We start from the raw sequence: 271,649 nt of genomic DNA, 5'->3' as shown, positions 1-271,649 counted from the left end.
CGGCCCAGCTCTTACAGTTTGCAATACCCAGGTAAATGTGGGTGTGAACATCTTGTTCAAGCTGTTCAGGGATCAGTTGGAAAAGTTGGGGAGGAGGTTTTGCTATCACTGGTGTACTAGTGAAAAGCCAGGACCAAGAGACTGAAAAGCTTACTGGGGGCAATGGATATTATGGCAAAGTGGGGGTTTCCATGTCACCTACATCCCAGTCCAGCAACGTGGCCATGAGGCAGCAGGAGAAAGGAGCAGCGAAGCACTGCCATCTCGTGCCCTGCTCCCCAAGTGCTGGCAGGATTACATCCTAAACCCTGAAGGATGACTGCAAGCCCTGGACAACTGTTTGTTGTGGGGTTGCTACTGGAGTCTGTGGCATAAGGGAGTTTCTCAAGGCATGTTGGTGAGTCATCTGATACAGGAGGAGTCTGAGACGGGAGCTACATGTTGCCCCCTCACCCAGCAGCGGATTCTGGATGGTGGCTGCTATTTAAATCGACAGCAGAAGTGTCAATGTGTCTGTGACATTTTTTTAAAGATGGCTAAGGAGACCAGGAGCTGACAGATGATTCTTCCACTTCTCCTGGCTAATTTTGGATTAACTGCATTTACAAACAGGTGCTGACACATCCACAGGTCCCAAAATTCCTCAGTGTGTCTCTGTGGTTTCCAACACTCAAACCTGTGGAGCAGAAAGCAATGAGCTCAGGTGTGTCAGTGTTGCATCCTTTGCAGTGTATGTGTCACATGTCATCTAGCTTAGTTTTAAATGCTGCCTTGGTTGATCTCTTGGAAGGAAGCTAAGCACCTTCCTCCTAGCTGCTCTCTTCTGCCCATGTTGTCAGTGTAAACTGTGGGTTTTGCTCAGTTCTGGCCTGGTACTTTACATAAAGGTGCCCAGTATACCCTGGAGCTTAACCCAGCAGGGAATTGTGGTGATCACAGCAGCACAGCTCACAACAGAGCCTGCAGTGACAGAAGTGACCATGAGCGCAGCCTCTACACTGCTGTATTGAGCTAATGGGAAGCTGGGTGTGGTGAAATGGCTTTTACCCTGATAAGGCATATCCAGGAGGGAGGGAATCATCTAGTACAGACTCACAAGAGTCCGTTGCTCCCCATTGAGCATTTTCTGCCAGGAGCGAGGGAGCCAGCACCCATCGAGGGGTGGGATGCCCCATCAGACGAGGACTGTTTCAGCTCTGCTTAGGGGTGCTGAGGCTTTGCCCTAAGATGGAACAGAAGCAGAGCGCTGTTGAGGGGTGTTCAGCTGCTTGCTCAAACCTCCCCTGCTGCCAAGGTGCATACGGAAGATGCCATATCTGCAGCCGTTTCTGAGAGCGTGTTTGTCTCTGAGGCATTTCCAAAGAAAATACTCAGTTTCCCTGTCTTTGTGCTGGCACAACTTCTGTGGAAAGGGAAAATGAAAAACAAACAGAACTCCTTTTCAGAGAGCTCTGGTGCAAACCACAATGCTGCCCAATGCTTCTCACGCAGCTCAGGGTTCACGGAGGGCAGTCGATTCTGGTGGTGATCAGGCAGCATTTACTGAACGGCTGCAATTAAACTTTATTTCTTTTTCCCCACTACCTCTGTGCCAGTGCTTTTGGTCCCAACCTGCTTGAGGGAAGAGGCCATCAGGCCTCTTGGATATCCCTGAACCTCACCTCAGAACATTGAGAATGAGCATCATCATCTCAGGGGCAAGCACCCACAGAGCTCTTCTTGTGGGGAGAGGCACGGCCAAAGCAAAGGCAGCTGACTGTTGGTTCAGAGCAGCATCCTGGAGGACCACAATGTGGTGGGACTGTCCTGGAGTTTATGCAGTTTATGCAGAAGAACAACACACATATTGAGTTATCTTTGAAAGTTTACTAAGTTCTCAAGAAGTCTGATAATTTTTCAGCTTTTATCAAGATTCTCATGGACTCTTTTTTTTTTTTTTTTTTTGTTTTCAGCTCCTGTCAAGCCATAACACCTGCAGCCTTCACATATTTGTCAGCCCTTTCTCATCAGGGTAGCAGCCCTGAATGCTATCTCTCCCACAGCAGCCAGCATCCTCCTCAGGCTCTGTCTCTCAGCATGTAGCATGAATTCAGTCTTTGAGTTCAGCACAGTGGTGTTACCAGTGTAAATGGCATGAAAAATTCTTCAGCAGCTTTTCTAAAGAAATATAATCTGCACAGTTAGACACTATTTGAACACTATTACAAGATCTATACTTGACAACATGTGGTATTGAAGTATATCTACTTATCAGACTTCCTGCAATGTTTACCTCAACTGTATTACTGGTGTAAGGCCAAAGATATGAACTACTTTTTAATCTGCCCTAGCTTCAAGTACAGATCTAAGCAGAAAATGTTAAAGGTGAAGATGTCTATAAGAATTCAGAATTTGGGGAAAAATACTATGTCTTTGACTAGCTTATTTTCCACTCTCCTTTACTGGATATTGATTGAAGGAGTCTGAAGAAAAACAGTGTCTTAAATCAACATGCTATCAAGTAACAACACCACAGCAAACAGAGCCCCTCAGAGCTGCTGCAGGCCTGAGCTGCCCTGGGAACTGTACAAGCCTAAGAAGTCAAAAGCACTGACCTGAATAAGAATGAGACCATTTTGGGCAGCTGAAATTTAATGTGAAGCCTGAATAAAAGGCCTTCCAGTTCACTGGGAGTAAATGTGAATAACTTACTGTTTCTTGGCTGAAATTGTGGTGTTAAGAGCAGGCAGCAGCATTACACAGCACGCTTTTCATTACTCATGTTAATTTTGATACAGTCCCAGTGGGACTATAGAAAGCTCTGCCCCATTATGTTTCAGAACAATAGGATCACTGCAAAAGAAAGACACCAAGTGCGAACGTGCCAAGCTAATTCCTTTCCCTAACTTCAGCTTGAGCAAAAACATTCAGGAATGAACACCCTCAGATCTTGAGGTGGATGAAATCAATATTCAGATCTGTGTGATGTGGCTTTTTATGGCCTTTCTTTATATTTGTACCCTAATTTTTGCAGGGATGACACATCACTTTTCTTCTCCTCTGAAATGCTGTTGCATGTGTGTGTTGGAGCCCTGCTATTGTGTGAGCACTGGATACCAACAACGCATTAGGAACGGGTATTGTGGGCTCTGGTGCTGATCCATCAGGTCCTGCCTCTAGTAGTGGTTGCTGATATGAAGGTATAAGATTGACTTCTGGTGATGTTTGGATGAAGATGTGCATTTATAGCGCACATCTCCATGGACTGCTTTTTAGCATGGCACAGTTGTTAAGGAAGTGCTGATGTCATACTGCCTTGACTTCCAATAGCCATTGGGGTTTCTCTAACTTAATGGTAGGCTTATGATTAAAAGTCAGCTCCTATTCCTGTATTCATTTTCAGAGAAGTTAACAGTGAATGAACAGGACACTATTAGGTGTTTAATAACTCTGTTTGTGAACTGTGAGTTGATCCTGAAGAGCCAGTTGTTGCCAAGCTGTTGACTCGGGGTGAACCACCAGGTGCAGTGAGTGTTGCATTGGTTCCCATTTTTTTGAGTGCCTTGTGACAAGCACTTACAGTTTCTATCAATAAGAAAGTAACCAATAGGAAAGATGTAAAGACTTTCTGAATACAAGCCATCCTCATGATCATGTATCATGGTAATAAATACATCAGAGGGGTAAGCACCAGGGAGGAAGAAGAGCTATTTAAACAGGACAATGTTGGCACAAGAACAAATGAGAGTAGGCTGGCCATAAATATACTTGGGGTGGAATTTGGAAGAAGGTCTCTGGCCATTAGAGAGAATTTCTTTCAGTTAAAGAAGTGTGGGAAAGAAACTGATTTTTTTTTTTTCCCCCCTAAGATGAAGTGTATATACTAAGTGTATATGAGCAATTACATGTCACAACTGCTATCTGCAGATCCCTTCCTGATCTGTGCTCCTATTTCAAAGGATAAAGGCAGTTTTTCATCACCCTACTTTAGTTAATTTTTGTAAAGAAGTACTTCCTGTGCAGTTCCTTGAAAACAGAAGCAATTGTCATTCCAGCTTTGGACAAAGGACTTCAGATTTCCAATGACTTTTTGAGTCTGTTCAGAACAACCGAGAGCACCAGCCGAAGAGCAATGTGAAGAACAGCTAGAGCTAACTGGCATCATTCCTCACTTTGCTTTTCCAGTGCTAAAAACAGCAAGTCATTGGAAACTGGAATTTGCAAAGAAAACCATGTCAATAGCTAATAAACTGCAGGGAGAAGGTAGTAAATCTATCATGCCTCATCTCTATAAACCAAATGATTAAATCCTCAGCTTTATTCAGAGGGCTGCAAGTGTGGTTTATACTCAGAGCTGGTATGCCTCTTCCACTTCTGGAATGTAAAATTTCATGACATGATGGGATGCAAGTCACAGGCATGTCTGTGTCCTCCCATCTGCTCTGTTGCACTGGGTTGACTCACTGGGGGACACACAAGAAACAGCTGTCTCTGCTGACTCTTGCCTGTCTTCTCTACATCCTTGGTGTTTGCAGTAGTTTATTCCCTCAGCATCACCCAGGAGCATCTTTTCTCTCTAGGAAAAGGACCAAACTCAGTAGAAGTATCCCAGAAGTTTGTGATTCAGTATCTCTAGCTCAAGTCTCAAACACCCCTTGTGCTTCAGAGGATCCTAGTTCAGACCCAGGGGCAGGTATACATCTCTGTGTGAAGCAGCCACCTTCTCTTCTGACTTTTTGCACCCCACAAATGGCTTCCAGGCTTTTAGCAGAGTAGTTGCTAAAGGGTTCTCACAATGGTCCCTATGTGCCTTACCCTGTCAGCCCAGATAGCAGTCCCAACATATCTTGCACTCCTTTTCTCAAAAAAAGTCTTTGGACTGAACTTACTCTAGAACAGGCCAGGAATTTGACAAAACTAGCTTTTTACAGGGAGGGGGGAAGTTTTCCACTTGCTTAAAGTGAACTGTGCAGGAAAATGTGGCTTCCAACTAAACTTTCACTGTGGTTCTTTGATCCAGAGTGGAATTTCTGGACAAAATTAAAGTTCACGTGAGGCCAATTCTTTTGTTTTCTTTCCTCAAGATGTTTGGCTTCTTCGAATCCTTTGTTGCGTCCTAAAGGCACAACTGTGTGCCTGTGGATCACCCCTTCAACCTGCTCACAGCTGCTTTTTCCTCTTCTTTGACTGGCAGTTCTCATTCTTATAGTTAGGATCAGCTTCTCTTAGTCCTAAATTATCTTCATATTCATTACTTCTAATCTCAGTTTTAGGAACTGCATGCTTTAAGACCGGGTAAATGAATGGTGTGGAACAGAGGCTTGTAGAAACTAAAAGATCTGCCTCTTGTCCCTGTTTGTGGACCTTAAGGTAAAATAATTGATTACAGACTTCCACCTCAAAAACCTGTCTGCTCTATCCTAAACAACTGAGTTTCAGAAAATTTTGTTTTCCTCCTTCTTATCCCAGTAACATATTTGAAATTGCTATTAAAATTGGATAGTTTCTCTGAACTTACTCTAGCAGAATAACTATAATGTCACCTGACATTCTATGCTAATAATATCAGAAGTACATAAACAACTGTAAACAAACAGGTTTAAATTAAACAGCCTCTGCTACAGAGAACAATGGACAAGCCATTAAGAAAACTGATAGATTAGAAGATACTTTGGTATGCCTTTACAATAAGATTTCCTTCCACGATATAACCTGATTTTACTTCAACTCCTGCCTCTTTGTATAACTTCTTGTAATGGTGTATTACCCAGCCTTGGAGATGTTTATAGTTCTCAGTTCATTGAGGGTGGAACAAATGCCAGGGCTCACATGTTCCAGTTGTTCTCTGAAGATGCTGTTTCTGGCCATGGGGAAACACTGTCAGGAGGTGATCTGTGCTAATAAATATTTGTAGGAGTCCCTAAGCAATGGGACATGTAAACAGAGCTTCTGAGATGGATTTTAATGAATTTTTGTAGCCAGTTTCCCTCTCACTCTCTCCTTTTTTCTTTTTTTCCCAAATGTACTGAAGGAATAAACTGAAAAGCACTGTATATGTTATAAGCCCACAAGGAAATGAGCCAGAAAGTGATAGGGTAAGTCTGAATTATTAAAGTCGGGTCATACCCTGAAGGAGATTACAGCAAGATGAGCCAACATAAATATACATTATATTTCTGTCACATGCCTTTGCTATCCTGGGTGGCCTGCAGTCAATTAACAGTGCAAGGGGAGAAAAGGAGAATACATGAGTATTACAGGGTCCTAATCCAGCTGGTTGGAATCCAGTTCTCATTAACCAACTAATTTATATTCCTTCTCTGGACCAGAGTTTGGTATTAGGCTGGTGTAAGTCTGGAGAAATTACTCTACTTATGTGTTTTACTGAATTCAAGTCCCACAGCTATCAGAACCTGCCTCTCTTCCTCTTGTTGAATGTTCCTAATCCCCTAAATAACAAAGGGAGATTTTCAGCCAAACAAGAGTGCCTAGTGATAAAAAAAGCCATGATATGTTAAATGCAAATCTTGCACAGCCAGTCTATTTTATGGATTTTCAGACCTTGATCCCTGGATAACCTATTAGGAAAGGCTTACAAAGGCTTTGGAGAAAGATACACAATGCTGGAAGACATTAACATATTGGCCAGGAGTACAGAGAGCGTTATCTCTTAAGATGTAGAGCCAAATTCTGGTTTTCATTAAACTGGTGCAAATCTGGAAAACACTGCTTGCAGTCCCGTCACTCAAGATTTGCTCTTGTTGTAATAAGAAATAGAGAATTGGTACAAATATTAAACCATCAACCCCCACAGAGTTAAACTTCTGTTAATCTGGGTATATGCAGGTGTAAGCCTGATTTTTTTGCCTGGGGCAAAAATGAGGGCAGAACCTGAGCTGCTGTGTGTCAAAAATGCTAAAGACCTTGCTCATAAAATGGAACCTTTAAGCACCCCATGGGAAAGTGTAGCCCTGGTCACCTTGCTCCAGCCCAGGACTAAACTGTTGGTGGCAGCGCTTGCTTTCTGGCAGTAGCTCAAGGCCAGGCTAGGTGAAATGGTGCTACTCACCCTGGGGATGGCTGTCAGATCTTCTCCAGGAGGGACACTGTGCTCGTCCCAGGCCTCTCTGGGGCAGCTCAAATTCAGGAGTGATTTCTCACTTCAAGTGCTTTAGGAATTTCATGCTTGAGAGCAGCCCGTGGTGAGCATGTGCTGCAGGGTGGGTTTGGATGCTGGAACATGCTTGGTCTCAGCCTGCAGTTTGGGCATGTGCCCTTCTCTGAGCCAGACCTGCAAAAGGACTGGGCTGAAAATACGGTGAAATCAGTGCCAAAAGGGAATAAAGCCTAGCTTCCCTGCTTAGGGGGCATTTTAACTCAACTTTATAAGTGCTGCATGGGGAAGGGGTGCTGGAGAGACCTATGCGGGACAGGGCTGGGAGCTGCGGTGTGCAGGGTGCCCTTGGATGAGCAGGGATTACCTGTGATGAGAGATGAAGACTTCTTTCATCCTCTGTTGGAAAGCCACACATGTTGGCACCATGTTTTCCTGTTTGAATCCTGGCAGACCTGGGAAAGGCTGTTTTAATGAGCTCAGTAAAGACACTGTATGAGTTTTGGGCCACAATGAGCCTCATGCACAAGGTGCAGCGCTGTCCCTCTTCCTTGTCCTCCCAGGGAAATCTCACCGGCACCCACCAGCACTGCATGGCTGGCTGCCGGCAGGAGCAGGGCAAGGGGAGCGCTCACCCTGCTCCATCCTGTGGCTGTAAAAATAAACAAACATATGGAGGGGGGGGGAACCCTCCAAAAACATCGCTCACTTGTTTTGCTTGCCTATCGCAAATCTAAACACAATATTTTCTCATTCTTGGGCCTGTATCAATTTCTGACAGTACAATTGGAGGCCAGCGCCTGGAGCGTATTGTCTTGAGGAGCTTACCAAGGAAATCGAGAGTTTGGTCAGCAATTGTAAATATCCTCCCATAATTGAGTTTGTTTGTTCTGCAGTGCACTCCGGCGTCATGGGCTGTGGGACACCCTGGCACCAGGTTACTGGTGGGAAAGATCCGCTGCTCAGATAAGGATGGGAATAAACTCCACCCACAGAAATGCCACAGAAAAAACCCTGATTTATCCATTAATTGCTTTAAGGGGTGGTGAGTGTGAGTACAACAATGGGGTATTGACAATAATATGCCTCGTTGGCAGGAAAAGGGCTTTCCCCTTGCTCTGAGGCTTTAATGCGCTTGTTCTTGGAATTATTAAATGTTTGCAAATCCTGCACTGGCTCAGGGATGCAAATGAAAGACAAGTACCCAGCAGAGAAACCGCATGTTGGAACGGCCATTTCCTGCTTAGGATGAAGCAAAATGCTCCTTTTGCTGTGAAATACGCCCAGCATTGCAGGCTGGGAGTTGACTTGTGATGGAGTTTGTCTCAAGGGATTTTTTTAGGGTTTTTTAGGTTTCTTTTTGTCACCTGCTCCTTATTTGTAATTCACAGTGTAGGTAGTGTCCTGGGTTCTCAGCAAATGCAAAGAAATCTGTCTGTGGGAGAAGATCCATTTACAAAAACCAGCCATTTTCTAAAAGGCTGAACATGAAGATTAGCAGAAACTGGGTTTCAGACAGCAAGGGCTGTGGGGAGAGTGGGCCTGGCTCTGTGTCGGGGTGGCAAGGGAGTGAAGGAGCAGGCGGAGAGCTTGACTCTGCAGATGCCTGAGACACAGTAACTGCTGGGGCTCAAATGAGGATGAGTAACAAAAATTGCTTGAACCTCTTTTAGTCTTTTGAGAGAGATGGCCCTAGGTCATGGGGCTTTCACTCCTGATCTGTGCTCTAATAACAAACACACTGATGTGATGCAGTACATTGTCTGCCCACGGAGGCTGGTAAACTGAGGCACAGCTCATTGTTGAGCCCTTGTCAAAGATGACAAGGATCCCAAAGGATCAAAATCCTCAGCAATGGCCAGGCCTTTGGATATAAGTGACATTCAGCCAGTTAAGGCTCTGCTGCCATACCCTCCTCCCAGGGCATTCCCTGCACTGTCAGTCTGCCCACGGCGTGGTGCTGGGAGCAGCAGCCAGGCAGCCTCTCCTCAGGGCTCTGCCTGTACCACTGGGCCCAGCAACACCTCCTGCTTGTGCTGGCAGCTTTGCCTGTGCAAGAAAAGAGGCAATTTTCTCTGCTGTTTGTCTTCATGTGCTTGTGAAAGATGTGAGTGCCACTGGGAAGGGCATGTCAGAGGCCACTGCTGGCCAGAAAGGAGCCACCTGGCCCTGCGCACAGCCAACCCACCCACAGTAGCATGCTCCTCCATTAAGGGTTTTCTTCCCAAAGCCCAGTATAAACAGTCTCCACTCTGATGAATACATTAATAAATCAAATCCAGCTTCAGTGGACTTACTAGGGAGGAACTAGCTATGATACACAAGAAATATCCCCAAGGCTCTTGAGATCCATCGCTGCGTGCTCCTAGTGCTGTGCCATTGTTTCAGACTCATCTGCTTGCTCAACGCTGCTCAGGGTGCATGTAATCCCATGGGCAGCATTTCAGGGCTTTGCTTTAAGTCTGAAATGGCTTTTAAAGAGACTTTCTCTGTTTCACTCTGTCAAGCAGATGAAAATCTTTTCAATGCTACAGAAGCTGCCCATTGCAGGCAGTGGGTATCAGGCTACAGTTCAGCAGCAAGTCACGCTGTTTCTACAACCAGGGCAAAAAGGGCTCAAGAGATGTTTATCTACTGGGAACTTAATTTCAATATGTGTTCCTTTGCTAATGAGTCAGAGGTTCGAGTCTGTTCTCTATTACACAGCATGAATCTAGAAAGCACACCAGATCCTGCTCTCCATTAAATTAGGTTATGCTGTGAAAGTCAGTGGAGTTGTTCCAAATTTTCATTGACATAATTGAGAGCAGAATAGGGCCCAGCAGCTCGGCTGACAGCAGTTGAGTCAGTGCAGCTTAACATGACTGAGCCAGAAAGACTGTGAACAACTGGCTCTTTGTTGTTTTATGACCAACCTGGACCACTGTAAATGTTGTTTCTCCACCTGGTGCATAAGGTGATTAGACGATGCTTCAGTCCAGCACTTTCTTTAAAGACCTCGTGAAAGGCTTTGGTATGATGTCATGTACATCTGCAAACAGCCTAATCACAAAACACTGATGGGTACCTATCCAAGTGGAGTTGCAGGGGGGTGTCTGGAGCCATTGCCCTGGGTAAGACTGGCTGGTGTGCTGCTTGTGCCATCAAGCACTGGGAGCAGAGCAACCTGTCTCAGCTCAGTGTGCAAACGTACAAACACCAGAGCTCTCAAATCCCACAGCACCCAAAGGGGTGGGCAGAGGTGCAGGACCAGAGCCTGCTCCGCTCTCTTTAACATTGGTGGGAATTGCTCAAAACCAGCAGGAAATAAATTACACTGTAGCACTGATATTGCCATGCTGACTGCTGTGCAGATAGCAGATATCCGAGGTTTGTGAGGAGGAGAGGTTGGGCACATTGTATATCTTCTAAAATGCCTATGGTTCAAAAGACGGGACTATTGTTTGTATGTTGTGCAGAGGCAGTTCCCTGGAGGATATCCTGTCTGAGACAACCCTGTGCCAGTCTGCTCTATGGCTGAGGAGGGGCTGGATGGTCAGTGTGAAAAGAATTAAAGAATGTCTTGTAAAAGCAGTGATTTATCTGCAGGGGTGAAGAGGGTGAGGAAAGCCTGAGATTTTGCCCCTCTTGTTGGGGTTTTAGTGGTGTGCCCACAGTCCTGCTTCTTGGGGCATCCCTATGGGCTGCTGGGCACTCACGGGTGCCTGCGTAGGTGTGCAAAGATGTTTATTTGCCCTGTCTCCTGTGGGGAGCATGGCCACAAAGGGAAGCACCCAACTGCAGCAGCGTGAGCGAGCCCCAGCGAGGGGTCTCTGCGTTGTGGTGCCATTTGGCAAACGCTCTGGGAAAAGGTGTTTATTCCAATGAAACTGCCCTGCTCGAGGGCTCGTGTAATAGCCCAGCTCTTTAGTCTGCCCTGCTGGATATGAAAAAGAAAATGTATCATTTAAACTAAATAACACACCAAGTTATTTTGTACATGGAATTCACCAAAGATAGGACAGTTTTGCTCCTGCTGACTTCTTTCAGCAGTGGTTTAACGGATGTGCTCTGCCATGAGCCAGTGAGGTCTGTGGAGGGACAGATGCACAAAGAGCTGCCTTCAGAGAGCGGCTGGTGAGGCTTCAGGTAGTTTGGGCTCCTTACCTGTCCTGTAACTCTCCCCTTTGATGCTGGTGCTACCAGTTGCACCAGCAGAGCTGTGCATGTGGGGATGTGGGGTGTTCCCAGTTTGGAGAAGATGGTTGGGAGGTTGGGATGGGAACAAGCCCCAGTGGGGTGGCAGCAGCCAGTCTGTTCCCATCGGCTCTTTGTAAACACAGGCAAACAGTTCTCATGCATCTTTTTCAAGTGAAAAGTACAGATGTGGTGACATCAGGAAGTTTTCTGAGCCTATGTTGTGTTTGCTGAATCTTTTGTTTAGATTTTTAGGGTTTTGTCTAAAAATAACTTCAATGTCCTCTTCTAACATTCTCAAAACTAAGGTGGTGCCCCATTTCGAGACAGGGTGATGGAAATAGCTTCAGCATTTCCTCCAATTGAGTAATTAAAAAAAAAAAAAAATTAAACCCCAAAAATTTGAAATAAAAAACTTGGATTTGTTGAGCTATTTTTTCAGTCAATCCAAAATAAAATTTCGGTCTTGCTGCCTCCTCACAAGTGCAGATGTCACATTCTGCACTGACCCGTACCGGGACAGAGCTGACTGCTGCCGTCGGCCTCTGGCAATGCCTCCAGGAGGGCAGAGGCAAGAGATGAGCCCTTGCATTTGCAGTTTAAGCCCCATTTTGCAAGTGAGGCCACCAGGACATGGCAGCACCATCACCCCATCCTGGCTGGCTGCCACAGAGCCACAGCCCACAGCAATTTCACTTGGCCCTGAGAGCAGCAATTTATCCAGCCTTTCCCTCGCTTTCCCAGTCAAGTCGGTCATCGTTAAACTCGCCTGACCTCAGCTTGCTCTGTTAGCTGGATGCTGGTTTCTGAGCAATGCCAGGGCAATTGGAGGGATTTGTGGTATTAACAGTTATAAATCACAGCCCTGAGCTGAACCGAGTCACCAGAACTTTCCTCGTGGCTCCTTCACTCTCCCATCCAGAAAAACAGATGGTCGCCGTCCTCCCCTGCATCTGCAGAAATGCATCACAAATTACACAGGGTGTGTGTTCAAGTGCGTGTGTGTGGAAAAGTCAGACTTGCTCAGCTTTCAGATTTTACAAGAATCGGCAAGAATTTGGATTACACTTTCCTCAGAAGGGGAAAAAATTTGTTATTTGCTGCTGTTTGGCAAATGTGAGAGGGGAAGGGGCATGTGAGCCAGCGGTGTGATCCTCCCCTTGGGCTGCACCAGCAAGGATATTGCTTCCGCAGAAGTTTTAAAAGAAATAACTTGTTTCAGCACTTCATTTGGCTACAAGTTCCTTTGGACTTGGCTCGAGTCTGGCTTTTAATGAGCTGAGAAGACTTGAGATCTTCTGCACCCAGGCTTGATATTCACCAGAAATTCAGCTCTTTTTTGCTATATACTTCCATGGCCAAACTGAGCAAGGCAAGATTTTAAATTCCCCGTTGGGGAGTTTGTCCATGGTGGTGCAGAGCTGCAGGTCGCACAGGACACTGTCCTGGGGATGGGGATGGGCCACTGCTGTATGCTGCGGTCTGAGGAGTGACAGATGTCTGGGGCTCATCACCCAGCATGGACACGGTACCACCAGTCCTTAATTTTGGCGGGTGGATTATGATGAGATTGTTGCAAGTGCTGACTCATTTGGCAGCTGGACACAGCCTGTGAGTCACCGTGAATCACATCCATTGCATCTCGGGGTGCATCACTGCTCCTGAAGTCTTTGATGTGAGCTCTATGTATGATTCCTTGGGAACAGCTTCCCTTAATTAAATCAAAGGAAAAGCATCACTGGAGTTCAGAGCCTCAATTAGCAGGAAAAGCAAATTCCAAACATAAGCATTTAAACCCATTTCTGGCAGGACACACTGAGCTCTGCTTCATGCAGCCAGGAGCTTCCAAATGGCACTGAGTGTTGCAAATGACACAATGAAGCTGATCACAAAAATTCCCTCAATACATCTTAGAGGTGACCAGAGACAAGCAGCCAAGCTCAGCTTTTCCTCGTGCAGCAGCTCTGCAGGGCAGGGCTGCCACAGGCTATGGAAGTGTGATCGGGGAGGGTAACTTGGTACCTGTGGTCTGCTCCAGAGGCCATTGAAAGCATTCATCAAAATCCCAGTGCTTTCAATGGACTTTTGCAAAGATTGCAGACAAGTAAATATGTTAATTGACTAATTCAGCAAAACACTTAAGCACATACTTGAAGCTAGACAGCTTTTTAAGTGCCTTTATGAGTGGCAGCCAAGACAACCAGGGAACACAGTAGATCATTCTTCCCTGGCCTAAAATCAACAGTGACTTCGTCACGTCCAATACAACAGCCATCTTCAAACCCTGTTTCTTCCTTCCCCTCCCACATGAGCCAGGAAGCTCGGTTCAGAGCTGCCAAACTCGCTGCAGTTGTCATCTCCACACTGGAGCTGGCAGCACCTTCCTGCCAGCCTGGCCCCAAAGTGGCTTTGTCACTACTCATCCGTGCTTTAACCCTAATATCAATCCTACTTTTATCCATGCTATTGACCCACTCTGTTTTTTTCCCCAAGTCTTTCTGATTGCTTGAGGCTGCAGGTTTTTGGCAGATTTTTTGGATGAGCAGGGCTTGAAATGCCACGGGCAGCACTGCCATTTGTGTTGAACCAGGGTCTGCACATCTTGCATGGGAGCCCAGTTAGACCTTGGTGCTGCATGATGCATCTGATACTGCAACCTTGCAGGAAAAGTCAGATTAATCTTTGTGGCTCCCACTCTTCTTTGAGTCTTGATAACCCTGTTCACTTTTTCCCCTACATTTTTCTTAGTTTAATCCTATGGTTCAGCCCCTTAAGCAAATGCCTCTGCCCTGGACAAGCACCGGGTCTGCCAAGTGTTTCTCCTGAGTGTGCATGCAGTCGTGAATTTAAGAAAGAGGGAGTTACATATCTCATCTCAATGAGAAGATGATAAATACATTCTCCTCTTGGATATTTTAATATCAGTGATTAGTTTCATTAATAAGTGCCTGCACTTTTTGCTCTCAGGGGGAGTGTTCTTGACTCAGTGATTTTTGTTTTGGGTGGTGGTTTATTTTGCACAACAGCTGCTAGGAGGCAGCAAAGGCTGTAAACTCAGCCATAAATCCAAACTGTCAGTCCCTCTGTGCCCAGTTTTGAAAACAGAAAAAAAAAAAAAAAGATTATGCTGTCTGCTTCATTGGCTCCGCTTCCCTTCACTTGAGGCAATTTCCTTTTGGAGTTGAGTTAAGCCATCCAGGGAGATGGTTGCTGCAAGAGGATCTGTGCATTAACTGGGATCAGCACATCTCTGATCTTGACACTTTTGGTATGACAGGTTATTGCTTTTAGTGCTTTTTTAATCAGGGCAAAAAAGTACATAAACTGGGAAAAGCTAACTGGTCTCCAAACAATGCATACCAGGTGATACCTGAATTACCTTCTCCAACCCACTGTGTCAGACCATGCCACGGCTGACCTTTTAAAGAGGAGCTTCTCAGGGACAGAGCGTTTCCCTTGATAAATGATTTTGCTGAGAAAGGGAAGCCAGAATTCTCTTTTAGCTTCTTGTCCTTGGGTTACAAATCCATACACAGCGAGCACCTATGAGATGCATCAGTCCATTAACCCTCACTGGGCCAAAGGGCTGGTGGAAAAGCCATGCGTAGGAAGGCAGGAGGAGGGAAAGCCTGACTGGTCCAGGGTCCAGACATCTTCCAGCACAGCTCTGGCCCTCGGGGGCAGGCTGGGATTGGGAGCTGGAAGTGGGCTTTTAAGTGACTCTAAAGAAGCTACACGCCCCATGTTAACTTTGGTGCGTGATCTGGCAAACCCAGACAGAGTCTTTCATCACTCCTGTCGCAACAAGTGAGCAAACAAAAAAACCCACAATATAAAGAAAAGTGTTTGGTGAGCAAGAGAAATGGAACGATTTATTGCCAGTAAGTAAAGGAAAATAAAACCAAATGGGCTTAAGGGACACCAGAAAAACAACCCTCTGCATTTTTCTTACCAAAGAGGCAGATACACTGTAGGGGACTGAAGCATGTGATTCCTACCAGAGCTGGTGTGGGTTGTGTGGCTGTCTCCTAGCTGGCTGTAAAAATCGCTTCCAATACGTATGTCTGTGGGGATGTGTAAATTATGGCAGAGAAGACAGCCTGGTTGAGTTCCCAGCCCTGATCCAAACGAAGATGTTGTTATTTCCTACTCTGCTCGGTACCATCTCATTGTCATTGGTAAAATACTCTTAACTGTTGATATTCAGGTTGTATTTACTGTGAATCCGGGAACTCAGAGGAGCCCCTCTGCCCACCTCGGGGCTGAGAGGCAACCTACCTGCTGTTTTTATTGGATTGCAATTACATTAACATCTCAATGGTTGGATTTAGGATTTCCTGCTAATAAAAATGTGGTGGTGTTAATGGCCCAGTGATCAGGAGACGGGATTAAGGGGGGCATTGCTGCAGTGGCCATGCAGGTCTGGGACACCATGCACACCCTGCAGCAAGCCTTGAGTGCCTTGGCTGTGAACCTGCAGGCAGATTGTCTGCTTTCTGCATCGCGGTTTGAGTTACTGTATAATTCCTGCTTCTTTTGCAGCTTCTGGGAAGAAAACCCCAGGCTGGTGGTGCCGTGGGGCAGTTGCTACTGATTTGGGCAGTGCTGCAGTGGCATCACCGTGGTGGTGCGCAGCCCTGACCCAAACCCTTGCCCATGGCTCCTGGGGTGCTGCTGCGTCTCCTCTAGCATGCAGAAACCAGCCAGTGGCCAGAGCTTGGGTTTCTGCACTGACGCGCACCGCCTGTGCTCAGCCGAGTGGTCCTGTCCCTACATTTTGCCCCATGGCACATGGGCAGGGAAGGGCTTGTCCTTTGTGAGCATCTTCTCATCCTCCAGCCATGCCAGGCAGGAGGGAGATTTCCTCTGCAATTAGATGGGGCTGAGAGGCAGCTGTGACTTTCAAGAACATAATCAACTCTTTAGTCTTGTCTAAACATGGATGTCATTTTGGGTTACAGCACGGTGTGCACTTGAGGCAGGACAGCTGTGCTGGTCCGGCTCCACATGTGGCTGCTTTTATCCTGGGGTCAGGAGAGCCTTGGGCCCGCTTTGATTCAATCCACCGAACTGTGTTTGCAGGATCAATGTCAAAGTGAAACATGAGCAGGCCTGAGGTTGCCACGCTAACAGCCACTGTCATCTGCTCAGGGACAAATGCAAACTGTTTGGCCACAGAATACATAGTTTTTATATGTGTGCATGGAATTGCTAAAAACAAAACCATCAATTTTTATTGTTTAACGTTTCCAAACGTTTTTACTGTCTAATCTGTTGCAAAGTGCTGGTGCTGCAAGTTTGGTCTTTCCTGGGTTAAAAGGAATGAATGCCTTGCACAGGATTTCATATGCTCCTTCCCTCAGTTTGTGGTTGTTGAGTTCAGCATTTTTGGTGTGTGTGTTTTAAGAAGTGATTCACTTATTTTTGCTCAGGGCCAGCTGAGTTTCAGCTAGGAGCAGGCCAAGGAGGATATGGGTTTGGTTTTGCAAAACCTCATCAATGACTTTCAATTTGCTAATCCAAATCCAGAACTAAAGGGTGGCTTGGGTCCAACTTGAATTTATCTAAAATTAAGCGATCGAAAACCAAACCTGAGGTTTGGGAACATGGATCTCCTTTTAACCCTCTATTGCTCCATCATTTTATCTTCTCTTTGTGGAAAGAATGGGCAGGAGACTTTCAAACACCAGAAAACTTTTGATGGCATCTTTTTTGATGACGTGCTTTTTTCCTGACTGTGACTTACTTCCAGCTGGTTTCACCTTTTGGAAAGCTCAGTGACACTCTGCTCTGGAGGTGTAACTGCTGGGGGGGAGTCTCAGCATGGAGCAGATTTGCATCGGGAGCAACACCAGGGCGGTGGGACTACAGTGCTGATACCAGTTTACTCACACCCAAGGAAGAGCCTGGGCTGTCCCAGGGGACACGAGTGAGCTCTCACAGTCCCAGCCACGCAGCCTCTCCCCAGCCCAGCCCCGCCCCTAATAAATCCAGGATGTAACTGGGCGAAGCAACATTGTCCCATTTTATGGCTGGGAAACAAGACTGAGAGGCAGGAACAGCTTGCCCAAGGAGACACAGCAGAGCCAAACACTGAATTGAGGGTTTCTGGCTCTTTTTCTGCTCTGACACAGGCTCACCTTTCCTTCCAGGTCTTAGGGCCACTGCTTGGAAGGGTACAGGGGAGAGCTGTGATTTCAGCCCTGTTCAGTGGCAGGGGGTTCTTTTATGCTTGCGCATAGGCAGGCAGTGCACAGTATAACCCTTCTGGCCCTTTTTTATCCTGTCTCTCCCATGTAAGCGGAGCAGAGCCCTCCACGCAGCCCATCGCCCGTGGCAGGGAGCAGCTCAAACAAAAGAGTACGTGTCAGAGGATTTTATTTCCACTTCAGCATTTCAGATTTCCGAGAGCCTCCAAAACACAGTGCTACAGTGTCTGTGAGTGAGCATGAATTGAACATCTGGTAAAGGTTAGGGTCAAACATATAAATAGGGGAAGCACAGCACATTTCATTAAAATACTCAATCTGTGACGTCAATTGAACTGATCAAGCCCTTCTGCATTGCAGTTAGGGAACCATTAACTTTATCCAGTGGAGAGTGTTTATATGGAAAATATGAAGCCAGGAAGTTTCTCCTGATTGTGATATTAAGGCTATCAAAGGAGCTTGCTCTCCACATATTTTTTTAATCTCTATGTGTTGCTTTTCCACCCTTTTACCGTAACACCAGCCTCTTCCCTGGCCCCTGTGGGGTGCTGCTTGCCATCTCCTTGCTAGCCGAGCCTCTGTTGCTGTCTTCTACTTCTCATGGCCTTGGATGCCATAGGACTCTGTGGAGCCGTACTCAGTTGTCCCATTTTGCAGGGAGTTGTGCAAGGCAGCTTCCTACCACACGTGCACAGATTGGCCATAGTCCAAAATACAGTTGGAAGAATTAAGATTAGGTTTAGGAGTGTAATAAAAGATAGCTTCCATGGGAACAAAATTTCTGCTCTTGCAGTTGTTTAAAAATCAAGACAGTATGTCTACATGGATGTAAAATATCAGGGGATCGATGTATGACACCCCGGTGTGCTCACAGAGTGCTTACAGTTGTTGGTCTTCTGCGTAAAACATTAAAGGCTTTACATTTTTATCCAGTAATTCTGATTCATTCAAAGCCTGTTTGGTTCCTGCCAGGCAGGTAGGGCTCCTGATTTCTGTGCTCCAACCAAAAAACAACCCTGCCATTGAATGACTTGATTACAGTGTCTGGTTCTTGGAAATCTGACCAGCAGTAAAACTGGAAGCATTTGTTAAGTGGCCAGGGAAACCTCCCCCTTCACCAGCTCCTCCTTGTTGCACGGCAGCCCAGCCCTGCTGTAGAGATGGCTGTCCCACCAGGACATGTGGCTGTATTTCACTTGTGGCTGCTCATGGTTGAGGTTAAGTTACTGTGATAGGACACAGTGGTGGCACCTCCTGAAGAACAGATGGGACTTCATGCTGACACCTCCCTAGGCCCAAGCATCTGCCTTTGGGGGTGGTGTGCTATGGATCTTCCTCTCTTGGACCATATCCTGCAGGTCCTCTTCCAGGAACAGTGGCCTGAGCATGCTCAGGACAACAGGGCTGGGAAATGCTGGGGCAGACATCTGCCTTCTGAGCACCTTTGAGCAGGGCAGAAGGAACTACATCATCAGCTGGGTGTATTTTGTCGGCTGGCTGTGGTTTCCTCACAGCTACAGGTTATGCATCTTGGTCCTGCAGAGTAAAATCAGAGCAGTTACTTTTGGTGTGTCCCAAAATATCTGTGAGAGCTCTGCAGCTGTCTGGGTTGGGGCCACCCGTTTAGGACAGTGCAAGATGGGCCTGTCTATTTTCCTGCAGAGAAGGGGCCTGACCAATATTCCAAGAAAAACAAAATTAGGAAAGAAGCATCTCCTTCCCCTTTGCTCCCCAGGGTATTCAGTGAACAAAGACTCCCTCCTCCCTTCTCCCTCTGTTATTCAGGTGATTTAACAGCTCCTGAAACCCTGCAGCCAGGCTCGGATTTCATCCTCACAGCAACTGTTATGATCACACCTGAAGTTTGTGGCTGTGGTAGGAACTGAGCTTCTAAGTTCTGAATCCATTTGAGTTTTGATCTCTTTTTAGCCAGTCCCTTATATCCTCCTTAGTTCCTCTGTTGTCTATCAGGAAGGAGGTTTGATCCCTTGTCTTAAATCCTGGGTATATAGTTCTGTTGCTGAAGTCCTTTTCTGAAATTCTCTCACCTTAAAGAGAAAGTCAAATCTCACCCAGCACACGCATCTTGGTAATGTTAGTCATGGGCAAGTTCAGCCTTGGATTTCTTGCAGAAAGGCCTCCAAAGCAAACTCTTCCTCCTTGGAGAAGGGGGCTCCCTGCAGGTGGGCTTTTTAATTTTTTCTTCTTTTTAAACTTGAAAGAGCTTTTGTTTAACTTCTGAGCAAGGCCTTTGCTTTCAGTGACCTGATCTCAGGCACACAAACCAGCTGGGAAAACAAGAGAGCTGTAAAAGCAGCAATCCAGCAAAGACAGGGCTGAAACCAAGAGAAAAATGGGTTTCTTGCCATGCAACTGGGTGGTCCACAGGGAGCCTGAGTGTTGCACTGAGTCTTGTGAAACTTAACACACCTCTGAGCACAAATATCTTCTTGACAGGATCAGGCATCTCATTTATCTACTGTTACATCCCAAGACTTTCCTGAAGCCATGTACTGCTGCTTTAAAACTCTGATCTTTGTGAAGCTGAAGGACAAGTGCTGGGGGATGGCTACTGATTTCCACTTGAGCCATGAGAATTTGTGGCTTCTTAGGAGGTTTCAGCCTTGGATCTGAAAAACACACTTTGGTGTGACTCCAGCCCAAAAGGATGGCTTTGTTCAGTCAACCTCCAATGGCAGCAACTGCAAATACTGCCACAGAAGACCCGGGGATGTAACGTACCCAGGTGTCACTGAGCTCAGCCTCTTCTGGTGGCCTGAGCTTGTGATGGCCTCCAGCACAGCTGATCTGGTTCTCTGCCCTTGCAGCCCGGGTTGGGTCACTCAGATAAACCCACCACCCATGGAGCAGCATACCCCTATCCTGTGATCACCTTGTCTCCACATGCTCCTGGTGCAGACTGGTCCCAGTGTGTGGTGGCTCAGCCCTTCTCCTTCCTGCTCCTCCAACAGCAGGGGTAAGGCAGGTTTGTCAGGGGGAGGCTGACCCCTGCCCTTGGAACAACCATCTCAAACACATACTCAACAGAAACAAGAGAGGGTCTCTAGAAAGTGGTGGGATGTATGGAAAGCCCTAAAGCAAAATGGCTGTATCTGTGAAAAAGATACATCCTCCATGCTTTTTCCACATGAATCTGACCTTTAAATCCTTACACTTACAGACACGCACACTCATACAAGTGAGCCATTCTCTTCGTCACTGAAGAACTGTCTGTGTCTACTGTGGGGCTTCTTGTACGCTGCTTTGTGGTTCAGGGCCATACAGTTGCGGTTGGGGTTGGGATAACACACCAGCATGGGTCATTCTAGACCTCTGTGTGTCTCCCTTGAAACAGTGTCAAGGGGTGGATGGGCAACTCCTCTCCCCTTACCACAGATGTGAAGCTTGAGCGTGCATTTGATGAGTCAAGGCACAAACCTTATTTTCAAAAACATGTATGTGAAGCTCTTGAGGTCATGATCCAGGACGGGTCAGCCAATGTGCTGTTTGAAAAGCATTACAGTATTCAAAATGAAATAATTTTTCTCCTTTGAATCACAGCAATCAACTGAAGTGCTTCCAGACCAGAGCCAACTGTTTGAAATTGGATACTTCATTTGTTTTGTGTAGTTTAGCACTGAGTCTCCATGTTGTCCGAGGGGGAAAAAAAAAAAACAAAACACCAACAAAAAACCCAACAACTTTCAAAGCCAAAAGGATTTGCCAAGCATGGGAATACTATTTTGCACTCTAATTAGCTGATCTGTCAGAATGTCAGAATGAGAATAAAAACAACACTTGGCTGCACTTAGGTTATTGAGGTACTGCCCAAACCAGGACAATACTGATGGTGGAGTTCAGACTTTTCACTGGCCCAAGGTTCAGCCATCACTGCACAGATGTAGCCCTCATGTTACCTGAAGTGTGATCAGTGCACTGACACCAGCGAGGAGGATGGCATGTACCAGTCTCACATCACACAAAGCTGTCCTTTGGTTTGGTTCTGTCTCTGCACTGATTGGGTTCATGTGGGCTGCAGAGGCTGGAATGCATCATTGACTCACAGACAAAGATGGCACAAAGCTAACAGTTTGACTAGAGCATCTCTGTCCCAAATGATTATTGATTATCTTAGTATAATTGTGACCAAAAACTGCTAAACATCAGACAAAAGAGTAGTTTGTTAGATTAAATTGAAAATAGAAGTCCCTATACAGTGTGGCACTCAGCCCAAGAGCATAAGTTGTTGTATCATCCTCCTTTCTCACAGGATGACTTACTTCTGACACAAATGGTGTATTTAATGCCTGGAGGATTTAAAGCTTAAGCTCTCAAAATTTCCTCTTTGGCCAACTTTGCCACATGAAGATTAAGTGTGCTGCTAATCAAAAGAAGTTGCTGAGCAATTGGCTAAAAACGTTGAAACCTTTCTCAGAATATCGTGTATCTGGGTCAGTTTTGCTTCTGATTTGTCTCCACTGAATGACCCAATATACAGTTAAGTACTACCAGGTAGTTAGTTACTTGAAAGCATGAAGAGAAGTAATTTTATTCATGTGTGCATCAAGGTGGCCACCTGCTTGAAGATCTGGCAAACCAGGACCTCAGCAGTCACTTGGAGACAGGAAACGCGATAGAGTTTCCATACAAGATTTTCTGCAGCAGTAAAGTAGAAGTAATTGCCAATGAAAACAGGTGTGAGCCTCCGGCTGCAAGCAGAGCAGCTGAGGGACCTTAGAGACAAGGATGTACACACCGGTGTGGCTCTATCCACATGTGCTCCTCCTTTAGAACTAGTTTATTGACTTGTGGGCTGATGTAGACATCTGGCTGGGTTTTATCGAGTCGTAATTTATTTGCATATCTACATTTCAAATTCAGTTCCAGATTGGAGTGGATCTCAGTTGTGGCACTTGTACCCTACCAACATATGAAAGTGTTTATATTGCCATTTTTAGGGAAAAGCAACTGGAAGTATCAGTGCAGAGCTCAACCAGAACTATGGCTATTGAATTGGTTTTTCAACAAATTATGTAAAACTCTAAGCAGTGCTGGATTTCAAAACAGAACCATATTTTGGCAGGAGTTCACACTAATGGGTCTGTAGAACATCACAGGGGTTTCGGACAGCTGGGCTCAACTCTGCAGCTCTGGGGAAAGCTCAGGGCAAACAAGTCCTCATTTCATCTTGTTCTTGTGAGCATTTTCATGGTCACCTTCCCACCACCTTGACTTCCACTTCAGCTCAAGGCTTTTTGGTCAGTTGAAGGATACATTTGGCTTGAGTTCAGCTGAGTTTTTGCTCAGAGAGGTTGAAATACATTGACAGGAAAGCGAAACCAGAATGTTATGAATTAGCAGTAACAAGATGTCCGATGAATGACATCAAAACTTGACTCAAGCTAAGGCCACAGCGATATACAAAGAGCCAGAAGACAGATAGGAACGGCAAAGGAAGCCAAAAAGGAACAATGCAGCAATGATAAGATAGCGGCTGGGAGAGAACAATGCGAAAATGATTGGGGCTAAATCTGTAGAAGAAAACTGTGCCTTGTGCCAAGAAAGAAACCCAAGGAAAATGGCAGGACTGACTGCAGTATAACTGATGGGTCTAGACAAGAGGGAGAGCCCAAGTGTCAGGAGCAAGGCTGGAAGGAGGAGAATAGAGGCCCAAACCTCCCAACAGCATGGGGATGTGGTTATCTCCTCGTGAGAGATTAAAAACTCCCAGGGAAAGCCCCTTGCCATAGACTGGAGCCCTGCTTTTGTTCGAGGGAATACAAAATAAAAAGGTGGGGGTGGAAGAAGCAGAGAGAGAGAAAAAAAGAAACCCTGATGGTAAACAGAGTGGAAGTGGGTGAGGCAGGGGAACAGGATTCAGTTCAGACTGACACATCAGCTATTTATTACTGTTTGTATCCCGATATCTTACATCTCAAAAGGAAGGCAAAGGCTTTGTCCTCAAGGCCTGGTTATCTGTGCCTGAGGATGGCTGGCAGCAGCGTGGTTCCCGTGATGAGAGACCATGTCCCTGTGATGGAGGTGGCGCCGGGCTGACCTTGTGTGTCAGCTGCGAGGTGCGGTGATGGGAACTGGAGCTCGGGGTTCTGGGTTGGTGACAGGCACCTGTCACATTTAACCTTTCCCTGTGGGCAAATGAAATAACTAAAAGAAATGTGGGTTGCTGTCAAGAAGGGAAAAGAAAGGTGACACTGCTGATTAGCTTTGAACATAGTGGGAATGGCACAGTTCAAGGAGTCCATCTCTGTTCAGCAAAACATGTAGGCATGTGCCTAGCTGTAGGCATCAAACAAGTCCTCAGCCAAGGCTTAGGTATAAGCTTTTTCTGTTTTTCTGAATTTAACTCATGCTTTAAAAACTTTGCAAACTTTAGATCAGGGACAGCAAAGCCAGTCTTGCTCTATTTTTCATATTTGTTCCCAGAGGCTTGTTGTCAAAATTGTACTCTGTGTACTTTTACAAAAGAAATCTAGGACATAATTATTTGAATAGAGAGCTATATGTGATAAAAATCTGTTTATACCACAACATCTCCAGCCAAATGATTGACGTATACATTTCTGTCCTTCCATTGATGTAACTTTTCAATTTCCTGTTGATGTCTAAGCTTGATTTATTTTTCCATTTATTTGGGTTTTACAAAGAGCACTAAAGAGCTTGGCACTTGAGTCTCTTTTTTTCGTCAGTTCAACCCTCTTAGTCCTCGATCGCTTCATTGTTTCTGCAAACAATGAAAAAGAGAGATGGAAAGAACAGCTGTGAACAGCTGGTTTGTTCACCAGGTGTCTGACTGGTATTCAAGTATCCTCTTCTGAGGGAGGCCTGTATTCCCTGAAAAACCCTAAAAAAGCAAAATTCAGAGTTCACTTTATTTGCTGCCTTCACACATGATGTGACACAGGTTTGCAGAGATCCTAGCAAGGAGCCTGAAAAATCAAAACAAACAAGAAAAGCTGCTTCAGGAAACCTCAGGGTTTTTTCTCTCTGGTTGCACCCCAGCTGAATCGAGCAGAGAACTCTGCAAGACCTCCTTAGGCAGATTTTGCCAAGTTATTTTTAGAGAATCTTTCCTCGTCTCATCATCCAACTCCTCTCTGTCTTCTTCACCCAACATCATACTCAACAAAGCAGTGGTCAGGAGTCAGAGCTGGTGACCACTGGTTTTGCAGAGCCACTTCAGCAGTGGCTGCTCACAACCATGGTTAACTCTTGCATTTTATTCTGCCTGAGAACCTGCACACTTGGGCAAAAAACCTCTACCTCTTCCCAGCTCATAAAAGTCCTCTGGTTCCTTGAAAAGTAGCTACGTGTTGCCAGTTGTCCCAAGGTAGCAGAGTCCTGAAAGCAAATCAAGAAAAAGCAGATTGAGTTAATATGCAAAACTGATTTATTGCCTGCAGATTTGTAACATGATCACACCAGCACTCAAACAAGCCCCAGAAATAGTGATATATTCCTTACATCCCACCCCATGGAGGTTTATTCAAGGCAAACAGAAAGAGAGGCAAACACGCATATGTCACCCTGAGGAAAGATGTAGAGATTTTCTGCCATACAGAACTGAGGAACTGTTGGACATCTCTGTCTGCAATGGCAAAAAATGGTGTGCAGCACTGCCAAAAGTTGGAGGCTTCAGTTCTTGACCTTCCCTTTCTCAGGCTGGGTACTGGAGTTTCTCCTGTATGTCTGTAGCACCCGACTTTTCTGGGAGCTCACCTAAGGGTGCCAGCACCTATTTTCCTCTTCCAGGCTGCAGCTGTGCTGGTGCAGAGGTTACCATCCCCAGCACCCCCCAGCTCTCGACACACCAAGTGCCTCTTGCTAACCTGCTCCAGCTGCTCCAGTCACAGTGAGCCAGATTGGCAAAATCCTGATTTACTGGGAATGAGGAAGGAAAGAATATAGCCCTTAATCTTCATATGCAATAAAACAAGAAGCTGTAGCGTTCTAAAACAAGAAGCTATATCTCTCACTTTGTGATCTCTCATATTAAGTGCTTTACTACCTGTGATAATAATTGTATTTCTGGCAGCCACAGTGTAGTTAATAACCCAAGTTCAGCTAAACACACATGCCTGAGCTGAATGCTGTGTGCACCTAAATCCATCCAATTCGGCAAAGCGTATGAGCATGTACTTCAGTGCCAGGGAAATAAGGGCAGTGTGTCCGTAAAGACTTGGCTAAGGTTATTTGTGCAGCACTGAGTCAGAACAGTGGAAAGGATGGGATAGTTTATGTGGTGTCACTTTGAGTTTGATAGTAAACTGAGATGTGTTAAGCAAAAGAAGATTCACTGAATTTGATGCAACCGTATCTACATTGTTCTGATTTTCTATCTGCATTACCTTGACTAGCTGTTGCAGAAGATATGTTATGGGACAGAAGACAAACCAAGCGAGCAGCCCAGCTCCAGCAGAATTGAAGCCTCGTTTGAGTCTGCTTTACCCATGCATGACCCACTCCAGGAGACTTGCATTCAATATCGAACATTTTCATTTTCTTCCTCCTGTTTCTAAGTCATTTCACTATTAAGAATAAGAAGGCATTTACATTTGCATATGCTTCTCAAGCAGCCAAGGACAAGTGGACTGACTAAATATTTCACAGCATGTCAAACTAGATTTGCCACAGTTTGAGGTAGTTTTGTTTGCTTGCTGGTCTCATGGGTGCAGCATTACAGACAAGGTGTCTCTTGGCTGGTTATCTGTCAAAATCCTCACATGCTGCCTTGGCTCTCACTGGAAAGTTACCTAGAGATGAAAAATAAGCACGTTCCCTTTCTTCAGGTATTAATCCTCTATAGGCTCTCACCCTAGAGAGTAGCACTGACTAATATGCACCCACACTCTGTTGCTATCAGCCAAGTTATGTTGATAAAGTCATAGAGATTTATCTCATGTGAAGATTTGGACACTGTTCTAAAATCAAGTCATGAGTTTTACCTTTCCCATCAAATCTGTCTTCCTGGTTAATGAAAAATTCAGTTAAATTTTAAACTATTTTATATGAACATTCAGCATCACTTGAATTGCATTCTACTGGAGATCATGAAAGGAGTAATGTCTGACTGCCACATCTTGCAAACCCACTGGTTAAGATTGAGCTCTCTAACCCCTCAGTCCCTTTGCCACACATCATCCTGGACTTGCTCACACTCTTCTGTAGGAAAATTAATTTTTTGCTTTCAAAAACCATATTCAAAGCAAATGTCACAGTACAGAATCAGATCCTTTCGGGTTTTGTTTCTTGCAGCACCAAATAGAGCCAGCCGAGCCCCAAGGCCAGAAGAGCCCTCCAGCGTGGAGCTCAGGTAGGAGTAATCTCCAGCACCTCATTTCTGTTTGATGCATCTCACCTGGGCCATGGAGTTGAGGGATACACCTCACCTGGAGCCCTGAGACAAAGAAAAAGCAATCAGAGAAATAGTTGATCAGCATCTGCCACCTCATGGCAACTGGTTTTATTTTACTGAGGACCAGATCCTCTCCAGCTGAGAGTTTTCTAGTAGGTTGATTTGCAGATAAAGGAAATTGGATTTAAGTCAGTGTGTTGCCCTGCTGAGTACAAAGGGCTGTAGGTGAGAAGTGTTTTTGGGGATGTGGTAGCAATGGTATCTGTGCTTCTTGGGTGAGGAGCTGAAGGCATTCAGGCAATATTTGTGAATGATGTTTAATATGGTAAGACTTTAGTCTTTGCTTTGAGCTTCTGACTTTTTTTGTCAAGATTCAGGATATGCTTAATCTCAAGTGCCAGCTGTCTCTTTCACCTCTGTAGAACTATTCACAGCCTCGAAGTCAGACATTTCACTGATGAGTGTATTTGTGGGTTTAGGGTCCCAAGAGGGAGCTGTAATACAAATAACTAAGTAGACTAGTTCTGTATCATAATGACTATTTGGTATTTTTAATTTTCATCTTCCTCTAGAATTTCTATTCCTTTCTCAAAAGTAGCATTTTAATAGCTGTTTTTTAATGCTGTAGAGATCAGATAGATAACAAATGCACCTCTGAAGCAGGAAATGGTTTAACCACTGCGCTCAAATGCTTCCTGAGAAAGAGCATCGTGTAAACCCTGAACAGTGGAAGCTCCTTTCTCCCTTCAGATGCTGACAGACGATTGACACCACTGACCAAAAGAGCTTAAAAAAGTAGAGGTCTCCTTCCTAATAAGCGGTGCTATGTCTTGCACAGAGGAATCTGGCTGAAATCGGGGGTCCCGGGCACCGTACGTGACCTGTCCGTGCCGCCGCCGCAGCAGCCCAGCGCCTCGGCGCGGCTCCCGGGCCTCGGGATGCTTTCATAAGGAAAGCAATAGCGCCTACGTGTGGCCAGCTTGTAGTAGGCATGTGGAAGGCTGTGGTGGTAATCTAAAACCTGAGCTGCAAGAGGCCTGTAGGAAAAAACAGAGGCATAAAGTCATGATATTTCCTCGTACAACTTGCTGTGCTCCACTTGGGTTGCTGTGAATTTAGGTGCACGGTGCTGCCACGTTGTTCTCCTGTGTGCTGCTGGCCTCCTGTCTATTCCTTGCCTCTCATTAATTTTAGTGGCACTGGTCAATTCCAGCCCCCTTTCACCAAAGTTCTCAAATATATGAAATTACTTCTTGCACAATGGAAAGAAGCAGGCAATAGGGGAGACCTGGGCAAGCAGCTCTTTGTAGCACGGGGAGGGGGAGTAAGGGAGGGGGTCCAAGCCCTCTTACACCCTGGCAGAGCTTGTGCTAGAGGAAGGCAAGACACCAAAAGCCACAGGCTAAATATACACTCATGTGTGGCCCCTTACAAACACCAAACACTGTTTAAGCAGGCATTTGCAGCACCCCAGAGGCGTCCCCAAAGAGCTCAGCAGCCCTGTTTCTGCCATTGGTGTCTGTTCATGATGTGCATAACAAATCTGCTTTAATTGGATTTGCTCTAGGCACTTGAGATTCAGCTGTAGGTATTAGAGTAACTGTGGTTTGGTTCCTGATCACACCAGGTTTCTCCCCACTGCCCTTAAATCTCTGCAGTTTCCCTCTTGCATGAGGAAGGGGATGGACTGGCAGCCCAGATCTGTCCAGGTCTGTGTCTCAGTGGTGCTGAAGCCACATGTGATGAGCTGTGTCTGGTCTCAGCCTGACCTCAGGCTTCACTGGGCAGTCAGCTGCCTCCTGTGAAACAAGTCACCGAAATTAAACACTGCAGCTGGGACAGCCCAGCTCCTGCCTCCCGGTGTCCCTTGCGTAGGGTGCAGGGACCTGCCATGGCCATGACCAGCTCACCAGGGCCACGGGGAAAGAGCAGATCCAGCACAGCTGGACAGGCGTGGGTCTCCTTCAGCAGTCGGAGGGCACCCGGGAGGGACATACCCCACCGGGGAGCACCCGCAGCCCCCTCCCTGGCATAGTAGGGTGAAGCACGGGGTGCCACGGTGCTGGGTGCTGAGCATCCCTGTGCTCCGTCCCACAGGGAGCGGGTGGCCGAGTGCAGGTACCCCCGCGTGCCACGGCTCTGCGGGGGCCGGCACACCCTCACCCACCCGCTGCAGCGCTGCCCGCACCCCCAGCCCCACCCACCCAGCGCCCCGCGGCCGCTCCAGCCCCGCACCCTGCTCCCCATCAAGGTAAGGATGACGAAGGTAGGGATACAGCGGGGGCAAGCGAGGCTGGGAGGGTGATGCTGAGCATCCAGGGTGGGGGTGGGGGGATCCGTGCCTCGGTTTCCCCAGGGGGAGCTGGGTGGGGGGGTTTGCCTGGGGATGCTGATTTGGGCCCCGTGTTTCAGCCAACCCCCTCTCTCCTTCCCAGCACGACGAGACGGAGCTGTTGGGCCAGGATGGCCACATCTACAGGGGCCGGCGGGGCAGGCAGCTGCCTGTGCTCGTGGGCAAGGAGGGTACGGCTGGGCCACGCTTGGGGAGGGGATGTGGCGGGGGTGAACTGGGCAGTGGAGTGGGCAGGGTGCCCGCGGGGTGCCAGGTTTTCCCCCTTTCCCCCCCGTGTGTTCTCCCTGGCTCCCCCCAGCCCAGCTCCCTCTGCTCCCTCCTGCCAGACTTCCCCAGGGCCAAGCCCAAGCTGTCCCCGAGGCAGTGGGATGCGAGGGACACCAGCCGCCTGCTCTCCCGGCCCCAGAGCACTGCGTCCTCGCTCAGCCAGCCAGGTACGGCCCTGCCAGGGCACCGGGGTGGGGGGAGAGGGCACCCTGCTGTGTCCTGGTGGGTGGGGGCAAGCAGGGTGGGATGGGGGTTTGGGGTGGAGTGGGGTGGGAGCAGGATGGAGGGGGAGGACTGGAAGATGGGGCAATCGATCCCCGTGTTGGAGCCAGAGCAAGGTGGAGGGATGTGGCGGGGTGGTCCTGGCCACTGTGGGACAACAGCCTGTCTGCTTCAGGGTGGGGGCCAGGACCCCGTTTCTGGGTGTCTCTGGCCAGGCAGGTGCCCATGGGCGGTGCCTGCCCCAGGGGCTGCAGGGGGGCTAACCCCTGCCCCTCGCCCCCAGGCATCCCCACCTCGCCAGAGCACAGGCCAGCCTCCTCCCACGGCCGCCTCTCCCAGGCACGGGGGCTCCTCCTGCCCCCCCAGCCCTCGTGGGACGGATCCAGCACCCCGGAAGCCAGGCAGGACTGGGGGTCCCCGACTGAACCCCCACCACCCCGGCCACCGAGCAGGCGAGCAAGCATCTCTGGCCAGCAGCAATAAAGGGCGATGGGCAGCCAAGCACCTGCGCGGCCTGAGTGGGGTGGCCCTGGGCTGGGATCTTCCCATCATGCATAAGGAGGGGTCGCAGCATCCCTTGCTCCTGCAAATTTCCTTAAGCTTTCTTTGCCTGAGCAGATATTATTAAGGTGCTTATGCCCTCTGAAAGAGCCTTGTGTGTTTGGTGATACGAGAGAAAGCAAGCAAGCTGCAGTGCGAGTCACAAATCCTTCGGATGAATTAGTGAGTCCAGCAGGTGAAAAATTGCACCTGGTAAAGCATGTGCCCTTTGAGAGGTGTTGCTCAGACGAGTCCCTTTGTTGTGCCCAGTCATGAAATACCCTTTTTTTTTTTAATTCCAAGTCCTGTTCTGGAGCACAAAGAAAGTCACTGACGTTTCCCATAAACTAGGTGCTGCTTTGTAGCTCTCCTTGCACAGGGATCTGTGAACTATTTGGATTTGCTTACTGTCTCTGAGGTCAGTACGAGGTGCCCACAGAAACTGAGAGTTTCATCTTTACGCAGCAGTGCTATTCATTTAAGGAGGAAAACAATGGTTAAACGAGTGGTTCCCCACTGAGGTGGGTGTCAGGATAATGTAAAGCACGTGCCTGTATCTGTGCACCAGTAAGACACAGTTAAGGGCCTCTTGTGTGGTGGAGCTGTTGCGGTTTGACTCAAGGCTAACTGACCTGGGCTTTTATTATTCTTCTTTAGTGATGATGATGGCCAAGGAGAAACCGCCAATAACTGTGGTTGGAGACGTTGGAGGAAGAATTGCCATCATTGTGGTATGGGTGTGATGGAGAGGAGCGGGGGGGTGGCTTCCTCCCAGCATCTTTTCTTGAGCTGCTTTATCCCAGAGGGTAGGAGGGACTGCTGGTGTAGGGGTGGGAACAGGATTGTTACCGCTGTTTTCTCCAGTTTTGCTGGTGGCTTTGGTTATTTCAGCTTTCTGCTGAAAACCCTTCGTATTTCAGTGCTTTAAGCTCTGAAATCTCCTTGCTCCCTTGAATCTACAAATATCAGATGTGTACAAATACTCAGCAAATCCAGGACATGCAGAGAAATCTCCTGAAGTATTTAAAAAAAAAAAACCAAACAAACCAACCAACCATAAAAAAAGCTCGCTGAGCTTTTCTTACATGCTGTGCCATGCTGCAGTGTAACTAATCAACATGCAGCTACTATCGCTGTGAAAAAAAATACCTTGCTGAAGATAAGCTCTGTTTGCCTGTGAGCATGTGCAGGGACTAGTTTGTTTCCAAGACACAATATTTGTTCTGCACACTAGCAAAAGGGTCTGTAAATTAGGGAAACGGTGTCCACAGATTTAAGTTGTGCACGTGGCTGTGCTTGAATCTCAACAGCAGCTGAAGTAGCCAGGGATTATATTCTTTTTGGCTATGTTTGTGGCCAAAGCTGCAGTACCTTGCAGATCCACTCCTGCCCTGCAGGCATGGTAGACTTCTGGTTTTGGTGTTATTTCTGTCTCTTCTCAGGATGACATCATCGATGATGTGGAAAGCTTTGTAGCTGCTGCAGAGATCCTGAAAGAGCGTGGAGCCTACAAGATTTTTGTGATGGCTACTCACGGGCTCCTGTCAGCAGATGCCCCCCGTCTCATAGAGGAATCCTCCATCGATGAGGTGCGTCTGCTTTCTGGGCTGGGGGGGAGGGCTGGCTCTGGTAACTGGGTTGATTTAAGGCACCAAAACCCACAAACTGATGTTCTTCCCCTGCCACGTAGCTCATCTCTGAAATGACTGGTTTCATCAGATGCTTTCAGTTAGCTGGTTCTTCACTGAAGAAAAAAAAAAAAAAACGTGTGTGATGATTACGTGTTCAGATCAGATCTGTGTATGTTTTCTCCTTAATGCACAGATATTAGCCATCCCTGCTTGGACACTTCTCTTCCCGCAGCTGGGTGCATGTGATCGCTTTCTCACTGCACAGACCTTCTACCTGACCCTCTGCCCCAGCTGATGACGGGCTGTTGGGTACCTTAAGATTTCAGACCTCGCCCTTAGTAGCAAACATGTCAGATCCTGCGCTCTAAATGCACCCGTCAGCCTGTGTGGAGGTGGCTGTTGCAGAGTGCTGGTTACGCCGGGCCCCTCAACAGATTGACTGTCATGTGGGGGAGACCATTTATTTTCATCTTTTTTTCCTAACATACACGGATTTCTCCCCCTGAACTGTGAAACAGCAGGTACACACCACTCGTGGAGTTGATCTAGGGTAGCTGTTGGTGAGAGCGAGCGTATCAGCAGCACAACTAACTGTCTTTTCTTTTTGGCACTCCATAGGTGGTAGTAACCAACACAGTTCCTCACGAGGTGCAGAAGCTGCAGTGCCCCAAGATAAAGACTGTGGATATCAGTTTGATTCTCTCTGAAGCCGTCCGACGAATCCACAATGGCGAGTCCACGGCCTATCTCTTCCGCAACATCACTGTCGATGACTAGACCTGGCGCTGCCCCCGTCCTGGCTTCCACAAGAGAAGGAAATATGCATGAAACGGCAATACCATAAATTATAGGCATAACACAACTGTTTATTCTTGTAGGAGCGTGAAGGTTTTCAGAGTCTTGAGCCATGAGATCTAATAGAAAGCATCAACCTGACCAGCACTTTACAGGTGAATAGAAGAGGCCACTGGCAATGGGGAGGATTACATCTTGAGAGAGATGGAGAAATGAGGTGGTGTTGAATTTTTTTAAGTTCCTTTTTTTTTTTTTTTTTAGTGTGTTGTCTCTTGCCCTATAGGGGGGGAACGAAAAGCAAAAAGAAGTAGCTGTCAGCTTATGAGAAGGGAATAGAGACTGCAAGTGGGCAGCAAGAGGAGACAGCCTTTGGGTTTCTGTTTCTGCCTGTGACTCGCCTGAGAGAGCGCAGAAGGCAGTGCTTTATTCAGGCAGCTGGGCAGGACTGCTCGCTGCTGGCAGAGCTGATCAGCAGAGCAGCTCCTTGCCAACCGAGTGGCCTCTCATCTCCTGCACAGCATAGCAAGGACTTTCATCAAAACTAAGTTAGCGAACATCCAGAAAGGGCAGCTTAGGGCAACCCATTCGCAGGGCTGCTCACATCCTTGCGTCGGGGCGCTGGGAACAAGCTCACGTGTGTCTCCCAGCAGGGCAAGGGGTGCTAGTTAATGCGCTGGCCTTTTCATTTTACGAGCCTTGGATCATTATTGTTCTTCAGTGGCAAGTCACATGAGGGTCTAAGTCCTCACTTGAAACTTGTCTGCACTGCAAAACGAGGCGCAGTTTCTGGAGTTGCATGGAGCTGATGAATTGTGGCAGTCTCATGGGGAAGGGGAGTTGGAACAATATCTGCCTCTAATGCAGCTGTTCTCTCCAAAACACTAACACTGAACCTGCAATAAAAAGCACAGAATTTTTCATTTTTGGTGGTTCCCCGGAACCTTGTACCCCCTGAACAGCTGCTCTGTCTGTACCATGGGGCTGTTGCTGTAACCAGGCTCACTTGGAGCTTCCATGGGGAAGTAGGACTCACTGCTTGCTCCTTTCTTGAGTGACACTAATCCTTGGCTGGAGGGGCACTTGAGAAAGCTGCACAAGGTGCTTGTGAAAGCTTTCGTCTCCAGGATGATACAAGGATAAATTCCCAAACTGTGATCTTCCCCCTTGATGAGGCTGACAAACACACTTCAGTAAAATCTATACCACTTTCTAGCCTGCTGATGCGTGGAACAAATCCTGCTTGGAGGCAGCAGCTTCAAAAGAGCACTGCTGATAACGGGCTGTCTCTAGCAGGCAGTTGTTTGGTTTTGCTTATCCTTCAACTTCTGCCTACATCCTTCTCTTCCACTCCAGCATCTAAAACGTGCGCGGTGCCTAGGGGCAGGCAGTGACTCTGGGAGAAGGACAAGCCTTGAACACTGGGCAAACAAGCGTGCCTTGGCCTGGGGGAGTTGGTCCTGCAGCATAGCGCCCTGTCTCGTAGCTGGTGGGGGTACGCAAGAGCCCGGAGCTCTTGGGTCATCTCCAGTATCCAGCATGGATTAAACCTCCGAGCCTGATCCCACGAGGGATGCTCGGGGCTGGATGAGGTCTTAAGGCTGTTGATGGTTTTCCTGCGTTTTCAAAGCACTGTGAACAAATCACAGCTGTACTCTGTGACCACAGCGTGGCTCCTTGGCCGGGGGGAGGAACACAGTGCTGTGCTGAAGTGTGTGAAGCCCTTGCAGGTGTCTGCGTGTGCCCTTGTTCTGAGCCAGTACCGGATCATACTCTTCACATTTTTAACACTGGCTTACACTATGAGCAGTATTGCTCTTTTCTCCCCTCAAACTCCTTGTCAGACCGGCCAGAAGCAAGGTCTGGGCTTGCTGAGTGTTCTTGCCCCAGTCAGGCTTGCTTGTACTGGGCTGTATTTGGGTGGAAACGGTGAAGCCACAGCACCGGTGAGCAGAGGGTTGTGCTGGTGTCCCCTGCATTGTACTCGGGACCACAACCTGAATTATTCTGACTGCTTCAAACCTTACCCTGACTAGAAGCCAAAAGCAGTTGGCTAAACTGAAGCCAGGAGATGTTCACATCTCAAAATTCTTAACTGCTTTAGGAAAACCAGTACCCTGTGTTTCCTGGGACAACAGGGGTGGCGGGGGGATGGTGCGTTGGGGACACAGCATCTGCCCGACCTGACCAACCCAGACCTAGGTTGCCATCCTGTCAGCATCAAACCTCAGCGTTTTCTCTCCAGCCCCAAGACCCTCCCCTTGCTGTTGCTGCACCACTGTGCTGATGGGGCCTGTGCTATTTTAGGGAGTCTTACAGCTTTTCCTGCCGGTCCCGAGTGCTGTCTAGACAGCTTGAGCAGCCCCTGGGCGTAGCTTTAGCACTCCTGAGCCCCCCGCTCTGCCGCTGACTTGGAGGTAAGACTTAGGGGCACTCCAAGGAGGGTTTAGCTTCTTGCCTCAGTGCATCTTGTTCCCATCTCTTAATCTCTCTGCTCCCTCTTTGAATTCAGTCCTCCCAGTTTGGAAGAGAAGAATACAGACTAGATGCTTTGGTTTTAATGCCTGAAAACAGGTATCTGGTGTCATTTAGAAGAGCGAGTTCTGCTTCCTGCTTGCCCACCCTCATCCTTTCTTGGAAATGGTCTTTGAGTGCCTCACCCAAGGGGGTGCTCTGACCGTGTGACGGTCCGACCTGGACGTTTCTAAGGGAAAAGAAAGTCTTGTTGATTATTTTTGTAAGTACTTTGATGGATCACTCGGGCTCGAAGATTTTTCCCAGTGTTTGAATACTTCCTGGGGCTGTCTGGATGCCTGTGTTTAGCTGCGTTTCTTTTTCCCCCGCTCTCACGGCTCCTTTGCTTCGGTGCAAGGTGCGAGAAATCTGTGTGTTGATGCAGTCAGCAGCAGCCTTCCACCATTGCCACGTCTGAGGGAGAGGGTAAAATCTGTCATGCTTTTGACACCTCAGCCAATAACTCAATGGAGGTGCTTCCTTGCCGGGACTGGGCTTGTCTGGGAGAGTTTCAGGGGGGAGCAGGGTGCCGGACGGGCAGGATGGTCTCTGTGCGCGGCGCAGCCACGGGCTGCAGGGAGCTGCGTCAAAATATTCGACGTCACCAGTTGTATTTTGTGTCGTCACAGTGGAAAAGGCAGCGGGGAGCCCGGGCCCTGCCCGCCGCCGGGGCCGCCGCGTCGCCTGGCAACGGGAGGCGCTGCGTTATCCCGCCCTGTAAACACGGGCACGTGGGCAGCGGGCTCGGCCAATGGGCAGCGGGCAGCGGCGGGTGGTGGCCAATGAGGAAAGGGAAGGGGTGGGCTCAGGGTGAGGGGCGGGGCTAGGGGAGAGCAGAGCGGCGGCGGGGACGGACGAGTAAGGTTGGGGGTGCGCGGTCGGGAGAGGGGGACTGGGGGGCTGGCGAGAAAGTGAGGCGGGGGGCAGGGGCAGGGGCAGGCAGAGCTGGGTATGAGGCTGGGGGTGGCCGGGGAAGGAGACACCCCTCCCTCTCCCCCAGACAGCCCTGCCCTCGGGGGGTCACCGTGTCACCCGCCCCCCCGCCGCTTCGACCACTTTCTGTGGTGAGGAGGAGGAGGGCGGCTGCCCATCCCTCCCACCCGCCCAGGTCCCCTCCAGGCAAAAGGGGTGCTGTCGTGTCCCCCCCGGTCAGGCTCTGTGTTTTCGGGCAGGGCAGCAGCCATGGACCCGCTCAGCCTGTCCCAGCTGCTGGACGTCGCCATCGGGCCGCCCCAGGTCGGGACCGTGAACTTCCCGGCGCTGCACAGCCTGCTGCAGGCCATGCTCAGGCACCTGGGCCTGCAGGACCTGCCTGCCCTGGGGCGAGGGCACAGCCCGACCCCCCTCCTGGGGCGGGACCAGCCCCCCGAGTCACCCCCGAGAGAAGAAGGGGGACAGGGCGGAGGCCCAGGCACAGAGTCGCTCACGCCCGCGAAGGACCCGCTGCAGGGGACCGTGAGCACTCCCCAGGACGCCTCCGTGGCTGCTGACAGGGGGCAGATGACGACAAAGATTGAAGAGAACGAGAGCAGCACCTCCAAGGTAGAGGCTCTTCCCTGTTCCCTGGGTGCCCCCCCCCGTGAGACACCCCCTCCTCTGGGGTCTGCACCACCATTGTGGTGCCCTTAGGTCTGGTTTAAGCCTGAGCTCGAGGTGGTATGTGGGGCTTCACTGTGGGAAAGGGATGGAGTTTTGGGGAGAAAGAGCTGGGGCTGAAATGCTGCTCCAGTTGCTCTGGGTTCTCCCCAAGTTGCCATCAGCAAGTCGTGGGTCCAGTACAGCAGCCGGTGCCCTCGGCTCCACCAGCCAGAGGCTCAGCACCTGTGGAGATCCAGCCCTACCACTCTCCATCCCTCCCTTCCCCACTCCTGACCCACAGCCAGGTACGGCACCCACTCCTCAGGCAGCTGAGAGGCTCCATCAGCATCTCATGAGCCTCGTCTCCCAGCCCAAATCCCCTTGGCTTGCCCAAGGGCTAGACCCAGCACTGGTGGGGACTGGAGAGGGGCCTCATCCTGCACAACGCTGAGCCATTTGGGGCTGCGAGCATCCCCAGTGGGAGGAAATAAGCTCAGGTTCAAGGAAACGGTCACCTTGGGTGCTGCAGGGCCGGATCCTGCTGGGGCTGGGACATGTAGGGAGAAGGCAGCAGGGAGGGTTTCCCCGGGTGGCTGAGCTCACCCTCCTCGGGGCAGGCCCCTGCTTGATCGCTCCCCGCTTCGTTAGCCGCGGTTGCCGCTGCCCTCGCGGGCCAGGCTGTGGTTGAGAGGGTGGCAGCAGCTCTTTGCCCTTTGGATCGGCTTCAGTAGTCTTGCCCAGAGCCCGGTGTGGGGAGGCAGGGCTGGATCTGTCCCCACTTACTTGGGCTGTGCAGTGGGCCCCCCCCGGGGCAGGGTTGGGGGGGGTCTCTGGGGAGCTGCTGCCGCTTCTTGGCTGCTGAAGGTGTGATGAATGGTAAGTGCTGCCCGCAGTGCCCCCGGGACTCACCCCCGCCACTCCCCTCTCTCAGGCCGTGGCGCTCTACCAGGATCTCCTCGAGGAGATGGGCAGGATGAAGGCGGCGCAGTCCCGCATGGAGGAGAACATTCGGATGATCCGCGAGACGCTTGGCATGGTGAGCTGCTGCCGGTGTCCCCAGGAGGCAGCTGGGCCCTCACCCCGCTCCCTGCCTCTGTGTCACCCTGCCACCCCTGCCCCACGGCCCTGGGTGTCACCCGGCGTGAAGGGTGCCAGGAGGGAAGAGCAGGAAGGGTGTCCCAAGGCTGAAGAGGTAACTGCATGCACCAACCAAAGTGGTGCTAAGACATTTTTTAACTAAGCAGCTGTAAAGAAAGAAACATGGGTGCTAAGAAGGAGAGGAGATAAAGATCTACCCATGCAACACAGCCACAACCCTGCCTGGCATCCCTCTGTCCTGTGCCCAAGTTAATTTTTGGATGCTCCTTTTCAATCCTGCTCCTGTGTCTGGGCTGCCATCCCTCTCCTTGTCCCGCTCCAGGGGAATCTCCAGGACGCTGCCAGCCAGCTGCCGGCCCTCCGTGACCGGACAGCGTTGGACAGTGACATGGTACGGCCGCGCGCACGCCCGGATCCTGCTCCGGGAAGGAGGCGGCTGCGTGCCCGGGGCACCGGTGCACCCAGTCCCTCGGTGTCAGGGCACGGTCCCAGCAGGGCTGGGCAGCGATGCTGGAGGGGGTCAGTGCTCCTGTGGGTGCCATCTCACCCGGCTACGTGGCCAGGGTTGACCCCCTAATCCCCTTTTTCCCCAGAAAAAGCTGAAGGAAAGGCTGAGCCTCTCCCCAGCCCCGGAGCAGGTAAGCAACTTGGTGCGCTGGGAGGTGCTGGAGGATTGCCTGGTGGGCAGCAAAGCAGGAGGAGGAGAAGGAGGAGGAGAGGGCCGAGGTCTGTCGGTGGTGAGTGCTGGGGCATCCCAGCTATGGGAGTGGGACTCAGCAGGACCGCAGCCCCCGGGGCCTCGGCGGAGGTTTGCTCAGCACTTCTCTTCCCTGTGCATCCCGCCGGGAGGCAGGACCTGGCACCAGCAGAGCCAGGGCAGCTCCTCGGCTGCCCCAACAGAGACCTCCTCATCGTCCTCATCGTCTGTGCCACTGACAGCCCCCAACAGCCCCTCCGTGGGGCAAGGGAGCGCCCGAAACCCTTGGGGTGACCGCGCAGCCCCCTGTCCTTGCTCAGCGTTGGGCAGGACCACGGCTCCCTGCCCTCCTGGTCTCTCTGGGGCTGGTAGGTGGGAGCCGGGGACAGCGGAGGGACATTTTGGGGCAAACCCCAGCATTCTGCACCATGAGATGGTTTCCAAATCCTACCTGGGGCTGCTGCTCCTGAAATGAAGGCGCAGCCCATTAGGCTGGGAAGCGGGTCTGGTCCAGCAGCTCTGGAGTACAGAATCCCATTGCTGGAGAGAAGAATGCCTTGCTGTTGTGTCAGGTGGCATCAGCAGGGGGTTTGCTGATCTCCAGGATCGGCTGCTGAAATGACTCTGCAGGCACAGAGGTGGCCAAAGGACTAAGGGGACTGGGGAGGGGCCGTGCGGCTGGGGCGCCCGGGGGTCCCTGTGGGTTGGGCAGTCTCTGCCTTTGGGGTACTTGAGTTTGGCTCCGTGAGCTGGGGGGTTTGAGGACAGGGCGGGCGGCCCTTGCCGCTGCACTTCCGCCCATAAACCTGCTCCCCTTTGCCTCCTCTTCGCAGGATGGCAGTGAGGGCCAGGCTGCCCCCGCCGAGCCCCCCACTGCAGACATGGACACCCCGCATGGGGCAAGCTCAGCGCTGGGACTGAAGGGACCAGGGACACAGCCTGCACCCAGGACCAGCAAAGGGACCAGCAAGGGGACTCCACAGACACAGCCTGGCTCCCCGGCGATGCAGAGAGCACCAGTGGCCCCTGAGAAGGGGGCAGGTACTTCCTTGTCGACGCAGAAGTCTCGGACACAACTTAGACGACCAACGTGATCAAGTTGATGCCACTTTATTAAAGGCTACGCAGCAATTTATACTCTATCACAAGCTTCACGCGCCGCTATCTTATTGCTAATAGGCTAAAGCTACTTGTTCACGCGCCCTTCTGCCCTCTATGATTGGTCCCAGTGTGGTGTCCACGCGCTGCTCTCCCCCCAGGTAGACCCCCTGTTTTCGACATTCCAACATCTTTATCTCTTGGCCAGGAATGTAGTTTCTCAGGCCGTCTCGGCCTTTTTTATGTCCTTGAACACAGCTGCAGCTTGCTGTTACAGTGAGGCCCCTTGGTCTGGATCGCTCACAACATATCCGTTGTTCTCCAGCGATGCCACACTTCCTCAGTTGAGACAAAGACTTCTGATGCCCGTGCCACCACCCTGGGGACACAGACAGGATCCCCTGGCATCAAGACCACTACGCTGGGGACAGAGTCAGGGGCCCCTGACACCCAGACCTCCACCCCAGGGGCACAGCCAGGGGCCTCTGACACCCAGAGCACCACCCCAGGGGTGCAGCCAAGTACCTCCAGCACCCAAACCACCACCCCAGGGGTGCAGCCAGGATCCCCTGGCATCCAAACCACCACCCCAGGGGTGCAGCCAACACCTCCAGGGACCCAAGGAGGAGGAGCAGGGGTTCAGCCAAGCCCCTCCCGCATGGACTCCAGGCTTTCTGGCACTGAGAAAGTCCCTGCTGAAGCTATCCCTGATGCTCTGGGGACACATATGGATGTCACAAGTCCCAAGGAGGGAGGCAAGGCTTTACCCAGCACACAGCTTGCCTGGGCAGGCCACCCGGCAGTGAGGACCCTCTCGCCGACAGCCCAGGGGTTAGAGATCCCCCTTGACACTGATCCCAGGGCCACATCCCCTATGCAAGAGCCGCCCGTGCCCTGGGGATCCTCAGGCTCCAGCAGTGTCTCCGACCGCTGCGCAGAGACGGTGGAGGCTCTCCGCCAGATCGGGCAGCTCAGCCACCTCTGTGCCAGCCTGAAGGAGCAGGTGGCCCAGCTGGAAGCCACCAAGTCAGACCACGCCGAGCTTGAGAAGCTGCGCCTGCTCTTCTCAGAGGGAGGTAGGAGCCCCTGGGGGGGCTGGCAGGGGGGTGTTTGGCATGGGGACACCCTGGGCTGGGGGCTCATTGTGCTCAGAGCCTGGCCTCAAGGCCGAGACCCCCTCACTGACAGCATGTCCCCTCGGACCACATCTAGACAAGGAGAGCATCGCCAGCATCCTGGCCGACCTCCAGGGCCGGGTGTCCTCGCTGCAGGGCCTGACCAGTGACCTGCAGGGCGAGAATGGGAAGGTGAGCTGGCAGCAGTCCCTGGGGGGGCTGCGGGGATGCCAGGGGGGAGTTGGGCAGGGAGGAGGCAGCTGAAGGGCCCCTGGGCTGGGACAACAGAGGGGGCTGTGCCCTGACTCATCCACCACTGCCTTTCCCAGATCAGGCAGCTGGAAGATGCCCTCGGAAAGCTGGAGGTAGCTGGAGCCAACTGGAAAGGGGATGTCAGCGACCAGATCACCCTGCAACTGGCGTAAAAGGACGGACAGGGTTTCCTACCCTGCAGGAGGAGCCCGGGGGGACAAGGGACACCCCCTGAGCGGCCCTGTGGAGGCTAAGCCTGCCTGTGCCCCTGTCTCACTGACCAGGTCCACGCTGCAGGAGATGAGGTGTAAGCTGAAGGAGCTGGAAGAGCCGCAGGAGATGACCAAGGCCACGCTGGAGCGGTTGGTGGCCAAGACGGCTGACGAGCTGCAGGAGCAGGTGAGGTCCAGGGGCAGCGCTCCCACCGCCACAGCATGGTGGGGTGGTCCTGGAGGGGTTCCCAGCCACATCCCCAGCCATGTGGTATGGCCTTGGGGGGTGCTGGCACCTCCCAAGGGGATGCTGGGCAGGGTGACAAACACCCCTTGTGCATTGGGGCTCAGTGGTAGAACTGGCCTGGGGGAGGGAGGATTTCCAGACGGGCTGGTGCCACAGCACCCGGATTTGTTGCCTGCCTCCACCTCATCTCGGAGCCTACTCCTTCTCCCCTTCCTGCAGCTGGGCGAGCCGAGGGCGATGGTGGCGAGCACAGGGCAGGAGCAGGCAGAGGCGCAGGCAGCGTGCCCCGTCTGCAGCACGGACATCAGCAAGCAGGCGGGGCAGCTCCTCCAGCGCTACGAGAAGCTCCAGGAGGTGGTGGACGATTTCACGTCGCGGCAGGCAGTGGGCAACGTGGTAAGGCAGCTGCCAGGGAGGAGCCAGGTAGGGAGATGCCAGCATGGGGGGCTTGGGAGGGGGTTGCCAGCACCCCCCCAGCCATGTGGTATGGCCTTGGGGGGTCCTGGCACCACCCAAGGGGGCGCTGGGCAGGGTGACAAACACCCCTTGTGCCTTGGGGGCTCAGTGGCAGAACTGGCCTGGGGGAGGGAGGATTTCCAGACGGGCTGTGGCTCCTTCCCCACGTGCCTCTGTCTTCCCCTGGGTCCCTTCAGCTGGTGTGACCAACCCCACGGGGGTGATGGGGCGAGTGGGGCCACGTAGCCACTTCTCCCTGTCCTCCTGCCACGAGCTGGCCCTGCCCATCATCCCTCCATCCTTTCCTCACTGCTCTCCTGCCTTTCCCCGCTGCTAGAAAGCAGACAAAACCGCCCTGGCCGGCAAAGTGAGTCGCACCCAGTTTGAGGCGAGCATGGAGCGGCTGAATGAGAGGATGCAGGAGACGCTGAGCCGGGTGATGGGACAGGAGCAGGGCTGGCACCAGGTCCAGCGGCAGCTCAGTGAAGAGATGGACTCCAAGGTGAGGGGTGGCACGTCCCCGCTGCGCAAAACTGGCACCTTCGGGGCTTGGCAGCCTAAGGCAGCATCCCTCTGAGGATCCCCCCTCCTGGCTTTTCATGGGGAACATGATGTCCCAGCCCGGGGCAGCTGGCTGAGGGTGTGTGTCTGTCCGTAGCTGGACCGCCTGGAGCTGGGGCCTTTCCGGCAGCAGCTGGAGGGGCACTGGAGGAGCATCCTGGAGCAGCTCAAGGAGAAGGAGCCGCTGACGGAGGCTGACGATGCAGCTGGGATGAAGAAGTGAGTGCGATGGGGGTGGCGATGGCTTCTCCTCCCACCGGTAGCAGGTTCCCGATGTTAACGGAGGCACGAGGAGGGGGACCTGCAGGATGGAGCCCTCCCGAACCAAAACTGGGATGTGGGTGCAAAGGTTTTCTGGAGCAAGGGTGGGGAACGGCGACTTGTCCCCCTGGGCAGGGGTGTGACACGCGGCGCCGCAGAGCTGGGTTGTGACCTGCCCTCCTGGCGAGGGGCAGGGGGGTAATTAGCGCTGACGAAGTGATGAAACCGGTGTGAGGGCTGGTTGGGATGGCAGCTACGGGTGCCTGCGCCCTTCGCCTCCCATCCCTGCCTGCCCTGGGCAGCCACAGGCAGCTGCCAGGTTTCGGAGGTGCCCGCAGGGCCGAGGCGAGCGTGTCCCTGTCCTCGGGGCAGCTGTGACAAAACTCATCCTGAAAAATGTGGGAATCCTGCATCCCCCAGGCCCGGCGTTTGTACCCCAGCAAGAGGTACAGGAACACCCCCATTCTGTCCTTGCTGGTACCCCCAGTTCCCATGGGACTGGGGTGCTGTGCGTGCCTGTGGGCGTAGTTCCCATAATGGTGGTTTTTGGGTGCTCCCCTCAGTGGATTCTCCGGTGCCTAATATGAGGTGGAGCTTTTTCCCAAGCGGGAGCCCACAACCAACTGCTCTCCCCCATCGTAGCCCCTTGATTTTGTAGTCAGCTGGTGGGTTGTGACCTTGTTGGGGTGGGGTGGGGGGTAAGCCAGGCTCAAATTCCTGCGGTTCCCCCCGCAAATACCATAACCCATTACAATGAAGTGCCCAGCACCTTGCTGCTGCCTGCCAGCTGCCTGCCTGTGTGCAGGCAGGGCTGTATCCCCTCCAGGAACTCACCCAGCCCTTCCCCCCCCCGCCCCCCCCCACAGGCAGCTGCTGGCCCATTTTCACTGCCTGTCCTGCGACCGGCCCCTCAGCATGCTGGTGCCTGGCCCGTGAGTACCGTCCGGCACGGGTGCATCGGGGGGTGCGTGGGTGATTCGGAGGGGAGATGGGTGCTGGCAGTGCCCCGCTGTGCCCGGCACGGGGGTTAGGGTGTCTGCCTGGGGGGGTGCAGCCCTCCTGAGCCCCTCCCTGGGGGCAGTGGGATGCCAATGGGGTACAAGCCTGTGGGTTTTGGGGCACTGCCCCGAGCTGGGGTGGGTCGTGTGTCCCCTGTCACCCACCCACGGCTCCTGCCCTCCCCAGGCTCATCGTGGCCATCCCGTACATGCCACCGCTCCCCCCCCACCTTGCCAGGCGCTCCCATACTGTCGTGGAGCTGGAGCAAACACGGCAGCACAGCCACAGGTAGGGGACACGGGGACCCGGTCCCTGGGGTGCAGGTTGACCCTGCCCTGGAGAGGGAGAGCCCTTCCCAGGGTGGGGGTGAAGGGATGCAGGGGGGGCCTGGGCAGGGCAGGGGAGCAGAGATGTGCTGCAGAGGGGTCAGCTGTGCTTGTCCCCGGTCTGTGGCGTTTTACAGCCCTCCCTGCGCTGCCCTGTCTAGCCCAGGTCTGTGTCTCAGTGGTGCTGAAGCCACATGTGATGAGCTGTGTCTGGTCTCAGCCTGACCTCAGGCTTCACTGGGCAGTCAGCTGCCTCCTGTGAAACAAGTCACCGAAATTAAACACTGCAGCTGGGACAGCCCAGCTCCTGCCTCCCGGTGTCCCTTGCGTAGGGTGCAGGGACCTGCCATGGCCATGACCAGCTCACCAGGGCCACGGGGAAAGAGCAGATCCAGCACAGCTGGACAGGCGTGGGTCTCCTTCAGCAGTCGGAGGGCACCCGGGAGGGACATACCCCACCGGGGAGCACCCGCAGCCCCCTCCCTGGCATAGTAGGGTGAAGCACGGGGTGCCACGGTGCTGGGTGCTGAGCATCCCTGTGCTCCGTCCCACAGGGAGCGGGTGGCCGAGTGCAGGTACCCCCGCGTGCCACGGCTCTGCGGGGGCCGGCACACCCTCACCCACCCGCTGCAGCGCTGCCCGCACCCCCAGCCCCACCCACCCAGCGCCCCGCGGCCGCTCCAGCCCCGCACCCTGCTCCCCATCAAGGTAAGGATGACGAAGGTAGGGATACAGCGGGGGCAAGCGAGGCTGGGAGGGTGATGCTGAGCATCCAGGGTGGGGGTGGGGGGATCCGTGCCTCGGTTTCCCCAGGGGGAGCTGGGTGGGGGGGTTTGCCTGGGGATGCTGATTTGGGCCCCGTGTTTCAGCCAACCCCCTCTCTCCTTCCCAGCACGACGAGACGGAGCTGTTGGGCCAGGATGGCCACATCTACAGGGGCCGGCGGGGCAGGCAGCTGCCTGTGCTCGTGGGCAAGGAGGGTACGGCTGGGCCACGCTTGGGGAGGGGATGTGGCGGGGGTGAACTGGGCAGTGGAGTGGGCAGGGTGCCCGCGGGGTGCCAGGTTTTCCCCCTTTCCCCCCCGTGTGTTCTCCCTGGCTCCCCCCAGCCCAGCTCCCTCTGCTCCCTCCTGCCAGACTTCCCCAGGGCCAAGCCCAAGCTGTCCCCGAGGCAGTGGGATGCGAGGGACACCAGCCGCCTGCTCTCCCGGCCCCAGAGCACTGCGTCCTCGCTCAGCCAGCCAGGTACGGCCCTGCCAGGGCACCGGGGTGGGGGGAGAGGGCACCCTGCTGTGTCCTGGTGGGTGGGGGCAAGCAGGGTGGGATGGGGGTTTGGGGTGGAGTGGGGTGGGAGCAGGATGGAGGGGGAGGACTGGAAGATGGGGCAATCGATCCCCGTGTTGGAGCCAGAGCAAGGTGGAGGGATGTGGCGGGGTGGTCCTGGCCACTGTGGGACAACAGCCTGTCTGCTTCAGGGTGGGGGCCAGGACCCCGTTTCTGGGTGTCTCTGGCCAGGCAGGTGCCCATGGGCGGTGCCTGCCCCAGGGGCTGCAGGGGGGCTAACCCCTGCCCCTCGCCCCCAGGCATCCCCACCTCGCCAGAGCACAGGCCAGCCTCCTCCCACGGCCGCCTCTCCCAGGCACGGGGGCTCCTCCTGCCCCCCCAGCCCTCGTGGGACGGATCCAGCACCCCGGAAGCCAGGCAGGACTGGGGGTCCCCGACTGAACCCCCACCACCCCGGCCACCGAGCAGGCGAGCAAGCATCTCTGGCCAGCAGCAATAAAGGGCGATGGGCAGCCAAGCACCTGCGCGGCCTGAGTGGGGTGGCCCTGGGCTGGGATCTTCCCATCATGCATAAGGAGGGGTCGCAGCATCCCTTGCTCCTGCAAATTTCCTTAAGCTTTCTTTGCCTGAGCAGATATTATTAAGGTGCTTATGCCCTCTGAAAGAGCCTTGTGTGTTTGGTGATACGAGAGAAAGCAAGCAAGCTGCAGTGCGAGTCACAAATCCTTCGGATGAATTAGTGAGTCCAGCAGGTGAAAAATTGCACCTGGTAAAGCATGTGCCCTTTGAGAGGTGTTGCTCAGACGAGTCCCTTTGTTGTGCCCAGTCATGAAATACCCTTTTTTTTTTTAATTCCAAGTCCTGTTCTGGAGCACAAAGAAAGTCACTGACGTTTCCCATAAACTAGGTGCTGCTTTGTAGCTCTCCTTGCACAGGGATCTGTGAACTATTTGGATTTGCTTACTGTCTCTGAGGTCAGTACGAGGTGCCCACAGAAACTGAGAGTTTCATCTTTACGCAGCAGTGCTATTCATTTAAGGAGGAAAACAATGGTTAAACGAGTGGTTCCCCACTGAGGTGGGTGTCAGGATAATGTAAAGCACGTGCCTGTATCTGTGCACCAGTAAGACACAGTTAAGGGCCTCTTGTGTGGTGGAGCTGTTGCGGTTTGACTCAAGGCTAACTGACCTGGGCTTTTATTATTCTTCTTTAGTGATGATGATGGCCAAGGAGAAACCGCCAATAACTGTGGTTGGAGACGTTGGAGGAAGAATTGCCATCATTGTGGTATGGGTGTGATGGAGAGGAGCGGGGGGGTGGCTTCCTCCCAGCATCTTTTCTTGAGCTGCTTTATCCCAGAGGGTAGGAGGGACTGCTGGTGTAGGGGTGGGAACAGGATTGTTACCGCTGTTTTCTCCAGTTTTGCTGGTGGCTTTGGTTATTTCAGCTTTCTGCTGAAAACCCTTCGTATTTCAGTGCTTTAAGCTCTGAAATCTCCTTGCTCCCTTGAATCTACAAATATCAGATGTGTACAAATACTCAGCAAATCCAGGACATGCAGAGAAATCTCCTGAAGTATTTAAAAAAAAAAACCCAAACAAACCAACCAACCATAAAAAAAGCTCGCTGAGCTTTTCTTACATGCTGTGCCATGCTGCAGTGTAACTAATCAACATGCAGCTACTATCGCTGTGAAAAAAAATACCTTGCTGAAGATAAGCTCTGTTTGCCTGTGAGCATGTGCAGGGACTAGTTTGTTTCCAAGACACAATATTTGTTCTGCACACTAGCAAAAGGGTCTGTAAATTAGGGAAACGGTGTCCACAGATTTAAGTTGTGCACGTGGCTGTGCTTGAATCTCAACAGCAGCTGAAGTAGCCAGGGATTATATTCTTTTTGGCTATGTTTGTGGCCAAAGCTGCAGTACCTTGCAGATCCACTCCTGCCCTGCAGGCATGGTAGACTTCTGGTTTTGGTGTTATTTCTGTCTCTTCTCAGGATGACATCATCGATGATGTGGAAAGCTTTGTAGCTGCTGCAGAGATCCTGAAAGAGCGTGGAGCCTACAAGATTTTTGTGATGGCTACTCACGGGCTCCTGTCAGCAGATGCCCCCCGTCTCATAGAGGAATCCTCCATCGATGAGGTGCGTCTGCTTTCTGGGCTGGGGGGGAGGGCTGGCTCTGGTAACTGGGTTGATTTAAGGCACCAAAACCCACAAACTGATGTTCTTCCCCTGCCACGTAGCTCATCTCTGAAATGACTGGTTTCATCAGATGCTTTCAGTTAGCTGGTTCTTCACTGAAGAAAAAAAAAAAAAAACGTGTGTGATGATTACGTGTTCAGATCAGATCTGTGTATGTTTTCTCCTTAATGCACAGATATTAGCCATCCCTGCTTGGACACTTCTCTTCCCGCAGCTGGGTGCATGTGATCGCTTTCTCACTGCACAGACCTTCTACCTGACCCTCTGCCCCAGCTGATGACGGGCTGTTGGGTACCTTAAGATTTCAGACCTCGCCCTTAGTAGCAAACATGTCAGATCCTGCGCTCTAAATGCACCCGTCAGCCTGTGTGGAGGTGGCTGTTGCAGAGTGCTGGTTACGCCGGGCCCCTCAACAGATTGACTGTCATGTGGGGGAGACCATTTATTTTCATCTTTTTTTCCTAACATACACGGATTTCTCCCCCTGAACTGTGAAACAGCAGGTACACACCACTCGTGGAGTTGATCTAGGGTAGCTGTTGGTGAGAGCGAGCGTATCAGCAGCACAACTAACTGTCTTTTCTTTTTGGCACTCCATAGGTGGTAGTAACCAACACAGTTCCTCACGAGGTGCAGAAGCTGCAGTGCCCCAAGATAAAGACTGTGGATATCAGTTTGATTCTCTCTGAAGCCGTCCGACGAATCCACAATGGCGAGTCCACGGCCTATCTCTTCCGCAACATCACTGTCGATGACTAGACCTGGCGCTGCCCCCGTCCTGGCTTCCACAAGAGAAGGAAATATGCATGAAACGGCAATACCATAAATTATAGGCATAACACAACTGTTTATTCTTGTAGGAGCGTGAAGGTTTTCAGAGTCTTGAGCCATGAGATCTAATAGAAAGCATCAACCTGACCAGCACTTTACAGGTGAATAGAAGAGGCCACTGGCAATGGGGAGGATTACATCTTGAGAGAGATGGAGAAATGAGGTGGTGTTGAATTTTTTTAAGTTCCTTTTTTTTTTTTTTTTTAGTGTGTTGTCTCTTGCCCTATAGGGGGGGAACGAAAAGCAAAAAGAAGTAGCTGTCAGCTTATGAGAAGGGAATAGAGACTGCAAGTGGGCAGCAAGAGGAGACAGCCTTTGGGTTTCTGTTTCTGCCTGTGACTCGCCTGAGAGAGCGCAGAAGGCAGTGCTTTATTCAGGCAGCTGGGCAGGACTGCTCGCTGCTGGCAGAGCTGATCAGCAGAGCAGCTCCTTGCCAACCGAGTGGCCTCTCATCTCCTGCACAGCATAGCAAGGACTTTCATCAAAACTAAGTTAGCGAACATCCAGAAAGGGCAGCTTAGGGCAACCCATTCGCAGGGCTGCTCACATCCTTGCGTCGGGGCGCTGGGAACAAGCTCACGTGTGTCTCCCAGCAGGGCAAGGGGTGCTAGTTAATGCGCTGGCCTTTTCATTTTACGAGCCTTGGATCATTATTGTTCTTCAGTGGCAAGTCACATGAGGGTCTAAGTCCTCACTTGAAACTTGTCTGCACTGCAAAACGAGGCGCAGTTTCTGGAGTTGCATGGAGCTGATGAATTGTGGCAGTCTCATGGGGAAGGGGAGTTGGAACAATATCTGCCTCTAATGCAGCTGTTCTCTCCAAAACACTAACACTGAACCTGCAATAAAAAGCACAGAATTTTTCATTTTTGGTGGTTCCCCGGAACCTTGTACCCCCTGAACAGCTGCTCTGTCTGTACCATGGGGCTGTTGCTGTAACCAGGCTCACTTGGAGCTTCCATGGGGAAGTAGGACTCACTGCTTGCTCCTTTCTTGAGTGACACTAATCCTTGGCTGGAGGGGCACTTGAGAAAGCTGCACAAGGTGCTTGTGAAAGCTTTCGTCTCCAGGATGATACAAGGATAAATTCCCAAACTGTGATCTTCCCCCTTGATGAGGCTGACAAACACACTTCAGTAAAATCTATACCACTTTCTAGCCTGCTGATGCGTGGAACAAATCCTGCTTGGAGGCAGCAGCTTCAAAAGAGCACTGCTGATAACGGGCTGTCTCTAGCAGGCAGTTGTTTGGTTTTGCTTATCCTTCAACTTCTGCCTACATCCTTCTCTTCCACTCCAGCATCTAAAACGTGCGCGGTGCCTAGGGGCAGGCAGTGACTCTGGGAGAAGGACAAGCCTTGAACACTGGGCAAACAAGCGTGCCTTGGCCTGGGGGAGTTGGTCCTGCAGCATAGCGCCCTGTCTCGTAGCTGGTGGGGGTACGCAAGAGCCCGGAGCTCTTGGGTCATCTCCAGTATCCAGCATGGATTAAACCTCCGAGCCTGATCCCACGAGGGATGCTCGGGGCTGGATGAGGTCTTAAGGCTGTTGATGGTTTTCCTGCGTTTTCAAAGCACTGTGAACAAATCACAGCTGTACTCTGTGACCACAGCGTGGCTCCTTGGCCGGGGGGAGGAACACAGTGCTGTGCTGAAGTGTGTGAAGCCCTTGCAGGTGTCTGCGTGTGCCCTTGTTCTGAGCCAGTACCGGATCATACTCTTCACATTTTTAACACTGGCTTACACTATGAGCAGTATTGCTCTTTTCTCCCCTCAAACTCCTTGTCAGACCGGCCAGAAGCAAGGTCTGGGCTTGCTGAGTGTTCTTGCCCCAGTCAGGCTTGCTTGTACTGGGCTGTATTTGGGTGGAAACGGTGAAGCCACAGCACCGGTGAGCAGAGGGTTGTGCTGGTGTCCCCTGCATTGTACTCGGGACCACAACCTGAATTATTCTGACTGCTTCAAACCTTACCCTGACTAGAAGCCAAAAGCAGTTGGCTAAACTGAAGCCAGGAGATGTTCACATCTCAAAATTCTTAACTGCTTTAGGAAAACCAGTACCCTGTGTTTCCTGGGACAACAGGGGTGGCGGGGGGATGGTGCGTTGGGGACACAGCATCTGCCCGACCTGACCAACCCAGACCTAGGTTGCCATCCTGTCAGCATCAAACCTCAGCGTTTTCTCTCCAGCCCCAAGACCCTCCCCTTGCTGTTGCTGCACCACTGTGCTGATGGGGCCTGTGCTATTTTAGGGAGTCTTACAGCTTTTCCTGCCGGTCCCGAGTGCTGTCTAGACAGCTTGAGCAGCCCCTGGGCGTAGCTTTAGCACTCCTGAGCCCCCCGCTCTGCCGCTGACTTGGAGGTAAGACTTAGGGGCACTCCAAGGAGGGTTTAGCTTCTTGCCTCAGTGCATCTTGTTCCCATCTCTTAATCTCTCTGCTCCCTCTTTGAATTCAGTCCTCCCAGTTTGGAAGAGAAGAATACAGACTAGATGCTTTGGTTTTAATGCCTGAAAACAGGTATCTGGTGTCATTTAGAAGAGCGAGTTCTGCTTCCTGCTTGCCCACCCTCATCCTTTCTTGGAAATGGTCTTTGAGTGCCTCACCCAAGGGGGTGCTCTGACCGTGTGACGGTCCGACCTGGACGTTTCTAAGGGAAAAGAAAGTCTTGTTGATTATTTTTGTAAGTACTTTGATGGATCACTCGGGCTCGAAGATTTTTCCCAGTGTTTGAATACTTCCTGGGGCTGTCTGGATGCCTGTGTTTAGCTGCGTTTCTTTTTCCCCCGCTCTCACGGCTCCTTTGCTTCGGTGCAAGGTGCGAGAAATCTGTGTGTTGATGCAGTCAGCAGCAGCCTTCCACCATTGCCACGTCTGAGGGAGAGGGTAAAATCTGTCATGCTTTTGACACCTCAGCCAATAACTCAATGGAGGTGCTTCCTTGCCGGGACTGGGCTTGTCTGGGAGAGTTTCAGGGGGGAGCAGGGTGCCGGACGGGCAGGATGGTCTCTGTGCGCGGCGCAGCCACGGGCTGCAGGGAGCTGCGTCAAAATATTCGACGTCACCAGTTGTATTTTGTGTCGTCACAGTGGAAAAGGCAGCGGGGAGCCCGGGCCCTGCCCGCCGCCGGGGCCGCCGCGTCGCCTGGCAACGGGAGGCGCTGCGTTATCCCGCCCTGTAAACACGGGCACGTGGGCAGCGGGCTCGGCCAATGGGCAGCGGGCAGCGGCGGGTGGTGGCCAATGAGGAAAGGGAAGGGGTGGGCTCAGGGTGAGGGGCGGGGCTAGGGGAGAGCAGAGCGGCGGCGGGGACGGACGAGTAAGGTTGGGGGTGCGCGGTCGGGAGAGGGGGACTGGGGGGCTGGCGAGAAAGTGAGGCGGGGGGCAGGGGCAGGGGCAGGCAGAGCTGGGTATGAGGCTGGGGGTGGCCGGGGAAGGAGACACCCCTCCCTCTCCCCCAGACAGCCCTGCCCTCGGGGGGTCACCGTGTCACCCGCCCCCCCGCCGCTTCGACCACTTTCTGTGGTGAGGAGGAGGAGGGCGGCTGCCCATCCCTCCCACCCGCCCAGGTCCCCTCCAGGCAAAAGGGGTGCTGTCGTGTCCCCCCCGGTCAGGCTCTGTGTTTTCGGGCAGGGCAGCAGCCATGGACCCGCTCAGCCTGTCCCAGCTGCTGGACGTCGCCATCGGGCCGCCCCAGGTCGGGACCGTGAACTTCCCGGCGCTGCACAGCCTGCTGCAGGCCATGCTCAGGCACCTGGGCCTGCAGGACCTGCCTGCCCTGGGGCGAGGGCACAGCCCGACCCCCCTCCTGGGGCGGGACCAGCCCCCCGAGTCACCCCCGAGAGAAGAAGGGGGACAGGGCGGAGGCCCAGGCACAGAGTCGCTCACGCCCGCGAAGGACCCGCTGCAGGGGACCGTGAGCACTCCCCAGGACGCCTCCGTGGCTGCTGACAGGGGGCAGATGACGACAAAGATTGAAGAGAACGAGAGCAGCACCTCCAAGGTAGAGGCTCTTCCCTGTTCCCTGGGTGCCCCCCCCCGTGAGACACCCCCTCCTCTGGGGTCTGCACCACCATTGTGGTGCCCTTAGGTCTGGTTTAAGCCTGAGCTCGAGGTGGTATGTGGGGCTTCACTGTGGGAAAGGGATGGAGTTTTGGGGAGAAAGAGCTGGGGCTGAAATGCTGCTCCAGTTGCTCTGGGTTCTCCCCAAGTTGCCATCAGCAAGTCGTGGGTCCAGTACAGCAGCCGGTGCCCTCGGCTCCACCAGCCAGAGGCTCAGCACCTGTGGAGATCCAGCCCTACCACTCTCCATCCCTCCCTTCCCCACTCCTGACCCACAGCCAGGTACGGCACCCACTCCTCAGGCAGCTGAGAGGCTCCATCAGCATCTCATGAGCCTCGTCTCCCAGCCCAAATCCCCTTGGCTTGCCCAAGGGCTAGACCCAGCACTGGTGGGGACTGGAGAGGGGCCTCATCCTGCACAACGCTGAGCCATTTGGGGCTGCGAGCATCCCCAGTGGGAGGAAATAAGCTCAGGTTCAAGGAAACGGTCACCTTGGGTGCTGCAGGGCCGGATCCTGCTGGGGCTGGGACATGTAGGGAGAAGGCAGCAGGGAGGGTTTCCCCGGGTGGCTGAGCTCACCCTCCTCGGGGCAGGCCCCTGCTTGATCGCTCCCCGCTTCGTTAGCCGCGGTTGCCGCTGCCCTCGCGGGCCAGGCTGTGGTTGAGAGGGTGGCAGCAGCTCTTTGCCCTTTGGATCGGCTTCAGTAGTCTTGCCCAGAGCCCGGTGTGGGGAGGCAGGGCTGGATCTGTCCCCACTTACTTGGGCTGTGCAGTGGGCCCCCCCCGGGGCAGGGTTGGGGGGGGTCTCTGGGGAGCTGCTGCCGCTTCTTGGCTGCTGAAGGTGTGATGAATGGTAAGTGCTGCCCGCAGTGCCCCCGGGACTCACCCCCGCCACTCCCCTCTCTCAGGCCGTGGCGCTCTACCAGGATCTCCTCGAGGAGATGGGCAGGATGAAGGCGGCGCAGTCCCGCATGGAGGAGAACATTCGGATGATCCGCGAGACGCTTGGCATGGTGAGCTGCTGCCGGTGTCCCCAGGAGGCAGCTGGGCCCTCACCCCGCTCCCTGCCTCTGTGTCACCCTGCCACCCCTGCCCCACGGCCCTGGGTGTCACCCGGCGTGAAGGGTGCCAGGAGGGAAGAGCAGGAAGGGTGTCCCAAGGCTGAAGAGGTAACTGCATGCACCAACCAAAGTGATGCTAAGACATTTTTTAACTAAGCAGCTGTAAAGAAAGAAACATGGGTGCTAAGAAGGAGAGGAGATAAAGATCTACCCATGCAACACAGCCACAACCCTGCCTGGCATCCCTCTGTCCTGTGCCCAAGTTAATTTTTGGATGCTCCTTTTCAATCCTGCTCCTGTGTCTGGGCTGCCATCCCTCTCCTTGTCCCGCTCCAGGGGAATCTCCAGGACGCTGCCAGCCAGCTGCCGGCCCTCCGTGACCGGACAGCGTTGGACAGTGACATGGTACGGCCGCGCGCACGCCCGGATCCTGCTCCGGGAAGGAGGCGGCTGCGTGCCCGGGGCACCGGTGCACCCAGTCCCTCGGTGTCAGGGCACGGTCCCAGCAGGGCTGGGCAGCGATGCTGGAGGGGGTCAGTGCTCCTGTGGGTGCCATCTCACCCGGCTACGTGGCCAGGGTTGACCCCCTAATCCCTTTTTTCCCCAGAAAAAGCTGAAGGAAAGCCTGAGCCTCTCCCCAGCCCCGGAGCAGGTGAGCAACATGGTGCGCAGGGAGGTGCTGGAGGATTGCCTGGTGGGCAGTCTCTGCCTTTGGGGTACTTGAGTTTGGCTCCGTGAGCTGGGGGGTTTGAGGACAGGGCGGGCGGCCCTTGCCGCTGCACTTCCGCCCATAAACCTGCTCCCCTTTGCCTCCTCTTCGCAGGATGGCAGTGAGGGCCAGGCTGCCCCCGCCGAGCCCCCCACTGCAGACATGGACACCCCGCATGGGGCAAGCTCAGCGCTGGGACTGAAGGGACCAGGGACACAGCCTGCACCCAGGACCAGCAAAGGGACCAGCAAGGGGACTCCACAGACACAGCCTGGCTCCCCGGCGATGCAGAGAGCACCAGTGGCCCCTGAGAAGGGGGCAGGTGCTTCCTCAGAGAAGACAAAGACTTCTGATGCCCGTGCCACCACCCTGGGGACAGAGCCGGGGGCCCCTGACAGCCAGACCACTACGCTGGGGACAGAGCCGGGGGCCCCTGACACCCAGACCACTACGGTGGGGACAGAGCCGGGGGCCCCTGACACCCAGACCACTACGGTGGGGACAGAGCCGGGGGCCCCTGACACCCAGACCACTACGCTGGGGACAGAGCCGGGGGCCCCTGACACCCAGACCACTATGGTGGGAACACAGCCGGGGGCCCCTGACACCCAGACCGCTACGCCGGGGACAGAGCCGGGGGCCCCTGACACCCAGACCGCTACGCTGGGGACAGAGCCGGGGGCCCCTGACACCCAGACCTCCACCCCGGGGGCACAGGCGGGGGCCCCTGACACCCAGACCACTACGCTGGGGACAGAGCCGGGGGCCCCTGACACCCAGACCGCTACGCTGGGGACAGAGCCGGGGGCCCCTGACACCCAGACCTCCACCCCGGGGGCACAGGCGGGGGCCCCTGACACCCAGACCACTACGCTGGGGACAGAGCCGGGGGCCCCTGACACCCAGACCTCCACCCCGGGGGCACAGCCGGGGGCCCCTGACACCCAGACCTCCACCCAGGGGGCACAACCGGGGGTCCCTGACACCCAGACCTCCACCCAGGGGGCACAGCCGGGGGTCCCTGACACCCAGACCAGTACGCCGGGGACAGAGCCGGGGGCCCCTGACACCCAGACCACTACGCTGGGGACAGAGCCGGGGGCCCCTGACACCCAGACCACTACGGTGGGAACACAGCCGGGGGCCCCTGACAGCCAGACCACTACGCTGGGGACAGAGCCGGGGGCCCCTGACAGCCAGACCACTACGCTGGGGACAGAGCCGGGGGCCCCTGACACCCAGACCACTACGCGGGGGACAGAGCCGGGGGCCCCTGACACCCAGACCACTACGCTGGGGACAGAGCCGGGGGCCCCTGACAGCCAGACCACTACGCTGGGGACAGAGCCGGGGGCCCCTGACACCCAGACCGCTACGCCGGGGACAGAGCCGGGGGCCCCTGACACCCAGACCGCTACGCCGGGGACAGAGCCGGGGGCCCCTGACACCCAGACCTCCACCCAGGGGGCACAGCCGGGGGTCCCTGACACCCAGACCAGTACGCCGGGGACAGAGCCGGGGTCCCCTGACACCCAGACCACTACGCTGGGGACAGAGCCGGGGGCCCCTGACACCCAGACCTCCACCCCGGGGGCACAGCCGGGGGCCCCTGACACCCAGACCTCCACCCAGGGGGCACAACCGGGGGTCCCTGACACCCAGACCTCCACCCAGGGGGCACAGCCGGGGGTCCCTGACACCCAGACCAGTACGCCGGGGACAGAGCCGGGGGCCCCTGACACCCAGACCACTACGCTGGGGACAGAGCCGGGGGCCCCTGACACCCAGACCACTACGGTGGGAACACAGCCGGGGGCCCCTGACACCCAGACCACTACGGTGGGGACAGAGCCGGGGGCCCCTGACACCCAGACCACTACGGTGGGGACAGAGCCGGGGGCCCCTGACACCCAGACCACTACGCTGGGGACAGAGCCGGGGGCCCCTGAGAGCCAGACCACTACGCTGGGGACAGAGCCGGGGGCCCCTGACAGCCAGACCACTACGCGGGGGACAGAGCCGGGGGCCCCTGACACCCAGACCACTACGCCGGGGACAGAGCCGGGGGCCCCTGACACCCAGACCGCTACGCCGGGGACAGAGCCGGGGGCCCCTGACACCCAGACCGCTACGGTGGGGACAGAGCCGGGGGCCCCTGACACCCAGACCGCTACGCCGGGGACAGAGCCGGGGGCCCCTGACACCCAGACCGCTACGCCGGGGACAGAGCCGGGGGCCCCTGACACCCAGACCTCCACCCAGGGGGCACAGCCGGGGGTCCCTGACACCCAGACCTCCACCCAGGGGGCACAGCCGGGGGTCCCTGACACCCAGACCAGTACGCCGGGGACAGAGCCGGGGGCCCCTGACACCCAGACCACTACGCTGGGGACAGAGCCGGGGGCCCCTGACACCCAGACCACTACCCTGTGGAGGCTAAGCCTGCCTGTGCCCCTGTCTCACTGACCAGGTCCACGCTGCAGGAGATGAGGTGTAAGCTGAAGGAGCTGGAAGAGCAGCAGGAGAGGACCAAGGCCACGCTGGAGCGGTTGGTGGCCAAGACGGCTGACGAGCTGCAGGAGCAGGTGAGGTCCAGGGGCAGCGCTCCCACCGCCACAGCATGGTGGGGTGGTCCTGGAGGGGTTCCCAGCCACATCCCCAGCCATGTGGTATGGCCTTGGGGGGTGCTGGCACCTCCCAAGGGGATGCTGGGCAGGGTGACAAACACCCCTTGTGCATTGGGGATCAGTGGTAGAACTGGCCTGGGGGAGGGAGGATTTCCAGACGGGCTGGTGCCACAGCACCCGGATTTGTTGCCTGCCTCCACCTCATCTCGGAGCCTACTCCTTCTCCCCTTCCTGCAGCTGGGCGAGCCGAGGGCGATGGTGGCGAGCACAGGGCAGGAGCAGGCAGAGGCGCAGGCAGCGTGCCCCGTCTGCAGCACGGACATCAGCAAGCAGGCGGGGCAGCTCCTCCAGCGCTACGAGAAGCTCCAGGAGGTGGTGGACGATTTCACGTCGCGGCAGGCAGTGGGCAACGTGGTAAGGCAGCTGCCAGGGAGGAGCCAGGTAGGGAGATGCCAGCATGGGGGGCTTGGGAGGGGGTTGCCAGCACCCCCCCAGCTGGTTGTGCTTCACTGTAATGTGGGGGCGCCCCTCACCGCCTCCCAGATTGGTTCGTACAAGCGAGCAGCATGGAAGGAAATTAAAGCCTTGATGCAAATGTCCTGTTGGCACTGAGAGCCCATGGCCACCGGGCAAGTAACCCGGGTCTGTCCCCACGGGGGCAGCCAGCCCCGCCTTGCACAGCACCACCTTGTCATCTTCCTCCCTGAAGCAGGACGAGGAGCTGCTGAAGCGCATCCAGGCCACCGTCACGCAGGTGCAAGGCGACTACGAGAAGCTCAATTCTGTCACCAGGAACCTCCTGAATGACCGTCACCAGAAGGAGAAAGATATCGAGGTAGGTGGCTGAAACCCCCTCGGGGTCAGAGCATCCTCCAGGCAGACCCCAGGCTGGGGACCACAAGGGATTTGTCTGCACCCCCCCAAACCTTGCAGCCCTGTGGAGGTTCAGTGTACCTTTCCTGGAGGTTTGGGTGAGGTGGGGGGAGCGGGGGTTGCTCAGCTGGCCAGGAGGCAGCTCCAACCCTGCCGCGGTGCCATGGGATGCTTTTCTGTGTTGGAAGGCTCTGTTCCGGTCCCTGGAGAGGCTGGAGAAGGAGAAAGCGAACAAGGAAGACCTGGTGCTGGGAATTGATGCGGTATGGCCTTGGGGGGTCCTGGCACCACCCAAGGGGGCGCTGGGCAGGGTGACAAACACCCCTTGTGCCTTGGGGGCTCAGTGGCAGAACTGGCCTGGGGGAGGGAGGATTTCCAGACGGGCTGTGGCTCCTTCCCCACGTGCCTCTGTCTTCCCCTGGGTCCCTTCAGCTGGTGTGACCAACCCCACGGGGGTGATGGGGCGAGTGGGGCCACGTAGCCACTTCTCCCTGTCCTCCTGCCACGAGCTGGCCCTGCCCATCATCCCTCCATCCTTTCCTCACTGCTCTCCTGCCTTTCCCCGCTGCTAGAAAGCAGACAAAACCGCCCTGGCCGGCAAAGTGAGTCGCACCCAGTTTGAGGCGAGCATGGAGCGGCTGAATGAGAGGATGCAGGAGACGCTGAGCCGGGTGATGGGACAGGAGCAGGGCTGGCACCAGGTCCAGCGGCAGCTCAGTGAAGAGATGGACTCCAAGGTGAGGGGTGGCACGTCCCCGCTGCGCAAAACTGGCACCTTCGGGGCTTGGCAGCCTAAGGCAGCATCCCTCTGAGGATCCCCCCTCCTGGCTTTTCATGGGGAACATGATGTCCCAGCCCGGGGCAGCTGGCTGAGGGTGTGTGTCTGTCCGTAGCTGGACCGCCTGGAGCTGGGGCCTTTCCGGCAGCAGCTGGAGGGGCACTGGAGGAGCATCCTGGAGCAGCTCAAGGAGAAGGAGCCGCTGACGGAGGCTGACGATGCAGCTGGGATGAAGAAGTGAGTGCGATGGGGGTGGCGATGGCTTCTCCTCCCACCGGTAGCAGGTTCCCGATGTTAACGGAGGCACGAGGAGGGGGACCTGCAGGATGGAGCCCTCCCGAACCAAAACTGGGATGTGGGTGCAAAGGTTTTCTGGAGCAAGGGTGGGGAACGGCGACTTGTCCCCCTGGGCAGGGGTGTGACACGCGGCGCCGCAGAGCTGGGTTGTGACCTGCCCTCCTGGCGAGGGGCAGGGGGGTAATTAGCGCTGACGAAGTGATGAAACCGGTGTGAGGGCTGGTTGGGATGGCAGCTACGGGTGCCTGCGCCCTTCGCCTCCCATCCCTGCCTGCCCTGGGCAGCCACAGGCAGCTGCCAGGTTTCGGAGGTGCCCGCAGGGCCGAGGCGAGCGTGTCCCTGTCCTCGGGGCAGCTGTGACAAAACTCATCCTGAAAAATGTGGGAATCCTGCATCCCCCAGGCCCGGCGTTTGTACCCCAGCAAGAGGTACAGGAACACCCCCATTCTGTCCTTGCTGGTACCCCCAGTTCCCATGGGACTGGGGTGCTGTGCGTGCCTGTGGGCGTAGTTCCCATAATGGTGGTTTTTGGGTGCTCCCCTCAGTGGATTCTCCGGTGCCTAATATGAGGTGGAGCTTTTTCCCAAGCGGGAGCCCACAACCAACTGCTCTCCCCCATCGTAGCCCCTTGATTTTGTAGTCAGCTGGTGGGTTGTGACCTTGTTGGGGTGGGGTGGGGGGTAAGCCAGGCTCAAATTCCTGCGGTTCCCCCCGCAAATACCATAACCCATTACAATGAAGTGCCCAGCACCTTGCTGCTGCCTGCCAGCTGCCTGCCTGTGTGCAGGCAGGGCTGTATCCCCTCCAGGAACTCACCCAGCCCTTCCCCCCCCCGCCCCCCCCCACAGGCAGCTGCTGGCCCATTTTCACTGCCTGTCCTGCGACCGGCCCCTCAGCATGCTGGTGCCTGGCCCGTGAGTACCGTCCGGCACCGGTGCATCGGGGGGTGCGTGGGTGATTCGGAGGGGAGATGGGTGCTGGCAGTGCCCCGCTGTGCCCGGCACGGGGGTTAGGGTGTCTGCCTGGGGGGGTGCAGCCCTCCTGAGCCCCTCCCTGGGGGCAGTGGGATGCCAATGGGGTACAAGCCTGTGGGTTTTGGGGCACTGCCCCGAGCTGGGGTGGGTCGTGTGTCCCCTGTCACCCACCCACGGCTCCTGCCCTCCCCAGGCTCATCGTGGCCATCCCGTACATGCCACCGCTCCCCCCCCACCTTGCCAGGCGCTCCCATACTGTCGTGGAGCTGGAGCAAACACGGCAGCACAGCCACAGGTAGGGGACACGGGGACCCGGTCCCTGGGGTGCAGGTTGACCCTGCCCTGGAGAGGGAGAGCCCTTCCCAGGGTGGGGGTGAAGGGATGCAGGGGGGGCCTGGGCAGGGCAGGGGAGCAGAGATGTGCTGCAGAGGGGTCAGCTGTGCTTGTCCCCGGTCTGTGGCGTTTTACAGCCCTCCCTGCGCTGCCCTGTCTAGCCCAGGTCTGTGTCTCAGTGGTGCTGAAGCCACATGTGATGAGCTGTGTCTGGTCTCAGCCTGACCTCAGGCTTCACTGGGCAGTCAGCTGCCTCCTGTGAAACAAGTCACCGAAATTAAACACTGCAGCTGGGACAGCCCAGCTCCTGCCTCCCGGTGTCCCTTGCGTAGGGTGCAGGGACCTGCCATGGCCATGACCAGCTCACCAGGGCCACGGGGAAAGAGCAGATCCAGCACAGCTGGACAGGCGTGGGTCTCCTTCAGCAGTCGGAGGGCACCCGGGAGGGACATACCCCACCGGGGAGCACCCGCAGCCCCCTCCCTGGCATAGTAGGGTGAAGCACGGGGTGCCACGGTGCTGGGTGCTGAGCATCCCTGTGCTCCGTCCCACAGGGAGCGGGTGGCCGAGTGCAGGTACCCCCGCGTGCCACGGCTCTGCGGGGGCCGGCACACCCTCACCCACCCGCTGCAGCGCTGCCCGCACCCCCAGCCCCACCCACCCAGCGCCCCGCGGCCGCTCCAGCCCCGCACCCTGCTCCCCATCAAGGTAAGGATGACGAAGGTAGGGATACAGCGGGGGCAAGCGAGGCTGGGAGGGTGATGCTGAGCATCCAGGGTGGGGGTGGGGGGATCCGTGCCTCGGTTTCCCCAGGGGGAGCTGGGTGGGGGGGTTTGCCTGGGGATGCTGATTTGGGCCCCGTGTTTCAGCCAACCCCCTCTCTCCTTCCCAGCACGACGAGACGGAGCTGTTGGGCCAGGATGGCCACATCTACAGGGGCCGGCGGGGCAGGCAGCTGCCTGTGCTCGTGGGCAAGGAGGGTACGGCTGGGCCACGCTTGGGGAGGGGATGTGGCGGGGGTGAACTGGGCAGTGGAGTGGGCAGGGTGCCCGCGGGGTGCCAGGTTTTCCCCCTTTCCCCCCCGTGTGTTCTCCCTGGCTCCCCCCAGCCCAGCTCCCTCTGCTCCCTCCTGCCAGACTTCCCCAGGGCCAAGCCCAAGCTGTCCCCGAGGCAGTGGGATGCGAGGGACACCAGCCGCCTGCTCTCCCGGCCCCAGAGCACTGCGTCCTCGCTCAGCCAGCCAGGTACGGCCCTGCCAGGGCACCGGGGTGGGGGGAGAGGGCACCCTGCTGTGTCCTGGTGGGTGGGGGCAAGCAGGGTGGGATGGGGGTTTGGGGTGGAGTGGGGTGGGAGCAGGATGGAGGGGGAGGACTGGAAGATGGGGCAATCGATCCCCGTGTTGGAGCCAGAGCAAGGTGGAGGGATGTGGCGGGGTGGTCCTGGCCACTGTGGGACAACAGCCTGTCTGCTTCAGGGTGGGGGCCAGGACCCCGTTTCTGGGTGTCTCTGGCCAGGCAGGTGCCCATGGGCGGTGCCTGCCCCAGGGGCTGCAGGGGGGCTAACCCCTGCCCCTCGCCCCCAGGCATCCCCACCTCGCCAGAGCACAGGCCAGCCTCCTCCCACGGCCGCCTCTCCCAGGCACGGGGGCTCCTCCTGCCCCCCCAGCCCTCGTGGGACGGATCCAGCACCCCGGAAGCCAGGCAGGACTGGGGGTCCCCGACTGAACCCCCACCACCCCGGCCACCGAGCAGGCGAGCAAGCATCTCTGGCCAGCAGCAATAAAGGGCGATGGGCAGCCAAGCACCTGCGCGGCCTGAGTGGGGTGGCCCTGGGCTGGGATCTTCCCATCATGCATAAGGAGGGGTCGCAGCATCCCTTGTCCTGCGGCCACGTGTGGCCAGAGGAGCTGAAACCAGCCCCTGTCCAACCCCCCTCCCAGGGTCTGTGCCGGCCCCGTGCTGCCACGCTCTCCCTGACACCCCCTGGCCTCCATGAACCCCTTTTCGGCCCCGATGGCTCCTGACAGGGAGCTTGTGGCCCCCAAAAGGGTCTGGGGGAGCCCACACTAAAGCAGGAGGATGATGACGCTCCGTTGCTGCTGAAGGTGGTGGGAGATGGGGACTGTGGTGGGAGATGGGGACCGCGGTGGGAAGGGTGGCAGCAGGACATGGCTTTAACGCCAAAAGCGAATCCCACCCCAAGCCCGCTGGCTGGCTATCGCTTATCCCGCGGGATGAGCATCACTGAGCAGGTTTCCTTATCTGCTCATGGATTGTCACCCCCTTGTCCCTCTTCCAACGCGGCCATTGATGGAAAGAGGAAGGCACTGACCCCACTGCTGCCGGGCTCGGGGCAGCTGATGATTCCCCCCTCCGGAGCGAAGCACCATCACCCCTTCTCTGCCCCCAGCCCTGGGGACACACATCCCCTCCTTTCTCTTACGCCACCCCCATTGCTTGGGGGTGCTTTTCCCCAGCCCCCTTCTGCCACCCCTCACCGTCAGATGGGAGAAAGGTGTGCTGAGACCTGGCATAAGTCGTGTCACGAATGGAGAGGTACTGGGCAGGGAAACTGCAGTCCCTAGAAGCGACATGGCGGGGGGACCTGGGGGTGTCATGGCTGGGGACATGTGGCCGTGTGTATGGGGGAGCCGGGGCTGTCCCAGCACAACGTGCAAAGCACTGGGGACAGCCCCAACTCCCCTGGGGGAACGGGGACGGACACACCAAGCTGGTGGCACCTCTCGGGTGAGTGGGAGGGTGAGAAACCCTGAGGGGAACCCCAGAGGCAGCCGGGGGGGACCCAGGCACGTGGGGAGCATCCCCTCACCCTGCCATGGTGCGTGCTTGGGGGCTGCCCTGTGGAAAAACTGCTCCCCTGGTAGATCTTCTCCCCAGATTCGGGCGAGGGGGGGGAGCACCCAAACCTGCCCCCCACAATGGCAGACCCCAACCCTGCCCACCCCACTGCAGTCTCCAGGCACCTTGGCCCCCAGGGAGCCCCCCCTGCCGGGGATGTTTGTTTTTTTCAGGGGAAAAATAGGTGCTAAATACCCGCCTTGGGGGTGCCCAGGTGGCTCCAGCAGGATCTGGGATTCCCTCAGTGCCACCTCCAGTGGGATAACTGGGAGCACTCAGAGCAAACTGGTGACCACTAGAATAGAGCCAGCAGAGGACCATCTTGTACCCCAGGAGGGGGGTCAGGCATTGATGGGCTTAAAAACACCCCCCACCCCCCGGGACTAATTGCATTTGCAGGATTTGGCCCAGCTGGGGCTGAGCCCTTTGGTGGGTGTGTGTGTGTGTGTGTGTGGCCCCAGCTCACCCCCTCTCCCACCCACTGTCCCATTTGCTGCTGCTGGGACCCAGCTGCACCCTATAAACAAACACCCCCACCCCCCCAAACATGAGCACCCAGCCCCACATCCCTTTTTGGGTGCTGCCTGTGCTGCTGGAGCAGGTGAGTAGCCCCAGCTGGGGCATTTTTTTCCCTTTTTTCCTTTTTCCTTCTGAGGTTGGGCTGTGCTGGGGGTCTCCCTGTTCCCTGGGGGATGACTTGCTGTTGTGCTTTGAGCCCCCCCAGCCCTTGCTGCCATCTCTGGAGCTGCTGCGTTCCCATTTTGGGCTTTTTTTACCCCAGTTGCTTGGTGTGTGAGCAGTGTGGCAAGGGGGGGGGGGGGTGTGTGCCGTGTTCTTATTCAATTTTAATTTAGTTTGGATATTTAAGCACAAAACCAGGGGCTGGTGCGTTGTTTGGAGTCGTTAGAAGGGGGGTGGCACAGCAAGTGGCTTGTGAGGTCAGGGCCTGGGGCTGAGCAGTGTCCTGGGCCTGGGGGGAAAGGAGTTGGTGGCCAGCGAGCCCCCACCCATGGCCCTCCTGCAGTGGGGGACACTGAAAAGGCATCACCCCCCCCCCCCCCCCCCACCTCAGAGCAGGCTTTGCCTAAAAGCCTGGCAGCCCTGAGTATCGCAGGGCTCCCTGCAGGGCTGAGGCCTGGGGGGCTCATCACATGGGTGGGTGATGGGGCTGGGGAGGGGGACACAAGCTGCCGGGGGGTGGGTTGCAAACCGCAGTATTTTGTGAGGGTGCAGGATGGGGTTCGGGCTGCACCCCAGGACATGGGGGTCCTCGCTGTGCTCACATGGCCCCCCCACGGCTCCGGGGTCCCCCCTTCCCTCTGCTCCCCCCTTCGGGGATGGCAGCGGCGGCTTCTGCAGGCAGAGCGCAGGCAGAGCGCGGGCAGCACGTGGGACTCGGCGCAGCCTCCTGGGGGGGGCCTGTCCCCACTGGTAATGCTGCGGCTTGGGGGGGGCTCACGCCCATTCTCGGTGCCCTTGCAGGGATGTGCTCCCAGCAAAGAGAGAAGGCAGGGACAGCTGGTGTTAAAAAAGTGATTTTTATTTTTTTATTATTTTTAAATTAATAAAAAACCTTCAACCTGTTTTTTGTTGTTTTTTTCTTCTTTTTTTGTTTTTGGTTTTTTTTTTTAGCAAGATTGATTTGAAAACTAGAAAACCTCCCCCCAGCTCCCCCCTCTCTGGGGAAGGGCCATGAATGGCAGTTGCAGGGACAGGAGGGGCATCGCCTTGATAAATCCCCCTATGCCCTGGGGGTGCCGAGGGAGGGAGGATGGGGTTGGGGGGGGTCCGGGGGGGTCTGTGCAAGAAGCCAGGCTGAATTTCCGAAGCCAGAGAAGAGGCGTCTTTGCTCTGGGCGCTGCAACAAGCGTCCAGGAAATCCAGAGCCAGGGATGGGGGGGCCAGTGGCTCTGTGTCTGTGGCCACGATCCGGGGTGCCAACAGCTGCCTCCATTTATTTTTCGTTATTTCCCCCCCACCCTTCCTTCTCCTGCCCTGCTGCAGGGATGCTGGGGGGGAGCCACAGGGAAACCCCCCCACCCACCCCGTGCTGCTGCTCCTTCTCTCTGGATTTATATACATTAGATATATTTATATATTATAGTTATATATTTAAAAAAAAAAAAAATGGGGGGAGAAAAGACCAGCTAGTGACTCTTGCAGAGGCTCTCATGGGCCGGTGGCCTCCCCGGCAGCATGTCCCGTCCCCCCCCCCCTAAAAATAATAATAAAACCACAGGGGTGGCAGGGGGATGGTGGGTTGGGGACACAGCATCTGCCCGACCTGACCAACCCAGACCTAGGTTGCCATCCCGTCAGCATCAAACCTCAGCGTTTTCTCTCCAGCCCCAAGACCCTCCCCTTGCTGTTGCTGCACCACTGTGCTGATGGGGCCTGTGCTATTTTAGGGAGTCTTACAGCTTTTCCTGCCGGTCCCGAGTGCTGTCTAGACAGCTTGAGCAGCCCCTGGGCGTAGCTTTAGCACTCCTGAGCCCCCCGCTCTGCCGCTGACTTGGAGGTAAGACTTAGGGGCACTCCAAGGAGGGTTTAGCTTCTTGCCTCAGTGCATCTTGTTCCCATCTCTTAATCTCTCTGCTCCCTCTTTGAATTCAGTCCTCCCAGTTTGGAAGAGAAGAATACAGACTAGATGCTTTGGTTTTAATGCCTGAAAACAGGTATCTGGTGTCATTTAGAAGAGCGAGTTCTGCTTCCTGCTTGCCCACCCTCATCCTTTCTTGGAAATGGTCTTTGAGTGCCTCACCCAAGGGGGTGCTCTGACCGTGTGACGGTCCGACCTGGACGTTTCTAAGGGAAAAGAAAGTCTTGGAGGAGGACATTCGGATGATCCGGGAGACGCTTGGCATGGTGAGCTGCTGCCGGTGTCCCCAGGAGGCAGCTGGGCCCTCACCCCGCTCCCTGCCTCTGTGTCACCCTGCCACCCCTGCCCCACGGCCCTGGGTGTCACCCGGCGTGAAGGGTGCCAGGAGGGAAGAGCAGGAAGGGTGTCCCAAGGCTGAAGAGGTAACTGCATGCACCAACCAAAGTGATGCTAAGACATTTTTTAACTAAGCAGCTGTAAAGAAAGAAACATGGGTGCTAAGAAGGAGAGGAGATAAAGATCTACCCATGCAACACAGCCACAACCCTGCCTGGCATCCCTCTGTCCTGTGCCCAAGTTAATTTTTGGATGCTCCTTTTCAATCCTGCTCCTGTGTCTGGGCTGCCATCCCTCTCCTTGTCCCGCTCCAGGGGAATCTCCAGGACGCTGCCAGCCAGCTGCCGGCCCTCCGTGACCAGACAGCGTTGGACAGTGACATGGTACGGCCGCGCGCACGCCCGGATCCTGCTCCGGGAAGGAGGCGGCTGCGTGCCCGGGGCACCGGTGCACCCAGTCCCTCGGTGTCAGGGCACGGTCCCAGCAGGGCTGGACAGCGATGCTGGAGGGGGTCAGTGCTCCTGTGGGTGCCATCTCACCCGGCTATGTGGCCAGGGTTGACCCCCTAATCCCTTTTTTCCCCAGAAAAAGCTGAAGGAAAGCCTGAGCCTCTCCCCAGCCCCGGAGCAGGTGAGCAACATGGTGCGCAGGGAGGTGCTGGAGGATTGCCTGGTGGGCAGTCTCTGCCTTTGGGGTACTTGAGTTTGGCTCCGTGAGCTGGGGGGTTTGAGGACAGGGCGGGCGGCCCTTGCCGCTGCACTTCCGCCCATAAACCTGCTCCCCTTTGCCTCCTCTTCGCAGGATGGCAGTGAGGGCCAGGCTGCCCCCGCCGAGCCCCCCACTGCAGACATGGACACCCCGCATGGGGCAAGCTCAGCGCTGGGACTGAAGGGACCAGGGACACAGCCTGCACCCAGGACCAGCAAAGGGACCAGCAAGGGGACTCCACAGACACAGCCTGGCTCCCCGGCGACGCAGAGAGCACCAGTGGCCCCTGAGAAGGGGGCAGGTGCTTCCTCAGAGAAGACAAAGACTTCTGATGCCCGTGCCACCACCCTGGGGACAGAGCCGGGGGCCCCTGACAGCCAGACCACTACGCTGGGGACAGAGCCGGGGGCCCCTGACACCCAGACCACTACGGTGGGGACAGAGCCGGGGGCCCCTGACACCCAGACCACTACGGTGGGGACAGAGCCGGGGGCCCCTGACACCCAGACCACTACGCTGGGGACAGAGCCGGGGGCCCCTGACACCCAGACCGCTACGCCGGGGACAGAGCCGGGGGCCCCTGACACCCAGACCGCTACGCTGGGGACAGAGCCGGGGGCCCCTGACACCCAGACCTCCACCCCGGGGGCACAGGCGGGGGCCCCTGACACCCAGACCACTACGCTGGGGACAGAGCCGGGGGCCCCTGACACCCAGACCGCTACGCTGGGGACAGAGCCGGGGGCCCCTGACACCCAGACCTCCACCCCGGGGGCACAGGCGGGGGCCCCTGACACCCAGACCACTACGCTGGGGACAGAGCCGGGGGCCCCTGACACCCAGACCTCCACCCCGGGGGCACAGCCGGGGGCCCCTGACACCCAGACCTCCACCCAGGGGGCACAACCGGGGGTCCCTGACACCCAGACCTCCACCCAGGGGGCACAGCCGGGGGTCCCTGACACCCAGACCAGTACGCCGGGGACAGAGCCGGGGGCCCCTGACACCCAGACCACTAGGCTGGGGACAGAGCCGGGGGCCCCTGACACCCAGACCACTACGGTGGGAACACAGCCGGGGGCCCCTGACAGCCAGACCACTACGCTGGGGACAGAGCCGGGGGCCCCTGACAGCCAGACCACTACGCTGGGGACAGAGCCGGGGGCCCCTGACACCCAGACCACTACGCGGGGGACAGAGCCGGGGGCCCCTGACACCCAGACCACTACGCTGGGGACAGAGCCGGGGGCCCCTGACAGCCAGACCACTACGCCGGGGACAGAGCCGGGGGCCCCTGACACCCAGACCGCTACGCCGGGGACAGAGCCGGGGGCCCCTGACACCCAGACCGCTACGCCGGGGACAGAGCCGGGGGCCCCTGACACATAGACCGCTACGCCGGGGACAGAGCCGGGGGCCCCTGACACCCAGACCTCCACCCAGGGGGCACAGCCGGGGGTCCCTGACACCCAGACCTCCACCCAGGGGGCACAGCCGGGGGTCCCTGACACCCAGACCAGTACGCCGGGGACAGAGCCGGGGGCCCCTGACACCCAGACCACTACGCTGGGGACAGAGCCGGGGGCCCCTGACACCCAGACCTCCACCCCGGGGGCACAGCCGGGGGCCCCTGACACCCAGACCTCCACCCAGGGGGCACAACCGGGGGTCCCTGACACCCAGACCTCCACCCAGGGGGCAAAGCCGGGGGTCCCTGACACCCAGACCAGTACGCCGGGGACAGAGCCGGGGGCCCCTGACACCCAGACCACTAGGCTGGGGACAGAGCCGGGGGCCCCTGACACCCAGACCACTACGGTGGGAACACAGCCGGGGGCCCCTGACAGCCAGACCACTACGCTGGGGACAGAGCCGGGGGCCCCTGACAGCCAGACCACTACGCTGGGGACAGAGCCGGGGGCCCCTGACACCCAGACCACTACGCGGGGGACAGAGCCGGGGGCCCCTGACACCCAGACCACTACGCTGGGGACAGAGCCGGGGGCCCCTGACACCCAGACCACTACGCTGGGGACAGAGCCGGGGGCCCCTGACACCCAGACCGCTACGCCGGGGACAGAGCCGGGGGCCCCTGACACCCAGACCGCTACGCCGGGGACAGAGCCGGGGGCCCCTGACACATAGAGCGCTACGCCGGGGACAGAGCCGGGGGCCCCTGACACCCAGACCTCCACCCAGGGGGCACAGCCGGGGGTCCCTGACACCCAGACCTCCACCCAGGGGGCACAGCCGGGGGTCCCTGACACCCAGACCAGTACGCCGGGGACAGAGCCGGGGGCCCCTGACACCCAGACCACTACGCTGGGGACAGAGCCGGGGGCCCCTGACACCCAGACCTCCACCCCGGGGGCACAGCCGGGGGCCCCTGACACCCAGACCTCCACCCAGGGGGCACAGCCGGGGGTCCCTGACACCCAGACCAGTACGCCGGGGACAGAGCCGGGGGCCCCTGACACCCAGACCGCTACGCCGGGGACAGAGCCGGGGGCCCCTGACACCCAGACCTCCACCCAGGGGGCACAGCCGGGGGTCCCTGACACCCAGACCTCCACCCAGGGGGCACAGCCGGGGGTCCCTGACACCCAGACCAGTACGCCGGGGACAGAGCCGGGGGCCCCTGACACCCAGACCACTATGCTGGGGACAGAGCCGGGGGCCCCTGACACCCAGACCACTACGCTGGGGACAGAGCCGGGGGCCCCTGACACCCAGACCTCCACCCCGGGGGCACAGCCGGGGGCCCCTGACACCCAGACCTCCACCCAGGGGGCACAGCCGGGGGTCCCTGACACCCAGCCCTCCACCAAGGGGGCACAGCCGGGGGTCCCTGACACCCAGACCACTACGCTGGGGACAGAGCCGGGGGCCCCTGACACCCAGACCACTAGGCTGGGGACAGAGCCGGGGGCCCCTGACAGCCAGACCACTACGCTGGGGACAGAGCCGGGGGCCCCTGACACCCAGACCACTACGCGGGGGACAGAGCCGGGGGCCCCTGACACCCAGACCACTACGCTGGGGACAGAGCCGGGGGCCCCTGACAGCCAGACCACTACGCCGGGGACAGAGCCGGGGGCCCCTGACACCCAGACCACTACGCCGGGGACAGAGCCGGGGGCCCCTGACACCCAGACCGCTACGGTGGGAACACAGCCGGGGGCCCCTGACAGCCAGACCACTACGCTGGGGACAGAGCCGGGGGCCCCTGACAGCCAGACCACTACGCTGGGGACAGAGCCGGGGGCCCCTGACAGCCAGACCACTACGCGGGGGACAGAGCCGGGGGCCCCTGACACCCAGACCACTACGCCGGGGACAGAGCCGGGGGCCCCTGACACCCAGACCGCTACGCCGGGGACAGAGCCGGGGGCCCCTGACACCCAGACCGCTACGGTGGGGACAGAGCCGGGGGCCCCTGACACCCAGACCGCTACGCCGGGGACAGAGCCGGGGGCCCCTGACACCCAGACCGCTACGCCGGGGACAGAGCCGGGGGCCCCTGACACCCAGACCTCCACCCAGGGGGCACAGCCGGGGGTCCCTGACACCCAGACCAGTACGCCGGGGACAGAGCCGGGGGCCCCTGACACCCAGACCACTATGCTGGGGACAGAGCCGGGGGCCCCTGACACCCAGACCACTACGCTGGGGACAGAGCCGGGGGCCCCTGACACCCAGACCACTACGGTGGGGACAGAGCCGGGGGCCCCTGACACCCAGACCACTACCCTGTGGAGGCTAAGCCTGCCTGTGCCCCTGTCTCACTGACCAGGTCCACGCTGCAGGAGATGAGGTGTAAGCTGAAGGAGCTGGAAGAGCAGCAGGAGAGGACCAAGGCCACGCTGGAGCGGTTGGTGGCCAAGACGGCTGACGAGCTGCAGGAGCAGGTGAGGTCCAGGGGCAGCGCTCCCACCGCCACAGCATGGTGGGGTGGTCCTGGAGGGGTTCCCAGCCACATCCCCAGCCATGTGGTATGGCCTTGGGGGGTGCTGGCACCTCCCAAGGGGATGCTGGGCAGGGTGACAAACACCCCTTGTGCATTGGGGCTCAGTGGTAGAACTCGGGCACCACCCAAGGGGGTGCTGGGCAGGGTGACAAACACCCCTTGTGCATTGGGGCTCAGTGGTAGAACTCGGGCACCACCCAAGGGGGTGCTGGGCAGGGTGACAAACACCCCTTGTGCATTGGGGCTCAGTGGTAGAACTGGCCTGGGGGAGGGAGGATTTCCAGACGGGCTGGTGCCACAGCACCCGGATTTGTTGCCTGCCTCCACCTCATCTCGGAGCCTACTCCTCCTCCCCTTCCTGCAGCTGGGCGAGCCGAGGGCGATGGTGGCGAGCACAGGGCAGGAGCAGGCAGAGGCGCAGGCAGCGTGCCCCGTCTGCAGCACGGACATCAGCAAGCAGGCGGGGCAGCTCCTCCAGCGCTACGAGAAGCTCCAGGAGGTGGTGGACGATTTCACGTCGCGGCAGGCAGTGGGCAACGTGGTAAGGCAGCTGCCAGGGAGGAGCCAGGTAGGGAGATGCCAGCATGGGGGGCTTGGGAGGGGGTTGCCAGCACCCCCCCAGCTGGTTGTGCTTCACTGTAATGTGGGGGCGCCCCTCACCGCCTCCCAGATTGGTTCGTACAAGCGAGCAGCATGGAAGGAAATTAAAGCCTTGATGCAAATGTCCTGTTGGCACTGAGAGCCCATGGCCACCGGGCAAGTAACCCGGGTCTGTCCCCACGGGGGCAGCCAGCCCCGCCTTGCACAGCACCACCTTGTCATCTTCCTCCCTGAAGCAGGACGAGGAGCTGCTGAAGCGCATCCAGGCCACCGTCACGCAGGTGCAAGGCGACTACGAGAAGCTCAATTCTGTCACCAGGAACCTCCTGAATGACCGTCACCAGAAGGAGAAAGATATCGAGGTAGGTGGCTGAAACCCCCTCGGGGTCAGAGCATCCTCCAGGCAGACCCCAGGCTGGGGACCACAAGGGATTTGTCTGCACCCCCCCAAACCTTGCAGCCCTGTGGAGGTTCAGTGTACCTTTCCTGGAGGTTTGGGTGAGGTGGGGGGAGCGGGGGTTGCTCAGCTGGCCAGGAGGCAGCTCCAACCCTGCCGCGGTGCCATGGGATGCTTTTCTGTGTTGGAAGGCTCTGTTCCGGTCCCTGGAGAGGCTGGAGAAGGAGAAAGCGAACAAGGAAGACCTGGTGCTGGGAATTGATGCGGTATGGCCTTGGGGGGTCCTGGCACCACCCAAGGGGGCGCTGGGCAGGGTGACAAACACCCCTTGTGCCTTGGGGGCTCAGTGGCAGAACTGGCCTGGGGGAGGGAGGATTTCCAGACGGGCTGTGGCTCCTTCCCCACGTGCCTCTGTCTTCCCCTGGGTCCCTTCAGCTGGTGTGACCAACCCCACGGGGGTGATGGGGCGAGTGGGGCCACGTAGCCACTTCTCCCTGTCCTCCTGCCACGAGCTGGCCCTGCCCATCATCCCTCCATCCTTTCCTCACTGCTCTCCTGCCTTTCCCCGCTGCTAGAAAGCAGACAAAACCGCCCTGGCCGGCAAAGTGAGTCGCACCCAGTTTGAGGCGAGCATGGAGCGGCTGAATGAGAGGATGCAGGAGACGCTGAGCCGGGTGATGGGACAGGAGCAGGGCTGGCACCAGGTCCAGCGGCAGCTCAGTGAAGAGATGGACTCCAAGGTGAGGGGTGGCACGTCCCCGCTGCGCAAAACTGGCACCTTCGGGGCTTGGCAGCCTAAGGCAGCATCCCTCTGAGGATCCCCCCTCCTGGCTTTTCATGGGGAACATGATGTCCCAGCCCGGGGCAGCTGGCTGAGGGTGTGTGTCTGTCCGTAGCTGGACCGCCTGGAGCTGGGGCCTTTCCGGCAGCAGCTGGAGGGGCACTGGAGGAGCATCCTGGAGCAGCTCAAGGAGAAGGAGCCGCTGACGGAGGCTGACGATGCAGCTGGGATGAAGAAGTGAGTGCGATGGGGGTGGCGATGGCTTCTCCTCCCACCGGTAGCAGGTTCCCGATGTTAACGGAGGCACGAGGAGGGGGACCTGCAGGATGGAGCCCTCCCGAACCAAAACTGGGATGTGGGTGCAAAGGTTTTCTGGAGCAAGGGTGGGGAACGGCGACTTGTCCCCCTGGGCAGGGGTGTGACACGCGGCGCCGCAGAGCTGGGTTGTGACCTGCCCTCCTGGCGAGGGGCAGGGGGGTAATTAGCGCTGACGAAGTGATGAAACCGGTGTGAGGGCTGGTTGGGATGGCAGCTACGGGTGCCTGCGCCCTTCGCCTCCCATCCCTGCCTGCCCTGGGCAGCCACAGGCAGCTGCCAGGTTTCGGAGGTGCCCGCAGGGCCGAGGCGAGCGTGTCCCTGTCCTCGGGGCAGCTGTGACAAAACTCATCCTGAAAAATGTGGGAATCCTGCATCCCCCAGGCCCGGCGTTTGTACCCCAGCAAGAGGTACAGGAACACCCCCATTCTGTCCTTGCTGGTACCCCCAGTTCCCATGTTGTGCCTTGGAGAGGGCGCATTGATAGAGGTAGGGTAAGTTGTAATTGGAGCGTTTTCAGGTGGGTAATCCATTGTAGGCCTTTTCCTGTTGTTATGGAGCCCGGAAAGTCAAAGGTGGCACATTGTAAATCTTCAGAACGAGCAACCATATTTTCCCATAGCTGTTGCTTCCAGCGGACGAGGATCGTATCAGGTTCCTTTCCAAAGTGTAACAGAGCCAAAACAGCAACAATGGTGACAAAAGCAGCTTTGTTGGTATTTTGGCAAGCCCAGGCTAAGGGCACGGGCTTACCATGTGTGCCTTGGAACAGGATGCCTACTGTCCCATGTTCAGAAATGAAGCAGCCTGCTGCGACTGACTGTGTCGGGTCCCATCGCTGCAACGGCTGCTGCTGTCATAAGATAGCCTGTATGAGTTCCAAATTGTTTTGACACTCTTTCGTGAGTGTTCTGGGCTCCCACAGGTGTTCGCCTTTTAGTAGTTCATAAAAGGGTTTCATAAATCCCAAGGGGATGCAGACAAAGGTGCGGAGCCACTGTAAGGCCCCAACTAATTTCTGAGCGTCATGGAGAGTGGCAACGCTCGGGGTGAGAGCCACTGGCTGCGGACTTATGTTGTTCCCTGTCAACGTCATGCCCAGGTATTGTAATCGCGTACCACGTTGAATTTTTGCTTCGGCAATGCTCAGATTATGTCGTTGAAGTAAGGCCTTGGCGCGTTGGAACAGGTGTTCTACCTGCTGTTCTGTAGGTGCCGCTAGTAGTATGTCGTCCATATAGTGTATTACATGGTGGTTAGGCTCACCTTCTCTTAAGGGTGCGATGGCCCTGGCCACGTGTCCTGGTTTAACCAGGATAGGGTTAAGTTTCCCCAGCAGTGGGGGGGAGCTCTAGCCGGGTTATTCAGACACCATGCGGAGGTCACATCCTGGCAGGTCACATTTTTCCTGGCGCGGGAGCGCGGTGCACTCGTGGTTTTGTACATCGTGCTTCCCACTGCTGTATTTGGTAGCTATTTTGCTCTGTTCACTGCTATCACTATTACTGTTATTGTTATTGTTGTTGTTGGTTGTGTTGCTATTGCACTGTTGTATTAAACCTTTCCTTATTTCAGTCTTGGGGCTTTGTATTTCACTCCCTTTGTGGGGGAGGGGCAGCGGCCGCGTGGTCTCAGACCCCGGCAGGGGCTAAACCACCACACCACATACAGCTGGCAAATGACAGGCGAGTTCTTCATACCCTGTCCCCTGCTTGATGGAGGTCCAAGCGGGCTCCTTCTTCTCCAATTTGGCTACGTCCATGAAGGCCTGTTTGCCAGCTTCGGTAGCGGCCGTGAATTCTCTGGGCCGCAGTCGTAACCGAGCCGGCATCGTTGCAAAAGCACCCCGCCCTAATAGGCGGTCATGGGTAGGCCCGTGTAAGGGGTGCTGTTGATTGGCGGCCGCATGGACTACAGCAGTAACTCGGCTTCCCCATGCCTCCTTCCACAGCAAATACATTGCTGGTTTTAACACCGCTTTCGCCAGCTGTCGCATGTCAGAGGGGGTCAGTGGCAATGCCAAAATGGTTTCTAAGAGCAAAGTTGTTTCTGGGTGTCCTAAGCCGTGTTCAGCAACTGCCTGAAATAGGGTTTGCACGGCCTTCGCGTCAAGCGGATACCACTCCTGCTGCCCTGTGGGGGTAACCCTGACTGGGTAGGCATGTATTGCTGCAGGCTCAAGCTTCACCCCCGACATAATGCACTCCTTGGCTATACGTTGCCAATCTGTGGGTGTCCTCGGCGCAGGGGATGGCGCCAAGCCCCCCCCCCCCAGCCGCCTGTTCTAACTGCAGCGGATAGTTTAGCCAGTTCCGTCGTCAGCCCTTTCATTCCCTCCGGGCGGCTCTAACCGTCAGTGGACCTCCCGCTGGTTGGGCCGCGCCCCCCAACCTCCCTCATGCTTCCATTTTTGGTCATGTTCTGCTTCGTCGCTCTCCGATTCGCCATCCGACCCTATCCGGGTCCTTGGCTCCCGCCAATGAGCGAACGGGTCGCTCAGTTCCCTTATATGGCGAGGCTCTGCCGGCCCCACTGCACTCCATGGCGGGCACGCACGGGGGTTTGAGGAGCGCCCGGCAACCAATCAAGGAGCGAGTCCTGCCCAGGTTGCCCTCCTTGGCCCGGCCCTTGGGCGACTTGCCCCTGCTCTTGTGGTTGCCTGACCGCCCCCATATCCACCCCCGAACGCTGCGTGTTCGCGCGCCCCTTTTCTGCTGATTCTTGTTTACGCACGTCGGTCTCCACCCTCTGCATCTCCTCCCAAGGGTACACAGGGGGGGTGCTGGGGGCGCAGACGGGATCGCACCCTTCTTCCCCTGTTCTCCGCCCCCGTCTCCCCCCCGATGGCTTGCCTTCTATGGGCCACGCCTCTAGCTTCCCTCCTCATCGTCAGAGCTCGCCGTGAGCTCCTCCGTTTGGGTGGTCTCCTCCGCGAGACCCCGCAGACCCTTCTTCGCATCCCGCCACGCCTGTTGCTCCTCCGGGGTAGCTATCATCATCGCGTTTGCCTTCCCCCAAGCCACTAAGTGCTCTGGCCTTCCCAGCTTGGCCTGCTCCGTCAGCACCGCCTCTATCTGCGGCCAGAGCTCCGGCTTCGTGCCGTCTATTGGCTCCGGCAACACGCCGAGCCCCATCAAATTTTGTAGCATAGCTTTCAGTGTCTTCGACTTCACAGAAGCCTTATGTTGCTCGCCCCATCTTTTCAGTACCTGAATTATGGCATCCATGGCGCGCTGGCCGCGGAGTCTCCCGTCCTGCGTGGAGCTCCTCCACCCCCTGCTGGGCACCGACGACGGTAACTGTAGATCACGTCGGGGCCACCACTTATTGTAGCCGGCTCTGCATCTTTAAGCCTGCCTATCCACCTGTTGGTGGCGCTCAGGTCGCAGGGCCAGATACCGCAGGGGGTTAAGACCTTCTCGGGGACATCAGTACAGACACCAACGTGGTGGTTACAAAACGTCCGTTTATTGAACTGCACAACTTGCATATATATGCTCGCTAAGCACCTCCTCCGTGGGTGCGCCTTCGGCATTACAGGCCTACCCATTACCTTATTTAGTAACAAAGGAAAGAAGGGGAGGTTGTAACTACTCTTTCCGTACATCGGGAGATCTTCCGAGTGCCATTCCCTAGAGTGGTCCTTATAATTGCTTCCATCCCACCCCTCAGCCTGACTCACTCACCCAGCTGTGCTTGCGCTCCAGGCATTCCCAGTCACTGAGCTGTGGGAATGCTACTGGATCAGCCTGCTGTGCGGGATGGGGAGTTTCGTGTAGGACTTCTCTGACCCAGGAGGGCAGAAATCAATATTCAGACAGGCGATGGCTTGTGTTCTCGTGCTGCTCAAGTATTATATCGAAGTAGGTTATCTTAAAGGGGAGAAGTCTTGCTAGCCAGGGTGTCCAAAACTTGGCGCTTGAGAAGCCTCTGTGGCTAGAATCCTGGCAAGACCTGAGCTTACAAAGAGGAGAGGCACAAAGTGCGTTGGTAGGACACTTTGGTGCACTCCCCGTAGAGAGCATAAAATCTGGGGGGTGCAGGTGGATCAGGTAAGTGTTACAAAACGCTGGATGTTCCTCTTTGCTTCAGTGGTTAGATCAGCCCAGATTATCACCTAATGACACGTGCATGCCCATCACCGTGTCCTGTCCGTGCTGGAGGTTTTGTACCGCATTCCCTGTATAAACCAGCACCTCTGGCAGGCGAGAGGTTTGGCTTATGGACAGCAAGTCCCTGGCCCGTATCAGAGGCTGGTTGCTGTTCGGTGCAAGTCTGAAGACTGTGTTACGTCTGGACACTCTCAGTGCATCCTAGTTCATCTCTCTGTTATTTTTTATAGTGCTGCTGGAAGTTTTTCAGGATAAAGGACAAAGCCTGCTACACATGTAGTTTTTCCATGAACCATGTCAGTGCAAAAGTAGAGTCAGGAGGGAGTGGAACCTTATTTCCCAGTACATCTCTTCCCTGTGTGTCGGATAGCACAGCTCATCCATGTACCCTTTTGCTTCAAATTGCTGATTGCACTGAGCTTGTAGAACTGAGTTTGAACTGAACTTTGTCCTGCTCTTTCCATTAATCCACTTTAAAAAAAAACCACCAGCAAATTTGCTCCTGCAAATTTCCTTAAGCTTTCTTTGCCTGAGCAGATATTATTAAGGTGCTTATGCCCTCTGAAAGAGCCTTGTGTGTTTGGTGATACGAGAGAAAGCAAGCAAGCTGCAGTGCGAGTCACAAATCCTTCGGATGAATTAGTGAGTCCAGCAGGTGAAAAATTGCACCTGGTAAAGCATGTGCCCTTTGAGAGGTGTTGCTCAGACGAGTCCCTTTGTTGTGCCCAGTCATGAAATACCCTTTTTTTTTTTAATTCCAAGTCCTGTTCTGGAGCACAAAGAAAGTCACTGACGTTTCCCATAAACTAGGTGCTGCTTTGTAGCTCTCCTTGCACAGGGATCTGTGAACTATTTGGATTTGCTTACTGTCTCTGAGGTCAGTACGAGGTGCCCACAGAAACTGAGAGTTTCATCTTTACGCAGCAGTGCTATTCATTTAAGGAGGAAAACAATGGTTAAACGAGTGGTTCCCCACTGAGGTGGGTGTCAGGATAATGTAAAGCACGTGCCTGTATCTGTGCACCAGTAAGACACAGTTAAGGGCCTCTTGTGTGGTGGAGCTGTTGCGGTTTGACTCAAGGCTAACTGACCTGGGCTTTTATTATTCTTCTTTAGTGATGATGATGGCCAAGGAGAAACCGCCAATAACTGTGGTTGGAGACGTTGGAGGAAGAATTGCCATCATTGTGGTATGGGTGTGATGGAGAGGAGCGGGGGGGTGGCTTCCTCCCAGCATCTTTTCTTGAGCTGCTTTATCCCAGAGGGTAGGAGGGACTGCTGGTGTAGGGGTGGGAACAGGATTGTTACCGCTGTTTTCTCCAGTTTTGCTGGTGGCTTTGGTTATTTCAGCTTTCTGCTGAAAACCCTTCGTATTTCAGTGCTTTAAGCTCTGAAATCTCCTTGCTCCCTTGAATCTACAAATATCAGATGTGTACAAATACTCAGCAAATCCAGGACATGCAGAGAAATCTCCTGAAGTATTTAAAAAAAAAAAACCAAACAAACCAACCAACCATAAAAAAAGCTCGCTGAGCTTTTCTTACATGCTGTGCCATGCTGCAGTGTAACTAATCAACATGCAGCTACTATCGCTGTGAAAAAAAATACCTTGCTGAAGATAAGCTCTGTTTGCCTGTGAGCATGTGCAGGGACTAGTTTGTTTCCAAGACACAATATTTGTTCTGCACACTAGCAAAAGGGTCTGTAAATTAGGGAAACGGTGTCCACAGATTTAAGTTGTGCACGTGGCTGTGCTTGAATCTCAACAGCAGCTGAAGTAGCCAGGGATTATATTCTTTTTGGCTATGTTTGTGGCCAAAGCTGCAGTACCTTGCAGATCCACTCCTGCCCTGCAGGCATGGTAGACTTCTGGTTTTGGTGTTATTTCTGTCTCTTCTCAGGATGACATCATCGATGATGTGGAAAGCTTTGTAGCTGCTGCAGAGATCCTGAAAGAGCGTGGAGCCTACAAGATTTTTGTGATGGCTACTCACGGGCTCCTGTCAGCAGATGCCCCCCGTCTCATAGAGGAATCCTCCATCGATGAGGTGCGTCTGCTTTCTGGGCTGGGGGGGAGGGCTGGCTCTGGTAACTGGGTTGATTTAAGGCACCAAAACCCACAAACTGATGTTCTTCCCCTGCCACGTAGCTCATCTCTGAAATGACTGGTTTCATCAGATGCTTTCAGTTAGCTGGTTCTTCACTGAAGAAAAAAAAAAAAAACGTGTGTGATGATTACGTGTTCAGATCAGATCTGTGTATGTTTTCTCCTTAATGCACAGATATTAGCCATCCCTGCTTGGACACTTCTCTTCCCGCAGCTGGGTGCATGTGATCGCTTTCTCACTGCACAGACCTTCTACCTGACCCTCTGCCCCAGCTGATGACGGGCTGTTGGGTACCTTAAGATTTCAGACCTCGCCCTTAGTAGCAAACATGTCAGATCCTGCGCTCTAAATGCACCCGTCAGCCTGTGTGGAGGTGGCTGTTGCAGAGTGCTGGTTACGCCGGGCCCCTCAACAGATTGACTGTCATGTGGGGGAGACCATTTATTTTCATCTTTTTTTCCTAACATACACGGATTTCTCCCCCTGAACTGTGAAACAGCAGGTACACACCACTCGTGGAGTTGATCTAGGGTAGCTGTTGGTGAGAGCGAGCGTATCAGCAGCACAACTAACTGTCTTTTCTTTTTGGCACTCCATAGGTGGTAGTAACCAACACAGTTCCTCACGAGGTGCAGAAGCTGCAGTGCCCCAAGATAAAGACTGTGGATATCAGTTTGATTCTCTCTGAAGCCGTCCGACGAATCCACAATGGCGAGTCCACGGCCTATCTCTTCCGCAACATCACTGTCGATGACTAGACCTGGCGCTGCCCCCGTCCTGGCTTCCACAAGAGAAGGAAATATGCATGAAACGGCAATACCATAAATTATAGGCATAACACAACTGTTTATTCTTGTAGGAGCGTGAAGGTTTTCAGAGTCTTGAGCCATGAGATCTAATAGAAAGCATCAACCTGACCAGCACTTTACAGGTGAATAGAAGAGGCCACTGGCAATGGGGAGGATTACATCTTGAGAGAGATGGAGAAATGAGGTGGTGTTGAATTTTTTTAAGTTCCTTTTTTTTTTTTTTTTAGTGTGTTATCTCTTGCCCTATAGGGGGGGAACGAAAAGCAAAAAGAAGTAGCTGTCAGCTTATGAGAAGGGAATAGAGACTGCAAGTGGGCAGCAAGAGGAGACAGCCTTTGGGTTTCTGTTTCTGCCTGTGACTGGCCTGAGAGAGCGCAGAAGGCAGTGCTTTATTCAGGCAGCTGGGCAGGACTGCTCGCTGCTGGCAGAGCTGATCAGCAGAGCAGCTCCTTGCCAACCGAGTGGCCTCTCATCTCCTGCACAGCATAGCAAGGACTTTCATCAAAACTAAGTTAGCGAACATCCAGAAAGGGCAGCTTAGGGCAACCCATTCGCAGGGCTGCTCACATCCTTGCGTCGGGGCGCTGGGAACAAGCTCACGTGTGTCTCCCAGCAGGGCAAGGGGTGCTAGTTAATGCGCTGGCCTTTTCATTTTACGAGCCTTGGATCATTATTGTTCTTCAGTGGCAAGTCACATGAGGGTCTAAGTCCTCACTTGAAACTTGTCTGCACTGCAAAACGAGGCGCAGTTTCTGGAGTTGCATGGAGCTGATGAATTGTGGCAGTCTCATGGGGAAGGGGAGTTGGAACAATATCTGCCTCTAATGCAGCTGTTCTCTCCAAAACACTAACACTGAACCTGCAATAAAAAGCACAGAATTTTTCATTTTTGGTGGTTCCCCGGAACCTTGTACCCCCTGAACAGCTGCTCTGTCTGTACCATGGGGCTGTTGCTGTAACCAGGCTCACTTGGAGCTTCCATGGGGAAGTAGGACTCACTGCTTGCTCCTTTCTTGAGTGACACTAATCCTTGGCTGGAGGGGCACTTGAGAAAGCTGCACAAGGTGCTCGTGAAAGCTTTCGTCTCCAGGATGATACAAGGATAAATTCCCAAACTGTGATCTTCCCCCTTGATGAGGCTGACAAACACACTTCAGTAAAATCTATACCACTTTCTAGCCTGCTGATGCGTGGAACAAATCCTGCTTGGAGGCAGCAGCTTCAAAAGAGCACTGCTGATAACGGGCTGTCTCTAGCAGGCAGTTGTTTGGTTTTGCTTATCCTTCAACTTCTGCCTACATCCTTCTCTTCCACTCCAGCATCTAAAACGTGCGCGGTGCCTAGGGGCAGGCAGTGACTCTGGGAGAAGGACAAGCCTTGAACACTGGGCAAACAAGCGTGCCTTGGCCTGGGGGAGTTGGTCCTGCAGCATAGCGCCCTGTCTCGTAGCTGGTGGGGGTACGCAAAAGCCCGGAGCTCTTGGGTCATCTCCAGTATCCAGCATGGATTAAACCTCCGAGCCTGATCCCACGAGGGATGCTCGGGGCTGGATGAGGTCTTAAGGCTGTTGATGGTTTTCCTGCGTTTTCAAAGCACTGTGAACAAATCACAGCTGTACTCTGTGACCACAGCGTGGCTCCTTGGCCGGGGGGAGGAACACAGTGCTGTGCTGAAGTGTGTGAAGCCCTTGCAGGTGTCTGCGTGTGCCCTTGTTCTGAGCCAGTACCGGATCATACTCTTCACATTTTTAACACTGGCTTACACTATGAGCAGTATTGCTCTTTTCTCCCCTCAAACTCCTTGTCAGACCGGCCAGAAGCAAGGTCTGGGCTTGCTGAGTGTTCTTGCCCCAGTCAGGCTTGCTTGTACTGGGCTGTATTTGGGTGGAAACGGTGAAGCCACAGCACCGGTGAGCAGAGGGTTGTGCTGGTGTCCCCTGCATTGTACTCGGGACCACAACCTGAATTATTCTGACTGCTTCAAACCTTACCCTGACTAGAAGCCAAAAGCAGTTGGCTAAACTGAAGCCAGGAGATGTTCACATCTCAAAATTCTTAACTGCTTTAGGAAAACCAGTACCCTGTGTTTCCTGGGACAACAGGGGTGGCGGGGGGATGGTGCGTTGGGGACACAGCATCTGCCCGACCTGACCAACCCAGACCTAGGTTGCCATCCCGTCAGCATCAAACCTCAGCGTTTTCTCTCCAGCCCCAAGACCCTCCCCTTGCTGTTGCTGCACCACTGTGCTGATGGGGCCTGTGCTATTTTAGGGAGTCTTACAGCTTTTCCTGCCGGTCCCGAGTGCTGTCTAGACAGCTTGAGCAGCCCCTGGGCGTAGCTTTAGCACTCCTGAGCCCCCCGCTCTGCCGCTGACTTGGAGGTAAGACTTAGGGGCACTCCAAGGAGGGTTTAGCTTCTTGCCTCAGTGCATCTTGTTCCCATCTCTTAATCTCTCTGCTCCCTCTTTGAATTCAGTCCTCCCAGTTTGGAAGAGAAGAATACAGACTAGATGCTTTGGTTTTAATGCCTGAAAACAGGTATCTGGTGTCATTTAGAAGAGCGAGTTCTGCTTCCTGCTTGCCCACCCTCATCCTTTCTTGGAAATGGTCTTTGAGTGCCTCACCCAAGGGGGTGCTCTGACCGTGTGACGGTCCGACCTGGACGTTTCTAAGGGAAAAGAAAGTCTTGTTGATTATTTTTGTAAGTACTTTGATGGATCACTCGGGCTCGAAGATTTTTCCCAGTGTTTGAATACTTCCTGGGGCTGTCTGGATGCCTGTGTTTAGCTGCGTTTCTTTTTCCCCCGCTCTCACGGCTCCTTTGCTTCGGTGCAAGGTGCGAGAAATCTGTGTGTTGATGCAGTCAGCAGCAGCCTTCCACCATTGCCACGTCTGAGGGAGAGGGTAAAATCTGTCATGCTTTTGACACCTCAGCCAATAACTCAATGGAGGTGCTTCCTTGCCGGGACTGGGCTTGTCTGGGAGAGTTTCAGGGGGGAGCAGGGTGCCGGACGGGCAGGATGGTCTCTGTGCGCGGCGCAGCCACGGGCTGCAGGGAGCTGCGTCAAAATATTCGACGTCACCAGTTGTATTTTGTGTCGTCACAGTGGAAAAGGCAGCGGGGAGCCCGGGCCCTGCCCGCCGCCGGGGCCGCCGCGTCGCCTGGCAACGGGAGGCGCTGCGTTATCCCGCCCTGTAAACACGGGCACGTGGGCAGCGGGCTCGGCCAATGGGCAGCGGGCAGCGGCGGGTGGTGGCCAATGAGGAAAGGGAAGGGGTGGGCTCAGGGTGAGGGGCGGGGCTAGGGGAGAGCAGAGCGGCGGCGGGGACGGACGAGTAAGGTTGGGGGTGCGCGGTCGGGAGAGGGGGACTGGGGGGCTGGCGAGAAAGTGAGGCGGGGGGCAGGGGCAGGGGCAGGCAGAGCTGGGTATGAGGCTGGGGGTGGCCGGGGAAGGAGACACCCCTCCCTCTCCCCCAGACAGCCCTGCCCTCGGGGGGTCACCGTGTCACCCGCCCCCCCGCCGCTTCGACCACTTTCTGTGGTGAGGAGGAGGAGGGCGGCTGCCCATCCCTCCCACCCGCCCAGGTCCCCTCCAGGCAAAAGGGGTGCTGTCGTGTCCCCCCCGGTCAGGCTCTGTGTTTTCGGGCAGGGCAGCAGCCATGGACCCGCTCAGCCTGTCCCAGCTGCTGGACGTCGCCATCGGGACGCCCCAGGTCGGGACCGTGAACTTCCCGGCGCTGCACAGCCTGCTGCAGGCCATGCTCAGGCACCTGGGCCTGCAGGACCTGCCTGCCCTGGGGCGAGGGCACAGCCCGACCCCCCTCCTGGGGCGGGACCAGCCCCCCGAGTCACCCCCGAGAGAAGAAGGGGGACAGGGCGGAGGCCCAGGCACAGAGTCGCTCACGCCCGCGAAGGACCCGCTGCAGGGGACCGTGAGCACTCCCCAGGACGCCTCCGTGGCTGCTGACAGGGGGCAGATGACGACAAAGATTGAAGAGAACGAGAGCAGCACCTCCAAGGTAGAGGCTCTTCCCTGTTCCCTGGGTGCCCCCCCCCGTGAGACACCCCCTCCTCTGGGGTCTGCACCACCATTGTGGTGCCCTTAGGTCTGGTTTAAGCCTGAGCTCGAGGTGGTATGTGGGGCTTCACTGTGGGAAAGGGATGGAGTTTTGGGGAGAAAGAGCTGGGGCTGAAATGCTGCTCCAGTTGCTCTGGGTTCTCCCCAAGTTGCCATCAGCAAGTCGTGGGTCCAGTACAGCAGCCGGTGCCCTCAGCTCCACCAGCCAGAGGCTCAGCACCTGTGGAGATCCAGCCCTACCACTCTCCATCCCTCCCTTCCCCACTCCTGACCCACAGCCAGGTACGGCACCCACTCCTCAGGCAGCTGAGAGGCTCCATCAGCATCTCATGAGCCTCGTCTCCCAGCCCAAATCCCCTTGGCTTGCCCAAGGGCTAGACCCAGCACTGGTGGGGACTGGAGAGGGGCCTCATCCTGCACAACGCTGAGCCATTTGGGGCTGCGAGCATCCCCAGTGGGAGGAAATAAGCTCAGGTTCAAGGAAACGGTCACCTTGGGTGCTGCAGGGCCGGATCCTGCTGGGGCTGGGACATGTAGGGAGAAGGCAGCAGGGAGGGTTTCCCCGGGTGGCTGAGCTCACCCTCCTCGGGGCAGGCCCCTGCTTGATCGCTCCCCGCTTCGTTAGCCGCGGTTGCCGCTGCCCTCGCGGGCCAGGCTGTGGTTGAGAGGGTGGCAGCAGCTCTTTGCCCTTTGGATCGGCTTCAGTAGTCTTGCCCAGAGCCCGGTGTGGGGAGGCAGGGCTGGATCTGTCCCCACTTACTTGGGCTGTGCAGTGGGCCCCCCCCGGGGCAGGGTTGGGGGGGGTCTCTGGGGAGCTGCTGCCGCTTCTTGGCTGCTGAAGGTGTGATGAATGGTAAGTGCTGCCCGCAGTGCCCCCGGGACTCACCCCCGCCACTCCCCTCTCTCAGGCCGTGGCGCTCTACCAGGATCTCCTCGAGGAGATGGGCAGGATGAAGGCGGCGCAGTCCCGCATGGAGGAGAACATTCGGATGATCCGCGAGACGCTTGGCATGGTGAGCTGCTGCCGGTGTCCCCAGGAGGCAGCTGGGCCCTCACCCCGCTCCCTGCCTCTGTGTCACCCTGCCACCCCTGCCCCACGGCCCTGGGTGTCACCCGGCGTGAAGGGTGCCAGGAGGGAAGAGCAGGAAGGGTGTCCCAAGGCTGAAGAGGTAACTGCATGCACCAACCAAAGTGGTGCTAAGACATTTTTTAACTAAGCAGCTGTAAAGAAAGAAACATGGGTGCTAAGAAGGAGAGGAGATAAAGATCTACCCATGCAACACAGCCACAACCCTGCCTGGCATCCCTCTGTCCTGTGCCCAAGTTAATTTTTGGATGCTCCTTTTCAATCCTGCTCCTGTGTCTGGGCTGCCATCCCTCTCCTTGTCCCGCTCCAGGGGAATCTCCAGGACGCTGCCAGCCAGCTGCCGGCCCTCCGTGACCGGACAGCGTTGGACAGTGACATGGTACGGCCGCGCGCACGCCCGGATCCTGCTCCGGGAAGGAGGCGGCTGCGTGCCCGGGGCACCGGTGCACCCAGTCCCTCGGTGTCAGGGCACGGTCCCAGCAGGGCTGGGCAGCGATGCTGGAGGGGGTCAGTGCTCCTGTGGGTGCCATCTCACCCGGCTACGTGGCCAGGGTTGACCCCCTAATCCCCTTTTTCCCCAGAAAAAGCTGAAGGAAAGCCTGAGCCTCTCCCCAGCCCCGGAGCAGGTAAGCAACTTGGTGCGCTGGGAGGTGCTGGAGGATTGCCTGGTGGGCAGCAAAGCAGGAGGAGGAGAAGGAGGAGGAGAGGGCCGAGGTCTGTCGGTGGTGAGTGCTGGGGCATCCCAGCTATGGGAGTGGGACTCAGCAGGACCGCAGCCCCCGGGGCCTCGGCGGAGGTTTGCTCAGCACTTCTCTTCCCTGTGCATCCCGCCGGGAGGCAGGACCTGGCACCAGCAGAGCCAGGGCAGCTCCTCGGCTGCCCCAACAGAGACCTCCTCATCGTCCTCATCGTCTGTGCCACTGACAGCCCCCAACAGCCCCTCCGTGGGGCAAGGGAGCGCCCGAAACCCTTGGGGTGACCGCGCAGCCCCCTGTCCTTGCTCAGCGTTGGGCAGGACCACGGCTCCCTGCCCTCCTGGTCTCTCTGGGGCTGGTAGGTGGGAGCCGGGGACAGCGGAGGGACATTTTGGGGCAAACCCCAGCATTCTGCACCATGAGATGGTTTCCAAATCCTACCTGGGGCTGCTGCTCCTGAAATGAAGGCGCAGCCCATTAGGCTGGGAAGCGGGTCTGGTCCAGCAGCTCTGGAGTACAGAATCCCATTGCTGGAGAGAAGAATGCCTTGCTGTTGTGTCAGGTGGCATCAGCAGGGGGTTTGCTGATCTCCAGGATCGGCTGCTGAAATGACTCTGCAGGCACAGAGGTGGCCAAAGGACTAAGGGGACTGGGGAGGGGCCGTGCGGCTGGGGCGCCCGGGGGTCCCTGTGGGTTGGGCAGTCTCTGCCTTTGGGGTACTTGAGTTTGGCTCCGTGAGCTGGGGGGTTTGAGGACAGGGCGGGCGGCCCTTGCCGCTGCACTTCCGCCCATAAACCTGCTCCCCTTTGCCTCCTCTTCGCAGGATGGCAGTGAGGGCCAGGCTGCCCCCGCCGAGCCCCCCACTGCAGACATGGACACCCCGCATGGGGCAAGCTCAGCGCTGGGACTGAAGGGACCAGGGACACAGCCTGCACCCAGGACCAGCAAAGGGACCAGCAAGGGGACTCCGCGGACACAGCCTGGCTCCCCGGGGACGCAGAGAGCACCAGTGGCCCCTGAGAAGGGGGCAGGTACTTCCTTGCCGACGCAGAAGTCTCGGACACAACTTAGACGACCAACGTGATCAAGTTGATGCCACTTTATTAAAGGCTACGCAGCAATTTATACTCTATCACAAGCTTCACGCGCCGCTATCTTATTGCTAATAGGCTAAAGCTACTTGTTCACGCGCCCTTCTGCCCTCTATGATTGGTCCCAGTGTGGTGTCCACGCGCTGCTCTCCCCCCAGGTAGACCCCCTGTTTTCGACATTCCAACATCTTTATCTCTTGGCCAGGAATGTAGTTTCTCAGGCCGTCTCGGCCTTTTTTATGTCCTTGAACACAGCTGCAGCTTGCTGTTACAGTGAGGCCCCTTGGTCTGGATCGCTCACAACATATCCGTTGTTCTCCAGCGATGCCACACTTCCTCAGTTGAGACAAAGACTTCTGATGCCCGTGCCACCACCCTGGGGACACAGACAGGATCCCCTGGCATCAAGACCACTACGCTGGGGACAGAGTCAGGGGCCCCTGACACCCAGACCTCCACCCCAGGGGCACAGCCAGGGGCCTCTGACACCCAGAGCACCACCCCAGGGGTGCAGCCAAGTACCTCCAGCACCCAAACCACCACCCCAGGGGTGCAGCCAGGATCCCCTGGCATCCAAACCACCACCCCAGGGGTGCAGCCAACACCTCCAGGGACCCAAGGAGGAGGAGCAGGGGTTCAGCCAAGCCCCTTCCGCATGGACTCCAGGCTTTCTGGCACTGAGAAAGTCCCTGCTGAAGCTATCCCTGATGCTCTGGGGACACATATGGATGTCACAAGTCCCAAGGAGGGAGGCAAGGCTTTACCCAGCACACAGCTTGCCTGGGCAGGCCACCCGGCAGTGAGGACCCTCTCGCCGACAGCCCAGGGGTTAGAGATCCCCCTTGACACTGATCCCAGGGCCACATCCCCTATGCAAGAGCCGCCCGTGCCCTGGGGATCCTCAGGCTCCAGCAGTGTCTCCGACCGCTGCGCAGAGACGGTGGAGGCTCTCCGCCAGATCGGGCAGCTCAGCCACCTCTGTGCCAGCCTGAAGGAGCAGGTGGCCCAGCTGGAAGCCACCAAGTCAGACCACGCCGAGCTTGAGAAGCTGCGCCTGCTCTTCTCAGAGGGAGGTAGGAGCCCCTGGGGGGGCTGGCAGGGGGGTGTTTGGCATGGGGACACCCTGGGCTGGGGGCTCATTGTGCTCAGAGCCTGGCCTCAAGGCCGAGACCCCCTCACTGACAGCATGTCCCCTCGGACCACATCTAGACAAGGAGAGCATCGCCAGCATCCTGGCCGACCTCCAGGGCCGGGTGTCCTCGCTGCAGGGCCTGACCTGTGACCTGCAGGGCGAGAATGGGAAGGTGAGCTGGCAGCAGTCCCTGGGGGGGCTGCGGGGATGCCAGGGGGGAGTTGGGCAGGGAGGAGGCAGCTGAAGGGCCCCTGGGCTGGGACAACAGAGGGGGCTGTGCCCTGACTCATCCACCACTGCCTTTCCCAGATCAGGCAGCTGGAAGATGCCCTCGGAAAGCTGGAGGTAGCTGGAGCCAACTGGAAAGGGGATGTCAGCGACCAGATCACCCTGCAACTGGCGTAAAAGGACGGACAGGGTTTCCTACCCTGCAGGAGGAGCCCGGGGGGACAAGGGACACCCCCTGAGCGGCCCTGTGGAGGCTAAGCCTGCCTGTGCCCCTGTCTCACTGACCAGGTCCACGCTGCAGGAGATGAGGTGTAAGCTGAAGGAGCTGGAAGAGCCGCAGGAGATGACCAAGGCCACGCTGGAGCGGTTGGTGGCCAAGACGGCTGACGAGCTGCAGGAGCAGGTGAGGTCCAGGGGCAGCGCTCCCACCGCCACAGCATGGTGGGGTGGTCCTGGAGGGGTTCCCAGCCACATCCCCAGCCATGTGGTATGGCCTTGGGGGGTGCTGGCACCTCCCAAGGGGATGCTGGGCAGGGTGACAAACACCCCTTGTGCATTGGGGCTCAGTGGTAGAACTGGCCTGGGGGAGGGAGGATTTCCAGACGGGCTGGTGCCACAGCACCCGGATTTGTTGCCTGCCTCCACCTCATCTCGGAGCCTACTCCTTCTCCCCTTCCTGCAGCTGGGCGAGCCGAGGGCGATGGTGGCGAGCACAGGGCAGGAGCAGGCAGAGGCGCAGGCAGCGTGCCCCGTCTGCAGCACGGACATCAGCAAGCAGGCGGGGCAGCTCCTCCAGCGCTACGAGAAGCTCCAGGAGGTGGTGGACGATTTCACGTCGCGGCAGGCAGTGGGCAACGTGGTAAGGCAGCTGCCAGGGAGGAGCCAGGTAGGGAGATGCCAGCATGGGGGGCTTGGGAGGGGGTTGCCAGCACCCCCCCAGCCATGTGGTATGGCCTTGGGGGGTCCTGGCACCACCCAAGGGGGCGCTGGGCAGGGTGACAAACACCCCTTGTGCCTTGGGGGCTCAGTGGCAGAACTGGCCTGGGGGAGGGAGGATTTCCAGACGGGCTGTGGCTCCTTCCCCACGTGCCTCTGTCTTCCCCTGGGTCCCTTCAGCTGGTGTGACCAACCCCACGGGGGTGATGGGGCGAGTGGGGCCACGTAGCCACTTCTCCCTGTCCTCCTGCCACGAGCTGGCCCTGCCCATCATCCCTCCATCCTTTCCTCACTGCTCTCCTGCCTTTCCCCGCTGCTAGAAAGCAGACAAAACCGCCCTGGCCGGCAAAGTGAGTCGCACCCAGTTTGAGGCGAGCATGGAGCGGCTGAATGAGAGGATGCAGGAGACGCTGAGCCGGGTGATGGGACAGGAGCAGGGCTGGCACCAGGTCCAGCGGCAGCTCAGTGAAGAGATGGACTCCAAGGTGAGGGGTGGCACGTCCCCGCTGCGCAAAACTGGCACCTTCGGGGCTTGGCAGCCTAAGGCAGCATCCCTCTGAGGATCCCCCCTCCTGGCTTTTCATGGGGAACATGATGTCCCAGCCCGGGGCAGCTGGCTGAGGGTGTGTGTCTGTCCGTAGCTGGACCGCCTGGAGCTGGGGCCTTTCCGGCAGCAGCTGGAGGGGCACTGGAGGAGCATCCTGGAGCAGCTCAAGGAGAAGGAGCCGCTGACGGAGGCTGACGATGCAGCTGGGATGAAGAAGTGAGTGCGATGGGGGTGGCGATGGCTTCTCCTCCCACCGGTAGCAGGTTCCCGATGTTAACGGAGGCACGAGGAGGGGGACCTGCAGGATGGAGCCCTCCCGAACCAAAACTGGGATGTGGGTGCAAAGGTTTTCTGGAGCAAGGGTGGGGAACGGCGACTTGTCCCCCTGGGCAGGGGTGTGACACGCGGCGCCGCAGAGCTGGGTTGTGACCTGCCCTCCTGGCGAGGGGCAGGGGGGTAATTAGCGCTGACGAAGTGATGAAACCGGTGTGAGGGCTGGTTGGGATGGCAGCTACGGGTGCCTGCGCCCTTCGCCTCCCATCCCTGCCTGCCCTGGGCAGCCACAGGCAGCTGCCAGGTTTCGGAGGTGCCCGCAGGGCCGAGGCGAGCGTGTCCCTGTCCTCGGGGCAGCTGTGACAAAACTCATCCTGAAAAATGTGGGAATCCTGCATCCCCCAGGCCCGGCGTTTGTACCCCAGCAAGAGGTACAGGAACACCCCCATTCTGTCCTTGCTGGTACCCCCAGTTCCCATGGGACTGGGGTGCTGTGCGTGCCTGTGGGCGTAGTTCCCATAATGGTGGTTTTTGGGTGCTCCCCTCAGTGGATTCTCCGGTGCCTAATATGAGGTGGAGCTTTTTCCCAAGCGGGAGCCCACAACCAACTGCTCTCCCCCATCGTAGCCCCTTGATTTTGTAGTCAGCTGGTGGGTTGTGACCTTGTTGGGGTGGGGTGGGGGGTAAGCCAGGCTCAAATTCCTGCGGTTCCCCCCGCAAATACCATAACCCATTACAATGAAGTGCCCAGCACCTTGCTGCTGCCTGCCAGCTGCCTGCCTGTGTGCAGGCAGGGCTGTATCCCCTCCAGGAACTCACCCAGCCCTTCCCCCCCCCGCCCCCCCCCACAGGCAGCTGCTGGCCCATTTTCACTGCCTGTCCTGCGACCGGCCCCTCAGCATGCTGGTGCCTGGCCCGTGAGTACCGTCCGGCACGGGTGCATCGGGGGGTGCGTGGGTGATTCGGAGGGGAGATGGGTGCTGGCAGTGCCCCGCTGTGCCCGGCACGGGGGTTAGGGTGTCTGCCTGGGGGGGTGCAGCCCTCCTGAGCCCCTCCCTGGGGGCAGTGGGATGCCAATGGGGTACAAGCCTGTGGGTTTTGGGGCACTGCCCCGAGCTGGGGTGGGTCGTGTGTCCCCTGTCACCCACCCACGGCTCCTGCCCTCCCCAGGCTCATCGTGGCCATCCCGTACATGCCACCGCTCCCCCCCCACCTTGCCAGGCGCTCCCATACTGTCGTGGAGCTGGAGCAAACACGGCAGCACAGCCACAGGTAGGGGACACGGGGACCCGGTCCCTGGGGTGCAGGTTGACCCTGCCCTGGAGAGGGAGAGCCCTTCCCAGGGTGGGGGTGAAGGGATGCAGGGGGGGCCTGGGCAGGGCAGGGGAGCAGAGATGTGCTGCAGAGGGGTCAGCTGTGCTTGTCCCCGGTCTGTGGCGTTTTACAGCCCTCCCTGCGCTGCCCTGTCTAGCCCAGGTCTGTGTCTCAGTGGTGCTGAAGCCACATGTGATGAGCTGTGTCTGGTCTCAGCCTGACCTCAGGCTTCACTGGGCAGTCAGCTGCCTCCTGTGAAACAAGTCACCGAAATTAAACACTGCAGCTGGGACAGCCCAGCTCCTGCCTCCCGGTGTCCCTTGCGTAGGGTGCAGGGACCTGCCATGGCCATGACCAGCTCACCAGGGCCACGGGGAAAGAGCAGATCCAGCACAGCTGGACAGGCGTGGGTCTCCTTCAGCAGTCGGAGGGCACCCGGGAGGGACATACCCCACCGGGGAGCACCCGCAGCCCCCTCCCTGGCATAGTAGGGTGAAGCACGGGGTGCCACGGTGCTGGGTGCTGAGCATCCCTGTGCTCCGTCCCACAGGGAGCGGGTGGCCGAGTGCAGGTACCCCCGCGTGCCACGGCTCTGCGGGGGCCGGCACACCCTCACCCACCCGCTGCAGCGCTGCCCGCACCCCCAGCCCCACCCACCCAGCGCCCCGCGGCCGCTCCAGCCCCGCACCCTGCTCCCCATCAAGGTAAGGATGACGAAGGTAGGGATACAGCGGGGGCAAGCGAGGCTGGGAGGGTGATGCTGAGCATCCAGGGTGGGGGTGGGGGGATCCGTGCCTCGGTTTCCCCAGGGGGAGCTGGGTGGGGGGGTTTGCCTGGGGATGCTGATTTGGGCCCCGTGTTTCAGCCAACCCCCTCTCTCCTTCCCAGCACGACGAGACGGAGCTGTTGGGCCAGGATGGCCACATCTACAGGGGCCGGCGGGGCAGGCAGCTGCCTGTGCTCGTGGGCAAGGAGGGTACGGCTGGGCCACGCTTGGGGAGGGGATGTGGCGGGGGTGAACTGGGCAGTGGAGTGGGCAGGGTGCCCGCGGGGTGCCAGGTTTTCCCCCTTTCCCCCCCGTGTGTTCTCCCTGGCTCCCCCCAGCCCAGCTCCCTCTGCTCCCTCCTGCCAGACTTCCCCAGGGCCAAGCCCAAGCTGTCCCCGAGGCAGTGGGATGCGAGGGACACCAGCCGCCTGCTCTCCCGGCCCCAGAGCACTGCGTCCTCGCTCAGCCAGCCAGGTACGGCCCTGCCAGGGCACCGGGGTGGGGGGAGAGGGCACCCTGCTGTGTCCTGGTGGGTGGGGGCAAGCAGGGTGGGATGGGGGTTTGGGGTGGAGTGGGGTGGGAGCAGGATGGAGGGGGAGGACTGGAAGATGGGGCAATCGATCCCCGTGTTGGAGCCAGAGCAAGGTGGAGGGATGTGGCGGGGTGGTCCTGGCCACTGTGGGACAACAGCCTGTCTGCTTCAGGGTGGGGGCCAGGACCCCGTTTCTGGGTGTCTCTGGCCAGGCAGGTGCCCATGGGCGGTGCCTGCCCCAGGGGCTGCAGGGGGGCTAACCCCTGCCCCTCGCCCCCAGGCATCCCCACCTCGCCAGAGCACAGGCCAGCCTCCTCCCACGGCCGCCTCTCCCAGGCACGGGGGCTCCTCCTGCCCCCCCAGCCCTCGTGGGACGGATCCAGCACCCCGGAAGCCAGGCAGGACTGGGGGTCCCCGACTGAACCCCCACCACCCCGGCCACCGAGCAGGCGAGCAAGCATCTCTGGCCAGCAGCAATAAAGGGCGATGGGCAGCCAAGCACCTGCGCGGCCTGAGTGGGGTGGCCCTGGGCTGGGATCTTCCCATCATGCATAAGGAGGGGTCGCAGCATCCCTTGTCCTGCGGCCACGTGTGGCCAGAGGAGCTGAAACCAGCCCCTGTCCAACCCCCCTCCCAGGGTCTGTGCCGGCCCCGTGCTGCCACGCTCTCCCTGACACCCCCTGGCCTCCATGAACCCCTTTTCGGCCCCGATGGCTCCTGACAGGGAGCTTGTGGCCCCCAAAAGGGTCTGGGGGAGCCCACACTAAAGCAGGAGGATGATGACGCTCCGTTGCTGCTGAAGGTGGTGGGAGATGGGGACTGTGGTGGGAGATGGGGACCGCGGTGGGAAGGGTGGCAGCAGGACATGGCTTTAACGCCAAAAGCGAATCCCACCCCAAGCCCGCTGGCTGGCTATCGCTTATCCCGCGGGATGAGCATCACTGAGCAGGTTTCCTTATCTGCTCATGGATTGTCACCCCCTTGTCCCTCTTCCAACGCGGCCATTGATGGAAAGAGGAAGGCACTGACCCCACTGCTGCCGGGCTCGGGGCAGCTGATGATTCCCCCCTCCGGAGCGAAGCACCATCACCCCTTCTCTGCCCCCAGCCCTGGGGACACACATCCCCTCCTTTCTCTTACGCCACCCCCATTGCTTGGGGGTGCTTTTCCCCAGCCCCCTTCTGCCACCCCTCACCGTCAGATGGGAGAAAGGTGTGCTGAGACCTGGCATAAGTCGTGTCACGAATGGAGAGGTACTGGGCAGGGAAACTGCAGTCCCTAGAAGCGACATGGCGGGGGGACCTGGGGGTGTCATGGCTGGGGACATGTGGCCGTGTGTATGGGGGAGCCGGGGCTGTCCCAGCACAACGTGCAAAGCACCGGGGACAGCCCCAACTCCCCTGGGGGAACGGGGACGGACACACCAAGCTGGTGGCACCTCTCGGGTGAGTGGGAGGGTGAGAAACCCTGAGGGGAACCCCAGAGGCAGCCGGGGGGGACCCAGGCACGTGGGGAAGCATCCCCTCACCCTGCCATGGTGCGTGCTTGGGGGCTGCCCTGTGGAAAAACTGCTCCCCTGGTAGATCTTCTCCCCAGATTCGGGCGAGGGGGGGGAGCACCCAAACCTGCCCCCCACAATGGCAGACCCCAACCCTGCCCACCCCACTGCAGTCTCCAGGCACCTTGGCCCCCAGGGAGCCCCCCCTGCCGGGGATGTTTGTTTTTTTCAGGGGAAAAATAGGTGCTAAATACCCGCCTTGGGGGTGCCCAGGTGGCTCCAGCAGGATCTGGGATTCCCTCAGTGCCACCTCCAGTGGGATAACTGGGAGCACTCAGAGCAAACTGGTGACCACTAGAATAGAGCCAGCAGAGGACCATCTTGTACCCCAGGAGGGGGGTCAGGCATTGATGGGCTTAAAAACACCCCCCACCCCCCGGGACTAATTGCATTTGCAGGATTTGGCCCAGCTGGGGCTGAGCCCTTTGGTGGGTGTGTGTGTGTGTGTGTGTGGCCCCAGCTCACCCCCTCTCCCACCCACTGTCCCATTTGCTGCTGCTGGGACCCAGCTGCACCCTATAAACAAACACCCCCACCCCCCCAAACATGAGCACCCAGCCCCACATCCCTTTTTGGGTGCTGCCTGTGCTGCTGGAGCAGGTGAGTAGCCCCAGCTGGGGCATTTTTTTCCCTTTTTTCCTTTTTCCTTCTGAGGTTGGGCTGTGCTGGGGGTCTCCCTGTTCCCTGGGGGATGACTTGCTGTTGTGCTTTGAGCCCCCCCAGCCCTTGCTGCCATCTCTGGAGCTGCTGCGTTCCCATTTTGGGCTTTTTTTACCCCAGTTGCTTGGTGTGTGAGCAGTGTGGCAAGGGGGGGGGGGGGTGTGTGCCGTGTTCTTATTCAATTTTAATTTAGTTTGGATATTTAAGCACAAAACCAGGGGCTGGTGCGTTGTTTGGAGTCGTTAGAAGGGGGGTGGCACAGCAAGTGGCTTGTGAGGTCAGGGCCTGGGGCTGAGCAGTGTCCTGGGCCTGGGGGGAAAGGAGTTGGTGGCCAGCGAGCCCCCACCCATGGCCCTCCTGCAGTGGGGGACACTGAAAAGGCATCACCCCCCCCCCCCCCCCCCCACCTCAGAGCAGGCTTTGCCTAAAAGCCTGGCAGCCCTGAGTATCGCAGGGCTCCCTGCAGGGCTGAGGCCTGGGGGGCTCATCACATGGGTGGGTGATGGGGCTGGGGAGGGGGACACAAGCTGCCGGGGGGTGGGTTGCAAACCGCAGTATTTTGTGAGGGTGCAGGATGGGGTTCGGGCTGCACCCCAGGACATGGGGGTCCTCGCTGTGCTCACATGGCCCCCCCACGGCTCCGGGGTCCCCCCTTCCCTCTGCTCCCCCCTTCGGGGATGGCAGCGGCGGCTTCTGCAGGCAGAGCGCAGGCAGAGCGCGGGCAGCACGTGGGACTCGGCGCAGCCTCCTGGGGGGGGCCTGTCCCCACTGGTAATGCTGCGGCTTGGGGGGGGCTCACGCCCATTCTCGGTGCCCTTGCAGGGATGTGCTCCCAGCAAAGAGAGAAGGCAGGGACAGCTGGTGTTAAAAAAGTGATTTTTATTTTTTTATTATTTTTAAATTAATAAAAAACCTTCAACCTGTTTTTTGTTGTTTTTTTCTTCTTTTTTTGTTTTTGGTTTTTTTTTTAGCAAGATTGATTTGAAAACTAGAAAACCTCCCCCCAGCTCCCCCCTCTCTGGGGAAGGGCCATGATTGGCAGTTGCAGGGACAGGAGGGGCATCGCCTTGATAAATCCCCCTATGCCCTGGGGGTGCCGAGGGAGGGAGGATGGGGTTGGGGGGGGTCCGGGGGGGTCTGTGCAAGAAGCCAGGCTGAATTTCAGAAGCCAGAGAAGAGGCGTCTTTGCTCTGGGCGCTGCAACAAGCGTCCAGGAAATCCAGAGCCAGGGATGGGGGGGCCAGTGGCTCTGTGTCTGTGGCCACGATCCGGGGTGCCAACAGCTGCCTCCATTTATTTTTTGTTATTTCCCCCCCACCCTTCCTTCTCCTGCCCTGCTGCAGGGATGCTGGGGGGGAGCCACAGGGAAACCCCCCCACCCACCCCGTGCTGCTGCTCCTTCTCTCTGGATTTATATACATTAGATATATTTATATATTATAGTTATATATTTAAAAAAAAAAAAATGGGGGGAGAAAAGACCAGCTAGTGACTCTTGCAGAGGCTCTCATGGGCCGGTGGCCTCCCCGGCAGCATGTGTTTCCCCCCCCCCCCCCCACCTTAAAAATAATAATAAAACCTAGAAAATTATTCCAGTGCGTTTCTGGGGGTTCCCCCACTCCCAACGCCCTGGGCCAGACACCACCCCCCCCCCCCCCCCGCCCCGTCCGCCAGCCCACTCTTATCTCTGGCCATCCATGGTGGCCACGGCTTTCTGTGGGGGGGCAGCGGGTGGGGGGGCAGGGGGCCAGGCAGGCTGCGGGTGGTGCAGGTGGTGGTGGAGGCCGTGGGCAGTGGGCGAGGAGGGGGGCAACCAGGCAGGCTGGTGGCTGGGGGGTGAGGAGGCCCAGAAGGGGCTGAAGCTCCCGGGGGGGGAGCAGGCCATGGAGGTGATGGGGCTGTTGCTGCTCTGCAGGCTCTCGGAGGTCCGCAGCTTGGAGAACATGGCCAGAGCGTCCGGGAAGTTGGGCGGTGTGGCCGGCGTGTTGCTGGGGGTGCACATCTGCGGGGGAGAGGAGAGGGCAGGCATCAGATTGCGCATGGATACTTTTGGGGTCCCAACCTGCCCGCAGGAGCCGGACACGTTACTGGGGATCCTGTTTGTATCCCACACCCAGGACCCCCCCAGCTCCAGGGGACACTTAGAGCCCAGGTCTGGCTGGTATTGGGGGTCCCCAGCGCTGCTGTGCAGCCCTCAAGGGTCTGGGTGGCTCCCCAAAGGTGTGGGGGCTGCCTGGGGAGGGTCTCCACCCAGTCTGGGTGCTCAAAGCCCCAGGGAGAGGCAGGTTTGGGGAGGGGGACGCTGCTCTGATGCCAGCTGCCCCATGGAGGGGAGTAGCAGGGACGGGGCTGATGCAGTGTGGTCCAGCATGATGGGTGGGGAGGGTGCTGGGGTCCCACAGGACCCCCCCTTCACCCAGTTCCCTGACACCCTCCCTCCCCTGCGCACCCTGGCAGGGCACAGAGAGCAGAAGGCAGGCAGGGCCCCCCCCGGGATGCGAGGCAGTGGCCGGGCCCCGTGCGGTTCCCGGTACGGCCCCTGCCTTCTGCGTACCCAGTTAAATTTAGCACCTTCCCCCCCGCCCCCCCCCGGCCTAGCCGGTGCTGGATCCGGCCCTTTTTGCAGCCGATCTCGCTGGCAGAAGGAAATCTGGTGGGGGGGGGACCCGGCCCCGTGCTGGGGCTCAGGGGCTGGCGGTGCCGGGGCCTCAATTCAGCAAAGCACTTGCTACACTCTGAGTATGGGGGGGGTGCTAAAGCCCCCCAGAGGGGATATGCGTGGGGGGGAGGGGGGGGGCTTCCCCCCAGCAATGCAAAATTGGGTGGGTGCCTGCCCTAATGCCCCCCTTTTTTATCTCCAGAGGGGGGGGTCGCTGGCAGGAAGCAGCCTTGTGCCACGGGCTGCTCTGAACGCACGTGGGGGGGTGGTTAGAAAAAGCAGCACTCTGTCCAGCCCAGTCCCTTGGGGGGGTGGAATGGTCTAGGGGGGCACTTTCGCCCCGCTGGACCCACCGAGCAAAATTGCCCTGAGGCTGCACGGGGAACACACGTGGGGGTACCTGTATGGGGCACACATGTGGGCAGGGGGGTGCACTGGGAGGGGACACGTGGACACGGAGGGGGTCTGTGCATGGGGAGGGGGTTCACCCCGCTGGGTTAAATCCATCCCAAATCCCCATCGCCCTCACGGAGCCGTGGCTCCCGTCGGCTCCCGTCGGACCCCGGGGTGCAGCCGAGCAGCGCGTCTCGCTGCTGTGCTGCTCGTGGGGATGTCGAGCAGTGCCAAGGGGCCAGGGCAGCATCTGCTGCCTCCGGCAATGGCGAATCGGGGAGACGCTTCTGATGGGGAGTAGCTGCTGCATCTCCCTCTTCCTGGGATTTGCCCTGGCTGGCACCCGGCAGCCCCAGCTGCTCCCCAGCACATGCAAGTGCCAAATCCCTCTTACTGATTCCCCCTCAGCCCCATCCCGGCCACCCTTGGTGATCGCCAGGATGAGAGGAGCAGCCGGGAATGCTGCAGGTGCTCCCCGCTCCCCCCTCCTGCGCCCAAACCCTGGCCAGGGGGGTCCCAGCCAGACCTGTTCGAAGACGGGGTGCTCCCCCAGCCTCGGGGAAGCAGCGGCCGGCAGACCCGTGCTGGCAGTGGGATGGATGAGCTCCCATCAGCGCGCGGAGCTGGTGCACCCCAAAAATGCAATCACAGCCAGGCTGGCAGCGAACGCGTTGGTGGTGAGCCGGGGTGTTCCTCCCTCACCACACACAGGCTTTGGGAAAGCTCATTTCAGAGCTCACCTCAATGCAGTGGTAAGCCAGCTTTGTTTTAAAAATCACCTGTAAATTTGGCAGTATCTGAAAAGACACTTGTTACAAAAAAAAAAAAAACACTCCCCAAAAAAGAAAAAAAAACTTCAAGTGGTTGTGTTTTGAAAAAAACAAACAACACCACAGCCACACATGTGCCACCCACCAGCCCTGGACTGAGGTTGGACACGATGCTGGAGGGGGGACACAGCTCTGAGCTTCTGGGGTGGTGTTTGCCAGATTAATTTAAAACATTAATTTAAAAAAAAAAAGAATTGCCATGTAATTATCGCCTTCCTCCTCCAACACTTTCTGTTAAGGAGCTGCTCCACTGTCAGTCCCACCATGAGCTGCCGCTCTGGGGAGTCCTTTCCCCACAGCCCGGACCCGTGGGGGTTTTGCCGGGTGTGGGGGAGCCTCCCCTCCGTGCGGGGGGGAAGGTGACGTTCCGCCCCACACCATAACGCTGCTGCACTCACAGCTTTGTTCTCTGCTGCTTGAAAAAGAAGTAGAAACCGCAAGCATAAAGCCCCTCGTCTCACCCCCTGCCCCGAGCCGTGCAGGGCGTTTTAAGCTGCAGAAATCAGGATGCTGGGCAGGGTGGGGGACAGCAGCAAAAAAATGCCAAAAATGCGAGGCGGGAGTATTCGGGGAGAGGGTGAAAGGTGTTTTGTCACCACGTGGAACACAGTGTTAGGAAAACAACGTGGGGAAGGGGAGAGCTGCCCAGCTCTGGGCTGGCTGGGGGTGACGGGGCGGCCGTCCTGCTCGGGGTGGGAGGGGGGTCCTGCTCGGCCCCGGGGAGCGCAGGGATGGGGAGCGGGATGGGTTTCATCGGAGCTGCTTTGCATCCCGCTGCCGGCAGCCGCCCGACAGGAATCGCCCTGACGAGGCTTTTGGTGTGAAAACACAGCGAGGCCCAGACCCGGCCGGCAGCTCCCACCGGCTCTCCCGTCCCCTCTCCCACCGGGAAAGAGGGTTTTCCAAGAGACGACCCTTCGCAAGCTGCCTGAGACAGCGAGAAAATGCGCAGGGGGAGGAGGAATTAAAATAAAAGGGGTTTAAGGGGGAGCCAGCCGGCAAAATTACTTTCTCCGAGAGAGCTGCCGGCGATGCCGGGCTGGCTAGTGATTTCCTGACGGCAGGAGAAAAGGGGGAAAAAAAATCGCCTTAGCCCAGATCCACTCCTTCCCCCGCGTGCGGCACCGTTTAGTTCCCTCAACAGGAAAAAAAACACAAAAAGACATTAAAAAAAACCCAAAAAACACAACAAAAACCACCCGGGGAGGGAATAACTTCCTCCCCTTGGCCAAGGGATGTGCCCTCGGCCAAGGTCAAGCGGCGTTTGGGGGAAGGGGGGGCTGCAGTGGCCCCCCAGCCCGGAGAGCCCAACTTCCAGCGCGATGCTTGCGGAGACAAACTATTTCCTGGCAGACATTTTAGCTCGTGTTTACATTCGCCGGCTGCGTGTTCCTCCGGGCGCAGAGCAATATGGCTGGCAGGGGAGCTGACAGCTCCGCGGCCCGGGGGGGCTGGGGGGGCCGGGGGGGTGGCTGGGGGGTCCTGAGCTGGGTGGTGTTTGTAGGTGGGGGGGTGGGGTGGGGGGGGTTGGTAGCTGCTGGGGTGGGTTTAAAGGTGGGTTGGGGAGGGATGGGGGGGGGTGCGGGTCCCACTTACCATCTGGGGGGGGTGGTGGCTGCTGGGAATGTTGGTCTCCTGGAAGAAGGTGCTCAGGGCCGTCTGTGGGGACAAGCTGTCAGCCCCGGCCCACCCGAGACAAAGGGGGAAGGAAAACACGCCCCCACCCCGGTCCACCCCGCAGCCCCCCCCCCCCCCCCCGCCCCGTGGGACCACCCCGGGGGCATTCACGGGCGCCCCCCACCCCCCCCCCCCCCCCCCCCCCGCCAGGCCTAAGGCAGGGGAGCCTGGTGCTGCCCTTCACCCGACCCACTCGGGGTCGTGTCCCCCCACCGCGTAGGGGCTCCCCGCGAGGGGGGGGGTGTACAGCCCACCCCGGTGTTTACACGGTGTCCCCCTCCCCAGCGGGCCCACCCACGGCCCCCCCGCTCCCAGCTCGGCGGGGGGAGGGGGGGGCGCCCCCGCAGCGGAGGGCGCTGGGCCCAGCTCGGGTTACGGCCCGGGTATAAATAGATTCGGGGGGAGCTCAGAGCCGGTTGTTCCCCCCCCCCCAACTCCGCGTGGGTGCTGGAGGGGGGGGCGCAGCGGCCCAGCCACGCATGTCGGTGGGCCGCGGCTGGGCCGGCCTTCCCCCCATCCCTTCCGCCCCGTGGCTCCGCGGGCAGGGGGGTGTCGGGGGCTCCCGGTTTGACGGGGAGAGAGGGGGGCGTTGTGCCCCGATTTGCGCGGGGGGGGGGAGGATGGGGGGGAGGATGGGGGGGGCCCGTCCCGTACCTCGAACTGCCAGTGGGCCGCCTGCAGCAGCTGCTTGGCCTGGTCGGCGGCGCAGCCGGCCGCCAGCACGAACTGGTTGATCATCACCTGGTGCCGCAGCTCCTCCATGTTCACCGACATGGCGGGGGCGGCCCCGCCGAGCGCACCCCTGGGTGCCCGGAGCGCGCCCGCCGCCCCGCGCCGCGCCGACACCGGGGGGCGGCGGGGGGGGGGGGGGGGGGGAGGGGGGGGCCGGGGAGGGGGGGGGGGGCGCGCGCGCGCGCACACACACACGCACACACACACACAGACACACACACGGGGAGGCCCCGCCCCCGCGCCCTGATTGGCTGCCGCCGCGCCGCCCGCCCCGACGGGCGTTCGGTTCGAATCTTCCAGCTGCCCCGGCGCCACGCCCCGCCCCGCCGCCTCTCCATTGGCCGGCGCTTGTGTTTTGGCTGCAGGAGGCGTTCCTATTGGCTGTTGAACGCGAGGTGGGGCGGGGCGGACGGTAGAAGATCGCTGATTGGGTGAGTTGTGAGGCTTTTTTTTTCCCGGCGGCGTTGGTGACGTCACGTTCATTGAGGAGGTTCATTGAGAGGCGCGGGGGGAAGGGGGGGGGCTCCCCCCTTACCCACCCTGCTTAGCCTCTCCCCCCTTAGCCCCCATTTTGCTGCCTTCCCCCCCCCGCTTTTTGAGGGACCCAGTTGCCACCGGAGCAAGGGCCCAGCCTTGGGGCGGGAGGGGGAACCGGGCCCCCCGGCCTGTAATTCACCCTTGTGCCCCTCCCGGGGGAAGGCCCCGGCAGCAGGAGCTCAGGCAGAGCTCCCAAATTTGAGGGTTTTGTTTTGGTTTGTTTTTTGTTTTTTTTTTTTTATAATATAATGTTTAAAATCCTGGTGACTCCAAGCTTCAGCTGCAGCCTGCAAGGGTGAGTGAGCTTCCCCCCAGTGCGTGTCCCCCCGTGGGGTTCAGGGACCGAGTGGGACCAGTGCAATGCACACCCAAAAGCCTTTAATAAAAAAGGGAAAAGTAACACTTAAAAACCAATTGAGTAAACTGGGAACTTTGCATGTGGATGGTGCAAAAATAGACTAAGCTGAAAAGAGCCGTTGGGTGTTTGAATGTGGCAGTGGTGACCAGCTGGGAGAGGAAATGAAGAGGTGGAGGGATGGAGACTTGAAGCAGCATCTGTGGCCGGTTACCCCCATCGGTCTGTGTGCGAGAGCCCGCGTGGGACTTCTGCAAAGTCACGATGGTCCCGTGGAGGTGGGCTCTGGCAGGCAGCAGCACAACGGCGAAGTGATGACAGCGCGTGGTTTCCCCAGGCTGGGTATCGCCCTGGGGTGTTCAGGGGGATCCCACTCACCAGGATGCAGCAGTGGGTACAGAGGGTCCTGCTCGCCCTGCTGAGATTTTGGCAGCTTCATCCTCCTGGGGCAAAACCAGCCCTGAGGCAGGTGGAGGTGTGAGAGGAGCAATTCCAGAAGCTGAGATCCCAAACCGACCTGCCTCCTCCTCCGCACAGCCCTGGAGAGCGCTCAGGACCTCTCCCGCTTGCCAGAAACACCCACTTGTGTGCGCAGCGCGGCTTTAGCTGAGCTAGCAAAGCTGCGAGCGACCAGCCTCAGGTAGCGCCTGCTCTGAAACCCAGGAAAATGCTGTTGTGAGCCCTCACTCACAACCCAGCGGGGCTCACACAGGCAGCGGGTGTGCAAGGCCGTGATAAAATGCAGCGTTAGTGACATTTGGAAAAGCAGGCAGGACCATCAGTCCTTCGAAATGAAACTCTGTGCTTAGCCTGGCTGTGGAGCCACAAGACCGCTGCAAACACCTCGGATTTTCCCACCGCACCAACCAGCTGGTGGAAAAACCCCTTTTTCAGGCAGGATTTGCAGCGAGGGCAGGATTCACCATCACTTCCTTGGCCTGATCCTGCCTGAGAGGCTCTTCCATCCTCCCATCAGGTGCGCTGCCCTGCCACCCCCTGGGACCCGCGGGGGGGTGTGGGGTCACCCCTCCAGGCAGGCTGTGGGTTCCCAGCACCCTGCTGTGCCCTCTGGGCCAGGAGCTGATATGGGAACCAGCCCGGGGGGGGGGGGGAGTGTGCTGACAATGCAGCAGCCCTCATTAGGGGCTCAGCACCCGCTAACGAAGGGCCCATCCCCTCCCCAGCCTTTCCCATGCTGCAGGGCTGGGGCAGCCTCTGTGCTGGGCTGCACAGAGCTGGGGTCTGAGCCAGCCCAGGGGAGGGTGGTTGGCTCTGCAGCATGTGCCAGTGACTGCTGGAGGGACTGGGAGTGGACTGGGAATACTGGGTATACGGACAAACATTTACTGCCATGGGTGAGCTGCTTGCTCTCCTGTTTAACCTCCAAGCAAACCGCTGGGCCCTCCCATGCCTCAGTTTCCCTCTCAGCACAGGGAGGCTGGAGCAGGATCCCCTTTCCCTGCCAAACGTACACACCAAATCCCACGGCCAGGCAGCATGAGCGCTTCAGACTTGCATCTTGCACAGCAGCAGGTGCGTTTTGGGGTTAAATGTTGCTTTTTCTTTGTGCCTTGGATTCACCCTCCCCACAGCCCTGCCAGGTCAGCCCCACTGGGGTTCGTTCTGGCTTTACATGTGCTGGGGTCTGGTGCGTACGTGGCCGGGCAGGCTTGGGAGGGAACCTGCCCTCGAAGCTGTATCGTCACCCAGCTCCTGCCTGCGCTCCCGCGCTCCACTGCGGCACTGTCCTACAAAATCCTCTGCTGCAGTAATACACTGCTGGAAAAAAAAAAAAAAAAACACCACCCCACAAGCCATGCATGCACGCAGCAGCTCTGTGTGTAATGACTGCTGGGTTATGGATCTGCACGGGGATAACTTTGAATTATTATCTGCACTAAAACCCTGCAGTCTGTTGTGTGCCGGTAATGAAATGCACTGGCTCCCTCTCTCAGGGTCGTGTTTCTCGCTGTTGTCACTGGCTGGAGTGAGGCAGAGGAGCGGGGCCGTGCTGGCAGCTCAGCAGTGCTGGGCTGTGCTAGATTTGTAAATGATCCATCTGCAGAACAGGGTCTCCGAAATGTGTGTTGGGGTGAGTGGGGATCAGCCCCTGGGCTCTCGGGGCTCCCAGCTGGGTGCCAGCACCCAGAGCCGGGGCAGGCTCCTGGTGTTGATGTCACCCTCAGCTCCTCTTGGGCCAGCACTCCTGTTGGCACCCAGCCCAGGTGTGACATCCAGCGGTGCAGACACAGTGTCACTGCCGGGGCCGTGGGTCCTGGTGTGACAGCATCTGGCTGACAAAACAGGGTACAGAGCTGCCCCTGGGCTTGCCCTGGTGGTGGCTGCTCTTTGGTTTGGCTTTTCTCAGCTGCCCTTGGGGCTGTGCTGGTAGAAAGCAATCGGGGAGGGAGATGCATGTGTCCCCTCTGCAGGGAGGATGTGAAGGGGGGAGCCTCGGGGGCGGCCTTTGCTCGTCACCACTGAGTAGCCGAGGACATCGGGGCCACTGATCCGCCTCTCTGCACATCTCCTGTTTGATATTTATAGCACTCGTGTTATCAACTCAAATCAAAATCATGTGATGCTCCACTAACTTGCACTGCAGGACTAATCCATCACCAGGGTTTTTAAGCGAGCAGTCGAAGGGTCCATCCTTCACCTTCATTCCCAAGGGGAAGATGTGAAGGTGCCCAGTGCTTCCCAGTAGCTTAATGCTGGGGGAACTGGGGGAATCTGGGGGTGTGTTGAGGTGCACCAGAGCAGAGAACCAGCTCCCTGCCTCCAGAGGCTGTGCCCGGCAAATACAGCTGCTCCTGGTGCGGAGCAGAGCTGGGAAGGCAGGACGGAGAAGATGGAGGTGTGCACTGGGGGGCCTTTTAATCTGTGCCCCCCCCCCCCCCCAGCACTGGGCAGCTGCCAGAGGGGCTCAACCCCAGTGCCAACGGCAGCTCCCTCTCCTTCCCCTGTGCCAGGCGACTGGTTGGGAAAAGTGGGGGGGCTTGGCCTTCTCCCAGGGGTCACCCCAGCAGCTGGGGGGGGGGTACAGGGACAGAGGGGTCGTGCTCTGAGCCAGCCGGGGGGGCCCAGGCTGTCCCTGGGGGTCCCTGGGGTGGGGATGCTGCTTAGTGTCACCCAGCTGGTGGGGCTGGGGGTGGGAGGAGAGTGATACTGGGGTGCGCAGGGGTCACTGGGGTGTGTGACTGGGGGGTGGGCAGATGAATGGTATGGGGGTGATGGCAAAGGGGACCAGTGACCGCTACTAGAGGCAACTGGGTGCCAGCGGGGGTGGCACTGGGGTCACGCGTGTGCCACGGGGGGAGGAGGGGGTCCAGGTAAGTGGCACCTGAGGGGGGCCCCTGCTGTGCGGGTGGGGGACACAGGGGCAGGGTGATCCTGGGGACAGGGGCAGCGCCTTGTCCCCCAGCCCCGCGGCATCTCCGAGCCGTGCCGAGCCGTGCCGAGCCGGGGCGGGGCGGGGCGGGGCGGTGCGGGGCGGGGGAGGCCCGGCCCGGCCCGGCCCCGCATTGGCGCAGCCCCGGCGCTAGCGCGGAGGCGGTGCCGGGCGCGGCGCAGAGCGGAGGATGCTGCGGGCGGGGGCCGCCGCCGCCAGCCCCGGTGCCGGTGCCGGTCCCGGGCGGGGGGGCATCCCGCCACATCCCGCCCGCTGAGCCCCGGCCCGGCCATGGGGGCTCTGACCAGCCGGCAAAACGCAGGGGTGGAGGAAGTGGATATCCCCGCTAATTCCGTCTACAGATACCCCCCGAAATCCGGTGAGCCGCCGGGGGGGTCCCGCATCCTGGTGCCGCCGCTGGGCGGGGGGGGCAGCAAGCGAGCAGGGCGGGGACCGGGCACGACCTTGCCCCGGCCGGGGATGCCGCAGTGCACCCCAAAACAAAGCCTGAGCGCACACAGCTGGGGTGGGGGGGGCACCCTAAAAAATATAGATCTGGTGCTGGGCGCCCTGGGTCCGTGCGGCGCGGTGGGGATGGGGGCACCCCTGGGTCTGCTCGCAGGGTGCCCCCTCTCTGGGCGCATCTTTGCCAGCCCAACCCGGCTCCCAAACTTGGCTGAGTTGATGCGACTTTAATCATAATTATGATGATTTTTTTAATACCCGTGGTCTGCGGCACGGGGTTGGGAAGGCTGGAGCTCTTTTTATAGCCGGTCGCTCCGGTGCTGGCTGCTTGGGAAAAGCCTGGGTTTAAATTCCCGGGAGGATGAGAGAGGCTGGGGTGGGAGGGATTGGAGGGGATCCCTCCTTCCCAGGGCCCTGCCCCATAGCGGCACCCCAACCTCTGCCATGGGGAGACTTTGCCTGCCCCGGCTCCTCACCCTGCCTTGGGGCTCAGCCGTGATGTCTCTCCCGCTCCCGAAGCCGGCCCTGCCTCAAACCTTGTGCGTGACCTTGGAAAATCCGTCCCTCCCCTCTGTGCCTTGGTTTTCCCTGCAAAGGGCCAGCCTGAGCAGGTGTCCGGGGGGGCCGTGAGGGGGTCACTATGAGGAGAGGTGATGGAGTCTGGTCCGCGGGTTGGCAGCGCTTCAGAGCCACAAAAATACCGCTATCAGTGGATGATGCCCGGGAGCATCGTGTGTGTGCGCGGGGATTGCCACAGGATCCTTGCGGCACTGAATATTATTAATAGGTGACTATTCTGGTAGTTAATAGGATAAGGTAAACGCTTGGATCATTAGTGCCGTGACAAATTACTCGCTAATTACAAATAAAAACCTCCTTAGGAAGAATTACAGCCAACACAAACCCTTCTCTTGTCCTGAAAAGCTGTGCTTGGTGCTTTTTTTTAATTTTAATCTGAAATCAGTTGCACAGCTGGCTGGCACATCTGCAGTGGTGGGGGTTAACCGGGACGCTGCGGGGTGGAGGTGGCCAATCCTGGACTGCCTGTCCTCCTGTGGGGCTCTCCCAGCTCCCCCTTTTACACGGTTTCAAGGCTTTTGTCACCTTGATACCAGCTGAAGCTGGACCACCCCATCTGTGGGTTTGCTCTCTGCAGGGGCCATGCGTTAAAGGCTTTTATCTTGGGGCTGCTTCTTCTTTAGGGGCTCTTGAAATGTCTGGGGTGGAGGGTGTCAGTCCTGTGCCCTGCTCTGGGGGAGCAAGTGCACCCAGCTGAGTACTTCCAACTCATCTCAGCTAGCAGAAGACACCAGGTTGATGCTTAATTCTGTCTTTCAGAGAGAACCTGCGGCTTTCAGGTGTGCTCAGCTGGGTTGGTCCCACCGATGGGGCCTGGGCAGAGCCCGGGGGGTGGGGAATGGTCCTGGTACTGCCCAGGGTCCTCAGGGAGAGGGGCAGGAGGTGCCCAGGTGACGTGGCCATCTGCACTGGGACGAAAACAGGCTGGTGACCGGGGGAGATTATGGCTGGTTTGCTTTTAATCTGAGAGGGGATTTGCCTTCAGCGCTGCCAGCAGCCAGGGGGGAGGCAGGGGAGGACGTGCCGGGCAGCGGAGCTGACTCTGTGGCAGCAGCACTTCTCTCGCCTCGAATGCTGCTTGGACACAGCCACTGGCTTTGGAAACATGGCCCTCAGGGAGGGTCTTGTGGGACCCTGAGGCATTTCCCTCTCTTCAGACATGACTTTGGCTGTTCTGCTGCAGGCTCATTTGGGATGGCCAGTGCAGCCCCTGGGAATAGGGCAGCCATGTCTTGTCCCAGTCAAGCATCTCCCTTTCCCATCCTGGGGGTCCCATCCCCTCCAGGCAGGGTGCGGATGGGATTAGTTAAACCAGTATTTTGAAGCAAAGGCTGGGATTTACTTCAGGGCTCTAACCTCATGCTGGCAAAGGCGATAGGAGGGAGAGCAAGCGGGGGCTGTTTATGGAGCCCACTGCCTGGCTAGTGGGATGCCTGTTGGGGCAAGTCCCTGGCTTTCAGCCCCTGTCCCTGGCTGAGGCCAGCACTGAGCTCCCCTGAGGCACACGGGAGCGGGGACAGGGAGCAGGGTCCTGGCTGGGAACAGGAGCAAAGGGGTTGCCCAGGCAGAGACACCCCCAATCTGGGGGGCACAACCCCATGGTGGTGGCACTGCCAAGGCACAGGGAGCAGCCCAGGGGGCTCCCAGGGCCGCAGTGGGTGAGGGCTGACACAGCAGTGCTGTGGCCAGGGTTTGGCTTTGGCTTTGCCTCGGGCTGCTGCTGGCTCTGGCTGCCTGCTTTAGAGCGCTGAATTAAATAAACCGCAGTGTGCCAGCTCACTGGGTGGTGATGGGGTGCCCTGGGGCAGAAGCACCCTGCACCTTTTAACCAGCCGGGGTTTCGCCCAGGCGGTGCTGTGCCTGTGGCAGCACCCTGTACCGGCACCCACTGCCGCAGGGTGTTCCTGTGCCCTGTGCCAGCACCGTGCCACAGCCACTAGGCTGACCCCAGCCTGTGTGAAACTTGGCGATTGCCTCTCTGGGAGCGTGCGGATGGGCTGAAAATGAGCTTTTCTATTTTAGCTGCTTTGGAGAGCCAGGCTGTGACCCAGCTGAAACATCCAGGCTCTGACGTTTGAGAGCCAGAGGCTGTGTTACCAGAGCTGAGCCAGACCCCAGCAGGGCAGCGATGGCTCAGGGGATGATGCAGGACGTGTGCCACCATGTGCCAGAGCCACGGGCATGGCCACAGCACGCACCAGGGTCTGCACCCACGGGGTCCTCGCCCATCTCGGGGCATCTGGGCAAGGTGGCATCCCTGGCACTCATGGAGAAAAGGGGCTGACAGTGTCATCGGCACCGGCTGGTGCCAGATATGTCCCGCGTGCTGGTACCGGCAGGCGTGCAGGACACACTCTATTTGCCAAGAACCTTGGGGAATTTTGGTTTATTCCTCCTTTCCAGCAGCCGCTCTGTTCAGCCCTTCCCACACGCTCACTGAGTCTCTGAAGTTTAAGATCTCATTAAAGCCCAGCTTTCCCTTTGCAACGTGACCGTCCTTGACTGGCTTTCCTTCCCTGGGGGTAGGCTTTGGTTAAGGATTTATAATTAGCCGATAATAAGGTGGCTGTGGCTGGAAAGGTGCTTCACTCCTCTGCCACCCGGCGGTGCCTACAGGGTCACTGGCACCCGGTGGAGCTGGCAGGCTCCTGGGCTTTGCTGATGCCATGGGCTTTTCCATGCTGGTGCTTCCCTGGCAGAGCCCAGCACAGCTCAGGGCTCTTGTTTAATGGCAAGGTTTTTGGAGAACCTTCCCTGGGAGGGAGCACGGGGCCAGTGCTGTCTGCTGCAAAGGGGGAGCTGAAACCCCTGGGCCATCACGGGGTGCACCGGGAGCCTGCAGCACCCAGGGGTGCTCCCAACTCCTGGCAGAGAGACTATGTGACAGCAGTGTGGTCCTCACCTGCTCTGCCCATTTTATGGGAGTCCCCAGCACCCACCAAACCATGACTGGGGCCATCGCAGAGAGCCTGTGCTCCACTGTCCAGCTTTTCCCTAGTGCTGGGGTAGGTTTTCTGCAGGTTTAAATATCTTTTTTTTCCATCTCCTGCTCTCACCCCAAGTTCGTGCCAGGAAAAGCTCCTGACTGCCCTCTTCTCCCCCAGCAGGCAGCTCCAAAGGCACTTTGCTCTTGTTTTGTTTTTTTTTTTTTTTTTACGTGGCTGTGTCCTTCCCTGGGGAGCTGCCTATAAATTATGTACATGGAAAATGGGCCCAGAAAGCAGCAGGCATCAATAATTGATGGTCGACATTTGCTAATGGGCGCGCTGCATCCGGGCATCCCTGCGTGGCAGGGCCTTCAGATGAAGCTGTACGGCCCCACTCGTCCCTCCTGCCCTGGTGTTAGATCCCCTCTCCTTCTCCCCTGTGAGCTTTGGGATTGGTTTTGTTTTTTAAATGCAGTATTAAGGCCTGATCCAGCCCTGGGCAGTCGCTGCATCTGCTGGGAGGTAACTGCCAGCTCTGACTTCAGTCCCCACAAGCAGAGCTGCAGCCCAGGCGTGAGCTTCTTTATCTGTGGACATCAAAGGTTTAGTTTCGGGGTGTCCCCAGTGGGGCTGTGGATGGCTCTGTGCTGTTGGGTTTGGGGTTTTTGCAAACTAGATCCTGTCCCCGTGGCTGGCAGGATGCAGGGCGCCGTGTGCATCCTCCATCCGTTGCCTCTCGTGGCTCCTGGTGCTTCTGCTTGCTCCTCGCCATCCCTGTTCACCTCCCTTTTTCCCTTCCTTTTCCCACCTCAGGGAGAAGTCCCGACCTTCCTGCCCCCCGGATCTCGCAAACAAGGAGCAGGCACCAGTCATCTCCTGGTTGAGCTGGGAGGAAAATAACTCCTGTAGTTGAGAAGTGCCTGGCCTGGGGGCTGCTCCGAGCTTGGGGGACAGGACATGCCAGTGTTTTGGCTCTGTGCTTTACCCTGTGAGGGAAGAAGGGACACTGGTCATTGCCTGGTGTTCATCAGGGCAATGTGGGACACTTTGCAGGGGGGTTGCTGACCTCCTGGAGAGTCTACAGCCCCCCAGAATCCTCCCTCCTGCAGGCAGGTCCTTCCTAGGGAAGGCTTCAGGCTGAGAACTGACAGAACTCAGTTCAGTTGTGCTTCGCCCACCTTCTTGGTGGTGGCCGTGGCAAACCCGGGCAGGTGTCTGGCTGCAGACATGCTGCCTTGGATGGCACACGAGGCCTGTGATGTCGGGCTTTGGGCAGGACCATCCCTGCCCGTTCTGAGGGCTGTGTGCCTGGTCTGTGCTGCCCCTTCCTGGCAGCGTGGGTGGGGGTGAAGGAGCCAGCCCAGCTGCCCCAGGGCTCCCAGGGCTTCTGGAGACGTGGTGCTCTGGCAGGACAGGCTGTGACCGCTGCCTCTCCTGCCTCCTCGGGGAAATTAGCTGGTGTTTATGTGGAGGATTAGTGCTGCTCTCCTGCTCTGCTGCCCTGGGACCCATCTCCCGTTCCTGCTCACTGACCAGGATTTGGCCACCCCTGCCAGTGCGGGGATGACTCAAGGTCGGGGTGACCTTGGGCAGCTCAGGCTGGGCTGGGGCTCACAGGGATTTCCCGAGCAGGGAAAGGGGAGTGGGCGCTGCACTCGGGGAGGGACACAGCCGAAGCCCCAGGGTATGATTCTGCTCCCATTAAATCCTGCTGGATGGAGCAGCCCCTGGGCCAGGCACTGCCATGGGGCTGGACCCCAGCACCGGCCTCTCCCCATCCCGGCTCTCTCTGCCCACACTCCGGTCATCGCGGTGGCCAGGCAGGGCTGGGAGGGATGGCGGCGGGGGGATGCAGGCAGGGAGAGGGGAGGGCAGGACAGGCAGGCAGAGGGCAGCCAGGCAGGGTCACATCTTGGCCAGCTCCCCCTTCAGCTCTGCCTGCTTGGGGGCTGGCAGCACATGAGCTCAACCTGAAGGGCTCCCAGCAAGGTGACCCTGGGAATGAAGCCACCTCTGAGCCATCGATTCGGTGGCTTCATGCCGCTCCATCACCTGGTTGAAGCCCCGTCCTCCCCCTCCACTCAGGCAGTCTCTCTGTGTTTTCTTTCCAGGGAGCTACTTTGCCAACCACTTCATCATGGGTGGCGAGAAGTTTGACTCCACGCACCCCGAGGGTTACCTCTTCGGCGAGAACAGCGACCTCAACTTCCTGGGGAACCGACCTGTGGTGGTGGGCACCGGGGGGGACACGAGGCTGGGGGGCACATGGGGCCTGGCGGGGGACACGGGGCCTGGGCATGCCCCTTCCCAAAATGGTAGTGACTGTGTGTGTCATGGGGGTGCATGGTATAAGGCTGCTGACTGTCACCCCCCAAGGGCAGAGCCAGCCAAGAATTCCTGGGGTGGCCCAACTGGATTCTCTGATGTCTAATATAAGGGTTGGTTACTTGCTGCAGCCTGTCCTCCATCAGGGACTAACCCAGGTCTCCTCTCAGCCTGTCTGCCTGCGTCTACACGCTCCACAGCAACATAATGTTAATGCTATATCTCTCATCTCGGTGCCAAACTTGAGTTGCAAGGGTTGAATAGGTTTGCAGGTGGTTGGGGATGGACCGGGCGATGGCGTGACATCTGCCTTTGGGTGCCACTCTCTGCAGTACCCGTGTTGTGGCTCATCAGACCTGCACATATTTTCTAACCAGCAAAGGGCTGCTTGCACACACAAACCCACCAACTTAAAAACATCAGCTGGGGAAGGTGGTGAGGGGTAATGGGCTGATTTAGCCCAACTCCTCCTTTCTCACTCCCTCTTACCTTTCCCAGCCCAGGCAGCACAGGGTGGGGGACATGCTGGGAGTGGTGCTGGCGTGCTGTGGGGTAGAGTAGCATGGACAGGAGCAGGTGAAAATATTCCCCAAGCTCTAGCCAATAGGGGAAAAAAACCCAAACAAAACGGGTTGGTGGGGGCTGTGGGGCAGCACTGATGGGTTTTGCGGTGCTGGGTGCTGCCTGCTCCAGCTGGCCCCAGGACACGGGGAAACCCGGCTGCAGGGGAGATCCCCAGAGCCCACGGTCCTGGGGATGTGTTTTCTGCCTTTGGAAGGGGAGGAAATGAGAGTGGGGCGGTCCCCACAGCGGGTTTTGGCTGTAGGGGCTAACATCCCTTGCTCTTCCAGGTGCATCTCAGCAGGGTGGCTCTCCAGCATGAGCTGGAGTAGTAGGAGGTTCAAGTATTAAAAAAAAATTCAAAGTGAGGACTTAAAAAGCACCAAAGCTTTTCTAGAGTTGAGATAAATTTACCTGGTGCTATTGGCCCAGCTCTCAAATGCTGCCTGCTCTGTGTTGGGCTGGCGAGGCTTCTGCCATCCCAGTTTGTGTTTCCTCCTTGAAATCATCTTCAGCAGCGTTTTGGCAGTATCGCATGGCCCTTCCGTGGGGAAGCACACGGCCCTGGGCTGTGCCAGAGCGGGGATCCCAGTAAAGCCAAGGGCAGGAGCATTCCCTAAAACCCATGGGCATTGCATGGGCAAAGCCAGCACCTTTCTCTCCATCCTCCATGCTTCCCTAGAAAATGAAAAGTCAGCACTGGGGTTCTCCCTCCAGCAGCGAGCCCTTGATGACAGTAAAAGCCTCTAAACTGCCCAGTGAGCAGTTCTGAGTCAGACGCCCTGACAGCAGAAGCAGCGGGAAAGGTAAAGGAACAGCTTGGAAACAGCAGAAAGAATTAATATAACATTGCAAACTAAACTGCACTGCTCCGGCTTAATTACCGATGGCCCTGAGCTGTGACCAAGGTCCCATCTCCCTGGGAAACGGCGGGCGTTTTGGGGCTGGGCTTTTGGGTCAGGCCAGTTTTGGGGGCTCAGGGAGAGGTCGGGGAGGACCTGTGTTGTTTCTGGTCCAAGCCTGTGTCCAGGCACCGTTTGGGCATCTCTGATGCTGTCTCCAAAACCTGTCCTGATGCTTCTTGGCTGCGATGCTTTCGCTGTCTGGCGTGCTGTGAGAGCCCTGGCTGGGCTGGAAACATCGGAGATGGCCAGTGCTTTTTGGTGGGGGATTTATTTCGGGTTCCTTGGGTGTGGAGGGCTAGGAAGTCTTGGAAAAATTGTGTCCCAAGTGCTCTCTGAGCACCTTGGCTGAGCTAGTAACAGTGCTGCTGCCGCAGGGATGTGCCGAGCACCCAGAGGCTGTGCAGACCCTCCCCTCCACGGATACGGGATAATCTGGATTTTCCAGCTCGGGATTGGTTCCCAAGGGGCTGGGAAGGGCGTTGCTGGGAAGGTTTAAGTAGCTGCCACCATGCTGGGACACCTTTGCAGGGGCTGAGGAGCAGATTTGTGGTACCTGGAGAGTGTGGGGTGTTCTGGGGAAGCCGGGGACTGTTGAAATGTGCTGCTGGGTTTCTCTGCCCATGCAAACCAGCCTGGGTCTGCTTGTAGAAAAAACCCAAGAGAGATATTTGAGTAGATTTTTTTTCACTTTAACAGAAGCCAGTTTGGACCAAATGTCGCTATAGACGCATGGATGGTGTTTTTAAATGGGTAACGGTTGCCGTGAGGATTTTTCTGTTGTTTTTCAGTTTGATTTAAATTGAGGAGATGCAAAAAGTCCTTTAAACTACCCCTTTCCGATGTGCAAATCTGGCCTGCAAAATTTCATTCAAAAAAAAGCCCCAACCCCCCAAGAAAGGGCCCAGATGTGTGTGTGGAAGAGCTCAACCGTGACGGCAAAGTGGTTTCTGCAGCAAGAAATTTACCTGTGGTGCTTCCCCATCCTGCTCCGCCCAACGGCCCCCCCTTTCCTGCTCCATTGCCTACCCCTGGGTGCTGCGGTGGGAGGGGGCTTGCACCCATGGGTGCTCTTCCTGCCAGGGCAAGCTCTGCCACTTACTGCGGGCTGGTTTGGGTACAGCTCAACTGGGCAAAGTGCAAATGAGCAAGATTGGATTGCTTCATTAATTTGAATAGCAGAGGATGTATGGTGATATGGCAGGGCATGTCACAACATGGCTCAGCTCCAGCCTGGAGGCTTTTTCACACTTGCTCCTTTCCAGCTGCAACCTGGCAATTCTGCAGGTGCACCTTTAGTGACTCGTTAAAAAGCCTATTAACACCAGATTAATGACTCAGCCGCCCTTTGCCCCTCCTGGAGGGGAGGGAGGGGGCAGCGATTCCAAGGTGCCGTGGATTCATCTTCAGAGTGCCCTGTGCCATCAGCCAGGCTGGGTCCAGCCCAGGCTTTAACCTGCCTTTTGCTGTCACTGGTGGGACCAGAGCCGTGGGATGGTGGGACACGGGAGGTGACGCCTGGATGGTGGGACAGGGATGGGGCAGGCCTCTGCTTGCGCTGCCTGGTCCTGCAAGCTGCATGTCCTGTCCCATCCCGCTGAGCCCAGTACGGGTCCCCCAGCCCCATCCATCCTGCTCTGCAGGGCTTTGGGGATGGGGAAGGTAACAGGTGACGCTGGCTTTGGGGATGGGGAAGGTGACGCTGGCTTTGGGGACCGGGGAGATGATGCTGGCTTTGGGGACGGGGAAGATGATGATGGCTTTCCCGCACGAGGGTGCCAGGGACATGGGAAATGGGCACCTGGCTCCCCGCGGGGCATCCCCAGGTGCCATCTGCAATTCAGTCTTGTCCCCTCGCTATCAGGGTGCAGCAGGCACCTCACCATCCCCAAGTCTCCCCTCCCTGGGCTGGGGGCAGCGTGGGGGGATGAAGGGACCCAGGCAGCCTGGTTTGGTTACCTACCCCTCTCCCAAGGCAGCGCTTGAGCTCTTTGGCTCTTGTGAGCATCTGCCATCCCCGATGGCACCTGACACCCTCCTGGCTCTGGCTGTCCCCTGGCACATGGTGACACCTTGCCAACGAGCCAGAAGTTAATCCCTGCCTAAGCCTCTGTCTCTCCAATGTGTGTTTGTGTCGTCCCCTGGCGGGGCTGATCCCTTCCTGGGGTTCAACATACCTGGGAGATGGGTCCCACCCCCCTTCCTCTGTGCCCTCAGTCTCCCTTGGGTGGCTGCAGTACCAAGGAGAGGGTGTCCCCTCTCCTCAGCAAGCTCTGTAGCCCCCGTGGTGGCTGCAGGTGGACAGGAAGGAGAAGGTCACCTTGGAGGATGGCTTGACACCTCTTCCTCATAGCGCTGCTGCCCACCTGGTCCTGCCCAGCTGCCCCATGGGGCTGGCGGAGACCCCGCCACCCAAATCCCATCCATCCTCAGGAGAAAACAGAGACAGGTTCCCTGGCTGCCAGGCAGGGAGAGAGCTTCAGCCTCATCCTGCCCAGCCTCATCCAGCAGCTCCACGCTGCATCAACAGCCTCAAAATAGATCAGCAGCCAGCCACCTGCCCTGTGCCCTGCGTCCCCCTCACCCTCCAGCCAAAGGGACAAGGAACAGCCCCTCCCTGCGTGCCCTCCCCTAGTGAAACTGTCCCCTGCAAAGGCTTTCGGGCTTGCTCTTTGCGGAGGGATGTCCCTGTCATCACGCTGCCTGGTACCCAAGTGCCAGCAGGAGCTGCGGGTGCTCAGCACCCATTCGGATGCACAGCCCCCCCCTCAGGTCCCTGCATTATATGGGGGTGTCGGGTTGGGGCTGGGTCACTGGGGGGTCCTGGGACAGGGTCTATGGCTGCTGTAACCCTCTGTGTGTGTCTGCCTTCAGTGGTGTCTCTCTCATCCTAGTTCCCTTATGCTGCTCCACCTCCTCAGGAACCCGTGAAGACCCTCAGGAGCTTAATCAACATCCGCAAGGACACCCTGCGCCTCGTCAAGTGAGTCCTGGTGGGGGGGGAAGACGAGGCTGGGCCCCCCACGGCCGTGAGCCACAGGGAGGGAAGGGTCCAGCTGGATGCTCCCGGGGATGCTGAGCACGAGGATGCTGTCATCTCAGCACGGGCGGACGGAGGGGATGAGCCCTTGCTGTCCAAATGTGCCCATTCCCCTCCTGGCACGGGTGAGGTTCCCTCAGGCAGGCACTGGCTGTGCTGGCTCCACTGCGGGATTAAAGGAGCTTAGTGCTGCCTTTGAAGTGCTTTGCTTTTTCTTTCTCCTCCACCTTCCAAAGATTTTGTTGGAGGGAGGCTGGGGATTGCAGCCAGCCTGGGAGATTCAGGATTATGGCTGGAATCCGCCTGCGGTGCTTCCCAGCCTGCAGGCTTGACCTTGGGCACTCCAGGCCCTCCTGGTGTGCCTCAGTTTCCCCCGATGGAGGGAGCAGCCCTTTTTAGGGCCATTGGTGCCGAAGGGAACCTCACACCAGGGAAGCCATCTCTGCCAGGGGATCAGTCCTGGGGCACCCCGAGCCCTCCCCAAGGAGTGCCCATCTCCTGGACCCTCTGTGTTCCCCAGGTGCTCGGAGGAGGTGAAGACCCCGGGGGAAGAAGTCAGCAAAGCCAAGGTACGCTACAACGTGGAGTTCACCTTTGACACAGATGCCCGTGTGGCCATAACCATCTACTACCAGGCAAGCGAGGAGTTTCACAACGGGGTGGCAAGGTGAGGAGCCCCAGCCTGGCACGTGTGTCGCCCCCCAGCCTGGCCTGTGTCCTCCTGACCAGGGTGTGGGTCTCTGCTGATGGAGATGGAGATGGTCTCTCCTCCCTGGAGCATCTCCCCTCCTTGGGGCATCAGGCAGCTCCCCATGGTGCCGAAGCTGGAGGGGGGTGCTTGTCTCCTTTAGGTGCTACCGCCAGGTCCCTGCCAGCCCCCACTGCCTCCTTCCCTGTCCCGTCCTGCTCCTCTTGTTACCTCCAGGCCAGAGCTGAGACCAGGAGAAATTATTGCCCCTCCTGGTCCCTGCCTGGTTGGCTGTGGGTTTATCCCTGTCCTGTGTTGGCTGCCTTGGGGTTATTTTAGCCCCGTGGATTATTTTAGTTCTTTTTAGGACTTCATGCCTTGTCCCCAAGAGGCATCCGGGAGGGGAGGAGTGACACCCCTCTCTCCCATCTTCCTGGCATCCCTGCGAGCTGGGGGGACCAGGAGGAGTGTGGGTACACCCGCGGTGCCCCTGACTCTGTCCTCTCTCCACGGGACAGCTACATCCCCAGGGACAACAGCCTGCAGTCAGAGACGGTGCACTACAAGCGGGGGGTGTGCCAGCAGTTCTGTGTGCCCTCCCACACCGTCGACCCCTCTGAGTGGAGCGAGGAGGAGGTGGGTCCCACCAGCCCGTGGCAGCAGCCACAGGGTCAGGTGCGGTTATGAACGTGGGATGAAGCCTCCATCACTGCTCCATCTCTCCAAGCCTCTTCTCCTGTCTCTCTCCAGCTGGGCTTCGACCTGGATCGGGAGGTGTATCCCATGGTGGTGCATGCGGTGGTGGATGAAGGAGAGGGTGAGGAGGGGGTTCCTTGCTGGCTTGGGCTTTCCCAGTTGCTGGCATTGTGATGCCAACCCTTGCACCAACTGGGCAGAGCCTTCTGATTTTCCTCGCTGCCACAGTGGCTCTGCCCATCCCCTGAGCCCTGCATGTCCCCTGAGCCCTGCCTGTCCCTTTGTGTCTTGCAGAGCACACCGGGCACTGCCACGTGCTCCTGGCCACCTTTGAGAAGGTAAGTGCCAAGCTGGGACTGTCCTCCGTCTCCTGCCCCCTTGCCCACCGGGTGCAAGAGCCTGGAGAAACCCTGCAGGGCTCAGAATAGTGCTTCTGGGCTGGGACTAGTCTGGGGCTACTCCTGAAATTCTGGAAATTCTTGAGAGGGTTCAGAGGAGGCCACAAAGATGCTCGGGGGGCTGGAGCACCTCCCCTGTGAGGACAGGCTGAGAGAGTTGGGGGTGTTCAGCTGGAGAAGAGAAGGGTCTGGGGAGACCTTAGAGTGGCCTCCCAGGACTTAAAGGGGCTACAGGAAAGATGGGGAGGGACTCTCTATCAGGGGATGTAGGGATAGGATGAGGGGTAATGGTTTCAAACTGAAAGAGAGGAGATTTAGATTAGATATAAGGAAGTGTGAGAGTGGTGAGACACTGGCACAGGTTGCCCAGAGAAGCTGTGGCTGCCCCCTCCCTGGCAGGGTTCAAGGCCAGGTTGGACGGGGCTTTGGGCAACCTGGGCTAGTGGAAGGTGTCCCTGCCCGTGGCAGGAGGGTTGGAACTAGGTGATTTTTAAGTCCCTTCCAACCCAAACCATTCTAGGATTCTACGAATATCCCCCAATCCTTGATTTTCCCCCCAAATCCTTGATTTTAAGCACCCACTTTTGAGGCATTTGGTCTCAACTGCATCTTCCTTGCTCCAACAAGTCTCCAACTTTGTGATGTGTGTGACATCCCACACCTGCCTGGTACCAGGGTGTCAGGGAAAAAACAGAATTGCTGCCAAATGGGCTGGTTGGGAGTGAGGAGGGAGCTGCGACAGCTATGGAGTGGGTGGGTGTTCGAGCACAGCGGTCCCTGGGGTGCTCAGCCCCGGTGCCCACCCATGTGCTCTCCTCCCTCCAGCACAGCGATGGCACCTTCTGTGTGAAGCCCCTCAAGCAGAAGCAAGTGGTGAGTGTCCGGGTGTCCCTGAGGTGGTGGCAGCTACTGCCGTGTACACATCCCTGTGGGGAAGGTGATGAGGGGCTTTTGGGGAGTAGCAGACCCCGGTGTGGGTAGCAGCCTGCCCCTGCCCTGCTCCTGCCTCCCAGGGAGCTTTTCGAGTGCAATTTTGAGTGCATCGATGCAAAGAGAAACCACGGATGTTGGGGTGAGGAGGGCTGGCCTGAGGAGCAGGAGCTGTGGTGGCTGGGGAGGGCATGTCTCTGCCCCTCACCCCTTCCCCATGGGCTTGCAGGTGGATGGTGTGAGCTACCTGCTGCAGGAGATCTACGGCATCGAGAACAAGTACAACACGCAGGACTCCAAGGTATGCGCCTGCATCTTGTGGGTCTTCTCACATCCCCTCTTCCCTTCCCCTAGCACAGGTCTGGCCCCCAAAACATGCTCAGGGCAAGAGTTTGCAGCATGGCATGGAGCTGCCAGGGGCATGCAGCTGTTTGGGGACACTGTGTTGGCATCAAAGCTGAAGGATTGAGCCTTTTCCCCCCATCCTTTGTGGTCCTTTGAGAAGGTGGAGGACGGATCTTGCTGGTTTAGGAGGGGGGTGTGGGGCTCAAAGCATGGGATGTGCCTCATGCTCTGCTCTATATATGTAAAAGTTGGGGTGAAGGATGCATCCCTCCGTGGGGTGCCTGATGCGTCTGGCCCTATCTTCCAGCCTCCAGGAGGGGAGGGATAAGATCCCAGGGTTGTGTTTCAAGAGCAAGCAGCCCAAGGACACAGGTGGGACCCCGCAGCGAGCTCTCAGGGCACCCAGCCAGTATTTTAGGGCACCCACCCTCATGCCACACGGCCTGGAGACACCGAGGCCAAGCAGTTCCCGTCTCTCCCATGGGGCAGGTGGCCGAGGATGAGGTGAGCGACAACAGCGCCGAGTGCGTCGTCTGCCTCTCGGACGTCCGCGACACCCTCATCCTGCCCTGCCGCCACCTCTGCCTCTGCAACACCTGTGCCGACACCCTGCGCTACCAGGCCAACAACTGCCCCATCTGCAGGCTGCGTAAGGGCTGGGGGGGGCTGGCATCTCGGGGCGGGGGATTGGCATCTCTGGGGGGCAGCTGGCATCTCCCATCCTTGAGCTTTTGGGTTCCTCCAGCCCCACGTGCAGCGATGCTGTACAGTACGGGGATGCCCCTCCTGGGAAATGGGGTGGCGTTTTTCTGGGGGCTGTCTCCTTTTGGTGCCCAGTTTTCACCTCACCTTTCATCCCTGCTGTCGCAGCTTTCCGAGCCTTGCTTCAAATCCGAGCCATGAGGAAAAAGCTGGGTCCCCTCTCGCCCACCAGCTTCAACCCCATCATCGCCTCACAGACCTCTGACTCCGAGGAGCACTCGGTCAGTGACCAGCTGGGGCCAAGCCAGGGAGGTTTGGGGATGCACATGCTTCCAGGGGCCAGGGTTTATTTATTTAATGCAAATTGATCTTGCAAAAAATGCAAGTTTGATGTTGCAAAAAAAGGGCTTTTGGTTGGGTAGAAAGATGGTGGATTTGGGGCTTTTGTTTGTGCAGGTAGTTTCTCCATTCTCTGGGTTTTGGCTTCTCCCCGGGGCATTCCGATCCTGTGGGGAGCAGAGGTGGGGGCAGCAAAATGGCCTGGAGGGGACCCTCACCCCGTCTCCCCCCTCTCCCCAGTCCTCAGAGAACATCCCCCCAGGCTACGAGGTGGTGTCGCTGCTGGAGGCCCTCAACGGGCCGCTGACGCCGTCGCCGGCTGCCCTGCCGCTGCGTGCACTGGGGGACCCCCCAGGCGCGGGGACCCTCCCCTCCTACGGCAGCGACGGTCCCCTGCCCCCCCTGCGGGCCCTCTCGCCCCTCGAGCATCTCCCTGACTGCGGCCCCCCGGGGCTCAAGCTGAAGAAGAGCCTCTCCAAGTGAGTACCCGAGTGGGTGCAGGGGTCTGGGGGGGTTCAGGGGGATCTGGGGGCTGTGGGCGGGGGTGAAGCCCTCTGCTTTGCCCCCCTCCCCGCCCCGGGCAGGTCCATCTCGCAGAACTCCTCCATCCTGCCCGAAGAGGAGGACGAGAAGTCGTGCACCGAGTCGGAGCTGAGGGTCTCCAGGAGGAGATCCCCTGCCCGGTGTGAGGAGGTGAGCGCTCTCCAAAACGTGCTGGTGATGAGCCGAGGCACGGGGTGGAGGGTGGCAGGTTTTGGGGAAGCTTGGGACCAGAGGGTCTGGCTGGGGTTTGCCCGTCCTGGCTCTTCCTCCATCCATAAGGATGCCCAGAGGAGATGGATCCATTCCATGCCAAATATCCCTCATCCCATGCTCCCCACGGGCCCTTCTTCCAGGAATGTGGTGCGACACCAGAGAGTGAAAACCTCACCCTGTCATCGTCAGGAGCCATCGACCAGTCCTCGTGCACCGGGACCCCCCTCTCCTCCACCATCTCGTCCCCAGAAGGTACAGCACGGCGGGGCTCGCGGGCGTTGGCAAGGCAGGAGAGCGGCATCATGGTTTCGGGTCCGTCCTGCTGCGGGGGGATGCGGAGGGGGTTTGCATGGCCCCTTTCTACCCTGCTATGGATGTTGTGTGAAGCCCCAGGGTGTCACCTCTGCTTTGTTACCCACAGACCTGAAGATGGGGGGGCATGGGGGCATTGACCGCCCCTGCCTCATCACCCCACAGACCCAGAGATGGGGGGGCTGCAAGTTCCAGGGACCCGCTGCTGGCAGCTTTCCCCCCATCACACCTCTGTGGCATGCAGCAGGTCCTTGCTCCTTGCCCTGCTCATCCTCGTTAGCCTTGTTTTTAATTAGCTGATGCTGTGCTGCAACTCGCACTGGTGGGCTGGGGGGGGTCTGTCAGCCCTGCTCAGCCCCTGCTCTCCCCCAGAGCCCGTCAGCAGCAGCCTGGCTCAGTCCGTCATGTCCATGGCCTCCTCCCAGAGCCAGCACTCCCAGCTCAGCACCAACACCGTGTCCTCCATGTCTGGCTCCTACATCGCTCCCGGCACGGAGGAGGAGGAGGAGGAGGAGGAAGGGGACATGCTCCCCTCGCCCACGGCTGCCAGTGCCACAGCCTCTGATGGAGAGGTAGGGGCTAGGGGGTTGTTGATGGTGCCCATAGGCCCCGGGTTCAAGAGCTTCCCCATGGGATGTAACTTCTCCAAACCATCCAGCAGCAGACTCTTTATTTTTTTTTTTTTTCCATCTTTTCCACCTTCTTCCCGCAGTCAACACCTGTGGAGTCCCCGGATATAAACTTCGTCAGCATCTCGGCCGAGGAGCACGACGCCGAGGTAACTGTAACCGCCCTGCACCCCGGCATGGCAGGGGGACCCCGGTTGTGCCTGGCTCTGGGTGCCCACGGAGAGGGAAGCTGGGTGGCTGTCACCGCATTCCCCCAGGGCTGGGCTAGGGAAGGGGCTGCCCACACATCCATGTCCCTGTGGGGCTGCCCTGGGGACGGATGGGGCAGTGGGGCTGTCCCCTATCCAGGACATTTCCATGTTCCATGGAAACCCTCAGGGCCGGGACGCCGCGGGCCTCTAATGCTTGCTGCCTCTTGCCTGTGCCACAGGGCAACGACATGCTGGAGGATGAGGATGCCTCTCCCACGCAGGAAGACGGTAAAAACTCCCAAGTCGTTGTTGTCCCCTCACTTTCGGTTTGCTGTCACCAGTGGGCAGCCAAGCCAGCGGCAGATGCTGCGCTGCCCCCAGCTCCCCTGCCTGCTGGCTGCCATCAGGGAGAGCCCTGCCTGACTCTGTGGGCACCGGGGCTGGGCAAGCATCCGTCACAGCGGGGCCACCCATGGCGGGGTTGAACACCAGTGGGTGGGGGGAAGCCAGCTGGCCATGGGGACCTCGGTGAGCATGGTGCGGGGTGACGGTTGGCATGCAGGATCCGATGGTGTTTCCAATGGGCCAAGTGGGAAAGAGGCTTCTCTGTGCTCTTCCCCCCACCAAGAAGGTCTTTCCTCATATCTCTGAAAGTCTCCTGCTTAGGGACCCCTGCCTAGGCTGGTTCCCATAGGAAGGGGCTCTAAAAATCATTCCTGTGGGATGCTCTCCTAATTTTTTTTGGCCTGTCCTCAGTGTGCTTTCGCAAGCCCACACAGGCACATTGAGGGCTCCTCTCATCTCCTCCCTTGTGCTCAAATAGCCAAGGAAAGGCGTGGTCACCCCCACGCCATTGGGCACCAGCCACCTTGGATTCCTTTTGGGCAATAGGGAGGCCCCCAGTGTGCCCCCTCCCATGTTTGCAAGTCTCTGGTTAGCAAAAAACGTCCCAAAACTCTTCCCCTGTCTGACCCAGACACTCATCTGAGCTGGAAAGCAGGAACACCCGTCCCTCAAACTTGGCCTCTGCTCTGCAGGGAGGCTCTTGCTGTTAGGGAAACTCAAATATGACAACTGGGGAGCAACCAGGGGCTGTGGTGGACATCCATGGGCACCCCAAAAGCTCCAGGAGCAGGACAGCCTTTCTCCTTAGGACACGGTCCTGCGCCCATTCTCAGCGGGGCTGCTGGCTTATTTGGGAACATCGCTCCTGAGCTTTAGTCACCTGCATCTGATGGATGCAGGTAAGAACCTGGGGGCTGATCTCTCGTACAGGTGATGCTAAGAAGCAGAGTTACCTCCCTCAGCTCAAAAGCCCCCAGCCCCCCTGCAAAGCTTGGCTACGGCTTCTTTTGCCCCACGCATCCAGTTGCTGCCTCCCCCCGGCATCCCCCCGGCTCTCGCACACGTGCTGATGGTGCCGGAGAGGCTCCGGCGGGAGGTGACAGGTGCCACCGCAGCCCGGCTCTACCGACCGGGGACGGCTCGGCCGTGCCGGGGGAAGGTCTGGTTGAACCCCGGGCAGGCGGTGGGGGAGCAGGTTCACGCGTGCCGGTGCCCATTGCCGCATCGTTGCTGTTTCGCTGCCCTCCAATGCGGCCGGTGCAAGGAAAGGAGCAGCTCGGACTGTGCCCAGCTGTTATTGTCCGCTCTTCACCCACTCCCATCTAGATGCATCATTTTTATCTATTTTTTTTGAAAGAGGGGGGGGAGGGGAGAGGGAAAAGACCCAGAAATCCCACACCCCACTGCTAAAAAGGCAACGGCAAGCCCCAGCGCTGAGCCACGGCATTAACTGCCTTAACTCCCTTCCAGGCCCGAGGACAGGCGCTTTCCTCGGTCTGAGGTGTGACAATAACAATGACTTGGGCATCGCACACGTGAAAGCGCTGGACAATAAACTGTGCTCTGAGGCCTGCTTACCTGGTGAGTGGCCGTCTGCTGAACATGAACTTGGGGTGGGGGGGACACTTCCACTCTGCCCCGCATCACCCCAGCCCTTTGCATCCATTCCTCCTCTCCCACCACCATCCCCACCACTGCCATCCCCACCAGTTTGTCCTCGCTGCACCCCCCCACCCACCCCATGGTGGGCTGAGCACCAGGCCTGTCACCACCCCACAGCCGTAGGTCAGGGTGACCTGTCCCCACTGGGATGTCCTCGGGGGGATGCAGACTTGCTTCGCTGAGATGCCCCTGGGGGGCACCAGCCCTTCCTGTGAAGGCAGTTGTGTGGCACCACTCCAGCCTGGTCCAGACTCGCAGCAGTATTTTGGGTTGGGATGAGATCCGCAGCCACTCCAGCCTCACTGCAGGGGCTGCCTGCCTCACCCTCCTCTTCCTCCAAGGCCAGGGAGATGGGGCACGTCAGGTCAGGTTGTCCTTCTGCAGAGCCCCAAAGTTCATCCCTCTTTCCCGTTTCTTCACGCTTTCTCTCCCACCCTCCTTCTACTTCTCTCTCCTCCCACCCTCTCTCCATCCCTTTTTTCTCTTCTTCCTCCCTCCCAGGCTCCTCTGTCTGCGTGAAAGTTCATGTTCGCTCTGTGCCAACACGGTTTTCTCAACCCATGCTTGTGTCCCCTCCCTGCCCAGAGTTGCCCAAAGGTGACAAATGTATTGCTGACCCCTGGTCCCCGTGCAGACCAAGGAGCGAGCGGGCTGGAGACCCTGCGCAGCGCTGCAGGCTCCTCTTTGTCAGCCTGTGTTGGGGGAAAATGGGGCAAAAAGCCACGATGAAGCCCTCTGAGGGTCTAAGTCTCCATCAATACATTTGTGGACAAGCTGAAAGCAACTCTGCCCCTGCCTTGCCCCTTTGGCTAAATTTGTGGCAGGTCCCAGACCCACAGTGGCTGCTGGAGAGCCAAGAGGGAGGGTGAAACCCACTGGAGGGAGGGGAAATTCTTTCTTCCCCCCTTCTCCTCTGGGAAAGCTTCCTCTTCTGCTGCCTTGCCTGTTCCTGGTGGTTTCTGCACTGCAGAAATAGAGCTGAGGCTCTCGGGGCGCCTGCCACAAATGCCCTGTGTCCCCTCCATCACCCTCTGGCAGCAACTGGCTGAGCCCTGCTGGCCTGGGGGGACTGGGGCAGGGACTGGGGGGGGGGGGGCAGCAATGCCCCTGCCTTTGCTGGGGGTCCCGGCAAAGCATCCCCTGGCTGTGGCACCAGGCAAAGCCATCCCTGACCGCATCCCTCTTGGTTGTGCCGGGGGGAGGATGAGAAAGGGAGAGCTTTGCAGCCCAAACAGCCCCGGCACAGGGTCAAATTCTTGCTCTGCCATGAGGCCTGCAGCGGCCTCATCCCCCGCATGTGCTGGGGTGCAGAATCTGGCCCCTGGGCCGAGCCCAGCCAAGGATGCACTCTCCATCCTTTGGCCACCACGGCTGTCCGTGTGTCCGGCGGCTGTGCTGCTCGAAGCCCTCAGCAGGGAGCTGTGCTGCCGCCCGCATGAGAGGGGTGATGGATCCGGCCTCGGTATTCGCTGGGAAAAGTGGGGGGCTGCTGCTCGCACTGGGGGCAGAGGAGGTGCATAGTGGGGGCTTCGGGAGGAGGAGTTGGAGGAGGATTGCCCTGGGGTGTCCCGAGGTGCTCAGAAGAGCTCAGGGGGGCCAGGGCAGTGAAGGGGAGCAGCTGCCCATGGGGCCGTAATGGCTGGTTGGTCATTTTCTGGTTGCAATCGGTGCTTTGCAACATCAGTTTTATTCATTAGATTCAGGGCAGCTCCTTCCTTCCCCCACCCCGTCTGCTCCCCGTCAGCAGCCACCCGCTATCAGGACTCGGCTGCTTTGCGACGGAGATGATTTGAGGCACGATTTAACGGTGCTGGACTGCAATTGTAGGGCTGGTTTGCATGCACTGAAAAAGTCCTTTTTGGCAGAGGTTTCTTGCAGGTCTGGATGTAACCGCATCCATGGGGCCGGCAAGAACAGGGTGGACTTTGGGGCCAGGTGCTCTTTTCTTGAAAGCTTAAAAGAAAGTCACCTTGACCAGAGATGATATTATTATTATTCCTCCTCCAATTTCTCTTGTGGGGAGATTTTGATGTGATCAGTCCCATGGGTTGGTTTTTGCTGTCTCTGTAATGGATAAAGGCACGGGACGTGATTCCTCTAAACAGAAAGGTTTGCTCATCCCCAGGGCTGTTGTGAAATCTCTGCAGATTTCAATCTGGTGGGAGAGGGCTTTGGGAGGAGTTGAAAGGCCACATCCCAGGATTTTAGGACACAAGGTTTAAGTAACACCTGCAGACCCGTGTCCTCAAGGGGATCCAGCCCAGCCCTGGGGTGTGCAGCGGGTGGCAGGGGCTGTCCCCAGGGCTCAGAGCACCCTCTGGCCATGGCCACATCCTCTACCAGGGACAGGGTGGTGTTGGAAAGAGAAACTGGGGGACCTGCCAAAAAGGCTGGTAGCAAGGTGGGGAGGGTTGGGGAGATGCTGCATCGGAGGCAGCAGAAGACCTGAAATCCCACAAGGGTTTCTGCTGGTTTCAACCCGTGGATGATCCGAGCTGTAAGTGATACCACAGCGGGCCGGGCGAGCCGGTTGGGTTTCGCTGCGGTGCTCTTTGGGAGCCGGTCTGTGCAGGGCAGGTCTGATGGCTGCTAACGTTGGGGGGGAGCCCCCTCCTGCAGCCCAAGGGGAGAAGAGGCGGGTGGGCATAGGCCTGGGTCTCCACTGCAGAGCCAGACTGTGTCCTGCTGCCCCCAGCCCCGTTCCTCGGCAGCCTACAAAGGGTGTGCTGAGCTGAGCCGGGTCTCTGCAGCAGAGCAGTGCAGTGACTTATGCAATATCAAGCTCTTAATGGGATTTCGGTGTGCGTGTGTATATGGGGGGGTGTGTGTGTGTGTGTTCCTGTTTAATTCTCCGTTCCCTCTGGGATCCGCAGACTTAACGTGCCTTGCTCTCCAGCCTGAGCTTGCCATGAAAAGCCAGTCCAAATGGCAGCTGTCACCTCCCATAAATCAGCAGGCAGCGGATTTTTGTTGCTCCCTCTCTGAGGAAGCCTCACTGCTTGCCCTTGGCCTTGGGGTGCCCTTGCATGAGCCCCCTGGGCTCAGAGCTGTCCCCACACCTGGGAACAGGGCTTAACCTCGCTGGTGGTTAAGCCCTGCTTTAGGGGTGCACCCCCTTCCTAAGGGCACCACGTAGTCTCTGGTGGTTTGGGTGGCGGGACACAAGCTGCGGGCAGGCAGGTCCCAGGCTCTGCCTGTCGCCCTGCTCCAGCTGGAGGGTGCTGCCTGAACCGGGAGCCTGCTGCCAGAGAGGCGGTGTGCGGGGACCCGGGTCCCCCACGCCAGAGGCATGCCCACCCCTTGGTTCTCCTTGGCACAAAACCCCGGTGGCCAGCACGCACGATGGCCCCCTCGCACTGCAGCTCCCCGTCCTCATCCCAGACCCATTCGCAGGCAAGGGGATCCCCCCGTCCCCCCGCGGTTGCCCCGTTTGCTCGCTCCTGTGCATGCCCCCGCTCCCCCCTTCACCATGTGCCTTCTGGTCTCTCCTGCTACGCAGCCGCCGTGCCGGACTCCTGCCCCATTAACATGGAGGAATAGGTATGAGACCCTCAGAGCCTGCGCCCGCCTCGCGCCCCATCACCCAGGGGGCGTTGGCATCCCTCACCCTGGCATTGCTGGCAGTCCCCTCGCTGTCCCAGGCAGGGTGACATCCCTTAGTGCCTAACCTGCAGTCCCCACCGGGCATCTGCATGTGTCCTCTCACTGGGCACGGCGGGCAGAGGCAGCCCCCTTCCTTTTGGGTTATTAAAACCCGGCCACGGTGCGCGGTGCTTCCCGTTTGCCCCTTGGCATTCCTGAGAGATCAGGGGCTTAAGGAGCTCCTCCAGCCTGGAGAGGTAAGTGCAGGCGCTCACCAGCCCTCGCTGCAGCCAAAACCCCAAGAGGGGCTGGGGTTGTGGGGGTTATTTGGAGAGACTAAATTGCATCCCCCGTGGAAAGATGAGCCGAGGGCAGCGGTGGGCTTTGGGAGCCCCTAACCCCCCATTTTCTCCCCCCAGGCCCAGAGGCAGCCAACAACAACGTGCGGCTGCAGCAGGCGCCCTGGCCCCGCCGCCCCCCTGGCACCCGAGACCTGGAGCAGGCAGCAGCCACCCTGCCTGTGTGAGGGCTCAGCCTCGGCGGGGGCACAAACCCCCCTGTCCACCCAGAGGGACCCTGGTGCCCGGGCGCTGTGGGCATCGCCACCTCCATCCCTCGGCTGTATACAGGACTGATTTTCGAAAGAAAAGACGGTAACCTTGACTTTTCCTGCCTGGCCCCGCTGTGCAGAGAGGGGCCGAGAGCCACATCACGTCAGGGCTCCCCCCAGCAGCACCTTCCCATCCTCCAGCCCTGATGGGGACAGGCTGGGGTCCCCTCCTGCCCCCAGCCATCTCACACCCCCAGGCTCCTCTCCTTCAGCGTGGGGAGCAGGTGGGATGGGGTCACCCCACAAAGGGGGTCCTGAGATGTGGCTGAGGGGGACAACAGGAGGAGGGTGCCCAGGGGTGTGGGCTGAGGAGGAGTGTTGGCATTGACATCCTCAGTGCGTGAGCCTGTGACCTTCATGGGGGGCAGGCCCCCCCAGGTTTGCAGGCCCGTGCCCCTGCCATGCTGTGGGATGTCCCCATTAATGCACTGGTGGTGATGTTTCCCCCCTGCTCCCCCTCCCTCCACTCTCCTCCTGGGCAGCACGTGGGCTTTTGGGCCAGGCCCACGAGGTTGCTTTTCCCCAGGGGATGGAGCAGGGTGGCAGGGGTGGGCAGGGGACCCGGTTCCCCCTCCCCAGTCACCAGCTCCTGTGGCATCACTAATTTATCCTCACTGTCTTCCGCCCCACTGTGAGCTCGGGGCTTGGGGCTGTGCCCTCTCTCTGGAATAAGTGCCACAAGTGTCACTCCTTGTCCCACCCGCTGCAGGCAGCGGGTCCCAGAGCCCGGCAGCACCCACACTGCAGGCAGCGGGTCCCAGAGCCCGGCAGCACCCACACTGCAGGCAGCGGGTCCCAGAGCCCGGCAGCAGGGCAGCACAGCGGGGCTGCGCGGGGCCGAGCCCCGGGCCAGGATGAGGCCGCGCCGCCGGCGAAGCGGGAGCGCCGGGGGCTGCGGGGGAGCCCCGCTCCCCGCGCTGTCTGTGGGCACCGGGTGCCCGTTTCCTCCCGGCACTTCCTCCACCGTCCCACGGCCCCGCCGGCCGGTGCCGCGACCGCCGCGGCCACGCCTGGGCGAGCAGCCGCCCCTGGCACCTGCGGGCGCGGGTTCCGCCGCCCCCCCACCCCCCCAGCCCGACCCGGAGCCGCCGACCCCGCTCTTCCACCCGGGAGCGGCGCGGCCCGAACCGGGAGACGGACACAGACCCGCCCCCCCCTCCGCGGGTCACGGACCGCCCCGGCCCCGAGCCCCGGCCCCCGCCGGCTGCCTGCCCGGAGCCGCGGCACCCACCCCGGCCCTTCGCCCCGCCGCGACCCGGCCCAAGCGGGGTCCCGGAGCCCCCCGGCCCCGCACTGACCGGAGCCGCCGCCGCTGCCCTCCTCCTCCTCCTCCTCCTCTATCCCGCCGCCGCCGCTCCGGCCCCGCCCGCGTGACGAAGGCGCCGAGGCCACCGTGGGCGGCACCAGCCCAGCCCCTGCACACTTATCGCCGCCCCTCCCCTTATCGCCGCCCTCCCCGGCCGGCCCCGCCCCACCGATCAGAGCAGCCGGTTCACAGACACCGACAGTTTATTGTCACGGTCCGGCGGCCCCGAGCCCGCGGGGACCGGCCACCGCCTCCAGCGCTCAGCGTGGGGTCGGGTCGGGCGGGGAGCGGATGGGGAGGGGAAGGGGGGGGGAACTGAGGGTTTCACTGCAACAGGCAGAGGGGAAAGGGGGGGAATGAGGGGGATGAGGGGTCCCAACCAGGGATGGAGCAGAATCACAGAATCGTCTGGGTTGGAAAATCCTTTGAAGCTCCTCCAGTCCAACCATGAGCCTCACACTGACCATTCCCAACTCCACCAGATCCCTCAGCACTGGATCAACCCGACTCTTCAACCCCTCCAGGGATGGGGACTCCCCCCCTGCCCTGGGCAGCCCATTCCAACGCCCAACAACCCCTTCTGCAAAGAAATCCTTCCTAAGAGCCAGTCTGACCCTGCCCTGGCGCAGCTTGAGGCCATTCCCTCTTGTCCTGGTGCTGGTTCCTTGGGTCAAGAGACTCCTCCCTGCTCTCTGCACCCTCCTGTCAGGGAGTTGTAGAGGGCGATGAGGTCTCCCCTCAGCCTCCTCTTCTCCAGACTAAACCCCCCCAGTTCCCTCTGCTGCTCCCCATCAGACCTGTGCTCCAGACCCTGCACCAGCTCCGTTGCCCTTCTCTGGACACGCTCGAGTCATTCAATGTCCCTTTTGTAGTGAGGGGCCCAAAACTGAACACAGTAATCGAGGTGCGGCCTCACCCGTGCCGAGTACAGGGGTAAGATCCCTTCCCTGTCCCTGCTGGCCACGCTATTGCTGATACAAGCCAGGATGCCATTGGCCTTCTTGGCCACCTGGGCACACTGCTGGCTCCTGTTCAGCCGGCTGTCAATCAACACCCCCAGGTCCCTCTCTGACTGGCAGCTCTCCAGCCACTCCTCCCCAAGCCTGTAGCGCTGCTGGGGGTTGTTGTGGCCCAAGTGCAGCACCCGGCATTTGGCCTTAGTGAAGCTCCTACAGTTGGCCTCAGCCCATCGCTCCAGCCTGGCCAGATCTCTCTGCAGAGCCTCCCTACCCTCGAGCAGATCAACACTCCCACCCAGCTTGGTGTCATCTGCAAACTGACTGAGGGGGCACTCGATCCCCTCGTCTAGATCATGAATAAAGATGTTAAACAGGAGCGGCCCCAAAACCGAGCCCTGGGGGACACCACTCGTGAGAGCAGGAGGTCAAGAGGGGCTGGAGCCAGGCCCAGGGGAGCAGCCACAGCCCCGGGGCGGTGGTTGGCCCAGGAACCTCCCAGGAGCCCCCGAGATTTAAAGTCCAGGCTGGGGGTGGGGGCGAAGGGGCTGCTCCAGGCCCAGAGGAGATGGTGGAGGGGCCTGGACGGGGCGGTCAGAGCTCGAGAGGCCCCTGCTCAGCTGGAAGGGAGCAGGGAGCCGCCCCGAGGAGGGGAGGGCAGGGGATGGACACCAAGCACGGCGTGACCCCAGGGCTGGGGCCCTGGTGACACGCGGGGTCAGCGTCCCCACCGCTCCCCGGCCTGTCCTTGACCCGGGACTGCTCCATTCGCCGGCTGGGGGACCTGGGAGGAAAGGACGGCGTTAGCACCCCGCCGGGCAGCTGCCCCCCTCCCTGCCCGCCCTGGGGCTCACTCACCTCAGGGCTGGGGGCTCAGGCTGGAGGACTTGGGAGAACACAACCCGCGTTTGTCCTGCTGCTGCGGGAAGGGCCTGAAGCGCTGTGTCTCCTGCTTCATTTGTCTGCTCTTCTTTACCTGTGCAGGGGCAGGAAGGCTCTTGGGCTCAGACTGCAGAGTCCCCCCCCCCAGCCTCCTCCCGCCCACCCCAGCCCGGGACGGGGCCAGCACCCACCTTCCCTCTATCAAACTCCTCGTCCCACTTGTCAGTGATGGTCTCGCTCCGGGGCCATGTCACATCCTGAATGGCATCCTGGCTGACGGCCGAGGCCCCGCCGTACCAGGCCAAGACTGCGGAGCAGTACGGTCAGGGGGGGAGCAGCCCACTCTGTGGCACCCCCCAACAGCCCCTCGGCCGGCTCCAGGAGCCCCCGCAGCCACCTGCACTGGAGCTGGGGGGAGCTCAGGCCCCAGCACCGAGGGCTCTGCCCACGTCCGGGGCTCAAGGCCAGGGAGCCACGTGGCTGTTTGCCCACCCAGGCGAGCGGGGATTACCTTGTTTGCCATAAGCCTTGTCCAAGGAGTCCCTGAGTAGCTCCTCCACCACGCTGGACACTGCCAGCTTCCCGGGTGCTGCGCCAGCCCCACAGTCATCTCCAGCCTGGCCAAGCCAGTCACGGGCTGCCCCTGTGGAAACAGGCGGGGTGAGGACAAGCCGCAGGCAGCTCCTGTGTTGCCCCATCGCCAAGGCAGATCTCGCCCCAGGAGACGCTGTCGGGACTAACAAGATCTCCCCAAGGCGTTGGGGCAGGGAGGAGCTGGGGGGTAAATCTTCACCCCAGAGGAGCACACCCTCAGGCAGGGTGCAAGCAGGCAGCTCCCCGCCACGAGCAGCACACAGGCCTGCGGCAGCTCAGCCAGGGGCAGGGAGATGGGCACCCACCGGGCCGTTGTGGGGACCAGTAAGCGCTGGGGACTGCGCCCCAGTGCTCCGAGGGGCTACGTGGGAAGGGGAGCGGGCAGGGTGGAGGCACACGGCCGTACCTGGGCTGCTGTCCGTGGCACAGCATTTGCTGGCAGCTGGCAGCTCCAGGCTCAGGCTGCTGAGGATTTCCCTCCACCTGTGCTTGCGCTGGTCACTCTCCCCACCCTCAGGCGCCACAGTCCGCTGCCGCTTTGTGCTTGGCGGCTCCAACTCGGCCTCCCTAGAGCTGGGGAAGGTAGCTGGGGTCAGGCCGCACCGGCCAGGCCTGAGGGGGATGTCTGAGCTCCCCGCAGGGCAATGGGGGACAGGGACGCCTGCACCCCAGCGCTGCGCTCGGGGAGGGGGAAGCCACCCTCAGCCAGCTCCGTGCAGCCGGTGGCAGCGCAGGGAGCCAGCCCGCAGGCAGAGCGGAGGTGTGACCCCAGCCCCTCACCTGCCCGAGGACAGTGTCCCACTGCAGCACTTTCCTGCCTCCTCCATCCTCCTCTCCCTCTTCTTCTTCTTGAGGGAAGAGGTGGGCTCCATGCCCAGGTGACTTCTGGGCTCCCACACTTGCAGCTTGGGCCTGCTCTCCAGCTCCTGACAGCCCGGCCCATTCCCAACACTGCTGGGGCCCTTGTCCACCGCCGCCTTCTCTGCGAGGGGCACTGAGCTCTCCTGAGGGAGATGGTTCTTCTTCGTCTTCTTTTTGGGGGGCTTGAAGACTTCATCCTTGCCCTTCGCAGCCAGAGCGCCAGGGCTGTCCTCTGCTCCATGATGGCGCTTTTGCCCCTTCTTTTTGGAGAAGCCAGAGGTGACCTGGCTGAGCCCCTTCTCCTTGCTGTGGGGAGGAAGGTGGTATGAAGGGTGGGCAGTGCAACCATTGGTCAGGGGGGAGGCTGGGAGCTGAGGGGCTGAGTCGAAGATGAAGCTGGAGGAAGGCTTTTCACTATTTGGCAGTTTGAGAGCCAATGAGGACAGTCTGAAGGACAGGAAAAGAGGCTGACATGATCTGAAAGGCAGGTCAGGAGCGGGAGCCCCTCTCTTCCTCCCCACATTGAGGTGCAGGAGCTCAGCACCCAACTGCTACCATCTCTGCCACGAAATGTGAATCAGACCCCGCTCCCAGGGCAGCAGCTGCAGGCGCAGAGTGACCCTGCACCTGCCCAGGGCCAGCCACGTCCCACCGGGGATTAGGCAAGGGTGAGCCAACACTCAGAGAAACCACCTTGCTTCTAGAACCCAGAGCAAGCCCAGCCAGCCCAGGAGAGCAGGAGAGACGGCTGCCAAAATTGCCCCCAAGCCAGCTGCGACACTGGAGAGTCACATGGTGGAGCAGCCCAGGGCTGCGATCGGAGCCCGGCAGCGACTGGCACCGCTTACCTCGACTTGCCGGAAGGCTGCGGAGCAGAGTCGGGGGGGGTGGTGGTCGTGGCCGTGGTGCGGTCACTCAGTGCCTGGCGGTCACTTCCGCTCGCCTTCTGCGGAGCGTTGCCCTGCAGGTATTGACAGAAATAAAAACTTGGTGGTCTAAAGAAAAGGTGTTTCTGTGAGCCAAGGGGGGAAAATAAAAAGGGGAGCCCAGAGAAAGGGGAGGGGAACAGACACAGCTGAAGATTTCATCTGTGCCGGTTTGGAGCCTTTGGGGGCAGCCGGCTTGGCGCCGCGGCCTGCAGGGAGCCCCGTGCCACAGCCTCTTTCCTGAGAGGTGTGGGAGCTGCTGGTTCCCTTCTTGGCCTTCTGGGACGCTTCGGCCACCTTCCCCGCTGCACTGTGCTCCAGGCTGGCAGCTTTGCTGCGGGACAAGTCCTTCTCCAGGGGGCTGGTGTTTGCCTCGCGGCCACGGGACTTCTGGCCAGGGCTGGGCTCCAGCAGCAGCTTGGATGAAGTACACGGCTGCTCGCCCCCCAGGGATTTCTGCCAGCGCGGCCCCTCTTTGGCCCCTTTTGCGTTGCAGAGTCCCTGAACTGCTTTGAGCATAGCAGGCAGCTTCGGGGAGGGGAGCAGCTTCTGGGCCCCCTGGGCTGTGCCATTGGGCAGCGCGGTGGCCGTGTGGGTGGCTTTGAGGGGCAGTTTAGGTGACAGGGACCCAGTGGGCAGCTTCTGCGAAGCAACTCCATTAGGCACCTTCGGCTTCTCAAACTCGTCGGAGGTCAGAATTCCCATCTCCTCCGCATTCGGCAGCGGCTTCTTCAGCAGCAGGTCTGGTTTCTAGACGGAGAGAGGAGAGGTTCAGCACGGAGAGAATTCAAGGAGCCAGGGACAGAGCGATACCGCCCTCCGTGTCCCTCCCCAGGCCCACACAGGAACCCTCGGCTCAGCAGGACCCCTCCCGCTCGCAGCGCGGACGGAGGGGCAGCGGCTCCCAGCCCCCAGGACTCACCCAGCCCAGCAGCGAGGAGGACATGGGCCCATTGGACACTTTCTGGGCCTGACCAGAGACGCTGCAGGTGAGGGCAGGCAGGTTGGAGGTAACTTTGGCCATGCGCTCCTCCAAGCCCTTCCTGGGGTTGGGGGTTCTGTCGAAGGCAGAGAAGCACACATGTTAACCACGGGGGTTTGAGCAACCAAACGCTCTCATCAAGAGACGCACACAAGAAACAGGAGCCAGAAGCTCCGAGAGCTGAGGTGCTCTGGATCTACAGCAAAACCATGACAAGGGGCTGGACCTCTCCCTGCCACGCTCCCCCGAGCCGGCGCATGCACACGGGTGTGGGGCTACCTGGGCCGAGCTCCATCCCCCAGCCACGCAGGGGCCACCTGCCCTGTCCCACAGGCTGCGGGGCACAGGCCGCTCTCACCTCACGTAGAACAGCATGTAGGCCTGCTGGTTGAGAACCACTTTGATGTTGCTGGAGCGGACCACGTCGTCGTTCATTTGGTACCACTGCCCATTGCTGGCCTGTGGAAGGAGAGGGAACGGGGTCAGGCTGTGCCGGGGACCCTCCTGGCACGAAGAGCAGCAGGAACAGCACCCGCTGGCAGAGCTCCGCTCCCCAAAACCCACAGGCAGCCCAGGGCAGGCAAGGGGACTCTGCTAGAGAGGATCTCCACGATTCCAGAGCGCAGCCTGTACCCCCGCCCAGTGCTCCACACCACACACATCTGCTGAGCACCCTCCTTTCTGCGCACCACAGGGACCCCCAAGCACCCGCCAGCCCCCAGCCCACAGCGGGTCCCAGGAGCGCGCCCTGGGCTCACCTTCACGTAGCAGTAATAATGCCCCGTGTGGCAGCTGTAGCCAGCGTGCACCAGCACCGCGTAGAGCGAGTACATGACGGGGTCCCCCTTCTCCGACATGTAAGGGCGGATGTCCAAGAACTCGGGGTACGCCACGTCCTGCGGAGAGACGACACCTCAGGAGCCCACACAGCAGACGCTTTCTGGCTACAGCAGGAGCAGCTCAGCTGTCCTGAGAGTCCCATCTTTCAAGGGGAGGGTCCCGCTCTCCCCAGGCAGAGGCCATAGGGAGGAAGACGCCAGGATGAGCCCCAGTCCCTCCTCAGAGCTCGCACCGCACGCAGGACCACCCTCCGCCCTGCTCCGGGCAGCGGGGCCTCGGGCCGGGGCCAGCCCCAGCTCAGCAGTGCCGGGCACTCACCTTTGTGATTTTGCCTCCACCAAAGTCAGAAAAACGCTTCAGCGAGAGCGTGAGGACGTTGGAGGCTCGGTAGATCGTGAAGTGTTTGCAGGCCAAAACTTTCTGCTTGCATCTGCACAGGAAAAGCTTGAGCTAGTCAAGCTGTTCCACCACCCAGCTGATTGCCAGCCCTGGGCAAGTGGCAACCCGTTGGAAATGGCCCTGCTGACACCAGCCACCACTCCAGGGCACCTGCCCGCGGCCACATCTCCCGGCCCAGCTCCTCCTCGTGAGGACCTCACGGTTTGGCCATGGAGCAGGTAGAGAAGCCCCCCCGACCTGCGGCAGGCTTTCTTTCCTCCTGCTTCCCACCAGCACGCCCGCGGCCCCATGCCACCCGTGGCCCCACACTCACTGGGCACAGCTGTAGGCGTTGTCCCCGACCAGCAACTCCAGCTTCACAAACTGCTCCAGCGCCTGCCTGATGTTGCTGCTTTGCTGCAAGGGCAGAGGAGAGGTCAGAGCACCAGCGGCCTGTCCACGCCACAGCCTGGCTCCCTGATGAGACGCTGGCCCCGAGAGGGAGTGCAGAGCACGAGCACGGGCCACAGGCTACAGCAAAGCCCCGAGCCCGCCGCCAGCGAGGCACTGGCCAGTGGCCACGAGGGCCGGCGGCACTGCTCCCCATGCCACGGAGCCTCAGCGGAGGAGTCATGGCTCATGCGCGGGCAGTGGGCAAGCTGCCTCTCCCTGCCTGCACCGTGCAGCTTAAGGAGCCTTGAGAGCAGCCCCGGTGCAGCTGCAAGAACATCCCCCGCGAGAGCAGAGCTCCTCCCCACCCCGACCCTGCCGCTGTACCCCGATCTCCAGCGCCATGTCCAGGTAAGGCTCGTAGGTGTCCGAAACGGCCTCACATTCCACACACTTCACTGCAAAAGAGCGAGCGATGAGCACACCCCAGCACAACACCCGCGCCTGCCACCACCCCAGCACAGCGCGGGCAGCTGCGGCATCCCCCCGCCGGGCTCCGGGACGCGAGCGCTGGGATGCCCAGCCTGGCAAGGAGGGCAAGTCCACTACGGGAGGGGACAGCGAGCGCTCTTAGGGAGCTGGCAACACGGGCTGGGGACCCACAGCCAACAGCGTTTTCCATCGCCACAACAAGGATCACGACCCACGGGTACCGCAAGACCGACCAGCTGCAGCTCCGGATAATTTACACACGTGCAGCAATTTTCCCCAAAGATTTTCACTGTGAGGCCCTCAGGGAAAGAGCAGCCCGGAGAGTCACAGGCCCAGGACCTGGCAGCCAGCACTCACCACGGGACCGCAGGGAACCGCCAAAGATCTGGTGAACCAGCGTCGTGGCCTGGCTCTGGTGATCCAACCTAGAGAGAGCGACGCTGGATCTCACACCCCCCTCCTGCAACGGCCACCCCCGTGGCCTCAGGGCAGCTCCCCCGCGCGCTCCGGCCCCGCAGAGCTCGGGCAGCCGCAGCCTCCACCCGTCTGCTCTGCCTGTGCCGCAGCTCACGGGGCGGCACCGGGCTCCGGCCCGCACCTTCCCCTGGAAGGAGCAGAAACTCACGGCCGGAGCTCAGAGCTGGGCCCTGCAGAGGCAAGGCAGCTGCCCGGGATGGGGGGCTCCGGGGACAGCTGCCCCCCCCAGCTGCAGAGCTGGGGCTGAGCCGGCGGGCACGCCTGGATTCCCCGGCAACTGGGGCAGGATCCAAACCCAGAGCAGCCTCGGGATCCGGGGACAGGACCACAGCTACACCGGCGCGGAGGAGCGGGGAGAAGGCAGACAACAGCCCAGAGCTGTGTCGCAGAGGGGCAGAGCTGGGCCACCCACCCCAGCACCTCCCTCCCTGAGTCCGACCCGGGGGACACGTCCACCCCAGAGTCCCCTCCCGCGGGCGCAGGGCACCAGCGACGGGCGGGCAGAGGCCCCACGTACTTGGCACAGCGGCTCAGGCAGGCCTTCTGCATGGCGTCGATGGTGTAACGCAGGAACTCGTGCGCGTCCTCCTGCCTCCCGAAGCAGATGTGCTGGGCGATGTCTGCAGGAGAGGGAGGAATCAGCCCCGGCACGTGCGGCAGCAGGGGCAGGCCCTCCCTCCCTCGGGGCAGGGACTCCGGGGTTTGAGCCCCCTCAACCCAAACCAGAGTCGGAGCCATGCTGGCCGTGGGGAAGCCCCAGGCAGCCCATGAAGTCGCCAGCCCCTGGCAGGCTCAGTGAGTCATCTCAGAAGTGCCTCTGCCAAGACCTGCCCCGATCTCAAAGGTTCTGCTCCTGCACTAGTCACTGCCCTCCTGCAGGGCTACGGGAGGGGTGGGGCAACCATCCTTACTCTTGAGGTTTCGGATGAAGGACACCGGCTTTATTGTGTTCCCGCTGGAGCCAAAAGCCTGGATCGTGTGGCTTTGCATGATGCACATCATGCAAAAGCCTTCTTGGTGACCTGGAGCAGGAGAGGAGAGGATGTTAGGGACAGACCCAAGAGAGATGGAGGCAGTACAGTGGACAGGGGGGTCTCTGGTCCAACGCGGCTCAGCCACGCTCAGTTTTCCCTATGAGCTCTGTGCTACAGCAGAGCTCTGGGGCATCCCGGGTACGCAGGGACCACCCCAGCTGGCACAGCCCGAGTCACAGCAGCAGCCCCCACAACCCCCCCAGACAAGGCAGCATCCACGTGGATGGAAAACAGGTCACAGGGACCGGCTGAAGGAGCCTACAGGTCGGCCCTGAGGGGCACATCCCCCCAGAGCCCTAAGGACGGGGCTGCCAGCCCTGCGTGCTCCCCTTGGTCACAGCTTGGAGCAGTGGCCCCCAGGCTTCCTTTTCAAGCCACCCCTCAATGGCACCTGTACGCAGCCTCCTGCCCCCACAGGCAGGGGCTGCTTGGGGCCCGCAGGAAGCCAGCAGAGCCCATTAGACCCATCTTAGTCCCAGCTACACCCAGCCGAGATAAAGCGCCCCCCCCCCAAAACACAAGGATGCAGTGCTCGGGACCCCTGCTAAGGCCAGGACGAGCGAGCCGTACACAGGAACGGCCTCTTGACGCAGAAACGGGCAGGAGGGAGCAGAGAAGGTGCATCCCGACACCTGCACAGCCCTCGCCAGAGCCATGCCTGGGCGCAGCACTGCGAGCGGGACAGGCAGGCGCTCCTCCTCCTCCTCCTCAGCCCCCCAGCCCCGCTGCCCGCGCTGGGCCTCTCCACTCACAGTTGCGGCCGTGCTCCCGGGAGAGCAGATAGTTAGCGAGCGGCGGCGTGTAGGTCAGGCACTGGATGGTGGCGTTGAGGAAACAAGTGTTCCCCAAGTTGTACAGCCCGGCCCCAACACGGTGGACATGCTGCCACTTCATGCAGAGGCGCTCCGGGGGGAAAAGCACCTTCTGGGGCGCAGGGATCCCGTCCCTCGGCCCCTCCGGGCCACGGCCGCTGTCTGCGGGGAGCAGGGTGCAGGGTGAGCGGCGGGGTGGGGCGTGCGGGGGGGTTCCCTCTGGCCCTCGCTACCTACCCTGCCTGCTGGAGGGGTCCTGCTTGGGACGGTCCGGCTCGGGATGGTCTTGCTTGGCACGGTCCAGCTCGTCACGGTCCGGCTCGGCACGGTCCTGTTCGGGATGGTCCCGCTCAGCACGGTCCCGCCTCGGCGCTGGGCTGGCGGGCGGTGGCCTCGGGGCAGGGGCTCAGCACCTGGTACTTGTCCCGCAGCAGCTCCCACGGGCTGGCGTTGTCGCAGGTGCCGGGCTCGACCTCCACCTGCTGCAGCGGCTCCGCCTCCTCGCCCGCCTCCGGGCCCGGCCTCAGCGCCTCCGTCCGCTTCTCCGCCATCGGCATGTCGGGGCCCGGCGGCCCCGGCTGGGGGAGGCAGTGGCCGGTTGAACGGGGGCACCGGCCGCTCCGCTCCCGCGGCGGGGCAGCGCGCTGCCGGGGCAACGGGCCGCGGCCCACGTCCCGCAGGGGCCCGGGGCTGGGGGAGGCACGTCCCCGACCACTGTCGCCACGGACACCGCGTCCTCCCGACCGCGACCCTCAGCGCTGCCCCCCGCGCTGCATCTGGCCCGCCCGGTACCGGCGGCTGGAGCGCAAGCCCCGAACCCGGCACCTCCCGGTCTCGGTCCCGACACGTCCCGTCCCATCCCCAGCCCCGCTCCCGGTCCCGACAACTCCCGTCCCAGCCCCGCTCTCGGTCCCGGTTCCCGGCACTTCCCGGTCCCGGTCCCGACACCTCCTGTCCCATCGCCAACCCCGGTCCCGGTCCCGACAACTCCTGTGCCATCCCCAGCCCCGGTCTCGGTCCCAGTCCCGACACCTCCCGTCCCATCCCGAGCCCCCGTCCCGGTCCCGGCACCTCCCGGTGACGGTCCCGGTCCCGACACGTCCCGTCCCGTCCCGTCCCATCCCCAGCCCCGCTCCCGACACCTCCCGCTCCCGCTCTCTCCCGTCCCCTCCGTCCCCGGCTGCACTCACCATCCGGGTCGCCGCCACCTCGGCGTGCACGTGTAGTAGAGGAACCGCCCTCCTGTCGCCGCCGCCACACGGAGCTTTCACGCCGGTCCCCGAAGGGGCGGCGCCGGGCAGGGGTCCGCCCCCGCCCGCTCGTGCTCCCTCTCGCTGTCGCTACCGGTCGCTCTCGGTCGCTGTCCGTCGCTCTCTCCTCTCTCCTCTCTCCTCTCTCCTCTCCCTACTCTCTACTCGCTCCTTCTCCGTCTGTGTCCTGCCGCGGACTGTCGCCCCCCAACCAGACCCCGCGGGGGACACGGTGGCCGCGGCAACCGTCGCCAGGTGGGGGCACTGTTGCGTCACTTAGACAAAAGCGCGGCCCCGCCCCCCGACACCACAGGCCACGCCCCCCGTTACACCCCGCGGGCGGTGCTACCGGGAGCGGCCGCGCCGGGACCCGACTTAATCCTGGGCGGGACCCGGGGGATGAGCTGAGCCGGGCCGAGCCGAGCGGAGCCGAGCCGGAGGAGCGGCGCCACCGCTCTCCAGTGCCCGGGAGCTGCCGGCGCGGCCCCGGCGGAACAGAAATTACAGCACAGGGACCGCGGAGCCGGTGGCAAAACAAGTGGAAATTAATAAACTCCGAGACAGACTAGAGCAGAGACAGGAGTAAATGGCACCTGTGATACAGCCGTACAGTAAGCGAACGGGCCTCGTATATGGGAGTGATTAGAGCTTGGGGTTTTTTCTTTTTCTTTTTAATTTTTCTCTTTAATACGTTGGAATGGCCCAGACTGGTCCAGGACGACCCCTCACACCTGACGGGGACGCACAGCATGAAAACGCCCCGGAGCGGGGCTGCGGGGGGGATTCCCGGGGCGCACGTGCCGGTGCTGCCGGCGTCGCGGACGGGCGGCCCCACGGCCGGCACCGCGCGGTGTGGGAACGGGTCAGAGAAAAGCGGGACCCGAGGGGTGCGGGAGGGTTCGCCGGAGGGGACGGGTTTTCCTGCGGCTGCGTTGCTGCCCGCGCCCGGCCGGGTGCCGGGATCCATCTTCCCGTTGCCGATGAGGAGGGAGCTCGGCCGGTGCTGCCGAAGGCCGTGGCCCGGCTCAGCCAGCAGCTGCACGAGGCCATGATGGAAACGCTCTGCACCCACACAGCCGGAGCTCCTGCCCCCGGTGCCGTCGAGGCGCAGCTCCCTGCCTGCCCTGCTCCCTGCCTGCCAAGGCTGGTGGGTCTCAGCCCGTCCAACGGCAGCCGAAGGGTCTGGCAGCAGCTCTCCGCCCGTGCAGGCGGCTGTAGGGGGAGCAGACCCCCCGCTCCGTGATGCCAGGGAGGGCGGTGAACCCCACACTCACCTCCGTGTCCCCGTGGGGAGAGGGGCAGCAGTGCCCGGGTGCATGCAGGGATGGGGGGGTCACCCCAGCCATGCTAACGTGTCCCTCCAGCTTTTCAGGACAAGCAGCTGCGCAGGAGCCACCCGGCCCCACGAGAAGCCCAGAGCCCCTTGCATGCAGCCGGGGGATCTGCCACATGGTACCCCCCCACCCAAGAGCCCCTGGCTGTACCCTTCCTGCACCCCAAAGGGAGGGACGGACGGTGGGTGGGGAGGGGGACAGAGGGGTCCCCGGCGCTGGAGGGCAGCTGGGGACACTGCGGTGGGGAGCGCTGCCTGGCAAGAGCTGCTGGGGTGGCTCCCCCACGGCAGGGCCACTGGTAGACCTGCTACGCAGCCGGGGCAGCTCCCACCACTCCCGAGGGTTCGGTTCCTTCACAGCTGCCCGGACACCAGGGCTGAGCGCGGCCCCGGCAGCGGGGTCCCCCCGCACCCTGCTCAGCCCTGCGGGTCCCTGTCCCTGCCCCCTGCACGCGCACGGCAGCTGCCGCAGCCCGGGGACCCCCGTGGCCGAGCAGATTTTCATGCTGTCTCCAGGAATTGATATCAGCATGGACCAGTCTAACATCTCGCAGGTTTTTTTTCTACTGGCTACTGGAATGCGCTCGTTTGGCTTAGGGGTCCTCGATGTCGAGAAACTCTTGCTTGGGAGGGGCCGTGCCGCAGTACCAGGCGCACGAGCCCTCGCTCCTCTTGATGCAGGCGTGGTGCTTCACCTGCCGCCCGTCCACGTTGTTCTTCTCCATCGCCCAGTCTGTCCAGAGACACTCGTCCGAGGAGGAGGCGAAGCAGGGGATGGAGTGCAGCACGAGATCTGGGCAAACAGACACCGACACCGTCACCGACTGCCCCGAGGGGGGATGCCGGGGCGGGAGGAAGCAGCAACCCCTCCACAGCCCTGTCTCAGCTGCCCCCCCGGCTCTGCACCAGGGATGTGGGGCTGCCCCTGCCCCGCAGGGCCCGGCGGGGACACCAATGGGGTAGGGACGCAGCCACAGCCCTGGGGGACCTGATGGGCTCGTCGGCAGAGGCCAGGCTCCACCCTAGAAAGCATCAGGGACAGTCAGAAGCCACTTTGAGGAGCACCAGACCCAGCATCCCAATCTAGCGAGCTCTTGGAGCTGTTTGGGCCAGCCCAGGGTGGGAGGCTGAGCTCCCCTTTCCCCACCTGGTTTTGTCACACAGATGCGATAGCAAAGGTCACCTCCACTTTGCAGGAGGACACTGCTACCTTAGGACAGATGTTCGTCCAGTGAAAACAACGTCCCACAGTGGCTGCAGGGTGTGTGTGGAGAGCAGGTCCCCACTGCCCATCCCCATGGAGGAGCACAGGCTCTGCTGATGGCTGTGGCTCCTAAAGAGGGATGGAAAGCCCTTTTTGGGGCTGGGGGGGTGTTTTCTCTGCCTGGTTTACAGTCAGAGCTGCGGTAGCTGCTCGCTCTGTGGCCCTGGTGTGGGTCCTGCTGGAGGTGGGGTCAGTGTCGGCCACCCCTCTGCTCCTTCCTCCAGGCTGACACCCCACCATGTCTCCTGTAAGCTCAGCAGGGGTGGGTGCTTGATGGGGGGTCACACCTCCAAACTGGCATCCTGTAGGATGGGAGCTTCTGACAGCAGAGAGGGCTGGAGTGGTGGGAACAAGCCTTGCACCCCATTTGGGGACACGCTGCATCCCCCCGTGGGGATGTGCTGCTCTGTGCCGTGCTGGGGCAACCCACAGGTTTGGGTGTTCCAGCCCCAAGGAACCAGCAGCACCGTGCTGGGCACGGGGAGAGCTTTGGGGTTCACTGTCACGCTGAGCTGAGAAAACCAGGGGGGCTGCAGGAGGCCAGCTGTTCCCCAGCCCTCCAGCATGGGCAGGGGAGGGAAAATCAGGCTGATGCTCCAGGGGTGGCTCGTTTACCAAAGCCCAGCTTTCCTCGTGGTTTCAAAGGGGACAATGAGAGCCCTCCAGGCCTGGCCAGGCACCACGGTGTAGGGCTGCGACGGCGCTTGTGGCTGCTGGCAGAACAGGCAGGTCCTTGCTCAGGAGGGTCCTGGGAGGGTGAACAGGAGGGTTTTCTGGCTGCTCCAAGCTGAGTGTCCCCAAGGCTGCAGGAGCAGCTGAGCAAGCTCACAGGGTGGCTGCATAATGGGCGTCTGCGTGCAGGCACCTACTGCTCGCTCGGAGGGACTGCGGCTGCCGGTGAGAGCACAGTGACAGAGAGGAGCTGGGGGGACGCTGCAGCCGAGCAGTGTGCTGCTGCCGTGGTGCAAGCAAATAAACATCCTCTGCCATGGCACAGGAGATACGGGATTTGGGTTGGGTGACATCAGAACCATCCCTGCCCACCCAGAAGGGATGAGGGGCAGGCAGGAGTCTCCAGTGCTGGCAGCGTGAGGTGAAAGGCAACAGCCCCTTGTCTCACAGGGCAGCCCCTTGTTCCAGCAACCCACGTGTAAGGGCTTTAAGGAAGGAAACCAGATTGCTGCTTATGACTTTGCTTTGAGCATGTTTTGGATTTTAAGAGTATGTTTAATAAAGGGTATCTTCTGTTGACAAAGAGTCCAGAGCTGTTTCGTGGTTACAAGGCAAAGACAGTCCGAGTCTGGGGGGTCGGTGGCTGGAGACCCTTTTTGGCTGGGAGCATCCACCCACCCGTCACCCAGGCACCTCCCCAAAACCAGCCCAGCTACTTCAAATCTCCTAAAACATTTCCCAAGGTCCTTCCAAGCCACATCACCCAACCACCCCAAATCCTGCCTCCTCCAGCCCCTATTGGGATGGAGAAGGTCAAATACAAACAAAACTTCGGCAGGAAGGTACCCGGCCTGGGGTAGTGGCATCTTCCTGGCGTGGGGCGCAGGTGGCCAAGCAGATGGCACAGACTCCGTGGCCCCTGGAACTGCTGGGACAGACGAGGACACCCCGAGGGGAATTTTCCTGGAGGAGGAGAGGAGCGCTAAGGAGCTGGGTGCTGGAGAAATCCCTCCAGTGCTGGGGAAGAAACTCACGCTGGGAGCTGATGCCTCGAAGGTGAGGAGGGCTGTAAGGGGCGGTTATAATTTGCTTTTAATGGAGGGGGATGATCCAAAGTGTGGGGGCAGCACCTTGCAGCTGCAGGGGGAAGGCTTGCAGGTGGCCAAATCCTGCAAAGGAGGAGGATGGGGATGGGAGAATTGAGGCCTGAAGTGCGTTACCCCAGGCTGCTCTAGGAAAGGCCTCGAGCTCTCGCTGCCTTCAGGTGCGTTTTTACAGAGGAAGGTCCTGCTCCGGAGCAAGATGACTTGTTAGAAGGGCAGAAAACTGAGGATTGGGATTGTTTTCTGGGTATCGCCCTGCTGAAAAGCGAAATAGAAATTTCTGCTCCCCTGCAGCAGCGGGGCCCCCGGCGCATCCCTGGGTCCCCCAGCCCTGCCCGTCCGACCCCTCCAGGAGGGGCTCCCCCACCCCGGGGCCGGTCCCCAGACGGCCCCGTCTCAGCCAGATTGGCAGGTGCCCTCCAGTTCCCCATGGCAACGCCCAGACCAATGGTAGGGCCGGAAGCTGTTTACGGGGCGGAGCGTCGCCGTGGCAACGCGGGAAGCCTTTGGGAGCCGGTACTTAACGGCGGCCCCTGAGCGGCCGGGAGATCACGGCGGCTCGGCGGCAGGGCCCGGCGCCGGGAGCAGCGCGACCTGAGCGGGGACAGCACCGACCACCTCCCGCCAGCCCCCCCACTCCGCATTTGCGGCTTTTTTGATTTTTGGCTTTTTTTATTTTTCTCCTCAGCGTGGTTTTTTTTTTGCATCTCCGTGCTCTGGGTTGACGTTTGGAAGTTGGGGGCCATCGCTGGGACGGGGTAAGGACCGGCAGCGGTGGCCGAAAGCGGCGGGGAGCGGCGGGCTGGCTGGGGAGGGCGGTGGGACCGCGGGACAGCTCTGCCGGGGGCTCGGCCGGGCAGCTCGGGCGATGCCGGCTGGCAGGGGCCGGAGGTTTGCGCGGGGGGAGAGCACGGACTGTCCTTTTTACGCTTTTTACTCTTTTTACGCATTTTACTCTTACTGCCTCTCCCGCCCCGCCCTCTTCCGCGAGCATTCCTGGGATCTCCCTTCCTGAGGGCACAGGAGTTTGCAGGGGAGGGGGGGTGACACTGGGGACCAAGCTGCCGCTGCCCTGAGCCTTAATTTGAAGGGGCACAGGCCGTTTGGTGGGAGCGGGGCAGGTGGTCCCACGCCCGCCCCCCCCGAGGCGGTTGAGCCCGGCATCATTCCAAGCGGGGAACCCCCCCAGCCGCCGCGGCGCAGCCGGTGCGCGGCTCCTCGGCGCCGGCCGGGGTCTCCCCTGGCCCCCAGAGCCGGGATTTCGGCTTTCCAGCCCGGCACAAAAGCCAGAAGCCACATCCCCAGGGGCCCGGCACTAAGCGAAGCCTCAGTATGCCGGCTCGCTCGGAGTGAGGGTGCGCTCGGGGTGTGCCCGCGCCCCCCCGGGCCGGGCTGCTGGGGGGGCACCGGGTGAAGGGAGGAGCAGAAAGAGCAGGAAAGCGGGGGGAGTCGGTAGCGGAGGGGGGACTTGAAGGGACTTGGCGGAGGTCCCGGGTGCTGAGATTTTGTCCTGCTAGCGGCGGGGAGGAGAAACATCCTCCCTTCGTGGCATGGCAGGGCTGCATTTGGACTGTGGGGTTGGTTTGGTTTTTTTTTGGGGGGGGGTTGTTGCTGTTTGTTTTTGAATTTTGCTTCGGCCGAAGGCTTTGCTGGGCAGCGGCAGCCGAGCGGGGTGTGGGTGAGCCCGGGGCACGGCGGGTTGAGGGCATTTCCCCGAGGTTCAGGGCCGCTGAAGCACCCCCGGGGGAGGCGTTGCAGCTCCCGAGCGCAGCAGCCCGGGGATGGGGCTGAGCCAGCGGCAGCGGGAGCAGCCGTGCCCAGCCCTGCCCGGCTGCCAGAGAGCGGCTGCACCTCAGGCAGCCTCAAGCCTCTCCCTGTTTTTCTTGCAGGATCTGCCCCGTCCCCTCCCTCCCCTTGACGTGCGTCCCGTCAAGGCAAGAGCTGCTGAGCCATGGCTGAGGGGTGGCCGAGCTGCCAGCGGGCAGGAAAAAACAAAAGGAACACGGACAGCATGGAGGACTCGTATGAACTGGATGACAGCCTGACCAGCCTCATGTGGCTGCAGGACTTCTCAATCAAGAACACCAGTATGGGCAAGTCCTCCTGCTGCCCCAGTGGCCCAGGTCCCCTCGATGGTCACGGCATCCCCAGCTTTGCTGCTCCATGCTCGCCCCTGGCTGCTGACCCGGCGTGCATGGGCATGCCCCACGCTCCCTGCAAGCCCATCTCCTCCTCCACCTCAAGGGCAGCACACCACGCCATGGCCACGCACCCTCAGCTCGCAGACGACGTGGACTACAAGACCAACCCGCACGTCAAGCCGCCCTACTCCTATGCCACCCTCATCTGCATGGCGATGGAAGGCAGCGATAGGCCCCACATCACCCTCTCTGCCATCTACAAGTGGATTACTGACAACTTCTGCTATTTCAGACACGCTGATCCCACCTGGCAGGTAGGAGATGTGGAGACCCCTTGCTTGTTCTCTCTGCCCGCAGGGCTGGGGAGGGCTTTCCACAGCCTCCAGCGGGCAAGGCAAGCTCCCATGGGGATACTGCATCCCGCTGGGAGCAGAGCGGCACTGGCAGCCAGTGGGGAAGGGCTGTAACGGGAAACTGTCCCCAGCTCCACCTTCCTGGAACTCTCATGGGGTGCTGGGTCTCTCGGGGCTGAGCACACACGAAATCACCAGGTCGAGCATCTCGGGGTGCTGAGGGCCAGGCATAGCAGAGGATCCCCAGGGAGATGCTGCTTGTTGGACAAAGCCCTCGCTGGGCAGGTTCCGAGCAGAAGTGCTGCTGCTTTCCAAGCAGGCCAGAGGGCAGGTCTGTCCCTTTGGACAGGCAAAGGAGGCTCCATCACTGTGCCGAGCTGGGGAGGCCTCAGAGGGGAGCCCGAGAGAGGGCCCGTAGGGCTGCTGTCCCCAGCTAGCACCAGCGTGTCCCCAGGCAGTAGGGGACAGCCCCGCGGCTCACCAGCTTTGGGGGCTTTTCCCAGCCACCTTGGCTCGCTGCTCTTCTCCATCATGCAAGGGGACCTCCGGCACTTGACGCTCTCTAGGATGTGGCAGGGCAGGAGGGACCCGGGTGGCTCATCCCTCCGCTCTGGTTATTCCCAGCCCAAATCCGCAGTGTGCCGGCAATCCCGGCGGCCGGGGCTCACCCAGGCAGGGCTGGGCAAAACCACTGCAACCCCCCTGTCCAGGCGTTGCCCACCTTCTCCCCAGGCAGGCGGGTTTCTGGCAGCTCTTGAAGCCCATCACGGGAAAGGGAACTCCCCACTTCCTCTCCAGGGCCACCCGGGTCCCCTGGCCTCCCCTGTGCCGGGGGGACCTAGGGGAGCGAGGAGGGAGGACGAGCTGTGTGCCAGCGGGTTGACTTTCTCCTGCAAACTCATGGCTGGAGAATCACCACAGTTTTAATTAACGGGGTGCCTTCCAAAAAGAAAGGTTTCCAATCCCTCTCTGCAGGGATGCAGGGGGTTCACAGGATTCTTGCAGGCAGGAATGATAAATATGTTCTCCGACCGGGTGATAATGGAGGGCAGCCCAGGCTGAATGAAGTTTGGCATGGGGAGGGCAGATGGGGAGCAGAGAATTCAGCTTGCAAGTCTCTGACCCTTGTAAAACTTTGTGAAACTGTAAATCTGGAGTTACCACAGCCTGGATTGTTTGCAGGGTTATCTGTGTTCCTGCTGCTTCTTTTTTCTTTTTTTCTTTTATTTTCTTTCTGTCTCTTTTATTTTCTTTCTGTCTCTTTTATTTTCTTTCTGTCTTTTTTTCTTTCTGTCTCCTTTTTTTTCTTTCTGTCTTTTCAAGGCTGTGTTCTCATCCCCTATCCCGATTCCCGTACGTGAAGACAGCCTGGAAAGGTCATGCCACCCATACTCCAGGGGGAGATGGATATATTCCTGTGGGAGCTGAGTGCTTTGGAGAGGAGCCAACACACCCAAGGAGCTTCAGCCTAGAGGAGGGTTTTGGTGTGTGTGTGTGTGTGTGTGTGCGTGCACCCGTGTGTTTTTCAACAGCTCTAAGCATTCAAGCCTTGTTTTTCCTATTCGGCACTACGGATTATGGATGAATAAGCATAAAGATATCCAGGCAACATTAAAAAAAAAAAACCTCTACCATATCCAATCTCTTAATACAGTCTTGGCTTTGTGGAGTCCAACACTGGGTTATTTACCCAATAACTGAGTTTCCTTTCTGATTATTCACATCACTCCAGGCATATTCATGTTGTCAGAACAACTCAACGGGAGCAGAAAGTCCTCTTTTTCTTTTTTTTCCTTTTTTTTTTTTCCCCTCTCAGCTCATTTGAGCGATGATGAAGATGCAGTGATTCCACACCAAGCTTCCCCAGGCCAGGATGCACCTCTGGGGATACACAGGGCTGCAGTGGAACAGCCCTTGTGTCTCTCCAGTTTTGCCTGTCTGGCTTGGGTCAGCCTGGCTGTGGGGAGGAATGGTGCTTATTTTTTGGCCTTTTCCCCTCAACACTAACAATAGGTGCAGATGAAGTGGGGGACTGAAGGAGGACCCAGATGATGCCATCTGCCATGTGTTGCCATTTGTAATGGGGTCCTGGCCACAGCAGTGTAAAGACCCTCCTCTCCTTCCTTAGCCACGGAGGAGGAGCTGCCCTCCTCCAGCTTAGCTCCACACCTGGAGCAAGTCTGGCTGGGTCCTGCCAGTGCTCGGCATGATCCAAGGCCCCATGGTCACAAGTTACAGCCAAGGACAGTTGCCCCAAAGTTCCTCTTGGTTGGCAAGTCCTTGCTTGACCCCCTTGGCTCCTGCCACCTCTGGCTGGAGCAGACAAGAGGCAAGAAAACTCTGCCAGTGACTCGGGGCAGGGGACTTTCTGCTGGGCATGTAGCCCGGGATGGCTTGACATTGCTGTTTCTGCTTGCTTTTTCCCAAAGGTCCTTGCTGAAAATGGCCTTTTCCACCAGCCTCTGCACACAGGTAGTGGCTGCAGCAGCAGACAAGCATTAAGCCTTGTTTTTTTTTCTCTTTTGGGTCTAGAATTCCATCCGGCACAACCTGTCCTTGAACAAGTGCTTCATCAAGGTGCCTCGGGAGAAGGGTGAGCCAGGGAAAGGTGGGTTTTGGAAGCTTGACCCCCAATACGCTGACCGGCTCAAGAATGGTGCCTCCAAAAAGCGGAGAATGACCCCAGTGCAGCTCCACCCGGCCTTCACCGAAAGAGCCCAGCCAGAAGCACAGTGCGTCACCAGCCCAGCTGCTTTGGGTCCCGCCTCCAAGAACATCTTCAACCTCAACGTGGAGTCACAGCAGCTGCTGGAAGAGTTTGAAGATGTCACCAGCAAACTGAACTCCAATCCAGCAGGGCGCAAGCGCAAGAAGCCCTCACTCAAGCAAGTGGCTAAGGTGCCTCGGCTTTCCAGCTCTGCCTTGCTGAGCCAGGATGAGCAGACTGAGCTGGGATCACTGAAAGGGGACTTTGATTGGGAAGCCATCTTTGACACCAGCCTGAATGGGGAATTCTCCCTTTTTGACGATCTGGAGCTCACGCCTCCGATCAACCCCACAACAGTCAACCTGGACTTGACAGGAGACGGGCAGCACATTGAGTGTCCCCGGGGGCAGGAGCAGGTCCTCACCAAATCCAACCAGAGCAACCTTGACTTTGGTGAGACCTTGATGGCTACTTCCCTCCTGCAGCATCCCTGGGATGAAGAGACAGAAGATGACCTCTCCAACTCTGTCAACATCGAGCAGTTGTTTGACCTCAGCGATGCCTCTTTGCCAGCGGATGGGAGTGACTGGAGCAGTCTGGCATCTCTCATCTAAGAGGCCAGACACCCTTCAAAGGCCACACAGACTTTAGGAGGATGCTCCCCCCCCGTGCTTCTGGCACTCCCAAGGGACAAGATGTTCCAGAGACAGAGACATCTACATTGCCTTTGACCAGCTTCATTGTCAGATGATTTACTAGGGGGGAAACACCAGGGGAGAAAAAAATACCACAAGAACTGCTTGCTATATCTTTAAAGGACACATCAGCAGTCTCTAGTGCATGAGTTTCCTCAAAAGAACAAATATAACACTACTTATTTTTCTACTCTTAAAGTAAAAAATGTGAATTATCTTTTTTTTTTCTTTTTCCCATGGGCTGGACATATGTTCCTTCAGGGCTAAAGGAGAGCACCTGTTAAATCCCATCCAAGACACAAGATTCCTGGTGGTTTGGGACTCGATAGGTTAAGTGCAATTCCCTCCCCGTTTGTCTGTTTCTCTTTCCTTTTTCTGTTTAGAGTAGTTGGTAGGTATAGTGTGATAATTAGCTAGCAAGTAGATAGGAGTCCCTTCTGGATTCTCCCAAGTTCAACCTCCCTCCCAACTTATGTTTAGAGAAGAAGAAAAGGTTTATAAATTCAGCATGTTTGCTTTTTTTTTGTTTTTCTCTAATCTATTAAATATGATCTATTCAAAGAAACCTCTCTTTTTAGCACTAGCATCCCTTAATAGCGGGGCGCTAGGGAAAATGCAGTTTGGGCGTTGGATGGGGTTGGTGTGGCGGCGTTCTGGTAGCAGGCGAGGGGCTACAGGGGTGGCTCCTGTGAGAAGCTGCTAGAAGCTTCCCCAGCTCCAAGTTGGCCCCGCTGCTGGCCAAGGCTGAGCCCATCAGCGCTGGTGGTAGTGCCTCTGTGAGAAGATATTTAAGACCTGGGGGGAAAAACCCCCAAGAAGCTGCTGGAAAACCTGCAGCAGGGAGAGGAGTGGGATGTGAGAGAAATCCCTACACAGACCCCAAGGTCAGGGAAGCAGCAGCAGGAACAACAGGTTTCATTAAGGATGCAGGACCTGGCCACTCTCAGAACCAGCTTTCATCCTTTTTGTACCCAAAATCATCCCTGCAGTTGCTAGAGGATCTAGACAAGCGTCAACCCTCTCTGTCTTTCAGCAGCTGACATAGCCCCTCTCCCTTGTTTTGGTCCGAGACTGCTGTTTTCCACTTCTTTTGCTCATCCAGGGCAACACAGGACCCCGATTCAAGGTGCGCTTTTGGGAGAGCTGTAAGGAAAACACTGTGGCATGGCCATCAGCTGGTGGCCATGAGGTCACTCCACAACGAATGCTCCCAGGTGGGACTGAGAGGGAAGAAATCCACACTCAGGCTCCATTCAGGAGCTCAGGCCACAGACGGGCCTGGGGACCGCAGCACAGATGAAGTCCCATCTCTTTGGGAGCAGCTCGTCAGCCAGGAGAGCCGGGGGGACTGACACAAACTGAAGCTTTGGCCCTTTGGCTTGGTGTGCAGCAAGAGCGTGGCAGGGTCTCTGCAAAGTAGCTCAGAAACATTTTGGGAGTGGAGCCAAACTCTGCCAAAATGGACTTGAAGCCCTCAAGAACTGGACTCTTCACCTCTCCTTCGCTGTAGGTTATTAGATATAGAGCATCCATCACCTAATGGAATAAGTAGAAGCTGTAGTTTTCGTGGCGTGTCTTAGACTTGCCAAAAAACTGAAGATTGTAAAGTTTCTTTTTTGGTGACAAAAGCACTTGGGACCTTCAATGTGAGGTCCTATAATTTAGCAAGAGTATAGGTGCACTATAAATCGATAAACAAGCTTAAAAAAAAAAATTACCCTTGGAGTAATTTGCATCCGAATTCGGGGAGAGGGTTGGAGCTGTGGAGGTGGGAGTGCAGCTCCCACATCCCCCCAGTAAAGCGTGGGGCAGGCTGAGAACCAACATCTTCAGCTCATGCAAGCAGCAGAGCTGGGGCTGGGGACGCTGCTTTTCCTGCATGCCAGCTTCTGAAGTCCCATGCACTGCTGGGGATGGTGTTCTGGGGCTGGGGAGCAAGGGTAGTGTCTCTGGGGGGCTTTGGGGGTTGGTGTAGATGTTTATCTCTGTATTGGCAATGCTGCTTTTTATTCTTGTTATATTTTTCTGTTTTGGGGCCTCTATACTGATGCTGAAGAACTGCAGAGATATGTGTGCATTTAACCTTTTTCATGGCAAGTTATTTACCAATTTTTAAAAAAAGAAAAAAAACAATGAAGAAGAAAACCCCCTTTGGCCTCCTTGTTTCCTTCCAGCACTGCCTGGCTCTGTCTGACCCTCTTCCCTGGAAGTAGGGGACATTCCACCAGCCCATCCCTGGTTGCACACCAAGCCCTGGTACATGGGTGCTATCACCCCTCCTCCACGGTGGCACAGCAATGCTCCGCAGGGAAACTGAGGCACAAACCACCTGCGTGGCAATGGTTACACCTGCCTGTGTGGCACAAGGGTGGCTGTGCCTGCTGTCCAGACTCCTGGGAGCTGCTCCCAACCCCTGGAGCATCCTTCCCTGCCCCTGCGGGGAGCTCCTGGCGGTGACATGGTGTGCGTGCCTGGCACTATCCCTCTGCATGTGCCACGTCTCCACCCAGCTCTGTGGATGCCCTGAGAAACACAAGTGGCTTCGGAGCCCTCCTGGGTACAGGGCGGTGAGAGAAGCTGCACAGAAGCTGTAGGAATTGCCAAGCCCTCGTGAGGCCAATTACATTGAGGTTGGGCTCTGCCAAGGCAGGGAGGAAAAGCAGCGTACGCTCAGCTGCCAGCCCACCCGGCACAGGTGGAGGGGGGGGTGGCGGGTCTGGGGGCAGTAGCTTTGGGGAGCCCCATGGGGAGAGCAGGTTGGCTCAGGGATGAGGGGCTGGGTGTGAGGCTGGCCTGGGCCGGGCTGTGGGCACCTCTCTATGCCCACAGCTGTGGGGCAGGGCTGCCACTGGGATGGTGGGAGAAGGAGGCTTGAAGGGGACTCTGGAGAAGGGTGGTCTGGCCACTGCTCGGTGGCTGCCCAGTCCCCCCTGTCACATCTGAGCATTCCCAGGGACAGAGATCCCCCTCCAGACCCTGCCTGCAGCTCATCCAGATTGGTGCTTCAGATGGACCCGCTCCAGGGTGTCCCATCCCTCTTGCACTGGGGACACAGCCCTTCCTGTCTCCCCAGCACATGAGGAGCACCTATCACCTCCCCAGTGATCTACTGGATCCCATCGGCACCAGGCACTGCAGCAGTCAACCCCAGGGCTGCCCATTTGCTCTGCAGTGGTCACAGCTTCTCCAAATCTGGCCCATCTCAACCCAAAATAGGAGCTGAGCTCACTGCAGAGGCTGGCTCTGGCTCGTGTGTGCTCTGTGCTGGGAGGGCAGGATGCAGCCCTTGGGATGAGGTAAGGTTATCCCTGTGGGGGACAGCTTTGATGTGTCTGGGGGGGAATTCTGGAAGCAGATCTAGGCTTTCCTTTCAGCCTGGGGACCATGAACCCTAAAAGGCAATAAGGAATTCCCTGTCCTGGCTTCTCCTTCTCATCTCCCCCTTGGTAGCACCTGGGGACCTGCTCTCTACTTCCCCCCAGTAGTGGTGGCACTGGCAGGGCTGCAAAAAGCTGGCAGCCTCTTTGTGCCTCGGTCCACTTATTTACTTTGTTTTGCCAGGCATAAGTGTGTAGTTTCTGTTTTTAAACCCCCTGGAAAAAGAGGAGCCCCCAGCAATCCCCACCCTGCAAGAGGACTGAAAAAAATTACCTTGCCAGGAAAAAATATTCCAGGCTGCTGGAGCCAGTTGAGGGTTTTAAAGTGAGAAAGGGTGAATATAAAGGAGGCACCAGGCAAGGCCTGAAAAAACCTCGGTTTTGTTCAGCTTCTGAAAGCAACAAAACCAGCTTGGATGTGAATTTTTTTTTCTTTCAGTGAGATGGTTTGGGGCGGGGGGGCGTAGTTTTTAAGCAGTAGCCATGAGGTGCACAAGTAGGGGTGCTATGGGTGGGAGCATCGCTTCCCGCAGGCATGGAGGCAGGCAGGACGCCACGCTGCTGCCCACACAAAGCCCATATGTGCTCGGGGTGAAGCGCGGTGCCAGGAAGGAGGTCGGGACGCGGCAGCACCCGGCCTGCCCGGGCTTGCCGGTGGCAGCGGGATTGCAGCCTGTGGCTGGGGCTGGTCCAGCCCTGCGGGCTGCCCTGGCTCGCCTGGCACAGGGGTGGTGATGGGTTGGGGACCCCCAAGTTGGCAGCGTCCCCCCTGCCCTATGTGTGGGCAGAGCACCATGCAGTGAAAACCCAAACCACTGCAGCCCAGAGCCAGCTGTGTTTTCGGGCATCCCACCATCAGCACCCACCAAAGCAGGTCTGGAAAGTGCCCAACTCCAAAAACTCTCTGCAAAGTCAGCCTTCACAGCCCCCACCAGGTCCTTCCCCAACCGGTTATCAAGCACATGGCAATTATTCCTTTATTATTTATTTCTGCTATTCCCCCAGCCCCCTCATCCATCATCCCTCCCTGATGGGCAAACACTGACACCTCAAACCAATCTCCCGCTCACAGAGGGGGAAAAAATATACACATAAGCCCTTCTTTTCTCTCCTTTTCTTGCCGAGTCTTTCTTTCCCTTCCATTGAGTGCGGGGCTGGCATGGAGCCATTCTGGCAACAGCCGGCTTTCACTTGCTAATCATCCTAAATATTGAAAATCAACGCTTAGAATAAACAGCTCAAAGATTGGGGCCATCTCTGCTCTGTTTGGAAATGCTAATCTCCCTGCCTTTTGTTTTTCTTGTGTGGATTTGGTGCTGTGCGTTTGGAGGAGGTCACAGCTCATGGGTTCTCCCTCCACCCCAGATTTCCCCCCCCCCCCCCCATCGTGCAAAATTCAGCCCATTTTAATGTCCCAGGCTGGGATGGCCAGAGTGGTGAGGGGGAAGAAGGGGGAAACAGGATGGAGGAGGGTAGGGAATGAACTCGCCTTGCATAGCAATGAATGAACCTCCAAAGTTTGGGAAAAAACAGGTTCCCAAACGTGCATCCAGGAGTTCACATGGATGGGAAATCTCATGGGAAGCACACTTGGGCGAGGAGCTCCACCCTTGGTACGGGACAGGGGTGGGGGTGGCATCGGGGCAGCCTGGCCCCCAGCCCTGCAGTGAGGGACAGAGCTTGGGGATGGCTCAGGGACTCCCTGCCCCTATGACACTGATTTTTAGAGGGTTTTCCATCTGAGGGAATGGAGGTGCCATAGCAAACCCCAGACAGGCTGTGACAGGCCCCAGGGCTGGACCCCGATGTCTTTGCCTGGAGGGATCAAGCTGGATGCAAACACCTTTCAGTGGGGTTGCAGGGGCTCTGGGAAAGGTGGCTCTGAAAACTGAAAGCCCCTTTTCTGTTTTTCCAGCAGTGACTTTGCATTGCTAGTAGAGCCCTGTGGGGCCTGTGGCATTCGCATATCTTGGGTGGTTTACAGCATCCTAATAGGGAAACTGAGGCAGGGCAAGGCAGTGGTCTGATATGGACCAGAACCTGATGATCTGACCCAAAGTACCTTGTGGGGACAACCCCCACGCTCTGGGCATCCCCCTGTGCCCCGACCCCTGGTCCTGCTCCCCAGCTCATGCTGCTGAACCTGGGTTAGGTCCCTCTGCGGGGAGCGGGGCTCTGCTGGGGGCCACATCCAGCCCAGAGCAATGCTGGGGCAGCGCTACGGGAGCATGTGTGCACTCTTGAGTTTTCAGCTGTGTTTTCAGGGCACAGATGGGGGGTACACCCTCTGGCACCGGGGAGCCGCCCGGCAAAGCTCCCTGCCTCTCTCTGCGCCTCAGGCAGCCCCGGGACGGGTCAGTGGGCCGTTGCCAGCGGCCGTTCCCGGCGGCGTGGCTGGCACAATGCGCCGGCAGGCCGGGGCTTGCCCTGCGGTGGGGGGAGCGCCGGCAGCCGCTCATCCGAGCCACAATGCAACAGCCCCTGTGTAAATGCCGTCACGAGGAGACACTCGGCATGCTGCCCCTTCCTCCTCATTCCCGTCATCCCCCCAGTGCGTGCCCGGGTAGGGATGTCCCAGCCCCACAGGGCTCCTGCTCCTCCAGCTCAGCCCATGTCACTGAAAGCGGCCCCCGTGGACGGGGGGGATGCATCCAGCCCCCGCAGCAGAGGGGCTGAGCCACTGGAGCAGTGCCAACATTGCCTCTTTCTTTGGGAAACCACATCACGCCAAGATCGAAACTTGGCCAGTTTGCAAACAAGCACCGGGGCCACCACGATTTCTTTACAAAGGCTGTTTTTTCAGGTGATTTATTTCCAGGTTTGGAGCATTAGGGCCATCCCATGTCCTGAGGTTTTTTTTTTTCACTGCCATCAGGACAGTGAGAAACTTGCTTTAGAAATCCAAAGCAAACACCTTCTTTGGTGTCTGAGTCCAGTGGATGGGCCTTTAACCCCCCACCCCCTGCCAAAAAGTACAAGCAGGGGCAGGCTCTGCACCCTGCAGACACAGTTCACCCCTTGGTGCTGCTGCGGCGGAGCTGGGCAGCAAAGGTAGCACAAGGGCAAGCAGGCGCATTTGGGGAATGGCCCAATTCAGGGCAACGTGGGCATAAGCCCCAAATATCCAGGGGTTATGGATGAGGCCAGCTGGGCTGAGCAGTGTGGGGACACTGGGTGCAGATCCCCAGGGATGTGCCCATCCTGCACACAGGGGCCGCTGGGCTGGAGGCCGGCGCAGGCAGCGGGAGGGCTCGGGGGCATTATGAGAGGCGGGTGTTGACCTAGAAATCGCAAAGAATTTGGCCTGGCGTTGTGCTGGCGGGCAGTGTGCCAGCCTGGCAGCAGAGGGAAGCGCGGCTCTGCTCCAAAACGGCGCTCCTGCTCCCCATGCCTGAGCAGGAGAGGCGACTGCCATCTGCCCTGGGAGCTCCGTGGGCATTTTGAGTTCACTGGTGTTGAGGGGTGGAATGCTCATCGCTCCTAGCAGAGGCAGGCATAGCTGCCTGAGCATGAGCCAGGGATTTGTTTTTGCTCCTTTGGGGAGTGCATGCTCCCACCCAGCATGGGGTCAGTGCCAATTCCTGGCTGGGGAGCAGAGGGAGCAGACCTGTAGGTGCTGGGGGGGAGTAACACTCCATCCTGGTGGCTTTTGGCCCGTACAAGACACATTAACAGGCAGGAATGTACAAACATCTAAAGGTTGGAGCAGTGCAGTGACAAGGCAGCTGTGGCGGCTCCAGCCCCCCCAGAGTGCAGCAGACGAAGGCAAGACCCCCACTGCAGGCAGAGAGGGATGGCAGAGGAGGGTCCCCTCCACAGGAGCAGGGTTCATTGGACCAGCACCACTTGGCGGACCCCCATGGCCTCGCCAGGCAGCTCCCCGCCAGCCCTGGGGTCATCAAGCGCATTCCTGTGGAGGGGACAGGGCCAGCTGCAGCCCTGCATGGCCTCCCTGTTCCCGTCATGTGGGGAGACACATGCCCGACGCTGACCCGCATGGCAAACACCCCCCTTCCTTCCCCAGCAACGTGGCAGAGAGAGAAAATGAGCATCGTCCCCAACCCGGCCCCCAGCTTACGAAATACAGTGCCCTGTAGTTTCTCTGTCCGCAGGACCAACACTCCTGGTGCACGCACACACATCCCACCCATCCCAAACCCAGCTGGGAACCTCAGCCGCTGCTCTAGGGAGATGAGGAAGGGCTCGGCCATGTGCTGGGTGGCACCATGTTGGTCCCCAGTATGTATCAGCTCCTTGGTAGCCCAAGGGGCTCGGCAGGAGGAAGGGGTCTCTGCCCGGTTCCCCCCACTCTGGCGGAGCACTAAGTAAACAGTGACGAGGGGAACCTCGTTAATCCTGGTCATTCTTTTACAAAAAGCCATTTAGAGCTGGCTATGCAGGCAGTTATCAGAGCACAGGGGAGGTTTTCCCAGCAGGACCGTAATTCCCTCCGCAAATAAATCCGGAGGGAGGGAATGCACAGCTTGTGTATGCAATGGGTGAGGGCTTGGGGGACTTTTGGGGCCAGCCTTCAAGGGGCTGATCCCCATGAACCCCCTTCCTGCAAGAAGAGAGGGTTGTTGAGGGATTCCCCGTTAGGCGACTGCTTGGGCGCTGTTTCAGTGCCACTGCTGCCACGCCACATCCTTTCCCTGGAGCAGTGAGGCTGGCGTGGTCCTCAGTGCCTCAGGGGAAGGTCTGGGAAGCCCAGACATACAGGGAGCCCAAACATCAACCCTTGTCCCACATGGACCCGGTTTTCCGTGAGCACTGTGCATCCCTATGGCACATTGCAATGCTCTGGACCCAGGTCAGGATCAAAGCAAAGCCAGTAGAGCTTGGAAACATTACCAGGGAGGCAAAGTCCTTTGGTGGATTTAGTTCCTCTCTCATCCCTTCAAGTTCATGGGCACGGTAACAGCCCTGTCTGTGCACTTGTTCCCTCTTTCAGGGGCTCTCCCCTTTTAACCCCACCTGGAGGGGAAAGTTGGGGATTTCTCAGCCAGCTCAGAGCTCCTGGTTTTTCTGGCTGAAGATTAATCTGGCTAAAGATTAATCGCTTTTTCTATCCGGCTGACCTAAGAGGAGACAGAATAGGCTGCATCTGGGGAGGAGGCGAGGGCAGTGCCACCGGCGACGGTGTTCCCACGCGTTCTTGCAGCCTGGGGCACTGGCAGGTCACACCATGGGGGCACACAGCCCAGGACGGCCCTTCAGCCCATAATGAAAGTTTTGTAATTTTATGTTAATCCCAGCTACTCCATACTCTGATCTCTCTCCTCTCTCACATCAAATGCAAAGCCCTTTCGGAGGCTCCTGGTTGTATTAATCTTGTTTTGCCCTCGCCACCGCAGGCTGCGTGCCTCACAGGCAGCTCCTGCGGCTCGGGGAGCGCTGCTGCCCCGTTGTGTCCTGTCATGTCCCCACTGTCCCCTCCGTGCAGGAGTGAGATTAACCCTGCTGGTGGGAGGCAAGGGTAGGCATAATTCATTTTTTGCAATAAAATGACTATTTTTAAAGCAGGAACTGTTCCTGTGGTGAGCAGTAGCGAGCTACAATGCAGGGGACAGAAAGTCCCTGCTTTGAGAGCTACTATTAATTGAATTTATCCGAATCTTGTCAAGATTACACCTTTTTTGCAATGACCTTTGCCACCATAAAGGCAGCCAATAGAAATACGGATCTGGGGAATATCTGGGTCTTTCCAGTGACCCGGAGCCAAGCCCTGAGCAGGCAAAGCAAAGCCCCTCTCTGCCTCAGTTTCCCCACCTACAAATCAGATCGATTCTCTTTTCTGCAGCGTTTTCAATGACCAACGCCCTGAACACCTTGTCCTCAGAGAGAAGCGACTGTCACGTCTCCACAAACAGGAGCCACTTCCTCATGCCTGTGGCAGCAAAAACTCCTGTTGCTAAACAACAGGGTCATGACGTTCGAACCCCACAGCCTCCACACCACAAAGGTGTTGGGCTCCGATCTGATCCTGTGTCTTGGGTTTCGGAGAACTGGAACAAGCTTTGCTTGGCAAATACTGCAAAAGGGACTCGTTAGCTCTCTCGTTAGTGCACCAAAACCCCAACTGAACGTTGCACTGAGGATGCAATCCTTATTCAGCTGTGTTGGCTGCATTTTCTGCCTTCTGTGCCCATGCTGATAGTAAGCTCAGCCACCTGGATGAAAATCGCTTCTCCAGGGGAGAAAAAGGGGCTTTTCTCCCTGTTCTGTCTCATGGAGGGGGAAGCAAAGGGTGACTCAGCATTCCTCTGCAGCCACTGCTGAGTCACCACATTCACTTCTCAACTGCTGCAGCAGCTTCAGCACAGAAAGAAATTCCTCACGGGCTTGCGGGGACCCTGCGGCTGGCGGTTTGCAGGGCGGGAAGAGCCGCGCGGCCGTGGCGCTCTGGCGGGAAGGCAGCAGGACCAGGATTGTCTTGGAGCTGTTGTTCCGCCAGCTGTACCCACCGCCAGAGAAACAGCCAGCGATAAGCTGGGGGGTGTATTTACAGCCTAGAGATCCCAGCTGTGCTTTGTGCCCTTTTGCACTGTATTTTAACACACGTTCAAACTGCAGTGTTTCTACACTTTCTTTTTCATTTTACCAGACGTAACCCCTGCTGCTTTGACTCTTTGCATTGACCAGTAAGCCAGGTTTTTTCTGCTGCCTCCCCTCAGATGTGGCATTGCACCTCGTGTTTACACAGACTCGGGCACTTTTTACACTATTTATTGGCAGACTGACTTTCTGCACATTTATTCACTCTTTACCACCCCAGCTGGCAGCTGGGATGTGGGCTGGGTGCCTCTATCCCAGCTCCCCCTCTTTGCTCTGAGGACTCAGTCACCCTGTGAGGGGGTGAGGGAGCCTTTTCACTGGCTTTTCAGGAGATAGACAGCACTATTCAGGGGAGCACAGATACCTGTTCCCCACGCTCAGTGAGGGGAGATTTCCTTTTGGCTCTGACTGCCCTTTGAATGGGGGGGTAAGAGTGCTCTAAAAAGAGATGGCTCTGCTGTACAAGGGAAAAAAACCTTCCCAATCACATCAGCCCAGTGGGAAAAAGCACAAGAGGCGCTGGGTACTGACCCTGGACAGGGACCTTCTCTCTTATACCCAAAGGACAAGATCCTCTCTAGCAGGTGTCCCCATAAAACATGAGCAGGCAATCATGGCTGGGCAATGTCACCCATAGAAAACACAGCGCCCCGGCTGTGCCTCGTCCCTCACACAGCCAGAGCCCAGGCACAGCTGTTTGCAGCATGATAAGGTGGGTTATGAAACGCGCTGAAGTTGTTGAACAAAAGAAGCTCTTCGGGCTGTTTCAGCTCCTTTCCAGAGCCCGGGGTGGTTTGACAAGATGGATGGGAACAGGCTGCGTGGCAGCAGCCTTGCCTCAGAGCAGCACAAGACGGCGGGAGGCTGGGACTGTCTGTACTGATAAACCCAGCTCCCTGCTCCAGGCTGGACATGGTTTATGAGACGCAGAACCCTGTAATTGCCCCAGCATGTGACAAACCCAGCCACCCCCACCTATGCTGGAAGAGAGATCAGATGGCAGCTTCCCTGCGGTGGTAGCCTTTCTTTCTAGAAAATGCGTGCAGAATGGGGGTAGAGTGACCTGCACTCCTGCAAATGCCTATATTTCCATAATTCACATTCAAAATTCTATAATTTCATTTCCCTGGACCCAAACCCCTATAATCTTCTACACCTTGTTTCTACCCTCAGGTGCATGGCAGAGTGGGCCTGGGCTTGGCCACCCCCACAGCCTGGCAGCAAAGAAGCTGAGTGGCTTTAGACTTCCCCCAGCACACCGTCTCCTGTGGGGATGTCGCAGATATCAGGAGGGGTTCGGCTCGACCAGGCCGTAGCGGGGATGGCGGGCCTGGGGAGCCAAGCCCTGACAGAAAGAGGCCGCCACACTGAGACCCCCCTCACCATCCCCTACATAGCGCCGCGGCCGTCCTGCCACTGCCCGACTCGCAGTTAACGGCGGGCAGTGCGCAAGCGCCTCCTCCCTCTGGGACGACAGCGTATGCGCCTCACGGCCGGTGCCTTTCCGGCCCCTGCTTAAATGGCGGCCACTCTCTAGATGGCGGCTGGTTGTATTGCGCATGCTCGGTGTGTTTTGCCGCTCCTAAGATGGCGGCGCGGCAGTGACGGGAGGGCGGAAGAGGGTGTCTGCGGTGGGACCGAACGGCGGCGTGCGGCCCCGGCGCCCCGCGGCAGGATGATCCCCACCGAGGAGGTGTCGGCCCGCAGGAGGGAGATCGAGGACAAGCTTAAGCAGGTGGGACTGGGCTGGGGACCTGCTGCGGGCTCTGCCTGCGCCCGCGCCCTCAGCGCGTTGCCTAGGAGACGGGGCTGGGAGCTGGCCTGGAGGCCCTCACCGGGCCTGGGACCGTCCCGGGACTCCCTAAGGACCTGGTTACCCCCCTCCGGGCCTGGCAGCTTCCCCAGGTCCTCTTCAGGGCTTAGGGCCCTGGTTTTCACGGTGAAGGGGTATCTCTGCCCCCCCCCCCCCCCCCTTCGGGCCTCGGGTCCCCCTCTTAGGGCCTGGTAGCTTCTGGGGGCTCTCTCTTCATGGTCTCAGGTCCAGCCTGTGAGGCCAGCCCTTGCAGGCTGCTATTCCCCCCCTATCTCAGGGCTTTGGTGACTTGAAAACAGACCATAGTGGTTGCTTTACGTTGGCCACTTGAGTTCACGGTTGCGCATGGGATTTGGATGGTGCCTGTGCAACACCTGTGTTGTGCTGTGGCAGGGAAGGATATTGTCTGAGTCAGTGTGCCTCTGTGGTAAACGCGTTAACTTTATATTGTGCTGCGACTTCAGTGTTCTAAGGCTGCTGTTATCAAAGGGATCCATAAAAACCTCACTCGTTATGTGTCTCTCACCTTGGGTCAGTGGCCCTGATTTCTGTTAAGAGGTGGCGTGTTAAAATGTGGCCTCAGCATCAGACCAAACGTGGTTTGCTGCTGTGTTTACCAGGACTTGTAAAAATCTACATGTAATGTTTAGAGACTTAAATGCTTAGTGTTCAGAATTGAAGACTATTTTTTCATTCTACTGACAGGAAGAAGAAACTCTGTCCTTTATCAAAGAGAGCCTTGAGAAAAGTGACCAGCTTACAAAGAACATGGTGAGGAGGTCCTTGAAGTTCAGCCCTAATGTTGGGCCTGGATTTACTTTTTCTTAGGACAGTTTGTTTCAGGGGTGTCATTGTGCCCATCTGAGGAATGCAGCGTAATGAAGCACTTGCTCTGCATCTGTGTTTTACTTTTCAGTGGCTGGGCAAAGGGGAAAACTAATGAATGTTTCAATCCTAAGCTTCTCTCCTGGGGAAATGAAGGCTCAAATGAGCTGTTGAACTCGTCTCTTTAGAGTCTGCCCTCTCTCTCAGGAAGAGGTATTAATAGACCCCAGACTAGTTTGTGTAACAACATCATGTTGTTGCTTCGTAAAGTCAGGTCTTGTTTGGAGTTTTATTTTGGGAGTGTTCTGTTCAAGAGGTAGAAAGTAATTACTGTGCTCTAATTGCTTGTAAGCCCTCAGCTAGTATATTCTGTCCAGTTTTGGGGTCAATGCTTTAAGAAAGTCGTAGAGGCACTGCCAGAGAAGTGTGGAAAACATAACACAGGAGTGAATTTTGAAAGAATTATATTTTGGCTTAGAAAAGATGACATTAAAGCACTCTTTACAAGCTTACCAAGGTTTTCCACCTTTCAGAAGCAATATCGCAGTCCCTTATAAAAACCAAATGTCTATAATGGAAAAGAAGGTTCTCACTATACTGGTCCTCTGCCTTCATGTTGCACATCTCATGTTTAGGTCTTAGTGGTGTGGAGCAAAGTGGCTGCCGGTTTATGCTTTTGTTGCTCTTTTTATCTAGGGCACCTCCAGGCAGTTCCTGTGGATTTCTTTTCTGCTGTCAAATAAAATTTTGCTCCTCCCTAGTATTGTCTTGGAACACTATCTTCATGTTTTACAAACATTTAATTCAAGATTGGCCTGTATCTGTATGGCAGGTGATCTGCGGGTGATCTTTAATCATGTAATTATTAACAGAAATTAAGACATAGAGCGATTAGACAGCCCACATAAGGAGCTATGGCAAATTAGTAGCAGAGCCCAAAAACAAGCTGGGACCTGAAGGTCCCCAATTGCCCTGCTTTAACTGTTACCATACTGTATGCATCCGTGTGGAAGGATGTCCTCAGCTTTCAGAACCATGTGAAAGGATGTCCTTAGCAATCTGTTTTTCTCTTGGCATGTAGGTTTCTATCCTCTCCTCCTTTGAAAGTCGTTTGATGAAGCTGGAGAACTCAATCATCCCTGTCCATAAACAGACAGAGAACCTGCAGCGCTTGCAGGAGAATGTGGAGAAGACTCTGTCCTGCTTGGATCACGTCATCAGTTACTACCATGTGGCTAAGGACACAGAGAAGATCATAAAGGAAGGGTGAGTTGAGCAGCCAGATCTTGCTGGGGAGCTTTATCCTGTTGAACTTCTGGGGTAGAAGTTCCTCATACCCTTCTCATGCTCTTTGCCCACCATCAGACCACAGTAAAGCTGCCTGACTTGACCTTCAGCAATCCCTAGAGGGCAAAGCCTGCTCAGATTCTGCACTGGTGTCTCTTCCAGATTTTGTAGACATGCTGCCATGTGAATCTCATGAGCATTGGTGGCTTCTCTTCTTTCCTGTGCCCTTTTCTCAAAGGTCCTTCCTGCCCTGTTGATGTTGTCGCTGCATCAGGACGAATCAGAACTGTTCTGGAACCTGCTTTCAGTCTCCGGGAGGGTGTTGTGATGGTCCTTCTCTAGGGTGGGATGTGCAGCTTCCTCTACCTTCCCATCAGGGCCTGACTGGGAGAGGAAGGCAAGGCTGAGGGTTGTGTGCTGCTCAGTCATCAGTACTTTTGCACTTCCTATGTGGATTGGGTATTCTGCTGTGGCACTGAGTGGAAGCAAAAGGGAATCCCATGATCAAATCCTAGCTGAAGAAAAGGGAATTGAAATTTTCTTTGTTACTTTTACCCTGAGTTTGGTCTAGTGCTTTTTTGATATCTTCTTTCTTTGCTTCTTGGGGAACTGCTTTTTATTTTTGGGTTTATTTTCAGCCCCACTGGGAGGCTGGAGGAATACTTGAACTGCATGGACAAAATCCAGAAGGCGGTGGAATACTTCCAGGACAACAATCCGGACAGCCCAGAGCTGAATCGTGTGGTAGGTTGTGGGTCTGGAACCTGGCATGGATGAGAGAGGGCCAGACGTAGCCCTGCTGCTTGCCCTCTTGCTGGGAGAGGCTGACGGGCTTGCTGCCTGGTGAAGGAGGTGTTTGGGCACAGCTGAAGTAATAATTGTTTTGGCTTCTGTTTCAGCCTGCACTCAGCAGCATTTCTGTCTGCAGCATTTTGCCCTCTCTATGCATTGTGCCAGCAGGACTTCTGAAAGTGTATCTTGTACATCTGGTGGAGTTGATTGAACCTCCTCCCGAGGAGCTCTTGTCAGTCCTTCAGCTGCCTGAGCGGAATGGGAGATCTGTTTAAATCCCACTTGAAGACTGAGCAGCTCCCAAGCCTTTTTTTAATTTAATTTGTTTTAAAAGTCTCTTAGTTAGGCATTGTTGGAGTTTGAAGCATGCAGTACTTAACAGTGGTTAGAAACGTTGCAGAATGTACGTTCTTATGCAGAAATACTCATGAGTGACTGACTACAGAAGTCCTGTGCTGCTTCTGCCCTTCTGTTTTGTGCCAGAAATCCCTCTTTGAGAGGGGCAAGGAGTCCCTGGAATCGGAGTTCCGCAGCTTGATGACACGACACAGCAAGCCAGTCCCACCCATCCTTATCCTGGACCTGATCAGTGGGGACGATGAAATGGAGACGCAGGAGGACATGTCTCTGGAGCACCTCCCGGAGAGTGTCCTGCATGATATCATCCGCATTTCTGGCTGGCTGGTGGAAAACGGCAGGAATCAAGGTTCGTAGTGCTGCATGTTGTTCCCTTGTAGCTTTGTATCAGGTGAGTGCTCTCCAACTACTTACCACGTGTGGTTGGGACCAAAAGTAGAGTGTTGAGCACTGCACAGCTTGGCTTGTAGATCATGCACCTTCAGCCATGAAGCCTCTGCTCAGGTGCTGCTGTGGCTAACAAACCACGAGTCACGCTGCTGTTGGTGGCTAGCAGCACGAGCAGAGCTGGGGACTGCCTTAGTGGCACCTTTTGGGTGAGTAGTTCAGTCTCCTTTTAGTCACGTTCAGATCCTGCTTTTTTTACAGTGTTTGTAGTGAGACTGAAGTGATGGTTTGTTCGTTGAACAGAGTGATCTCCTGATGGATATGATGAGAGAAAGAGCTGTGTAAATAAAGCACAAATTATCTTAATGCATAGTCTGTGTTATAGCAGAAATCCATTTAACTTGCATCTGTAATGCCCTCTGATGGAGCTGCAGCTATCTAGTGCTCAGGTATTATAAATGTGTGAGCACCGGTCAGTTATTGCTATTTGGGAACTATTTATGAACAGAACTTTCTGTATTAAATGTGACCAAGGGTAAGGGGAAAATAGCACAGAAGACTTAATTCAGTCAGTACATGTCTCTTCTTTCCTGTTGTGAAGCATCAAAATATGCCTATAGCTTTATACTCCTTTATTAACTTTTCCTTTGGGAGGGAATGACTTTGTGGACTTGTTACAGGAAACCTGTACTTTCACATATATACAGCTACTAGAAGCACCCCCTACCTCAATGATTTACTTCTGAGTGGGGATTACTGTGCTTACTAAGTATGATGAACGTCTTTAAAAGCTTCTTAAGAATTTTTCCATGATCAAAGGCAGCTCAAGCATATATAGCATATTTTGTTAGTGAGTTTATATTCTGCTTTCAAATGATGAACGCCTCATTTAATTCCTCAGTGCCCTGAATCCTGAGAAGTGTGTAAAGTCTCTCATGCTAGAAACTGAGCACTTGAATTGGCAATGTTTGCACAAATATTTCCCAGCAGTTCCACAACTGATGTGCTCTTGGTAGTGGTGCACAGACTTAATGGTGTGTGTGGTGGGAGGGCTGGAATGAATACTGCAGGGGAAGGAAGAAGTTGTTTCTGAAGAAAATGGGAGAGGCTCTGAAAGGGAAAAACACTTATTTGGGGTCCCACATCAATGCTAGTAAGTGCCCTTAGGGACACACAGTGTTTCAGGAAAGGTTTGTTCTACCATATCGTGTTCCCTGTTTGCTTATAATCTTGTTTCTACCTTGACTCCTTAGATTTCATGACTGTTTACTTCCAAATCCGCTCTGTCCAGCTTGACCGCTCCATCAAGGGACTGAAAGACCATTTCCGTAAGAACAGCTCCTCCACGGGAGTGCCGTATTCCCCTGCCATTCAGAACAAAAGGAAGGACACTCCCACCAAAAAGCCAATCAAGAGACCGGGTGAGTCGCCAAAGCAGGCGATCACTGTACTGTGTATCCTCTTGCTTGGGTATCAAACACATACCTGCAGGTCTTCTCACTTCTGAGGTAGCCTCTGTGTCTAAAATGTGCTTTTAGGACAGGAGCAGGGGTGAGATTTCAGAGATAAGCACCTCTTCTCTGCCCTGCATTCAGCATTGAGGTTACAGACATTTTCTGTCTCTGTCAACTCATCAGGTTTGTTCTCTGGGCGATGTAAAGGGAGGAGAGGGGTCATGTATACAGGGAGAGAAAAGGCCGTTGCCTTAACAAAGGAGATAAGTAAAAAGAGACCTGAGAGGGCTATAAAAGGATATGATCTGAGAACACTTGTCCTCAGCCTTGGAATACAGAATATAGACTGTGCCATGGCAAAATAGAAAACTCCGATCTGATAAAACACATCACTTTAATCATTAGTTATGAATAAATGATTATTATTCTAGGCAACCAAAAACTCATCAGGAGTTGAGATGGGGACTGAGTAGGTGCCTACACAAATGACATCCAAAATTGTCTGAATTTTGGAAGGGCTGTTAAAGCTTTTGCCTCAGCCTGTCTTTGGAAGAGCTGTGAATGTGGCTGGTGGGTTATTCCACCTCTCCTCATAATGGAGTTTTGCTGGATTTTCTGCAGCTGGTAAGGCCAGTCACTCCCATGTGCCTGACCGGAGCACAGAGCTGGAGTTTCTGTCTCTGAAATGTGCCATCTAGTGGGAGCAGGGCCAGGAGGAGGGCCGGCAGAAGCTAGCCAGTACCTCCCACAGCAGCACAGTGATGTCATACCTCTGTGTGTCACAGCACCCCGTTGTCTCCTTTGTAATAGTGATGAAAGTCAGAAAAGTTCATATTTCTGTGGGTTCACCTGGCCAATACTCTCCCACCCTAATATTTTTTCCTGTGTTGTCCAAATACTCTTACTGGGTTTAGGAGAATAATACATGTGGGTAGGGACTGGGAATGGATGGGATGGGGAAAGGGAGGAAAAGAAATACCCATTTTAATTGTGTTGTGTTTATTTTTATAATCCTGATGTGAATGCAGTCCTCATCCCAGGTAATGTGCGTCTATGTGTGTGTGCTGGCCCTGGTGCTCACTCTCTTCCCTTCTGTGTTTGGAGAGGCTTTGCTGGGCCACCTCTTGCTAAAGCAGAGGGTGTGCCTGGGATATTGGGAGTGGGAGGGCTGTCTGGGGAAGGCTGTGACATCCAGAGATCATCCCTCTGGTCTTTTAAAATCAATCTGTGCCATTGCTGCTGTGCCTTGGAGCTATTCCTGAAAGCTGATGTGTGAGGTGCAGTTGGTGAATGCAGTAGTCTGAGAATTTCAGTGGATTTTTCCCCCTGTCAGCAGAGAACCACCTGACAAGGAGATGTCTCTCACCCCACACTTGGCTTTCTTCTGGACTTTGGCAGGTAGTTATTTGCATAAGAATTTGCCTCCAGTGTTGGGACACCTGTAGAGGACAATATCCTCCTGCTAAGGAGAGCTAGCTATGCTGCAGATGGCAAAAAACAGTGTTCAAAAATGCTCCTAAGCTTGATGGCAGTCGTTTGTGTTCAGCTCCTGAACAGAGGCTCCTGCCCAACAGTGTGATTACAATAGGTAAAATTTATTTCTGTGTGGTTCAGTAGCTCTTTACTGGAAAGATGCTGTGTGGGGGTCTGTAGTTGAGCCATGGGGAACTCAGGTGGTGGGTGCTTCAGATGTGGTCCACAGTTCTCAGTTATCCTCTGACACTGAAAAGGTCCCTGGGTTTTGATTGCTGTGAAGTCAGCGTGGTCAGCAAACATATCTGAGCAACCTGACAAATGATAACATCTCTCCTATGCTCTAGGTAAATAGTGAGAGATGGAGGATATTTTTTTTCAGGGGCAGATTTAAAAAAAAAATCGTTAGGATTTTTTTAATGAGTCTCAGATCTTGGATGCTTGCATAGAGAGTGCAGAAAGGAGCCCCCACATTTGAGAGCACAAGCATTTGTTCCCTACAAACAGGGCTCCTCCAAAATGGATGCATTTGGACATCCAAAATTACTTGTCATGATGAATGTCTTGGCTGTAGATTTACCAGGAGATTTCCACATCTTTTTGCCCAGTTTAATTGGAGTTTGTGAGATGGGCCAGGTAGAAAGCACAGAGCACTGTCTGAATGCACTTAGAGCTGACAGTGTATGAAGGAAAGAGCATTTCAAATGATCTATTGGGCTTTTGTCAATCTCAAGAAAAAATAGTGGCTAATTTGTCTCCAATCTTCTGTGAACAAGGACAGAGAACCAAACTGTAGCTCTTGAAGGACAGCGGTGGTTAAACCTCATACAGCAGCCATCTCTTATGGCTACTAAATTGTACTTATGTGAAATTAAAAATGGGGAAAAAAATAGTCTTTGAGCAGAGATCACCGTTTTTTCTGCAGTTCCATCAGCTTTCAAGGACAGTTCTTGAGGTGGAGGTCTTATACCCTCTTTGCACTGGCACAGTGGCCCTCTTCATAGCAATATTCATCTGGTGGTGGTGGATTCCCCTGGTTTTAGCCTTTGTTCAGTTATGGACAAAGAAATGTTTTTCTGTGCTATTGCTTCAGTAAGTAAAGTCAAGTTCTGCCAATTTGGGTTTCAGACAAGGAGGTTTTCTCACAGTTCCAACAAGTGAGTTGACTTCCTTAGTCCTTAAGGAAGAATATCCCAGTGCACACCCCAATGCACACTTTAACCTGTTGCAAGGGATAAATAACAAACTAAATCTGATGTGCTGTAACTTGTTCACCCACAAGGCAAAGCGCAAGAGAGGCTACAGCTAAAGGGAAGGTGAAGTATTAGGGACAGGGTAACAAGGCAGAGAACCCCCCTCTCCCCCAAGTACTGTGTTGTATTCTGGAGAACATGCTCCATATCCATGTGTTGCTTCAGAGGGTCTTCATCTCTCTGCTGCTGTTTTATTTGTTGGTGTACCCTGTACCATCATCTCCTGTTGTTACAGTATGCAGTTGAAAATCTGACTGTTGGAGATGGCTCTAAAGCAGAGTTGTCTCCTCTTAAATGAAACTTTGCCAAGTCAAGTTGAACTGATGAAGCAATCGGTGGGCTTTTTTTTTTTTTTTTTTTTTTTAAGTGGTTTGCTGTTTGAAATGTCATCAGTCTGTCTTGGAGGGCAAATGTATTCAGATTCCCAAGTCATCCTGCTGCAAACATGCACATAAAATATCACTTTTTCGTGATGCCTATAGACCCAGTGCTCTCTTGTTGGTTTGAGAGAAGCAGGTAGCTCAGAAGCTCTGCACTGCTGGGGAAGGATGGGGCCAGAAGACGCTGGTAGGGGCACGCAGCCTGGCTGTATACAAGCAACAGCCAGAGAGCTTTAGCCACTTTTATGCAGACTCTGCAGCTGGTGCTTAAGAAAAGAGGATGCATTGCCCTTCTGCTTGGTTAGAAAACTGCCTAATGGAAGAGAAAAACAGGAGAACAATGTGCAGTTGGAAAGCTGTGCCTCATGTATGCCCAAAAGCCACTTTATTTAACAATTGGGCGACATGAATAAAAGTTTCAGGTGTTTTTTGACTTTTGGGGGTTCTGGGGGCTCTTTTCAAGCTATAGGGGAGCATTTTTCCAGTTTACTTAGTGTTCCAGTTTACCTAGCAGTGAGGTGCTACCTGAAGGCAGGCAGTGGAGTCTGTGTGTGGCAGAATAAAGACCCTGTTCCTGCTTCCCATATTGATCACTGCCTAGCTTGAATGTGGTGTTTTCATTAGTAACTGAAACAGTCCCATTTGGTTTTCGAGCTGTCTAATAGGGGAAAACAATCATGGAACAAAAGCATTTGGCTTCCACTAGAATCCATTAAAGCCTAATTACAATGCTAAGTAAGAGGGATACAGCAGCACTGAAGTGGTGCCCGTCACCACTGAATACTCGGTGTGTGCCAGCGTAAACACAGGTAATTGTGCTTATGCAAATAAAATGCAGCAAAGGCCTTTCAGCTCTCATCTGAGAATAAACTGTCAGTGGTGGGCTGTGGAGATGTGCCCTGCATACCTGTGAAGTGAGGTCCTATTGTCAGCAGCAGCGGTTGTACTGTCTGCTTGGTTTTCACACCAATTTACCTTCTTTTTTTATTCTTTTTTTTTCCCCTCCCCCTGGATGCTTGAAAGTGGGAAAGATGAAAGAACTGGTAGAAGAACAGTACCTGGGTTGAGCTGCTCTGCATCTGCTGGGCCGTGGTAACAGCAGTAAGAAAGAGCTTAATGTGTATCTCCAGAGCTTGCTACAGCCTTGCTTGCTCAGAGGAACTTGCTGTTGTTTTCAAGCTCTGAAAGTTTCTGAAAGTAGCTAAGAATAAAGTGGAAGTGTTGGGTGTGAAGAGCATTGGGAAGCTTGAAAGAGAAGGCATAGCCCTCTTATTTATCACATGGCAGAAACTAGGAGCAAATGCATCAGCACAGCAAGGGCATAAGTCTTCCCACCTCCCTGCTGTGGGTCGAGAGGGGAGAAGTTTCCTGCTAGAAGAATGTGTTTTATGGATATTATTTTTTTCTTTAAGTGCTTGAGAACACTTTGAAGTGATAAGAAGGAAAATGTTGCCAGTGAAACATTACGCTTTACAAGCCATGTTCTGTTGTTTAGTAAGTGCGCCAGGTCAAGGCAGCTTGGTGATTCAGTAGGAACCTCTCTCCTGTTCTTCCCCATTAGATGCACTGTCTGGGGGACTTGAAGTTTCCTTCCCCCTGCCACATATATCCCTTCATGGGATGAAGCTGTCCCGCACTGCAGGATACTGTTCTGCAGCAGTGTGCATCCCCTCAGGATAGCAGTCCTTGGCATTTGGGCAGCCAACACTCATTTCCAAGCTGCACTGTGGCTCACAGTAACTGGTGGTAGTAGGGATTTTCTGCATGTTTGAAGTATTTATTACTTTAAAGTGGAAGAACAATTCGTAATTTTGGCAGCAGCATTTTTATTTCTTGGATCCTTCTTCATTTACTCAGCCCAGTTGTGTTTCATCTGGGTCTCCTATAGAAACTTCTTCTACCTTCCCAAAACTTTCTGTTCCCTGTTGTGCAGGCAACAGCAAAGCTCTGCTGTGAGAGGGTGTCCATGTGCTTGTGATAATTGTAGCTTGTTGCATGACGACTAACCTTTTAATGTGGAAACAGTGCTTAGTCTTCAGTTGTCACATTAATGCTTTGTTTTGTGCTTTCTAGCTGTATATCCAGCACTGGCTTTTGTTCAGTTCTGTCTGTTTTTTGTGTGTGTTAAGTATAAATCTTTTAACCCAGTGTAATTTTTTTTTTCCATGGTTTTAATTGATTTGCAGTTCCTTAGAAGAGAAGTGTCTTGGGGATTAGGGTGACTTAATGCGAGTTAGACATGGGTGGGCAGCATCCATTATTCTATGATTCCTGTGATGGGAATTGCTGCTGCAATTGCTCTCTCAAGCCCAGAGGTTGTCTCCCTTTTATCGCTTCCTGTAATGCCAGAGATCATTCCTTGTCTTGGCTGTGGGGCTCCTGATGGGTCTGTATTGAGCATGCTCAGAAAATACCCCTTGGAAAGGCACCTTTCTGTAGCTCTAAGCAAGCAGCTGCATTGTGGCTCTGGGGAGCAGGCAACATGTTGCCAGACAGGAATTGTCTGTACTGCAAAGCCCTGCTTCCATAGCTGAGGAAAAGCAACAAACCTTGTACGCTTGGATGCAGAGTACCAGCTTAAACTTGATGCAGGGAAGGGTGCTTCGTTGCTTCCCTTCTCTGATGGTGTTTTCTCACGTAGCCATACCACCTACTGAACTGATCTGAGCACTCCCTGACTCTGTAACCCTGGCTGGAATTCATGCCCCCACCCTCGAAGCAGGGAAACAGTCTGGAAATGCCATTGTATCTGCACACTTGGACATGAGTTTGGGGTTCACGTTCCTGTACTGAGCATGCTCATTGGTGCCCAGCATCCTCTTGCTGGGCCCAGGTGACTTGCTGGTGGAGGGCTGGTGTTCTGGGTTTGTTTTCTTTCACTCATTTTCTAGGTCTTGTCTCTTTTCTCTGGCTCTGGTGACAGGCACGATCCGTAAGGCTCAGAACCTTCTGAAACAGTACTCTCAGCATGGTCTAGATGGGAAAAAGGGGGCCTCTAACCTCATTCCTATGGAAGGTAATCACAGCTCTAGCTACTTCACCCTTGACTTTCTCTGTATCAGCCTTGCTTTTCCAGGTGGGACTTCCATTTGCCTAGTGCTTGGTGGACAGCATTGGATAGGTACAGCTGTCCTTGGGGAACCAAGGAGATGCTGGAGGGCCAAATTATTTTTCTGAATTTGGTGTCTGAATTTCAAAGTCTCTAAACATGAGTACAGGTGGAGAGGAATGTTACCTTAAAGCAGTTGACCCACCATAGCCACCTGGCTAATGGAAGCTCTGCTCTGATGACATCTGCTTGTGGTGTTTCCGTTCTCTTACCTTTTTGCCTGAACTTTGAGACATTCAGTTTCCTAGTGACCTTTCCAAACCTGATGCTGAAGTGTCAGACCACAGCTAGCTCAGTGCATCATGCCTGTACATCTTCTCTGTGGAGACCTACCTAAACGGTCATCTTATGTATTCTGATCTCTGTTTGTAGAGGTTGTACCAGATAAGGGAGAAGAGGTCACTTGCTTCAAAGCATCTGTAAGACCTTTCTGCCTCCTGCTATGTACGCATCCAAAGTAGATCTCTGCAGCCCCTACACTGTAGTCTAATAAATCCCAGGTGGTGACTAACATCACTCATTTGGGGGAAAAAAATTCCTGTGCTAAACAGGAGATGGGCTTTGAGTTTGGATTTGTAATGGTTGCGGGTACAAATTGGACTTCTGGTGCCTGCTATTCCATTCAGAACTTATGGCAGGAGATTCAAGGGACTCCTGTGTCCGAACAAATGACTTAACTCGCACTTCTCATCAGGTTTCAAAGGGTTGCTACCGCTACATAGACCAACAAAGGGATTTGGTCAGGTAGCATTCCTGGGACTGTGTAGGGAAAAAAGTATCCCACAGATCAAATAAGCCAAGCTTGAAGCGGCTTCCAGCCAGTGTGAGCATCCATGCTGTAACCACCCTGGATAAATTGCGCCTTCTGTTTGTGCCGGCTGACATCTCACTAGGTCATGAGCATGATTTACGAGTTAAACACCTTTCCGATACCCTGAGCGACAAGCATGGGCCGGCTGCTGGTAAGTACCATGTTGTCACTTCATAACAAGCTGGCTAACATCCCTTCTTTTCAGCATGTTTCACAGTAGTTTTGTAGCCAGTGGCTGTTCATCTACGTGAGCAGTCCTGGAGCATGGGCCTTCTCTGGCTAAGAAGCTCTGGCTCTTCTCAGTAGAATTCACTCCTACTAATCACACACACCCCAAGCCCTCAAACAGGGAACCCCAACTTTGTCCAACCAAAGACTGGTGGCCACCATGCTGAGGGACACTTTCCTATAGGTAGCTACTGGCTTGTTGGGTGCTGAAGGGAAGCAAACAGGAAAGGGATCACACGTGGTGTGCAATACAGCGGCCCACTCCACCATGGACAGTCTGTAAAATCACATCACATTTGTGTGTTCCCTGCTGACCGTAACTTCTAAAACATCAACCCGAGGGACCTGTCAGTGTAGGGAAGAATTGGTTCTTTCTCCATCAAAGGTTGCAGATATTGCTGGAAGGACAGAAGCAGCAGCAGCGGCCCGTAGCTTAGAGAAGGCCTCTCTGTGTAATCTTACTGTCTGTAGTAGTTACTACAGGAGTCTGAGTAATGCAGGATGGCGTGAGTCCTGCTGACACATCCAGCTAGTGGTTGGCATGAGTTGGTGCGGGCCCTTGTATCATACCAGCACTTCTCACACCTGCCATGTAGGTTCTTTGATGGATCTTTGTCTGAGACATTGGTGTGCTAGGACTCGAATATTTGCATTTATATGCAGCATTGTGTGGCAGATAGCTCACCTAGCTGTGCTGATATTCCTGCTTCATAGGATTTAAATGTTCATCTGCCTGTTTTTTATCTTCCCTTTCTGCCTGTGGGAAAAGGCTGCCTTCCAGGACAGCCTTGATTTCCCAGAAATGTTGATGCAAAATGGCAATTCTTCATCTGCATGATGGATGGAGATAAAGAATTCTAAAAATACAAGCAGAGATGTTGAATAATTCACCTCAGACCTTCTGGAGTTTAGTACTCTGTGTTCAAGCCTTTGATTAAATTTAGTCTGTATCCCAGAAGAGCTCCAAACTTGCCCTCTGTCATGAGGCCAGAAAGAGCCAGTGTCCTGATGTGCCTGTTTCCTGAACTGCAGGTGACTTTGGCAGCTTCCCAGGCACAAACCCAGGGGGCAGGTTTGGTAAGAAGATGACTCTGGTTCTCACAAAAGGATGGGTGCAAAGCCAGAACCACCTTTTCCAGAAGAACCTTGTGCTCCTTGTTTAAACCAAGGCCTTGGAGTGAGCGGAGCTGCTGTGTGAATTTCACTCTCTCTTAAAGCCCTCTTGCCCTTACAGGGAGGGATGACGTCTTCGACATCGAGATTGATGCGTACATTCACTGCGTTAGTGCCTTTGTCAAACTGGCCCAGAGCGAATACCAGCTCCTGACAGAAATCGTCCCGGAGCACCACCAGAAGAAGACCTTTGATTCTCTCATCCAGGTCAGTTAAGCCTCTCTGCTTGGCTTTTCTTGTAAAGGATAATCACAGTCTTTTTCCCTTCCTCTTCATTGTGAGGATGTGGATTCCACCACCTGCTGTCGGTGCCCAAGAGCACTGCTGGGGCTGTCCTCCAGGACCTGCTTAGGGAACAGGGGCCGGCACAGACCGTGGAGAACATGTGCTCAGTGTCACTCACTGGGTACCACAAATGACCCACCATCAGCTAAATCGGCTTCCTAACGGATATCCTGCATTGAGCCTCTTGTGCTGCCTGGGCAAAAGCCATGCTGCTTCCTTCTGACTCTCTGGCTTTTGTTGCAGGAGTCATTAGATAACTTGATCATGGAGGGGGATAACATTGTCTCGGCTGCCCGGAAAGCCATCATCCGGCACGACTATTCGGCTGTGCTCACGATCTTCCCCATCCTTAAGCATCTAAAGCAGATGAAGCCAGAATTTGACCAGGTCTTGCAGGTGAGCGTGATGGGATTGGAGAGGGTCTGTGGCTTGGGTTTTCTGGAGAACTTTTTGAAAGGGATTCTCACAGTGGTTTTGAATGAAGCAATGCTGCGTCTGTCCTCCAGCATGGACTGGAAGTGACACAAATGCAGCTTGTTCCTTTCTGTGATGGTGAACCAGAACTCAGCATCTCGCAGCAGCAGTTCCTTTCAGGTCAAGTCATGACACAGTGATGGACCATCTACATTCTGCTGTATACATGGCCTCTGAGGTGTTTCATCTCTGATATTGTTGAGCTTAGTTTAGACTGTGCTCACTGACATCTGGGAGATGGGCTGCTCTGAGGAGAGCCTTCTTGGGCTGTGCCACAAGGTTCTCCAGGTATCAATGATGGCATCAAGGTTTAGCAAGGCTCCTTTCCATCTGCTTCCAGCTGGTGACTGTGATGCACCAACCTCCTGTATCAGGTTGCATAAGAGGAAATGTGAGAGGTAGCAAGTCCTGGTCACCGTTAGGGTCACAATATCTTTCCTTTCTGGCTGGCAGAAGAGTGCAGGATTTCACCTGTTGTTGATGGTGCTGTAAATATTCTCCTGGCACTTGGGAACTGAGAATGAGATGCTGGGGTGGGGGATCAGGGAGGGTAGGTCCCGGATGAAGGTCCGGATACTGTTTGTTTTCCTTCTCTGATCTGTTACGGAACTATTCCAGGGAACTGCAGCAGGCACTAAGAACAAACTGCCAGGGCTGATCACTTCCATGGAGACCACTGGTGCAAGGGCACTGGAAGAGTTTGCAGACAACATTAAGGTAGGATTCTCCTCAATGTTCTTTCTGGCAAGACCAGCAGGCTTGGAAGAGGGGTTTTCTGAGCAGAACCCCTAGTTTAGCTTTCAGTTTTCCATGAGACCGCATTGTTTCTGACTCTAAAGCAGGAGCTTGCAGGATGACATTGGACAGTCAGCTGCAAATACCAAACAAATGCTTGGTCCTGAGTTCAAATACAGAAGGCCTCTGCCTAAGACCCTTAACAGGCATACTACAGATAATTTGACATGAGCTTCCAGGCCTCTGCAGATATCAAGTCAGTCTCATAATTTGATCCTATTTAAAAAGAAAGGAAAGTTGCTGACTTGAAAAGTTTTGGAGGACTCCTGTTAAACTGTCCCTGTGTAAAGTGGGCTTGGAGAATGCCCTGCCCAGTAGGTGAGCTGAACATCTGATGGTCACATGCTGAACAAACCTGTGTGGTTCTGAGCTGCCAGTGCATAGGAGCTGTGGTTTCTGAGCACCAGGAGATGGCACTGCAAGAGCGAGGTCTGAGGATGTTGAGAGAGGCTGGATAAACAAGCCTACAGCTCACTTGCAGCAGCAGTTGTATTGTAGGTGCCTTTGGTTTCCTTACATGCTTACCTTATGTCTCTCTCTTCCCTCCTTAGAATGACCCAGACAAGGAATATAACATGCCAAAAGATGGGACAGTTCACGAACTCACCAGTAATGTACGTGATGATGATTTGAACCATCCCTTGTGAAAAATGGCTTCTGAAGAGGTTTTAAAAAGAGCAGTAGGGAAACTTCTTCAGTTCAGCTGTCTTGGTATTGGAAGGGCAATTAGCTGGCTTCCATGGAGAGATTAGCTAGTTACCCTTGCTAAGCCACGATGTGGCTGTGTAGGTAAAACGCAGCAACTCAAAGGAGTGTAGTGATTTGTTTCTTGAAGGCTTTTAAGTGTGTGGGGACAAGTGGTCCTTCATGATCCTTAATAGCAGAGTACAGGAGGCACAATGTCGGTTGCTCATAACTTCCCTCCCTTCCTTCCAGGCCATCCTCTTCCTACAGCAGTTGTTGGATTTCCAGGAGACGGCGGGTGCCATGCTGGCTTCGCAAGGTACATACATGCATGAGGCTTGTTTGGGCATGCAGTTCCTTCCCCAAATTGTCTGGACATAGTCCCTAAACAGATCAAACCTCAACATGTGCTATGAGCTTGTTCTCTTCCTGTCCTTCACCCTGTGGTTTGTCTTGTCCTCCGATCTGCCATGACCAAGTAGTTGGTTATCTGGAGAACTCCAAGGGATGCAGAGGGTTTCCCTGCTGGCCTTCCACACTTGCTCCAATCGGGTACTCTTTGGGATGGTGTTTATTGCCTATGTGCTCTATGTATCAGGAGAGGATGCCTTAGTCATTTGGCTTCAAATCTGACACTGGGTTGGTCCTCAGTGACTGTATTGGAGTGAGGGTGGTTGGTCCAGCTGAGTTAGCTTTAGTTAGGCTGGGTGGTGATGAAATGCCGCCTTTCTCTGCCTTATCCTCTGGTCAGAGTATGACAGCAGCAGCAGGAATATTCTCCTCAGCATCTGGATATGGCCAAGCTGGGACTCCTGAGCTATTTGTGTGCCCTAGCAAAGACAAGTTTTAGCTCTGCTCTCCAGGATGCTGGAGACTAATTCCAGAAGGAAATACATAGATCAGAAGCTGAGAGCTGCTGCCTCATGTAACAGGATGCTGCTGCATATCAGCTAGAGCATGATTCTGTGCAGAGCAGCAGCTCCCAGCTCTCTAGTGAGCCCTTGGCCTTAGCAGAGCTCATGCTTTCAAGTAGGTTGGAATAGAGCAGGCTGGAGAGGTGGAGAACTGGAGATTCAAGGGTGCAAGGACCTGAGGAGGTACAGGCCACTAGCTGGTGTTTGGAGAGGGTTAGGGAGCCCCTGAGGAGCAGAAGGGGGAAGCTTACAGCTGCCTCCAGAATTTATCTGCAATTCCTGCTTGAAAAATTCTGCCAATTCTAAATTAACTCAAGCTAGAATGTCTCTGCTTCTTGCCGCATCTCCTGTAGCCACTGCCTCGTGCCCTCTCCACTTGTAAGCTCAGTGTGTTCAAAGCCTCCCAGGCCTTGACTCTTTCCTTGGCCAAAGAAGTAGTTTCAGTTTTTTCTTGGAAAAACCAACTGTTTCCCACATCCTTCCCCAAATGGTGATGTCAGTACTGTTGTTTCAAAGCCTTGACATGTTGTCATGCAGTAGAGATTTGTCATAGGAGCTGATTCAAAAGGTAGCCTAGGCTTTTCTATTTTTTTATATCGGTCATATAACAAAATGTGACCATATCCACGACACAGTTTTTAATTGTGGCTTGTGGTCCCATTGGGTATAGAGGGATCCTGCTGTGTAAAGACAGCTTGAGGAAAATGGCTCTTTGCTGTCTGTTCAATTATTAAAGCTTGAAGTCAATGTAATTGTAACAGATCTGGTAACTTAGGCTGAGGTGTCGTACCTCAGAGCCATGCATGAGGTGACCCACAATCCAAGTATTGTAAATCATGTCCTCTCCGTCTGCAGTCAGGCCTTAGAGACTGTCTGCTGCCAGATGCTCCCTGCTTTCTGCCAGTGTTATCCTCATGCAGGAACAGTTCTGTTGCTCCAAAAGCTAGGCCTGACCCAGCACAGGGCACCCATGCAGGGCAGAGCTGGTCTTATTTTGAGTGATGCTGGTTACTGAATGTTGGTGAAGTTGTGGTCCCTGTCTGGCTGTGGACCTGATAACACCTTAAACCAGGCATCATCATATCAGAGGTGATGATGTCAGTGGTGGTTAAGGGGGGAGTTGATTCTGTGACCAGAGGCATCTGCTTTGGGATGGGGACTTGCCCCCAAGGGTGCCTCTCTAATGACAGCTCTCAGTTGCTAGCTCAGGTGTGGGTGTCTGGAGTTGCGTTAGGTAACTCCCACAGTGATCCCAAGGGGTGAGAAATACATGCAATTTTTTTCTGTGACGTTTGTTTCAAGTGGTAGCAAAAGCAAGTTGATCAGTTAAATGCAGTGATGCTGATCCCTTGCTCTTGCCCACCGAACAGCTCAGTAGGTCCCTGTGGAGCCATACAGGGATGCTGAAGTGCAGACTGAGGGTGGGATGCCTTTGCTTGGGTGCTTGGGAAGGTTATGTGGGCTCTGCAGTTCATTTTAAGGACCAGTAAACTGCTACTGGCATGAGGGGAAGCTTTCCTTTGCCTTGAAAGTGGGTTTGAGCTGAATTGGAATGAGGTGTCTTGCTAAATACAAGCAATGACAATACAATGTCTCTAGCAGGTGAAGGAGGTTAGACTCTGCCTTTCCTCGGTGATCTCCACTCTGTTTGTGGCCTTGGAGGGACTCCTGCCTGCTCTCCTGTGTAGCTGTCTGTGGCTGCTCTGTGTTAATATCTGCTTTGTTCTCAAATGGATGGTGGTCTCTAACCTGTCTTTTTGCACTTTGCGTTTCTTTTTCTCTCTCTTCCCTCCCCTTTTCTCTCTGCTCTGCCTAATCTTTGTAGTTCTTGGGGACACATACAATATTCCTTTAGATCCCAGAGGTAAGCACACTTACCCACACGTACCTGTTCATACTGCCTCGGACTCTGGTGATGTATGTTAACTCTTTATCCTCCAGGAGTGGTAAATAAATTAACACATAATTGAAAAGGGAAAAAGGGGAGGGTAAGTAATTCTTGCCAGTGGGCTGGAGAGAATAGGGAGGGCTTGGCACCATCAGACAGTGAGGGATGCCACATGAGCATTTCTTTTCCTCTCTCCTCCCTCCCCTTTTCTCTCTGCCTAATCTTTGTAATTCTTGGGGACACATACAATATTCCTTTAGATCCCAGAGATAAGCACACTTACCCACACGTACCTGCTCATACTGCCTCGGACTCTGGTGATGTATGTTAATTCTTTACCCTCCAGGAGTGGTAAATAAATTAACACATAATTGAAAAGGGAAAAAGGAGAGGATGAGTAACTCCTGCCAGTGGGCTGGAAAGAATAGGGAGGGCTTGTCACCAGCAGACAAAGAGGGGTGCCACATGAGCTGAAACAGGCTAAAGATGCTCTCATGGCACTGAATCTCATTGGCACGGGTAGCACATTGGCCCAGCTGGTATCATGCTTTGTCCCACGTGTGCTCAGCTCCTTATTGTCCAACTCCCAGCAACAGGAGCCTCAAGACCTTTCCCATGGGGTGCCTATGAACTCAGACCACCCGAACTGGGCCTGGCTGCCAAACACTCTGGTGGGGGGAGGAGGAGATAGCTACCCCACGTGTCCTGTGGGACCCGTGCCCACAAGCCCTTGAGGGCAGAAAGCCATCTCTTGTGCACAGATAGAGGAACGTGTGCCAGCCTGGAGTCACTGCTTGTAAGGGCAGGCTCCCATGCTGGCGCAGTCCCTCGTACAGAGCCAAGCAGGCCCTATCAGCAACCATGGGGATGGCTGAAACTTTCCAGAGCCCTTCTGCTTGTTTCAATTCCTGTTGCGTGCCTGCTGTTAACAGCTCCAGCTCATTTGTTCTCCGATTGCCAATTTCTAGTGCTTACAAACCCTTTCCAGGTGGTGGGGGAAGGATGGGGAGGATGTGTTTAATGACTCTATTTCTCATCAAGAGGGTGTCCTCTGAGCACTAGGAGGGAAAGGAGAGATTTCTGCCGGGTGCTCAGCACTTGATGCAGACACAAGGATTGAGGGGTGCAGAGCTCTTCCACCTTCACCCTGGCTAAGCGGCTGACAGTCGGCACTGAAGCAGGGAGCTAATTTCACTGTCGATGGGAGCTCTGCACTAATTCCATAGCAACAGGGATGAGGCTTGTTTGAATAGAGGCAGGCTGACCACACATACCCCTCTTCCCCATAGCATGTTGACTGGCCTAAGACTTTTTTCTTTTCAGAGACCAGCTCTTCAGCTAGTAGTTACAGTTCAGAGTTCAGCAGGAGGCTGCTGAGCACCTACATCTGTGAGTACTCTGCACACCTTCCCCTTTCTGCCCCACCAGCTGTCCTTCATTTAGCTCATTCTTGGGTAAAGAACACAGGCTGTGTCTCTTACTCTATGTGATCTTTCCATGTTTGAGCTGGAGTCTGAGGGGAGCGATGGAAAAAAGGATCAAACTGGGAGTTTGACTGTTACATTTAGACAGGACAGTGCACAGTGCAGCAGCTTGCTGTGCTGCAGAGCTTTTGTGATCAGTTGCCTCAAACCATTCTCACCAAGTACTTTGCATGCACCATCAACCCCACAGAGACTCTCAGCTGCCAAAGGGGCTCTGTAAAATCTCAGTCCCATGTTTAACAGTAAGATGGTGAGATGAATTCATGGTACTACCTCGTGATAATCTGTTACAGTGAGATCAGGTCCTTTGGCTTCCTTGAGATCTGAGCCTGCATTGTGGTCAGGCTGTGCCCAAGTCCTGGGACTTGTTCTGAACACAGGATGCACTGTATTGCTAGTTGCAACAAAGGCACTATTTCGCAGAGAGGTTTTGGTGACTTGCTGAGGAAAGATCTGTGTAAGGCTTGTAGGATTAAGCACAAGTGATTGTACCCTTGTCTGCACCTGCAGTTGGGGCTGTGCTGTTCACTGCCCTGTGGGCCCACAGTGACAGTACAGACTGCTCTGTTTGGATTGTCGCTAACGAGAAGTGTCAGTGCAAAACCTTGTTCTCTGTTTTTCCCTCTTTAAGGCAAAGTGCTGGGCAACTTGCAGCTTAACCTTCTTAGTAAATCCAAGGTTTATGAAGACCCAGCTTTGAGTGCCATTTTTCTGCACAACAACTACAACTACATTCTGAAATCTCTGGAAAAGTAAGTGTGTATCTGGGTAAATCTCCCTGAAGTCCTGGTTGATTATAAGCATGGTTTTGGAGCAGGGCTCTGCGTTGAATGCATTTACGTTCCAACCTCTCTCATATCTGCTCTTCTATTCTTGAAACTGCCCTTCTGAAAGCTTTGCACTATTATAAACATCACATTACATGAGAGTGGAAGATAAAAGCATCAGAGATGCCTTAGGTTGTAGAGAATCCTTTGATATTGGGAGGACTGAGAACATGGCTTTAGAAAGTAACTTGGAGTAGCTTCTGTCTCCCAATGTGTGCGTTTCAAGGTGCCTTTTATTGTAAAGGGCAGAAGAGAACTTGTTGATTAGGGGCTTGAAATGTTGCCATCCTGCTTGCAGCCCTGAGAGCAGCTGGCTCACGTGCTTCCTCAGGTTTTCTGTTCTTTCAGGTCTGAGCTGATCCAGTTGGTAGCTGTGACACAGAAGACAGCTGAGAGGTCTTACCGGGAGCTCATTGAACAGCAGATCCAGACCTACCAGCGCAGGTCAGGTGACATCCTCTGCTCTTCCCTTAGTTTTGTCAGTTGGAGATCTCCTTGGGAGCCAATGCTGCTGGAGCAGTGGGAGATGTTAGCCAAAAACAGAAACTTGTCTAAAACCAAAGCCAATATTTTGGTTTTCAAATGATTAATCTAACTTGGGAATGGGTCACTGGAAAGTTTTGGGGTGTCTATTGTCTGAGGTGACCTTTGGGTCATGGATGAAGACACAGATGTTCTGGTGAGGCATGAGTAACTCCTCTTTGCCTCTTCCCTATCTCATTTCACATGCAGCTGGTTGAAGGTGACAGAACACATCTTGGAGAGAAACCTGCCTGTCTTTCAGCCAGGAGTGAAGGTGAGAGGATGGGCAAGGATGGTTTTGACATAATAGAAATGGCCAGAAACATCTCCTTTGTCATTTTAAAAAATTCCCAGAAACCTTCTTTCTATCTCATGCAGAGTGAATACTGTAGCTGGGACAAGATGGAGAGCAGCACTGCTTTCTAATCAACCCTGCCCCAGATTCATACAAGTCTTTTAACCTCTGCCTCCATTCTTACATTTTCATCTGAGCAGATGCTTCTATTTTGGATTTGCAAAACCCTGAGACCTTCCCCTAGAAAGGGCTGGAAGCATAAAGAAGTCTATTTTTATGTCTGTTCTGTCTGAAAATTACCCTCGTTAAACCTACTTCAGATGAAAGCCAATTGCTGAATGTAGGGTGTGCTGCTCGCTGCAAGCGCTCTCCTCCCTGCTTTAGGAGATGGAACTCAAGCCAAGTAGGTAGGATATTACTTAAACTGGTTAGGGAGTTGTGGTCAAACACCGATGTTGGAAATTTATTTCTGGAGATGAAATAAAATCCTTTCTCTCCTTGTTGCAGCTCAAGGATAAGGAGCGGCAGATGATAAAGGAGCGCTTTAAGGTAAGGAGGTGTTAGACAGCATAAGAACATCCCCTAGTTGATTGGGACAGACCAAAGATCTGCCTAAGGAGGAAACCTCTCTGTTGGTGATCAGCAGTGGAGGGGAAAAACATCAGACTCAGTGTAGAGCTGTGATTGCAGACAGGGTGCTCACTGAGTTTTACTTTGGACAGGGTTTTAATGATGGGCTGGAGGAGCTATGTAAGATCCAGAAGGCCTGGGCAATCCCAGACATGGAGCAACGGGACAGAATCCGCCAGGCACAGAAAACCATTGTGAAAGAGACCTATGGTGCCTTCTTGAACAGGTGACGACCTCTTGCAACATTGTCCTCTCTCCTTTGGATTTACTGAGGTCTTTGGGGCGTAGAGTAGCCTGAACTGAGGTACTTTTTCTACTGTCCTGTTTTAGCTGTTCTCCCTTGCACACTAAAACATCCCCAAGCTGATCTCTACTAGTTGTGAACATCTGATGTCACCCCGATTCCTTGGTCAGGGTGAGTGCAGATGTTCTAGCTAGTACAAAGCTCTGAGCCACCCTGAGACCAGTTGTAACCAGGTCACTTGCTCCCTACAAGATGCCCTGTCAGATTTAAGTGGAGTGTGCTGGAGTGGAGCTGATTTGTGACAGGAGAGGCCCGTGGGTCTCTCTGCTGCGTTCCAGTCCTTTGTCACCTGTCGTCTTTTGCAGATATGGCAACGTGCCCTTCACCAAGAACCCTGAGAAGTACATCAAATACCAGGTCGACCAGGTGGGGGAGATGATCGAGAAGCTGTTTGACACATCGGCATAGATCTCAAGCTGTTGTGTACTCTCCAGCTGCCAAGTACAAGTCAGCACTTTCTCAGCAACTGCTGGGACTCCCTTCCCTTCTCCCCTGCCCCATTGTGGTGGGCAGGGTGTTATACTTGTATTTATCAAATTTATAAACCTGTGGAAACACTACCTCCTGGCTGGTTTTGCCTTCAGTGGACCTGGAGAAAAGGCTGCTCTGTGGGCTGTTTGTGCATCTTCAGGCCTGGGTAGAAATGTTAATGCTTTGATATGCAGCAGACAAAAAAAACCCACCCCAAAAAGCAAAAGAAACCCACAGAACTGAAAACAAGAACAAAAAAACCCACCAAAAATCCAACAACAATAAAACAAACCAACCCCAACGAACAAATAAAAGACACCCCAACCTTTTGTGTACGGCCCTTCTGTTAAGGGCAGGAGGCTGTGAGCTCTCAATGGTGCTGCCTGCTTCCCTGATGGGCTTTGGGAATCTCAGTTCTGTAGGATCCCAAAGGATTTTCCAACTGTTAACTAATTCAGCTCAGTGATGGGGCGCGATGCCCATTCGGTGGTGTGGTGGTGTCTGGCCGGGGCGGTGCCTGGCAGGCCTGCAGTCTGGTGACGTACAGGGGCTGTTTTCCCCCAAAGTTCCGTGAGCTACCCCAGCAGTGGTTCTCTGCTGTGTGAGGCACTGGCAGGCTGGAGTCACGATGGAGCAGTGAGAACCTGAGGGAGCTCTGTGGTGTCCTGACTGGTTGCTGCTCCTCTGACCTGAGGCAGAGTGTGTGTAGAAGTGTTCCCATAGTGATTTCTGCAGAGCACCTTCTTCCCATCCCTGCTTTTCTTCATCTCCTGTCTTAAATCGAACGTATCTTTCCTGCACACAGCCAAGTCTGTTTCCTTCATTTAACGTGTGTTGCATCACATGAGAAACAAGTGCTCCGTTCCTGCGTGCCTTGGAGTGATTCTGGCAGGCTGTGATGCAGGAGCTGGACTCTGTCTTCACTCCAAGGCCTTTTGGAGCTCTGGGGCACGTATGTTGTTTCTGTGGTCTCTGGCCAGGCACCTCCTGCTCCCACCTCACTCACTCCTGCTGTGTGCTCTATTGTGGGATCTTTTCCATTATTTGCCCATGGTAACACTCGAAATACAGGGTTTCCATAGAGCTGGGAGTGCTCACAATAGCTGCTACTTTGCAATTTGGAGCAAATCCATTGTTCACCTGAGCCTGTTTTCAGGAGTGAATGTATGCTGGTGTCTGATGAGCCCGGCAGCGAAAGAGCTGCTGTGTCACTGTCTGGGGCGCTGCAAACAGAGCACGGGAAGGTGGAGAGGGCAAGGCAGACCTCGGCATGAAACTGGGGGAGAGAACAGATGGCAAAAAGGTAGAGAGCTGCATTTTAACCCTTCTGCTGTTGTGCAGCTGCCTTTTCTTTTCCCAGCAGGGGAGGGTGCTCTGTGCCGTGAGCGTCAGGGCTGTGAGCCGGGCTGTTTCCTGGGGAAGTCAGGGTTGCACGTCCTGGGAAGGGTCTGCCCCGGGCCAGAGAAGTGACGACCCATCTCACCCTATGTCACATGGAGTTGGATCTTAGAGTCTGGATGAGAACACGGGTCCTGCTGTGGCAGAACCAGCCCCTTGCCTGGGCTGCTGCCTCCAGACAGCTCTTTTTTGGGTAGCTCCTGGCCTTTCTGAACCCCTGATCTCCTCTTCCTCCTCAGCCTGGGCCTGAGCATGGTCTGAAACACTACCTGCTCTCAGTGGTGTAGCAGATGCCTGAAAAATGGGTTTGTCAGGCTTGTCTAGCCCAGAGCTGGACCACTGTGTGGGTTCAAATCATGATCACTCTTGCCTGGCTATTTCTCATGTGTGGCCATGCAGGCTCACAGCACCCACCCCAGAGCCATCCTGCTCTCAGATCTCAGATGCTTGAGGAAACCTGAAACTTCAGTGCTAGCTGTTTTTTTCCTCTGTCAGCTCCAAGAGCCCCTGAAGGCTGGCAGGTGCTGGACAGTGTTTTTAAGCATAAGCAGACCGCTGCTGGCTTGCATTACATGTGGCATCGAGCCTGCTGGATACTTCTGCTGACGTTCACCAGACAGAGCTGGATTCCATCTTTCTGGATCAGTTTCTTCCACAGCAGTGTCCCAATCTGAATTTCTTTCTCCAGGAGAGCATGTGGAATTCACTGTACACAGGCTGAGGCTGTAAAACCTATTTTACTGCAGCTGATCCCAGGGTGAGGAGATTCACCTGGAACGGTTGTAGGCAAAGCCAGGGGAGGAAAGTGGGGAGCTTCGCCTGCAGCGTTTCTGCAGCATCTGAGCTTTAGTGTGCAGGAGCTGGTATCCTCCCTGTGCTGTTGCTCTTGTGCTAACCAGAGCCCAAAGAAAACACATGAGATCCTTTAGGGTCTGGGATGGGGCCACATCCCATTCTCCAGAGGCTCTGGGAATGCCTCTGCATGGCTGTCAGCCCATTCCCCCAGGAAAGCTGTACCAGTCTGGGACTGGTGAGGAGCTGGTCCAGCTCAGCTCACAGGTGGGGTGATACAGCCACAGATGGGATGTAAAATGTCCTGCTCCCTCCTGGTCTCTCTGTTAGTAAGGCCAAGTTAGCCGAGTTGTTTTTTACCCCAGGGATGCCCTGGTCACATCTGGAGGAAGGAAAGGGGGTAAGAGGCTGCTGGGGGCTGAGGGTCTAGCTTGGTGGCAGCCACGCAGCGAGGAGAAGCTGGAGGTGGTGAGTACCCAGGAAAAGACGTAGCTTCTGTGGCTCCCAGGTGTGTGGCTCTTAGTTGGGAGTTCAAGACCGTCGTTTTCCCTGAGCTAAAGGGGAAGCAGAGCCACCCAGTCCCTGTTTCCTAAATCCAGCCTCCTGCTCGCCCTGGTTCTAACCCTTTCCGCACCTCCTGCCTCTCCCCCCGCAGGGAACAAAAACAGGGAGGCGGACGGGCTCTCAGCCTCACTGAGCAGAGGCAGCCAGACCTACGTCGGGAGCAGCAGCACGCTTCAGCCAGAGCCACCCCTTCCTTGGGGTGGGAGCAGAGGGAGCTGCTCGGCCCCTCCGGGCTGACCTCAAGTGTCCGAGTCGTGTCCGATGCTGCGCAGCACTGGGGAATGGCTCCGCATGCTCCTTGGCTTTTTATGGTAAGGAATGTCTTTGTAACATGTTAATTAAGAGTGATCATAGCAGCCAGCACCGTCCAGACACTCTCACAGTTGAGCACTTCACACCCCCTGCTAAGAGCTGAGCGTGGAGCCACGAGCGATGCTGAGACCGTGGGAAGGGGCCACGGACCCAACCTGGGGGGCTGAACCCTTCTGCCTCCCCCTTTGCTTCCTCCAAGGCTCCTGCAGGGTTTAACACCCTCCCCTCACCTCCTGTTCTGCTCTGGCTGCTGGTGAATCCCCTGACACAATGGGGACATGCCGGGGGATGTGTCTGATTCCCAGGGTTTTGGGGCTGGACCCCCATTGGCTGCTTGATTTTTTTTTTTCTGCAGAGGGCCAGGTCGGGGGGTTGTGTCAGGGTCTGGGTGCACTACCTGCTCTCGTGGCTGCCTTGGCACTGACTGTCACTTTGGGGCAGCAAAAGGGGTTTATCAAACCTGGCTGGGATGGGCACTGGCTCCAGGGTCCCTGCAGCCACCCAGAACTGCTACTGGTGCAGTTTGCAGCTGGGAGCAAACCAGACGGTGGGAGGCTGAAAAGCCTCAGCCCCCAACCCCCTCAGCTACCTCGTCATACTGGGGAGCAAATTTGGCAGAGTGTTTGAAAACAGAACAAAACCACAGACCAAAACAACTTCTTCAACCCCAGGGATAAATCCGTGTGCTGGAAAGCTCGTGCTAACCTGAGATTTCAGCCAAGTGCCCCTTGTCTCTCTGCCCATTGTTGGGCTTGATGGGAGCTGAGTTTAGCCTATTTATTTTCCACTCCTAGTTGAATCTGCTTTTATTAAACTTTGACTGGAATATGGGGACTTGTAATGCTGTTTATTTAAGATAAAACCTCCCAAGGGGACAGACCAGGAGCCTGTCCCCACACAGCTGGGAAAGCGCTGAGCAGCGGCAGGTCAGGATGCTCTTATACTTTCCATCTGGGCCAGATATGCTCCATTATTTGGGGGGAAAGTCGCTTCCCACCGTGGTTTTGTGTTGGCAGCAAAACCTTGTGCTTGCCCTTGAAGGGCTCACCAAGGCATGGGCTGGGTGGGAGGGCGATGGTTTCATCCTCAGATGAGCAGGGGCAATGATGGATAAGCTGGAGGGTGCTTTTTTCTCTATTTCTGTAGTATCCTGTAAATGGCGTAATCATCGGGCAGCTGGCCCAGGCTTCACTCGCTGCCTGCAAATGAGTAAGTACCAATCGATGGGTGAGGATCCATAAAACGAGGAGGGCAGGTTGGATGTGTCACACCACAGAGACCTGTGAAAGCCCAGACCTTGCTGTCTAATTATGGCAAAGCACTGTGCTGCTCCTGCCTGAGGGTGAGAGCAGCCGTGCGAGCCGTGGGGCATGTCAGAGGGGATTTGGGGGTGCTGGAGACAGGAATGAGGTACAGCCCCATGGGCTAGGTGCTGTGCAGAGTCTGCCCCCAGCCTGCCATCACTCTCTGGGGTCTTGCTGCTGAACAGTGACCAGAAACGAGCTGTGTCAGTGGTGCCCATGGCCTAAGGGACAGAGTGATGGTTTGGGCTGGGAGCTGAGTTAGGGGTGTCCTTGGATGTGTCTTCAAAGCGGTCATGGGGATGGCTGGGCAGCTCTAGAGCAGGTAATAGGGTAGGGCAGGGCTCAGCCGCGGGCTTGGGAGGCTGTCGGAAAGGCTGGGGGCAGCTTTGCACAGGCTGGAGCTGGGCTTCCAAACTCCTTCCTCTGCCCCATCGGTTTTCTGCTGTTCTCTTAAGCTGTTCCCATTCAGAGCCTGGACCTTGCTGAGCCCCGGCACAAGCAGCACACGGGGAAACGTCTGTCTGTGGATGGAGGGCAGCAATGTCCTTCCCGGCTCTGCCTTACAGACCCTCTCAAGGTCTCACGCCCCAGAGACCTGTTGTGTCTCTGGAGTGCAGCTCCCAACTCCAGTAGTGCCCGCCTGGCCCTCACCAGCGAGCGGGAGCCAGGCAGCAATGAGTTAGTGAAGTCAATTTTTGAGAGGGTTGTGTTCAATGTAATTAGTGGATGTGCTGAAGTCTCTGCAAACCACCTTGTTCACACAAAATTATTCCTTGTGATGCTTAAAAAAATTGCTCGTCCTTTCTTTGCTGGGCTTTTTTGCGTGTCCATATACACGCTCCCATTGATTCTGTGTGTTCGACTGCAGCATCACAGCACTGCTTTTGTGTCTGTCCAGCTAAAGACAGTTCCTGAGTCTCTCCTTTGGGGGACCAGCTCTGCCAAGCTTTGGCAAAGGCTTTACTTTGTTATCACATCGCTTCCTTCTCATCTTGCCCTCTCGCCTTGCCCTTGCTTGGGAAGATGCCAGCAGACTGTGGGGTACAGTGGTGGATGCACGGCTGGTCTGCTCAGGGGGATGCCCAGGGCTGGGTGTCCCTTGGGGCAGTGCAGGAGATGGCTCCTGTTTAATTTAGGGTGGGAGGCATCATGGGCAGGCTGTTGCATAGGTATTAGTTTGCTCTTGCACACAGTTATTTGTCCTTTGCACCTTCTCCCAGTGTCCAGGCTGCTGCTGTCAGATGCGGGTGACAGACGGGCCATGGGGTGCTCCAGCCATGTTGTACCTGCAGCAGTCAGCAGCTTGTTCACGAAGCTGTCCCAGTGCCCCACAGCCTGCAATCCGCCCCTGGGATTTGCCAAACCCCACCCTTTTCCCACCGATTCTTTATTATTATTATTATTATTTATTTCTAAACCCGTTTCTGCCAGGGCTGGACGTGAGCCTTGCAATGGGGTGAGAGTGCCTGCATCCCAGAGTATGCTGTGCTGGTGTTACAGCAACATCAGGGCACCTCAAAAAGACCCAAAGCTGCAAACTGAGCAGCCCCCTACAGCAAAGCCGAGCCGAGGGGGAGCAGCGAGCAATGTTGCTGCAGTGTGTGGGGTTCTGATGAGCTGTTTTGAAGAGGTGACCCGTCCCCTTTTCTCCTTTGGCTGGTTGTCACGGCTCTAAGCTGCTAATGCTATTTTGAGCCTCCTTTCCCATGCAATGTCAAAATACTCGGGAAACAAACTGAGTTCACAAAATCTATGGTAATTTAGCACTTTTCTCCTGCTGGCTGTTGTGAGCCTGTTTTTGCCAGGGTGGAACTGCGGGATTCAGCCCGAGTGCTGTCAGCGAGGGTCAGAGCCACCCATCAGAGTCATCTCCCTCTTCTTCGGTTGTTTTGTGGTGGCCACGCTGCTGCCAAAGGATCCAACGTGGCTGCAAGAAGTGGGTCCTCAGAGACCCAGCTTTGCTGTTCAGAGTTGTCTCCCAGCCTGGGGACAGCTTGGTGCTGAGGGTTGGAGAGGTTGGAGGCCACACTGTGAGCCCAACTTTTCCCATGGCCAGTTCAAGGGTAGTTCAAGGGTAGCACCAGGAGCCTCCCTGGGGCTGGGCGAGGAGTTTGGGGCACAGCTGGCTGCACTTTACCTGGCCCTGCTCCCCATGGGTCCCCCAGGGCCAGGCACCGTGTGCTGGGTCATGGTGAACGGCAGCAGCCCAAATACAGCTCTGGGGGGTTGCTCCCCCTCATAGGTCCTTCCCCCCCGCCACGGTGAGATGAGATACCCAGGTACCAGCCCGGTTTCTCCCCTCCCCACAGGGCTCAAAGCAAAGGCTCGTTCTTTCTGGGTGGATTTTGAGCCTCTCATAGGGGCATGATGCATGGACTGAGGTTTGCTGGCTGGCTTGTACATCTGTGAGCTGGTTATTTTTATTTTCTTGTGAACGCTATAAAAAGATGAACTCAGGAGCAACTCCCGTCCTTTCTGAGAATCAGCCCTGGGTGAAGGGGAACAACCTGGGCCTGAAAGCGAGCACTGACTCTGTGGGGCCTCCTGTGGTGCAGCCCCAGCACTGGCATCGTGATGCCCGGCAGCATCTCAGGTTGAGATATGCAGGTGTGGCCAGGTCTGACGGGAAAACAGGTCACAGGGGGGGTGAGAAGGAGGGGAGGGGGGTCAGTGTCTCCTCTGTGATGGCATGAAGGGACAGGGGACATTGCACCTCCAGCCATGCCAGCACAGAGACCCCTGTCTTTGGGCAGTGCAGAGGTGGTGGGACATCTCCATCCCCAAGGTGAGGTGATAACTGTGTCCAGGAGGGGGGGCTGACCCCTCGTTGTCAGGGGGATCCATCAGAGCCAGATCCCATGGCTCTCTGAGCAGAAGTGGATGAGGGCAGGAGGAAGATAAGGCTTTTAGCCATGTTTGCATGGCTGATTCAATGTTTTCCCTGGCTGGGAAGTGTTGAGCAGAGGAGATAAATGCAGATGTAAGTAATGGAGCTGTTTATACACTCGCTCTCTATGACTTATGCCATGAGCAAGGCTAGACTAAATATAATGGTTATTGATATGAGGCAGCGGCCGATTTATGGCCCTCTGTGCGAGGACAGGAAGATCTGGTTATAATAACACTCAGCAGGGGAAAACAAATCTTTTACAACCAAAAGCTTTCTGGGAAGAAAGGCCAAGTGCTGGGGATAGGTGGAGGGCAGCATGGTGTGGAGGAGGGCTGTGTCAGGACCTGGGTCCGGGAGCAGACCCCCAGGGAGAGCCAGGGTCCCGGACAGAAATAGTCTGCACTGCGTCCCAGCCCCGGGGAGCTCTGCTGTGGGGATTCACAAGGAGGAAATCTGTGCAGACAGACTTACAGCCTCTGTAATGGCAATTTATAGAGACCTGATCTTCACAGGTGCTTGGTGCTGTCGGGGTACAGACCTGGGAATTGTAGGGATGCTCAACACAGTTCGTCCCAGCTCCCCTGTGCTTTCACCACCTCCTTTGGCTGTGCTCTGACGCAGGGTTTTCAAAAGAGTTAATTGATCCTATTCCGGTGATGCTCTTCTGGTACAGAAAATGATGGGTCTTTAAATACAGCCCTCGGCTGCTGGTGGTTGCAGGGCTCAGTCACTCATGGAGCCTTTGCCGTAGGGGTACGTGAACCACGTCAGCCCCTCACATGTGGGTACAGCTGCACTGAGGGGAGTGCAGTGCCATTCCCCACACCGCGGTGGCCCCCCCTCGATGGTCGTGCTCAGACATAACCCACACCCTCCACCCCCCGCTGCCTGCAGCTTCCCTTGGGCCAGCGCGTCCCACCACCCCTCCAGCACCCATCTCTCCTCGCTGTGGGGTGTCTCAAGGGAGCTGGACACGGGACGGGGGGGCTTTATTGAGGCTTCCCTGGCTGGCTGAGGTCCCCTGCACTTGCACAGACCCCGATGTGGGTCCAGCCCCACACTGCGGCTGCAGAAAAGCAGTGTCAGTGCTCTGCTTTGCTCTTCGCCCAGGCTGAGACGCTGAGCCATGCCCAAGCTGCCTGAAAGCATTAAAATCCTCCCCCGGCGCTGACCTGCTGATGTCCCGCTCTGCTTCCCCTGGCAGCACAACCTCTCCCACAGGGCCATGGCTGTGCTCCCCGGCAAACAGCCTCCCTCCCCGCTGGTCCACGGTGACCTCCGGACACTCTGCAGAGCCTCGCACGCACCAAAGCGTCAGAGATGAGCCACGATCAGGTGCCCTGTGCCCTCAGCAGTCCCGTACTTGGGCTACAGCACTTGTCTCAGCGATGGATGCTGCTCCCAGCTGTGCTCCATCTCGGGGAAGCCTTCCCTGAGCCACGAGCCCCAGGGAGATGTGAAAGCCCAGCCGGCACCAGCTGCACCAGAAAGGTTTGTCCCATGATTTCTACACTTCTCTGCCGGATTTTCCTACCTGGGCCGGGTTTGTGCCCACGTGGCTGTGGCCAGTGCTGCCCTGGGACACAGCTCCTGAACCAGGACGCAAACAAACCAAGACTTCCCAAATGTCCCTAAAAATGCACCCCATTAACTCCAGCCAGACGCTGCACTGGTTGGAGGGATCAGAGCTTTCAATAGGCTCCAGGTGTAGATGCAACAGGGTGTAAGTCCGTCTGCAACAGAGGAACAGGTGATTACACAGGAGAGTTGATTTGGGGGTTTGATCTCTCTGCTGTCAGCAAGTGCTTGGTGAAAGCAAATGCTGCCTTTGGATCCTCGGTCGCTTGCTTGGCTGAGTCTGTAGTCAGCAGGATTGCTTTAACAGTTGCAATATCTGGGTGCATTTGAATGAAAAAGGGTATGGTTTGATACATTTCAACCCAAAAAGTAGCCCATCCCCAGGCCTGTGATGCTGCAGGAGACTGCAAAGCCGTGGGGTGGGAAGAAGCTCTGCTAGGTGACGTTGAAGGTGATGAAGGAACCATCTGCTTTCTGCTGATGTCCCACCAGCTCTGCCTCCCCCCAGGGCTGGGCTGGGACCCTGCAGCGCACAGACGAGCGCCTGGGCAGGGCCTCGCTGACGTGGGTCACCTCGCTGAGCTCCGCCTCCAGCGTGCTGACGGTGTTCATCACCTGGGCCACATGCACCTTGTTGGCTGCCTTCTTGTGCAAGAGGCAGATGAAGATCTTCTTGAAGCCCTTGCGAAAGTGTTTGGAGACCAGGGCGTAGACGATGGGGTTCACGCAGGAGTTGGCATAGGAGATGAGATGTGAGAGGATGCGGAGCACGTACGTAGCGTGATTGAGGGGAAAGTATCCGAACCAGACGCAGAGGATGACCAGGTGGTGGGGCAGCCAACAGAGGCAGAACAGGACGGCTACAATGATGATCATCCTGGTGACCTTCCGCTTGGCCTTCTTGGATTCTGACATGTCTTGGAGAGGGTCCACAGACCTCCACAGGTAGTGAATAGTCCGCACGTAAGTGAGGCTCAGGATCAGCACTGGGATGATGTAGCTGAAGATGAAGGTGCAGATGTCCATGACCTTGCGCTGGGAGATCTCCCAGATGGGGTGGCAGACGGTCAGGTTGGCCAGCTGGAACTCCTGGTAGTAGCTGAGGTAAGGGCTTGAGAAGATGAAGGAAAGCCCCCAGATGAAGCAGATGGCCATGAGGGCATTCTTGGGCGTCCTCAGCTCCCTCGAGTGCAGAGGGTATCGTATGGCCAAATACCTGCACGGGAAAGGGAGAGGGACATGACTGCAGTCCAGAAGCAGATTGGAGAAAGGGCAGAAGTGATGGAATTGAGCTTTCCAGGGCAATTAGTCACACAACTGCTTCCCTGGTGCTTCTCAGGGTCCCTGTGCAGCACAGTGGGGTGAGGAAGATCTACCCCAACCCTGTCCTGTCACCCTCTCTGCTCCCAGCAGCAGCTGGGGGGAAGATGGGGATGGTCCCTTCTGTCCTCTCCCTAATCCAGCAGATCCTCACTTGATCATCAGTCTGTCTGGCACAAGCGATAGCAGTGGTGAGGATATGAAGGCAGGAGCAGGTCCCCAGGATCCACACAGACCGTGTTCCTCACACCACAGAATCACAGAGTCATCTCGGTTGGAAAAGACCTTGAAGATCCTCCAGTCCAACCATGAACCTCACACTGACCGTTCTCAGCTCCACCAGATCCCTCAGCGCTGGGTCATCCCAACTCTTAAACCCCTCCAGGGATGGGGACTCCACCCCTGCCCTGGGCAGCCCATTCCAACGCCCAGCAACCCCTTCTGGAAAGAAATACTTCCTAACATCCAGCCCAGCACATGCAAAAGCACGTTGCCCATTTTCAGTTCTGCGATTAGCTGATTCCTTAATTACATCCAGATGTGGGGGCTTGTGCAAGGCCCTGCTTGCTTGACACCTCCACTCCTCCCAGCTCTGTGGGATGCTGGAGAAGAGGCAGCTCTGCTTTAGCTCCTGGGGGGCTGGGGGGGCTGTCCCGGCAGCCAGTGTGATCAGACACATCCAGCCCTGACCTGGGGCTGCTGCAGCTCTTCCCAGGGGACTTTCACGGGGACTTTCCACATCCCATCTCACATGTTTTGGGCACTGAGTGGAGCAGCACTAGGAGCTCCCTGCCTCTCTCTTGCTGCAGGTTGGTAACTCACCAGCCCTTGCAGAGGCCAGCGGCTGAGCCAGCATGGGGTAAAACACAGGCAGGAGCAACAGGCTGCCTTTTACAGAGCTTCTGGCTAAAACCCACCTTGGGACAGTCACTGGGACAAGGGACAGCACTGGGATAGAAAGGGGTTTTTTGCTAATAAAAGAGGAGGGTGGGAAAAGCAGTGTCCCAACTGAAACATCCCTGTGCCTTCTCCTGGAGGTTTGCCTGCTTTGCTGTGGGCTGTTGGGAGGGTAGGGGCTCTCTCCACGCATCCTGGGAAGAGCTGGGGCTGTGCAGGGACTGAGCTTTGTTTCTCTATTTTTTTATCCCCCCTTCAGCTGCCAGAGCCTGTGGAGTCTGAAAGCTTCCTCCGGCAGGGCACTGGGGACAGGGATCCTAATCCACCCCTCTCTGCTGGACCCCATCCTTGGTAGTTACATTTCCTTGCACACAGGACCTGGGAAATGCTCCTGGATTCCCCCAGGAGGTCACTGGAATTGGGGCTTGGCTCCAGGGGATCCAGAGAAGGGGGAGCCTCAGGGTCCAGGGAGCCCCCCCATCCCCTTTCCTACCTGTCAAGGGAGACGGTGGCCAGGGTGAAGCTGCTGGCGTACATGGTGAGGTAGATGAAGAAGTGGACGGCTTTGCACATGAAGGGTCCGAACACCCAACCCTCCAGGGTGTAGATGGTGGCTTGGAAGGGGACGCAGAAGAGGATGAAGCAGAGATCGGCCACCCCCAAGTTGAGGATGAAGAGGTTGGTGGTGTTCTTCACTTGCCCGTTGCGCAGCAGCACGGCCAGGACCAGGCAGTTGCCCACCGTGCCCACGAGGAAGATGATGAGGTACACTAGTGGGATGATCACCGACTCGGGCTGCCAGCCCGCCTCAGAGCCCGTCGCCGAGCCGTTCATGGCCGAGAGCGCACGGAGGGCGCAGCGGGGATGGACGGGGGGAGCGCGCGTAGAGAGGGCACCAGGGAGGCGCGCAGAGAGGGGGCACGGAGAGCGCGGCGGGGATGCACGGGAAAGGGGGTGCACCGAGAGTGTCACGGGGGGTATTCCAGGGATTGCACGGGAAAAGGGGTGCACGGAAAGGTCAGGGGGAGCGCAGCAGGGACGCAAGGGAAAGGGGGTGCACGGAGAGTGTGCTGGGGAGCGCAGCAGGGATGTAAAGAAAAAGGGGGTGCACGGAGAGTGCAGCAGGGAGCGTACCGGGGATGCACGGGAAAAGGGGTGCACGGCGAGTGTGCAGGGGGACCCGTCGGGATGCAGGGAGAGCGGCCGGGGTTACACGGGGCGTGCAGGGGGGGATGCTCCGGGAGCCCCGCGGGATGCTCCGGGAGTGCAGGGAGGGGGATGCAAGGGAGCCGGGCGCCCTTCACCTCCTCCGGGTCGGCTGGCAGCCCGCGGCCGCTCGGTGCGGCTCCGGCGGCGCGGCTCGGCTCTCTCCCTCCCACCAGCGGAGCGGGGGGGGGGTCCGGGGGGGGGCTCCGGGGCGGCGGCTCCCACCTGGCCCCGCGCATCGCTCCCCGAGCCCGCTCCGCAGCGGCCCCGGCGAGGGAAGCCCGGCCCACCCCCGCTCCCCGCGGAGATAAATACCGGCGACAGCCGCAGGAACCACCCCCCCCCCCAACCCCGGGAAGAGGGGCTCGGGCCGGGGCCGGTTTGCTCCGGGGAGGGTGTAAATCCGGCGGGGTAAAATGTCCTTCGATGCCGCGACCCTCTGGGAAGGGGCTGGGGTAGCCGGGCTGGGCACCCCAAAGGGAGCTGGACACCCGAAGTGGGGTGTCCGGGTGGTTTCCTTATTGCTCCCCCTGCAGCGGTCACTGGGAGAGGGCTCGTCTAACCCAGGGGCTGCAGGGTTGAGTGGGGGGGTCCTCTCCGACTGCGAATGTGTCTGAATTGTCCAGCACCCAGCTAAATCCTTGCACCAAAACACCCCAGAGGTGAGCTCAGGTTTGCAGGAAAATCTTTATTTCTCCCCCGGGGTGAGGGATCAGAATAATTCACTGCAGTGAGAACAAATATTTTTCACATCTGTCTTCTTTTCCTGCCTGCAAAATTGCCTGTTTTGTTCTTCAGAGCCTTCACAGATGGAAGTCTCGGGACTGCCCGGTGCAATCAGCTCTCCGAGGACACTTCATCTGGTCCCCAGGCTGCCTGGCTTTGTTCCTGTGAAGACAGAAATATTGAATGTATCAATTATTCCTATAACTAACCCACTCCACAGCTTCTCAGTTGTCTTAATGGACATTCAGATCTAAGGCTCCTGGCAGTGATGGGACATCTGGGGACAGTCACAGCCCTGGGACATTGCCACCACAGGATACAGAGCACTTTTCACCCTCGGCAGCCCAGGAGAAGCCCCACAAAAGCAGCTCCCGTTCAGATATGCGGATGAGGTACGTGGGGAAGCGAGTACACCACTTTGATGTGGGGATGCTCTGCTCCTGACGTTATCTCACAGGGAAAAGCAGGCAATGAGGAGCCACACAGAGCAAAGCCGGCCATCCCGCAGGGCACAGGGAGGTGCTGAGACACAGCAGCGCAGCTCTGCCTTCCTCTTCTGGTCCCAGACTGGCCACACGCCCCCGAGGAGTCACTCCTGCCCTCGGCGAGGGCTGTGCCGCATCCCCAGCCATGGCCATAGGGGCTGCAGGGCCAGCTCCTGGGGAAAGCCCAGCCCCAGGGAGCTTTCACCTTGTGGGAGCTGCCCCAGGTCCCTGTGCCCTCAAATACCCACGGCAGGGCACTGGCGTTTGGGTCTATTGTGACACCAGCGGTGTCTTTGGTTTCCCTTGAACCCCTTGCAGTCAGCTCACAGAGAGGCCAGGTCTACCCTCACGCTGCAGTGTTCTAAAAAAGATGAGAGAAGACACCCAGTTTCTTCCCAAACACAAGTGCAACTTGTAACCTACAACATTGTACGCAAAGATCAGTAGCAGGATCCCCCATGCAGAAACTTCAAAATAAATTCCTGGCCTGAGAGGTAGATGGGTTATTTGGGCAGGGGTGTGGCAGGCTGAGGATCTGTCCTCCAAGAGCGGCCGAAAGCAAAAGGAAAAGGCACGTTGTAAAGCTACCAACCCTCCCAGGCTGGTGGCACAGGGATAGTCCATGCATGGTGTGAGTCTCTGGAGCCAGTAACCCTCAGTGGATTTATTCTCTGCAGCTCTCCCTGCAACACCAAAGGCAGCTCAGACCCACCACCTCACTGCAAGGCGCTCAACCAAGGCTCTGCTCGATGCAGTGCCGCAGGTTTCTGTTGTCTTCTTCTCCCTCTGCCATTGGGGAAGAGCAGACCCAGCTCTGCAGCAGGAATCCATGCACCGAGCAGTTGACAGTTTTATCCTTCCACTTACAGGCTCCAGAGGAGCAGAAAAGCTTTGTGCCAGTATTTGAGGATGGTGGCATGGCAGAAATAATGCCTGTGATAAACCTGACAGCTGTTCTGCCATTGGAGTGGGTCCCTTGGTGTGTACGTGCACGTGTTTGCATTGGGCATCTGAGTGCATGTGCTGCAGTGCCAACCTAACCCAAGCCTGTCTGAACTACCACGACCATGAGAGAGGACTGTTGTTTGTAAAACATGCTTCAACTGACTTGTCTCTGCTTGGTTCAAGCATCATCTTGAAACACAGTTTGGTTTAGATAGAGAATGTATCCCTGGGAGTTGTGGTGGAAACCCAAGAGCTTGAGGACTTGGGTTTTCTTTCTCCCCTTTGAGCTTTCATGTCCACATGAGGGAAGGAGAGCTCTGAAATCATAAATAAGAGGTCATAGCTGAGCCCTCTGAAGGGGAGAGCAGCAAAAATTGCTGCTTGTCATAGCATGGCAGCAGCAAACTGGAGCCAGCCTCGCTGGTCCCAAAGGCAGGCAAAGCCCTGGGCTGGCAAAGACAGGTCTGGGGGGGTGAGCCCAGTGGGAACAGCTGTCAGAGCAGCATGTGATGCTCAGTGTTATAATGGCTTTGTTTGCATAAGTATTTAGAACGGTAAGTAAGTATTCAGAAAACAATTTGGTGTTTGTCACTAAAGAGGTATCTCTAAGCTTGGTTCAAATATTTAAACCCTTTGTGCAAGAGGAGCTGGTCTTAACTGCTTCCATCAGGTTTATATCTTTAAATAGCTGTACGGAAGCACTCCTGGATTTGGGTGAGTTTGGGGCTTTTAAGTAACAACAGAAGGTCTCTTCTTTCACCAGGCATACAGTCAGATGGGGGTACAGGTGCTCCCTGCTGCCCCCAGCTGTGGCTGGAGGTGATTTTGGCTAGTGCTTGGCCTGGGGAGTTTAAACCCACTCCCCTAAAGGGCTGCCCAGACCAGCACGCTCGAAGGTGTCCTGGGAAGGTGCTAAGGGAAGGAGAAGCTCCCTGGCACTGCTGCAGCAGCATGGACGGTGCTGCACCAGCCAGGTACAGCATAGCCCTGCTGGGACCAGGTCTGCAGTGCCCGACAAGTCCCTACTCCCAGCAAGAGGCACCTTGGGGGTCTTTGAGGACCAGGGTGGGTACGTCTGCCTTTGCCCCTCAGCAGCCTGCCATGAGCCATCTCAGCTCAGGCACTGTCCAGGTTTGCAGACTACTGGCTCCCCAGGGCTGCAGCTGAGCCTGCAGCCACGAACACATCCTTAGTCCTTTCCTGAGATGCTTTGGGTCATGAAGGTGCTGCCATCTGCTCAAGCCTCCTTTGATCAGTTCAGCCAGCTCTTGGAGGTGAAAACCTGAGCCAGCCCTGCAGAACAGCTTTTCATTAGAGTTTCCAAACCTACACCCTCAAATCATGCTTATTTTCCTAGGAAGGCCACGGTTTCACAAAGTTTCATCAGCCTGGCTGGTGCTGAGCAGGGCAGAGCCAGCCCTTTAGCCAGGGGTTCAGGAGGGATAGGGGGAGGCCGGGGGAGTCAGTCCCAGGTGGGCTGATCCTGGGGGCTGATTTGGGGCCTGGGGGGTCAGTCCTGGGGTGACTGAGGGGGACAGGGCAGGGGGAGGCTGATCCTAGGGCTGGGGGGTGACCCTGCGGCCTGGGGGATCAGTCCTGGGGCAGAGAAGGGGCTGGGGGCCCGATCCTGGGGGCTGGGGGGGGGGGTGGTCAGCCCCGGTGTGGATGAGGGGGGCAAGGGCAGGAGGGCTCGATCCAACCGGGGGTGGGAGATGTATCCAAATCCTGCGTGAGCCCCCGGACCTCACCCCTGGGAGCCAGCCCACTCCCCGCCTCGGGTCCTCCCGTATCCCGTCTGCCCCCGCGCCGGCCGCGCTCGCCATGGCCTCGGCGCGCGCCTCTCCTCCCCCGGCCCATGATGCAGCGCGGCGGCGGCCCGGGCACAAGATGGCGGCGGAGCGACAGGGCGCCGGTGGCGGCCGTGGCGGGGCGGGAGGCGGCAGCGGAGGAGGAGGAGGAGGCGGCGGCGGCGGAGGAGGTGGCGGCGCGGACGAGAACAAGGAGAACGAGAGGCCGGCGGGGCCGCAGGCCGGCAGCCTCGGCGATAGCCTGGGCCTGGAGAGCATCCTGCGCCCTGGCGGTGGCGGCGAGGGGACGTGGCAGGCCCGGCCCCGTGGGTGGCGGGGGGACGTGGCGGCCGCTGTGGTGGAGCGCGGGGACTCGCAGGCCTCGGGCGGGCGGGCATGGCCGACTCTGCGTCCCCGCGGGAGAGGGCCGGGCGGGGCGGCGGACACTCCGCTGTCCCTGCGCGGGGGCGGCGCTGAGGGCGGCGGGTCCGCCCAGGCCGCGCTGCCCCGTGCCTCGGGCGGGAGCCGCGCTGCGAGCCGGGGGGTCGGGGCCCCGGAGGTGCCGGGAGCGTGTCGGTGCGGCGGCCGGGGCTAGCCCGCGCGGTCCCTGGCGGTGAGGGTTTGGTTTGGATGAATCGGGGGAGTCAGCTTTGCACCTCTGAATTGTGGATTTATGCTTTACCTTCGCAGCATCTCCTTCTGAGCCGCGTGACAGCTGTCATCAGCCTTCAGAGCAGGGCTCTGTGCTAGGCTGTGTGCTTTAGTTAAGAGCAGGCTGTCAGTAATCTTCTGGTGGTAATATTAATGCTTGAAGCAGGCAATAGTGGATAAAATAAATCTTAACAGGTATGCTGAGATGGCAAACAGGCTCCTCCAGATTTAGCACTTCTAAAATCTGATGTGGTATGTAAAGCTCATGGCATTTTTGTATGTGAAACTTTCATGTGAAACTAGTCTAGCTACACAGCTGTGACAGAGCTGAGTTTTATCTTCTGGGTAAGAGGAAAACCCGAGTGAAATAAGGTTGCAGTTTTCCATTTGGCATATGGCAGGTGTTGTAAAGTTAGCAGCTGTTGAGTAAGATGTGGACGTAGTAATTGCTCTGGTAACGTTAGGAATACCTAAGTCAGTGAAAAAGTAAATAGCGTAGGGGGTATGAATTCAGTGAGTAACTGCACTGGTAAAAGACAGTCTGAAAAAAAATCTGGTTGGCAGCAAAGATGAGGAGTGCTATGTTGAGACATTGAAGTTTGACTTGTTTGTTCTACAAATGCAAACTAATTCAGTGCAATAACTATTCATGCAGATTTTTAATACTTAAAGAGAATTCCTTTTAGGTGTAATTCCAAGAAAACACTTTGATAGACATCTGCTGTTTTAAATTTTAAAAGTCTGGTAGTTTCTCCAGCTGTAAGAATAGTGTTTCTTTTAACGGCATCATTGTATAGTCTGGTTTTGGTTTTGTGGGTTTAAGGCTTCTTGGTGAAAGCTTAAAAGGGAAATTTTGGGATATAAATACATACAGCATGGAGATTTCTTGTTGTGATGGAGATTTTATTTCACAAAATAATCTGCCTTGTAAACTGAATAACATCAGCGGATTTACTAGAATAAAGCATGATTTTATTTGGTAGTGTAACTAAGTGAATAAAGTAAGGACAGGATGCACAGAAATCAGCAAATATGCTAAGGAATGCAGAGGCTGGATGGAAATCATGGATTGATGCTATCACAGGTCACAGGACAGTGGATTTTGTCACAGAGTACTTGTTATATGCAGTAAGACTAGAAGTGTGTTGAAAAATTGAGTAGAAAATAAGCCCCCTGAACACTTCCCAAAAGCTCTTTTTATGAGTTTCTCTATTCAGAAAGCAGTTTGTTTGTGGAAGCTGTGCCAGGAAGGCAGCAGTGATTCTGCTCAGTGTACTTCTGTTCTTTTCCTGAGAGATGGGACGTTTGAGGCAGGAAGGCTGCTCTCTATTTCAGTTTTGCCAACAAAATCATGTCACAAGTGTGACTGGGGAGGTGGTGTAGCACAGCTAGGGCAGTCAGTTATATTAGCCTAGATGCATCTGTTGGCATAGCTTATTATCCTGAAACGAGCTCTAGTAACAGCAACACTCTTGTGGTTATCTGTAAGAGGTGGTGCTTGTGGTATGTCTTAGTCCTGGCCTTGATGACAGTCATAAAGCTCTGAAGTAAGCAGTGCAGTCATGAGGCCTTTTAGGACCATCAGTTCTCTCAGTTGTGTGTTTTTAGGAGGTTTTTGAATGCCCCTCTGTTCAAAGTGCATTCACTTAATGGAACCTATAGAGTTCCCTTCTGTTATTTTGGGGTAGAACGAAGAACTGGTAACAGACTGTACTGTCAATCTGCCTTAACGCAAATCACAGTCCTTCAGATTGTGAAGGAGTCTCAGCAGCAGCATGGTTTACGACACGGAGACTTCCAGAGGTACAGGTTAGTAACACTGTGGGTGTCTTGGTGACTTACTTCATTTAAGCAACAAAGACAATCTGCCAAGTAAATACCCTTTGCCAAGTTGCTTCATGTGAAGCATTGTACACTTCTTTTCATTAGATGTAACGTGCTGTGACTGTTCTCTTTGGAAGGATATCAACTGGCTCTTGTTTCTCCACTGCCCTTTAAGAGTTTGTTTGTTAACACCTCACTAATACTCACTATACTCTTCCAGAACTGAGTGTTCAATAAACATACATAAAGCAATTAGTAAGAACATAATTCTGATTTTTCAAGATCAGGAATTATTACATATATTCTTATCTTCTATTCTGTTAACCACTGGTTTACAAGTAGTTCTGAACTGCCTCTTACTGTATATGGAGTTCTTAGTCATTAAAATGTTGCCTGTCACAGCCTTTAGTCCTTTTATTTCTGGTTGAAGGGAGCAGTAAACAGAAACAAAGTTGTTCTTGGGCCAAACTGACTGTGATTGTCTTTTCTTTAGGGGTTATTGCTCCCGTAGGCTAAGGCGGCTCCGAAAAACTCTCAACTTCAAGATGGGAAACAGGCACAAGTTCACTGGGAAGAAAGTAACTGAAGAGATTCTCTCAGACAACAGGTACAGTCACTGGATGGAATTGAGTGTTCAGTGTATTAGTGAATAGTTTCTTTCATTTAGGTAATTTATTTTCATGTGGGTGTGGTGGAAAAGTGTTTTGTACAGTATACTCAGAAATGTTTCTTTTCAGAGATGTGTGTTGTAGATACTAATAAAAGAAGAAAGTCAGGCTGCAGTGCAGGGGGAAGAGGCACTGCTCAGATCCTGCTTCATCATGTGAACAAGTGGGAGAAGGGGGAGAAGCAACAGCCGGTTCCTTCTCTTCCTTCATAGTTGCCAGAATGGGTTCCTTCCATAATCGGTGAATTACTTTGATATTAAAATGACAATTCTTATTCGGATAAGTTGTGAGATAGTCATGTGAATGCTGATAACGTAAGTGGTGTAGCCAGCAAGGTTGTGGTTGGCAACATAATCTGTATTGGATTGCAAGTTTTACTTAGATTTTCAAAATTTGACAGAATGCTTGTCTGATAGAATACGTGGAGAATAGCCAGGATTTTGGGCTCATTTCTTATCTTTTAGAAACACTTGAAATGTCTGCTGTCTTATCTTTTCTTGTGGGGAAAAGAAAACATGATGCTGTTTTCACCTGTATTGTTAAGAAACCAGATGCATTTATAGCATTAGCTGGTGGGAAAACAGACATATTTACCCATACTGAACCAGTTTGAAGAGCAACCTAACACGATAGATCACTTGTCTTCGCAATGTCTTTGGTGCTGCAGAATGATACCAAATTCTCTTCCTCAGTTGGATAATTACAATTATGTAGCAAGAAATACAGTAGAAAACAGTTAGGAATAATAAAACTGTGTGTGCTTAGAGTGTTAAGAAAGAAAAGCATCTACCCCTTGTTAACCAAGCTGAACTTCTGTTAACCAAACTTTGCAGATCACATGGCAAAGGACTAGAGGTGATGTGGTAATACTTGTTTGAATGTCATTACTTCTTCATTAATCTTCCTCTGCCCCGTAGGTATTTGCTGTTGATTCTGATGGATGCAGAGAGAGCCTGGAGTTACGCCATGCAGCTGAAACAGGAAGCAAACACAGAGCCTCGCAAACGATTTCACTTGCTGTCTCGCCTGCGCAAAGCTGTGAAACATGCTGAGGAGCTGGAGCGACTGTGTGAAAGTAACCGAGTAGATGCCAAAACAAAGTTGGAAGCTCAGGTAACCACTGATACTTTGATCTTGTGTTACAGCGAAAGCTGAACAAGAAACCTTTGGATTTTAGGTGAAGAGATTATTCTCATCTAGCAGTAGATAATCAAAATTGACTGATTCTACAACTGGAAAATGTCTCCCTTTGGATAGCTTAGACTTAATGCAGTTGCTGGAATTGCAGAAATAACCAGTGGCACCAGTCAAGATGAGGACCTGGTGTTTAGAAGTTAAGTGTATCAAAGGATTGTCCTTGCTTTGAAGAGCAGAATGTTTAATAAAGGTAAAAAGAATTGAGAGAGACTAAGATGAGGCAACACAGCCTAAGAAACTGTGCCTATCTGAGTTGCCTATTTGTTAAATGCCCTAAAGTAGCCATTTAGAACACAAGACTTGTGGCTTCGGTTCCTGGAACACAGAAAGCAACTGTGTTGTGACACCAGCCTCTTTGAACAAGGGGCTGCAGTAGTATTCAGTTAATTTAAATGGCCATTTTGTAGCTTATTCCTGGGGAAAAAAAAAGTTTTGTGACATCAGTGGGCCATGTTGATTGCATGAAAGCAAAGATGTTGCTTGTTATCTCCTTGGAAATGTAGCAATATCAGTTAAAAGAAAAAAAGGTAGGTAGCTATTAACCCATAATCCAAATCAGTTGTCTTCTGTGGGAAGAGCAAATGAAAAGGGCAAGGCTTAATCACTTCTTGTAGGCGTTGCAGCAGTCTTCATACTAAAGGTTGTACAAACTAGGCTGTCAGTTTTGGGGAAATTAACTTGCCTGTGTGCTGTCTGCAGGCATACATGGCTTACCTCACAGGAATGCTTCGTTTTGAGCACCAGGAGTGGAAGGCAGCAATGGAGGCTTTCAACAAATGCAAGTGAGTTCCCCAGTTTCACCAACTTTATTTAGTAAATAACATTGGATCAGTCTAGTAAGCTGTCGTGGTTTAAACCCATCCGGCAGCCAAACACCACACAGCTGATCGCTCAGCCTTCCCCTGCCCCAGGGGATGGGGGAGAGAATTGGAGGGGTAAAGGTATGGAGACTCATAGGTTGAGACAGAAACAATTTAATAATTGAAATGAAATAAAAATAAAATATTAATAATAGTAATAATAGAATATACAAACAAGTGGTGCACAGTGGATTGCTCACCACCTGCCGACTGATGCCCAGCCCGTTCCTGGCTAGTGATCCCAGAGGAGGAAAAATCTTGAAACTGCAGTCCCCGAAGAGTGAGACAGCTTCCCAGACAACCTTCATCTATAGACGGAGCATGACATTATAGATAGGGAATATTTCATTGACCCGTTTGGGTCTGTTGCTCTGGCCATGCTCCCTCCCAGCTTCTTGTGCACCTGCACACGGGCAGGACATGGGAAGTTGAAAAGTCCTTGATTTCTTAGCAGCAACTGGAAACATCAGTGTATTGTCAACATTCCTCTCATCCCAAATCCCATACTGAATCCAAAACAGCACTATTCTAGCTACTAAGAAGGAAAATTAGCTATATTCCAGCCAAAACCAGGACATAAGTTTATATACTTACTTATATACTGTATATACTGCAGCTCTGTGAGTTGTTTAGTTAATTATGCACTTAACTGGGAGGTACTACTGAAGAAATAGCATCTTCCAGAGTGGAGACACAAACGCTTCCCTTAAGATAGCATCTCACAAAATGACACGTACTGCGGTGTTAATGCTTATTTTTTGCTGTAGGACCATATATGAAAAACTGGCCAATGCTTTCACAGAAGAACAAGCTGTACTGTATAACCAGCGTGTGGAAGAGATCTCACCCAACATTCGCTACTGTGCCTATAATATTGGTAAGGAAAGGGGGGGTATCTAATCTTCAATAAAGAGCAAGGCTTGTTCACAGGAAAGGGATATTGACTTGATAGTTAAATACTAGTCTAAGTGACATTGCAGTGAGTCCATAATATTTTGGGCAAGTTCTGCACACATTCTGGGTCAGTTTAGCAGTGGAGAAGTATTCACTTTACAACAGTGCATGTGGTTTTGTGTAAAAAGACAAAATACCTGTTTGCAGTAGTTTGCTTATGAAGTCAGAATGAAATTGTAAATTTATTCCCTTTGTCCCCAGATTGCCAGTATAAAATCTATTGATTACCTTTTTGATATTAAAATAATTTGTGAACTCAGATGGAAATGTGATCTTGATGTGTTAACACTCTCAGGTGACCAGTCTGCTATGAATGAGTTGATGCAGATGAGGCTGAGGTCTGGTGGCACTGAAGGTCTTCTTGCAGAAAAACTGGAGGTAACCTGTTTGCATGCTTCAAGTTGAAACGTTCATTATCACTCTGTTGAGCATAAATACTGCTTCAGCACACTATTCAAGAGCCAGAACGTATCAGAGTGGGAAACCACTTCCCTAAAAAGCCCTTTGATTTCAAAGTAGTTAAGTGTAATGTGAATTTGAAAAGTTTGGTTTTGGATATGTTAAAGTTCAAGCTCGTAAGTTCAGTCTGTTCTCTTCAGGCACTGATTACCCAAACTCGAGCAAAGCAGGCAGCCACAATGAGTGAGGTGGAGTGGAGAGGAAGAACCGTTCCAGTGAAGATAGACAAAGTGAGGATCTTCTTGCTGGGGCTGGCTGACAATGAAGCAGCGATTGTTCAGGTAACAGAAGCCATCTCCAGTGCTGGGGTTCTAACTCTCCTCTTCCCTTCAGTGTGCAAGATAATACATGATACCTGGACTGAAAGATTTTGAATAATCTTTTCCTCAACCTTGGGGTTGGAAGGCTAAAAGTAATAGTGGGAATATTGACTATAACCCAAAGCTGAAGTGTCAGTTGGGGATAACTCCTGTAATCTAAGTGGTAGTGTGAGAGATCTGCCCTTTTGAATGCACTGTGCTGCCCAGAAGTGCTACCTTTCCATGGCACAGTGATAACCATTATTATTCGTAAGTCAGTTGGAAATGAAGGTTACAATTTTAAAGAGTAACTGGTTTTGAATTACTGCTCTAATTTTTTTGAGTGTCTTGCTCAAATGCTCCAACTTCAAAGCAATCAAAATCTTTTTTTCGGCAATAAAAAGCAATTTGCCAGGTGAAGCAGGTGCTATGAGATTTCCAGCATTCTCTTCTTAACTTAGGCAAATCCTCTAAAGCAGGAGGAGGATTACTAAATGTCAGGATGTAAATCAATTTCAAATGTAACAGTTCTGAAACACTTGCAGTGGCACGTACTATCCATGTCTTTAGTATTGCAGCCAAATTTTCCACATGAGGCTTTTTCCTTGAAAAAGGTGCCCAGATGACATATTCTGCTTCCCAGTGGCTCTGTACAGCACCCTTGCTGTTTGAAAAGGCAGCAAAAGGATCTTTAGTAACAACTGTTGTCACTAATAATGAGCTTTTTGTGTATCAAAAAACTAGTTATCATCAGCAGAATAATGATGATAAATAGAAATTTAAATGATAAAATGAAAACCCTACAAAGGCAAGCGGATAAGAGCAGGAGATAGTGCTAAGAAGATAGTGTGAATAGGATAAGGAGGATATGGCTGAGTAGGAAGCATTAGTGTTAGCCAGTCTGGTCATAATGTTATGAATTGTATGTTGCTGAATTTATTTTTTTGTAGGGAGTACATTAGTATGGCCAGCAGGTGGAAGTGCAGCTTAGAGTTCAATGTTCTCTCATTTATTTCCATCCTGCCAGGCTGGCAGTTGGACCTTTTTAGTTTAGTTACCCTCTTTGTTCCATAAAGCTGAGGCAGAACAGTGATCTGAATTTGTTTTCATCTTTGTGTTCCTTGGAAGCCCTGACTAAACAGAGGAGTTTTGTGGTGCTGGATCACAACTAGTAATGGTGAGAGCTGAGCACGCAGCAGCAGTATTTACATTCCCAGAGGACTAAAACTTGGCCTTTTGAAAGCAGTTCTGCAGCTGCTGTGTCAGCTGTGATGGGCAGTCCAGCTTCAGCTAAATGCGTTGTGGTTCCTGAGATCTTTGGCACCTTTCTGCTAGTCTTCACTAAGTTGAAACCCTGACATAACAGCAGCACTCTTCAGGGTTTGATTAGAAGCAAACAGAAATGTGTGTTTTGTGTAAAACTGAGATTCTCAGCGCAATTACACCATTGCTTTCAGTGTCTTATTGGTAACGGGAGAAACAGAACAAATAAGTCAAACTGAAATACGTATCCCAGTTTAAAACTACTTGTGTCGGCCCTTTTGTAGACTTGAATGCACAACTTCAGGGGGCCATCGACTCTAACCAGGTAGAAGTGAGAAGGCTAAAGGGCAGAGCAACAAGTGTGCTCCTGTCTGGTATTGCCTGAAGGATTCTGTGGTCATCTTTGGTAACTAGGACTGTAGCAAAAATGGGGGGTAGTAACTTTCAGAGATGATACACGATGATTTAGAAGAAAATAAAAAATAGAAGTGAGCACTCCTAGACTTTCAGAAGTGGGTTCAGTGGGATCGGCTCCCTTGATCCCTTTAAGATGAGCCTGTGCTGTTCTATCAGGGCACTTGAGTCACCAGCTGTAGCACTTGTATCTCAGTTTTATGATCTGGTACCTCCCAAATTGGAACATATGTGTATTTATGCATAGAATCAGCTTAACCTTAGGAGTTTTTGCTTAGAAAGGAAAGCCTTTGTTTCACTGCACGGCCCAGCCCTTTCCCTGTTTGTACTTGACTGATGATCTAGCTACGTCTGTTTTCATTTTTGTGCATACAGTGAAATTGCTGTGCTCCTCTGGGTGAGGTTGAGAATGCTGTCAGACTTGTCTCTGGTTATTCTCAGTAGTTAGACCCACCTTAAAAATTCTTGCAGCAAATCTTAAAAAAAAAATAAAACAACAAAAAAACCCCAAACCCAGAAAGGCTGCCTTCATCTCAGGTCAAGATAGCTGAGGCTTTGTGAGAGAGTAAAAATAGCATTCCTTAATGGGTTTGAAAACTTGAGGAGAGGTAGAGACTTAGAGCTCTATGGAAGATAAACAAGGAAGCATGTTTTTAGACAGTTTTTTATTCATTTGGACAATTGCAAATTTGTTGCAGCAAAGTTCATCTTACGCTGTTATAGGACATGGAAGTGGTATAACACAGGGCTGATACACTTTAATTTGTGCTCTGATTGCTAAGGTTGAGGCTTGTTTCTGGACAGTTTCTCTTACTGAATCAGGAAGAGTCTTGTGATCCACATCTGGTTACCTTCTCAGTCACCTGAATGGAAGTTGAGTTTGGTTTTGGGTGCATTGTTTCATTGGGAACATGATATGCCAGTCCATTAGGCAGAGATCAGGCTTCAACTTGTTTTTAAAAGTTGTTTTCAAATTTTGGGTTTGGGGCAGAAGGCCAAAAGCTACTTAATTTTGTAACAAAACTTGTGGTGACAGCAGAAAAGCACTCAGTCACTCCTGCTACTAAAATACAGGGTTACTTTTAAAAATGTTTCAAACAAGCAAATTATTGCCACTGTGAGCATTACTAGAGTGGGAGTGTAGAAAAGATAATCATCTACATGTTCTTACCACATGAGAAGTTAAATCAGCATAACAAGAACAGTCTGCATTGGTAGTTTGCCAGTTCAGTAATGCTCAGCTCTCCCTCTGTCGCTGGGCCTTTCCCACAGTGCAGTCCAACCTCAGCTGTTCTTGGAGCAATGGGGGTGCCATCCTGGAAGGGAAGGGAGTTGCAGAGAAGGTGGCTGTTGCAGGGATGAGGCGATCAGAGCTGGGTGTGCTAGGCCTTCAGTGCTGCTAAATTCTCAGCACTGACCGTGTTCCCTGCAATTTCTGGCAGTTTGCCCCCTAGAACATATTGCAGACAGATACGGATTGGAGTTCTAGCTATTTGTGGATCTTAAAGCCATAATTTGGGAGAAACTTTGTTTAATTTCCTCAGTTAATTCTTGCATCACAGGATGCAAAATGCAGACATTTCTAATAGATACTTGTCTTAACTTCTCTTTGCTCTTAGGCAGAAAATGAGGAGACAAAGGAACGTTTGTTTGAATCTTTACTCAGTGAGTGTAGAGATGCCATTCAGGCTGTTCGGGAAGATCTGAAACCAGACCAGGTAAGCAGCAAACATCAGTGTTTCAACTTTCAACAACATAGCGTTTCTTTGGGACTGATCTGTTACTGTTAAACTTGCTTAACACTAAGAGTGGTTGGGATTTCTTTAAGAAAAAGCTGCAAAACAGTCTATCACCTTTGATTTTACTCTTTTCAGAACTGGAGAAGATGAATAAAAATGTAGAAGCCCTCATTCTTTTGCCTGAAAATCTGTTATAACTTCCCTGGTTTATCCAAACCTTGAATTGTTTTTGATGTTTTCTTCCCTCATCTGCCAGTTTTAAGTAAATCATATGGTGTTTTGTCCACAATTTGTGCAGAAGCAGCGGGAACACTCTCTGGAAAATGATTCTGGGAAGGTGTCCAACATCCAGTACTTACACAGGTAATAGGCAAACATTGCTGCCTGTACTAGTGTGAAGAAGTCATGCTCTTATGTCAAGATTTTATTTTTGTTTGGTTTTGGTTTATGGGGTTTTTGTTCTGGGCCTCTCAGATCTCAAAGGGTGACTGTACAGGTAAGGATCTGATACATGCCGCTTTGAAGACATTTTAGTCCTGTGTTGACTTTCCAGGTGGTTTTTTCCCTACTAGTATCAGCTTAGACTGAGGGAAGAATTTTTTTCAGAACAAAGAGTAACGTCTGAGTAGCTCTGACAGTCTGCTAATGGTATTTTATCTTTTATCCTTTTAGTTATTTGACTTATATCAAGCTGTCAACAGCCATCAGGCGCAATGAGAGCATGGCGAAGTCTCTGCAGAAGGCACTGCTGCAGCAGCAGCGGTCAGAAGAGGATGGCAAGCGCACAGCACGGCCTCAGGACCTGATCCGTCTTTACGATATCATTTTGCAGGTAATGCTGGGAAAACTAATTCTTCATACTAACTAGAGGACTTTGGTACAAAATTTATTGTAGAAAATACAGCAGCGCGGGTGAACTGCCTGTGAATTCTGAAGAGCAACTGAGTACCTACAGTTACCTTGTTGAAGATGTTCAACATGTACATGAACCACAAAAACCCCCTTGTAGTTGTGAACAGAAAATGCTGCTAGAATGGGTGCCCTTGTTTGTACACTAATGCAGTTTTAAAATATTTTTTCAGACTATTTTATGGAGCACCCTGATAGCTGCCTTAGTTTCTGCTGGCCAGAGAAAGTAGCAGCTAAAAATACTTAAAATGTACTTGTTCTTCATAAGCAGTTTCTCAGTTTCTCACATAAATCTTCTATTAACTGTGGGAGCCTGTGGCTGAAGTGGTTGTGAATGGGAAAGAGAAATGCTTTATGAAATAATTCCTTCATGTGAAATCTGAGGAGTCTCTGTCCCCTAATTCCTGTTTGTGTCAGGAAATCTGTCCTGAGGGCAAACTTGCACAAGTTTCAATGACTGTCCTTCACAAGGTTACCATACTGATAATTAGAAAACTGCAAGCTATTTCCATGGGAGTGTGCTGTTGACTTTCTAAAAGGGGCAGCTTTCTCTTACTCCAGCAGATTCCAGAGGAAAACAATGCCTGCATTTGTTACTCTGACTCTCTTTTGCACAGAACCTTGTGGAACTGACACAGCTTCCTGGCTTAGAAGAGGACAAGAACTTTCAAAAAGAGATTGGATTGAAGACACTTGTGTACAAAGCTTACAGGTGACTGAGAAACAGCCATGTTTTCTTTAGCAGACATTACATCTTCAAAGTTTATTATTCCAAAGTTCTATGTGCTGCACAGAACTTTAATGCTGTTTCCTCTGCTCTTTCGTGAAATGAAGACTGGATGCAAAGGGGAAACTGGCCAGTGCTGCTTAATAATGTCTCTTGTTATCAGTCGTTTGGGTTGGCAAAAGGTACGGATAACAAACATGTCAAGGATCCACTCCTTGCTGTTGCAGGTGTTTCTTCATTGCACAGTCCTATGTCTTGGTAAAGAAATGGAGTGAAGCTCTTGTTTTATACGAGAGAGTGCTGAAATATGCCCGCCAAGTTCAGTCAGGAGCTGGAGCTTATACGAACAGCTTGAAGGTAGGAACCCAATCCTGTATGTAGAGTTTATGAAAAAGCTCTGTCCCGGCACTTACTGTCAGTTAGATGCCAGGCCATTACAATTCAAGACTGATCTTTCAGTAGGGAGAAGAGTTGTACAGGTGTGACTTCTTGACACATTATAGTAGAGACTTTCTAGTGATGTGGAAATGCTTCAGCTGGCCACTTGCTTTGGAGGAGAGGCAGACTTGCTGCAACAACTCCATAACAATTTACCACTTTTTCCTCACATGTGCTTTTTTTGTTACACAACTTCTGTAATGCCTGAAGGACTGTATTGCAGCTTTTCCTCTTCTGGGAAGGATTATCAGCACTAGGACTTAATTTCTTAGGTCTTACTTTGTCAGGTTTCACCTTCACCCTAACTCTTAAACTGGCATATTTCAGTCTCTCAATTTTCTTTAATGACATAGGAGCTGCCTGATGTTCAGGATCTGATCACTCAAGTCAATGCAGAGAAATACTCCTTGCAAGCAGCAGCTATATTAGGTGAGTTGCACAATTATACTAGAGCTCTAACATCTCTTGAATAATGCCCCTGAAGCTATTTCATTCCTTTTATTTCATTTCTGAAGCTCCAGATGTTTTTTTCTGCTTCACTCTGATGTGTGTAGGCTCTGGAAAACACTTTTTTTTTCCTCCCAGTTCTAGCTTCTTCTAGCTGTGTGTAGTGTGGCTAGGCAACCAATGACTAGACATTTGGCATCTTGCTCCCTGCCCAGAGATGTGAAAACGCTTCATGAGGATGTGCACCTGTTGTGGTAACCTGCACAGAACGCTCTGTTCAGTGTTTTAATTTTTTCGCTGAAACAAGTTGGCCTTACTCATCCCGGTTTTGCCTAACTGGGAGGAGCTACAGGGGAGAGCAGTGCTGTTCTGCTCTTTGTCAGTGTCCACCAGGTTAGTGGAACTTTGGGGGAATGGATGAGCTTGTGATTTCTTGGGCTGCTGTCTTTGCTGTGCCTGCTGGTGGAAACCCAAGATAAGTAATGGGTTGCCTTGTCTTTATTGCCTTAATGTTGTTTTAACAGACCCCGCTGGGGTCTTCTCATCATCTGCTGCTTTGTGCTTAACTCAGAATCTGTGCTTCTTTCAGGAGTTTCTCATGACAATGTGAAGAAGCTCTCCATCACTGGAGAGCTGTGTTGGCTATAGATGCGTACATGTGATCCTCTTAGTCTAGAAAGCAAGTTGATTTTACTGAAAATACTGTCTTGCATATCCCCGAAAGCAAGGTTCATAGCTAAGCTTAGAGGACAGCTGACTCCTGAGACAGTCTTACTTTATGCCAAGACCTTGCCTGTTATTCTTACCACTTTTTCTTCAATTTTGCAGATGCAAATGATACTCAGGAGACTGAGTCTCCGTCTCAGGTCAAGGATGGCAAGGTAAGACCTGAGAGCTCAGGTAAATTCCAGTAGTGTTCTTAACGAACGTTACTTCTAACCTGTTACCTTGTCTCTTGCAACTCAAGAATGTCACGCTGGTGGGAGTTTGGTCATGACTACTGTATTTAAGATATTTTATTAGGCTTGTTTTCCTTCTGCAAGTCATGAAGGTGGCTGACAGAGTGAGGTTCCTTGGGTAGGAGCTAGGCAGCTGTTTGCAGCTTCTAGTGTGGCATCTTCTTTTTTATTTAGCTTTCTTCCTGCACGTGGGAAGGTTTTCCAGAAATCTTGCAGTGGTGCTTTGACAGGCGTCCGAATAATTTTCAAGGGCCCAAGATGTCATGCAAGGGAACTTCAGCTTGTTGTCTCAGTTTCTGCTTAATTCTTGCTTGTTTGACCCTTGTCAGCTTTGATTTGACACATGTTTAATTTGTGTTTCTGCATTGGTCTCTTTCAGCCACTCTCGGAACGGTTTGAAACTTTCTGTCTGGATCCTTCTCTTGTCAGCAAGCAAGTCAGCCTCGTGCACTTCCCTCCGGGCTTCCAGCCCATCCCGTGCAAACCCTTGTTCTTTGACCTGGCCCTTAATCATGTTGCTTTCCCACCTCTGGAGGACAAGGTGGAGCAGAAGGCCAAGAGTGGCCTCACAGGATATATAAAGGGCATCTTCGGATTCAAAAGTTAACCAGGACCCCCTGAGGAACAGAGGTTTTATTCTGTATTGAAGGAAAAGCTCCAAGAGGTTCTAGGACACAAATACCTGCACCTGAAACCAACAGAGGGAAGTTTTACCATCTTCTTCCCTGTGTTCTGTGTATATGTCTGTGCACTTACATTCTCTCCCAGTGTATTAAAGACAAACAATCTATTCAGAAACATACGTACACTATAAATAGCTGAAAATAATCTGGAGCACAGAGAAATTCCATTCTGCTTGGAGAAGTGGGAGCTTGCTTTGTGGCCAGTGGCCTGTTCAGGGCCAGTACACATCTACTTACCATGGACCAGGGCACAGGTATAATTTGATTCCTCTCTCCACCCCATTGTTTGACGCCATAATTTGGTATTTTTGTCTAGAAATCTGGGTGTGATGGTGAAACAGAGGCAAAAGTAGATGGGGAACTAAACCAGCAAGGTGGGGCTGCCTACCCAAAGACAGTAGCCAAGGGGGCTAACTTCTCCTTCCCTTTCAACTCCAAAGTGTGTATTTTTTAAAAATGTAACATTCAGAATTGACAAAATAGAGCCTCTGTCCTTATCAATAAGGATGGCGAATACCTTACTCGATGTTAATGGCTACCCCACTTCTGGTGGAGTATAACCTGAATTTGTACTCTGGGCCAACAAGATCCTTCTTTATTGATACATGTTTTGTTAAATACCTAAATACAGTATAGAACCTATTCCTACAGGGCCTTTCCTGGGAAACTAAGCTTCATGGGTGGCTTTAGAAGTAGCTACTTGCTCTTCACAGGAAGTTGGGTCTCTCAGTGTTCATTTTGTCTTATCTAAACCTTGCCTGAAAACAAGAAGATCTTTTTCTGGAGTTCATCTGTTGCTTTTTTCCTCATCCTCGGTCAGTAGATACACCTGAAATGAGGAATAAGCAACAGGCAGTAGGTTCTTGCGTGATAGATCTTCTCTGTCACGCCAGACACTCTATAAAAAAGACGCCCAGGTGCTACGGTGATAGGCACTTTCAAAATGCGGGTAATTTCATAATCGTGATCATTTAAATGGGAAAAAACCCACAGCACATGGGCAGAACTGTTCCTAAAGAAGTTATTTGGAAGTTTCCACTAGCAGTATTTGGGTTTTCACTCGGTCTGTAGCTGGAAGGTGAAACAGCAGTTTGTTCTAGCTGCCTTAACTCTTCTGCACCAGTTGTCTTGACTTTGTGTTTTCTCCACTTTTAGGCATTGGAGTTAATAGGGCTGGAAACAGAAGAACGGTTTTGAATGATCAGATTGTTGTGATGGGAATTTTCCATGCAAGATGCATGTCAGATAAATGGGGGAAATTAACAATTCCCATTATTTTAATATGAATGTTTGCTGCTTTGTTCCAAGTTGATCTGATTTGCGAGTTCTCAAAGTACAAAGCAGCTTTCCAGAGAACTCTGTGCTCAGAAAGGGGTAAGAGAAGGAGGAGGAACTTCTTGTTTAATTTCTGCAACATGGAAACAGAATGGGAATTTCTGGTATTCTAGCTAATTCCATTTGCCTCTGGGTGCTGGGGGATTTTACAGAAGAAAGGGAAAGTGTAGAGCTGAAACATGGAAGACTATTCATCAGATTTCTGGAAAACATGGTCTTGAGTGACAGACTTCACTTCCCCGTGAAGCCTTTTTCCTTTTAGACAAGGAAGGGTCATGCAGTAACTGGCACAGGCATCAACTGGTTGATCTGCTTCACGGTACCTCTTTCTGTGTACGTTAATCTGAGCTTCTCTCTCCTTTTCAGCTTTTATATCAAATCACTTTGAAAACTGTTCTGTTTGGTTTGCAAACCAAACTCCTTTCTGCTTTCCTACCACAAATCTATGTGGTGCCTGGATTGATTCCAGTGAAACTTGTACTGCGGCCACTTTCTAATTGGTTACTGTTACAAAAAGCAAAGAGCAATTGGCCTCTTTATGTCAAACATCTTTTGACAGATAACTGATTAGTTTGAACGCAGATAAGAAATCTGAAAACAATAAAGTTTTATTCCTGACCTCTGAGGCGTGTAGTTTATGTTGAGCATTGAGAACACCAAGCACTCTGCCTCCGAACCATTCAGAGGATCAAGGTCACACCATCACCTGGGACTACTTAACCCCTGGAGAATGGCCACTTAGTTCTGGAGGAGGATCTTCTGCCTGAAGGCTCAGATAACGTGCACCACTCTCAGAGGTAACTTGGCTTATTTGTTTTGATGTTGGGTTAATGGGAAGTGAGTAGAGTGGGGTTTGTAAGCAGTGTTGTGACTTAATGTGGAGGGCACTGATGAGGCACTAGGAAAAAAATGTAAAAAAAGGAAAAAATAAAAGTACTGTTAAGTCACCTGTAGGATGAAAATCAAACTCAAAAGTTTGAGGCTTTTGGCCCTGCTGTGGAGCTTGGAATGGCGAAGGCGAGGCTTAGGCAGCAGCAGTTAGACGGGACTGGCACAGGCGAGGGAAGTGTCTGACGTGACGTGCGGAACAATCCGCTTCCCCGGAGCTGCCAGGTGTTGGTTGTGCCTCAAACAGCCCCAGCAAGATGCAGAGCACTGGCGTATGGTGCTTGGAAACCTGCTTCCGTAGTGCTCTGTTCTTTCATTAGGCTGCACTGTTTGCTTTAAAGTGTTTGCTCTCTTTCCATGAATTAATTGGCAGGTAGGCCACATGATTGCCCTCAAACAGGAAGCTCCGGCAGAATGGTCAAGATTATTGCTTGCAATCAACTTTTCCTATGGAGTATCTTTGGACTTAGTGCTGAAATTTTAATTACAGGCTGAGCTAGCCATGCCTGGTACCACTGCATCAATTGAGATGTGCATCATGGCCCTCGGCCCCTCCACCAGTGATACACCCGTGTCTGGGGTGATGTTCAGGTCTGGTTGTGCCTTCTGAGGAGTCTAGTGATAAGGGATAGTTCTTGAGGGATTAATGGCACATAGGAGAAATGATTAGCATGAGACAAACTGAGCTTAAAGAGAGAAATGAGAGGTGACGTGGGATAGTAATAGTCTGGCCTGAGAGCTCCTAAATAGCAGTCTCTGTGTCCCTTAAAACAAGGAGTTGGGGGTATTTTAATCTGAAGGTATTGCACCACTAAAGAAAATCATTGCTTGTCACTTGTGAGAGCTACAAGCACAGGCACCCCGTGGTGTTCAGCTGGGGATGTAAGTTGGGTGTTTTCTCACTTAAAGGAGTGATTTGATGGGATCTTGATTGTATATGGCTGCTCCTCTTCAGGCCAGGATTGCTAGTTTCAAGTTTAAGAGCAGCTGGAGGTTGGTTTGTCTGCCAGAGAAGAGCCCTTTGTGATCTGGGGGGGAGGAGTGCATGGTGGATGCCCCGGGTGGGTAACAGAGGCTCAAGAGGAAAGATAATAGGAAGCAGACAACGATCCTGAAAGCTGCTGGGCAGAGGTGGGCTGGCAGCAGCCTGTGTGCTCTGAGCTTTCCTGGGGCCGAGGCAGGAGCAGCAGCAGCCTCTGGCAGCCGCTTTGCCTTCTCCTCCCTGCTCTGGATCGAGGAAGTGCTGGGCAGCGCTGCAGGCAGCAGCTGCCTGTGCAGCCCAGCGCAGAAACCTGCCTCACTGCTCGAGTCCTTCTTCGTCCCGGGACCTGCCCCGACCACCCCCTTGTCCCTGGCACGCGGAGGGTTTGGTGTGGAGCAACTCTCTGCTCTGGGAGCTGATCACGCAGCGGTTCGGAGGGACACACCTACAGCAAAGGTTGGCGCTGGGCTCTCGCTTCTCGGGCTCACCCAAACCATGTCGAGGGTGAACAGGTTTGTGAAATGCAGCCGCTCCCTGACCCTCTCCCTCTGGGTGAGGTCTCCTCAGCCTGAGCGTGCTGCTTTGTGTCTGAGGAGAGGCTCGGTGCTTCGCTAGCCTGCTACAGAGTCGCCTCAACTGCTGGTCGGGTAACTGGGGCCGTTGCTGCAAAAATCCCATTTCTTGTGGATCATGGTGGGATTTGGCTGGGGATGGAGCTGGCGGGTCCTTGCGCTGGAGCATCCGGCCCAAATACCTGCAGTGTCCTTGCTCTTTGTGTTGGGGATTTACTTCTTGCACTGGGGAGTGAATGATCAGCGCCTTGCTCTGTGCCAAACGCTGGATTACAATGTTTGGGTTAGAGCTTAAGCCCAAGTGCAAATCTCTGTGTCTGAGTGTTGGCGTGGCAGGGAGGTAGCTGCGGCCATGTACCCCCCTGTGTCCCCAGCCCCTCTTTGGGCTACTGCAAGTAACCTGGAGTGAAAACCTTCCCACCTCTGGCCTAAAAAGCAGTACTGTCTCAAAGGGGGAGGTTTAAAACCACTTTCAAAGGATATGGTTTGCATGTTTGTTGTGTGCATGTGGCCTTGGGTGCAGCTTTCATGTTCTCCAATGCCACTGAATTCAAATTCAGACCCAGCTCCTAGCGTGTACTTGCTGTTTCTAGGCACTGCCCTACTATGATCTTTGGCAGACTCCTCCTCTGCTGGGCACCTGTGGTGTTGGGGTTATTAAAGTTAAAATTCTTGCTTTGGGAAGAGTCTTCTTGTCCCTCCCTTGCTGGGCTGCAGGATGGTGGTGTCCATGCACAGAACAGACACAGCAGTTTGCCCGAGGCTCATGCTGTGCATGAGGATTAGTGACTCTCATCCCCAGCCCGTGGTCAGTCCAGGGAGTGAGGCCGTGGCTGTGGTGCCCGAATGACTAAAGAGCAGCATCAAAGCCTCTGAATTACCTTCAGTGCTTGCCTTTTTCCACAGAAGCAGGAGAACTTCTAATTTTCTCAGAGCATCAAATTAAGTTGGGGAAGGCGAAGTCTGGCCACATAGAATTAGTTGTGGCAGACAGATTCATCCCACTCTGGTCCCTGTGACGCAGAAGCACTCGCCACTGAATCAGGCAATAGCAGCTCAAAACTGGAGCTTTGCAGGAGATTCGTGTCTGATTAAAACACACTCAGGGCTTCTGGGCTGGCTGGCTGAGGCAGGGGGTGTGAGCCACCCCAGCTCAGCAACGCTCCTGGCTGCTGCACCCTCTGCCTCCGCACTGCCCTCCTGTCTGGGACGGGGTTTACAGGGGCTGTCACTGCTCTGTTCCCAGCCTTGGTCACCCAGGAGGGATTTGTCTCATCTCCCTGCTAATCCTGCGCTGCAAGTGGAGCCCTTCCATGGGTTTGGTTTGGAGGGAGTCTGAAAGCATGACCCTTCCTAGCTGGTGTGTGAGCATCCTCCTTCCACATGGGGTGCTCCAGCCTGTACCCCTCTTCTGAACGCCTTCTCCTTCAGTCAGCTCTTTGTATCGAGGCCAGGAGTTTTTCTCCCAAGCAGATACACCTTTGAGCTGCTCCCGGTGTTTCAGCTGGCCACCACCTACAGTACAACATCCTGCAGGTATTTTTGCACCTAATAAGGCCTTTGCGCTTGAGCGTGGAGGCACAGAGGAGAGCAAACCTGCCCTCGTGTTTAACTTCCCCTCATCCTGACATGGGCCGATTGCCTGGTGCTTTAACCCGGCATTTGTGCAGGATGGTCCCTTCTCCTGGGTGCTGCCATTTGAGTAAAGCAGCTTTTTGGGGAGACATGAAAGAAACCTTGATCAATCTCCCACCCTGATTTCATGGGGTGCTTCTCCACCTGTGTCACCTGTGTGAAGGTTGCCTTTCCAGGCAGGTGTTTAATTACCTCTCATTGCCTGGCTAATGATCTAGGACACATCTTGTTCAGATCCAATCACCGTGTTTGGGGAGCTGCTCCCTTCAGCAGTGTCACTGGATAATAAAGCCAAATTTGCAGGCTACATCCTGTAAGTTATAAACAAGTTTTCCAGACAAAGTGTCTTGAGAATCTGCCATTAGTGAATTTATTTAGTGCTATTACAGCCTTGCTAATCCTCTGGGGAGAGGAAAATTAGGCTAACATTAGCTGCTGTAGGGAATTGCCTGGATGTCCTGCTCATTAGCTCTAGGGCTTAAACTCAGAAGAAGCTGTGGGATGGTGTAATGAGGCTGGAGAGGCGATGGGGTGGGAAGCAGGCAGGTCCTTTTGATGTCTAAAGGGTCTAGGGATGAGTAGTCCATAAAAGCCCTGGGACTGAGCTGTTAACGAGATGGCGTGGTGCGAATGTCCCCTTTATTTAGAGACATACAAAGGAGCAGGACAGGGACTTTCCATTTGTGCTGGGGGAGCTGTGCTGGATTTGGTCTCCTCTGGTCTCCTGGAGAAAGGTCCCTTGGTGCTGAGCCGGCTCTGAAGCCAAAGCCCGCTTTCCTCTGCTGACTCAGGGAGGGTGCTGAGCCCAGCCCTGTCCCAGGAAGCATTTTAATGGGTCTTAATCAGACCTGCAGGGAGAAGTGCAGGGGCCTTTGCACTTCCCCTCTACTTATAAATTGGTAAAGATAAAGCAAAGCAAAACAAGGCTTGGGGACTGAGTAATTTTAGACTTAAGCAAGTGTCCTATTTTCCCAGTGGGATGGCAATTTTTTTAAAACAGGCAGGCTGTTCTGAGGCTCTGGAGTTTCACTTTGGCTTGTATGAAAACTGATCCACAAGGAAGAAAAAGGGCTGGGGTAAAAATTATATGAAAAGATGCTGTCCCTGGTGTCTGCGAGGAAGAAGGAGGCTGACTTGTGCACGGTGGGAACAGGCTCTGATACCTCCCAAGGTGGTGAGTGTCCGGGGGCCCGTGGCTCCTGACTCCCATGGCTGCTCTGTGTGCTCTGCTCTTCATGCTCCCCTGTTCTCCATGGCTTTGGAGACTCTTAGGAGGGTTTCCCTCTCGCTGACGACAGCTCAAGTCTCATAGCCTCCGTCTCCAGTTGCAAAGACCATGTATCCTTTGCAACAGGTCTTGGTCTGGGCTGGCTGTAGCTGCTGCTCCTGTTGCCAAACAAGCAGCATATCTGCATAGCAAAGCATCTGTCACTGTTATGGAGGGCTCCTGCCTCTGCAGCCTCGTGCACCTCAAACTATTAGAAATAAAAATCATATGCTGAACACAGGCAGGAGTGGCTGTGACTTACCTCTGCTTTTTCAGGGGAGTGAAGCTGAGAGGTGAGATGAGACAGTAGGAAGCCTTTGTCCAGCCACTGGGCACTTCCCCGACCATGCGGCTGTGAGGCTCTTCCTAATTTTGTCCTTGGGGACGTGGTGGTGGGTGCTGCTGGACAGGGCAGTTGATGAAATGGGCCCTTGGTTTTACTTGGTGTAAATCAGGTGAGGAGATGCATTAACTGCTCTTCTGTAGGTGGTGTTTTATGAACAAATTGAGGCTGTTTCCAGGTGTGTTGAAGACTAAACCCCAACCACCCTCCTGCATCTGTGCTCACTGATGCTTCCTGCTTTCCTCCTCCCACCTGTTCAGTTTGTTTTAAAGGTCCTTTCATTGCTCTGCTGTAGGTACCTGCCACTTCTACAGGGTCATTTAAGACCTTAATGGTGGAGTTATCCGTGAGGTGTCTGGCCAGGAGCAGCTCTCAGTGGTGTGACATGGGAAGCATGTGTAAGGGCTCTACTCACTGCTTTGATTTCAGCACATCACTTCCCAGGAGAATGATTTCAAGAATGAAGAAGTTCGAAAACAAGGAGGTAAAGTGAGAAGAAAACTCATCCAGAGGACTGGTGCGCAGAGGGTGGTGAGAAGAGGTGCAGAGGAGGAAAGTATGTTGTCATCCAGAAGGGCAAATGGTCTTAACAGGTAGTAAGTAGTACATCATTTATGGGTCATATATAAGCCGTCATCTCCTCTGTTAAGTTTTTACAAAGAGGCCTGCCTGATAACGAAGGCACACCATCCTCTAACCTCCTCCTCTGCCAATTTCTTGTGAAAGATTAGTCCAGGATTGTTCCTGAAATCCTCCTTCCCTGAAATGTTACCTGCTCACCAAGGTCCTCTACACAGCTGTGCCTGCTATCTGTCCCTGCAGGCGACCTACTCATCTGTGTGAGCAGCATCTGGTTATGTGACTGCTCTGTAAAACCTGGCATCTGCATCCTGGCACAGCTCCAGGCTACTGGGATGAAGCCCCAGATCCTGTTCTGGAAAGCAAATAAAATGATTATGATGTGACTTCCCCTACCATCTCCTGCTGTGCCTGGAGCCGTGCCAGAGCAGCCAGCCCCACGCCTATACCCCCAGGAGATACGTCTCAGCCCCCAAAGTGAGCTGTAGCCTAGCCAGGGACCTGCCTGGGCAAGACACAACCTCCTCTTGGATTGGCATTGTCTGTAGATCAACAGCAATGTTTCAAGGCTGGTCTACCTGCAGTGAAATGAAGGTTGCCCACCCCTGGCCCGTCTCCCCAATGGATGATATCGCCTGGGCACAGCAGCTCTGCCAGCTGCGGCAGCAGGGAGCTTAGTCCCAGTTGCAGTCCAGAGTGATCCCCTTGGAAATAGAGCTGGGGTGGAGGGCTGCCTGACTGTGGTGTGGGGTGGCCGGGAGATGGGAAACCCTTGGTAATGCTGTTTTGGATGGTCTTGGAGACCTGTGCTGGGGCTTCCAGCTGAGAGGCACAAGTATGTCTGAGGGCAGTCCTGCCCAGGGATTTGAGCTCAGTTCCAAGTGCCAGGCACAGCTGTGTGGGTGGCTGTGGTGGAGAACTGGTTGAACTGGTCTCCTTGCCTGTTGCTTCTTGCAGAGCCTGGGTTAACTATCGTACTCTGCCCTGGCACGGCCGGGGCTGGTCTGAACAAAACCTGCTGAGGATCTGGAAGTAACTTGGGCTGAAGCAAGCAGTGCCCGTCTCAAGCGTTCCCCTGAGGATTCTTGCAGTGACATCCCCTTAACCCGCACAGGTTGTGATGGTTGTCGCAGTGTGGGGGAGGCTGGGCTGGCAGCAGGCAGAGCATCCCTCACTCGCAGCAGGTGTTGGGCTGCAGCAGAAGCTTGTTCTGGGCTGGATGTGGTGGCAGAGGCACTGGGCTGGCAAGACCTGTCACCCTGGAGGTGTTGTTGGCTCTACCTCTGGCTTTCCGGAGGCTGGGATGGTGACAGACCCCTCGGGGCTTTGCTGAGGGCTGGGTGAGCCCTGCTCCCCTTACAAGTGAGGAGGCAGCAAGGAGCTGCCCCCTCGCATGGGCTCTGTGTGGGATGAGCGGGCTGGCTCTGCCTCTCCTCCTCCCACCATGGCTGCCTGAGTGAAGAGGAGGCAGGTCCCTTCTCTGTGGTGAGACAGGCTGGATGCTCAGCATTACTCCTGGACCAGGGCTCAAAACCAAGCAGGATCTGGCCCGTTTAGCTTGTGTCCCGCACTCTCTGTGAGCAGGCAAGTGCTCCTCTGCCAAGCAGCTGCCTCTCCTCACAGCAGCCCCAAGATTAGCCCCGTGTTTATCTCTCCTGTCTGCGTGTGGCACGGAGGTGGCTGCTGCCTGCCAGAGCGTGTGTCTGTGTGTGCACAGGGATGAGATCAAAGGGTGTTAGTGTTTAAAATGCTCTGTCTTTCCAAGGGATCCTTGCCAGGTGGAGACTTGGCCGAGGGAAGGATCACACCTCTGCCTTGTTAAACAGAGGAGAGGAAGGTGCTGTTTTTAAAGTTTTGCAGGCGAGGAGCTCTGTCCCTTGGCTCCAGGCTGCAGATGATGGATGGCTTGTGAAGCAGGTTGTCTGGGGGGGGGTGTGTTGGTATGTGCCTGGTTTGCTTTTTGTGTTAATTCTTAGAACTTCCTTCATGTGCGAGCATGCTGTCTTCCAGGGCATTACAGACAGCTGATCTGGTTCAATTTAGTTTGAATTCACAGGGGATTGATCCCCTCCTGGCTTGTGCAAACAGCAGCCCTGCAGAGAAAGGGTTGTCCTGTACAGCCATGGGCCTCTGCATGCTCCTGTTTTGCGTGGGTACAAACTGAGGTCTACTTGGCCTCAAATACTCTCAACTCTTGTCCCTGGCAAGGCTGCAGCTTGCTTTAAGCCTTTGAATGCAAATGCAGCAGGGTCTGGTCCTGTGGGCTAGAGGTGATGTGCTGTGCTGGTTCCTCCTCCCTGGGGCCCTCCAGCAGCTCAGGTCAAAGAGCATCGTTGTTGTCATTGGTCAACTGGATGTTAATGGCAAAGGGGTGATCTCTCAGCAACCACTTTCTGTCCTGTCTGTAGACCTCCACGCAGCAAAGATTGGCCCCCAAGCAGGTACCCGTTAACTCCAGCCCCCTTAGAGGAGAGGTCACCCCTTCTCCTAAGGTCCACACCAGCTGCCTCGCAGTGCTTTGAGCTGGGGGGACCTCCTGTCTTCATGCTTCTGAGATCATGGTGTGAGAGGCAGTGCCCAAGCTATCATAACACCATGAAAAGGTCAGGCTTTGCAGCTTGTAGGAGGGCAAAACCATAGCAGAAAGGAAGACCCTTGCAGAGGAGACCTGTCCCATGCATGTCTTTCCCTCTCTCCTGAGATAAGCATGATTTGTTTTGTGCCAATTTAAAGAGGACCAAGACGTCAGCCAAGAAATAACAATGGACCCCAGGCCCTGGGTTGTCCTTGGGCTATAGGAAATGGGGAAGAACAGCCACAAACTTGTGTCAGCATCATGGATGGCTGGTGCTTACGATGGGGCTGTGGTCCCCATCTGTTCCTGTCCCCCTTTCTCCTCCATCCTCTGCCCTCCCTCCCTGGTCCTGCACTGGATAAGGATCACATGTCACTGTGGGATCTGTGCTGGATCAGCCTGAAACACGGGGTTCCTGGTCTGTGGGGAACTTCGAACTTTGCTTTAACTGAAACCGAGAGGACGTAGACAGCAGCCAGCCTTTGCTGTGGTTTAGGAGAGCTGTAGAGCTTGGCAGCCCCACTTGTGCAGCACAGCCTGTACGGGCATCCCCAGGAGCCACAGAGATGCCAGGGGGGTGTTGGGCTGTACTGGGAACCAGTTGGGACTCTGAACCTTTGCTCTACAGGGGAAAGAAGTACCCAGAGGCCTGCTCTAAGATCTTGTGTAGATGGGGTGTCTAGGTAGAGCCTCAGACCCAGGTCTTTGGGGCTTTGGTACCTGAGTTTGTCCCAGAGCCTGAATCCTGATGGCTGAGGCTCCTGTGATGCTGTGTTGGAGCTTCATTCTGCCATGAGCCCTCAGTGTTTTGCTGGGAGCCAGGGCCACCTTGTGCTGAGCCTGGGCCAGATGTTTACTGAACTGCAAAATAACATCATGTTCTGTGAATTGGTCATTCCTAAACTGCTGCTGTCGTCTTGGAAAACTCTTGGTTGTTTTCATCTGTAGGAATTCTGCTACTTCTCTAGCATTTTAAACAGCTAATACAAGAAGATGTTTTAAAATGTGTTTCAGTAGTCACAGTGCACTCCCTCAAAGTCATGTTTGCAGACTTTTCCTCCCTACAAAGGCCATGCTCTCTGCCCCTCTGCTGGGAAACTGCTGCATGGTTGTGACTGTGTGTGCCAAAACACTCTCCAAGCCAGGGCGATGTCTCCCGTTCTCCCTCTGGGGCTCTGCTCTTTCCACCCCAAACTGGTTTTTCGAGTCATTTTTTCATATGTGCCTCCATCTGTGCTGCTCACCTGCATTTGGGGAGGAGCCTCCCAGAAACTGCTCTTTAGCGCGCCACCAACCTTCCCTCACTGAGTCTTGTCATTCCATCCCAACAGACCAGAGCAGAGAGCCAGCGCCCACGACGACTTTGCAGACTCCAGGAGACCAGCTGGGACCACGCCAACATGTTCAAGGGGGTGAGCAAAGGCTCCCCGAGCAGAAGTTCCCCTGTCAAGCCTAGCAAGTAAGTGCGACTCCTCTCCTCTCTCTAAGTTGTCCTGTGGACCCTGGGGGAAGATGAGGGAAGAGTGCTCCATGTCTCCTAAGCCACCCTAAGAACCATCCCTCATCGTGGAGCAGACAGAAAGTTGGGGCTTACTGGGAGCTGATGCCAAAACGTGCTGCCCCCGCTATTGTCCTTGTCTTTGGTGGGCTTTGCGCTCCAGCCAGAAGTATCTGTGCAGCCCCTGGGATGTGCAGTGCCTGAAGATGTGCTCAGAGCTGTGTTAACTGAGCAGGGAGGTACAAAACCCTTTTTGGGCAGGTAGGAGTAGGGAGAATAACCGCAGCCTCTCTGCTTGGGTGGAGCAAGATCTGCTTGATGGCAAAGCAGATACCAGCCTGGATTTGAGATTCCAGGACTTGCTGGTTGTGTGAGATTGGTGTGATGCTGCCCTGGGATCCCTGGAGAAGGACGTTTAGTTTGGTGCTGCTCAGGTGGTGAAGACAGGTGAGGGGTGGGTTTGCTGGTGACTGCTCTAATCCACCCTGGTGACTGCTGGGTCTCGGCAGGTGAAATAGCTGAGGTTGTCTCTTTCAGGCCCATCTGAGGCACCACCAAAAGGATCTGACAGCCACGTCCCCTTTGAAAAATTTCCCTAAGCTCTGCAGAGCAAGGTGTGTGGTGAGACCAGGATGCTTCCCTAGGAGGAGGGTCTCCTCTGGGAGAGGGTGCTCCTGCAGAGAGAGCACTTATCCCTCCCTTCAGCTGCAGTTGCTAACTCAGGGTTATTTTCCACCTTCCTCAGCAATTTTGCATTTTGTAGTGTTAGTGGACTGATTCTACGGGAATCCCTGTCCCCAGCCAGGGTTAGAGGCTGAGAAAATTGCAAGGGAGATTGTTCTGAGGAGGAGGGGACCTGCAGGGAGAAGGGGGGTTGGCCCCATCTCTTGGGGCCACCAAGAGCAGCAGCCCAGGATGGTGTGTGTACAGACACCTGGGTGGGCACAGCACGGTGCTGGCGCCCACTGCGCCATTTACGGGGACCAAACCCAACGTTAGCGAACAGCCACTGAGGAGGGTGGTGGCCCTGTGCTGCTGGGCAGGGCAGCACGACCTGGGGTGAAGGTGGCCCCCACAAAGGCTGAGGCTTCCCTGTGTGGATGTCAGGAGTTGGAATCCTATGATAGGAAGTTTCTGCCTCAGTGGAGCTGAGCACTTACAAACTCATCTCAAAGACAGATCTGGGGGCTCTCTGAACACCAAGCCTTTGTCTGGGCCTGACTGCAGTGAGACACCTCCCCAGAAGCCCTGGAGATGTGTCAGCCTCTGTTTTCAGTCTTTCTAATGCAATCTATCCACCTCCTCAGCTGGCTTCCAAACCTGGGATGGGCATTTCTCATGAGGATTCCCGGGACAGCTCGCTGCAGCCCCTGTGGCGCTGCAGGAGGGTTTGGGCCAGGTTCCCCCCCCGCCCCCAGCGTGAGCCTCTTGGGATAACTGGAGTCACATCCCAGTGAAGACCTCACAGCTCTTCCCTGTGCAGGATGGAGGCTGGAGCCAGAAGCACGGCAATTACTGAGCTAGTTGTGCTTGTTTTAGGAGGCACCAACCATCAGACAAAGGCTAATTCATTTGACCGTGGCCCGGGGCTTGGTCAGCACCCATATTAGCTGAGAAAATGAAGGTGAATGAGTTGTCTCCAGAGCAGCCACCAGCACACGCTCTGCAGATGGCCCCAAGAAAATGTTGGTGGCCCATAGCTGCTGTTGGTGGCCCCAAGGCCAGAACCTCAGCAGCAGCAGCTGAGGTTCCCTGCCTCTGAGGGTTCACGATTAGCAGGTGCCGCTGCTGGCACGGACCCTTAGAGAGGTATCTCGTCTTGGTCCTTGGGACCATGGTGTTGAACGTCCTGGCTTGCAGGGCCTTTTGCTGTCTCCACTTGGTGGCTGCATTCCAGGGAGGCAGGTTTGTCCCCGAGGAGCATCCTCGCTGTGCCCTGCTCTAGGAGGAGGCACGCTGTGGGGCTGAAAGGGAAAACTCGTGAAAAGTGGAATTGAATCAGATCTGGCTGGACTGGCTGCCCAGGTACATCTTGACAAAGGCTGTGGGTGGTTTTGGAGATGGATGACAAGTCATCTCCTGGTTTAATCGTCTCCTGTGATTGCTGCTTCTGCTACTGCCTCCCTCTGCTTCTCCCCAGTCAGTCCAGAGCAGCATGGTTCCCGGAGTGACAGGCACAGACTCAGGGGTGTAACCCAGCACTGACAGGGGGTTGTTGGTGGTCTGCTGTGAGCAGCTCGGACTGGCAGATCAGAGCGTGCGAGGACTTCTGCGTGTTGGGGAGAACAGACCCAGCTTTGGGGTCTGTCTTGTGGCCCTAAAGCAAAGTCTCCTGAGAGTAAGGGACAGAGGGGCTCAGGGACTAAAGGTGAGTGGGTGCTGTGGTCCTGCCCAAACGTGTTGTGGCAGGAGTGACCAGGAGTGGGGGACAGTCCTGCTCCTGCTAAGAGGCACTGTCCCTTGCGTGCGGTTGGACTGTCTAGGAGGCAGAAAGTGGTATGAGAAATGAACAAATTAATAATGATAATAATAGTGCTCTGCCTCTTCTAGGCATGAGATGGCCCTAGGGAGGAGGCCTGTCCTGATTCTTGAGGAGGAGGAGCAGGAGGAGCTCTGCCAAGCCTTGCCCTCAGCCATCTTGGCCAGCCCGGGGCTGCGGCTGTACGTACACACCGTGCGTGGAGTCAGACCCAAGCCCCAGGAGGCCAAGGGATGCCCCGTGTGAGCGCAGGCGAGCTCGTGGCTCCTCATATCCCACCCGATGCCAGGCTGCCTCTCTGCAGCCCAAGCGTCAGCATGTTCACTCTGAAGTGTGGGGCCCAGCTGTGGTCAGCCCTCGTTGAGTGAGGGCTCCTGGCCAGGGGCAGCAGGGATGGGGCAGGAGGGACAGCCCCGAGGAAGGACGGTGATGCACCCGTGTCACTGCAGGCTGTGTGCATGGGTGTTGGCATGGACAGGAGAAGCTCACACTCCTCTCAGCATGGTCTGTGGTTAGGATAGGAGGGTCTGGGGTGGTTTTGGGCACTTCTCTAAGCATGCATGGACGAAGCAGGTTCTTCAGCATCGCTCCCACCTTGACCAAGGAGCATGACGAGGGTGGGAGGCTCAGCTGAGGACAGATGGCTTCTCCACTTCTGCATCAGGCCTTACTCTGACCCCCAGGACAGCATGTAGACACCCTTCTCCTCCCAGGACATGCCCTACCTGGCTTCAGTGCTCCTCAAGCATCCAGACTACTCTTGCAGACTCAAGTGGTTCATCTGCTTGCAGGGCTGGAGAGACACTTCCAGCCTGGCTGCTGGCTACAGGGTCTCAGTCTCCTCCTCTGCCAAGCTTCCTCCCTTGGCCGGCATGGAGACCTCCTGGATCCCCACTCCAGGACACACAGGGCAGACCCACTCTGCTCCTGAGACAATGTTCTCCAGGAAGATCACTTCTTCCCTGAAGATCAGGTTGTTTGCAACAGCATCCTCATTTCTAACCTCAGGTGCCCCATGCAGTGCTAAGGCAGCGCAGGCTGGGGATGGGCAAGGCTGAGTCCCCATGACTGGGAGGTTGCTGGGGTCTTTTCAGTTCATAGTTTTGTTGTGGCTTGGCCTAAACAAAGCTGATTCTTGTGTCCAGCCTTGTGAACCAAGAGATGGGATGTCCCAGTGTTTCCTTCGGCCAGGAAAGGGATGCTACCAGGAATGAGCAGGATTTTATTGGCCATCTACCCTCCCTGGGAAGGATGGATCCTCAATGCTCCCCTCTCGCAACAGCACAGAGGTATCCACAGTCACATCACAACGGGGCTCAAACTGAACACCCCATTCACGCTCTTAGGCAGAAGCTGAATTCAGCCAGAGCTTGCGGGGCGGACAGACCCCCCCCGGCGTGTGGGGAGAGGCGTCCATCCCCTGGGATGGCAGCCAGCTCGTGACTCACTCTCTCCTCCCTGTGCAGAGAGCCCGGGGAAGGAAATCTGGGTGGTGCTCAAGTATTTGCTCATGGGACACCACCTCATTCCAGGCATGTTGGGGATGAGTGGGAGATTGTGTAACCTCCTGGGGAGGGGGGACCTTGTAGAGCTTCCAGGCTGCAGCATGCTCAGGCTCACAGGGACCTGGCTCTGCACTGCTCCCATCCACCCTGCTGTGCTGGGACTTGGGGCCACCGTTCATCTCCCTGAGCGCTGCAGCTTACCCCAGGAAAGGCATCCATGTGGCACAGATGGGGTAGGAGGGATATTTAATGGGATATAAAAGACAGGTTGCAGCAGACAGTGATGCTTTGATGATGAATGCCCTGCTTGGGCTCTTTGGCTCTGTGATCCCTGGATTTAGACCCTGTAGAAGAGGGCACTGCCAGAGTGCAGCAGTCCCCCGTTTACTTTGCTGATGTGCATTTTACAGGCAGGGAAGCTGAGGCATGGCCAGGAGACGCTGCCAACCTAAAGCCCCCGAGGGAGCTGAGAGCTGCTGTGTCACAGGCCCACGCCGCCCTCTTGGGAAATCAAAAACAAGGGAGGTGTCAGAGAAAGGAAACAGGAGGATGCTGTGAGCAGAAGCGCTGGGGCTGCACCTCCTCTGGAGTTACACAGATTCAGCCGCGGTCAGCCTGGGCTGAGCTGACTTGAAACACGAGCTCTGTCTGTGGCATCCGAGTGCTTGGCTTGGGGTGACCATAACACTCGCTGGCACTTTATAGTCACTTGGGGCTGTAATAAATGAACATCCCAGCATCTGCTCTAGCCTTTGGTATGAACTGTGGAATAGCTGGAGCCACGATGACGAACTGAAGCAATGATGGAGCCATTAAGGGAACTGCTTCCCCCTGTCCTTTGCTAGATTCAGGGGCTGGGAAGGAAACTATATAGCTGGAGGGCAGATGTGGTGGCTCTGCTGCAGGACATCACCTTTCTCCTACCTTCTTCCTCCACCAAAGACGTACCAACCAGCACTGAAGAAGTGTCCCCCACCTTCAGCTGACCCCTGTGCAATGTCCCATTGTCGCTGCTCAAACTCTTTCCTTCTGGTCTCAGACCCCAGAGTCAGCACGTAACCAAGCTGAGCCTCTGCTGAACTTTGTCCCATCAGCAGTCATCCAAGGACTCGAGTCCCTGGGTGGTGCTATCAGTCCACACCCTCCCGCCTCTGCTCGCCCACATCCTGGCAGCACTGCACTCTCCCTGCCTGGAGGGTAGGGCCAGTGCTGTCCTCAAGGGCAGATGCTATTAGAAGCAACAGGACATGAGGACAAAGGTGACACCAAGGTTTGTGCTTCCTTGTCTGCAGGGAGCTTTGGGAGCCATCCCATGCCTTGCTGCAGGCTCTGGATCCAGCTGTTTCAGCAGGACTCTTGGTGCTCATTCACCATAATGGTGATGGAGTAAGGGCTGTGATGGTACCCACTGGGTGTGTGATGGCCCCGAGGTGAGACACAATAAGGAATGGTCTGATGGGGACCTTCAGTGAATCTTCACTGGGGCAAGGAGGACTGGTAGTTGTGCTATGGCCTTGGGAAATTTGTCCCCAAGCCCTGAAAGCAGCACAACTGCAACAGCCTACGCAGTGCCCAGAGGGGCTTGTACTCTGCGTATCAAGTCCTTGTCCACTGCAGGCCAGTCCTGTGGTGGCTCTGGGCTCTCCAGCATCTCAGTGGGCGGAACTGAAGAGCACTTTGCATGAAACAAGACCACAGGATGGCAGTTCTGGGTCAGGCTGAGGGGCCATCTCACCCCCTCTACCAGCAGCCAAGGGCAGATACCCAGGGAAGCGTCTCCAAACAGGGCAAGCACGTTGTGCTGCCTCTGCAGGGTGCTCTCATGGCCTCCAGCCATCTGTGGCTTCCGGTCTTCCCAACCCAGATGTTGTGTTGGTGCATTTGGAAGCCATATGTCATTTTTAGGGTTTTTTTTCCCTCTAATGCTTTTTGAATCCACAAGAACTTTTGAGTATCTGTGGTGTCCTGTGGCAAGGAGTTGTGCAGGTGAGCTGCGTGGTGTGCAAAAAGCCACCGCCCGCTCGCTCTGAACACACAACCTTTTACCTTCACTTGGCTGAAGGTAACAGCCAGATATGGACCGCTTGTATGCATCCGTGCCCTTGGCCTCAGCTCAGACTCATTCTTCGGAGACCAGGAGGACACGGGGGAAAGGCCTGAAGAACCACAGTGTCAGGTCCTGGGCAGTGATGAAGAGGGTGAGAATTACCTTCACCCACCCATCTGCTTTGCTGCTCCCTCTCTCAGGTCCTCAACAAATGAGCTGGCTGTGCTCATCTCCCGCATGCAGACAAATGCTGACCAGGTGGAGAAGGACATCCTGGAGACACAGTCCAGACTCAAGCAGGTGAGTTATGGCAGAGAGTGATGTGAAGGTGAAAGGCTTTGCTTAGAAATGCTGTGTCTAGGGTAACAGGTCAGGTGTGTGCTCTGTGCATCAGCTTGCTGGTGCAGGTTTGGGGGCTGTCTCGAGGCTGGGGAGGAACAGAGCACCTCACAGAGCCTCCCAACCCCTGGGGCTGCATACTGGGGCCTCCCAAATTCTAGCCTCCATGCTTTCTGCTCAGTGCCTCATGCTTCCCACACCCAAGGCTGTCTCACCTACAGCAGCACAGCCCTGTGCCTCCCAGCAACCCCAGAGGCCGGCAGCCAGCCTGACCCACACTGGTTCCTGGGAGGGAGAGGTGCTGAAGCAGGCAGCTTGGCTGGGCACATGCTCCCCAGACGCACCCTTGCACCAGGGTTCCTCTGTGGTTGGCATGTTGAGCATCCAGGCCCTCTGCGCTGGCCAAGGAGAATGTTGTGAGGTCTGTGTGGTCCAACCAGGCTTTTTTCTCTGTCTTTCCTGGTCTCCAGGATGCCAGCAATCACCAGAAGAACAAGGCTTTTGAGTTTCAGCCGGAGAATGCCAGGAATCTGAAAGAAGCGGAGACCCTGCTGAAGGACCTTTTTCTGGATGTGGACCGCGCCAAACGGCTGAAACACCCTCAGGCCTCTGAGATAGAGAAAGAGTGAGTACAGCGGGCGTGACTGGTGTGATGGGGGCACTGAGCCATTGGGAACCCCCCTAGGATCTAGACTGAGCTCCAGCCATTGCCATGAGAGGCAGTTTCACTCTTCTTCCCACAGACTTTAGCCTTAAAATCAGGGCTTCTGTCAATATATTGTAAAGCTACTGGTGTGTAGGGTGGCTGCCAGAGTGATCACCCAGTCTCATTTGGGAGCTCTTGCAAAAGGTACCAGAAAGATGCAGAGCTAAAATGTGGCCCCACTCCCAGGGCAAATCCCCTTTTCCTCTGCCTTTCCTAAAATGAATGCTTTTCATTCAGGCAAGCAGAGTTGGGTGTTGAAATGGGAGAAGAGCTTCAGTTGTCCTCTTGGTGCTCAGCTCTGTTTTACTCTCCAGCCCTTCTAGGTAGAAACCAGGAGGGAAGTGTTGTTTTCTAGCTGGGAAGGGACAGCCCTGATCTCCCTGTGGCTTCCTCCTGGGTTATAATTCCTGAGACATCCCTGGAGATGGAGAACACCAGGACAAATGCCTCCACTGCGGAAGTAGGCCAATGTCACAAAGGGAAAACAAAGTAGCCTGGGTCTTCTGAGTGAAATCTGGGCTCCACAAAACCCCAGCTTGGTTCTCCCCCTTCTAAACTGACAGAAAGACATGTGCCTTTTCTCCTTGGCAGCATCCAGCAGCTCCATGACCGCGTGACGCAGCTGTGTGCAGAGTACCGGGCCCTCTACGAACAACTGAACATCCCTGATGTGGGGCCCAGGGTAGACTGGGCCAGGATCCTGGACCAAAAGATGGTAACAGCAGCCGGTTTTAGATGTATCTCCCAACTCTTACAAGGGCAGATAATGTCCCCTATTGCCTGTAGGGCTCTGCCAGTCATTGTGTGCTCAGCATCATGTAGGGTCATTGGGGGTGGTGGAAGTAACTCTGGGTAGGAGAAGGACTCTCCTCTCACCTCTTAAAACCTTCTGGAGGACACTCTTGATTGACCCCTTCAGCTTAAGAGCTACTGGAGGGGGATCAGGTAGAGATGCCCTGCTGTGGGATGAAAGGAGGGAGAAGGTGATGTCTTCAGGGACTTTATAGCCCTATGTCCTGGGGTTTCATGCTGCAAGGTCTTGGGTAAGTGCAGTGCCCAGTTTGGAGTCAACTTTGAATGCTGGATGGTAACTATGCCCATCCACTGCCTGTCACCATGGGAAGGGTGGCTGTTTCAGCTTAGGTTGGTACATCAGGGTTTTATGGCCCGGTTCTCTTTGCCCCTGAGTATGGCTGGGGAAATGACAACCAACAGTAATCACAGTAAACAACAAGAAGATCCCTTCCTCCTGGACTGGTATCAGATATCAGATCTTTCCGTATCCTGCCAGAACTCACTGGGGTTTCTCCCTGAAATAAAGTATTTTGCTTTAGTCTCTGCCTAACTCCTTTTGCACAGAAACAAGTCAACGCGGGACAGTATGGCCCCAGCATGTCGGAGCTGGAAAAGCAAATAGCTGAGCACAACATTCTCCAGAAGGAGATTGAAGCCTACGGCCTCCAGATCAAGAACCTCCGCTCCAGGGTAAGGCACCCTCTGCCCTCTCCTTGTTCCTGTTGGCTTCACCCGGGATCTGGTGGGCTCTGCTCTCTGTCTGGCCACGTGTCCCAGGGGGAATGGGGACACCTGAGCTTGGACAGCCATGCAGGGGCCAGGGAGGTGATTCCTGAATGGTTTCTAAAGCACCTTCCATAAATCAGTTCAGCATCTACAACATGTTTTGGTAACAGCTTTTTTCTTTCTTTTTTTTTTCTCTTTGGTCTTGGCCATGTTGTAACCCAGGATGTGGCAGATTTAAAAAGCCAGTACAAGGACCTGCTGGTAAGCTTCTCAGTGGTTTTCTGGATAGATGGGGTCATACAGTAGAGTTACACCATCCCTGCTCAGGGCAGGAGCTACCTCTGGTCTTGCACAGTGAAGTCATGTCCCTCATCTTCTTTCCCCATTTCCTCCCCACCTTGGAATGGGTGTAAACTGAGAGCACACTTGCTGCCCTCAGGGCAATTCTGTGGGTGAGATCCGTGTTTCTCCTCTTTGTGGATCATTGATCTGGCATTGCTTGTGTGTCTGTGAGTGCAGGGTTATGCATGTGGTAGCAGGAAACCTTGTCCCAGCCCACACGCTGTTCCAAATCAGGATTGCAAATGTTGAGGCTTGTGCTGATCCCTAACAAAGGCTCCAGAGAGGAAATGAGCAGCCAGAGCAAAGGTGGTGGCCAGGAAGAAGGTCCTGGGTTTAGCCAGCTGGGCCTGTAAAGGTTAATGCTGAAGAATGGCATTTGTGAGAAATACAGCAAAGCTGGGCCAGCTCTCAGACTGCTCGAGGCACCAGCCCACACCTGAGATTCTGGTTAGACAAACATATCCTGTCTGTGAAGGAGGGAAAGAGAATGCAGCCCCATCAGATAAGAGCAAGCAGCAGATGTCTCACCAAGGTCTCTGGGAATCTCCTGGTGGATGTGAAACACGAGTGGGGTTCTGGTGAGGAGGAGGAGGGGCAAGGAGCTCCTCAGCCTGAGCACCAATGCTGTCTCTCTCCTGTGTGCATGGGCAGAAAGCCTCTATCTGGAGAGGGCAGAGCCTGGGCAGCCTGTACCACCACCTCCAGGGCTGTACCAAGGAGCTGGGCTACCTGACGGACCAGCAGACCAGGATTCTGAAGCAGGACTGGAGTGACCAAATGATAGATGTCCAGAGCGTGCGTCGGGAGTATGAGGTGAGCTCTTGGGGGATGGCAGTGTGTCCTGGCTGTTGGAGGCTGGCCAAGCCCAGCGTGTGAGATCTGCAGGGTGGATCCCAGCCTCCTAGACATCCACCCCCAGCCCTGAGCCTGGCGCTTTCCCAGGGCGGTCCGACAGTGTTGGACACAGAAACAGGCGGAAGAGAGGCTCTGGGTCCACGCTGGAGTTAAGGATGAGCCACTCTGTGTGTCCCCTCCTGTGCCCTGAGCTGGCACATGGGCTCATACATTACAGAGCTGTTAGTGAGGCTGTCCATGATCAGAGGGGAGGGAAGGGCTCAGCGTCCTGTCAGCCTCAATGTCCAAAGCACAATACCCAGTGACTGCTACATACAAGGACCAGGAAGAAGAGAGGGATAATTGCTTAGGAAAATGCTCTTTGAACAAATGCCCTGATGCTTTCTGAGGCCCAAGCGTGTCTCCTTTGTTTTAGCTTTGCCTAGCCCCTTCTTTTTTTAGAAACAAAGATGTCTATGCTTTGGGAGCCTTTTCTCTGCTGCATGGGGCTTGGTGCCCCAGGAGACTGCTGTGCTCCCTGCATGCTCCCATGGTCATGAAGTTTCTCTTCTCCTTCAGGATTTCAAGTCCAGTGAGCTGCTGAGCCAGGAGGAGTTTGTGAACCATCTTCAGGATGATGGGGATAGGATGATTGAGCTAAAGCACCCAGCTGTCAAGCCTATACAGGTAGGGGAAGGGGGTCTCTTCCCAAACCCTGTAAGAGAATGAGAATGTCTCTGTGCATCGAGAGCCAGGAGGTGGGTTGGAAGAGACATCCTCACCTCTTCTACACAGCTGTTATGTTATTCTTTCCTCCCACACTGCACCAACTGTACTGCAGCATCTTTCTGCCTGCTCCAGCCCTATGGGGAAGCTGAGAGCAGTGCAGGCTCTTCATCCCTTCAGAAATCTCTAGGAGATAGTGGCTAACATCTGTGTGCTGGGCCCAGCTCCCACTCTAGTGCTCAGACATGTGGTTGACTCAGCCACATTCACGCTGCTGTGAAACCCCAGCTATGACATGGTGTGACTTCTCCCAAGTGAAACCAACTCCCAACCTCCAAGATTGTATTTCCAAGCCTGTAGACACAGTGACAAGCTGAGGTGAGCTCTCAGCCACCCACACTGCTGGAGCTGGAGCTGAGACCCCTTGAGAAATGGTGGCTGCTCTGTGTGAGCCAGGTCCTTGTGGAGCAGCGTCCTTGCTCAGGCTCAGCGTCAGACAATGCCTGGGAACAGCTTTGCTTCTGCTCACAGAATCACAGAATCAACTAGGTTGGAAAGGACCTTGAAGATCATCTAGTCCAACCATTAACCTAGCACTGCCAGTTCCCATCTACACCATATCTCTCAGCGCTATATCGACCCTACTCTTAAACACCTCCAGGGATGGGGACTCCACCACCTCCCTGGGCAATCCATTCCACTGCCTAATAACCCGTCCTGTAAAGAAATACTTCCTGACATCTAGTCTAAACCTTCCCTGGCGCAACTTGAGGCCATTCCCTCTTGTCCTATCACTTGTTACTTGGTTAAAGAGACTCATCCCCAGCTCTCTGCACCCTCCTTTCAGGTAGTTGTAGAGGGCGATGAGGTCTCCCCTCAGCCTCCTCTTCTCCAGACTAAACAACCCCAGTTCCCTCAGCCGCTCCTCATACGACATGTGCTCAACAGCAGCCTTCCTCTGATCTCTGGGACTTCTGGGGAAAGGAGACGAGTGGTGGGGGAGGTAGGGTTAGCTGGAGCCCACTGAGTCATGCTCTGTCCCACCACAGGCTCACCAGGAAGCCTTGAAGAACGAGTGGCAGAATTTCCTGAATCTCTGCATTTGCCAGGAGAGTCAACTGGAAAGTGTGGAGAGCTATAAGAAGGTAAAAACCAACAAGAATAGCATGGTCCATGGGGCTGCAGGGTCAGGCTGGAGTGGGCAGGCTGGGAAGAGAGACAGCAAAGGGATGAGGATGGGAGATTCTTTGCTTGCTAGTATACTAGTCTGGGTATTTTGGGGAAACGCCTCTCAAAACATGGTCCTTCAGTGCAGCCCTGAAGGACTGGCTCATCACCCCTGTTGCGTTAGTGTGCTGACTTGGAGAAGAAGTGCAGGGGAAGGTTTGTCCGCTGTCATTACTTGGGACTTGTCTGTTGATTTGAGATTACTTGCCTGTGGCTCAGGCAATGGAGAGTCCCTGTCCATGCACACACTCTGAGGGTGGTCATTAGGGTCTTGTGAGCCCCAGACAGGTTGCAGGAGAGATGCTGGGAACTAAGAGACCCCACTGGACTTGGAGATAGTAATGTCCTCCCATCCCTGACTGTTTTTCTACCCACACCTCCAGTTCCAGGATGATGCCGAAGCTGTGAGCCGCTCCCTGAAGAAGATGAACTCTGACCTGGACACCAAATACAGCAAGATCAACAAAGACAGCCCTGGCGTAGTGTCAGATCTACTGCTTCAGCTGGAGGTGAGGTCTTCAGGGCTGGTGGCACTAGCCAGACCTAAGGGGCAGCCCAAACATTACAACCTCCCCAGTAAATATCAGTGGGGAAGGGGAAGAGGTGAGTAAATAACCCTACTGGGACAGCTCGCCCCAGCTCTGTGCTGGGGAGGGGGAAGCCCATGGCAATACTGTGCTCTGGACACTGAGTCCCTGTAGCCCCAGAAGGTCCATGCTGTGGGGCAGTTACCCCTGGGAAGACACTTACCTCCATCAGTGACACACAGCCAGGCCCCAGGTCACCGTCAGAGTAAAGAAGTGCAGGGAGGAGCTGCGCGTTGCCCTAAACATGAGACACTTGGATTAGAGGGCCCACAGAGAGTGTGAGCTGCTGGCATCCACGCAGTGGGGAAAGATCCTCCCATCTTCTCAGCACTCTCATGAGCCAAGGGCGAGGGAGGGAATAAAGAAATCTGACCTCAGGGGTGAGATGCAGATAGGAAAGGAACGTTTGCCTGGGAGAGAGGGAGGGGACACGTTCAACACGGTATCTTCCCATGCATGCAATGCATCTCCTTCCCAAGAGGTGCTGGGATCTCAGTACCTTCTGACACTGGAATGTGGCCACCTCTTGGCAGGTCTGTTTCTCTTCTGAGAAGAAAAACTTCTCCAGGAAGTTTGATATGACAGTGTGGGAGCATCTAAGGTTAACTCAGGCTGTGCCTTCAAGGGCGGATCTGCTGTGAGCAAAGGAAACCAAGTAGAGTGTTGATAATGAAAAGGGGAGGAAGAAGGGACATGAGGGGTCAAGAATGGAGACACTTCTGACTCCACCCCAGCAGTGACCACACAAGGATGGACAACTGGCCCCAGAATACCCACTGTAGTGTGACAGCCCCCTGCCCTTCCTTCTCCTCTGAGCCTGGTTACAACCACTGTCTTCCCTGTTTTATCTAGAACGAAGAGAAGGCAGTGAAGCAGGCAGAGAAGAGCATCACTGACCTGAAAAGAAGGAGCAAAGAGATCAGCCCACTAAAACTGCGCAGGATGCCTCCCTCCCAGACCCTCACCTTGGACACCCTCTGTGACTGGGATGCTGGGGAGGTGAGGACTTGACTAGCAGTACCCTCAGACGAGGCAGGCAACTGGATTCTTCTTTGGTTGCTCCAGATCTTGGCTCCATGGTGGGAGGAACTGGCCTAGTGTCAGAAAGCCAAGCCTTTCACTGGCTTTTGTGTCTTTGTCCTAGGTGCAGCTGACCAGAGGTGATAAGTACACTCTGAAGGACAACAGCAACCTGGAGATGTGGGTGGTGCAGAGCAGCACCGGTGTGGTCCAGGAGGCACCTTCTGCTTGTTTCTTCATCCCTCCACCAGACCCCGAGTCCATAGACAAGGTCAACAGGTGAGTCTGCAGTGGAGAGCCTGACTCAGGGAGACATTCAGACTTGCTCTTAGATTGTTGCCAGCCTGCCTGCCTCAACTGCAGAGAAATAGCAGCTGGGAACAGACCTCTTGACTGTCTAGTATGAAATACCATCTGGAGAGGGATTGTTTCCTGCACCCAAGTTCTCTCATCCACGTTCTTGCTATTCCTCGACAGTGCTGTATGGACCTTGCTGTCAAAGAGTTTTCTGGCAGTCAGGCTTGATTTCTTCACTCAAACATGTGACTTGCATAGGTTTGACTAAATTCATTGCAGAATCAGTCTGGAGCTTGAGACTTGCCAGACAGGACAGAGTTATCTGTGCTATCTCCTCTCAGCCAGCCCCAGCTGGAGACTGAGAAATCTTCCTTGAACCACTGTGTAGTCTACTGCCTGGTTGCTCATTCAGCTTCTGTGGTTCCCACAGGATGGGGTGGTGGTGCAGGCAGCTTTGGCATTACCTTTTTAATCATGTCCCCAGGTGCTTGGATAAACCAGTGCTGCTCAAGTGCTGTGGAAAGGCCCACAGCCCAGATTCAGAGTTACTTGGGCAAGCCCCTGATGGGAATTTCATTCCCCAGTCACGCAGGTGTGATTATTTCATTGTGTTGCTCTTCTTGGGTGCATACCCCTCTTCAAATGTCCCACATTACTGAATCCTTTGGATTTATGGGTTTCATGTGTGTTTTGAAACAGAAAAGAAAAAGTTTGCAACATCCTCCTGGATTTCTGCAGGTGTTGCCTGCAAAACTCTTCTCCTTTTCAGGCCACATCTGACAGCTTGTTTCATTTCCTGGTGTTTGCTTCCCTTCCTACATGCAAAATACTTGTCTTTGTTTTATTTCCTAGCCTGTTCTACCATTCAGTCCCTCTGCATGGAGCTACATCCTGGCCCCGCAGAGGGACAGCCCTCATCTGACAACAGCCAGGCAAGCTGGGACTTGCTGGTTTTAGAGCACGGTGTTTAGTTGGAGCAGTCCACAGCAGGGATGTGAACTAGCCTGGTCCTTCAAAGGCCCCCGCTGCTGGTTCCATCAGTCTTCACTCAGGTTTTTGGTCCTTCCAGATCCTGCTGATCCCAGCTCTAGTTTCATTAGAAGGGAACCATCCTTACAAATGAGACTTTGCGTTTCTAGCGTAGCAGCTACAGAAGCAGCTGCTTGTACTCGCTTCTTGTGAAAGTGCAAAGCACTGCAGTAACATGAAATAAATTTCCAGCTCTGATAGCTTCTGCTGAGAGTTGGCAATACTAGCTCCATTGGGAGAAATCAGCTGCTCAAAACAACCAGCTGCTTGTGCTGCTGTCCCCTTTCCTAAGGGACATCTCTGAGTTACAACAGGCTGCAGGCTCCCAGCCTGCCCCTGCCTTTGGGAATACCTTCCCCGGCAGAGACACGGAGCTGCTGCTGGGCCGGGCTCTGTCAAGGCTTGCTAAGTGCAGCAGTTTCCCGTCCTGCTGACTGACGATGCTCTGCTCTGCTCACAGGCTGGAAAGGGAACTGAACACGGTGAAGCAGAAGCGAGCAGCGGTTCAGAGCACCTTGAGACACAGCCACAAGGAGCAGGTTCAACCTAGTCAGCAGGGTATGTCAACTTCTTAGTCCAGCCCCCTCCAAAGCAAGCCCACGCACCTTCCTTGCAGAGGTCCCAAACCTGGCTGGAAGCAGAGCAGCCCCCAGGCAGGCAGAGGTACCCACGGGTCAGTGTGAGGACGCCTTCTGCTCTGTGGAAAAGAGCAACCGATGGGATAACCTGACTCCTGGTGCTGCCAAGCCACCACGTGATCTCAGGCAATTCACTTAAACTCTCTGTTGCCCTTCTCAAGCCTCTCAGACTGACCTCCAGCTCCATCAACACTTGCAGAGTAGGGTTGCAGGGCTATGTGCCTATCCAGAAGCCTTAATTTAAGCCTTCTTTGGGATGTGGGTCCCTTGCAGTTCTCTTCCCTAGCTGGGGGCTGTGGAATAAGCAGGCAGCCATGGCTAAATCCCAACCCTGGCTAGCTGTGTTACTCCCACAGCTGTAGTTCAAAAGCTCCCAGCAAAGCTGAGCAGGGATGTGTCTGCATGGCAGCCCATAGCTTTGTCCCTTGTTTGGACTTGAGCTATGGCTGGCCAGGGAAGAGCTAAAACCATTTTCCTCAGCCTTTGCCATGGGTAGGCACATGCATGTGCTTGATGCTCTGTGGATTAGAAATGTTAACTGAATCGTTTATGGTTGCATCAAAACCCCATGCTCAGGAGAAGCCTGTGTGCTTCAGAGCTGGCAAAACACAAAGGGCAGAGCTTTGTAGCTGGGCTGTCATGAGAGGAAGTTGGAGCTTTAGGGGACCATGTATGGGAGCGCTCGGGGAAAGGACTGTGCACCAAGATGGGATGGCAGATGGGGCTTAACCTAAGGTATGTCTCACTGCAGCTCTGTCCAGAAGCCCCCCTGTAGTCCAGGATGATCCCCAAGCTGACCAGCTTCTTGGTAGCCTGGATCTTGTTGGCAAGGACCTGGTTCAGGTAGAGAAGGAAGTCTTGAACCGAGTGAGGTCTCCAGTGAACTACAATGACCCCACAGATGACCTTGCCAGGAGGATCAAACACCAGCAGGTGGGTACTGCTGTGGGCAGGTTGGAGCAGGATGGGTTTGGTAGCACTGTGTCCTTGGCCCAAAACAGGTTGAGACAGGAACTACGTGGGAGATGACAGCTGGTGCTTCGAAGGAGAAAACCATGCTGCAGTTGCAAGGGTTTCAGGCTGGCTTGAACCCTTGAAATAGGACAGGTTAAGCCAAATCCTAGGGAAATTCAGGCCCTTCCCTTGGCTCAGCTCTGTAGCAAGATGGTCCATTTGTTTCAGAGCTGTGGACAAAGTGCCAGTCTGGGGGAGTCCTCAGCCTTGTTGTGGGGATGCTGTCACCCTTCACTCTCAAGTCTGTAGCATGAAAGACAATGGGATAGGGGGAATTAATCCAAGGACCAGCTTTGGCTCACCTGATGGGAAGTACAGACTGGTAGATGTGAGTGGGACAGGAAAAGAGGCAGTGCCCTGAAGCCCCCCTCCTTTCCTCTGGGATAAGGTCTGGGTCAGTAGTAGTTCAGTTTGTTACATGTTCATCTGTGGGTATTTATCTGGCCCCAGCAGAAGGATGGACGCGGGCAGATAGGCTTCTTCCATCTCTGTCTATTTGGATCTCTTTCCCACACCCTGCCATTGCCAGACAGCCACTGTCTGGATGGGGCTGTGTCCCAAGGGCCAAATCCTTATGAGAGGGCTACCGCACCCTTAGCCCCACAGCAAAATCCGCCATGTTTTCGCAACAGCACTGTTATGACTGTGTTGGGTGACTCTGCTCCCATCTGATGTGCCAGGAAACAACAAAGAAACTTGAGGACCTGGGGGCAGCCAAGGATGCCTTGCAGAAGGAGTGTGAGACCTACCTTTCCAAAAAACCCACCAGCACCTCAGCTTCCCAGCTCCCTGTCACGTTGAATGCCCTCAGGAGCAAATACAATGATGTCAATATGCTCTCCAGCCTGTACAACGAAAAGTGAGTAATGATGGCAAGGCCTGATGGGGATGAGGGAAGGAAGTCCTTGCACAGAAGTGTCAACATAGAAGCATGAGAGAAAATGCTTTTGGTCTATATGGGCGTTGGTTGAGGTCCTTCCAGCCCAGTGCAGGATGGAAACCTCCCATCCATCATCAAAGGCACCTCTGAAGGAGTTCCTGTATGTGATCTGTGGTCAGATCCCCCCACTGTGGAAAGTCCACCACAATGGGTGTGTGTCTCAGCTCTGCTGTGTGCGGTGAAATGCAAAGTATCTGACTTCTGGGCAGCATGACAGGGTTGTGAGTGCATAGTGCTTGTTCTCTGCCGTGCTGCAGAAGCTTCAGTGTTAAATAAGCTTAAACATGCAAAATCAGAGAGGAAAGGGGGAGAATGTAGCCTTCTGTAGCTAACCTTGTCCTGTCATTTTTCCCTTACCCAGGGCTAAGGCTGCCTTGAACCTGGAGACTCAGATTGAGAACACAGACAAGATTGTCAGCACATTTGAGGCCAAGCTGGCTCAGGACAGCATCATTCCTGCATCCCCTAATGCTCTGCAGGATCGGGCCAACGATCTGCAGGTAGGGAAACATCAGGCCCTTCGTTAAGGAAGGGAGATATCAAAGCTCGGGTAGCAATGGTGGGGAGAACTGGACTTTGCCTGTTTGAGCTCCTTGAGGTGCAAATGATGAAGCTTTTCTAAAGACTTGTTCCTTGAAGGCTTTACATTAGTGTTACAGGCTGACCTGCACTCACTGGCTAGCAAAAAGCTCTGTCCCTCGCAGGTTACCTTTGGGGTCCCTAAAATACATGATGAACCCCTTAGCATCCAACCTCTGTTGCTCTGATTCACACCCATCCTTATTCTTTCCTGCTCCCAATCTCCCTGCCCCATCATTAGCACTCACAGTGACCCTTTTTTGCCTTCCCCAGAACTTCTCTCTTCTGCTCCGTACGCTGTCCAACCCACCTTGCTTCCCACCTTCTTTACCAAACAGTCTCACTGCTCCATCTCTTCCATGTTGCATGCCTATCTTGGAGAGCCTGACTAGCCCCCAGGTGCTGCACAGTTAGTAACGGTGTTAAGGAAGGTATTTCTGGTTGGTGCATCGACCGATGCAAACCTGGAGGTGTCTTTATTCCTCCGCAGAAGATGAAGCGGGACCTGGTGGCCCAAGAGGACTGTGTGCTGAAGCTGAACCGGGGGCTCAAGGATGCTGAGCACACCTGCAGCGCCGTGCAGAACAACTTCCAGGAGTACTGCCCTGACCTGCCCCGGCAGAAGCGGGAGGTGCAGCTCCTCAATGATCGCTACCATGCCGTTGCAGACCAGCTGGATCAGCGGTGAGGAACTGTGGTGTCTTCTCTGCTCCTGGAGTCATAGCTTCCTCTTAGTTAATGTGGATCAGCATTTGTCAGTCCCAAGAGTATGTTCTTCATTGCAGGACCCTGACCGCTGTTCTGTAATACTGAGGACCAGGTCTGTCCTGCTGTGTAGTTTCCACCTTCCTACAGGCTTTGAGCTTCCAGATAGCTGTGAGAAGGCAGTCTTAAGTAGCTGACCACTGGCCTCTGCCTGACCCAGTGACCCTATCCAGAGAGACTCTGGTGCTTAACCCTTCTCATGGGCATTGCTGCTGGCTGCCTGCCTTTTCCTTCTCTCATCTCTCAAGCTGTGTTCATGCTGCAGTAGCAAACCTGATGTGCACAGAGTTGTGCTCCCCACTCAGGGACCAGTTGTCACTCCCTCGTTTTTGTTATCTTGGTGTTTGTTGTGGTGACATTTCTCACCGTAGTGTCTTTTTAGGAATTTGCACACGAATCTTTACCACTGCCCTTAATGTTTCTGCTCACCTTTGTGCTGTGCAGAGAGAAGACCCTGAGAAATATCAGCCTCACCTACCAGCAGTTCCAAAACTCCAATGAGAACCTGATGTTCTGGATGAACAACCTACCCAAGCACCAAGTGAAGACCACCGATGGGCCAAGCCAGATCAATTATAAGCTGCAGGCACAGAAGGTGTGTTCCAGGGCAAGCGTCATAACCTGTAACGTTACAGGAATGAGGGAATTTGCTTGTGAACAGTATGCAGAATAATACCAACCAGCTCCTAGTTGTGTGCTCCACCCATCACAGTGAATGAACTAGAACAAGGAGACAATGGATTGCAGCCCACAGATGATGTATCTTGCCCCACTGTGTTCATCTACAGTGCTGTGTCCTCATCTCTGTTGGGCACCCCAGACTGATATCCCACTCAGATCCTGAAAGATTGCACCTTGGGCTGAGATGTTGCATCTGGCTCCTGGATCTTTCTCCCCTTGAGCAGATCCTAAGCTGACTAGCTCACATGGTGAGACGTGGAGGTCTTTGTGTTGGCTGGTATTTATCTCATACATGATAAATCAGTGTGGCAGGTCCTAGGCAAGTGAGAGCGCTGCTGAGATCCTCTAAAGCCCCAGAGATTCTTCCTAATGTCCTTCTGTTCCCTCCAGTACTAGGCTGAGCTACTGCTCTTGGCTGCCAGAGTGTTACTGGGTTGTTGTATTTCAACCTGTCCCTAACATCATGTGTCTCTCCTGCAGAGGCTGGTGGAGGAGATCAAGAGCAAGGAGTCCGAGAAGAAGGGGGTGGTCAGGCTGTCCCGGAACGTGCAGTCCACACTCAATGTATGGCTGGGTTTTCCCCTCTAGCGCTCCCTTAGCATCTCACCTGAGAGATCCCACCTGATTCTTCTGTTTCTGCTCTGAACAGGACTATGAACTTCAAGCAGGCAAATACAGCTCTTCTCTGGACCCCATCCTGACTGACTCTGCTGCAAAGAGGCTGCGTGTGACCCCCCTACAAGAAAGCATCCAGGCCCAGGTAAAATGTTAAGATGAAGGCATGGAAACCATTGTCTAGCTCCTTACCTGAGCCCCATATCTTCTGCAAGGCCTTAATCCACTTTTACAGTCACAGCTGATTGTGGTCCTAATCCCAAGGACAAATGTCATCCGGGATCTCTGTCTGTGGGGTAAAGCAGCACGTGAGATCCAGAATTAGGTGTGTGTCTGGTACCTTTGGTTGAGATTGTTGATGATGCCTCCTTACCATATTGTGTGTGAAGATAAAACTTACAGGGTGGGTGTGTGAGGACAGGACTGACACAGAGCTCCTGTGTGCTCTTCCCAGTTACACCCCAGTTCTCCTGCATCACCTTGGGCTATTTGCTAACTGCCATTCATATGTGGCCCAAGGTGAGTTTGGAAGTCTGGGCCCTGTGTAGGCTAGCAGGCATCTAACAGGCATTTAAAAAAAGGGGACAGGATCTCCTACATGAGTCCTTAGACTCTGTGTCTCTCTAGAAAATCAGATGTGAAGACACTAATCTCTGGAATAGTGCAGTACACAAAGTGCATCTGGGTGAAAGGGGTGGGAGAGTGTGCCATCCAACAGAGCTGTGTCAAGGTGAGGGGGACGAGACTCTCACTGCTGTTTCTTTTTCAGGAAAATGATGTAACCAAGCTCTACATGGAGCTGGCAGCAGAAAATAAACAGCAGCTCAGCCGGCTGGAGTTTGCCAATAAGATTGTTGAGAAGGTATCAGCTAACAGTTCATGGCACGACTGGGGTACTTTAGATTGGGGGTTGAAATGATTTTTCCAAAGCTGTCAGCGATCTGCTCAGCCTGGGATCCCCCCACCCTCCCTGGATCTCCACATCCAGGTGTGCAGAGGGACAGGGATGGAAACCCCTGTGAGAGAAAGACCATGAGAAACCACAGTTCCACTGACAGTGATCTTGGGTTGTGACTTTCATCACCACTGTGGGCCCACAACTCATACTGAAGCTGTAGTTTATGCTAGGAAAAAGGATTAAGGCTCTTGAGTCCTGTTCTCAGCTATATCTAATCAACCTTCACAGACTGAGAATTTCAGGTTCGTCTGTGAATGTGGCTGGAATTTAGTGCTCACAACCTTCTGGAAACACTTCAAAGCGGTAGGACTTTAATGCATTTTTAGGGCTGGATTCAGTTGTAGGAAAGGTCTCCGGAGATGGATGACTTTCAGTGTGCTCAGGAAGGACAAGAGATGAAAGTGGGGTGCTCTGTGATGCTGCAGGGACTGGCCGTGTTACCCTCCCTCAGCTGCAGATACAAGAAGGCAGCACAAAGCACCTTTGTGGGCTGCTGCAGCACCTCTATGACAAGGAGAAGACACACCAAGTCAGTTGCTTGAGATGGTGGGAATGTGTCCTCATTTGCCACTTACAAACAGCCTTATTTGGAGGCTTCCTGGGGATTCCATACCAGTTCTGTCTCCCACTGTGCCTTGTTATAGAAAAGGCCTCTGTGCCAGATTCAAAGTGTGATTTGGTTTCCCTGCCTTTTTTTTTTTTAATTATTCTTTTTTGTTTTTCCCTTGCAGAAGGAAGTGCATGATGACATTGAAGCTGTACATGAGCAAACCCAGCAATCTGAAAACAAAGCCACAACAAGCAGGGAATCTGAGGGGTTGAAATCGCAGCTGGAGGAGGAAAGGAGGAAAGTGGCCAAGATTGAAGAGGACCTGGAGGAACACAGAAACAAACTACTAATGTTGAAGACTCAGAAGCCCATTGAAAGAGTGGAAGAAAAGGAGGTGATAGAATATTACAGAGACCCCCAGTTGGAGAGCAACTTGTCTAAGATGGCACAGCAGGTTGAAGAAGAAGGCAAAAAGAGGCAGAGCCTGCAAGAAGACATTGAAGTGATGAGCCGGAAGCTTGCCCAGATGGAGAGTGAGAAGAAGGTCATTCCTGCCCAGCTCCTCACCAAAGAGATTACAAAAATTGAGAAAGATCCAAGCCTGGATAGCCAAGCAGCCAGTCTTCGTCAGGAGATCAAACGTCTCCAGGAGGGAAGCTTGGCTGCTGCTTCTGAACTTGAGCAGCATAAGAGAGAACTGCACATGCTGGAGCGAAAGCAGCCCAATATCCGAGAGAAAGTGGTGGTGAAGGAGCTGATCAAACTGGAGAAAAACCCAGAAATGCTGAAGTCTGTTAGGACCCTGCAGCTACAAATCGATGAGGAATCCTTCAAGAGGAAGTCTGCAGAAGAAGCAATAGTGAAAGTGAAGAACAAGATTGAGGAGGTGGAAAGACTAATTGAAACAGCAGAACCCAAAATTATTGTTAAGGAGGTGAAGCAGGTAGAGCAGGACCCAGAGTTATTGAGAGAGTCTTCCAAGCTTAAAACCCTGATTGAAGAAGAGAGGAACAAAAACTTGATGCTTACAGGTGAGCTGGGAGAGCTGCAGAGCCAGTGCAGTATTGCAGAGAAGCAAAAACCAAGGGTAGAGGTTAAAGAGAGGGTCAACGAGATTTTCCTGGTGGATCCCGAAACAGAGCGACAAATTGCCCACCTGAAAAGGGAGCTGCAGGAAGTTACTCTGAAAAGAACAAAGATTGACAGTGAAGTGGAAGAGGCCTTAGCAGAGCTCGATGTCCTCAGGTCACAGAAACCAGTGGTCGAGCTTAAGGAGGTTATAGAGGAGGTGGTGAAACATGAGAAGAGTCCAGAGATTCTTAGAGAAATTGACAGGCTGAAACAACAGCTCAATGAACTAGTGAACACCAATGGCAGGACCCAAGAGCAGCTCATTAGACTGCAGGGTGAAAGGGATGAATGGAAGAGGGAGAGATCCAAGGTGGAAACGAAGCTGGTCAACAAGGAAGTCATCCGATATGAGAATGATCCACTCTTGGAAAAAGAAGCTGATCGTCTTCGTCAAGAGGTGCGTAACATGTCTCAAAAGAGGAGAGCTGCAGAGGATGCAATCTATGACTTGCAGAATAAATACATGCTACTGGAGAGGCGAAAGCCAGAGGAAAAGGTAGTTGTTCAAGAGGTGATACTGACTCAGAAGGATCCAAAGCTCCGAGATGAGCACAACAGGCTGAGTCGGAGTCTGGATGAGGAGGTGAGCAACAGGCGTCGTCTGGAACGTGACGTGCAACAGGTTCGTGCACTGGTGGAAGAGCAAGAGAGGTTGCTCAACTTTCAGGAGGATCGAAGCAAGAGGCTTGCACTAGAGAAGGAGATGAGACAAATTACGTTGAGAATAAAGGAGCTGGAGGAGACCCCAGCCCCAGTGCAAGAAAAGATCATTATGGAAGAAGTGGTCAAGTTGGAGAAGGATCCAGTCCTCGAACAGTCTGCCAGCAACCTGCGTTTGGAGCTGGACCATGAGAAGACGGAGGTGCTGAACTTGCAGAGAGAGTGCAAGAACCTGCAGATGCAAGTCGATGTCCTGCAGAAAACAAAATCCCAGGAGAAGACCATCTACAAGGAGGTGATTCGAGTGGAAAAGGACAGAGCGCTGGAGAGTGAACGTGCACGCATCTGGGAGCTGCTGAGCAGGGAGAGAGGAGCCAAGCAAAAGGCAGAAGAGGAGGTACGGCGGCTCAGGGAGAAGATCGAGAGAGCTGAAGGCATGAAGAGGACATGGGCTCGTGAAGAGACGGAGCTGCAGAAAGCCAGGAACCTGGCCATCCAGGAGAGAGCCAACTTGGAGAGTGAACTGAGGGAGCTGGAGAGGCAGAAGCAACAGAAAGTCCTCTTCCTTCGGGAGGAGTCCAAACTGCTCAACCAACGGACTGAGAATGACAGGCAGAAGAAGAAGCAGCTGGAACATGAGTTTTCCCTGCTGGAGGCAGACATCCTTAGGGAGAAGGACCAGATCTACAACAAGGAGAGGTTCATTCGAGATCTCCAGTCAAGAGTCAACCGGGAAGAAATCAATCATGAGACCCAGATGAGAGAGACAAACCTCTCCACCAAGATCTCTATCTTGGACCCTGAGACAGGGAAGGATATGTCCCCTTACGAGGCCTATAAGAGAGGTATCATAGACAGAGGCCAGTACGTCCAGCTGCAAGAGCTGGAGTGCGACTGGGAGGAAGTCACCACCCTGGGCCCAAACGGGGAAATCTCAGTTCTCCTTGACAAGAAAAGTGGGAAGCAGTACTCCATCGATGATGCACTAAGGCTGAGGAGGATCACAAAGGAGGAGTACCAGCTGTATCGGGATGGCAAGATTCCCATCTCTGAATTCGCCTTGCTGGTGGCTGGGGAATCCAAGCCTCCCCCGTCCCTCTCCATTGGCTCCATCATCTCCAAATCCCCGCTCTCATCACCTACCACCCACCAAACCCAAAGCTTCTTCCCCCCAGCCTCGCAGAAGGGCTTCTGTGATGACACTTCCCCCATCGCTGGAGTGTATGACACCACCACCGACACCAAGTACAACATCAAGACTGCTGTTGCAAAGAAGCTGCTTGATCCCATGACGGCTCAGAAGCTCCTGGAAGCCCAGGCTGCCACGGGGGGCATCATAGACCTCATTTCTCGGGACCGGTTCTCTGTCCATAAGGCAATTGAGAGGGGGCTGATTGACAGGACCTACATGCAGAGACTGCTCAATGCCCAGAAAGCTTTCACAGGGATTGAGGACCCGGTGACCAAACGAAGGCTGTCTGTGGGGGAAGCAGTTCAGAAGGGATGGATGACCAGGGACAGTGCTTTCCCCTACCTGGAGGTCCAACATCTAACTGGAGGGCTCATTGATCCCAAGAAAACTGGTCGCATCCCTGTGCTGGAAGCTGCCCAGACAGGGATGATAACAGGTGACCTGGCCAACAGGCTCCAAGATGAGTCCAACTATGAAAAAGATCTCATTGACCCTGTCACTAAAGAGAAGATAAATTACAAGGAGGCCATGGCCCTCTGCCAGAAGGATTTGTTGAGCTGCCTCCTGCTGCTCCCAGCCACGTCGGAGGACTATCAGCGGTACCACCAGGCGAGCCGTTCACCCAAGCTGTCACGGTTCAGGCACTGAATGGGCTCAGGCATGTACTGGATCTGGTTCCTTCAGGAGTTCATCCCTTCAAAACACCTCTCCCCATGGAGGCAGCAGCGATCACAGGAACGGAGCGTCTAGCATTTAGGGCTGCATACTCTTCTATCTTAGCTATCTCTGCTTCCCAACGCAGCTTGGTTGTGTGAGGAACAAAGTGTGATCGTGAGTGTGTAAGGGCCTGACACAGGGGTCCCGGCAGTCCCCCGGGTGCTGCTGTGACAGCAAAGGGGGGTTGACTGCGAGAACTCCACTGGCAATAGGTTAAACGTGGTTAGGCCCAGAAAGGGGGGAGAGCCAGAGTGTTTTCCAGTTGGGTCATTCTTCTGCATGCAATAAACATAGAAAGTGTGTGGCTGTGGCTGTGTTGTCTCTGCAGGCTGAGGCTGCAAAGTGGCCAACGGCATGGCTAGTCTTGCCCCCCATGAAATCCTAGGCCCTGCAGCCCGATCTACAAAGGAGTTGCAGGCTCTTGCTTCCCCTGATCTCACAGCACTGAACCCCCTAAATTTCTTTCTGCATGTCCATATTTTTAAAGATTTTGTTATATTATTTTTGTCTTTAACCCTGGTCATTTGGAAACCTCTGAAAGAGGGACTTGGTCACCAAAGGGTGCAGTTCCATGTCATGTTTGATCCAGTCTAAGTGAAGGCAGCTACCCAATGGAGCAGCCCTGCTGCCCCCTCCAGCTGCCTGTCGCTGGTGCCTCTCTGGCTGCAGACCAGTGACAGTGTTGGCTGTACAATGACTTGTGTCACTTCACTGAGCTGCTGGCAGAGGAAGCCAAGCCCCAAGCAAAACCAAGCCCTGTTGAAGTAGATGATTTGGGGGGGCTTGTCCTGTACCTGTAGAGAGGCAACTGTGTTGCAAGGGAAGGGACGACCTTCAGTAGCAGACTGATGATACATGCAGCCAGTGATGATGTGAAACTGCTTTCTACACCCCTTGGCTGCAGGATCCACCCAGCAGTACCGGAAAATCTCCACTTGCTATTTCTTTAGGTGAGCTTTCACTCCTTTGTGTAACTTCCACTGCTCAGCCCTTGCTGAAATGAACAAGCTCATGTTCCAAATGTTCTTCCCTAGTGTCTACCCCACTGTGGAGCATCCTCTGGCTTTGCGGGATGAGAAAAATAACTCTATTGCCATGAGCTGCTCTAGCCCCTCTCCCAAGGGCTCTTTTAACTGATGCTGTTTGGGAACTCCAATATACCCAAAAGAATCCATAAGGGTAGAGGCTTTCTCCCCCTTCTTCCCCCATCAGAGTAGCAGCATAGCCTCTATTTCCATAGAGCCTAGCTGGGATTTGAAGTCTGGGCTCCAAGAAGAAATTGTTCCCATGCCAGCAAGCGCAGCACAATCACAGGTCCCGTTACCTTCCTGCTGGTAGGCAGTACTCAGCATTAACAATCTGAGTCCAGCTATGGAAACGCCAAGTTCCCAGTTCAAGATCTGCCTAGGCTCTGTCCCGTGCTCTGCAGGGTCTGTGTTTATTGACAGGCCTATGGCTGGTGTCCGTGGCCATCTCAGCTGCCATGATCAATATGGGGCAAGTTGTTGGTTTACAACGGAGAAAACTCTTGCACACACCCTAGAGCATCCCTTCCCAGCCTGTCTCCTCTTGGTAGAGCACTGCTGGCACACGGGACGCTGTGCACCCCCTTCCTGGCTGGTCTGGACCAGCAGCAAGGGCTGGAGCTGGGCTGTGGGGGACCAGGGGACACATCAGGAGAGAAACTCTGCCCTGGCCTCCTGCCGGGGTGACCAACAGCTATCAGTGCACAGGAACGCAGCCAGGTGAGGATCACGACCCAGTGCAACCAAGGAGCCTGGGACCAGTGCAGGTCCCAGCAGTCCTTGGGTCCCCAGCTCTTCAAAGCTGCTGGGAGCAGCCTTGCTGTGCTTTGGCTTTGCTCCCCTCGGCTGGCTGAAAGCAGGGAGGATCCATCAGCAATGGGGCCTTTGCTGCAGCTCGGCTCAGCCCCACAGGTGAGTTTGCTGTCAGCCTTCCCCTTGCCCGGCTCCGTGGGGCAGGGTGCTGGGCTCTAGGGCTGCCCTCCTTCCTGCTGCTCCCCTTGCAAATGAGGTAAAACTGTGCTTGTTTTTTTAAAGCAGTACCATGTTCACGTGGTGACTCTTTCCTGAAGTGCTGATTCAATGGTTTTAGGGAATGCTCTGTAACTAAGGGACTTGCAGTTCCGGTAATTAGGCAGTCAGTTAATCATTTTGGATAAAGTGCTCCCTAACTGCGTGCTGGGAGGTATTTACCTAAGGCTGGGTGAAAGCGTTAAGAGATGAATAGGCAGCTGAGCAGTGGAGCTGGCTGAGCAGTCCCCCTCGAAGGCTGGCCTGCCTTTTTTTTTTTTTATGAAAAAAAACCCCACTAAAAATCCTTTTCTTTGCTATCAAGTGGTCCTCAGCTGCAGACAGCAGCTCGTTTCGTGTCGTCCTGACGTGTCCCCAGAGCCCAGCTGCCTGGCAGGGTTGTGGGCTGCTCAGGAGGAGCCCGGTAGTGCCTTTCCTCCCTTCGCAGGCACAGGGCGCTGGGCGCTGCATCGTGGCTTTCCCAGAGCGGTTATTTCGACACGGCTGTTGTTGGTTCCCTTTGCTGGCAGTGGGGTTGGGTCATAAATGTTTGAAATTCAGCCTGTTGCTTCATTTTGTGGGGCTAGATGAGCTGCAGTATTTTTATTTGTTTCTGGACTGGATTAACGTCCTTGGTATTTATTTCTTGATGCAGATCTTTTTTTTTAAAAAAAGCAACCTCTTCTGTGAGCAGCTTGTCTGGTATAGCACAAGCATTTTTTTGCATAAAGCAAACAGAGAATTGTCTGTACAAAATGAATTGACTTTAAAACACGTAGGAAAGGCAGGGAAATGATTCCCATAGCCGAATTCATCCATGTCTCACAAACGTGCCCCTGCGAGCTGGGTGTTACCATACAGAGGCCAGGAGATGCTGCGTGGGCCCAGCTGCCTACTCTCCCCTGCTCAATCACAAAACGGTTCCTCCCAAACACGAGCAGGGCAACTTTTTCCAGGCAGCCACTCCAGCATGACTCCTACCAACAGCTTCAAAAGCAAAGCAACCCCCACCCGCCCCCCCCAAACCCAGTCTAATTTGTGCAAATTGCAGAGGCAAGCGAGCTCCCCAGGTCCTGGCGGCTTCCAAACCTGCAGGAGAAGTACAGCCAGGCAGCGCGGCAGGGCCCGGAGGGAGGTGAGCAACAGGGCCCAGGGTTTCGCTGTTGGGGATCTGTCAGGAGGTGTGGCCGCTGCAGCAGGGATGACAAAAGTCTTTTTGAAGTCAGGAATTAAGCAGAGCCGCCCGCTGCCTTTTGTTGGGCCGGGAGAAGGAGTGAATGATGGAGGAGGGCGAAGGATGACAGAGCTTGGCTGTAGACAGGCAGGTCTCGGGCTGAGAGGGGCTTTTTCAGGAGGGACTCAAAGGTTTCTCTCCCCTGTGCAAATTCTCTGGTATGCAGTAGGTGGGGAAGGAGGTTTGTGCTACAGCTGCGTGTGCAGCCACCTCTCTCCTTTACTGCATTGTTTATCTGTCATGAAACTCTAGGAACGTGATTGCTTTGGAGAGCTGTTGGGTTGTGCTGAAATCACTTCTTGGGATCACAGTTATTAGGAGCACATGATGTGTGTGCACGTGCATGAAAAACAGGAGTGCAGAAGGTTGGCATCCCTAAGGCAAAAATCTGTCTTTTGAGTATTTAAATAAGTAGATTATAACTCTGAACTGGTTTGTGGCAACCTGTGGTGGAAAGAAAGCCCACCTTACCATACCGAGACAGCACGTGGCTGCAGAACCATCAGCCCCTCATTCCACAACAGAATTGAGAGCACATCTCTGCAACTGCCAAGGATTTGGGCTGGAAAGGATAAAAGAAAGAGTGCAGGAGGTCATGAAGGGAGAAGAGCTCTGTGGAAAAAAGGACCAGCCAGAACGTCCTACGTCACTAGTCCAATGGGCCACGCCAAACAATAGACACCGAGGTTTGTGAACAAATGACAAGCTTTTATTTTTTTTCTGCACTGAAAGAAAAAAAAATGAAGATGTCAAAACCACACCGAAAGTTTGTGATGATTCTCCAAACATTTGAACAGCAAAAACATGTCCAAGACAATGAAGCGAAGGAAACAGCGTTAGATCTGGTCGGATGATGGAAAGCCAGTGCTTTAGCTGTTACTGTTCCAGCCATACGCAACGTGTGCTTTATGATAACTGGATCTTTTGGCTTCTCAGTCCAAGCTACGGCACAAATGAAGACACCTGACAGGGCTCTTCAGCTTGTGAAACAGCAGAATGTCAGCTCTGTTCAACAGCTCAGATCAAACAACTTGTCTAGTGCTGACAAGCCCAGCCTTTTAAATCAGCAGCAAAGGGCCGAGCAGGGAAGCGCTCCCCTGCCCAACGTGGAGCTCCAGCACACCCTGGTGTCAGAAACTGCCACCGACAGACCTGGGGATGCTCCAGTGCTGGACAGACAGACATCCCTGTGTGTCCCCTTAGCTCACTGATTAACGCAAGGACAAACCTCTGAAAGATGCGCTCTCATCTACATTTCAGTGTTTTACGCTGATAAATACCCCTCACCCCTTTGCACGCAACCTCTGCAAAACAGCTCTACTGGCTGTAACCCAGACAAACCTTTCCCCAGCAACGGGCTGAGAATCTCTAAATGCAAGAACGTCCCTCTCCAGGTGCCTCCCGAGAAATGAGACCCTGGATGCCGCTGCCACCCGGAGCTGCAAGTGCACGGGGAGAGCTGTGTCTTCTCATCTGCGGTGTCTCTGCGGCACGTGTTGCTCTTCAGGGCTCTGAGGACTTCTCCAGAAGTACTTGTGATCGAGGGCTGCCTTGGCTGTGATGCGCCTGCTGGGGTCATACAGGAGCAGTTGCTGCCGAGAGAAAAACACAGCAGATTTAGGATTTTAAAAAACAAATTGCACCTTCACATGGCTGGGCCCAGATGCAGATGGTGGTCCTGCCTTTTCCCTTCTCTGGGCTTCGGGAGTAACACTCAGCTGAAGTTACCATGGGGATTACACTAGAAGGGTTCCTTGACCCTCAATGCAGTGTTTCCTAGAGGAACTTGCACTGCCAGTCCTGCTTCAGAGCCAGGACTGAGCCCTATTTGATGATTCCATATTTCTGCAATAGCAGGGATGAGCGTTAGAACCAGATCAGCTAACACGCTTCCAGGTAGGTCAGTCCCAAATATCCCTATTCTTTGCCCAGTTTGAAAAGGTCCTGTCTGTCCCTGGATCTTGTGCTGAGCCCTCACTCACCACCAGTAAGTCTCTACCATCTCGATCTAAGTTGGGAACAATTTCCTCCATCTCCTTCCTTGTCCACCGGGGAAAGGTCCCCTTGTAGTCAGGCAGCTGGGTCACCCCAGGCCAGGTCACCTCGGTGGGAGTGCCCAGGGTGCGAAAGATCCGGAAGAGCTGATCGATCTCAGAGTCCCCTGGAAACAGGGCCCTCCTGGTAACCTGGGGGAAAAAAAAAAGCACCAGTTCCCACCTTTCCTTTGGCTGTGTGCCCTATTTCCCACTGCAAGCAACCCTTTGTTCCAGCAGATGCAAACTGCACAGACCAGGGCAGTTACAATGCAGCGATTCCACCAGGAAGTGGCTGGGATAGTCACGGGTGTCTGCTTGTCTCCAGCTCCTCTCCAGGGATCTGTGTCTCCCCAAGGCTGCCCCTGTTTCAGCCAGTCGCTTAGACTGGCCCCAAAGAGGGCTTTGTCTCTAGTTTTCTAACACTCCCTCTTGCAGGCTGGCTCCCTCCCCACCTGCTTGCCCAGGCTCTGCTGATCTGCAGCTTGGGGGCTTTGGGAGCTAGGGGTAGTGCTATTACACTGCAGGGATAGCAAAAACTCTGCAAAGTGCAGTATGGACCCCTCAGAGATCCACTCTGCCATGCTATGAGAGTGCTAGTTCTCTGCAAGCCGCTGTGGGGACATCTGCAAGAGAGTCATCTCCTCCCAAGATCAAAACGCTGCAGCAACAAGACAGAAGTTACCTTTCTGGAAGGAGAGGCATCACATTCTCGTGTACTTGAAACTGCAACTGGATTACAGAGGCTTCTGTGCCTTCTGCCAGGTCCCTGCTCTGAGCCCACAGCTAAGGATCAGCTAACCCTCAGGGTGGACTTCCCATAAAACACACCCCAGCACAGAGTGGGACCACAGTATCACAGATCTTTGGCATCTTGTCCCTCCTTCCCCTCTTGCCATTGCAGCTGAAGCCTCCCTGCTCATTAAAGAGACTATTTAAGCCCATTCTACCATTTCTGCAAAGATGCAGCCGATGCTCCAGATATCCACAGCGGTCGAGTAGTATCTGCATCCCAGCAGTATCTCAGGGGCTCGGTACCACAGAGTCACCACCTGGTAAGGAACCAACAAACAAGCTTTGTCTAAGTTCCCTGGGTGAAACTAGAGGCATGGGCTCCTCTCCTCTCAGCTGTAAGGCAGTGACTGTACAAATCAGAGTGTGCCAAGGCCACGCTGAAGTAACAGACACCTTAGTGACAGCAAGATTGGGATTAACAGATCATTCTTCAGCAAGACACTCTAGAACAAATAAATATACCCCGTGCAGAGAAGGTGAGAACCCAGCTTGCAGGTAGGCTAGGGTCGAAGCAGTCAGCACGCTTTGTGGGGACATGAGGTAGCCCCTTAGCTGCAGGTTAGGTTAAGAGCGCATGCCCGGATACAGCTGTGCCTCCATTATGGATGAGTAACTTGTGATGCTGCTGTTGTTCACCCACTATGGATTTTGTACCCCACGCTCAGGTGGCAGGGAGCCTCAACAATACCTCATGAGTGTATGTGCGCAGGGGGACTCCAAAAGTTCTTGCCAGTCCAAAATCAGCCAGCTTGATTGTTCCTGCTTCGTTAATGAGCAAGTTCTGCGGCTTCAAGTCCCTGTGGATAACTCTGTGTGAGTGGCAGAAACTCACACCCTGCAGCAGCTGGAAAAGGTAGTTCTAAGGAGAGAAGAGATTTCAGACAAGGCCATGATGAAACCACTTTGAATCATTGGATCACATGAACCAACACACTTTGGATCCTTTATAAACCTGAATGGGAAAAAAAGACCTTGCTATAATGCAACACCAGGCTTGCGGGCCACTACTCGGAGATGGCCACAGACTGATCCCACCCTACATGAGGACAGAAAGACTGCAATCCAAGCAGTGGCAGTCCCTTCCACCCATCCGTTACCCTGCACAAAGGAAATTAGTAATAGATCCCTCAGTTGCCCTCTTAATAGCAGTTTGTTCTGCAGCAAGATGAGCTGGAAAGCCTGGAAACAGCTGGGAAATAAATGCACTGAGCAATAGTGCCACGAAGTTTTCCCAGCTGAAATGTTTGAGATCCGAGAGGTTGAATGCCTCCAGCCAAGGATGTATCTCTTCCAGATGCAGTCTGGCTAAGAGCAGCTCAGTGCTGGCTCTGCCCAGCAGAAGGCAGTAAGGACACACGCTCTCTGCCCTGCCTGTTAGCACTTCTTCCACACTGTACCTTGACCAAGCTTAAAGGAATCTCTCCGGTTTGGGATGAGTCCAGGTATTTCTTCAGGTCCTGGTTCAGATACTCAAACACTAGATAGAGCTTCTTCTGTCCATGTATGACATCCAGGAGCCTGCAAAAGAAGTGCAAGCACTTCCTTAAGTACCTTTCAGCATCTTCATACCTTTCCAAACATCCTTCCTCCCACAGATGCCTCTGAGTCCTTTAGAGCAGACAGAGGCAGATGGAAAAGCAGCATCTAGTATGGGGCAGCAGCAGCTTGGACCAGCCTGTGTTGCTGGAGTGAAGGGGCAGTGCTGTGAGCTACTTTGCGAACCAGGGAAATGCAAGTGATTCCTGCGTTTTCCTGTTTATTTTTTTCCTGTTTGTACAGTCAGGAAAGGACAGGAAAACCCCCCTTGGTGCCTGTACCCAGAGTTCCCTGAGCAGGAGCTCATCAATGAGCTGGTGGGGAGTGTTTATCCAGGTCTTACCTGACTATGTTGGGGTGCTTCAGCTCCTTCAGCAGCGAGATTTCTCGGATGGCCGTGCTTGGGACGCCTTCTGTCCCCCTGCGGCAGAGACAGGCTGTATGGCACCCTGTTCCTCAGTGGGATCCCACAGCCATCAGAGTTCTGAGTCCCTTCTCCCTTCCATTGTACCCCATCGCCTGCCCAGGGGAGGGTCTGTTACACTGGGCACCCTGAGTTTGGGATGGAGCCGTGCATGGGGTGGACTGGGGTGAGGCAGGGGGAAATAGAGCTGTGGAGAAGGAGAGGGAGGGGGTCACCTAGACAGTGAAAACTCTGGGGACTTGTTTGGGAGCACGTGAGAGCACATTTGGAGAAGCAATGACAGTTTAAATGCCCAAGCCTCACTTGGCGGGAGATGAAAGTTCTTTACTCCTCAGGCAGCCCCCTTCACTGTCCTGAGGGGCCACCATGGGGTGCAGACCTACCACCATGGCCCCCAGTCCACACTGACACCCCTCATTGTGGAGACAGCCCAGGGCTGACTCAGGGGAACAGTAATAAACTTTTATCTGCCCAGTCCCCACCCTGGAGGGGTTGAAGTTGGCTCTGCCTGGAGGCTGAGCCTCACCAGGCCCTGGCACCACACCCCTGAGGGAGAGGCCACCTCCTAAAATGGTGGCTACTTCCCCCTGCCCTGTGCCATGAAGCTGGGACCAGGTAGTGCCAGATGAGGCCCTAGCTGCTTGCATGAGCCAATAGAGACATTTTTTTCCCTCATGTCAGGCTTTTTTGAGCCTCTCGCGCCATTTTGGACACTGGGCTGGGCTCACGGCCTGCCTGCTCACTCCCATGGCAGGGCTGGGGCACTGCTGGGTTCAGCTGGTGGCCATCTCCCCACAGATAGCCCTACCGGCCCCAGAGGAGCCATTTGCCTTCCTCACCCCCCTCCCCCCTCGACTGGGCACCCTCTTGCTGCCGTGCTGAGGAGGCAGCCGGCCTGGTGCCATGGCAGGCCGGGTGGGTACTGGGCTGGGCCGGGCCATGGCCGCCCCAGGGCCGAGGCTTTATCCTACTCACGAGTCCAAGCGGATCTTCTTGAGGGCCACCAGCTGCCCCGTATGCTTGTTGCGGGCCTTGTACACCACGCCGTAGGTGCCCTCCCCGATCTTTTCCACCTTGTGAAACGCCTCTCGCAAGGTATCCATGGTGCTGCCTCAGGCTTGCAGTGGTGGCGGGGGAGGGGGGGGCAGCTGGCACTGCTTTCTGAGGGAAAAAAAAAAAAAAGGAAATAAACCCTCAAATATGGAGAAGGTGTTTGCTCTCCTTGTGTGTCCCCGAGCTGCTTTTGGGGTCTGGGTCCCCCCTTGCTGCTCCCCCAGCACAGGGACGGGCCTTGAACTGGGGCAGCTGCAGGCAGACAGGGCTGCCTGGGCACACTGACAGGTGTCTGGGGTGTGGGGTGTCTCTGGGGGGCTTCGGGCAGACCCCAAGAGCCAAACACGCTGTGCACCAACCGCCCAGGACTTGCTTGTGACCCAGATTGTGCAGTGTGCTGGCTGAAGCAAAAACCGAGCAAAATGGATGTAGAGAAGTGCTTCAGGCCTGCAAGAAAGGCAGCAGGGACTGCACGAGGCCCAGGGAAGTTCTCCAGCTCTGTTTGTACAGTGCCTGGTGTCAAGGGGATGTGGTGCATAATTAGGATTCCCTTGGACAAGCTCAGGTCAAACACACCACAGAAATGTCTTTTTTGGGAGGGGGTGGGGGGTGTGTGTGGTTTTTTTGTTTGTGTGTTTTGGGTTTTTTTGGTCTTGTGCAATTGTCCCTTGAACCTTCCCACCGTGGGCTGTGCTGCTTGGTCAGTCTTTCAGAAGATGTCCTTGGGGAGGGATTAAACATTGACTTGACAGCTGACAGAAGACAAGATTAAAAAAGTATTACGCATTGTGGTAGCAGGAAAGGTAGAGCCACAGGGACTGTCTTCTGAAGGGCTTGGGAGCTCCATGTCTCTGGGTGGGCATCGCAGGACACAGCAGCCCACTGGGTGCGTGGGTCCACAGCGCAGACCCCAACATTTAGGTGACCTAAAAAGGACTGATTTAGCCCATTGCTGCGATACCAATTCAAAATCTTTTCTAAATTGATCCTGATTTTGCCACTCTGAAAGAACAAAAGCATGGTTGCTCTGTGGCTGAGAAGGGATCCATATGGCCATGGCAAATTCCTGTGTGGGTTCGCTGGTGGCTTGTGAAAGTTGTTTGCACTCACATCTCCATCTGGAGTCACTGCCAAGTTTGCTTTCCTCTTCCTGACTGGTTGGGTTTGTGGGGTTTTTTGGTAACACTTGTAGGAACCTGGTATTTTGGATATTCCCAGTCTTGGCATCTTGGATGTTTCCAACTCTCTGGCAAACCTGGCCATTTGGATAAAATTTAAGCACACAGAGGACAATAAGAGAACAGACAGGAGATGAGGTGTAAACATAAACACATCATGACAGACTCATCATTTTCTCTTACAAAACCAGGTTAAAATCTTGCTTCTTGAGATCATGTTTTTGGATGTGGGCTGAACAGAGAGTGTGCTGAGACAGGACTTTTGGATCTCTGTAACTGCGTGAAGACAAACATAAGACTAAACTATGATTAAAGATTATAGCAAGCACTGTAATTACTGAGCCATCTCAGGCCCTTAAATCAAGCCTGCTGGTAACAGGGGACTTTGCCAATACCTGTAGCATTTTGATCTGCTGCTGTGCATTGTATGCTTTCAGTCCTTGTTTTCTGAACATCTCACCAGAGTATCTGAGCAAAAGCAGAAAAGGCTGCAGGTGGCTGAATGCCCCTGCAAACCACAGTCTCAGCACACTCCAGGTCTGGGGATTCCTATAGCACACGGAAGTCTTCTCTCTTTTGCACTAACATTTTATTCTCATCTCACATTAGTGATTCTCTGTCTTTTTGTTGATGGTTTAATTTTGTTAGGTGGGTCTGGCACTGTGTTCTTAAACCAGAGTGGCTCTGATGTAACTTCATCTTCTCTTGCAACTTTTTCAAAGCCAAGCACTTCCTTACACACCCAGTGCATAGGGGGAAAATTCCATATTGCTAAATTTTCTTAAATCATCCATGGGGATTGTGCAGGGGCTAATGCACTTGCTTTAGCAAGAAAGAGGTTTTTAATCAGTAAGAGACAGGCTGCCTTCTCTTTTCATCTTTATCTAAGAAAATATCAATCAAAACCTTTAGATGCTTCAAAAAATAGTGATTTAAGGTCTCCGAAACTTAGTGTGTCAAGGAAGAAAGTCAAGTGGTCGTTCTCGGGGCACTGCAAATACTTATTTTAGAGCTCAAGTCAATCTCCCGCCTTGGACACCAGCTCCTGAAAACCCAAAGAGGCTGGTGCTACTGAAAATAGTAATTCTTTGTTCTTCTTGTTTCTTTGTTGGTCAGTCCAGGTATGTGAGTGTTTTGCCAGGAATGCTCCTGTGTGGCAGCTGAGTCACAGTAACCAAATGCACCCACTCACGGACCCACAGCCACGCAGGGCTAATGAACTTTGCACTAACGCCCTTTACCTCCCATCTGCCAACAGTAACCCTGTGCTTTGGCAACGCATGTGGGTGTGAGCCGTTCAACTCATTTGATTCGGAGATTGGGAGACTTCTCCTTTTTCTGATGTCTCCAAGCCTTGCATTACAAAAGGACCAGTACAACTCAAGCCTTCCTTTCCTTAATCACCACTTTAAACAAACAACAAACCTGCTTCCCAGAGCTATTTTCAGTGATGACACCTGGCATGAACAAACAACCCACAGTCACATACTGACTCACAGCCTTCAAGTGTTTCCCTGCTTAGTGACTTTACTTTGCTATTTGCCGCAGCAAAAACCCATCCTCTAAATTTACTTTTCACATTTGTTGCAAATGGCAGAGCAAGGACCAGTGTATGGCTGTTCTCAGAGCTGCTGTCAGGACGTGCTGCTTCCCATCCGCTCCTGCCTCTCGTTGAAGTATTTCCTCTGCTCCTGTACGGCTTGTTCCAGCAAGGGCACATTCATCCCTTCCACACCGGTGAATATTCGTGCCTTTACTACGAGGCCCTCACCTGGGAATACAAACAGGTATAGAAATATAAAAGAAAATATAAATTTTCTTTCTCTGCTGAAAGAAAGACAGATTAGCTTGGAGGCAAACAGGTTCCCTCAGGCAGCATATAGCTCCGGCTGGCCAAATAACCATAAACTCAGAACTTGCAGGAGACAGGACTGGCCACGTGCCTCCACTGATGTGAGCAGCAGGCCCAGGAGCAGGGTAATTCAGTGACGTGCTTTCCCTCTGCCCCGTTGGCTACAAAATGCTGGTGACTGACACTGCTATCCTTGCACTGGGGAATGCTGAGCCCAGGCCCTGTCAGTGCCAGTGCCTGCCATGCAACATCTGTCTACTTCATGGCTGGATGAAATTTGGTTTTCCCTGTCTAAAAAGCACCAGGGATGGGTCTAAGCTCATTTCTGAATGCCTCTGTGCAGACAAGAAGAGGACAGAACAAAGCTGGGCTTAGAAGAGGCTGAATGCTGACTATAACCAACAGTTCATCAGTGGCATTCAAATGGTAACACGGAGCTGAACAAAACCGGCCAGACCTCGGTGACACAACCACCACCTCAGCCTGCTCCCCTTCCACCCCCGCAAAATGGGGCCAACTCACTCCAAAGCTGTAATGACCAATATAACGTGTCTTTCTAAAGGAATTTTGCAGCAGCACAATGCCACGTGCAGTGTGGCTTTCCACATGCCACTAAGGATTTCAATGGCATGAATGTGAACGCATGTTATCAGGTGAAAATTCTGGCAGTGTCTGATCCTGCAGCTGGAGAACAAATACTTGGACACAGGCCAGCCTGGTTTCTTCAGTAGTCTAGTAAGGCTTAGAAGACAGTGATGAGTGAGAATGATTCACCCCAAGACAAGACTTAGGTGGGACCTCCTGGGAGGTCCCGTGGTGGAGCAGGGCTGGCACAGGCACCAGCACAGCATGAAGCACACAGAAAAGCAGGAATGCAGAGCAACTTTGGCAAGATCTTAATCCTGCCCAGCCAGTGCTGTAGCCAGGCTGCTGACTGTGCCCCGAAGTGGGTTTTGGTATCATTTTCCCTCCGACCTCCCTTGCAGGGTGCCTGTGTTCAGTGTGTTTCCATGCTCCAATTACTGCTTTTCTCTCTGGTTTCTTGCCCTGCTGCCCGGGACCCCAAGAACTGCACAACAGCCCAGGCAGAGACTCCTGCAATTCAGACAAGTGGGGCCACCCCAGTGGGTTCGAGGACCCCCCAATACTGATTGTGCAGCAGTGGGGATACGCTGAGCTGCAACCCTGGAGGGGTCTCCAGGAGGAAAGCTTGGCTGCTGCTTCTGAACTTGAGCAGCATAAGAGAGAACTGCACATGCTGGAGCGAAAGCAGCCCAATATCCGAGAGAAAGTGGTGGTGAAGGAGCTGATCAAACTGGAGAAAAACCCAGAAATGCTGAAGTCTGTTAGGACCCTGCAGCTACAAATCGATGAGGAATCCTTCAAGAGGAAGTCTGCAGAAGAAGCAATAGTGAAAGTGAAGAACAAGATTGAGGAGGTGGAAAGACTAATTGAAACAGCAGAACCCAAAATTATTGTTAAGGAGGTGAAGCAGGTAGAGCAGGACCCAGAGTTATTGAGAGAGTCTTCCAAGCTTAAAACCCTGATTGAAGAAGAGAGGAACAAAAACTTGATGCTTACAGGTGAGCTGGGAGAGCTGCAGAGCCAGTGCAGTATTGCAGAGAAGCAAAAACCAAGGGTAGAGGTTAAAGAGAGGGTCAACGAGATTTTCCTGGTGGATCCCGAAACAGAGCGACAAATTGCCCACCTGAAAAGGGAGCTGCAGGAAGTTACTCTGAAAAGAACAAAGATTGACAGTGAAGTGGAAGAGGCCTTAGCAGAGCTCGATGTCCTCAGGTCACAGAAACCAGTGGTCGAGCTTAAGGAGGTTATAGAGGAGGTGGTGAAACATGAGAAGAGTCCAGAGATTCTTAGAGAAATTGACAGGCTGAAACAACAGCTCAATGAACTAGTGAACACCAATGGCAGGACCCAAGAGCAGCTCATTAGACTGCAGGGTGAAAGGGATGAATGGAAGAGGGAGAGATCCAAGGTGGAAACGAAGCTGGTCAACAAGGAAGTCATCCGATATGAGAATGATCCACTCTTGGAAAAAGAAGCTGATCGTCTTCGTCAAGAGGTGCGTAACATGTCTCAAAAGAGGAGAGCTGCAGAGGATGCAATCTATGACTTGCAGAATAAATACATGCTACTGGAGAGGCGAAAGCCAGAGGAAAAGGTAGTTGTTCAAGAGGTGATACTGACTCAGAAGGATCCAAAGCTCCGAGATGAGCACAACAGGCTGAGTCGGAGTCTGGATGAGGAGGTGAGCAACAGGCGTCGTCTGGAACGTGACGTGCAACAGGTTCGTGCACTGGTGGAAGAGCAAGAGAGGTTGCTCAACTTTCAGGAGGATCGAAGCAAGAGGCTTGCACTAGAGAAGGAGATGAGACAAATTACGTTGAGAATAAAGGAGCTGGAGGAGACCCCAGCCCCAGTGCAAGAAAAGATCATTATGGAAGAAGTGGTCAAGTTGGAGAAGGATCCAGTCCTCGAACAGTCTGCCAGCAACCTGCGTTTGGAGCTGGACCATGAGAAGACGGAGGTGCTGAACTTGCAGAGAGAGTGCAAGAACCTGCAGATGCAAGTCGATGTCCTGCAGAAAACAAAATCCCAGGAGAAGACCATCTACAAGGAGGTGATTCGAGTGGAAAAGGACAGAGCGCTGGAGAGTGAACGTGCACGCATCTGGGAGCTGCTGAGCAGGGAGAGAGGAGCCAAGCAAAAGGCAGAAGAGGAGGTACGGCGGCTCAGGGAGAAGATCGAGAGAGCTGAAGGCATGAAGAGGACATGGGCTCGTGAAGAGACGGAGCTGCAGAAAGCCAGGAACCTGGCCATCCAGGAGAGAGCCAACTTGGAGAGTGAACTGAGGGAGCTGGAGAGGCAGAAGCAACAGAAAGTCCTCTTCCTTCGGGAGGAGTCCAAACTGCTCAACCAACGGACTGAGAATGACAGGCAGAAGAAGAAGCAGCTGGAACATGAGTTTTCCCTGCTGGAGGCAGACATCCTTAGGGAGAAGGACCAGATCTACAACAAGGAGAGGTTCATTCGAGATCTCCAGTCAAGAGTCAACCGGGAAGATATCAATCATGAGACCCAGATGAGAGAGACAAACCTCTCCACCAAGATCTCTATCTTGGACCCTGAGACAGGGAAGGATATGTCCCCTTACGAGGCCTATAAGAGAGGTATCATAGACAGAGGCCAGTACGTCCAGCTGCAAGAGCTGGAGTGCGACTGGGAGGAAGTCACCACCCTGGGCCCAAACGGGGAAATCTCAGTTCTCCTTGACAAGAAAAGTGGGAAGCAGTACTCCATCGATGATGCACTAAGGCTGAGGAGGATCACAAAGGAGGAGTACCAGCTGTATCGGGATGGCAAGATTCCCATCTCTGAATTCGCCTTGCTGGTGGCTGGGGAATCCAAGCCTCCCCCGTCCCTCTCCATTGGCTCCATCATCTCCAAATCCCCGCTCTCATCACCTACCACCCACCAAACCCAAAGCTTCTTCCCCCCAGCCTCGCAGAAGGGCTTCTGTGATGACACTTCCCCCATCGCTGGAGTGTATGACACCACCACCGACACCAAGTACAACATCAAGACTGCTGTTGCAAAGAAGCTGCTTGATCCCATGACGGCTCAGAAGCTCCTGGAAGCCCAGGCTGCCACGGGGGGCATCATAGACCTCATTTCTCGGGACCGGTTCTCTGTCCATAAGGCAATTGAGAGGGGGCTGATTGACAGGACCTACATGCAGAGACTGCTCAATGCCCAGAAAGCTTTCACAGGGATTGAGGACCCGGTGACCAAACGAAGGCTGTCTGTGGGGGAAGCAGTTCAGAAGGGATGGATGACCAGGGACAGTGCTTTCCCCTACCTGGAGGTCCAACATCTAACTGGAGGGCTCATTGATCCCAAGAAAACTGGTCGCATCCCTGTGCTGGAAGCTGCCCAGACAGGGATGATAACAGGTGACCTGGCCAACAGGCTCCAAGATGAGTCCAACTATGAAAAAGATCTCATTGACCCTGTCACTAAAGAGAAGATAAATTACAAGGAGGCCATGGCCCTCTGCCAGAAGGATTTGTTGAGCTGCCTCCTGCTGCTCCCAGCCACGTCGGAGGACTATCAGCGGTACCACCAGGCGAGCCGTTCACCCAAGCTGTCACGGTTCAGGCACTGAATGGGCTCAGGCATGTACTGGATCTGGTTCCTTCAGGAGTTCATCCCTTCAAAACACCTCTCCCCATGGAGGCAGCAGCGATCACAGGAACGGAGCGTCTAGCATTTAGGGCTGCATACTCTTCTATCTTAGCTATCTCTGCTTCCCAACGCAGCTTGGTTGTGTGAGGAACAAAGTGTGATCGTGAGTGTGTAAGGGCCTGACACAGGGGTCCCGGCAGTCCCCCGGGTGCTGCTGTGACAGCAAAGGGGGGTTGACTGCGAGAACTCCACTGGCAATAGGTTAAACGTGGTTAGGCCCAGAAAGGGGGGAGAGCCAGAGTGTTTTCCAGTTGGGTCATTCTTCTGCATGCAATAAACATAGAAAGTGTGTGGCTGTGGCTGTGTTGTCTCTGCAGGCTGAGGCTGCAAAGTGGCCAACGGCATGGCTAGTCTTGCCCCCCATGAAATCCTAGGCCCTGCAGCCCGATCTACAAAGGAGTTGCAGGCTCTTGCTTCCCCTGATCTCACAGCACTGAACCCCCTAAATTTCTTTCTGCATGTCCATATTTTTAAAGATTTTGTTATATTATTTTTGTCTTTAACCCTGGTCATTTGGAAACCTCTGAAAGAGGGACTTGGTCACCAAAGGGTGCAGTTCCATGTCATGTTTGATCCAGTCTAAGTGAAGGCAGCTACCCAATGGAGCAGCCCTGCTGCCCCCTCCAGCTGCCCGTCGCTGGTGCCTCTCTGGCTGCAGACCAGTGACAGTGTTGGCTGTACAATGACTTGTGTCACTTCACTGAGCTGCTGGCAGAGGAAGCCAAGCCCCAAGCAAAACCAAGCCCTGTTGAAGTAGATGATTTGGGGGGGCTTGTCCTGTACCTGTAGAGAGGCAACTGTGTTGCAAGGGAAGGGACGACCTTCAGTAGCAGACTGATGATACATGCAGCCAGTGATGATGTGAAACTGCTTTCTACACCCCTTGGCTGCAGGATCCACCCAGCAGTACCGGAAAATCTCCACTTGCTATTTCTTTAGGTGAGCTTTCACTCCTTTGTGTAACTTCCACTGCTCAGCCCTTGCTGAAATGAACAAGCTCATGTTCCAAATGTTCTTCCCTAGTGTCTACCCCACTGTGGAGCATCCTCTGGCTTTGCGGGATGAGAAAAATAACTCTATTGCCATGAGCTGCTCTAGCCCCTCTCCCAAGGGCTCTTTTAACTGATGCTGTTTGGGAACTCCAATATACCCAAAAGAATCCATAAGGGTAGAGGCTTTCTCCCCCTTCTTCCCCCATCAGAGTAGCAGCATAGCCTCTATTTCCATAGAGCCTAGCTGGGATTTGAAGTCTGGGCTCCAAGAAGAAATTGTTCCCATGCCAGCAAGCGCAGCACAATCACAGGTCCCGTTACCTTCCTGCTGGTAGGCAGTACTCAGCATTAACAATCTGAGTCCAGCTATGGAAACGCCAAGTTCCCAGTTCAAGATCTGCCTAGGCTCTGTCCCGTGCTCTGCAGGGTCTGTGTTTATTGACAGGCCTATGGCTGGTGTCCGTGGCCATCTCAGCTGCCATGATCAATATGGGGCAAGTTGTTGGTTTACAACGGAGAAAACTCTTGCACACACCCTAGAGCATCCCTTCCCAGCCTGTCTCCTCTTGGTAGAGCACTGCTGGCACACGGGACGCTGTGCACCCCCTTCCTGGCTGGTCTGGACCAGCAGCAAGGGCTGGAGCTGGGCTGTGGGGGACCAGGGGACACATCAGGAGAGAAACTCTGCCCTGGCCTCCTGCCGGGGTGACCAACAGCTATCAGTGCACAGGAACGCAGCCAGGTGAGGATCACGACCCAGTGCAACCAAGGAGCCTGGGACCAGTGCAGGTCCCAGCAGTCCTTGGGTCCCCAGCTCTTCAAAGCTGCTGGGAGCAGCCTTGCTGTGCTTTGGCTTTGCTCCCCTCGGCTGGCTGAAAGCAGGGAGGATCCATCAGCAATGGGGCCTTTGCTGCAGCTCGGCTCAGCCCCACAGGTGAGTTTGCTGTCAGCCTTCCCCTTGCCCGGCTCCGTGGGGCAGGGTGCTGGGCTCTAGGGCTGCCCTCCTTCCTGCTGCTCCCCTTGCAAATGAGGTAAAACTGTGCTTGTTTTTTTAAAGCAGTACCATGTTCACGTGGTGACTCTTTCCTGAAGTGCTGATTCAATGGTTTTAGGGAATGCTCTGTAACTAAGGGACTTGCAGTTCCGGTAATTAGGCAGTCAGTTAATCATTTTGGATAAAGTGCTCCCTAACTGCGTGCTGGGAGGTATTTACCTAAGGCTGGGTGAAAGCGTTAAGAGATGAATAGGCAGCTGAGCAGTGGAGCTGGCTGAGCAGTCCCCCTCGAAGGCTGGCCTGCCTTTTTTTTTTTTTATGAAAAAAAACCCCACTAAAAATCCTTTTCTTTGCT

General features: G+C 54.9%; 18 protein-coding genes and 1 long non-coding RNA gene across 36 annotated transcripts; 15 read left to right on the top strand and 4 right to left on the bottom strand.

Moving 5' to 3' along the window:
- Positions 1–28,810: 28,810 nt before the first annotated feature.
- On the top strand, positions 28,811–33,579 carry LOC141932998 (uncharacterized). Its single transcript, XM_074847245.1, has 8 exons — positions 28,811–29,102; positions 29,287–29,374; positions 29,531–29,638; positions 29,977–30,278; positions 30,368–30,469; positions 30,856–30,964; positions 31,676–31,822; positions 32,483–33,579. The coding sequence occupies exons 2-8, from the start codon at positions 29,315–29,317 to the stop codon at positions 32,639–32,641; spliced, it is 987 nt and encodes a 328-aa protein (XP_074703346.1). The 5' UTR covers positions 28,811–29,102; positions 29,287–29,314; the 3' UTR covers positions 32,642–33,579.
- Positions 33,580–36,352: 2,773 nt separating this feature from the next.
- On the top strand, positions 36,353–39,637 carry LOC141932997 (uncharacterized). Its single transcript, XM_074847244.1, has 5 exons — positions 36,353–36,712; positions 37,680–37,784; positions 38,169–38,237; positions 38,440–38,583; positions 39,377–39,637. Exons 1-5 carry the CDS (start codon positions 36,353–36,355, stop codon positions 39,635–39,637), a joined length of 939 nt encoding a protein of 312 aa, XP_074703345.1.
- A 2,597-nt stretch (positions 39,638–42,234) lies between these two features.
- On the top strand, positions 42,235–45,870 carry LOC141933178 (glutamine-rich protein 2-like). The gene is made up of 8 exons (XM_074847587.1): positions 42,235–42,425; positions 42,582–42,703; positions 43,612–43,677; positions 43,931–44,032; positions 44,625–44,778; positions 44,963–45,050; positions 45,207–45,314; positions 45,653–45,870. The coding sequence occupies exons 1-8, from the start codon at positions 42,318–42,320 to the stop codon at positions 45,850–45,852; spliced, it is 948 nt and encodes a 315-aa protein (XP_074703688.1). The 5' UTR covers positions 42,235–42,317; the 3' UTR covers positions 45,853–45,870.
- On the top strand, positions 45,859–49,255 carry LOC141932996 (phosphoribosyl pyrophosphate synthase-associated protein 1-like). Its single transcript, XM_074847243.1, has 5 exons — positions 45,859–45,887; positions 46,044–46,145; positions 46,532–46,640; positions 47,352–47,498; positions 48,159–49,255. Exons 1-5 carry the CDS (start codon positions 45,859–45,861, stop codon positions 48,315–48,317), a joined length of 546 nt encoding a protein of 181 aa, XP_074703344.1. The 3' UTR covers positions 48,318–49,255.
- A 7,439-nt stretch (positions 49,256–56,694) lies between these two features.
- On the top strand, positions 56,695–61,899 carry LOC141933093 (glutamine-rich protein 2-like). The gene is made up of 11 exons (XM_074847424.1): positions 56,695–56,802; positions 57,082–57,679; positions 57,906–57,980; positions 58,290–58,454; positions 58,611–58,732; positions 59,641–59,706; positions 59,960–60,061; positions 60,654–60,807; positions 60,992–61,079; positions 61,236–61,343; positions 61,682–61,899. The coding sequence occupies exons 4-11, from the start codon at positions 58,347–58,349 to the stop codon at positions 61,879–61,881; spliced, it is 948 nt and encodes a 315-aa protein (XP_074703525.1). The 5' UTR covers positions 56,695–56,802; positions 57,082–57,679; positions 57,906–57,980; positions 58,290–58,346; the 3' UTR covers positions 61,882–61,899.
- Positions 61,900–65,786: 3,887 nt separating this feature from the next.
- Positions 65,787–66,275, top strand: LOC141932947 (uncharacterized). The gene is made up of 2 exons (XR_012625966.1): positions 65,787–65,822; positions 66,031–66,275. It is a non-coding gene; the product is annotated as an uncharacterized LOC141932947 (long non-coding RNA).
- Positions 66,276–70,399: 4,124 nt separating this feature from the next.
- On the top strand, positions 70,400–73,096 carry LOC141932863 (glutamine-rich protein 2-like). Of its 2 annotated transcripts, XM_074847070.1 has the most exons (5): positions 70,400–70,508; positions 70,932–71,529; positions 71,756–71,830; positions 72,140–72,304; positions 72,461–73,096. In XM_074847070.1, exons 4-5 carry the CDS (start codon positions 72,197–72,199, stop codon positions 72,584–72,586), a joined length of 234 nt encoding a protein of 77 aa, XP_074703171.1. In that variant the 5' UTR covers positions 70,400–70,508; positions 70,932–71,529; positions 71,756–71,830; positions 72,140–72,196; the 3' UTR covers positions 72,587–73,096. The 2 variants fall into 2 exon arrangements, with proteins under 2 accessions (XP_074703171.1, XP_074703170.1); XM_074847069.1 differs by lacking the exons at positions 72,140–72,304; positions 72,461–73,096 and having other exon boundaries at positions 71,756–71,834.
- Positions 73,097–76,484: 3,388 nt separating this feature from the next.
- LOC141932995 (phosphoribosyl pyrophosphate synthase-associated protein 1-like) lies at positions 76,485–80,575 on the top strand. Its single transcript, XM_074847242.1, has 7 exons — positions 76,485–76,523; positions 77,003–77,068; positions 77,310–77,467; positions 77,854–77,962; positions 78,674–78,820; positions 79,480–79,591; positions 79,740–80,575. The coding sequence occupies exons 1-7, from the start codon at positions 76,485–76,487 to the stop codon at positions 79,745–79,747; spliced, it is 639 nt and encodes a 212-aa protein (XP_074703343.1). The 3' UTR covers positions 79,748–80,575.
- Positions 80,576–87,295: 6,720 nt separating this feature from the next.
- On the top strand, positions 87,296–89,306 carry LOC141932994 (glutamine-rich protein 2-like). Its single transcript, XM_074847241.1, has 6 exons — positions 87,296–87,713; positions 87,850–87,944; positions 88,082–88,173; positions 88,289–88,403; positions 88,683–88,947; positions 89,257–89,306. Exons 1-6 carry the CDS (start codon positions 87,296–87,298, stop codon positions 89,304–89,306), a joined length of 1,035 nt encoding a protein of 344 aa, XP_074703342.1.
- LOC141933143 (glutamine-rich protein 2-like) lies at positions 89,233–92,866 on the top strand. The gene is made up of 8 exons (XM_074847543.1): positions 89,233–89,421; positions 89,578–89,699; positions 90,608–90,673; positions 90,927–91,028; positions 91,621–91,774; positions 91,959–92,046; positions 92,203–92,310; positions 92,649–92,866. The coding sequence occupies exons 1-8, from the start codon at positions 89,314–89,316 to the stop codon at positions 92,846–92,848; spliced, it is 948 nt and encodes a 315-aa protein (XP_074703644.1). The 5' UTR covers positions 89,233–89,313; the 3' UTR covers positions 92,849–92,866.
- A 3,371-nt stretch (positions 92,867–96,237) lies between these two features.
- UBALD2 (UBA like domain containing 2) lies at positions 96,238–101,023 on the bottom strand. Its single transcript, XM_074847561.1, has 3 exons — positions 100,800–101,023; positions 100,065–100,127; positions 96,238–96,588 (listed from the first exon to the last, which is right to left on the bottom strand). The coding sequence occupies exons 1-3, from the start codon at positions 100,917–100,919 to the stop codon at positions 96,268–96,270; spliced, it is 504 nt and encodes a 167-aa protein (XP_074703662.1). The 5' UTR covers positions 100,920–101,023; the 3' UTR covers positions 96,238–96,267.
- A 305-nt stretch (positions 101,024–101,328) lies between these two features.
- On the top strand, positions 101,329–128,197 carry RNF157 (ring finger protein 157). 6 transcript variants are annotated; one of them, XM_074847380.1, is made up of 20 exons: positions 105,292–105,539; positions 111,243–111,361; positions 115,814–115,902; positions 116,480–116,626; positions 117,166–117,283; positions 117,398–117,464; positions 117,638–117,681; positions 118,567–118,614; positions 118,901–118,972; positions 119,506–119,665; positions 119,887–119,999; positions 120,298–120,536; positions 120,642–120,750; positions 120,954–121,065; positions 121,498–121,697; positions 121,838–121,903; positions 122,185–122,233; positions 123,761–123,871; positions 127,452–127,492; positions 127,954–128,197. In XM_074847380.1, the coding sequence occupies exons 1-19, from the start codon at positions 105,452–105,454 to the stop codon at positions 127,490–127,492; spliced, it is 1,992 nt and encodes a 663-aa protein (XP_074703481.1). In that variant the 5' UTR covers positions 105,292–105,451; the 3' UTR covers positions 127,954–128,197. The 6 variants fall into 6 exon arrangements, with proteins under 6 accessions (XP_074703478.1, XP_074703481.1, XP_074703480.1 ...); XM_074847377.1 differs by lacking the exons at positions 105,292–105,539; positions 127,452–127,492 and adding an exon at positions 101,329–101,709; XM_074847379.1 differs by lacking the exon at positions 127,452–127,492.
- A 2,403-nt stretch (positions 128,198–130,600) lies between these two features.
- On the bottom strand, positions 130,601–139,206 carry LOC141933115 (ubiquitin carboxyl-terminal hydrolase 36-like). Its single transcript, XM_074847489.1, has 18 exons — positions 139,015–139,206; positions 138,140–138,250; positions 137,746–137,848; positions 137,109–137,176; positions 136,647–136,717; positions 136,204–136,286; positions 135,810–135,921; positions 135,410–135,547; positions 135,010–135,110; positions 134,592–134,727; positions 134,336–134,419; positions 133,592–133,704; positions 132,663–133,049; positions 132,289–132,455; positions 131,800–131,931; positions 131,480–131,595; positions 131,265–131,382; positions 130,601–131,190 (listed from the first exon to the last, which is right to left on the bottom strand). The coding sequence occupies exons 1-17, from the start codon at positions 139,154–139,156 to the stop codon at positions 131,266–131,268; spliced, it is 2,181 nt and encodes a 726-aa protein (XP_074703590.1). The 5' UTR covers positions 139,157–139,206; the 3' UTR covers positions 130,601–131,190; position 131,265.
- Positions 139,207–146,630: 7,424 nt separating this feature from the next.
- On the top strand, positions 146,631–151,355 carry FOXJ1 (forkhead box J1). The gene is made up of 2 exons (XM_074847113.1): positions 146,631–147,151; positions 149,723–151,355. Exons 1-2 carry the CDS (start codon positions 146,648–146,650, stop codon positions 150,509–150,511), a joined length of 1,293 nt encoding a protein of 430 aa, XP_074703214.1. The 5' UTR covers positions 146,631–146,647; the 3' UTR covers positions 150,512–151,355.
- Positions 151,356–162,090: 10,735 nt separating this feature from the next.
- Positions 162,091–185,528, top strand: EXOC7 (exocyst complex component 7). 12 transcript variants are annotated; one of them, XM_074847698.1, is made up of 22 exons: positions 162,091–162,259; positions 163,043–163,108; positions 164,244–164,428; positions 165,088–165,193; positions 165,725–165,947; positions 167,239–167,406; positions 168,468–168,479; positions 173,469–173,561; positions 174,548–174,616; positions 175,928–176,073; positions 176,395–176,547; positions 177,244–177,342; positions 177,972–178,034; positions 178,357–178,423; positions 180,844–180,882; positions 182,230–182,295; positions 183,022–183,142; positions 183,566–183,661; positions 183,950–184,013; positions 184,542–184,583; positions 184,757–184,890; positions 185,274–185,528. In XM_074847698.1, exons 1-22 carry the CDS (start codon positions 162,200–162,202, stop codon positions 185,374–185,376), a joined length of 2,175 nt encoding a protein of 724 aa, XP_074703799.1. In that variant the 5' UTR covers positions 162,091–162,199; the 3' UTR covers positions 185,377–185,528. The 12 variants fall into 12 exon arrangements, with proteins under 12 accessions (XP_074703799.1, XP_074703800.1, XP_074703803.1 ...); XM_074847699.1 differs by lacking the exon at positions 168,468–168,479; XM_074847702.1 differs by lacking the exon at positions 174,548–174,616 and having other exon boundaries at positions 162,092–162,259.
- Positions 185,529–189,657: 4,129 nt separating this feature from the next.
- On the bottom strand, positions 189,658–197,328 carry GALR2 (galanin receptor 2). The gene is made up of 2 exons (XM_074847712.1): positions 196,988–197,328; positions 189,658–195,493 (listed from the first exon to the last, which is right to left on the bottom strand). The coding sequence occupies exons 1-2, from the start codon at positions 197,326–197,328 to the stop codon at positions 194,713–194,715; spliced, it is 1,122 nt and encodes a 373-aa protein (XP_074703813.1). The 3' UTR covers positions 189,658–194,712.
- Positions 197,329–201,728: 4,400 nt separating this feature from the next.
- On the top strand, positions 201,729–218,087 carry SRP68 (signal recognition particle 68). Its single transcript, XM_074847710.1, has 16 exons — positions 201,729–201,918; positions 204,037–204,103; positions 204,612–204,725; positions 205,704–205,899; positions 206,683–206,765; positions 207,611–207,720; positions 208,093–208,175; positions 208,397–208,537; positions 211,852–211,950; positions 212,270–212,334; positions 212,644–212,803; positions 213,498–213,592; positions 213,835–213,964; positions 214,399–214,474; positions 215,321–215,373; positions 215,831–218,087. Exons 1-16 carry the CDS (start codon positions 201,744–201,746, stop codon positions 216,056–216,058), a joined length of 1,875 nt encoding a protein of 624 aa, XP_074703811.1. The 5' UTR covers positions 201,729–201,743; the 3' UTR covers positions 216,059–218,087.
- An 88-nt stretch (positions 218,088–218,175) lies between these two features.
- On the top strand, positions 218,176–253,179 carry LOC141933223 (envoplakin-like). The gene is made up of 23 exons (XM_074847686.1): positions 218,176–218,266; positions 227,642–227,769; positions 234,040–234,139; positions 234,649–234,803; positions 235,476–235,599; positions 236,244–236,369; positions 236,628–236,666; positions 237,399–237,560; positions 238,161–238,268; positions 239,357–239,452; positions 239,918–240,043; positions 240,974–241,120; positions 241,266–241,420; positions 242,928–243,025; positions 243,857–244,038; positions 244,800–244,978; positions 245,421–245,559; positions 246,129–246,322; positions 246,848–246,998; positions 247,565–247,648; positions 247,734–247,844; positions 248,469–248,561; positions 249,389–253,179. The coding sequence occupies exons 2-23, from the start codon at positions 227,711–227,713 to the stop codon at positions 252,836–252,838; spliced, it is 6,078 nt and encodes a 2,025-aa protein (XP_074703787.1). The 5' UTR covers positions 218,176–218,266; positions 227,642–227,710; the 3' UTR covers positions 252,839–253,179.
- Positions 253,180–256,861: 3,682 nt separating this feature from the next.
- On the bottom strand, positions 256,862–262,101 carry LOC141932825 (cyclin-dependent kinase 3-like). Its single transcript, XM_074846964.1, has 7 exons — positions 261,938–262,101; positions 260,882–260,959; positions 260,400–260,520; positions 259,691–259,861; positions 259,158–259,259; positions 258,157–258,360; positions 256,862–257,766 (listed from the first exon to the last, which is right to left on the bottom strand). Exons 1-7 carry the CDS (start codon positions 262,063–262,065, stop codon positions 257,644–257,646), a joined length of 927 nt encoding a protein of 308 aa, XP_074703065.1. The 5' UTR covers positions 262,066–262,101; the 3' UTR covers positions 256,862–257,643.
- Positions 262,102–271,649: the final 9,548 nt, after the last annotated feature.

The sequence above is a fragment of the Strix aluco genome, chromosome 21, assembly GCF_031877795.1.
Source record: "Strix aluco isolate bStrAlu1 chromosome 21, bStrAlu1.hap1, whole genome shotgun sequence".
NCBI lineage: Eukaryota > Metazoa > Chordata > Aves > Strigiformes > Strigidae > Strix > Strix aluco.
Note: the sequence above shows the minus strand (reverse complement) of the source record. Positions and strands in the feature narration are given on the sequence as shown.

Coding starts and splice junctions, on each gene's coding strand:
- LOC141932998 (XM_074847245.1), top strand. CDS start 29,315: ATGGCCACATCTACAGGGGCCGGCGGGGCAGGCAGCTGCCTGTGCTCG. Junction 30,279..30,367: donor TCGCAGCATCCCTTGCTCCT/GCAAATTTCCTT, acceptor TGGTGATACGAG/AGAAAGCAAGCAAGCTGCAG. Junction 30,470..30,855: donor AAGCATGTGCCCTTTGAGAG/GTGTTGCTCAGA, acceptor GTTTGACTCAAG/GCTAACTGACCTGGGCTTTT.
- LOC141932997 (XM_074847244.1), top strand. CDS start 36,353: ATGGACCCGCTCAGCCTGTCCCAGCTGCTGGACGTCGCCATCGGGCCG. Junction 37,785..38,168: donor TCCGCGAGACGCTTGGCATG/GTGAGCTGCTGC, acceptor GTCCCGCTCCAG/GGGAATCTCCAGGACGCTGC. Junction 38,584..39,376: donor AGGGCCGAGGTCTGTCGGTG/GTGAGTGCTGGG, acceptor TCCTCTTCGCAG/GATGGCAGTGAGGGCCAGGC.
- LOC141933178 (XM_074847587.1), top strand. CDS start 42,318: ATGGAGCGGCTGAATGAGAGGATGCAGGAGACGCTGAGCCGGGTGATG. Junction 42,704..43,611: donor GATGCAGCTGGGATGAAGAA/GTGAGTGCGATG, acceptor CCCCCCCCACAG/GCAGCTGCTGGCCCATTTTC. Junction 43,678..43,930: donor AGCATGCTGGTGCCTGGCCC/GTGAGTACCGTC, acceptor TGCCCTCCCCAG/GCTCATCGTGGCCATCCCGT.
- LOC141932996 (XM_074847243.1), top strand. CDS start 45,859: ATGGGCAGCCAAGCACCTGCGCGGCCTGA. Junction 45,888..46,043: donor CAAGCACCTGCGCGGCCTGA/GTGGGGTGGCCC, acceptor TGGTGATACGAG/AGAAAGCAAGCAAGCTGCAG. Junction 46,146..46,531: donor AAGCATGTGCCCTTTGAGAG/GTGTTGCTCAGA, acceptor GTTTGACTCAAG/GCTAACTGACCTGGGCTTTT.
- LOC141933093 (XM_074847424.1), top strand. CDS start 58,347: ATGGAGCGGCTGAATGAGAGGATGCAGGAGACGCTGAGCCGGGTGATG. Junction 59,707..59,959: donor AGCATGCTGGTGCCTGGCCC/GTGAGTACCGTC, acceptor TGCCCTCCCCAG/GCTCATCGTGGCCATCCCGT. Junction 61,080..61,235: donor TGTGCTCGTGGGCAAGGAGG/GTACGGCTGGGC, acceptor CCCTCCTGCCAG/ACTTCCCCAGGGCCAAGCCC.
- LOC141932863 (XM_074847069.1), top strand. CDS start 70,410: ATGAGGTGTAAGCTGAAGGAGCTGGAAGAGCAGCAGGAGAGGACCAAG. Junction 70,509..70,931: donor CTGACGAGCTGCAGGAGCAG/GTGAGGTCCAGG, acceptor CCCTTCCTGCAG/CTGGGCGAGCCGAGGGCGAT.
- LOC141932995 (XM_074847242.1), top strand. CDS start 76,485: ATGGCTTGTGTTCTCGTGCTGCTCAAGTATTATATCGAA. Junction 76,524..77,002: donor TGCTCAAGTATTATATCGAA/GTAGGTTATCTT, acceptor TATTTTTTATAG/TGCTGCTGGAAGTTTTTCAG. Junction 78,821..79,479: donor AGGAATCCTCCATCGATGAG/GTGCGTCTGCTT, acceptor GGCACTCCATAG/GTGGTAGTAACCAACACAGT.
- LOC141932994 (XM_074847241.1), top strand. CDS start 87,296: ATGGACTCCAGGCTTTCTGGCACTGAGAAAGTCCCTGCTGAAGCTATC. Junction 87,945..88,081: donor TGCAGGGCGAGAATGGGAAG/GTGAGCTGGCAG, acceptor TGCCTTTCCCAG/ATCAGGCAGCTGGAAGATGC. Junction 88,174..88,288: donor CAGATCACCCTGCAACTGGC/GTAAAAGGACGG, acceptor CTCACTGACCAG/GTCCACGCTGCAGGAGATGA.
- LOC141933143 (XM_074847543.1), top strand. CDS start 89,314: ATGGAGCGGCTGAATGAGAGGATGCAGGAGACGCTGAGCCGGGTGATG. Junction 90,674..90,926: donor AGCATGCTGGTGCCTGGCCC/GTGAGTACCGTC, acceptor TGCCCTCCCCAG/GCTCATCGTGGCCATCCCGT. Junction 92,311..92,648: donor GTCCTCGCTCAGCCAGCCAG/GTACGGCCCTGC, acceptor CCTCGCCCCCAG/GCATCCCCACCTCGCCAGAG.
- UBALD2 (XM_074847561.1), bottom strand. CDS start 100,919: ATGTCGGTGAACATGGAGGAGCTGCGGCACCAGGTGATGATCAACCAG. Junction 100,128..100,799: donor CGGCCCACTGGCAGTTCGAG/GTACGGGACGGG, acceptor TTGTCCCCACAG/ACGGCCCTGAGCACCTTCTT. Junction 96,589..100,064: donor GCCACCACCCCCCCCAGATG/GTAAGTGGGACC, acceptor TCTCCCCCGCAG/ATGTGCACCCCCAGCAACAC.
- RNF157 (XM_074847381.1), top strand. CDS start 105,452: ATGGGGGCTCTGACCAGCCGGCAAAACGCAGGGGTGGAGGAAGTGGAT. Junction 117,465..117,637: donor GGTGGTGGATGAAGGAGAGG/GTGAGGAGGGGG, acceptor TGTGTCTTGCAG/AGCACACCGGGCACTGCCAC. Junction 118,615..118,900: donor CCCTCAAGCAGAAGCAAGTG/GTGAGTGTCCGG, acceptor ATGGGCTTGCAG/GTGGATGGTGTGAGCTACCT.
- LOC141933115 (XM_074847489.1), bottom strand. CDS start 139,156: ATGAAGTGGCAGCATGTCCACCGTGTTGGGGCCGGGCTGTACAACTTG. Junction 135,922..136,203: donor AACGCCTACAGCTGTGCCCA/GTGAGTGTGGGG, acceptor TTTCCTGTGCAG/ATGCAAGCAGAAAGTTTTGG. Junction 133,705..134,335: donor ACGAGTTTGAGAAGCCGAAG/GTGCCTAATGGA, acceptor CAATACCTGCAG/GGCAACGCTCCGCAGAAGGC.
- FOXJ1 (XM_074847113.1), top strand. CDS start 146,648: ATGGCTGAGGGGTGGCCGAGCTGCCAGCGGGCAGGAAAAAACAAAAGG. Junction 147,152..149,722: donor ACGCTGATCCCACCTGGCAG/GTAGGAGATGTG, acceptor TTTTGGGTCTAG/AATTCCATCCGGCACAACCT.
- EXOC7 (XM_074847698.1), top strand. CDS start 162,200: ATGATCCCCACCGAGGAGGTGTCGGCCCGCAGGAGGGAGATCGAGGAC. Junction 178,035..178,356: donor TTCACGAACTCACCAGTAAT/GTACGTGATGAT, acceptor CCTTCCTTCCAG/GCCATCCTCTTCCTACAGCA. Junction 178,424..180,843: donor TGCCATGCTGGCTTCGCAAG/GTACATACATGC, acceptor TAATCTTTGTAG/TTCTTGGGGACACATACAAT.
- GALR2 (XM_074847712.1), bottom strand. CDS start 197,328: ATGAACGGCTCGGCGACGGGCTCTGAGGCGGGCTGGCAGCCCGAGTCG. Junction 195,494..196,987: donor GCCACCGTCTCCCTTGACAG/GTAGGAAAGGGG, acceptor TTTCCCGTGCAG/GTATTTGGCCATACGATACC.
- SRP68 (XM_074847710.1), top strand. CDS start 201,744: ATGGCGGCGGAGCGACAGGGCGCCGGTGGCGGCCGTGGCGGGGCGGGA. Junction 208,538..211,851: donor ATGAAGCAGCGATTGTTCAG/GTAACAGAAGCC, acceptor CTTTGCTCTTAG/GCAGAAAATGAGGAGACAAA. Junction 214,475..215,320: donor GCAAGCAGCAGCTATATTAG/GTGAGTTGCACA, acceptor TCAATTTTGCAG/ATGCAAATGATACTCAGGAG.
- LOC141933223 (XM_074847686.1), top strand. CDS start 227,711: ATGTTCAAGGGGGTGAGCAAAGGCTCCCCGAGCAGAAGTTCCCCTGTC. Junction 243,026..243,856: donor GGTTCAACCTAGTCAGCAGG/GTATGTCAACTT, acceptor GTCTCACTGCAG/CTCTGTCCAGAAGCCCCCCT. Junction 244,979..245,420: donor TCCAGCCTGTACAACGAAAA/GTGAGTAATGAT, acceptor TCCCTTACCCAG/GGCTAAGGCTGCCTTGAACC.
- LOC141932825 (XM_074846964.1), bottom strand. CDS start 262,065: ATGGATACCTTGCGAGAGGCGTTTCACAAGGTGGAAAAGATCGGGGAG. Junction 259,862..260,399: donor TTCCTTTAAGCTTGGTCAAG/GTACAGTGTGGA, acceptor TTCTCTCCTTAG/AACTACCTTTTCCAGCTGCT. Junction 258,361..259,157: donor GCTGCATCTTTGCAGAAATG/GTAGAATGGGCT, acceptor TTTTTCCCCCAG/GTTACCAGGAGGGCCCTGTT.